The sequence below is a fragment of the Natrix helvetica genome, assembly GCF_964273705.1.
Source record: "Natrix helvetica genome assembly, chromosome: 4".
Taxonomy (NCBI): Eukaryota; Metazoa; Chordata; class Lepidosauria; order Squamata; family Natricidae; genus Natrix; species Natrix helvetica.
Genome location: NC_138550.1, coordinates 51,519,046 through 51,803,943, shown reverse-complemented (window position 1 = coordinate 51,803,943; position 284,898 = coordinate 51,519,046). Strand labels below are relative to the sequence as shown.

General features: G+C 36.8%; 7 protein-coding genes and 1 long non-coding RNA gene across 19 annotated transcripts; 4 read left to right on the top strand and 4 right to left on the bottom strand.

Annotated features, from left to right (window-relative positions):
• Window positions 1–478: 478 nt before the first annotated feature.
• On the bottom strand, window positions 479–25,969 carry BACH1 (BTB domain and CNC homolog 1). Of its 2 annotated transcripts, none has more exons than XM_081950036.1 (5): window positions 25,753–25,969; window positions 12,499–12,796; window positions 6,823–8,193; window positions 5,700–5,906; window positions 479–3,252 (listed from the first exon to the last, which is right to left on the bottom strand). In XM_081950036.1, exons 2-5 carry the CDS (start codon window positions 12,736–12,738, stop codon window positions 2,791–2,793), a joined length of 2,280 nt encoding a protein of 759 aa, XP_081806162.1. In that variant the 5' UTR covers window positions 12,739–12,796; window positions 25,753–25,969; the 3' UTR covers window positions 479–2,790. The 2 variants fall into 2 exon arrangements, with proteins under 2 accessions (XP_081806162.1, XP_081806163.1); XM_081950037.1 differs by lacking the exon at window positions 25,753–25,969 and adding an exon at window positions 24,417–24,479.
• A 15,418-nt stretch (window positions 25,970–41,387) lies between these two features.
• Window positions 41,388–94,117, bottom strand: MAP3K7CL (MAP3K7 C-terminal like). Of its 4 annotated transcripts, none has more exons than XM_081951497.1 (5): window positions 94,097–94,117; window positions 74,427–74,535; window positions 62,178–62,239; window positions 45,869–45,984; window positions 41,388–43,998 (listed from the first exon to the last, which is right to left on the bottom strand). In XM_081951497.1, the coding sequence occupies exons 2-5, from the start codon at window positions 74,494–74,496 to the stop codon at window positions 43,818–43,820; spliced, it is 429 nt and encodes a 142-aa protein (XP_081807623.1). In that variant the 5' UTR covers window positions 74,497–74,535; window positions 94,097–94,117; the 3' UTR covers window positions 41,388–43,817. The 4 variants fall into 4 exon arrangements, with proteins under 4 accessions (XP_081807623.1, XP_081807624.1, XP_081807622.1 ...); XM_081951498.1 differs by lacking the exon at window positions 94,097–94,117 and adding an exon at window positions 91,822–91,913; XM_081951496.1 differs by lacking the exon at window positions 94,097–94,117 and adding an exon at window positions 79,728–79,964.
• On the top strand, window positions 94,097–111,239 carry CCT8 (chaperonin containing TCP1 subunit 8). Of its 2 annotated transcripts, XM_081951487.1 has the most exons (16): window positions 94,097–94,271; window positions 95,818–95,908; window positions 96,192–96,271; window positions 96,658–96,807; window positions 97,142–97,322; window positions 97,728–97,789; window positions 98,410–98,547; window positions 99,662–99,840; window positions 100,652–100,718; window positions 100,798–100,885; window positions 101,863–101,978; window positions 102,491–102,562; window positions 102,642–102,806; window positions 103,319–103,438; window positions 109,135–109,233; window positions 109,940–111,239. In XM_081951487.1, the coding sequence occupies exons 1-15, from the start codon at window positions 94,212–94,214 to the stop codon at window positions 109,225–109,227; spliced, it is 1,662 nt and encodes a 553-aa protein (XP_081807613.1). In that variant the 5' UTR covers window positions 94,097–94,211; the 3' UTR covers window positions 109,228–109,233; window positions 109,940–111,239. The 2 variants fall into 2 exon arrangements, with proteins under 2 accessions (XP_081807613.1, XP_081807614.1); XM_081951488.1 differs by lacking the exon at window positions 109,135–109,233 and having other exon boundaries at window positions 94,098–94,271.
• An 18-nt stretch (window positions 111,240–111,257) lies between these two features.
• USP16 (ubiquitin specific peptidase 16) lies at window positions 111,258–135,236 on the bottom strand. The gene is made up of 18 exons (XM_081951486.1): window positions 135,096–135,236; window positions 133,638–133,730; window positions 132,907–133,088; window positions 131,375–131,478; window positions 130,829–130,932; window positions 127,747–127,931; window positions 126,719–126,814; window positions 122,870–123,000; window positions 121,891–121,978; window positions 121,145–121,220; window positions 117,186–117,277; window positions 116,603–116,659; window positions 115,672–115,833; window positions 114,642–115,314; window positions 113,631–113,725; window positions 113,173–113,259; window positions 111,630–111,780; window positions 111,258–111,522 (listed from the first exon to the last, which is right to left on the bottom strand). Exons 2-18 carry the CDS (start codon window positions 133,696–133,698, stop codon window positions 111,398–111,400), a joined length of 2,469 nt encoding a protein of 822 aa, XP_081807612.1. The 5' UTR covers window positions 133,699–133,730; window positions 135,096–135,236; the 3' UTR covers window positions 111,258–111,397.
• Window positions 135,213–140,255, top strand: RWDD2B (RWD domain containing 2B). Of its 6 annotated transcripts, none has more exons than XM_081951493.1 (5): window positions 135,213–135,336; window positions 137,750–137,978; window positions 138,073–138,140; window positions 139,001–139,363; window positions 139,897–140,255. In XM_081951493.1, exons 2-5 carry the CDS (start codon window positions 137,772–137,774, stop codon window positions 140,129–140,131), a joined length of 873 nt encoding a protein of 290 aa, XP_081807619.1. In that variant the 5' UTR covers window positions 135,213–135,336; window positions 137,750–137,771; the 3' UTR covers window positions 140,132–140,255. The 6 variants fall into 6 exon arrangements, with proteins under 6 accessions (XP_081807619.1, XP_081807617.1, XP_081807616.1 ...); XM_081951491.1 differs by having other exon boundaries at window positions 135,217–135,352; XM_081951490.1 differs by lacking the exon at window positions 135,213–135,336 and adding an exon at window positions 135,360–135,512.
• Window positions 140,256–142,136: 1,881 nt separating this feature from the next.
• Window positions 142,137–176,075, top strand: LTN1 (listerin E3 ubiquitin protein ligase 1). Its single transcript, XM_081950765.1, has 30 exons — window positions 142,137–142,293; window positions 144,382–144,585; window positions 145,834–145,932; window positions 146,236–146,466; window positions 147,321–147,373; window positions 148,021–148,201; window positions 150,517–150,690; window positions 152,020–152,210; window positions 152,641–152,788; window positions 153,513–154,271; window positions 155,363–155,404; window positions 156,710–156,902; window positions 157,137–157,376; window positions 158,120–158,273; window positions 159,150–159,300; window positions 159,744–159,945; window positions 161,441–161,600; window positions 161,787–161,891; window positions 162,435–162,577; window positions 162,807–162,942; window positions 163,745–163,886; window positions 164,003–164,216; window positions 164,640–164,877; window positions 167,988–168,062; window positions 169,901–170,087; window positions 170,810–170,981; window positions 171,928–172,148; window positions 174,051–174,245; window positions 175,273–175,440; window positions 175,901–176,075. The coding sequence occupies exons 1-30, from the start codon at window positions 142,252–142,254 to the stop codon at window positions 175,961–175,963; spliced, it is 5,283 nt and encodes a 1,760-aa protein (XP_081806891.1). The 5' UTR covers window positions 142,137–142,251; the 3' UTR covers window positions 175,964–176,075.
• An 808-nt stretch (window positions 176,076–176,883) lies between these two features.
• On the bottom strand, window positions 176,884–182,371 carry HEMK2 (HemK methyltransferase 2, ETF1 glutamine and histone H4 lysine). 2 transcript variants are annotated; one of them, XM_081950767.1, is made up of 6 exons: window positions 182,001–182,371; window positions 180,472–180,558; window positions 179,634–179,724; window positions 178,319–178,402; window positions 177,770–177,806; window positions 176,884–177,203 (listed from the first exon to the last, which is right to left on the bottom strand). In XM_081950767.1, exons 1-6 carry the CDS (start codon window positions 182,129–182,131, stop codon window positions 177,097–177,099), a joined length of 537 nt encoding a protein of 178 aa, XP_081806893.1. In that variant the 5' UTR covers window positions 182,132–182,371; the 3' UTR covers window positions 176,884–177,096. The 2 variants fall into 2 exon arrangements, with proteins under 2 accessions (XP_081806893.1, XP_081806892.1); XM_081950766.1 differs by having other exon boundaries at window positions 177,665–177,806; window positions 182,001–182,312.
• A 57,899-nt stretch (window positions 182,372–240,270) lies between these two features.
• LOC309391851 lies at window positions 240,271–245,661 on the top strand. Its single transcript, XR_014175345.1, has 3 exons — window positions 240,271–240,350; window positions 243,009–243,193; window positions 245,350–245,661. It is a non-coding gene; the product is annotated as an uncharacterized lncRNA (long non-coding RNA).
• Window positions 245,662–284,898: the final 39,237 nt, after the last annotated feature.

The following is a 284,898-nucleotide window of genomic DNA, read 5'->3' as shown; positions in this document are numbered from 1 at the left end:
ATTTCCAAATAAGAGATTGACCAAGTGAAATTACAATTGCTTCTAGCCACTTGTTCAGCGAACACAATTCCACATTGCATGAACAAAATAAATAATGATTTTTCATTTCTTCTCCAGATATTTCCAATTGTTAAATAAGTCAGACTCAAAATTGAGGCTTGTAATAAATCAACATGAAACAGTTCTTTTATATCTCACATTGCTCTTAAATATGGAATAAGCAATTCATGAAGATCTCAAGTTGAGATGATTTAAAGAACAGTTGTCTCATTAAAAGTATGTCCCAAACTCTTATAACCCCCAAAGAGAACAGTGGAGGAAATGTATGAAATAAGCATGCTTAGATTTGTGTGTGCACCTACCTATTTATATGTGTTGTATAGTTAAATATTTAACTTCAAAGCAACCTTTAAAATACCAAAATAGCACAATAATAGACACATTTATTTTTAAAAATGATAACTGCAAAATATAAAAGTAACCTTTTAAAGAGTTTTATTCAAAGTCAATATTTGTTTCTTTAATATATTATATAAATGTATAAATAATGTCATTTCCAGAGTTCTGCTTTAATAGTATGAATCAGTTGGTATGCATCAATTTTACAATGCCAAATTTTTACAAAAATGAAGATATCAGAAAGGATAGTTTTATTGCATTAAAAACACTGGACTATGAAAAGTTTTTTTAAAAATCAACTGGAATTAAGGGTTGTTTTTATACAATCTTTATGTTTTTATGGTTAGAATTTCTAACATTCTGCCCAAAATATTTAAAACTATTTTAACATGCCTTGATGCAAACATTGTTCAAAGTCAGAACTGAATTTTCAAATTTTACCTGAGTTTCTTATACTGTATATTGTAACTGATGTATTTCAAGTTGATGATTCAGTTTTACAATGTATGCATGCAAAGTAAAAACTTTACACAATCTCCTAGAGATAACTATTTAGGTGTTAAGCTACCTCAGATTGTCCCACCCCAAAATTAGTAGAAATTAGACTTTGACAATTCCTATAAAAAAGGAGAATTAAACCTGGGAGTCCAATTCACAAGCACTGAGGTTTTTAATCAAGATGCAATAAAGGTTCTTTTCATTGCTTTCCTAGTCAGTGATCCATTCTTTCATTTACCTTATCAATACATTTTTGAGGGACAGAAGTCCCAACCACCAGACTGTATGAATTCAGTCACAAAATTAGCCAACCCAGTTATATAAACATATAATTTAGAATTTACAGCAAATACTTCTTTCGAAACAACTATCTCAATTGTTTCAAAATAGGCTTGTTACTTCTCCAGAAGAGTTTTTTATATTGTATACCCAACAGATTTGGCACTGTTAACTGATTTGTCAAAAAAAAAAAAAAAAGAATGAGGTGGACCTAAAGAATCAAAACGTGATTCTCAGAAAAGAAACACATCTTCAAGAGCAAAAGTTTCATTAAATGCACACAACACCTATAATGCCACCTAAAGGCTTTTAAGGACTCATTCCCTATATGATCAAAAGAGAAATGAATACATGCAAAAGAATTCATGCATATTTAGAGGAAAACTTCCACAATGAAGTTAAAAGTTTGTAAGCGTTGTAATTCTTAATGCTAGTTTGTGACAAGTATTTGTGAACATCACTGCAGCTTTGAATGATCTTGAAATCACTCTATGAGGTAGTGTAGTTTTCTGTAATACATGCTGGTTGTTAGTAGCACTGTTTGGATGGTGTATTTGGCCAAATATTTACTATGTAGATTGACACTATATATTAGAAATACAAACTTACTTTTCTAGAGGCTAAATTGGTTGCTAAACTTAACCAATATCTGAGCATACCAGAGAAAATTGCAGGGTTCTCAAATAGTAAATATTCTAGGCAAAAAGTTGTCACAGAAAGATGATTGAGTTCCAAACACAGTTACAAAAACTTATATGTTCTGAGGTAGGAAACAAAGAATTCCATTGGCTTTTAAATTTTGTAAACCAGAAAAAGTATTTGAGGTTTGGTAGATAAAGCTTCTATTATTAAGAGCACTATACTATTACAGAATTTATACAGACTTTCTGTAATTAATACAATGCAGTACTGGCTACAGTAAAATGTTCTAATTGCTTATTTTAGTAGTTAAAATTATTGAAGCTTTAAAGTGGCTTATTTTTATAACTGAAGTGTAAGCTACTGAATTTGAACAGCTACATTTAGCTTTACCCATAAAAGTAATTTATTTAAAAGAGGATTTTCCCAAAACATGCCCAACTTGGTCCCATAATTAATAATAAAAGTTAAAATCCTTCCAGAGTATGTGATCATTTCATTTATCCTTATGAAAACCACATCAAACTTTAAGTAGGAAGCACAAATTAACATAGTCTATTATAAATATTTTTATCTAGAGATCATGGAAGGACAGCAAGCTGTCAAGATTAAGTACATCTCTAGCACAGTGACCTAATATTCTCAAAAGATTTAGATTCTTGAATTGCTTTGTTTTATTATCGAATTCTTAACACACATTAGATTGGAATTATCACTAAATGTGTAGTAGTGGATGAAACAAATGTTACTGCCTTCCATGGCACTGGATATCTGGAATAATAAAACTATGTAGATTTCTTTCTTTTACACTAAGTATATTGCATAATTTTTACATGTCATTAGAGAAAAGCCCATAATTACATTTAGGTTTGATTGAGGGTGATGATATGAAATGCAAAGTTAATGCAGCTGCAGTTCTACCTTCTTACATGACGACTCAGGCCTCAATCATGCTAGGCTGAATTTTAAAAAGGATTATTCATCTGTAGTGCATTTATCAGTCATTTGTTGACAAAAATCTGTGATACCACTTCCACTCTGTACACACTGTTCCAAGCACAGTGTTTTCTCTGATATCCTTACAGGAACTGGACATAATTCTTGTGCTTGATCGTATCCTGCATCATAGCCTCCTTTCATATGTTGATAGCTAGAATGTTGATCATTAGATGATATAACAGAAAGACCAGCAGATAATTCAACACACAATGGTACTGTAGATGAGATATCAGAAGGTGCTGCTTGTTCCCTCTCGGGTACCAAAAATGAAAGTGGACATTCAGAGGCAGAGTATTTTGCAAGAATCTGGATTTGCTCATGACTCAGCGCTGCTTCCTTGAATACTTGCTGGCAAAGTCCTGTTAGATTCTGTTTTGTCTCAGCCAGCGTGGACAAAATGTGATCTTTTTCCTTCAGTAAGTTCTCTTTTTCATTTTGCTGCAAGAAAACAGAGAAGTTCTGAGTTTGGTACTGAAATATTGGGTTTCCACTAAGGCAGAATTATATTTTAGTTTGTTTTGGATTTGAAAACAGTGATAATAAAGATTGCTTGGAGTAAAGGTAGTCCTCGACTTATGACAATTGAGCAAAAAAAATTATGTTGTTAAGTGAGACATTTCTCTAGTGAATTTTGCCTCATTTTATGACCTTTCCTGCCATTGCTGTTAAGCGAATCACTGCAATTGATAAGTTGGTAACATGGTTGTTAAGTGAATCTGATTTTGATAAGCATTTATTTTGCTTGTCAAAGAGTTGCAAAAGGTGATCTCATGACCTTCGGGAACAGTAACAGTCATAAGTATGAACTAGTTGTTGAGCATCTGAATTTTGATCACATGATCATGAGGATGGCTGCAAAGGTTGTAAGTATGAACAAGACACTTTTTTCAGTGCCGTTGTAACTTTGAAGAGTCACTAAATGCACTTGTAAATCAAGGACCTTGTTCATACCAATTCCTTTTCAACATAGTATTAATCTCACTTAACTGTAAAATAGGAATATATAGTATTAACACAACTAAACCATTAAAAAGGGAGTAAATATTGGACAGTACAAACCATACAGTTCATTGGTCGTCAACATTTGGTGACAAGTAAAATAATAATTGTTGAACAATCTTTCTCATTTTCTTCAAAATGAAAGGCAAGCTAGAGCTTAATAATATTACAGGTTTAAATTTACTATTGAAAAAAGCAAATCCTCCAAACGAGAGAAGGGCTCAAAATTTAGAATACTCTTTCCCATGATATCACTGCATTACTACCACGTCTCTTGCAGACCTTGAATAATGAAATCAGGAAGATTTTTTTTAAAAAAAGAGTTCAATGAGGTTATATATCCCTAAATTAGGCATCCAAATTTAGACATCTAAATAATTTTAAAGCAGTAATATTCAGTCCTTAGTACTTAAACAATATTGAGCATTGTTATCTATAAAAATGTATAACACCCGAGATAGTTGCTGCCAGTCATGTCAGTAGTATTGGACTACATGGATCCAGGGTTATATGAAAATTTCTGAAGCAGTTCTAGAAATATGCTTAGCAACCAATCTAATAAAAACGTATTCATATATTCTGATAGAAATATGATCACTAAAAAGCTACTTACTGAAGTTTTTATATTGAAATACTTTGTCAATAAACCAATGTCATAATATGGAGCAAAGGCATTGTTTCTTGTTTATGTAATATTTAGCATATTATTTTAAAATGTGATGAAGCTTTTGATTAGCAACAAAAGCACATGAAATGTTAACAATTGCTTCCTTTTTTGAACAGTCAATATTTTAACTTTGATATGGGGATAATTTTAACTCCTATAATATAATGTAGCAAGTATCATCAGCACCTCTTTATTTAAAGGTGTCACTTTGCTGTCAGCCCCATGGAATCCGTTCCATAAGTGAATATAAAAGTTAAAAGGTAAAGGCAAACGTTCCCCTCGCACATATGTGCTAGTCGTTCCCGACTCTAGGGAGCAGTGCTCATCTCTGTTTTAAAGCCAAAGAGCCAGAGCTGTTTGAGGACGTCTCTGTCGTCATGTGGCCAGCATTACTAAATGCTGAAGGTGCACGGAATACTGTTACCTTCCCACCAAAGGTGGTCCCTATTTTTCTATTTGCATTTTTACATGCTTTTGAACTGCTAGGTTGGCAGAAGCAGGAACAAGTAACGGGAGCTCTCTCCATTATGCGACGCTAGGGATTCAAACTGCCAACCTCTCTGATCGACAAGCTCAGCATCTTAGCCACTGAGCCACCGTGTCCCTATATAACATATAAAAGTTATGTAGGCCAAATTCTGTTTTCCCAGAAAATCTTGCAATTTCTTCAAAAATATTAGTAAAAGACAAAAAATAAACATAAAATTATACATATTATCTAGAGAAACTGCTCTCTCAGAGCAATTGTTTTTTTTAGATTTTTGTCAATAAATGAATTATAAGTCAAGAAACCTTTTGAAAAGTCTTGTGCAAATGAAAATAATAAAACAGCAAATTAAATAGGTGCAGATACACTCAGCTAGTGCCAAGTAAGCAAAATATATTCAATATTTTCCTATAGCTTGAGATAGGGGAAGGAGAGGGGAAGGAAGAATCAAAACGTTTATTTACCATAATTAAAGATAACCACATATATAGTCAATATTACACAGAATCAAGGATTTATTCAAATTTTTAAATGTATTTATTTATTCATTTTATTTTGGCACCTACTAATTCCAGGCCCACTATGGATGGTTCACAACATAAAAAAACAATACAAATACAGTGAATAGAAATGCAAGGGAAACAAACAAATTGGCAAATTCAGAGAACTATGTCAGAACATACATCACATATAACAAACATATCTTCATTGAACAAAACTATCCATACATACCAATTTTTCTATTTCTGTTTCAAGGTTTTGTATACAGTCTAGCTTTCGTTTACGACAACGCTGTGCTGCAATTCTATTTTTACTTCGTCTTCTAATATCATGGATACAATCTAGCTCTTCTGGAGTCAATTTGTGCATTTTCAGAAATGACTGGAAGTCATTTCTAGAGAGTGAAATTATCTTCTGTTGATTAAATGGCAACTTTACCTGGAAGATATAGATATTTGATTAACGCTTCACAACTTAGTAGCATTCAAGTCTGAAACTCTGAACCCATATTCTTTTGAAATGAGACTCAGTGTGCATCTTTCAAAACATTTTTCCAAAGTCATGTCACTAACATTCCGTAACACAATAATAGTTTTTTCTTTTAAAAAAACCCAATTCTGTTACACGTAATTAACCCACTAGTATTTTAAATATTTGATTTGTGAAAATCCATTTCCCTGCCACAGATAAATAATTAAGTCGTGCTTATTAGCATGATCACATTGAATTGCTGCCTGACCTTGGAAGCCAAAACTGGAAAGAAATAATGTCGTTGCTGGTGAAAAAATGTGCCTGCCTCTATTTATATATTTATAAAGTCTGTGTGTAAAATCCTTAGACCCCAGTCACCACAAATATAAGACCAGTTGCTCAATTTATAATTATAAATACAAGATATACAAATGAGGAAGGCAGACTGTATTCATATTCTTAAAAGAATGATTCAGTGAAGAACATAAAATCGAAAAATCATGCAAGGGTAATATGAAAACTGAATATGTAGCTATGTAGAAAGATTCTAGTAAGACAACCAATGCATATTTTAATATTAAAACTGACAAATATGTACATCAATATAATGTACAAGAATTCTCAGCAAAAATATTGAAAAACAGAAAATTTATTCCTTTGGATAGTTTGAGTCATAGCAATGTTGCCCCCTGCAAAACCAGTGGTGGAAAACCCAGTCTAAAAAAGAATGGATTTTTAAAAAAAATATCTGATTTCTTTTTTCATGGTGTTTTTTTTCAATTTCCACTGTGTTGGTTACCATAATGTCAGGGATATCTTCTTTTCAGTTTCAATACATGTCAATAGCACATTTTTAACAAAGAAAAAGTAAGTGCAGTCTCACCTCACATTCCTGTTCTCTTGCAGAAAAGGATTCACTGTCACCCTCTGTATCCGTTTCAGAATCCTCTTCCAAATTTATCACACATGAATAAGGACATTGCTCAGGTTGTTGTTCTGGAATACAGTCTCCACTATTAACTTCAGTGGTGCCTTCAGTACTGAGATTACTGATGAAGGGACAAGTGACAGAGCTCAATGTTGTAAAAGTTCTTGGAGGGCCATTCTCTGGACTGTCAGTGATTCTGATTCCTAACCAAGGACATTCAGTTTTCTTTTCTGAACAGCTTTGTTCTGAAAATTCTTTTGGCAATGCAGGAGACAAACTTTGATATGCTGCATCTGTGTTGTAAACATCGCTCCAAAATCCTTTTGCTAACTGTTCTGCTATCTCTCTCTCCACGCTGCTTCGATGGCTAGGTGATGTACTGATCACATTTCCCTGCTCGTACAAATTAGATTTTGGAGTTGGGTCCTCAGCAGTGTTTTCACTTATGGGTTTGCAATTTTCGGCTCCCACAGCAATGGCATTTTTTTCAACTACTGTATTGCTCTGCACACCATTTAAAGTTAAATTGCAGTATTGATCATATGCATTTAAGAAAGAAGCAGAATAAAGTCCATGAGTAGCCACAGAAGAATTATGGTGGACAAAGTGAGAATCTGTCTTTTCTGATAAACATTCAGCACTTTTAACTGGAGGAGCCATTTCATTCGTGAAGTCTCCATTTCCATTTTCTTCCATTGCTACCTGAGTATCTTCACATTTTGCATCTGAATGCACAACTGTACATTCAATGTTTTTTTGTATAGCACCAATAATATTTGATTCAGCCTGATGAATAGTAGTACCAGATGTTACCTGAATTTCATTAATACCAGGACTGGCTTCTACAAGAGGGATTTTATCAGTCTCCAAAGCTTTTTTAAATTTCCTGTATTTGGGACAGAGGGATTCTACATTAAAAAACTGATCCTTTTCTGATACAGGGTCATGGATTTGATTAGAACTGTCTTGCAGTAGGGACACTGCTGAATTTTGCTCCGCACTGCATGCCTTCAGTGGAGAATTTTTAGCACATTCATTTTGCATGATTTCATCCTCATCAATTTCTAAATCTCTAGCATCGACACTTTCCATTTTACTGCACTGTTTCTGACAACTTGGTTTACAACATTTTGATTTTGGGTATTCCTGCTGTCCTGATTTATGATCCAGAAACTTGAATTTAAGGAACTGAAAACAAGATTCTTCGATGTCATGTATTCCCAAGAACTCAGCACATTTGCAAACTTCAGCCACATTGTCCTTATCTAAAATAAGTTTGGAAGTATAAGCGAATTGCAGTAAAGGTTCAAATCCTTTCAGTGTAACCTGTTCAGTTGAAGAAAAGACATGCATATTTATTATGAAAATGATAAAAGATTATGTATAAGAATATGTGTACATATAAAAAGATGGAACAAATATAATACAATACAATACAATAATTAACTTGTCCAGAAATAAGGATAGGTTTGGTCTTTCTTGGCCTGTTTTGTATAAGCTTAAGTATAGCTAAAAATCCTCTTTCATATTGCAGAACTGACCTATGCTTATTTCTGGCCAATATTAGTATGTAGAGATCCAAGAAAGTAATCAGAGATGAAAGCTTACAAAAAAATTAATGATACATTTTTATAGATTATTCCAATTAGAGATTCTTCTACTCCAGTGATGGCGAACCTATGGCACGCGTGCCACAAGTGGCAAGCGGAGCCATTTGTCAGGGCACGCGAGGCGCTGCCCTATCAGCTGGCCAGCACGCATGCGCGCGCTGGCCAGCTGAGTTCACCTTTTTAAAAGCTATTTTTCACCTTCCCCAGGCTCCAGAGGCTTTATAGGAGCCTGGGGAGAGCGAAAAGAACCTCTCCCACCCCTCCGGAGGCTTCAGGGACCATCCGGAGGCTTCCCTGAAGCCTTCAGAGCGCTTAAAACCACCCTCCGAGCAACCCGGAAGTCCGGTTTGCTCGGAGGGTGGTTTTAAGCATTCTGAAGGCTTCAGGGAAGCCTACGGACGGTCCCTGAAGCCTCCGGAGGGCCTCCGGGGGGCGGGGGAGGCTCTTTTAGCCCTCCCCAGGCTCCTATAAAGCCTCTGGAGCCTGGGGAGGGCAAAAAAAGCATGTAAAAATGGGAGGGTCGCGCGTTGTGCGCGCATGCACACTGGGGGGGGTCACGCGTTGCATTATGGGTGTGGCACGCCCGCACACGACCCCCCTGCGCTCCCCCCACTTGTGGCATGCGAGCCAAAAAAGGTTCGCCATCGCTGTTCTACTCTGATCTGGAAAATGAGTATGTTAAAAACACTGTATGATTCCATAGCTTAAAAAATGGTTATAATATAACGTATAAATAATAGGAAAATAGGTCAATGAGTAGACTATAATTTACACTGAATTATAATTTAAAAGAAAACTTTTATAAAATGAAGCAATAATTCCTGAGAAACTATCAAAAATATGCAAAGTTATTTCAAATGTTTGTTACATAGTTTAATTGTAAACAATGTACTTGTAATCATCTTTGGTGGACTTGTGACAAAGCAAAAAACATTCTGGACAGATTTATACTTTAATTCAGAAACATGTATAAAATTGAAACCAGAAGTGTTTCTTTTAGGTTGAAAAAAAGTAGAACTGTTACTTTTGTTATTATACATGTTGAGTGCAGCGAGAATTGTATATATGCAATTTTCATCATGGAAGAATGGATGGAAAAACTGATAAGAGTGGCAGAGATGGGAAAATTGTGTTAATTAAAGAAAAGAATGTATCTAGTTTTGTTTCTACTTGGAAACCACTTCTGGACTTTATGTTGGAAACAGAAAAAAAGGAAACTTTGATTTTGGGTTTTGATGATTAGTTTGTTGTTATAGAAATGGCTGGCATTTACAATATATGTGTGTGTGTGTGTTGTATTTGCGCTGATAAATAAATAAAGGGAGACTAGTATAGATCTATTTCAAGCTATTTAGCTCTCATCAGATAGCCATACCCTTACTGGGATTAGAATGAGAGCTAAATAGCTTGAAATAGATCTATACTAGTCTCCCTTTATTTATTTATCAGCGCAAATACAACACAAACATAGCAAAGGCAACATTAAAAATAAAAATATGGTTTTCTGCCTGGATGGTCTTCTGTAATGAGCCGAAGGACAGAAAGGGGGAGTAGTGAGCTCCCTCCCATATTTGGGCATATCAGGGGTTGTAACACAAATACATATACATATACATATACATGTACAAGATTGTAACTGTACTTTGTATTTTACTGCATTGAAAAAAATTGGAAGGTGCTGCTTTTTTTCCTACCTTGCACCTCCTTCTCCTTTCATTTTCCTTCCCTTATTATCTTTGTTTCTATGTATATGTTATATAATAAACTCATATATATAACAAGATACTTCTACTAAAAAAAATCATTGCACTTGTTTCAAGGCTCTTTAGAATAGTTTGCCAAAAAAAATATTCAAACGTCTTTCTAAAGCCAATGTAGAATAAACTTTCAAATGATATTTCAAGTTTGTTTCCTTACTAGGTTCCTCCACAACATATGGAGGAGAGCTGAGAAACCTTTTTTTTGGAAAAGATTCTATAAATACAAAACACAAATTAACAAATTCAAATAGATAAATTGCACTATCGAAACCCAAAATAAACCTGTGAATGGAGCCTATGTATTTTGATTATATATGAATTCCAAAATACCAGTCATGGAAATGCAAAACAAGATTAAAACGGAAACTTTGAGCTAAAACTTTTTAATAAAGGTAGTCCTCCATTTATGAACATAATTGGAATCAGAACTTCTGTTACTAAGCAAGACTGTTGTTAAGTGAGTCACACCTGATTTTATTATCTCTTTTGCCACACTTGTTAAGCAAATCACCATTGTTAAGCCGGTCTGGCTTCCCTCAATACAATACAATAGCAGAGCTGGAAGGAACCTTGGACGTCTTTTAGTCCAACCCCCTGCCTAGGCAGGAAACCCTATACCGTTTCAGACAGATGGCTATCCAACATCTTCTTAAAGACTTCCAGTGTTGGGGCATTCACAACGTCTGGAGGCAAGCTGTTCCACTGATTAATTGTTCTAACTGTCAGGAAGTTTCTCCTCAGTTCTAAGTTGCTTCTCTCCTTGATTAGTTTCCACCCATTGCTTCTTGTTCTACCCTCATATGCCTTGGAAAATAGTTTGACTCCCTCTTCTTTGTGGCGACCCCTGAGGTACCCTCATTGAATTTGCTTGTCAGAAGCCAGCTGGGAAGGTTGCAAAAGCAATCATATAACCCTAGGACACGGCAACTGTTGTGAATACATGCTGGTTGCCAAGTGCCTAAATTTTGATCATATGACTGCAACAGTTGTAAGTGCAAAGACCAATTGAAAGTCATTTTTTCAGTGTAGTTGTGACTTTGAACGGTCACTAAATGAACGGTTCAGGGCTACATGTAGTCTAAAAAGCCTGACCTAACTATCATGTTTATGTACTGAGGAAAACTCCATACAAAATATTTATTCAAAATTAGGATTTGCTATTTAATCCAGTCCATTAAAATCTACTAAGAGCTGTCACGGAGTCTACACAACTACACATTAAAACAACTTTTTCTTTCCTAAAAGAAATTATAAGTCAAACAGAAATACTCAAACATTAACACCAATAGTCCACATCCATTTTCTTATTAAGGAAAAAAAAGTCATTCCAAATATTTGACTGAGGGGGGAAAAAGTAGTTTAATCATTAGTTTTCTAAACATTGAAAACCCGTAAAAGCCTTATGTGACTAAAAATAGCAGCTCATATGGCACAGAATTATGGCACAGAATTATGAGTATATTTCAGAAGACAAATAGATTTATACATGGCACTCCAAAGTTTTCCCACAAGAACAACCTATGAGATTGGTTGGGCTAAGAATGTAAGTTTTCATAATTGAAAGTAAACCTGTTGCCCCAATCCTTTAAGTAAAAAATGCTGGTACATAAACAGCTATAGTATATAGGGCCGTGATGACAAAACTATGGCACGCGTGCCAGAGGTGGCATGCAGTCCCCTCTCTGTGGGCATGCGCACCGTCATCAGCTGCTCTTCTGGGTTCCAGCGCATGCATGGGCGTGGCCAGAATCCAGAAGACAGCAGCTGGCCGGTGCACATGCACGCAAAAGAACCCGGAAGAGCAGCTGGCCGCTGCACGCTTGCACCCCGGCCAGCTGCTCTCTTCCGGGTTCCAACTTTATACTGAAATGGTTGGTTTGTTGAGAGAGTAGGTATGTGGGGTATGTATTTACATTTTATGAATAATAATACCATCTGCAATATTAATTCTTTTCCTTAATAATTCTTTTCCATAATAATTCTTTTCCTTAATTCTTTTCCTTAATTCTTTTCCTTAATTCTTTTCCTTAATTCTTTTCCTTAATTCTTTTCCTTAATTCTTTTCCTTAATTCTGTGTTGGATGGGAAACATTATCTAGCTTCAAAGGAACATTTATCACGGTTTTGTTAGAAATAGTATTTGCCTATGCAGTTTAGCCACAATTTGTGGACTTTAAGTTACTAATGATATGCATATTATTCTGAGTAACTTTGAATGTAGTACAAAGTAAGATTGTATAAGTACAAGCAAATGTACTTACCTCTTCAGGTAAAATTATTACAAGATCTGATTCTAACTGACCCACAATTCTTGAACGAAAATAGACACTGCAGGCTGCAAGCATTGAACGATGGGCTCGAAATCTCTGGTCTTCTACTAAGATAGTAACATCACAAAAAAGATCTTGCTTTCTCTGTTCATTAAGACTAAGGAGAACATTGGTACTGTGTACTGAAGATTCATACGCAAAAACAACACTGTTCCTTTCACTTAAAGGCATTCTGTACAACAAACGTTGATTAAGATCTCAGAGGAAAACATGCTTCGTCTCTTCACATCTGAAATAAATAAAATTTACAAATGTTAAATATATTTAAGCCAACAAAGTGTGTTGGTGAAGGCCACTTCACAAAAGTTTAATATCACCCAAGTCAAAGCATACCATTTCTATTTTGAGCACATAGTCTGGAGAAACCTCTCATTATTATTACCACTATTGGAGAAAATATTTTTTCTTTCCTTAGATTGAAGGAATTTGCTAATGTTAACATTTTTAATTTGGAACAGTTTTAATCTCGCTGCCTGTTTGTATTTAATCAGATTGTGTCATTTTATTTATTTTAGTGCACTTTTTATTATTCTGTTCCAATGTTTTATATTTAATTATGTGGTGTGCTTTCCTCATAACGTTAACCTATTGGTTTTTTAAAAAAATAAAATCGATGTCATAACTGTATGTCACTGTGTTCTATTTTTAAATCCATCTGAACACAGGCTTGTTTTTTAAAACATCTCCAAAGTCTGATCAATTTTCATAAGCCTTTGTTTGCACCCTATTTGTTTTTGAACTACCTTATCTAATACTATCAGCTGTTCCTGTTTTCACCCTCTGCACTAAGTTAGTTGTGTAGCAATAAAAGGTAACATGTGCTTGTATTTATTGTCATACTACAGATTACACTCACTTTGATACAAACAGATGCAGTACTTTATACACAATTCTGAAGTGGTAACTAGAATTAGCAGAACGGAGTAATATTGGGTGAGAATACACTGAGAAGTGAAACAGTCTTTCATATTTAGTTCTACTTCAATACAATTTTACATGAGCAGAATTTTCTAGCCAAAATCGCTAAGGCTATGTGGGAAATGATAATCCTGCGCAGTGTAGATGCATCGTTATGGATAGAATTGATAGAAACAGGCAGGTCAATTGTCATTGTAACAATTTATAAGACAGAACCTCATTTGTACAATGTAACTTAAATGAAACAACAGTAAGCCACTTTAATGCATTTTCTTCCATCTATTCATCATGAACAGATATTGCCAGACAGAATTGCAGAACCTAATCAGGAATTGTACCACTTGACGGAACTCTCTAAACCTAAATGAAGATCAGTGAGACACAAATCTATCAATAAGCTATCTAAATGCCAGATACGGGAAGAGCATTTTTGCTCTATTTTCTACTGAAGATATATAAAAGTCATACCCACTCATTTTCTTTCCTGTTCTTTCAAACATAGTTATGGAATAACACTAGTGTTTTTCCCATCAAGAAAAAATTGCACTTGCCTTTTCATCACATGAATTATAAAGACATATTTCAATTTATAGGCAAGTTGAACCACTTTTCCCTTCTGCATCATCCTAGATAAATAAATATTGCTGATACAGAACAAATTGTGCAAGTAGAACTACAATGCAATGTTACAAACTGGTTTGTCAAGGGAAAAAAGTAGGGGAGCAGAATGACCTCTCTTAAATAAATGGACAAATAAGCTCAAAAAGAAAAATTTATTCTCTTGCTCTTGACTATTATACTGTATGACTATTTGCAAATACTTTATACTGAAATGGTTGATAAATTTGGCATGTGGGCTATCCATTTGCTTCTTGCTGATGCTGACTTTAGGGATGCATTTAAAAATCTGAAAATACAATTTGTGATAGTTTAGCTGGGCCCAGGACTTATGGAAACGATACTGGTCAGTACATGTTGGTGAGCTCTGGTACCCAATGGGAGCAGGTTGCATGCTGTTTCACTATCCATACTATCTATTCATTGATTCCTTTTCCCAGCCAGCATAGCAATTCCTTTACAAATATCAAAAGAAATCCTATATACCATAGAAACGGAAAGAAAAATCATTTGGGAGATGAAAGTCATCTGAACACAGGCTTGGTTTTTAAACAACTAAACAAAGAGAATATAATATAGTGTAAACCACTGTCTCATTCAGTGATAAAAACTATACCGTATTTTTTGGACTATAAGATGCATTCCTCCCCCTAAAAAGGGGGTGAAAATGTCTGTGCGTTTTATAGAGCAAATGTTTTTTTTTTATAAAAAAGTTTTATTGGTTTTTTCAAATATTTTGGGGAAAAGGATACATAAATGTGGAGAAAAATTTTGACAGCTACATCATACGGAAGCTGGTACTTCCCCGGAGTCTTACATCTCTCTCTTATTTTATATATATCAAAATATCATTATTACATACATATTAGCAGATTAACTTCAAATTCTTTGACATCTTCAACCATACTTTATATTACTTCTAACCATTTCATTATATTAACAATTGTGATGTGTTTTTAAATCATTTATAGAGCAAACGCTGTCGAAGCCCCGCCCACACACCATCCCCCACCCTTCAGCCTCTGTCTTCCAGCAATTTGCCTCCTTGCAGCAAACAGAAAACAGCCTGGTCAGCTTCAGCACAGCCTGATTTAGCACAAGCACCTGGTTGGATCGGCCTCCCAGAATACTGATGATCAGCTGTTCCAGGCTGCAGGGATCGCCACTGCCCATTGCCCCCATCTATCATTGCCTCCGTGCACCCCAATTTTGGCCTCCGCGTATCCTGTTTTTAGCATTTCCAAGTGGTGGGGATTACCGCTGCCGCCTATCACTGCTGCCATTTGCCAGAATGAAAACAAGATGCGTGGAGGCCCAAAAATGGGGCACGCGGAAGTGGCGATGGGCGGTGGTGATCTTGCAGCCTGGAGCAGCTGATCGACAGTATTCTGGGAGGCCGATCCAGCCACCAATCAGCTGCTCATGCTAAATCAGGCTGTGCTGAAGCTGACCAGGCTGTTTTGCAAATATTTTTTTGTGTTTTCCACCGCAGAAGCTAGGTGCATCTTATAGTCCGAAAAATACAGTAAATAAATTAATTGAACTAGGTTCCATGTCTGAGACTATAGTTCTCTATTCTATCATTGTTGCCTAGGATTTATGTGACTGAGTGTGTTTTTCTTGTTAACTGACCTTTCACCAATTTTTCTGGAATATTACTAGCTGGTATCAGTAGTATGGATTTATAATCATAACACTAAGATTAAAAACAAATTAGATTGGAATTTCACTGCCCAGAATCTCTAAAGTGTTTCAAGGTTTCTTCTGATAAAACAGAACAAATTCAATGTTTTTAATTTTGTTCTATCGCAATGCAGCCACAACTTGGAGCACTGCAACTTTCATGCTTATCTTCACATGGACCTTTCATTCCTCCATGACATTGCCACCATTATTAAAGGTAACTGTGATGCAAAATCTAGAATCTGCCCCACATCCTGCTTTAAACTGAATATTCAGTCTCTTAGATGCGAAAGAGAAACAATATTGAATGCTTTGCTAAACCACATATTCTCAAGTGATTTGATGTTTTCTGTATTTTTATACTGCTTCTACTAAGTTACAGAAAATAAAAACTGGAAGAGAAGGCTAAGAAGAATCTAGAAAAATATGAGATCTTGCAGTTATCATTACTGAGATAAAGAAAAATTCCAAACACAAGATAAATTTTGGATGACCCCTGACAAAAGAAGGATGAGAGTTGTGAAACTACTTGACCTATTGGCTTTTGATAACCATGGCCGGTGCAATGAGTGGCAGGGCCTGCCAGGTGGGCAAGACCCTCACGAACCTTGCCGCTGCTGGTAACGGCATGGCCCTGCCTGGAGGGAACCACCCTGGGAATGTTTCTTTCTTCACATGCTTTTGGTAAATGTGCCCGGCCCAACGTCTTTCTAGCAATTGAAAATTGTTTCTCACATGGACAATTATATGTTGCATGTTCTAGAGTCGGCAAACCAGACAATCTCTATATCTGCACAGACAACGGAACAACAAAAAATATTGTATACCCACAAGCATTGTGAAATTAAACATATTAGAAACTTGCGCTTTCTCTTTTCTTTCTTTTCCATTTAACCAGACTGGGCCACAGCAACGCGTGGCCGGGTACAGCTAGTATTACATAAGACTGCTGCGTGAATTCATCCATCACCATGGGGTAAGATATCGATACACTTGTTGATAACCAATTATATGACAAATTATGCAATTCTGTGAATGTCTTGCCACAGTGATTGGAGCTGTGAGGGTATGGATGGAGAACAAGACTTTAGCTGAACCCCATAAAACTGAATGGCTTTGGGTTTTGCAGCCTGATAGTTCTAGGATTGTGTCATCTATAGTGTTGGATGGAGTTGCACTGCCCAGACATATCCAATGCACAATCTGGGGCTTCTGGAGGATAACTCACAACTCGCTCAAACAGCAGGTCGTACTTATGGTTAGAAGAGCCTTTTACAGCTTCCTTTGTGTGCCACTTGCACCCATTCCTAATTTGAGATGCTCTATTCACAATTGCTTTTTTCATAATCATCTCCAGATAGGACTATTGTAATGAACATGGGTCTGTCCTTTAGGAGTAACTGGAAACTTCAACAAGTGCAGAATGTTGGCTGCAGGACAGTTATGTGTACCTCCAAAACAGCACATGCCATATCTCTGGTGTGTAGGATGCACTGGCTCCCAGTTTGCTTCTGGTTCCTGTTCAAAGTGCTGGTTTTAATCTTCAAAGCCCTTCATGGGCATGGGACCAGGTTATCTGAGGAACTGCCTTTCCTCAATTATAGTTGCTCATCCCATTAGATCTGATAGAGAGGGCATGCTGTAGATTGCATTGGCTAGGGACTTACACTTGGTGGGCTCTAGGAGGCAGGTCTGGCATGGCTAATGGAACATTCTCTCCCAAAGTGAGGCTAATCCCATCCCTGTTAATGTTCTGGAATTCCCTCAAGACCTGAATAGATCATCAGAAGCTCCCATGGGATAAGTAACATAAAGATGATTCCATCACTGAAGTTAATATTTACTCCCTTCTTTGCTCTTAGTTTTTTAATATCTTGATTGTTTTTATATTTTTAATAATGACTGCTTTATATTTATTGTTTTACTTCATTGTTGTATGCTGCCCACTGGCCAGAGTCACTTCTTTGGATGGTGGCCGGCCATATAAATTTTATAGTATGATATATTATTATATTATTATTTGATTGTAAGTATTGTACATTTTGACTACCTCTGGAAAGCTTAAATATTAGCTTTCTTTTTTGAACAAGCATGTTGCATTGCAAGATTATGCATCTATTCACCATGAATCATTCAGTTCAGAAGAAAATCTCAATCAGATATTCTGCCAAGATTACACAATTATCAGCAGTTTCACCCTTTTTTTCTGTAGAGCAGTTCTCTTTTGTTTATGTTTTACAAAGCTTAGCACATTCTTTTGTAAACTATTCTGTTTTTTTAAAAAAAACTATTCAAGTTATATTGAGAAATACATAGGTTTCTATAAATATTTCACAATGTTTTTTAACTTTCACGAAAAGTAGGATTTAACACTTCAGTAAGCCTAATTGCAAAAGCTTGATATCCAGATCACACCAGAACTGCAATTGATCTTCTTTTCACCTTTTACACTTCTGTTTGTCCAAAAGTCGATGGATGTTAACTGTTGATGAATTTTTAGTACTGCTGCCCATGGGGGAAAAAGTTCTCTCATTGCCAAACTGTGTAAAACCCAAGAAACTATTGGTCATAAAATCTTACTTAACAGTAGCAAAATTAGTACAAAAAAGTACTTATTTCAGCAGCTTTTTAAAGTCTAAGATAAAAATATTTTCTTTGTGATACAATTGATGTTCACAGAGAGACATAGCACATTAATTTCATAATGAGAAAAAAATGCTCATTTTATAAATTCAGATAAACAACAAGCATTAGCCTTAAATGACTGTTGAATATCTAACCCCACCTCCAACCATCTTCCCTTTTATGGACAAATAGATATGTTCCAGTTGAGTGCTAGCAGTAGTTAAGAGTTGCTGATTCATTATGTTATGCTGACACGGCATGAAACAGCATTTTACTAAAAAGAAAAACAGACTTGGCTACTGTACCACCTTAAAGTTTAAATGCAGTCAGCCAATATGACAAATAATTTGAAATTAAAAAAATATTTTGCTTATTCTCCTTATACATAAAATGTCATAAACATATTTTTAATAAATTCCTTCTGTTACTGGAAGACAGTCACTGCATGACTGCAATCTACATTGCAAAATCTAGAATATACTAATGGGTTTAAAATATCTGATTTCTCATTAGACATCACTATCTACATTTCAGATGTGTTCAATTCAAGGGAAAAATTGTGTGATAGAGTAAGTAAAAGTGTCCAACTAATGCATGGGAAATCACATTCAGCTATAAGGGTCATTAAATTTTTCAACCTAACCTACTTTGTGGATTTACTGTGAATATAAATTAATAGGTAGAAAATTAAAAAAATGTATGTTTCCCTTAAAAGGAAGATGGGATATCACAATTAAGTAGGGAAAAAGCACAGATTAAAATGGCAAAACTGTTATGTTTCTGAAATATAAAAAGAGACAAAATACAATTTGTTCTTAACTCCCAAATATATATATATATATATAATAACAATTATTTAAGTGACTGGAGGTCAGACTGACATGAAAACCTAGCTTTCAACTTTCATGTAAAACTCAGTGAATAACACTGGGCTAGTTACTTAACCTCATCTATTACATTGAACTGTTGTAATACAAGTATATAAATGTGGTGGTCTATTTATTTTTTATTTATTTATTATTCGTATTTATAGACCGCCCCTTCTCCCCTATACCACTTTAAGGTCTTTTTAATAAAAGATATATGTGCAATCATAAAAATATCTACAAATTATCTCAAAATATATTAATATTTCCATGTATTGGAAACATGCAGAATACTAGAAACTTCATCAGGAAAGAAAAGAGTACATATAAACCCCTATTCCAGAACACAACACAGAAATTACCATAATATAGGAGAAAAATAAGGTTGCCTTTCCTCATTTCCTGCTAAACAGTTAATATGAAATATGGATACATTGAGCATAGAATTTAAAGAATTGTAAGCACTGAAGGCCTGAACATAAGTTCTATGCCTAAAATCATTACATAGGAAGACATCATCTCATAAACGGGTAGGGGTTGTATTTTTTTGCCGGTCTCAAAAAAAACAGCCTTGTATTTAGAATTGTAGTTGTAAATGTAGAAAAGAAAAAGGAATATCTATAGGAAATGAGAACAATATATAAAATGAAGACAAGGTAATCAGAAACTTTAACAATTGATTACATAGGCTAAAGTACAAAATAAAGCTGATGCTGGTAACAAATGCCCAAAGCAATGAAAGTCTTTATTGGATATGTCAAAAGACAAAGAAAGACAAAGAGGTTGTAAGGTCTATTATGAATAGAAAGGGGTATATAACAAGTAAAAGCAAAAAGGCAGAATGTCTTAACTCCCTACTTCACATTTGTCTTCTCTCAAAAAAGAAATTAAGATCTACCTGGCTGTTACTAGGCCGCTGATGGGAAGAGAGAATAGTAGCTTAGGACAGAAAAAAGCATTTAATTTAAACAAATTCAGTTATCCTAAAAGAGAAGACGAACAAGCAGAGTTGTTCGAAGAATAAATGCAATTTCTGGGAATGCCTACAAAATGGGTAAGATCCCATAATATAGTACAGAAGAATAAGCATTGTCCCAACAGGAATTAGAACTGGGGAAATTACAAATTTAACAATTTACCATCAATGGTGGGCAAGGTCCTCAAGATTATTAAACAATATATGTAAATGTTTGGATAAGGATGCATTAATTAATAAGCAACATAGATTTGGTGCTCACATATCAAACTAATCCTATCTTATGAAGTTACGAGCTTCATTAAGTCGTGGACTTCCAAAGTATTGCATGTTGACCTCAGCAAAGTGCCCCCATTAATAAAATAGTAAACATAAGCTACATGATTATGTGGAATCGTATTTGAAGGGGTATTAAATGATACAAAACTAGGAACAGTAGCTAACATTTTAAAATATTTTAAAAATATCTAGATGGGCTTGAATAGTGGGCTAAAATAGTGAAATTTAATAGAAATAAAAGTAACATTTTGGATCTATAGAAAGAAAGAAAAAATGTCAGGAACAAGTGTAAAAGGAGAAAAATCTAACTTGGCAGTCATATTTATGAACAGGATGTGGATAAGTTGAGTATGAACCTACTGTGCGATGCAGATGCTAAAAAGAAAAACAATATTTAAGGATTCATTAACTAAAACAAAAGAGATCATAGGAATTAATTGCCCTATTTCAGTCGTCTTCTGAGAACAAAAGTTTACTCTAAACAAATTAGAGTAATTTCATAGCTACCAAAATAGTGGAAACTAAAAGCAACCTATGAAGAACTATCAAAGGAGGTGTTTAGCCTACAGAAGGAATTACTGAGAGAGCCATAGAAGTAGGCGTCATATATCTAGAAAGCTGTGACGCTAGATCTGATACATATTAGCAAATCTGATCGAACAATGTTGGACTAGATGTCCTCTGAAGTACATTCTAATCTATACTTTTGATTCTACATTCTGCATAAGGATAATCCAGATGGTTAAAATAATATGAAATTCATTAGGAAGTAAGCAACATCAGTTATTAAATGGGTCATTTATTTTTGTATTAAGTAATGATATTTAGTAAAAATACCATTCTTACAAATCTTAACTGTCAAACAGTTCCAGAACTTGTAAAGATTAATTGCTACACTTATCTTTAATCTCATAATTTGTAATTGTTTTGCTTTTAAAGAGATAATTAATGTAGCTTTTCTTAACTGATTTTATCGTAAATACTTTATAGCTTGAATTATTAGTAATCACAAATAGGGCATACTTTGAAAATGAATTGCTTCAGACCTTGTGCAAACACAGCACATCCCTGCTATTCATTAACACAACTCAACATTTTTCAGATGTTCACATAAACCTGAAAAAATGTGTAGCTGCTTTAAAGAGTTGACTCATTAAATTAAGTACAACCCTTAAAGCATCTAAAACGTTTCAAAAACTAGTAAATAATCCTAAAAAGTGTCCAGGAAGTACCCTGTTTACTTTATGCAAAATTTAAGTACGTGGTCAAAATATCTATTCAAAACATATTCAGTTCTAATCACAGCTTTAAAAAGAAATTGCAATCTACTATCAAACATATTTATGTGCACCTTTATAATTTCACCTACAATTCTGTAGGTATGAAATCCTACAGAAATATAGAAATACAGTTTGTCATATTAGATCTTAGTAAAAAATAAATAAATTCTGTGGTTCCAAAATGCACAGGTTCAAACTGAATCCTGAAGTACAGTACATTCACTAGAACTTGATTCTTTTGCAGGAATATAATAACCTCATTCAGTCCAAATTGAAAATCTATTCCACAATGTTGACCAAATCCCCCTTTCTTATCATGATTAGGTTTCAGTTTATATTTTTCCACACAATCCCCCACCATTAATTCTGATTAATTGCAACAAGTGATTTGTATTTAATGACAGAATTGGAAGCTAATAGAAAATAAATATAGGGACAGATAATATTGGACCATTAAATTCCAAGTAACTACTTCCATTTATTCATGCACACATTGAATCTTATGCATAAAATGTGGAATCAATTGAAACACAATTTTGCACTGAAACGGATTCTTCGGAATCAGCTTTGAAATTAATCTTCTAATAAGGCTGGTTCCCTGTACATTAGTGTCATAAATTTTCTCTCAACCAGGCAGTTTAGAATAATAAACTAATAAATAATTAGTTTATTGTCCAGAAGGGTTTTGAGATATCTAGTAGAGTCAATAGGATTAAATTCTGTCTGTCAGATTTCAACATAAACTTAGACCTTACCGTATAATATCTGCATATGTTATATGCAGCATATTTTCTCAAATATATAAACTGGAAACTGGATATAATATGAGGGCAAGGAACGGGGTCAGGAGTTTTAAAAAATCAAACTTTTTACTACCTCTTTTTTGAAGCAGAAAGGAATTGTTGCAATGAGGAACTCACCACTATCCCTATTTATTCAGCCAGTCCACCCACTGACTTTTAAAACTAAAGGAGAGCAATGGTCAAATACACATATCATTTTTCTCCAAGAACCTTAAGGGCATATTCCTGTGTAAGCAGTAAAATATCAGCTGGACAAGACAAGCCTAAAATCACATCCTTTTTGTTAATCGGTTGAGGTATTCCCTATAGCAGTGGTGGTTAACCTTTTCGGCACCGAGTGCTGAAACTGGAGTGCGCATGCTGGAGCGCTGGAACCCGAAAGAGAGCAGCTGGCTGGCACACATGTGTGCAACAGAACCCAGAAGGTCAGCTGGCAACAGCGCGCATGCCCACAAAGGGCTCTGGGTGCCACCTCTGGCACGCATGCCATAGGTTCGCCATCACGGCCCTATAGCATGGATACAAATTATTTAATCACAAAGTGGTGTGAAATTTGATAATTATAATGGTTTGAATTTTCTTCTTCTGAGATAAAATATAATAGGATGTTAACTTTTGAAAACGCTCCAAATGACTATTCTATTAGAATGGAAAACATCAATGCCAAAAAATGATTGTAGAAAAACCCTATTTTTTTATTTAGTTCACTGTCTTAAAACTATCTTAATTGGTCCTCTTGTTGTAGTTTTGCAAATCTTAGTAAATTCAAAATGATAAAATAATAAAAGAGTACAAAAAAATTCCTACATATACAGTTTATTTCTATGCAGACAATGAAGAAAATAAAACACTATGTGTACTTATGATTTGTATTTTGTGCTTTCATGACTGGACTTGGGCTAGGCCTAGGCTGCCATTGTTTTATTCCATTGCATTTTTGTTTGGTTTTAATGCTACATGCATCATCCAAATGTGCAATTATGAGATATGCAATATAAGTTGATAGAATAATAAATAGAAGAGACTGACAAATGTTATGAAGTCCATAAAATGCTGGGCAATTCACAAAAGAATTGCTATTTTTTATGTTGAATTACTCAAAACACATTCTTTGCTTTCAAATTCTGCTGTCCAGTTTGGGATGAGAGACGGTTTAATAATAAGGCAGGTAGTATATCAACAGAATGTCTCCAGCACTCACCTTCAGATACACTCATTAAAAATTGGAATATTGGGCACCTGACTAGAATGGAATTATAATATATCTAGAGTAGTCCCACTGTGCAATACACAGCAAATAAATTTAATAAACAAACATTTTGCTGGGCAGATCTTTGTTTGTTATGTACAATCACTTGTTAGAAATTATTGGCCCTCCAATATCATCCATTCAAATACAAGCCAAGATGACATGCTAATCCAAGATGAAATCTTGAATCATCTCTCTTTTCACATTTATCAACAGTCAGTACCAATTCAAGAAAACTCTTGCTGTCTTAGGATTCTTTTGTAAACAACAAAGTATTCCTTACATATTGCCTATCTAAGCAAGATTGTATTTATATTTATTATTTCAGTAATAATAAAAGATAGGGGACATTCAAAATATGGTTTGTCAGAATTAAATGCTTTTTTGAAACTGCTAAATGTGATATGGAAAAGTGAAGAAATGCAAGGAAGTGGTTCCTACATTTGTTTATCTTCACAAATTTTCCATGAATCTGCTATTTTTTTTTTACAAAACATACTGAAGCTTTGTGACTCAGTGATCATATAAATTAATCTCTGAGCCCCCACTTACTTATAAATCAATTGAACATATCTCCATATCATATAGCATCAGATTATTTTAAACAATCACATTATCGCTCCTGACGGGTTTTTATCTGGGATATTTTAATTGCATCCAATTTACTTAGGGGTTTTTAAACATTGTGTTTTTACTTGTTTTTATCTACCAATTCACCTCCTCCTAGTATATGTTTTGTATATGTCTCGGTATATGTTTTTGGTATATGTATGTTTGTCTGTATATTTATTTCCTATGTTTTGTTGTACGCCGCCCCGAGTCCTTCGGGAGAGGGTGCGGCTAAGAAATAAATATTTATTATTATTATTATTATTATTATTATTATTATTATTATTATTATTATTATTATTATTATTATTATTTTCTCCCACTACGTATACGTTTTGCTGTTTTCTTCAAAATTGAATTAAATTGGCACCCAGGTTCTTGAATTAGTTATTGCTATATACCAATTTCTCAGAAAAATCTCCAAGCTCCAATCCCATTGCAGAGTGCTCATTTAGTATGACGGTATTTCATTTCGTTTCTTTTCAAACTTTTAAGAAAACGGCAAATTGCTCCCTCTTTGTGTAAAAAATAAAAATTTCTTCTCACGACCAATACGCTCACTTGGCAGCAGCCTAATTCTTCTGTCGGAACTGAAACTTAACGTGTTTAGGATCATGCCCATCAAAGCTGATTTGATCGTATTCGTCCCCAAGCTAGTTGAAATGGGTTGAATGAAACTTGTTCAGACAGCGATTTGCACTAATCCTGTTTATAAGGTGGCGGGTTTACTACTTCTTTTCCAGGCTGTACACAACACAGTAGCCGCATCCGCTTCGTTTACAGTCGAAAGGGCTCCCTAGGAATTCCTCCCGCAGTTGTGTTAAGGGGACTCAAAACGGCCCTATCCCATAGATATGACCCTCCGCAGTATCGAAGTTCTTTTACGCGCGGTAACTCAATCCTGGCATTTAAAAATATATATATTAACGCGCTGTTCTACAGTTCACTGGTGTCGTTGCTCCCAGCAGACATCCGAAAGACCACAAGCGCACAAAACCTCGGACGCCGCCATCCCATCTGCTGAAAGCCGCCTTTCCCCGCCGCATCTCCCCATTCTTCAGCGGGCCGCAGCGGGGTCGACCTTTCCCAGCCAATCGAGAAGGGAGGGGGGGAGGCAGAGGGGCAGGCAGTGTAATGATCCGATAGCATGCACGCCTGCGCTCTCCTCCCCTTCTCTTCCGTCCCTCGGCCATCCAGGGAGCCTCTTCTGCCCGCGCGCCAAAACCCCACGTCCCCTACTCCGGCCCAGCCCGAGTTCTCCAAAGCGAATGTTTCCTACCTTAAAACACTCCTCCTCGGACAGCTCCGCCGTGCCTTCGTTCGAGGCTCTCGGTCAACCGACTACAGTCAGGTGACAACATCACAGCCTCCTCCACCCTCTCGGAGCCGATTGGACGCCGATTCCAGCTGACATCACTATTCTCAATCCCCCCCCCCCTTTTCCTTTCTTTCCTTCCTTCCTTCCTTCCCTTCCTTTCCCTGGCGTTAAACTTCCCCGCATGCGCGCATGTGCCTGTTTTTGCTTTCCGCCTCCCCCCCCCCACTTCGTTGGCCTTCTGGGCGTGGTTGAGACCTCGGCTTTTTTTCTGAATGGGCGGGGTTACTCGGCCAGTTCTGCGTAAACGCGTCGGTTGGGGTTGTTGAGTTGTTTGATTGCCTTTCCCCTCTGCGGAAAATACAGAACTCCTGGTTACTGTCAGTCAATGCAGGGGAATCAAAGAAAATTGCTTTCTTCTGGGTAAACATATTCCGAAGCTATGGCAGCAGTATATTTTTTCCCAGGTTTTGTGCTCTGCGCTGATGTGATTTTCAATATTTCAAGTATGGCCAAAGGGCATTACAATTGTATTTTAGCTTGACTTTCCAACATTGCAGAGTAGTGGAGGCTTGTTCAGATTTCAGGAACTTGAAGACGATCTATATGATGGCAGCAGATCAAGAGGGAGGTTGGTTCCTGTAGGTCCGGATCCAATAAGCTGGTTTGCAATGGAACGACAGAGCAATATTAATATTGTAAACAATGTAATATTGTAAACAAGATCTGTCTGAGTATATTTGTGTTAAACTGGGGTTCTACTTTGCAAAACATGAGTAACTATTGAAAAATTATACCACTCTTCCCCTGATCACCTTTCACAGAAGCTTTAAATATAATTCCAGTTTTCATAGTTATCAAAATTCTATAAAGAAAAATGTGAATACAAATGACGAACAGAATGAATGCAGTAATATTTATTGTTTTGTAGCAGCAGTAAGCTACAAAACCATTAACAAACAGTAAGTTGATGATGAACAGCCAGTATAATATGTGCAGGATAAATTTTATAGCCCTAGAAAACTATGTCATGACTAATGTAAGTCTCCATGGATCACAGTAGCTCTACTACTGTATAACCATGCTTAAACCTAATTCTAACTTGAGTGTGTGACTGTGATCCAAGCATAATAAAAGTTTCAACTTGTTGAGGTTTCTGCAAGCTAACAAAAAGGCATTATTTGTTGTATTAGAATGCCAATAAAGAGTTTATTGCCAACTACCTTATCAGGAAAACAGCAATAAAAGTAAGACAGTTGACAAAAAGAGGGAAAGGATATCTAAATCTAAAAAGAGAACAAAACTATTGACAAGCTAATTTTCATTCAGTTATTAACCATATAGGAACATTTTTGTTGGTGAACATCATTAAAAAGCCATTATCATTTATAGTTTTATTCTAGTATTAAAAAATACTTTAATTGATCATCATCAACTTGTCCCCTGAGAGAAATAATACTATCTTCCACGTCTTCTACCAGGAAATAACCAATGCATGATTCAATTAGGTCAAAATATCGCCAACTTCAATAGCTTTATGTAGTTAGAGCTATTACAAAATTGAACAATTTCTAAAAAGTTTTAAAAATGCATCTTATTTCAACAGGGTAGGGCAGTGATGGCGAACCTATGGCACCCCATTTGTCAGGGCACGCGAGGCGCTGCCCTGTCAGCTGGTCAGCGCGCATGCGCATGCTGGCCAGCTGAATTCACCCTTTTTAAAAGCCATTTTTCGCCCTCCCCAGACTCCACAGGTTTTATAGGAGCCAGGGGAGGGTGAAAAGAGCCCCCCCCCCACCCTGAGGTCCTCCGGAGGCTTCATGAGCTTCCGTGAAGCCTCTGGAGCGCAAAAAAACGGCCCTACGGGCAAAATGGAAATTCGGGAACAGACTTCCGGTTTGCTCGGAGGGTCATTTTGAGCGCTCCGAAGGTGTCAGGGAAGCCTCCTGACGGTCCCTGAAGCCTCCAGAGGGCGTCCAGGAGGCAGGGGAGGCTGTTATCGCCCTCCCCAGGCTCCTATAAAGCCTCTGGAGCCTGGGGAGGGCGAAAAAAGCATGTAAAAATGGGGGGAGCACCTGTAGTCCGCACATGCACACTGGGGGGGTCGCACATTGCATTATGGGTGCGGCACGTCTGCACATGACCCCCCTGCGCTCTCCCCACTTATGACACGCGAGCCAAAAAAGGTTTGCCATCGCTGGGGTAGGGTGTAGAGTTTTGCAGACAAAAGCAGATTGCTTACTAGGGCATCTTGATATTTAGGTGATATGGTTGTATGGTATAGATGGAGCCCATCATAGACAATATAGTAGAATTAATAACACTTGTTTTCAATTAGCAATAGCACTTAGACTGATATACCTCTTCACAGTGTTTTACAGCCCTTTCTAAGTGGTTTACAGAGTCAGCAGATTGCTCCTAACAATCTGGCTCTTCATTTTACTGGCCTTGGAAGGATGGAAAGCTGAATCAAATTTGAGCCTGGTGAGATTCAAACTGCCAAATTGCAGTCAGCTGGCAGTCAGCAGAAGTAGCATGCATTACTGCATTCTAACCACTCTGCCACCCCAGCTCTTTAACACATGAATTAAAGATTAAAAATAGAAGTTGGGGCAAATAAAGTAAAACAAGGATCTGAGATTTCCATTATAGAAAGAAATAATCTATAAATTTTGGCTAACCTAAGAAAATAATTACTCAATCCATTCTGAAAGATCTACAAACAAACAAAATATTTTCCTATGAAAAGGCAAAGACCTTTCAGAGGAAAGGTAAAGTATTATAATTATTGACCACCTTATAGTGATTTTTTAACTAAAAAGAACCAGGGGACATCGGTAACTGAAATATTTTGAGAATGATACTTCTTTATTCAGAGTTGGTGTACAAAAGCAATATTATCTCTAACTGAGCTGTGACATTCTCAATAAATCAGAATAGAGACAAAAATGACACTCTCACTTGCATTCTGACAACTGAAGCAATATTTGAGGGGTCCTTGGTGATCGCTGAGCTTGCTTATTTTCTTGCAGATGTTTCAGTGCCAAATTAGGTAACATCATCAGTGTTAGCAAGGAGCGCAGTTTGCTGTCAGTGTATATTCTGGTGGCTTGCCTGGCATGTTGGTTGGGATGGTCTTAGAGATTCTTTGCCTGGGGTCTTTCCTGTTGGTTTCTTTGGCAGTTTCTTGATTGACAACCCCAGGAAAAAACACCAGTCATCCACAGCATACAATGTAAGGACTGCAACAACCACAAGAAACTATGTAGGACAAACAGGCAGAAGACTGGCGGAACACATCCACGAAGACCAACTAATAGTCAGAAGACATGATGAGAATTCTTTAATTTCACAACATATAGACAGATTTAATCATAGTTTCGAAGACCAACTAATAGTCAGAAGACATGTTGAGAATTCTTTAACTTCACAACGTATAGACAGATTTAACCATAGTTTCAATTGGGAGAATGTGAACATCCTCCACCCGTGATGGCGAACCTATGGCACACGTGCCAGAGATGGCACACAGAGCACTCCAGGAATAAGAGGAAAGGTTACGTAAAGACATGCGCAGCAAATTGCCATGATCTCAGTAGCTGGTTACCTTGTAACCTATGAGCTCACCTGGCAGAGACAGGCCATACCAGGGAGTTAGGTGAGATTCTACTCTGGCTGGGATGGACTTAGATATTGACAAGGAAAATGTACCAATAAGATGCTGTTGCTACCCCTGCTTTTGCTTTGCTTGTTAAAACTCTATAAAAGCCAAATAAACTCTGTGTAAGGCAGACAGACATTTTGGACACAACCTGCTGTGATGGATTTCTGAGACCTACAGCACACTCTGTGGGCAGACGTGCCGTCGCCAGTTGCTCTTCTGGTTTAATAAACAGGCTGTTTTTCAGGCTGTTTTCAGGGAAGCAAATGGCCCCCAAAACAGCTTGAAAATGGCATGATAATGGCCCGAAAAACAGCCTGAAAACGGCCCAAGAAATGGCCTGAAAACAGCCAAAAATGGCCAAAAACAGGCATGCATGCAACGGCCAGCAGGTCTTCAGGTTTTTGACACTCCAGTGCATGCACATGCATGTACGCATGCTCCGGTTTGGGCACTTGGTGCCATCACTGTCCTAGACCAAACCAAAAACAAAAATGCCAGGGAATTTCTAGAAGCCTGGCACTCTGACAAATCAGCCACCAATGGACACATAAACATTAACAACATGTATAAACTCTGCAAAAGAGACTATCACCCAGGCCAGAAAGGAAGAAAAAGTCCCAAGCATCTTTCCTGTATACACATACATACGTACAGTATATATATGCATTTGTGTTATTTATTTATCAGTACAAATACAACACACACACACACACACATATATACATATACACATACATACATACATACATACATACATACACACACACACACACACACACACACACACACATACGCATCCTACATTAGAGACAAAGAACAAAACTGGAAAACAGAATTTGTAACCTGTTGTTAACTCAGATACCACCTAGGAAAAAAGTGTGTTATAGAGGTGGGGACAAGAAAAGCCAACAGCAGCAGAAACAAATGAAAGCATTGCTGTTAAGAAAGCACTGATTATAGACAGAGCATGTGGAAAGAGATTATATAAAAATATGTGACTGCAGAAAAGTAAATACAGAACTGGGAAAAAATGAAACAGGAGGAAGAAAGGCTTCTAATTTTGGCTACAGAAAATGTCCAGACACAACAGTAGAAAATTCAACGGTAAAATAATTAATACAAGTTTTAGTTGAAGCAGTGGAAGAAAAAATGTGGGATATTGTAAAAAAGGTAGATTATTAGTCATACAAAGTAGAATAGCCAGCCATAGTTGTTGAGAGTATGGAGATGACCACACAATAACAGATTATACATTTTAAACAGAAGGATTTTTTCTTGGGTATTTTTAAAGAATTGCTTACAGTTCCAAAAGAACTCATTTCTCAAAAGGATGTTGAGAAATCACTTGAAGTAAAAACAGAAGGAAAAGATGAAGTTGCTACTAAGTTAAGAAAGAAGGAAGATAAAGATGATGTAGAGACAGACATATTAAGTAAAAACCTTACGTTAAGGAAATAAAATTATGGTTGAAGAAGAAAGGTGTGAAAAACTGACTCAGGATATGCTAAGAATTGGCAAAAGCAATATGGACAGGCTATTAAAGAAGTTCAACTTTATCTTGCTTAGGCAAGATTAAATTACTGAGTCACAAAACTGAGAACTACATCCAAGTTGTTAGTCTGTACTTTGGATTTCATGGTACAAAGCTATGCAGTGGGCAGATACGTATACCTGTCAGAAGGGTTTGGAACATGTAAAACTATAGCATTCCCACATCTCTTGTCAAATTGGAAGAAAGAGGAATCTAGAGAAAGAAGAAGCTCAGAAATGTAAACCAGAACAGGATGTCAGTGGTGGGAAATAAGATTGCTGAAAAATGTAAGATTTTTAAAAAACAGAAGTGGATATATAGGAAAATGTCTTGATAAATTATTTGCATATAACATTACAGTATTCTCATTACATTCTGGAAGGATAGACGTGTTATATTTGGGGTGGAGAGGGATGTAGAAGAGAATACATGATGAAAGGATATTTTGCTATAAATAAATGAACAGTTAACTAATGACCCAACAGGAACCTTAAGCTAGGCTTAGAGAAGATAAACAGAGGGAGGAGTTAGGGCAGAGCACAAAGTTTGAAAGAAAAAGAAGTACTTGCATTTCCAAAACAACAATTAGTAGCCTTTACAACAAGGCAAACTTTAATTCTGTAATTAAGCACAGTCTTTCTCTTTAAAGTGAAACAATGTATTCTATTCAACACCATCAATTCATTCACATTTATTATTAAATAAAGTTTTTAGTTGATACACTTTTGGAAAACAGAATACAATTTCATATTTTCACACCCATGTTTCACATCTTTTCCATGGAAAAGAAAATAATGTTCTAGAAAAAAAGATGTGACCACTTCAATATAGGATCAAATTTCAGTATATGAAATATAGCTGTATCAGATTTTTGATAAGGGGGAAGAGATTATAATACTTCTGATCAAATCTTTGTTTTGATACATGCACATACTGCTCATTTTTCCAAACAGCAAGTTGTATTAGTCTAGGAATTTCTGATTTTAAGTACTTCAAAATAAATTTGCTGGAATTAAAAATGTAATAGGTAAGATTTTATTTGTCACCGTATGGTAAACAACTCCTCCCTATCTAATGAAATACATTTTTCCTACTCTATTGAATTGCTACTGTATAGACAAAAAAAATCCCATCTTTCACTGCATTTGGTTTATATATCACAAGCCTTTGCCAAAATTGTATGTTCTCTACCCACATAATACAAAACAAAATAAATGCAATACAGACATTGAGACTTCTTCCCAATTCATACTCTGAAAATTTTGTAGTGGACGACAGATGGAAAACAACTGCAGATGATCCAATTTAGGTTATATACTACTCATTTAATTGTATTGTAAGTTAAATTAATTTGTTAAAATTAATACTTTTAATATGCATCTTGGAGCTGAACTTTTGTTTAATTAAATGAAATCATCAAGATTCTAGCATTTGGAATAATTGTTGGCATTGAATCTACTGTACATGGTAACACAAAGATTTATTGGTGTCTGTCATCTCAAAATATATCAGAAATAGATTTGACATGCCAGATGATTGTCCAGTAAACCAACATTCTTTCATTTGTCCATGACCAAATGTTCCAAGAATGCCACAGTGCAAACAAAAACTTTTTAATTCAATTGTTAACAAAGATGGTTGTCTAATTGGTAAAATGTTGGCCCAGGTTCATTCACTTCAATTTATTCACTCATGAATTTCACTACTGACAGTTTCACTCCTTTTGCCCCATATCCTCAAAATGATTATTGTGAGGATGAAAGGAAATGCTTTTTGTTATAGGTGCCAAGCCATGATGTACTTTATAGATGAACAATACCAGCTGAAGCTCAATCAACCCAAGCCCTGCACCGAGTTAAGCTATCCTTAGCAGTGCAGATATTAAAGTAGTGTTCTTACCTTTGTCCTGACAAGATTTTAATATAATCGGATGCATTTCATCCAAACATTCTGGCTCAAGATAATCCACTCACTATTGAGGACATGGCTTCATAGTGGAGCCTCCTTGTGGAAAGCAAATAGCTGAGATGCATAAAGAGGGATTAACCCAGTATCTGTTGAACACTTCAGACTAAGTACAGAACTATTTTACTTTCCTATCCTTGAGCTGTTCTTCCAAAGCTATTCTGCTTTCAACAGTAAGGCTTTCTGATTCTTTCAAATCATATCTGCCAGATCTCTAAAATGATTCTTGGTTTATAGACCTGGATCATCTGGGAAGCAAATGACCAACAGAAGTAATAGGGGAAGTTGTTTAGACTGCTTTTGAACATAGGTGTTCTGCTTTTCTGGAATAGCAATAAACTAGTATCGGAAAGCAGCCCAACTGTTAATGGAATGCTTTGAATAGCAAAAGCATTTAGAGTTGTATATCACTTCACAATGCTTTACAGCCCTCCCTAAGCAGTTTACAGAGTCATCATATTGTCCCCAACAATCTGGGTTCTCAATCTGAATGCTCTTATAAAAGAAACCTGCACAAAACCAGAGTGAATTCTGACAATTTCTAAACCTCCCAACCTGGCCCTCAGTCCAAACTCACCCCCCCCCTCCATCTTCACCCCAAATTCAGGGATGGAGGATAGGTGATGGGTGGATGTTAGGGAGGAGAGGAAAGGAGTGAAACAAAATTGAGGAATCCATTTACTCTTGCTGTGGTTGATTTATGAAGTGTTATGAGTAATAAGATATTAGTGGCATTATTCATGACAAGAAACCCTAAATATCCACTTATAGACCACTTTGTGTCACATATTAAAAAAAAAAGATAAGGTCTTTCTCATATACAAATTGTGCTAGCTTGGACTATTCATCTTGTTTTGTGCTTTGTGGGGTTTTTAAGCAGCAAGAAATAGCAGAACAAATGTATAGCATGTTTCACAAACATTGTTTACATTTAGAGAATATACATAGAATATGGTATACTTTAACCAGATATGAGAGGAATAAAAAAAAATACAATTTCCCTTTCATTTTAAAAACAATAGTAAACTGCCAGTGGAGGGAGCTCCAATGCCACTGCGCCATATATATAATCTGTCCTGCATCATTAGATGTGATACTGAAGTGATAATCCTAAAATTAATGTAACCTTAATGGAAAGGCAAAGGGAAGAATATAAACAAATGGAAGTCAGTTATTATTAATGCTGAAAATCCCAAGATTTATCATATAGATTTTGCCTAGAGATGCAGAAAAATTAGCATATTTTAAGAAATAAATGAAAATTCGGAAAAAAGGTTTGTGATTTCTGACAAGCCTAACTGGTAGTAATTAAGAGCATTTATACTGGATTTTCCTGAGCATTATAACACTTGGACAACAGGATGATGATCTGGTCAGCAAAAGAAGCAGAGACAGAACCTATTTATTTTTCTTTATGAAATGATTAATACTGATTTTTGATGTGTCTATAATTTTTTTCATGCTTTATAAAGAATAAAAATGCTAAGTTTTGCTGAAGAAATGCTATGCACTAGATTGTAGTTTATTTCTGAAATTGCAGATAATTGTGCTTATTCTACCTGACTGAAATCACAATTAGCACCTTACACTTTACACAATTATAGTAGCCTTGAATCTGCAAAAACCAAAAAGAATTGTTTCTGCTGTTTTCTGTTTCTTTGGAGTTAATACACCATACCCAGTTTGGAACTGCTGCACTTAGCTTAGTCATGGCTTATATTAAATAACATGAATGGACAGGTGGGAAAAAAACAAGGGAGTATAGAAAACATAATTGAATTATAAACAGATAGAAGAAACAATGAGAATTGTGATTGATAAATATCTGGTTAGAAAAAGGATATGTGGTTTTAAATATAGTTTTTAGTCTAAGTATAAATCTATTTCATATTAACATGTAGAAAAGAAATAAAAAGGATGATTAATTTTCTCTTTATAGTGAAAAACTACATAAGCCATTTATACAATGGTAATGAGAGGTTCTGAATATGGAGCAATCCATTATTCAGATCAGATAGTTCATCAGATAGTACTCCAACCCACAATCAATTCTTAGCAGATAGTCAGTTGACAGAAAACATTTACACAGGATTATGTTAACAATAACTTTCCTGGGCAACTTTTAAAATGCATTGAAATAAAATAAATAACTTGTCAAATAAGTTGTCAATCATTTGTCTCCACATATCAGAAAATAAAAAATTATTAAAATTTAGTCCTTTTAAAAGTGACATTACCATTTGAATCTGTGAAAGAATTGTGATATAAAATCTATCCGATCTGTCAGGAACTCTACTACGTAAGAACTGTATAAAGCAATACATTTTGTCATATAATGGACATTGTAGCAGCAGATGAGAGATAGATTCAACTGCTTCTGAATGTCAGAATCAAAACCTTTCAGCAAAAGGAATATATCAGCATCTTCCCTCCAGTAAAGCTGAAGCACTGAATTGAGCTATGGTGAAACTTTTTATCAAGATTTTATATCAAATTTTGATAACAAAATATCAAGATTTTTAGCCAGGATGAATTTTATTTAGATTTTCTTTTTGAAAACAAAAAGGGAAAGGTTTTAGCATTCTCTATAAATCAATATTATTTATTATATTCTGATTTCTTTAGTCTGGAAACATTCAGAGATGTAAGACGAATGTAAACATATCACTATTAATTGGTATCTCAAATTCTTGAGTGATGGTATCCAGGAGAAACTGGGCTATGATGTCCTCAGAAAAGGGCGTCCATTTAAGCCAATAAATGGTCTTGGTTGTTTAGGTTCTACTTCAATAAATTTTGTCTCCAAACATTGAGAACATAACAAGGAATTGTTATACCGTTATATTTGCCATTATACGCACACATGCTTGGGCATAAACATAAAAATATAAAAAAAAATAGCAGGACTAATTTCCTGGTAACATTCTGGAAATGTCTGTGTAAAACTTTTTAACAATACAGCGTTGTTTTTCTGGGCTGCTCCTACAGTTTTAGTGTTTAATATATAACTACTATAGCATTCTTTAGTGAATTCCCATCTGAGTATTAACCAGGCCCGTCTCTGCTTAGTTTCTAAGCCCAGAGCGTAAGTCAGTTACTGCTACTTGTGGAGACAACTTCATAAACAAATAAAATAATTTATTACTTGCTTCCTTGCTCACAGAACAACCTTAATGATGTTCTGGGAAACTGAACAATTAAAATGCACTGATTTAAAAATGAGGATAAATTGTTTTGATATCTGCCAGTTTCAGTGACGTGCGGTGAGGTTTATGGCTGGTGAGGCTGGTGATGTCATCAGAAAGGCGGGGAATTCTTAACAAGGCGCCGGCCACGACTCAGTTTCCAGGGTCCTTTCGCGACCGAGCTGGCAGGGAAACGGTAGCTGACGGTCCGAAAAGTCTGTCACACTTTCTGCTTTCGCGAGCAACTTCCCATAAACCTGCCATTGCTCAGTGCGAGGAAGGGAGCCGCTCGTGCATGCGCATTCGCCCTGGAACATGAGCTCCGGCGTCAGAACTCGACAGAAGGTGGGGAATGGAACCATGTGTGCAGGAGGGAGGCTGAGGCTAGAGGAGCCTCCTGCACCTCTCTCTGTCCTGCACACGTGGTCCCATTCCCCGCCTTCCTGAGTCAACATGAAGGGGACCGCGGCTCACACAGTCCCATTCCCCGAGGCTCCTCAGCGCCTTTTCCATTTTTTTTCATGATGAGAGCAGTGAGGCTCTGCCTCCCCTGACCGCACGTCCCTGGCTTTCTTCCTTAGATCACAATGAAAGATAATTGGATAGTCAGGGTTTAAGCTGTTTAGTGCTTTAAAGTTTAATACCATCATCATCTTAAATTGTGTGGTAAATATATTACTGTATCAAGGTAGATGTTTCAGTATAAACATTATACCGCTCAGGCATGATTTAGCAGTTATCAGTTGTATCCGGATTAGGCTAATATTTATGATTTTTAAAACTCTGGTCCTTATTGTAAATAATAGGGTGAAAATATTTTAATCTCTGATAATTCTATGAAATAGATGCTAATTTAATTATCTTATTGCATCAGAACAATTAGCTATAGATTTTTAGCGATATTATAATGGCACATTATTTTTTTTAAATGGTTTAGAAGTGACTACACCTTATAGTTGTTTCTATACTGATCTTACTATTTATTGAATTGCTTTACCAGAAATACTTCATTGACAATAATTCCACAAAAGTAGGACTAACAAAAATTGACCCTTTAAAGTTATTTTTGAATGAGCAAAGCAGTGGTGGGTTCCTACCTGTTCGGACCGGTTTGGCTGAACCGGTAATGGTTTGGCGGCCTGGGTCGCTGGAATCGGCAGTGACCCAGGCCAGCCACACCTCTGAACCAGTTCCCCAGTCGACACCGTTGATGATGCCATCTTGATTTTTACTTCTGCACATGTGCAGAACAATTTTAATAGTACTGTGTATGCATGCACAGCATGCATCAAGCTCGCACGCATGAAGTGCGCACAAGAGCGAACCGACAGTAGTGCCTGCCGGAACCCACCCCTAAAGTACTATAAGAGTAAACTTAGAAACTATTTTGTGTCCTCAAATAAGAATTGTTTTTAATGCTTTCATTTCAGTGACAGATACATTATCCTTTTTCATTTTTTGATTTTTTTTTAATAAAGTGTTATTTACTGTATAAGAAATAGTTTTCTTATAAAGAGTGGCAGCCTTATTTTGTTCTTATTCAATGCTTTCTAGATTCTTTAACTTTAGTTTGAAAGTAAATAATGGCAACCCTTAAAATAGGAAAGTGAATAAATAGATCAGCTCCAAGGTTCAAACTGAAATAGTTATTTTTGTTTGTTCAGCTGCATATATCATGGCAGGTCTGAGCTCATTGCATATTTGGTATATTTATAAGCCACTCCATTTAAAACTTCTTATCTTTCATAACTATGCATTATTTAGTAGTGGTGATCTTTAACAATTGAGAGTGCCTAATTTTTATCACTGTCAGAATGGTACAAAGGAAATTTCTGTAATTATTCTGATAGGAAAAGCACTTCAAAGGAAGACTTCACAGCCATTATGATTTCACTGGTTTCACTGTAACTATCTCTAAACTATTTCACAGATGTGGGACTCTTGATAAATCTAGCCCATGTGAATACTACAAATTATTCCTTCCTTCCTTCTTCCCTCCTCCCTCCCTTCCTCCCTTGACAAGAACTGTAGTTCTTGCTTTCATTTTCAAAGATCTAGGTCATTTTGGTTTCATGTAGATGTCAAAAAGGAGTGGAGAGAGCGCCATGAGGCAGGCCACAAGATAGCGGCCAAGGCCTGGACCTGCCCCTATAGACACTGATTCGCACAGGGCTTGGAGTGAGGAGGTGAACCAGCACAAAATTGTGCCATCAGTCCCAGCCCCCCCCCAATAACTGACCCAAAAGTATACCATGATCGATGGTATCAAAAGTCGCTGAGAGAGTGAGGGTGATTGCACCACCCCATCCCGCTCTTGCGAAAGATCATCAACAAATGTGACTGATGCAATTTCCATTTTGTCACGACCTGAATCCTGACTGAAAGGGTCCAGATAATTTGTTTCATCTAGGACCTTCTAAAGCTGCCAGGCCACCACCTTTCCCAAAAAGGAGAGGTTGGAAACTGCACAAAAGTTTAATTTGCACTTAGCATGTGTGAAACTATTCATAAACAATGGTTTGTGATTATGGTTATATGAGATAACACAGTTTTCATTTGTTCATGACCAATGATTAAAGAAGCTGTGGCCTACTGCAATCCTCTATTGGCAGATATTCAGTTTATTTAGTTTATTTTTTTTTATTTGGGATATTTATGTAGCCACCCAACTCAAATAATACTTTAAGTGTCCTTTGAAATGATTGTTGTTGGAGAATAACAGCTCTCATACTAAGAACCAATAAATTAATTATTTTCCACCATGGTACCATTTTTAAAGATCAGAGTTATGTCTATTCTAGATGTGTGGATGATTGGCTATCGCAAGATTTTCAGCACTGGAAATTGAAGAGCAAGGAGGGCTGCGAAATGCTGGAATGAAAGTTTTAAACGTTTTAATTCCTTTTTGTCTTTTGCATACTATCTTATTATTAAGTAGGCTCCCCCAAACTATTAAGGCAATTTAGACATCTAAATTGGGGCTTGGTAGAAAAAAGAGGATGAAATAGTACTTCTCATGAATTTTATAACTTCCTTTACATTCCTATAAAGACTGATTGACTTTGGCTTGAGGTTCCTTCAGAATCACTACAAGACCACTTATTCCTAGTAAAATTAAAGTATCTGATACATTATTATTCATTATATTTATTATCAATAATACTCATTTTCAGAGTATTAGTAGTAGTAGTATTATCAGAAAGTAAGGGAAACATCCAACCCTGGCAGTTTTTTAAAAGCTTGGCTCAGCATATTATTATCTCATGTTTGTGTGAGATAAGTTTCAATGTTTGTTTTTAATGTTACTATATGGATAATACTGGAATTTAAATACAATTCTGATCCATGTAGCCATGAAAATTTTATAATATAGAATAATTCAATTTAAATTACATTTTAAGTAAAATGTATATTTCACCTTGTTATCGCTTTGAATCAATCAGTTTTAAGGAATCTCTTAAATTTTTTGCAGTTTTTTTTTAAATGACATTTTCATGTGAATCCAACATGGCAGTATTCTTGGTGGTTTACTTACATTGAGTAAACTGATTTGGTTTATTTTGGCCCAGTGTTTCTGAATTTCCACAATGATACTATATTCATGTATACTGGATGCATAAGAGAATGTTCAGTAAGGCTTGGTTACAATCACTTGGCTTTTGAGACATAACTCAGAAGATGGAACATTAATCCATATGATTTGGTCTTATTCTACTATTGTTGCATTTTACACTTACATAAACAAAATGGTTAACATGATTCTGGATCAAATATCATGTTAAAGATGAATATGTTCGCTATAGTATTTGAACTCTATTGAGATACCAAGAATTATGCATTCTGGGGACAAAGGACTGACAAACAATTATTATACAGTGGTAAAAAAAGGCTATAAACATCTCTGTTAAGCAATTAATTGCTTATATATGTAGTTTATCAACATTAAGATTATTTAGATTGCATTGGTTCTTTAATACTATGTACTGTATGCATCAGTGCTTTTATTTTGTTATTACGGTATTAATATAGTCAAATAAAAACTAAAAGATTAATATAGACTGGCATCAAATCATTTGAAACAATAGAGCTTAGTACAGCTTAATCTGATTTATTTTTTAAAAAAACCACTTCGTATTGCAATACATTAAGCCAACTAATATGAATTTAAATGCTGGCTTAATCAATAAAATATGTCAATTTTTATCAATTTTATTTAATATTTATTACAATTGTATAAGCAAACTATGAGGTTCAATTGGTTCTAGTAGCATCCACAAGGCTAACTAACTTGATTGCAACAATATTAGAAATACACTTCATCTGATGGCTATTTGGGCCCAACTTTGGTAAGATTTATAAATCTTTATGAATACGCATTATATGTCTATCTAGAATCCGCTAGGCAGAGTAATGAAATTCAGAAATAAGTTTTTAAAATTGTTTTTAATGAAAAAAATACTGTGCGAATAGAACGGCAATATAACAAAGACATTTTAGCTGATTCAAGGAAAACAAGTTTGTGGAGAAAAAGAAGGAAATGAAATATTTAAAATATTTATCTAAGATCAGCCATTTCTTCTAGAAAGTTCACCAAAATATGGATGTAAGACTAAACCATTTTTTCATCACAAACCTAAACAAATTACCAAAAAGCAAATCCCAACCTGAATTTGCTTTCAAGTCATGTGTGTAGGGTTGAAATTCCAATGGACAATCATATAATACAATTATTCACTTCATATCTCTGTGTTACTTTTCTGTTGTTGTTTTTTACAAATAATTTCTAGATTCTTGATCCTAGCCTCATGTGTTTAGAAGTAAGGCTAATTTAATAGTACTGAATTTATTTTAAAAATGTGTATTCAGCAGTGACGTGCGGTGAGGTTTATGGCTGGTGAGGCACTGACACAGTGGTGGGTTTCAAATTTTTTTAGACTTCTGGACTTCAACTCCCAGAATTCCACAGCCAGGCATGCTCAGTTCCATTTTAAAGCGACAGCATTTGTTTTTCTCCTTTGCAAAAGAAGATTCCTTCTTTCTTTTTTTTCTTCTCCCTTCCCTTCCTTCCTCCTTCTCCTTCCCTCCAACCTCTCTCAAACACACACACACACACACACACACACAGACATAGTAGTTGGATTGGACTATAACTCCTACCCCCTTCCCCCTCACTCACTGTCTCTCAAACAAACACACACACAAACACACACACACACACAAAGTTGGATTGGAGGGAAGAACACCAGCGAGGAGACCACAGGAGGAGGCAGGAAGCCAGTCAAAGAGCCATACTGGAGCACACACACTTTCCCCCAGCCCCGGAAGGATCCAGCCCAGCTTCACTGATTATAGGTTTGAAAAGGCAACATGGCTCTGCCTGCAATCAAACTACACCCCAGGGAGAGCACAAGCGAGCCAGAGTCCTTCCCTCCAGCCTTTGCCCAAAGCCCGCACCAGGAGGATAAAGTTTGAATTCTTCCCCCTCCCTCCGACCCACACGTACCTTTTCCAGCTGTTTCAGAGAGGATTTCAACTCTGCTCTTGCCTCGGGTCCTCGGAAGAAGCCCCGCACAAACGAGCACCCTCTACTATGAGGCAGGAGAACTGCGTGCCTCACCTACGTCAGGAATTTTTAGGCTTTTAACCCTTGCTTAACTCTGCTCGAGTGAAAATAAAACGCCTAAAGTCAGACTAGATGAGGCATGCAGTTCTCCTGCCTCATAGTCAAGGGCGCTTTTTGAGAGGATTTTTTAAACAGTTAAGCAGAGTCATCCACGGTGAGGCAGCAACTAGCTCAGCGTGACCTCAGTTCTCGCCTTTTTCCTTTTACATTTTTTTTTCTTTTCATGATGACAGTGGTGCAGCTGTGCCTCCCCTGCCTCCCCTGACTGCATGTCATTGGTATTCAGAATCATATACATTTCTATACAAATTCTGATTAGGACTAAATCCTCAGCCTATAATTCTGGAAAGATATGATGATGGCATAGTGTTTCTGTACCTGACATACACATATGTATCATATTACATTTCTGCAGTTTCTGAAGCCTCAGAACAATAGATTTTATAAAGTAAAACACAAACTTTCTTAAGTTTGTTATTTTACAGCAACATAAGTTTTAACATCACCATGAACAAAACTGGCAAAAATATTTTCTTCAGTGGTATTTTTTGCCTATTCCAATTACGATTGTAGTGCTACTTTGTGTAAACCACATTGATAATTCAGTTTATAACAAAATGAGAAAGAAAACAGTTCATAGACTGTGGTGACATACCATACTTGTCATTGGTGAAATAGAGTCCTGGCAATTTGGCTGGCAGGGAAAGGCAAGGGAGAATTTTGAAAATTCTTCCTTTAAGTAGCTAATCTTTAGCCCTATTTGACTGTATGGGGAAGAAATATGGAGCAAAACTACTGATAAAAATTTGCTTTTACGAATCTTATTAATTTACTTGCATAAAAATGTATAATAATTCTTTTTATTATACTGTTGAAATAATTGTGTGCTTTTCCTGGTCTGAAAAATAGTTTCAGAGCACAAGTTGGATGAATGATCCCTATTCCTTCCAGCATTATAATTCTGATTACTTTGTGGTATTGAATATACTTTTACAAAAAAAGAGAAATGGAAACAAATTGATCCAATACGGTTTGAACATGCACTTTTTTGGAAACAGGCTGATTCTCACAACACATTGAGCACTGCTTTTAATTAGGATGTGATCGCAAGCACATGTTGTTTCAAATGTATAGTGACTTTTGTATGTAGCACGAGTGTTAATAGAGATGACTTATTGTATAAAATCACAACTAAAAGAATTCTTATACACAGAAAGGGTAACAATTTCAATTTCTTGCTAAAAATGTAGTTAATTTTGTTACATTTTGAATTTGATGTCTAATATTAAATCCTCAAACCTTCACTTGGGAATAATGCCTAACTAAATTTCAAACTAAAAATGCCATTAAAATCAACAGGATTTACTTTTAAGAAGCTTAATACTGTTGTACAATGTAGACCTTTCCCCTTATTGTTTAACAATGTACATATTGTACATATTGCCTTGTCAATTTATACTGAAATTCTAAATTGAAATATTATTAAATATCTTGGCGGTTACTACCAAATAATTTGTTTATAAATTTTGTTAGCTGTAGCTTGACAACGAAAGTGATTTAGGTACTATGCTACTAACTTTTAAATATTATTCCATATTTGACTACTCTTTTACCTCTCTTGCTAGGTTTTTCTCCCAGTTTTCAAAATTTGAATTTAGAAGACAGCATTGCTACAGCCTGTCCTATTTTAACATTCTTCCTGCCATACATCTTAGTGTAATGCACCCTCCAACAGAGATGAGTCATACCAGTTTCTAATGCACTTAAACCTTCTTAAAACTGAAAGAAATATCTTTAGAACTGAAACCTGATCCATTTGCATATATAATAGGGACTGATAAGCCTCTAACTATGCTACTAGAAATAAAATATCCAATATCCATATTTAGCTAGTGGCTGGAAAGCATTACATTAAATATAGATGCCTGTATAGTCTGCAAGTTTAAGTGTTCCAACTCTTTAGAAGGAATCTTTGAGACAGAGAAAGAAAGAAAAATCCATTTACCCAGCAGACTCAAGATTTGCATTTTTTTTAAATTGGCCCAGATATGTTGATTCAGGTTATGATGATCCCTGTCTCTTTTGATACTGTATTCTAAGCTTCTCCAGCTGTTCGACACATTGTGTCTGGGTCAACTCCAGTGTCCGGTTCTCTTCTGTCAGATCTGCGTACTCCTTGGTTAATTGTGCAGCATCCCTGTTCTCTTTTTCTGCTTCATCTAGCCTAGTGATCAACTCTTTTCTGAAAAGGAAAACAAAAAATAAGTGATTTCTATTTTTCAAGATTATATTAAAGGTGAACACAGATATCTTGGCTTGGATCCATGAATAAAAGAAGAAAAAGGAGAATTGCTTTCTGAAAATATCAGTTAGGGAAAATGTAGGAATTTCCCCCCCCCCGGGAAAACTCAAGTTGGTGTGTTCAATATAGCAATCAACATGCTCATCATGGTAACAAATCCATTGTGTATAATTTCACTAACAGCTGTAGGTAAATCTGAATTAAAAGGAAAAAATAGCTGTCTTGTAATGTACGTATGTATGTATGTATTTTTGTTTCCAGTGCCAACCATGAAAAAGAGAGGCAGAAGGGAAGCACTGAAGCCAGGCAATTTTGTACTGTTTCTCCCTTGCTTGCACACTTGTTCCTTGACACAGGAAAACACTAAGTGCTATGACTTCTTTTTTGTGCTGTCCTGCAAATGGGTTCACCTGTTCCGTATGCTTGCATGTATGTATGTGAATAATTGGAAGATGCTCTGTGTATTTGTATTTGTGGTACTGTACTTGAGAAAGGAGGGAAGGAAGCATGCTGAACTACCTCCCAGGAGCATCTGACTAGGATTGTCTGTTCAATGGGGCCTTCACTGCACAAGAACGCTTATTCCTACTGGTTAGAGAACAAGTTAGAAAGATAGAAAAACAAATTCACTGCTAAAAGGAGATTTCTAGTCATCTGAAGATCGTGGTGGCTCAGTGGCTAAGACGCTGAGCTTGCCGATCAGAAAGGTCGGCAGTTAGGTCGTTGGAATCCCTAGGCTGTGTAACAGAGTGAGCTTCTGTTACTTGTCCCAGCTTCTGCCAACCTAGCAGTTCGAAAGCACATAAAAATGCAAGTAGAAAAATAGGGACCACCTTGGTGGGAAGGTAACAGCGTTCCATGTGCCTTTAGTGTTTAGTTATGCTGGCCACATGACCAGAGAGAATGTCTTTGGACAGCACTGGCTCTTCAGTTTTGAAACGGAGATGAGCACCACTCCCTAGAGTGGGAAACGACTAGCACATATGTGTGAGGGGAACTTTTATCTTTACCTTTAGTCATCTGAACCTAAAACTATTTTTCAAGTCAACCTGTGTAAACTACCTCCAGAGTACTACTGGTTCCATCCAACAACCATGATGACTCCTTCTAATACTAGTAGGTTAAGTACACTTTACCACATATGTCTTACTGTTTTCAAATTTACTGCACTGTGAATCAGTTCTTATAGCACACAAATTCATATCTGGTTATCAAAAAGAAACACATCTTCATTAAGACTTTATTCGTGATATCTCCTCTCCCATGGGTGGAAATTGGAAGATTACTACATTGAACATATTTTATTTTAAATGGTTTCTTCTATATCTTTATAATTGAAAACCCTCCAAAAGTCCTACATGTCATAGCATCAGGTTGAAGAAAGCTGGTTTGTCTATTAATTAATTAAAACCATGAAAACTTGCTTATTTGCAAAAGCTAATCCAAGTTATTGGATGTAACATTTCAATTTATTGTTAATGTTTTGAATGCCAACATTTCTCCAGGTTTCTAAAGCACTTTCAAAACTATTGCACTGTAAGTAAAATCAGATTAGGTGTTATCTTGGCAGAGAAACATGAAACATTGGGAAAGTACATATCTTATGTTTATTGTTTGTTTGTTTGTTTAATTTCTACAGCCAGCAATCTCAACAAATGACGCTTGCTACTTTCAATGCAAGTCACATGTTCCACCTATTTACAGAGATAAATGCACTGAATTTTTATTTCACCTTAGTTAAATCACTAAATCAGTTTATGACTCTGTGACAAACTGAGTATTTGTGAGATGTGGGTGAAAACAAACTTACTTTCTTTCTTCAAGCAGTGCAATTTCTTTTTTGACTTCATAGTATTCTTCTGCTATTTGGCAATGCTGTTTGAACACCTGCATAGATTCCTTTGAGTCATGGCAGGGAGGCAGGGGCTTTATGAAGAAAGAAAGAAAAAGGTATTTAAATTTAAATATAATTTAAGTGGAGATGCCATTTGAACATAAAGAGGAGATGCTTTATTTGATATTGCTCTTGTGAAAAGGTTTACATTTCCCCTTCTCCCTGGGAAAAAAGATATATGACCTGGTTTTTTTTTTATTTAAGGAAAAAGTATTTAACCTTCATTCAGAATAGCATGTTGTGCCTCATTTAACAAATATGAAATAAGAAGCAATACAATAACTAAAACAGAAAAAAGAGAAAAACTGAATAAAATAATGCACTACTAAAATCACACTTGACACTATTGCATAGAATTTTGATTTCAAAAGTAGTATTTAATAATTTAGTATATCGAGTTAAGTGAAGAATTGTGAGTAAAAGTTTACCATGTGGTTTTTTAATAAAAAAATATGTACTTAATTTAAAAAGTGGGCACTTTTTTCACTGCATGTTGTTATTTAGAAGTGGCCATATTAAGCATATAGATACCAAATATTATCTGGTAACATCCCATTTTTTATTTTATTTATTTTTCACATTTTGAACTGCCCATCTGCCTCAAAGAGTGAGGAAAAATCCATAATTTCTGTTTGCCCTATTGCCAGTATGGGCCTCTCGTTGCTTCTGGAGGGCAGGAATAGATGGCATCCATCCAGAGTCATTGAGATTCAGATGGCAACAAGTTTAATACATCATAATAAATTATAGTTTGTTGCATAGTCAGCCAGATGTTTTGGCTGAATTTGGCATTTTTATCCACCTATCAAGTTTTTCCCAAGGCCCTGACCCTGGGATATACAGAAGGCAATTGATGGTGTTAAAGAAGATTTTGTCCATCCTGATGGTGTTCAAGTAGTCCTCCAGATGTTTGGGGATTGCATCAAAGGTGCCTATTACTTTTCATACTACCTTTGCTTTCTTTTGCCACAGTTTAACTACTTCTATTTGCAGGTCTTTAAATTTCCTCCAGTCTTTGTCTTCTATTCTGCTATTTCAGATACTACTACTGTATGCCCACTATCCAAACTTTTTTGTCTTTCTTATTGACAATTGTTAAGTCTAGGACTTATGTGGCAGGTACTTGTCCATTTGAATTTTAAAGTCCCAGAACAATTTAGCTTCTTCATGATATTCCAATGCACCATTGCCGCTATTTTATCATGCCGTTATTTGTAATCAGTAAAATCTTTTTGCAAGAGCTAACTTTGTGAACTCTTGTTTCTTCAGCTTCTTTGTAGAAGCAGCAATTGCTGTCTTCTCAATTCTGGTTTTGTATGCCTTTGTTCTTAAGTCTTGGTCTTGTGCCGTCAGAATTAGTTCCTCTGTCTCTTTCTTCAATTTGTGGCAATGTAGTTACAGGCAGTCTTCAATTAACAACCATTTGTGTAGTGACTGTTTGGAGTTAACGACACTGAAAAAATGACCTATTGTTTTTCACACTTGTGACCATTGTAGGTTCCCATGCTCATGTGATCAAAATTTGGATACTTGGCAACTGGCATGTATTTATGACAGTTGCAGTGTCCCAATGTCATGCAATCACCGTCTGCAACCTTCTGGCAAGCAAAGTCAACGGGGAAGCCAAATTCACGTAACAACATGTATTACCAATTAACAACTGCAGTAATTCACTTAACAACTGTGGTAAGAACAGTTATAAAATGAGACAAAACTCACTTAACACTGGTCTTGCTTAGCAACAGAAATGTTGGGGTCAATTGTGGTCATAAGTAGCTGTCGGATGGTCCAACAAGGTTAATAAAACAAAATAACAATGAGAGGACTGTATTAGACTCAAGCAAGAGAATGCAGGAAGAGGCAGTGAGGTATTCCTCTGTACAAAGATGAAAAGTACAGAAAGAGGGAGCAGCATCTCAAAGGATAAAGGAGGCAGTATTTGACCAAGGCACCAAGATTAAGGCCTTGAGGCATAGATGGAATTGCTACTACAAACAACTGTCAGATGAAAGCAACCTGAGCCCAGGGCAGAATTGAAACCTAAGGGAAAAAAATCTCATACAAGACTCTATTCTAGATCTCACAAAGGTAAAAGGAGGGAGTGCATTAAGATATGCATTAAGTGCATTAAATGCATTCTGAAAAAGCTTGATGAACAATTCCAAGCACATTCAGACTTGCAAGATTCTGAATGACTTGAGGTATAATAAATTGATTGGATGAGGGGTATCTAATCTAATATCTAATACAAAGCAATATTGTTGCATACCGCAGCAATTTAATATTTTTGGTAAGCACCTATTTTACCACTTTAATAAGTCATTGGCCATCTTCTACATTCTAAAGTATGATACCATAATGCCTACTATCTTTCAATATTTTATCATCCCATTTCTTTTTTGTTGCCTTTTGTCATGAAAAAGCTCAAGCCAATATAAAAATTATTTCTGCCTCTTATTTTGTCCACAAAATAGTCCTATAAGACTGTTGGCATTAAGATACATGATTGGCTCCAAATTACCCAGAAAACTCTTTTTGAGTGGGAGCTTGAGATTGCATTCTGAATCCAACTCTTGTCCCTATGCTACACAACTCTGAGTGCTCAGTCTGTCTTCAAACAGAACTTCTAGTCTTGTGCTAATTTAAATTACATTTAATCAATAATAAATAAATATCAGCTAGAGGCACATAGTGTAATTATTGCTACTAAAAGTGAACCTTTAATCTTCTGAACATGTCAGACAGAAATGCTATACATCTTGCTAGAGTGTCAGGAAGGCAGCAGCTCTTCTCATCACAAATGTGTCCTGTGCATATCAACAGTGTCTTGGAAGGGTTCATTGATTTAGATGAATAACATATTTTACATTCCAATAACAGAATATTTGGGGATGTGATAGAATGATAACATTCATTGCAGTATCTTGAAGCCATCTTTCTGAGGATCCGTTGTAGGATTATTATTATTATTATTATTATTATTATTATTATTAATAATAATAATAATAATAATAATAATAATAATAATAATAATAATAATAATAATAAAAACAATGCCGTAAGTTTTTAAATCTTTTGTACAAACAATACCTAAATGCAGACAATTGCTGACTATTGTGGGTTTTTCTGTTATGTAGTCATACTGTAGATAAAGGTATTTGGAAGATATTCACAGTGCTGAAATAAATTCTAGTTTTCATACCTACTGGATAGGATCCACAATAATATTCTGTTGGAAGAGGGCAGTTTTAGTATGAAGTTCCATAGTAAGCATTAAAATTCATGCTACACAATCACAAGTGTGCACAATCCAAGAGTGTTTCATCTTTACTGAAGAACCTTAATGTAATGTAATTGGTGTGGTATGGAAGATGCTGTTAACATAAGAATGCATTGTCTAATTTTTCTTCTGTTATCTCTTCTGTGTCTTGTTTTGTGATAGGCTTAAATCATGACCTGGGGCAAAAGAAGGTCACCATCATGGGGCCTGAGATAAAGCTAAGCTACTTGGCAAAAAAGTGCTCTACGTTTTATAAAGCAAAATCAATTATATGATTTCTAATTTATAAAATACATTATATGATTTAAGATATTATGATGAGACTGCTTTCCTCCATAGTGTCTTGCTGGTATTTGCAGATATCCAAATAGTTCTTCCTAATTCTGAAGGCTATTCTTTGCTGCTAGGGAGTTATGAATAGATGATAGTTTAGATTCTCATTTTAGATTCTCATGGTGGTTATGGGAGAAAGGAGAAATGCAGATACGCAGTTGTCTAAAAGGAAGAAGTTTTAAAACGCAGAGAATGAGACATTAAGATTAAAAAAGAACATTCTGGGGAAAAAAGCAGGAGCTTTTTTATGGGCATGATTGTAGGCAGCTAAGGGCTTAATAGTGGTTAAAACTGACTTGGTTCTGATGGATGTGGAATATTATATTTTAATCTAAGAAAAAATATCTAGTGATCCTAAAGTAGATGGATCATGTTTTTTGTACTGCTGAAGGCTTGTCTGTTCTTGAGTGGAGTAATGTTCATGAAATATTTGAGGGGGAGACCCAGAGGAAGATTCATGAAGAAAAGTACCATGGGACCTAACATGCCAATTCAGACAGTAAGCCTGTTATGGATGTGCCACAAGACAGACCAAAGAAAGATCAAAGATTTATTTATAGGAGAGTCATCACTAGATCAGGTCAGATGCTGAGAGACAAATGAAAGTTTGCCTATTAGTTCTATAAGTTCTTTTTTAAATCTAGATATGAATAGTTTTACAATTTAATACCACAAAAGAGTATCAGGCAGGAGAGGGATTTGCTTGCAAAAGAATGCAAAACAGTCAAGTCAGAAAAGTGAAATGATTTGACTGTTCTAATTGAAGTGTAGAACAGCCTGTGCTGTTCTAATTGAAGTGTAGCTGAACTTGCTTCTTGAGGTCTTTTCTGTGAATAAAAAAGGGGGAAACTGTTCTGGGAACCTGAAGTTTTTAATCAGAAGCCTCAAAGATTTGTATACAGCCATAGCAGGCATCATTTCATAAATTCATTCAGATAATATATTTTTGTTTCATTTGGCTGACCATCTATACTTTGACTCAAATTGATGGATGGGTTATTTTTACCTATAACTATGTATGTAAAACACTTTTCTATGTTGTTTAAATTAACTTCTTGCCATACTACGTTTTGAGTCAAGAGTAAGGACTTGCTTAATTTCATCTATGGTCCTGTTAATCAGCACCAGCATTCCTCTGTTATAAGAAAGAAACTATTTCTATCTCCGCAGCCTTGTTTTAGATCCCTCTATTTGTGGAGGAAAATGCTTAGAGTCCCTATGTGGGGAGTGGCACGGAATATTTATACTCAGATTGACCCTTTTGAAATGGTGCAATATTATTCTCTAACCTTTAGCATGTCATTTTAGTAAGTTTCAATAAAAGAACAGCTAACAATTTTGACTAATAATTGGCCTCTAACAACAAACACAGATGGCATCTGATGTCTGCTTATAATTCCCTTTGATCCAAGTTCAGTCTTTGAATTTAAACATTGTTATTGTTTCCATAATATTTATCAGAATATGAAAGTATCTTAGCAAAGTCTCTGCTTTTTACAATAACTCTAGGGAGGAGATAAATGTTCTTCTAATCATTTAATGGGTTTAATGGTTTATATGAAATGTCTCCCTGCTAAGTTTTGCCTGGGAAATTGTACTGAGACTGCTTTGCCTTGGTGAATGATGTCCTATAATTTAAAATTATCAGATCGTAAGAGTAGGATCCTGCTACTGTCAGTACTTCTCAGTAACTTCAAGTAGCATCAAACATGGTATCCTTTTTTTGGCTGTTCTAGATGCTTTGGTGTTGGAGACACTATTTTGCGGTAGAATTGGATGTTCCTGTTGGCACTTGCATAGACTAGTGAATGAACTATGGTGGCAAAGAGTTTTATTTTAGCTTCTATACTGTTTAGCCTTGGTTCCAGTTGCCCAGTGGGCATGATTTAAAGGGGTGGAATCGACTTTTTAAGAAAAATATTGTTATCTGTCAGCTAAATTTGATGGCAGGATAAATTAATAAATGGCATAAGGCTCAATAATCTTTGTGACTGACTTTCACACTGTGAATCTTCCTGGTTAGTTTACATCAGCAGGAAAGACTTTTTGAAGATGGCCCCACTTCCAATTCGGGTACACAGGAAATAATTTTTCTTCAGGAATGAAATGAATACTTCCTAAAGAGATACATGTGTGAAAAGCACTGCTTCTGTAAAGTGTTAATAATTATATTTTCATGTTTTACTTTAATTTTGCATTTGGCATCAATTTCATTGTAATATTTTATAGTTTGCATTTTTTGATTTTTGTAACCACTTTAAATAAATAGAATTTCCCCCCAAAATCAGCACTGTTTCTTCAGTCTACAGATTTTGCAACCCCAGAAAATGGAAAGAAATAATTGCTCTTCTTCCTATTTTTATTTTTTTACAACACATTCTATTTAGTGATTTTGATCTAACTATCCTGAAGTATTTTTTCATCACTGTTGATGTAAGTTTGGGTTACTTTGGTTGACCCATCACAAGACCCTCACCTGATGTCATCCATACCTGACCTAACCCATCACAAGACTCATCCTCCACCTGACATGACACTCCCATTCAGGGGTGGGTTGCTCCCGGTGTGCACCGGTACACCAGAAGGGGTTCGTCAAATTTACCGTACCTTTTAGAACCTGTTCGTCTGGTGGGACAATACTGGAACGCTCCTTCCTGCCTGCCCCCCCTCTCACTCCCCCCGCCTGTCCAGTTGCCGCTTGTTTGTTTGCCCCGCCTGTTCCGTCGCTGCTTGCTCGCTGCCCCCGCCTGTCCACACCAAGCTTGCCCTGCCCGCCGCTCACTGATTGGCTGGCTCAGCAATTGTCCCGCCTCTAAGAGCCCTATTTAAACCATGGCACGGATGGCCCACTTACCTTTTTTCCTGTTTGGCTTTCGTGTCGTCGCTCGCTAGCTGATTGATCCTTGCTTGTCTTCTCTGCTGCTACTGCTGCCTCCCTCAGGTAAGTAAGCTGCAACTAAGCGCGGGGTAGGAGGGGTTGGCGGCAAGCCAGCTGCAGCGGCCTGCCGTGGCCCTGCACTATAAGCGAGTCCAGTGATCTTTTGCGGCCTTGCAAGGATCCCGAGCTTGCTTATAACGCAGGGCCGCATGGCTTCCAGTAAGCAGCAAGTGAGTATTTGAAGCCTTCTTGATTTTAATTGTCAATTTATTCATTCCTGCACATTCTAATATTTATTCATTTAATATCTTTTTTTCCACTGTTATGCAAACACAATTCTAGCAGCTGTTAACATGTGTAAAATTAAATATGTATTGTATTCCCTTTGAAATACCCAACAAAATATTACTGGTTTTAAATCCATATCTTGCTTTACCATTGCTTCTAATCATGACACCACTAACTCTTGAATAGCTACTTTGTCTGTCCTAAGTACTGAACCTAATTCATATATTCCTGTTTTTTGAACTGAGGAATAAATTTCAGAAAAAGAAATCTGTATTGCTCTGTAAAGCTACCTATGGCATTCATTCTCGATCTAACTTCTTAGATGAAAAACTATATCTTTCCTGTTTTGGGGGGGACATCTTTCCTGAAAAGATTGTACATTGTGGGGTGAAAACAGAGGTCTCTTCTGTTACCTTATTGTAGTCCTCAGCTTACAACCATAATCGAGTCAAATATTGTTTTATTTCTTTTGCATTTAGTATTATTTAACAGGATGAAGAGGCAACAGAGTATGATCGCTAGGACAGTCATCTTTCCTATGTAAGTAGCTGTTTTATTGCTTTGTGTGCTGGTTTCATCCTTAATGTGGTAGTGCATGCAATTAATGTCTTCCTTTCTGTGTCTCTTTGTGCAGGCCATTCATTGGAGCAAGGTGGTCAGTCGGTGATGTTGAAGACACACAAAAGGACAGTCATCTTCCTTTTCTATTATTTTGTGGGCTTGTTTCATGCTAATGTAGTGCATGGAATTGAAGAGTTCATTTGTGTGTCTCTTCTTTGTGCAGGCCATTCATAGGAGCAAGGTGGTCAGTGATATTGAAGACTGGCAAGGACAGTCATCTTCCTTCTGTAAGCAGCTCTTTTATTGTTTTGTGTGCTGGTTTCATCCTAATATAGTGCATGCAAATTGAAGAGTTTATTTCTTCTTTGTGCAGGCTATTCACTGGAACAAGTGTGGTCAGTGATGTAGAAGATCGGCAAGGCAGTCATCTTCCCTCTGTAAGTAGCAGTTTTATTGTTTTGTGCACTTGTTTCATCCTAATGAAGTGCATGCAAATTGAAGAGTTCCTTTCTGTGTCTCTTCTTTGTGCAGGCCATTCACTGGAGCAAGTGTGGCTAGTGATGTAGAAGACCGGCAAGGACAGTCATCGTACTTCTGTAAGCAGCTCTTTTATTGTTTTGTGTACTTATTTTAATCTTATTTAAGTAGTAAGTGCACAAAATATTTTCCTTTTTTATATCTTCTTTTTGTAGATCATTCATTGGGGCAAAGAATTCAGTGACATTGTCTTGGCCACTCCCACCTGGTCACATGACTGCCAAGCCACTCCCTCCCAGTCACATGGCTGGCAAGCCACTCCCACCTGGTCACATGGCTGGCAAGCCACTCCCACAAAACAGGCCACACCTAAAGAAGAGGTTCTACAAATTTTTGAAATCCATTACTGCTCCCATTACAAGACTTACTGATTACATTAAGCCTTTATAAGCAGAAAAACACCAACACTGGCATTCTTTAAATTCCACTGAAGATGTTACCTAGCCTGGTAAAAAATGTTTGGAACCTCCAGCCTCACTTTGTTTGCATAGAGTGAATGAAAGATGATAAAATTACAAAACTGTATGAAAGAGTAGGGATCAAGAAAGTTATGATAGACTGACAGTATCTTTAAAAAGAGAAACACACAGGCACACACATACAGCAGTGTGTAGCAGTATGGTGGATGGATTTGATAGAAAAAAGGATGATTTGCATGCATAGAAAGATAGGAATATGGTATCATTTTCCGAGTCTTCACGCCGCCTGGTTTTGGCTCAGGATCCAAGACAGCACCCCTGAGTTTGGGGGAGCTGGCTGAGGTTTTAAAAGAGATTTGGGTTAATGTCAGGGTTCCAAGTAACACCCCCAACGAAAGAAGACTGCGAGACTTGAGTTTCCTCAAAGTTCCATCATATTGGCACATCTGGGGAAACCCAAATCTGAAAGCTTCCAGCTACCCAATTAAAAGTTCAAGTCCCTGCCCAGCATCCACATGTCCATCACAGGGGTCCACTCAGATCCCATCCCAATTGGAGATGCCTCCCAGTCATTCCACTGCATGTGCAGGGTAAGATGTCCTTGACTCTCTGTTATTTAGACTATATATCTCCCATACATCATATAATCCCCCCTTCCATTTCCCCACAGACTAAATGTGGCAGGCCTGAAGGCCGAAAGCAAAAAATAGCTTTCAGGCCTGAGATATGGTATACGATGTTAGTAAAATTACATTTTGTTAGACATAAAAAATTAACTTTATAAGCCATTTGTAGGGCACAGATGTCTATTGAAACAAAGTTGATCAAATTTGAATTTACACAAGGTACATTCATTTCTGTTAAATGTATGAACATTGTTCATCGTCCTTTGAAAATAATGGGCTTTGTTCATTACTTGGGAGGGGAAGTGTGAAATCAAATTCAGAATACTGAATTTGCATCTTACCAAATTGGTCATGGTACAGGAAATCAAGGTTCTACTTTTCTTTTCTTCATATCATTCCTTTCATTTATTTTGCTTATTTTCTTACTCTTCTTCCCTACTTTGCATAACACTGCTTACCATGAAAAGATGTGGAAAATAAGTTATCACCAAGACGATATTCATAGTATATTTGAGTGAGGATTAATATGACAAAATATAAAACAAAAGTGTTCAGTTCTCAGAATTGCAAGTTGAAGCAAAGCAACATCTATGGTATCAACTGCAATAATCTTAAAAATATTAAGACATGTAAATCTGACTTTTGGAAGCTGATCCTCCAAATAGTTTTTAGTTATTTACAAACAAATTAGAGTCTAGTATTCCAAAACAAATGATCAATTTTCATTTCAAAATATTTAAATTGTACATTAATTATAAATCCTATAAATTAATATTCTATTTTAAAATTTGAACTTTTTTCACTCATGCTCATTTTTTGGCTCAAAATATAATTCTTGTAAGTCTCAACTGCTTAAGACATGAAATCAAGCCAATATTTCTATATGTGCATGGTATTATGTCCACTATTAACATCCATTCACATCTATAATATCTATATTGGGAAACAGTGTTCCAGAAAAGACCGTCAAAATGGAGTTTGAAAGCCAGTAATTTGGATTATTCTACTGCTGCAATCCAAGAAATAGAAAATGAAACTAACAGAAAAATTCAGAGGATTTTTTGTAAAATGTAGGATTATCTGGATGAATTTTATAAATAGTGAATTCATTACTGAGAGTTGGTTACTATGGTCCTTAAGAAGATTTAATTATTCTGAGAAAAATCTCTCTGGATGCAAAGGATTATAATAGATGTCCATGGGTAAATGCCATCTTTTGGAGATGATGATTGCAAACATAGCTGTAACCTAACTATAGAAATTCTGTTAACATATTGCTTGTCTAAAGATCAGTCTCAAAGCTTTTAAAATTAGTATTATTTAGGGAAAGAATTGGCTTGGATTATCCCAAGGACTATTCTAAATATCTATTGGGTAAGGTCACTTGGATCTGCTCAGAGATAGATTTTGGCTGGGCAGCCTAGAGAATGAAGCTGCTGGGTGAGATCATCTATCAGCAGGGGGGAGGGGGGAGATATCACAAGCATGCTGTTAATACCCAGGTGTACATCTCTGTACTGGATTGTACAAATGATTCAGTAAAAGTGATTACCAGTGCTAGAAGTGATGAGGGCATAGATAGATAGGAATGAACATTTCAACCCAAGCAGAACCGACTGTTTCCAGGTTTCAGAGTGCCATGTTCTGGAGCTGTTTTATCAATAACTCCCAATAGAGTAGCATTCCCCAGAGTTGTTGCACAATCTGGGAGTCCTCATGGATTTTCAAGTCCTGCCCGAGGAGCAGGTGATGTAATTGTTAGGAGGGTCTTTTGCAAATCCATCTTGTGTGACAGTTGTGCCCAGTGGTGGGATTCAAATAACTTAACAACCAGTTCTCTGCCCTAATGATCAGCTGGGTAAGCATGGCTGGTTGGACGTGACGCGGGACTCATGTGGTGTTAAGACAGGACTTTCCTGAGACCCTCCCTCACTCTCATTATGTACGTTATCCTCCAGTTAAAAATGCTAGCATCCCCGATTCCACTTATTCCTCCCCACCCTATTTCCTATGGATTACTTACTTTTTGAAGATCTCCGGAAGTCCAGAAGACGCTGACCCAATGGCAAAGAAGACAAGGTATTTTATTCAGATGATAGCAAAGCTGTAGGAACGTGAAATCTAAGGAAAACATTTTCCCCAGCTTCTGAGTAAAAGGCTTTCACTTGGAGCCATGTGGCCAGCAGGCCTCCTGCTTCAGGACAGATTCAGGGATTGAGATAGCAACAGCAGACAATCAACAAGGAGCTTGATTCCTTTGTCTTGGGCTGAACTGCAAGGCCCTTGTTGATTGGCTGACATGCTCCAATCCCTGAAGCTACTCATTCAAAGTGGGCCCAAACTAAGCCTGCAGGCTCTTATGGCAGAGAAGCTGGTCTTTTATTCAGACGGGGAAAGCTGTTTTCCTTACATCTCACCTTCTTACAGTCTTTTATTCACCTTCTTCTCAATAAAAGACTTTGGCTTCTCTGCCACGTGGGTCAGCCTCTTCGGCAGCTCTTCGAAAAATAAGTACATTAAGCCATGGGGAATGGGGGTGGGGATGAATAAGTGGATTCGGCCCATGGAGTCTCCATTTGGCCTGTAACAGGCCGGAGCAGGCTTCCGGAGGCCTGAGGGTTGGATTGGGCCTACGAAGGCTCCATTTCAGCCAGCAATAGCCCGCAGAGTAGTGCAGGAGCTATCCAGGCTAAAAACAGTTGCTCCCGTGGCACGAAACAGTTCTAGCAAGCTCAGACGGCCAGGAGGCAAGATGAGCCTCCCGATAAGAAGAGCCTAGGAGGGAGATGCAAGGCTTCAGCTGGTTCAACAAACTAAGCAAACAGTTAACAACCAGTTCTAGTAAACTGGTGCAAACCAGCTGAATCCCACCACTGGTTGTGCCCATTCCTGTATTCGGAGGCTTCGCTCAGGGTCACTCATACAGTATTTTACTTCCCATTTAGATTACTGTAATGGTCTCTACATGGGTCTGCCTTTGGAAAGCCTTTGGAAACGTCAACTGATTAAGAATGTGGGGGCTTTAAGGATGGGTCATTAGCACAGCTCAATATATATGAATTTTGGGCTATGATTTATTTGTAAGTTCCCCCAGCTTTTGTATTTGTTATATTTGTTTTTAATTATACATTTTGTATACTTTTACATTGGTTTTGTATTGTTAGCCATCCAGAGTTATTTGCTTAAGTAACTTGAAAAGGGAGATAGAGAAATTGACACTTTGATTCACACACACACACACACACACACACACACACAGACACACATTTTGCTTTTGATAGTCTTGTTTGGACACAATTATGGAACATTCACTCATGTCAGCCAATTTTTAGAAAGTAACATTGGATTTCTACTTTAGGATGCCTGAAGGCACTATTTTTTTATGCTTCATATTTATATGGAGCTACTAGCTTCATAGAAGGTTTAGGCTAAAATATTACCAGAGCTTAATGATATGCAGTTAAAGAATATACATTAAGAGAACTTGTGCATAATCAGCAATGAGTGCAGCTATGAACTATGTGCTGAAGATCAATCCTGGCTCTTTATTTCTTTTTCTTTCTTCTTTTTAAAAAGCACTACAGATGAGGGATTCTCAAACCCTGAATAGGGATAGCTTGGCTGATTCATGGTGATCACCTAACTGCTTTAATGCAGTCCATGTGATGTCACCCTTGAGATTGCTCCAGAAGCTACAGCTAGTTCCTTACATGTACTTAAATATCTTCACTGGCTGCTAATTTACTACTGAACCAGACTCGAATGAATGGCAATTTAGATACATCAGCCACCAAGATACCTACAATTTCTGGAGGGATGCATGCTTTTAATACTATAGATTACTGATTGCCAATTGTCTAAAACATAGGAATAGGCCATATCTGTGATGGTTCTGTTCAATGAAAAACAATAAAGGCTGTGAGGGAGACACTAGCCAATTCAAGTAGACTAACGCTACTGATTACTGCCATATTGTCAAGTCCATGATTGGACCAGTTGTAATACACAATTGTGGAGTTGGAGTCAATATTTTGTGGAATAGATCTGGATACTTGAAAAAGTATCTTGAAAAAGTGAAGTAATTGAAAAAGAGCACAAGATGATACCAGCAAGCACTCCCAGCAACAATGCATAATAATAGAGAAATGATGACTTCCTGAAGAATCAGAAGCAAATAGGCCCGATTCCCAATGTTCAGGGATAACTGCTTCATATAGTATTTCATTAATTTGATTAATTTTCAGTTCAAATGATCTTTTCCCCAGTGTTTATACTAAATGCATACTTCTGATTTGAACACTATGTTCAGCTTGTCTTACATGTTTAGGCTTTAATGAATGTTTCTATTGTTATCCACCCTGTAAATCCTGTTTCCAAAACTAGAAAACTTTTTTATTCCTGACTTAAGCAGCTCTTATCTTTTCCCTCCTTTCTATAAAGAGAAAGGCAGCCCATCTGTCTAACAAATCTGTCATTTCCCTCTTTCCATGCTTCTCATTCCCGTAATGTCATTTTTAGTCAACCAGTTGTATGGATTCAGTTTTTAGAATTTTAATAGCTCAAGTTGTCTCCACCAATGTTACATCTCATATCTTTAGAGTTATCCATTTGGTATAGTTTGCCCTCTCTTATGGTCAGATCTATAATTGAGTTAGAAGATGTATACTCTTGGATCAGATTCCCATCTGTGACAAAACCATCTAAAAAAAAACCCCAAGAGTATATATAGAAGTAATTCCTAAAATGTTAAACAAAAATTACTCCTAAGCATATAACTTTTTAGCTTTATCCTTCTAATTTAATTGGTTTTTCATATGAATACATACTGCTCTATTTCCAGAATAACAGGTATCAGATGATTCTGAAGTTAACCTGGTGTAAACTAGTGAATAATTCAGTGGCCTTTGTCAAAATTGGAATATAGTTACCTCAGCAGCACCTTTGTCCCTACTTATTCTTTTTCTTCATTGCAAAACTGTCACATAGCAAAACATGAAAAAATTATACAAGAATGTGATCTTGCTTATCGCTGAATTAACAGCAAAATAATTATATTCTAGTTCTTTGGCGGAACTGTCTTCAGTGTGAGACAAAACAAATGCCACACATGAAGTAGGCCAAGAAATTTTTAATATTTAGTAAGAAATCTGTTTCTAGAGGTTTATACCACATTTGACCATATACGAAATAGACAGTTAAAGTGCAGGTGAGGGGGGGGAGACATGTAGAGTAATTTAGAACATCCTTTTATTCTAATCCAAAATAAGCACATTAGGGAACACCGAATTGTGTAATGAGTTTGAAATAGTAGTCCTTACATAAACTATACATCAGATTGGTTTGTATATATAATGTTTCTGCATATTATGCACACCTAAAGAAGGCCAGATAAAGTACTGTAGTCATCGGAACAGCCTTCTTCAAATAATGCTGGTTGGGATTAAGAGTTGAAATCCATTGCATTTGGAGGATAGCAGTTTAAGAATGTAAAAACAGTTACAATCAAAATAGATAACTAAGAGGAGAAGAACAAAAGAATGATTATCTTATTAATTATGCTACCTATTTAGCACCTGAAGAAAAGCAATACTAAACAAAGTGTAATAAGAACAAGCATTAAGAAGGAAAAAAACCCCAAATGAATGCAAAACTAGACCAGAAAGGAGGTGATACTAGTGTATTTAAAGACACAGTTGTTGGGAAAATGGGAAAATTGATCAGAGAATTAAACAAAACTCATACCGATATTAATGAAAACCATATGATAAATGCTTCTTAAAGGCCGTTTAATCCATGCCAAAAGACAGAACAAGCAAAGATTGTTAGAACAGTTTAGAAGCAATCTCATATATTCTTAATTATTATTCTTCCAAATTATTGTGAATGAAGGGCACTGACATGATTATTTTGTAAATATTTACAGAACTTTACATCAAACCCTCCTTTTGCCTTTTCTCTCTTGATGCTTCTCCTTATATGAATGAGAAGAAATGTCTAAATCAGTTTTGACGTCATGATTATCAAAACAACTATTTTTGTTTTGGTTTTAGGTTAATTCTAGCAGTCTTTATTTAACTTTGGCTTGGCAAAATAGACGTATTTAGCCATTGTGACATATAAAATGGGATAAAATTCCAAATGTGGAATTGTAGCATTTGAGTATATGTCAGTTCATCTATACCAGCAGTCCCCAACCTTTGCGGCTTGGCAGCCCGGCTCAGGTGGGATGGGGAACTGGGCTGCATGAATGGAGGGCCGGTGCACAAATGAATGCACACAGCTCATCTTGTGTGAGTAGGCATGCATGCTGCTCTCGCGTCCCAGTTGCGAATAGGCCCTGGCCCAGTAGTGGGCCACAGCCCAGATGATAGGGATCCCTGATCTGCACTAAACAAAGTTCCTGGTCCTTTTGGAGCTTATAAAATGTATTAATGTGTCAAATCTCAAACTAAAATGTAAACGTGATAATGATTGCTTAGAGTACAAACCCTTTTGCCACAAATTATGTTTATATTGATGGTCAGAATGTGTTGAACATTTTGAATTGTAACTGCAGTTAAAAACCTGTTTCTTTACTGTTCATTTTTTCAAAATCTTTGTCTTTCTTTTTCTCACCTGCCAACACCCAAATGACATGCACAACCCAAATTGACCTCTTTTTTTAATCTCTCAATGATGTCACATAATTCTCTAATGGTGCTACACAACTGGAGCTAAGAGATTCTAATATCCCTTCCTATATGTCCCCCCCCCCTTTCTTGTTGGACTAAATTGTGTATTGCCATTTTTTTCTCTTTTTAACCCTGTGACACCAGAAGCTTTTAGAATTTATTTATTTATTTATCTCTGGAAGAACTCATAACTGTTCTAAGTAAAGTTCCTTTATCCTTTGCCCTAGAGCAGGGGTATCAAACTCGCAACCTGTGGGCCAGGCGCATCATGTGCTGGCCATGCCCACCACTGTTTTAGCAAAGGAGAAAAAGTTGTGATATGTCATGTGACGACAATGTGACACCACAAGTTTGACACCCCTGCAGTAGAAGAATTCAAGGTATTGCCTCTTAAATTATCTTCCTTATATTTTACCTATTATAAATCCTATTATCTTTCAGAACAATTATATAGACATTCTCCATAATGACTATTCTGTACCAAACACTATCTGAGAATGTCTTGATATATTAATTGCATGTACATATGGATTCCCATTAACAATAGTATATTATTGAGAATTTTCAAAAATATGTTCCATATTATAGTTTTGAATATTAAAAACAAAACAAAACAAAACAAACAGAGGCACCTGAAGCTGCTGTTCTAGATCTGGAAAAGCCAAAGGAAAGGCGTTCTCTGTGGGTGAATCATCTGAAATAAAAACAGAAAGATTATGAACTCGTCTTATAAAGATTAGAGTTTGCTTATCTTTGTATCCTTATCTCTACAGAAATAACATTTTGATTGACATTTTATCACATTTTACAGACTGTCTCCATATCTATACAAAATATATGTATTTTTTAAAATAAAGATATGTACATGTGTCTATCCAATATAATTGATCACTGAAAGTAGGATTTTTTTTACAGCCAGTTATATCCTGAATCTTATATTGGATTCCTCCGTGACATGTGTTGGAAGAATGGTTAGGTACTTCTCCCTTCTCTCTTGTAATGGATATTGCTTATTAATCAAGCTTTCTGTTCCAATTACACAATTGCCAAGCCACTAAAGATGGGGAGAAGAGTGACATGGATCAAGCTCCCCTGTAATGTTAGACCTTAGTGGAAAGAGGTTGCCTTTACTGCTTCTTTGTAACAATCATTCCATATTTGAGGATTCACCAAGTCTGTCTCCAGTCACAGGAAACCATTTTTGTAACCCCCTTGATGCTAATGTATTTTACAATACAACTCTTAACATTTCTTTACTCCACAAATGCTAAACACTATAAACTATAATGCCAAGCATTGCTGCCAGATGATCAGAAGCCAAGGAGCAGTCTGTAATCCTAAGTATGGTTGGAGATGGAAGCAATGATCAGAGACCAAGAAGTATCAGTAACACAAGATTAAAGACTTGGAAAATAGGGAGTGGACGAAGGAACAGAGATATAGTACTTCTGCAATGACCTTAGGTCAGCATTAGTACATAACTAACAAAACTCTTAAAGAGTAATGTAGCCATAGCCATTCTGAATAGTCTTGAGGTTTAACTTGTTTACATTTTTTGTCTCAAGCAACTGGTGATGGTGCTGTTAGCTGGTTCTAGCTGAAACTTGATTGACTCACCCTCTGCTTTGATGTTCATGTGTTCTAAATAACCCACAATTGTGTTCACAACATGCAAAACTGAATGCAAATAATTATTTGTAAACAAATATTAGCCTGTTGGATAAAACAGAAAATTCTATTTATATATTTTGTAAAGTATGTCTTAAGAGAGAATAGCAAGAGAAGCAGCAGCCATGTAAAAAAAAAAACAACCACTGGGACATGATATCTGACTAAGGTGATAACTTCTTGGTCCCAGACTCTGACCATAAAGGAGTTCCTAAAAACATTAAGGTCTTTGCTTGCCATGTATTAATTTATCTTACATTTCTGTCTTACATTTATTCTGTATTACATATATTGTCTTATATTGCTGTAGATGGGCTTCTTTTCCCTGGATAAAACATATTCTTTGATTATTATTTTTTACAAATCCACTATGCATTATTAATATACATTATATAATATTAGTAATTTTATTTAAATTATTCTACAAAAACCACTGAAGCTGGAAGCTTTTGTAATTATTATGAAACTAAATATTATTTCTTCTTGAATCTTAATGGCACCATATAGTTTTCTGGATTTTCAGTTTGCCAATGTATGACTTGTTGAAATATGGCTGCTTACATAAACTGAAAGAGAGGCCTCATATACACAGATGTCACACTAGGCCCTACTGTTATTTCTTCAGTTTCATTCCAATATGCTGTATGAAGTTAGACATTGTTCAGCTTTAATTCACTGCTGTAACTTTCCCATTAATATATGTTTTCCTGGTGTTGGGACTGCCTTTGCTCACATTGCAGATAAAGTTGTTTTTCCTGTAAAGGAAGAAACTATAAAGATTCATTAAGTGAGGAATGGTGACCTCATATTTGCTTCATTATTTACATTTATTATAAAAAGATGAAGAGCTAAAAATACATATGTGCCCACTTCATACTAAGATATGCAGCAGATGTATTTTCTACTCTGGGATTATGTCGCAATACAAAAAAGCCTTGTCTGAAGGGTCCTAAGAGCTCCAGGAGGACCATGAAAGACTATTGGGATGTCAAGAATGAGCAGCTGGACAATAGTAACATCCTCTTTTTCTTCTGGAATGAGAATGGAATGAGCAGATCTCTGGCAAATTGCCATATGGCAGGCAGCCCAAAACAGTCTGGGTAAGGGGAAAACATTGATGGATTCAATGATGAGCATTATGCTTACTCTTCCAGTGATTAGTTTGATGTATACTTCAGTGACATGTTTTTTGCATGTTATATGGAATTGTATCTAATCAAATCAGTTCTGAAAAACCTTGCCAGGAAAACTGCAGGAACTTGCTTTGGCAGTCTCCAAGAATCAGATATGATTGAAGAGGGAAAAAATGTGGAATTGTATCTAATCTTTGGCTAACAAAAACGAGGTATTTTGTTCATCATTCCTTTGGCTTACTAAATTATTTTTATAAATAACAATGATTAGAAAATTCCTCATATATAAGGCAAAAAATATTTTTTTTCTTAATGCCAGTGGCTTTCTGAACAGAGGTAGAAGCTATTCGTTTGTTTGCTCAAAGGAAATATTGGTGAGTTGAATGTAGTTTATTCCAAATACGTGGATAGGACAGTAGTTTGAAAAAATAGCATTTACTTGATTAACTACATCACTGACAGTGGCGCAGTGGTTAGAATGCAGTACTACAGGCTACTTCTGCTGATCACCAGCTGCCATCAGGTTGGCAGATCAAATCTCACCAGCCTCAAGGTTGACTCAGCCTTCCATCCTTCCGAGGTCAATAAAATGAGGACCCAGATTGTTGGGGGCAATATGCTGATTCTGTAAACCGCTTAGAGAGGGCTGTAAAGCACTCTAAAGTGGTATATAAGTGATATTACTATTGCTATTGACAAAATGTAATAGCAGAGATTTTGACATAAAAATAAGGCTGCCCAATCTCCGTATTTATTCTCTATGTATGCGCATCATTTTATTATTTATTTTATTTATTTATTTATTTATTTATTTATTTATTTATTATTTATTTATTTATTTATTTATTTATTTATTTATTTATTTATTTATTTATTTATTTATTTATTTATTTATTTATTTATTTATTTATACTTTAAGAATGCTCAACCCTAACTAAAAAATGAGGAGTGAGTGAGTAGGATGAGTGGGGGGGGGGGAGTGGGATCTGTTATTAATCTATCAACCAGTCAGAGCCAGGTTTTTAAGCTCTTATGGAAGTTCGGGAGGGTTGGAGCTGACCTCACTCTGGGAGGGTTGGCTCCAACTTTCCTGATCTTCTGCAAGAGCTTAAAGAGTTTAAAGACCTGGCAAGATGTTCCAAAGTGTAGGAGCGACAGCAGAGAAGGCTGTTCTGCTGGACTCTGCAAGCTGAATACCCTGGCCAATGGGACCCGTAGTATGCCGTCTCTGCTGGACTGATGGGACATTCCAGTCCAGGTGGGATGAGATGGTTATCTCCATCAAGTCTTTTTGGATAGAAAAATAGATAGATAGATAGACACACAGACAGACAGATGACATATATTAATTCACGACTGCACAATATAGCTCAAAACTGCTGTTTCTCAGGAAGATTCCCATCACATTTATTTTTTTCTTATTTAATTATAGATATAGGTGGTGGTTCTGATTTTCAAAAAGATTAAACTCCCTAACTGACATGGACTGACTTAAATTGCCTTCTATGACTGCTGTTAGAAAACCAATTTCCATTTGGCACCCATATGTTTTGTCTACATCTTTATTTTAGGTTTTCGTGATTATTACACATGTGGCTCTTGCATAATAATACCTCAGGAAGTGTTTTAATGAACAAAAACATGTCATACTAATGCAGCGTAGTGAACTATCTTATGGATCCACATCAGAAATAATCATTCATCTCAAAATTTGAGAATTCATCTCAAAAACAGCAACTTTGTCAAGCGCCCGGGAAATCAGGAGATTCAGACAGTTCATATGAATATACAAATGTATTGCAAGCTTAAGTTCTCTAAAAGAATCTGACCATTAAGGGAAATGCAGGAAAGATAAGAGAGGCATTCAAGGTGGGTTGGACTTAGATCTCTTGTGGGAGTGAAGGGATTCGTGACTCATGATACATTTGAACCCCTTCCTTGGGCTCAGTCTGGTCATCTCCTACAAGCTTCTGCCAAAAAGTAAAGGTGCTTCAAACTTTGTTCAGGTTTCTGCTAATATTGAGAATAGTATATGTTTCAGTATGTAAGAATTTATGCCAAATTGTATTAGTTATGCACCTCTGAAACAACAATTTGTCTATAAAATTAACTAACCATCTGGATGAGGAAATGATAATGATATTATTATTGTTAATAAAGATATTTATTGGATTCATAGATAACAACAACAATAATAGCAATATTTTGCTCCGATTGGGACTTGCAGAGTTAGGAGATATGGGTAATATTTAGATTTCAAGAGTCATATTGTCTGAAGGTTGGTTTGCACACATTCCTATATACACATTTCTTTGTCCCATTATCTGGAAAACAGAAAGGGGAAGACACCCTTTCCCATGTCCATCTATACTTGCAACTAAATAGCAGGCTGCTGTGGTGTATTTCCATAACAGAAGACCATATAAGCAGTGCTTTCCTCACATTTTTTCCCCTTAGGATAAATATTTTTCACTCGATCATCTGTTTTTCAGGATAGAAGCATTTGTAGCAACAGCTGGACATGTACAAAAAGGGCATCAGGAGTGGGCTGTAAGGGAGAGACCACAAAAGCTATACATGATCCAGGAATATTTTCCCACTGCTTATGAATTAACATCATGTTTGCTTTGGTCTGCAAAGATATTACTCATATGGAAACTGTGCCTTACAGCTAAGTGTACAGAAGTTGTCTGATTAATCTTAGCAGCAAGTTAAAGTCTGAAGACAGTATGCTTTGACCAAAAATAGATCTTCAGAACAAACGTGTATTTCCTAATAATAGTATGGAAAAATCCAGCCAGAAGTCTTAAGCATCCTAAGCAAATAGTGCCTACCACAAAACAAAAATGATGAATATAATGGTATTTAAATCTGTGCAACTTTTGATATGAAATAATGTAATGAATTATTATGACTAACATCATAGCAAAATTTACAATTATACAATCCAAATCATGAATGGATATAAAAATAAATGATTTATGGATGCAGTCTTACACTACCAAGAATTTATGATTTCTAGAAATGCAAAATTGAGCAACTATAAAAAAACATTTTCTTTCCTGAACTGAATTTTTGAATTTAAAAAAGTTTGGAGTAGTCAAGATTACTTTGTTAAATGTGTGATCACATTTTTTTAGTGCTCACATAAATTATTGGGTTTAGAATTCTGTCATTTTAACTTTTAATAGATAACAGATTAACAGTTGGAAGGGACCTTGTTGGTCATCTAGTCAAACCCCCCCCCCCCCCGCCTGAGCATTTGTGACAGACGGCAGTCTAAGTCTCTTCTTGAAAGCGTCCAGTGATGAAGCTCCCACAACTTCTGAAGGCAAGCTGTTCCATTCGTTGATTGCTCTCACTGTCAGAAAATGTCTCCTTATTTCCCGGTTGAATCTTCTTGCAGTTTCCATCCATTATTCCCTGTCTGGCCTTCAGGTGATTTGGAAAATAGGTTGAACCCCTCCTCTCTGTGCAGCCCCTCAAATATTGGAAAACTGCTATGATGTCTCCACTGGTCCTTCTCTTCTGCACTCTTTCTAAAGTCTCAACATCTTTTTTATAATGTGACCAAAACTGAATGCAGTTCTAGGTGTGGTCTTACTAAGGCTTTATAGAGTGGTATTAATACCTCATTTGATCTTGATTGTATCTCTCTGTTAATGCAGTTTAGGATTGCATTGGCTTTTTTGCCTGCCACCACACACTATTGCAGTGTTTCCCAACCTTGGCAACTTGAAGATGTCTGGACTTCAACTCCCAGAATTCCCCAGCCAGCATTCGCTGGCTGGGGAATTCTGGGAGTTGAAGTCCAGACATCTTCAAGTTGCCAAGGTTGGGAAACACTGCACTATTGGCTCATATTTAATTGGTTTTCCAAGATCCCTCTCACAGTTACTGCTATTAAGCCTGGTTTCACCCAGCCTATATAGGTACTTTTGGTTTTTCTTGCCTAAGCATAAGACTTTACTTTTTTCTATATTGAATTTCATTCTGTTAGATAGGACCCAGTGTTGAAGTCTGTCAAGATCCATATGGATCTTGAGCCTATTATCTATGATGTTAGCTATTCCTGCCATCTTAGTATCATCTGCAAATTTGGTAAGTTCCCTTTCTATTCCATCTACGTTTTTTATGAAGATATTGAAGAATACTGGACCAAAGAACAAATACTGGAACTTTGTGGCACCTTATTGCTTACTTCCCTCCAAGTAGATGTAGTACCATTAAGGACTACTCATTGAGTACGGTTTGTCAGCCAGTTACAAATCCATCTCATGGTGATGCTACCTATCACACTTTTTTCTAGCTTACTAAGAAGTAGGTTGTGGTCTACTTCCTTGAATGCCTTGCTGAAGTGTATTATGTCCAAATTATTTCGCTGGTCTAGGCTAGTCGCTGTGTTGAAGAATGAAATAAGATTGGTTTGGCATTATCTCTTTTTAACAAACCCGTGCTGACTTCTAATAAGTTACTTTCATAATTAGTTATTTTCATAAAACTCTACTTGATAAGTATTAGGTTTTTGTAGAAAGTAAAGCATATATGGAATCCTCAAGTCTATATAATGTAGAATAAATGAAATAACTGAAAAAAATTTGGATTATTTTAGCACATTCCTATTTTGTTAAGCTAGGGACACTTCTGGATGTTTGGACTAAACACTCTCTGTTGATTTTGGGTATAGGTGTAGTCCTTGATATATGACAGCAATAGGGACTGGGATTTCTGTCATTAAATTATGTGGTCAAAAAAGCACAATGTCACATGACCATGCAGCTTAGTGGTAGAAATTTTGGCACTTCTGGCTGAATGAATCACTGTTGAATATTAAGGAAGTATGTGACATGGTCACCATTTGTGACCTCCTGCCTGCTTGCCCATTGACTAAAATATAGAAACAACTAAACAGCACAAAAATAATATATGAAACACTTTCTGCATTTTAACTAATGGTTCTCCCTTTTTTTTGCAGTTCCAATACGTTAATTCTAGTTAAATGAAAATAATAGTTTTAATGCCATTGTCTAAGGTATAGCTCAAGGACAAAAAGCTTCAGGTTCAAATTCCCCATTCCTCTCACTTGCTGATTTTATGTTAGTTAAGAAAATTTGGATTTGGATTTATTAGATTTAAATAGAGCTGTGTATTATATTTCAAGAAGGGCAGAATATAAATCAAACACATAAATGAATATACAATAGGAATAGCACTTAGACTTTGGGTCCTCATTTTACCCACCTCAGAAGGATGGAAGGCTGAGTCAACCTTGAGCCTGGAGAGATTTGAACTGTCAAATTGCAGGCAGCTGGCAGTCAGCAGAAGTAGCCTGCAGTACTGCACTCTAACCATTGCGCTACTGCGGCGCAATGGTTATATGTATACATGTTATATGGTTACATGTATAATATCAAACATTTAAATATAATGTTAGACCACAATGGTGAATGAAGACAAAAGTTTACTTTTTTCCTCTCTGTTATAATCTTATGAAAATCAAATACACTGATTCCTATCAGCCACAGATGAAAAATTGTGGCTAATAAAGCAGATGTAAAACATTTGCACTTAAATGATGGTAGTTGAGGAAACACTCAATTTTATTTTCCGTGTCCCTGTAGCAACTACTGAAAAACAGCCACAACAAAAATGGCTTATGCAAAATTAATGTTATATCTGTCTGTATCTCAACAAAAGTATTCAAAAATGTTTAGGCTTAACAATTAACTTTCATACTTGAATGCACATATTTTGCTTTACATGCCAGTGGCCTCCTACAATTTCTTTTTCAAAAGAAAGACTATTGTTCTAAAAGAAGAAAGATGAATCATAGAAAAGCCAAAAGGAATTAAGAAGCATGACTCAATCTCCTTAATGGGACAGCTGCTGTAATAATATTTGACTGGTAATTGTCAAATGCTTCAACAAAGACACAGGATCAAAACTACATAGGACTAAAGGTTGTTTTGGCAATATGAGGAACATGCCACAAGATGTGCTACTCAGAAAAAGTTCTGTAATTTATATCTTTTATAAATGCAAAGGCCTTCCATTCAAACTCAAACCAGTTCTCCATCCTATCAGTTTATCCTTCTTTACCCATTTCATACAAACATTTGTGTAGCAACCCTTTCTTTTAAACAGATATATACTGCTTACTTGTAAACTTCATAAACAGATACCTCAATAGTACGAAAAACAATTTTATTGTACTGATGGTATATTGGATGTGCAGTCAGGGGAGGCAGGGGAGGCAGAGCCTCACCGCTCTCATCATGAAAAGAAAAAAAATGTAAAAGGGAAAAGGCGAGTGCTGAGGTGAGGCTTAAAAAAGCCTCTAAAAAAGGGAGGACTGTCACAACTTTGATCTTTGCAAGCGTGCAAGCAAAACACTCCAGGATCACGATGGCGGGGACAGCAACTCCTTCCGCTGCGCTGTGGAGAAGAGCCACGCTGTGCAGGAGGCTCCTGAGCGTTAGCCTCAGATCAGCGCGAGCCGCACTCCCCTTCATATTGACTCAGGAAGGAGGGGAATGGGACCACATGTGCAGGAGACTCCTCAGCGCTAGCCTCAGATCAGCGCGAGCCGCAGTCCCATTCCCCTCCTTCCTGAGCCAACATGAAGAGGACCGCGGCTCGTGCTGATCTGAGGCTAGCGCTCAGGAGCCTCCTGCACACGCGATCCCATTCCCCTCCTTCCTAAGCCAACATGAAGGGGACCGCGGCTCGCGCTGATCTGAGGCTAGCGCTGAGGAGCCTCCTGCACACACGGTCCCATTCCCCTCCTTCCTGAGCCAACATGAAGGGGACCGCGGCTCGCGCTGATCTGAGGCTAACGCTGAGGAGCCTCCTGCACAGCGTGGCTCTTCTCCGCAGCGCAGCGGAAGGAGTTGCTGTCCCCGCCACCGTGATCCTGGGGTATTCTGCTTGTACACTTGCAAAGATCAAAGTTGTCACAGTCCTCGCTTCATGATGATCATTTGATGACGTCAGTGCCTCACCAGCCATAAACCTCACCGCACGTCACTGTTGTATATTATCGTATATTTCTTATAATGGGCCTTATTTTGCTACTTTCAAAAGCTATAAGTCCAATTAGCTGTTTTTTTAAAAAAAGGTTTGCTGTTTAGTTTTTCCAACCTAAGTATTATAGAATTAATTACTAATGTGGAAAACTGACACCTAGGAAAGTGCATTATGACACCCAGATATAATGCTTACTTCACCTCACATGCTAAGCTAGGGATTTTCAAACAGTGGACCACAAATCCCTACAAAATCATAATTTGAGAAGGTTGTTGGGTTTTGGGCAAATTGCACATGTGAGCAGAGCCTCTGCTTAAATGTATCCCTGCTTTACCTACACAAGTTGATAGCCAGATTACCCAAGGAAAGCCTACAGCAAGTAATGACAATTTTGATTTCACTTGCACAAGGGAAATAATGAGCAAAGCCAGGAGTATAGTTGGGCAAGCCTCTAATTTTATATCTGCAACCTAGAGGTGGGTTCCTAACAGTTCGGACCGGTTCGGCCGAGTAGGTAGTAATTCGGCTGGCCACGCCCCTGAACCGGTTCTATTGCAATGCCATGGGCACTGCCATCTTGTTTTTTGCTTCTGCATATGCGCAGAAGCCATTTTTTTACTACTGTGCATGCACACCTAGCGTGCATCAAGTGCGCACGTGCGCAAAGCGTGTCCCTGAGCAAACCAGCAGTAACAGAAGCCAGAACCCACCCCTGCTGCAACCTAACTTGTACTTGTAAAGCTGGATGGCTATTTCATCCGTTCTCAGTTTTCTAGACAATCCTAAAACTGGCTTGTTAAAACAAAAGAAACAGTAATATTTGGAATAAGTACTGACATAGCTTCTGTTTTATGTTTGAGTATGGCTTGCTTATACAAAGTTTGATTTCTGTCCCAAATTTGACCTTGATGTCCCTACATTGACTTACGACTATCCATTCAAAGTTACAGTGGGGCTGAAAAAAGTGACTTATGATAGTTCTTTTACTTACAATCATCACAGAGATCTCATGGTCATATGACCAAAATCTGAGTGCTTGGCAATTGGCATGCATTTATTATGACAGCTGCAACCTTCCCAGCTGCCTTCCAGTGACCAAAGTCAATGGGAAAAACCAGTTTCACTTAATGACAGCAACAAAAAAGGTAGTAAAATTAAGCATGACTCATTTAATGACCTTATCATTTAGTGATGGAAATTCCCGTCCCAATTGTGATTGTAAATTGAGGACAATCTATATGGCATTTGAATTTGTTTCAGCACAGGTGATGGTCACCCTAGATCAAGAAGCATGAAAAACAAGCTTCTTGGCCCAGAAGCATCCTCCCCAGTATCTTCCTGCATCTGTCAGCAACTGCTGCCTAATATAGCTTTTTTTTTCTATTGGGGAGCTTATCAACTGATTGATAAGAGCAGGAATATGATAAATCCATACATATTTGCATGAATATATAGACACTTTTATGTATGAGACATATAAGAAAAATAAGTTATCCTTGCTGAATGACGAATGAATATTTGAAGTCCTATTCAAAAGATAAAGGTTTCCCCTGTCCAGTCTAGAATCTAGAGGATGGTGGAATCTAGAGGATGGTGCTTATCTCCATTTCTTAGCTGAGGGAGCCAGTGTTCTCCAAAGACATTTCCATGATCATGTGGCCAGCATGATTATATGCCAAGCTTCATGGAATGCTGTTACCTTCTTGCCAAAGTGATATCTATTTATCTACTTGCATTTGCATACTATCAAACTGCTACATGGGAAAGAGATGGGGCAAGAAATGGGAACCCACCCAGAGGTGGGCTTCACATAATTTAACAATCAGTTTGCTCACAATTGAAAATGTGAGCACAAGCACGAGCGCTTGCTTCGCTCGCTCACAGACCTTGAGCACATGTGTGCTGTGTCAAAAACACGGTGATTGTATAGGACAGGATAGCTTCGCTGGGGTGCGTGCCTTGTAGTGATGTTTTAATAACTGTCTTTCTTAAAATGATAAATATATATAATATTCAGTTAGAAAGGAACCTCAGTTCAACAAGTTCAAACAGATATTACCCCTGTGGAATTTAATCATGGTGCCAACTGAATCCAAGGGCAATGAAAATAGATGAATGGGTTAGTTAATTCCATGGCACAAGTTGCTCTTTTAGTCAGAAAGGAAGTCCAACATGTGACTACCTTTCTATAACAGGAAAATTTCGCAGTGCCATGTTTCTACTTCATGGAATGGTTGAAGATAGGAAAGCTGATGGCAGAAAACAATACTAAATTTACTGCCGACCATTTACATTAATATTGCAATCTTAAACTCTTACTAGAGAGTCAAATCTTACCAACTATTATGAGCACCTGGACTGCCTAAACTAAATGACCAGGGGGCAACATAGAGTTAAGAGTTCTGTGGCTATTTTTTTACAGCCCCATAGGGGTAGTTCAAATAGTAGCAGTTCAAGTCAGGTACTCCTAGCTTACTTCTAAACATACATAAGATTCTGAATGGTTTGCTTTTTTATTTATAACTTTTTCCTAAAATACTTTTTACAGGCTTTTTCTTTAGTACAGTTCACATGGTTTACTTATACTTAACTGTCTTTTTAAAATCATATCTGGTCATATTAAATGCCCAGAAAGGTGTTGCCTGAAAGTTGGATTTAGGCTACTTGGAAATTCTATTTTCAAACATGGGACTCTCTAGATGGTTCTGGGCCTGGGGTATTTATCAGCTTGGCCTTCCTTACAGGATTGTGTAATCAAAGTTGCACAAAAGGCAGATATTGGACCTTCCAATAGATGGATTTTTGAAATTGGATGAAAATGATATATTTTAAGTACTGAGATTGATCCCATCTTTTAAAAAATAGTGCTTAAAAGTATACATTTAAACATTTCAGAAAATTTAGAGTTGAATATAATGTTTTAAATAATATTACAGGAAACATCTTAAATATAATTTCAGCCACCTAAGAAAAATCAAATACTCTTTGAAAATAAAGACAATATAATTGGAAGAAAAAAAAGGCAAGCAAAAGAATACTTTTGTAGATTATTACCTGGTGAATCATTTAGACTGAAGGCAATTCGTATCCGTTTATCAGCAGGTACCCTTGCTGTGGTGATCATGTGGGCACTAGAACCTATGTGTCTAGTTGTATGTTTCACCTAGAGAAAAAAATAGCAAATTTTTGTAGGTCATGCAAATTCATTGATGGTGCATATTAGATATGTTCCTATAACGTTTTAAATTATGTTCAACTAGAGATTTTTATCCAGATTTTTCAACAACTTCTGATGCTCTCTCAGCATATGATTTCCCTTTCCCTTAATGAAATTATGGGCCCACAATACCTTGTATATTCAAATGCAAAATAGAAAGTTTAAAATGCAGAAAAGGTTTACTTTGATAAGAGAGTCTATTTAAATATTTGACACTCTACAGAAATGCAGAGCAAATTGTAGAATTGTGCTGTGTGTGATAATCATGAGCAAATTTGATTGACTTATACAAGTCAGTCCCTTCCTCAATGACCTCTGGCATTATTTTTTTTTTTACAAAATTAAAGGCAGATGGATCAGACTTTTTTCTAGATTAGCTCATCATTAGACAGAATAAAGCAGTTGTCTCCAGCAACTGTTAATTAGACTGCTGTATCAAGTGACAGCAGCAGATATAATTCTAATGCTAGCGTTTGAATTAAATGGAAATGCTGATCTCATCAAATTCTGTGTATTATGCTTTTTAAATTTTGGGTCTTCTATTGATGAATATGTATTTACTTAAAAAAAAGACTATCTGTATGAATCATTGTGCTGATGCAGTTGACTTGTTTTAATTTTTAACCCTACTATGGAAGCAAGGATTAAAACAAACCACTATAATTTAGTTTAGCACAAAGTGTAATCTGAGTCAATGAATGCAACCTAGCAGCTGTTAAACTGACTTTCATCATAGAATGTGGTAGAATCAAGGGCAGAATGGAGATGGGCAACGTGGATGGTTTTGATGTAGCTTTTTCTTACCTTATGTCTTTTGAGGGAGTGACTTTCTTTTTCTTAATACATTTCTGTAGTTTGCATAATGTTCCCAAAAGGGAATAGTATTATGGGCATGCATGTAAATAGATGCAACTATAATAGATAAACAGGCTAACAGATTGCACGAGAACAACTAACTTATATTAGTTCTGAATGATAGGAGCTTGCTAAACAAAATGCTTATGACATTTCAAACTTACTATATACTATGCAGACAGCTAGCATAGCTTTTCTGGAACACCATTCCAAAAATTAGGTTACTAGGTTAGGCTGATCTGTGGATAAGCTGTGATCAGAGCCTTTAATTCCTATCTAAATTATGCACTTTCATTGAGGTTCATCATAGTTACTTTAATACAAGATGTAGGAAACCACAGAATCACTCTCATGAAGTTAACTATAGCTCACAAAAACACATCCTTTTAAATACAAATTAATCTTTAAAAAAGCTACCAAATCCTTCTGATTTAAGGTTACCATATATGCTAACACCACTTTTTATACATTGTCAGTAGGGTTAATTATAGTTCATATCATATGCCAACAGTGACTTATAGTAAAAAAATAACTCGTCCTCCTAACTCCTAACTAGAGCCACACTTTTTATTTTAACTGCTGCTGGACAGAGTCATGACATTTTAGGGAAGCTTATAGATAGTCCTCAGCTTATGATTGTTTAACAATGGTTCAGTGTTACAATGGCCTTGAAAGAAAGGATTTACCATCTGTATTTTCATTTATGACTGTCACACCATCCCATGTTCATGAGATTACAGCTGCAGCACTTGGCAACTAACTTGCATTGCATTTATTGCAAGTTGCAGCAGCCTGTGCTCATGTGATCACAATATGAAGTTTTTTTGCTGATTTCCAGCAAAAAAAAAAAAAAAAAAGCCCATTGGAGAATTGTGTAATGACCATGTGATTTGTTTAATGATCTTTGTAAAGAATTGTCATAAAATTGGATCAGATTTACAACCAGAACAAGTTACAATGGAAATTCTGGTGGGAGAGAGAGAGAACATACCTGGTAAATGACTTTTTGACTGGCATCACAAGAAACTGACTATCTGAAAATAGCCTAAAGCCTTTCCTGTACAGGTACATTCAACTGATACTCATTCCTGGCTACAGTGTCACAAAATGAATGATAAATCATATGTTGATCATTACAGATAACCATAGTTCTTGATAGTTCTAAAAAAAAAAAGTCCAGTCTAAGTATCTCCTTGTTCTCCCTCCACAGGCATGTCCTTCAAATGGATGGGGCAGATGCCCAAATATTCCTTTTCCACAATCTGTTTTCCCGAACTGTTTTTAAAAGAAAGTTATTTAACTTGGTCACAGTTGATGAAGAGAAAGTCTATATAGCAAACTTTGTCTGCCCTCTCTCGATTTAACAGATTGTCTGCTGCAAAGCACAAAACAAAATACAACTGGACACAATGGAGGTAGGAAAATACAACTATATCATTTACCCATTCATCCTATTGTAATTTTATTTTGAAAGTGGTAATCATCTTGTAAAATGAAGGCAGTACACTCTTCCAGTTTTAATTCCTAAATAAAATTCAGTCCAGTCAGACAGATGGATATCGCAGAATGAATTTATATTGCAGCCTTTAAACCTTATCTGATGCTTTGAAATGCAGTCTGGTCTCTAACATCTACTTATTTATTTTACAAAACTATATTTTGCAGTGCTTCCAAAGTAAGCCTAAAGAAAGACTGATCTTGTAATGATTGTCTCCAAACCTTAGAGCCTTCTGAAGCAGCACCTTTGTCTGAAGACCATAGCTCCCAGTCCACCATTATGGAGGCAGACTCCCAGCTGTTTAAGGATTTATACAAAGCACACTGAATTTGATCTGGAAATCAGTTGGGAGTCAATGCAGCTTAGGCAGAGTAGATAAAATATGCTCTCACCAAGACGTACCTGAGAAGAGTCTTGCTGCTGCATTTTGAATCTGCTGTAATTTCCCAATCTCTTTTAAGACATCCCCATGGGGCACTTTGCTATAATTGTAATGGCAAATGACTAGAGCAAATATCACAGTTGCCAGATCAGGGAGCTCCAGGAACACTCCAACCACATAAGACAAGAGGCACTTCCAAAGTGGTGAGGTTTCCTGGATCTAAAAAGAATGGGGTTGAAAAATTACACTTTGACCTTGATGTCAAGATGTACTGTTTTCCAGGAAAGGAGAAGGACATGGAAAAGACCAGATCTTTAAGTAAACCCCGAAATATTTCTTGGGGGGGTGGGGGTGGAGACTTTTTGAGATACAATTTAAAATTGCAACAACTTAATCTTAGTTTAAATTTGTCATGGAAACTGTGTCATACAGACAATTGGTACTGCAATAATTGTGTATAAAATAAATCTTAGATACATTACCCTATATATTGCTCTTATCGCTGAATATCAAGTATGCTTTTATAGCCATAAGTGTGCAGGTTTTTTTCTTCTTCTGGAAAATATATGCTAACTAGGCGAGTGCAATTTCACTGTCAGAATATAATTGTGTGTAGCTTTCTCTATTGTTTCGATATAATAAGTCTAAAAAAAATCTCAATAGCCAAAAATGATAGTGCATAATTAGAGTTTTCTGTATTCCTTTTCAGTTCAGATAAAATAGCTATTGTTATAGTAACAGATAACTCTTCATAGAGCAGGATTCTATCCTTCCGAGGTCAGTAAAATGAGGACCCACATTATTGGGGGCAATACAATATGTTAACTTTCTAAACTGCTTAAAGAGGGCTATAAAGCACTGTGAAGTGGTATATAAGTCTAAGTACTATAGCTATACAGGTAAAAATATAAAACAGAATTGCAACTGGTTTATTGGTAAGATATAAACTGAATAAAAATTGAGCCTGACATCTTTTAACTTGTTGACCAATGTATATCTAATTTCCAATTTACCTTGTATGTGATTAGGAAATAATAATAACAACAACAACAACAACTGTATATTTAACCCAAGAATCTTTGTCATTCCTTTCAGGATAATATACTAATGTAATTAATACTTTTGACATTTTTAACTATATTAATCATCTCATAATTTATTATATCCATAGTATAACAGACTACATATTATTGTATTGCCTCAAGCTAAACTATTTTGTGCCTAACAAATAACAAGTGGTAAAATGCTTTTAAAATAGCTTGCTGATGTCCCTTTCTTTTTCAAAATACTGATAAGGCTACTATACTTAAGTTGCAAAAATTCAGGCTGATACTAGATGGAAAGAAACAGTTAGTGTTCTACATCTCTTAGTGCTACTGGTTGGTTTCTGAACTTTTGCTGCCCATGTATGTTAGGTACTGGAATTACCTAAAATCAGACAAAGATGCTAATAAAACAGTATTAGACCCTGTTGATTCTGAAAACAGTTTGACAAAATGTTCTATTTTGCTAGCCTTGCAAATAAAATAAAATTCAAATAAATATGTGAATTATGTCATACTTTAGAAAAAACTATATATAAACAAAATTTGGATTAACAGTCTTTATGTGAAATACAGTACTAGACTTCAAACTGTAAGAAGGAAATCTCATATATAATGTTTAGATTAGAAAAGTAAATTCATGTTTTGCTGTTCTATTCAGTGAAAACAAAGTCAAGTTTGTTATGATTTCATATCCCAGATTGAAGCTTCAGAGATGCTACAAATGCAGTCTCTAATTTATTCCATTACTTCTGTGGCTTACCAAAAAGTAAAAAAAAGCATGAAAGTACTACATATTAAAACACATGAACTCTATCTTTAATTACATTATTTCTTAGAAAAGATTGTGCTATTAAATATTTTTAAAAATACAAAGATTTTAGTTAGAAACTTGAAATAAATTGTACATTTTTTCTTTTAATAAAGCCATAAAAGTATTGACAAACATCCATTTTTAAGCTTTCCCGAGAAATCTGTACAGTACAGATTTATTTTTCTCATGTATGTATGTATGTATGCATGTATAATACATATATCCAAGAGGTTTTCCTTTTAGAAAAATAAAGCAAAAGAAAACTGTAGAAAGAACAGAGTGAAGATATAGTGTGCATGTATCATCTAAAATGAGGAACTAAATAAAACTGCTTCAAGCAGACACCTTGATCTTTGCTTTTGTGTAAGACAGAAAGCTTTGATTGTAGTATTCTATGTCTGAAACAGTTATCTAGGAAATGGCTCTTTAGTTTGCTTATCTGTGAGTCTGCATGCACTTTGCTTATATCTAAAAAACTTCAGCTCCCGAACCCAAGTGTGGTTACAACTCAATCAGTTAGTCCGGTTTTCACACCTGTTGCCTTACCTCACTTAGTGGTGTCTGCACTTGTATAAATCCAGGGCCAGCCTCTGCCTTGACTTGTTGTTGCCTTTATGGAGTAAAGATTCAGGAAAAGAAAAGGCTGCACCTGCTACATAGCAGTGAACTGACAAGGTCTGAGAAGTTGAAACAGCTGTCAGGACAACATGCTGCTACCTGCACTTCCCATAGGCTTTTTACGCCCTCAGGACCACCCTTTTCTGTTTTCCGTCTCAATTCCACCGTCCCTTCCCTTCCCTGCAATGAAAGATTACAGCATTGTCATGCTTCCTCAGCACCCTCCCCCCCTTTCAGGAACCATATTAAAGTAGCCAATTGTCTGGAGGCCAAGATGTTTAATTCATTAGTCCTGCCAAACCTAAAATACAAACCGACTTGCTTCATAGGACTGGAATGTTTTCAGCATGACCCAATCAGTGTCTGTGTCTATTCCAGCAAACTGGAAAAGATAGCCTGACTCCAGTCAGCAAAAATGTTTGCTGCTCCTATCAGCTTGGGGTGAGGTTGCCAATTTGAACAAGCGGCAAGCAAGCTCACAGTTGGCTTGACTCTAGCTGCTGCTAGAGTCAAGCCAAGCAACTGGACTAGCAGTTTTCTTGCCAACTCTTGGAGGTGTCTGTACTGTCCAGCAAATTAGAAAGTAGACTTTGAAGCACTAAAGAAGACAATAAGTGGGTATTAAAGATTTTATTGTGTTAAGCATATTCACTATGGTAGGGCAACCAAACTATATTTACAGAGAGAAGAGAATTAGAGTGTTCTATTTATCTCTACTGTTGTCTATTGGTTGCCAGGAGTTTTGCAGTCCAATTATAGTAGCCCCCATTCACAGATGTTTTGGAATAGCATAATCTAACGTAAGCTTGGTTTTGAAGGGAAATTATATACTGTATTTCCCTAAAATATACTGCTTGTAGTTAATTGTTTTGCTTATGAATGTTAGAACTATTGAAAATGCAGCCAAATGATTTGGAGTTAGAAGATAGATAGATAGGTAGGTAGGTAGGTAGGTAGGTAGGTAGGTAGGTAGGTAGTCCTACAAAACATGTTGGAAAAAAGATGGTATACATATTTCAAAACCAGTATTCAAATTTGAATAGTGAAAGTCCCATGTTCTTGATACATTCTGAAACATTCAGGACGATGTCTATTATTAAGTGCTTCTTTTAATAATTTCACTTTAATTTTGCTATCTAATGGTTTTGTGTTTTAGCCCACATTTTCTTTCCTTACAGTTCTAACACTAATTCTATAGTTCTTGACCTGAATTGATTTATAAGTATTATAACAAAAAATTTAGTTGCTAGAATCTGGGAGACGAAAAAGTCAGCTAGATGACCTTGGGCCAGTCACTTTCTGTTATCCCGAGGAAGGAAGCAATGGGGAGCAACTTGCCAAGAAAACTGTGGAGACTTCTTTAGGCAGGCCCTGAGAATTGTATATGATTGAAAAGAAGAAAAAATGTGTGTGTGTGTGCATGTGTGTATTAAAAAACTACTGTTGTAGCTTATAGTACTGATCTGAATTTTCTTTTCATTCATCTCAGAAACATCTCTGACATCAGTTTCTCTAAGAAGATGCTAAACTGGAAATAAACTGACATGTATGATTCTTATACACTAATGGAAGGTTGCTTTGAAGAAAGTGAAATTAGCTTACTTGGATTTTAAAATAAGACTAATATAACACACACTTTTTGGTTTGGGTATAATAGAGTTTTCAGGAAATTATTAATAACAAATAGTTGCAATTGTTCTGTTAATGGGAGGCCAATCAAAATTTGGAATGTTAATGTATGACTTGTTCTATTATTATTACTTTTGGGATGGAAATCTACATTACAGAATTAGTCGCTGTCTGTGTTGTTTGTCAACATTTGTATTAGTATTTTTTCTTCAACAAAAGAGTAAAAAAGGCTTTTGAATAATTTGAGCAATTGTGAATGTTCTAACAATAGAATATTTTAAGGTCTTTTTTAAAGGTTATTTTAAAAAACTAATTGAATAAAATAAATGTAATTACACGAGAATGTCTTCTGCTATGGGAAAGATAGAAAAGTTGCAAATTCCTAGTTTTTCCCCTTTAGGCATAAGGATGGGAATGTTGTATTTCTTTCTGAAGCACTGTAGTCATTCAATATTTGGTATCCAAGCAAAATTATTTCAACCGTGGATCGGATTATGAAACTTATCTCTTTAATATACAACATATCATGTTTTAGTCATCACACATTCCAATGTTATCATTCCCTGAATTAGAAACATTACAACTTATTTACACACTAGAGTTAGAACAAGCTTGTAACTTTATTCATTTATTTACTTAGCCTGAAAAATTTAGTACCTGGAATATATATAAAAAAAGTAGTATTTTCTATATAAGAAACACCTGCTTTCCTTTGATTTAATTGCCCTGCTTTTACCTCTTTAGTATTGACAGCATTTTGATAAAACAGATGATTTCGTTGACACTAAAACGTTTGTTGTGTTAGCCTATAAAATGAGTTTTAAAAATAATACATGGAAGCTTGTATTTACAACAAATTGCTATTTTCCACATTTGTTAAATACTAACTGCCATCAGCTTTGCTTAGCATGTAGATGATCAGGATTATAGTTCTACATATCTTGAAGAAACATAAAATTGGGAAAAACTGCTCTACAGAGTATCTCTGTGAGAAATATACATTTTCAGTGAAACTGAAAAGCTCTGTTTACTGAAAATAGATTGTTACAAAGAATAGCATTTTGAGTAAGGGGTGGAGAAGGAAATCATGCATAGTTGTTCTATAATACAGGAAAAGAAATGAGGAATTTCAGCTAAAAAAATCAAGGTCAGTTAAATATCCGTTTAAGAAAATTCTAATAGACGAAAGTGGACTTTGATGAAGGTGTTTAAACAGAGGCTGAATAGCCATCTGTCAGGGAGCTGTCCTACTGGATTCATACCCCAGAGCAATGAGGTTTTTTAATTTGTTACCAATTTATGTAGCCCTCTATTTTACAATCACAACTCTGGGAAGTGAACACAAGCTTAAACATGAGCAATACCACAGAATAAATGATTAACAATAACACAATAATAGCACAATGGCTACTGAGCTAAATGCTGTTGTTTAGATTAAAACCGTATGTGATTTGCGTCTCATGGCAAGTATATGAATGCAGAGAAATGGAAATTTATTATAATCCAAAAATATGGATTTTTCCAATTTGAACTCATTATTTGTGAATCTGAAATCAATAGGGAATTTTAACATAGCAGAAATTTAGTGCCACATTTTGGTACCTGTCATGAATAAGAGGCTATCCCTCAAAATAGTTTGAAGGACACTGCCTGAGAATGTTACATTATGTTTACATTGCTGGAAAGTCAGCAGGCTCTCCTATCATTTGACACTTTTCTGTACATATTTGCTATCACCTGTAACCGTTTCTTTAACACTACCAGATAAATAAGACACCAGAGAGAATCCTACATAATCATTCCGCTTTCCAATACTGCCACCAAGAGAACATAATATGTTTTTGATATAAAAAGATAACAGAAAGCTGATCATTTTTTTGCAAGAAAGCTAAATAACTTTGCAGGTACAGTGAGTTATCCTGACCATCCCTCTTTCAGCTTGCACCCACAAATCTCCCAATCTCTTGGAACAAGAAGGAAAGAAGAGAGAATAGATAAGAAAAAAAACCCCTATTTTGTCAATATTGCCTAGCTGACAATCACAGTTGGATAAAGACATTCGCTAAACAGCAAGCATATATGAAAATGTTACATAGAGAATAGGAGCTGCTGATCAAAACTCCTCTTTTTAGTGCTCGCTTTTTTCAATCCTCTGTCTGTTCCCAAGTATGCTTTCCTGTTCTGTAATTCTCACTTCTATATATATTGAGAGATGTTCAGAGCAAACAGTGTGAATTGGAATTGGAATCACAATGCAAGCTCTGTCTCTTATATACAATGGGTTGCATTTGTCCCCTGAAGATGTCCTATTTACTATTTACATATCATGATATTGCCTTCACCTGAGGCCAGCCAATTGTGGAGGCACTTAGAAATAAGTCCTGCCTTATAAAATATGTATAACAGCTCACTGCACACTACAATGTACTTGAGATTGAACTTTTTCAGATGCTTGTTATTTGTAATGAAAACACTATTATAATGCTAAATAATTCAAAGAAATACACAGAAATGCTCCAAAGGATACTCCACACAGACTTTCAAAGGCTGTTAAATTGTAATTTTATGACGTTAAAATGCTGCATTATTAGCAACATATACTCAGTTCCCAACTTTTAAAACATGTTTTCTTGTTCAGCATAATATTTCACTTGTTCTAGTACTTCTTATTATGCATTATAACAGCTGAATCATTCACCTTCCTTTCATGACAGATGACTAGTATTATAGTCTCTGAATGTGGTTTATGATCTGCTAGCAACATGTTTATCCTCAGAGACAAGTATTAAAAAATATATAGTCCACACACATACAGTACTATATTTTATCCTGAGTGTAGGGCTATCCCGTATCCCAAAAAATAATGTAAATGATTGGCATACACAATGGGCTTCTTTGATCTGTCTTGTAGTGTCAGTAGCAAGAAGCTATTGTGCTCTGCAGTTTTATCAGCCAAGAAAAATGATGGGTAAATGTTTTCTAGTACAGTATATCACAGAAGTGAGTACACCCTCACATTTTGTAAATATTTAAGTATATCGTTTCATGTGACAACACTGAAGAAATGACATTTGGCTACAATGTAAAGTAGTGAGTATACAGCTTGTATAACAGTGTAAATGTGCTGTCCCCTCAAAATAATGCAAAACACAGCCATTAATGTCTAAACTGCTGGCAACAAAATGTGAGGGGGTGTACTCTCTTCTGTGATGTAACTGCTTACATTTGATGGGAAGGCAGGCAAAACTAGGGAATTTACCAATTTTTAATTTGTCCAACATTAGAATGACAGAACCAGCATAAGGCACAGAATGAGGGCAGCACAATTTATGCTAGCATATATTTCTACTAACATACAGATAGGATAAGCACTTGTTAATACATCTCTGAGGAAACCCCGATTGGCTAATTCAGTCGGGGGGTGGGTGGGAGGGGCGGAATCGTGCATTTCCTAGTTTCAAATTATGATAGATAACAAATAGCTGAAAAATCATGCCACATATAAATATGTTAACATTTTCTTCATCAGACCATAGTTGTATTTTTAGGGCATAGGGTCTGTGTTTCAAGGAAATATAATTTATGCACTGTCATAATTTCATTGTATTTTTTAGCCGATTGTTTCTGTCCGGAACACAAAGATTTCAAGTTCCTTTTACAGAGAAATTCACAAACATTACTGTCATATGAATATTTATTATCTTTTAAACGAGATATGATCTCTCATCACTAGCAAAAAGTAAATGGTAATATTGTAATATTTAGATGTGTACATTATATTATTATTCATTGTCAGTATTTTTTTATATGTAGCTATTATTCCATACATTTCCAACATTAAAACCTGTAGTTAGTTCTAATTCTACCAGGGTGGGTTCTGGCAGTCACTAATTCTGGTTCGCTCATGACTGCGCACACATTTGATGCACGCTGCGCATGCATGCACAGTGCAATAAAAAATGTTCTGTGCATGCCCAGAAGCAAAAACAAGTTGTTGGTGCCTATGGTGCTGCCCGGAGAATCAGTTCAGGGCGTGGCAAGCCTGGGTCGCTGCTAGTTCCAGCAACCCAAGCCGCCAAACCACTACCGGTTCAGCTGAACCGGTCCGAACTGGTAGGAACCCACCACTGAATTCTACCATGGTTTTACTGCTGCTTTCTTCAGCAGTCTGCTTTCATCTAGGTCATATTTTTGTTCATGTAATTCCCCAAAGTGTAATCACAACAAGGATTTGCAGCACACTTTTTAAATCATAATTATATATTATTTTTAAAAAGAATGTCTTGTGACAAATTACAGCTGCATAGAATGGCATGAATTGTAATGCTAATCATGTATTTGGAAATATTTTTACTCTATCACAATTTCAAACACAGCATAACTTTCAATGTGCTTTTGGTAAATTAGTACTGTTACTAAACTGAAACTGGTCTAAATGCCATTTTATATTTTATATCTCCTGTTGTGTTTTTGTTTTTAAGTTATAAATAATTTTAAACATTCCTTCTTTGCCAAAATTGTGTAAATTTTATTAGAATGTTAATGAATAATTCTGGAATTGTCAAAACGTGGGCAGATAAATTAGGATTTTCATCTAGTAATAGGTTTTGGCTGATAAAAAAAGAGAACTATCGCCAACAATACATTCAGATGGTCCTCTATCAAGGCCAACCATCCTGTACAATATAAATTATATAGCTAAATAAAGATAAAGGCCAGCTCAAAGTCATGACCAGACACTGATTCCGAAATAAGTATTCAAGGCACATACCAAGTTTGTGGGAACACATGCTTTTCAGTTATTTTAGTCAGATATTGTTAGGAAGATATTTTAAGAATAAACTTTAATATTCAAACAAGATTTTGGAAACTCAACTCTAGCACATTTTTTTAACTTGCCTTAATTAATAGGATGACTTCTTTGTGCAACCCATAAAATTGGGTGATTCAAAAATGATTTGATATATTTATTTAAAATATTTGCTTCATTATTTACTTTAGTGGAGCTGCAAAATACTTCTTAAATTGTTGCTGAAATTTGGAAATTTTATCTCCCTGAATATTTTATCAGTTATTAGAATGGGCGTTGGTTCCTACCTGATACGCTCCTTCTCAGGGCGGTGGAGACATCATCCAGGCATGGTATGACTCCGTCAGGATCCAATAGGACTGGGTTTACAAGTATTAAAGACACACCCACCAGGCTACTCCCCAGAAATAGATGAAGGAGTGACTTGTAGACCGTTGTGTAAGCAATCTGAAACAATATATATAATATCTCTCCCCAAGGAACATGGTAGAAAGGAAAGGTACACATTAGGAAGGAAAGGTAGTAAGCCCCAGGAATAGGTTGGGGCTGAATGATGTCTCCACCGCCCTGAGAAGGGGCATATGAGGTAGGAACCAATGCTCATTCTCCAGTAGGTGGAGACATCATCCAGGCATGGGACATACCAAAGCCCAATAGTCCCTTCGGGAGGGAAATAAATAGAGACTTAAGTGGCCACCACTCGCTGCAGCACGCATCGGCCAAAAGAAGCATCAGCTGAGGCATATCTATCCAGCTTGTAGTGATGGATGAATGGAGTAATTGAGGTCCATGTAGCCGCTTGGCAAATGTCCTCCAGCAGAGCTTGAGTCGACCAGGCCGCAGATGTGGCCGCGCTGCATGTGGAGTGCGCCGTGATATGCGGCGGAACAGTTAGTCTTGTCTAGTGGATAAGGCTGCCAACTCTGAGATACGTTTGGCTGAGGTAATGGCTACAAGAAAAACCACCTTTAAGGTTAAGACATGCAAGGACACAGAGTGCAAAGGTTCAAATGGAGACCCAGTCAAGGATTCCGGGACTTTGGAAACATCCCAGGTAGGAAATCTGTGAATTGTCGGTGGCTTGATATTTGTGGCCCCTCTCAAGAAACGCTGGATCAGAGGTTCATGAGAGAGAGACTGAGCCGCAGTCAGTGAGAGGACTGAAGACAGGGCTGCGACCTGGTGATGAAGAGTGTTCAGGGAAAGGCCCAGGTCAAGCCCCCGTTGAAGAAATTGGAGAATTTGGGGAACAGACGCCTCGAGGGGAACAACGCCTTGAGATTGGCACCAGAGAGAGAATTGAGTCCAAGTGGCGTCATAAATGCAGTTAGTGGAAGGGCGCCTGGAAGCTTGAATTGTTCTGATGACTTCCGCTGAGAGGTTAGCGGTCCTTAGAGCTTCCCGCTCAACCTCCAAGCGGTGAGGCGCAGCCACGGAAGATCTGGATGTTGGCACGCCCTTTGCAGGAATAGTGATGGGAATTGGGGCAGTTGCCACTGAGAGATTCATGAGGTCGGCATATCAGGGCCTGCGGGGTCACCGAGGAGCGATCAAGATTAGTTCTGCCCTTTCCACCAGCATCTTTCGGATCACTCTCTGGATGAGAGGGGTAGGCGGAAAAGCTACAGAAGGCCCGAAGGCCAGTCCGTCCTCAAAGCATCCAACCCTTCTGCCCCCGGAGACGCCAAGCGGGTGAAGTACCTTGGTAACTGAGTGTTGTCCTGGGAGTCAAAGAGGTCAAGGACCTGACCACCAGCTGCTGGAATATGCGGCGATGTAGGCTCCACTCTGCTGGATCTACGTGCATGCGACTGAGTTCGTCTGCCTGTGTATTGTGGATCCCCGATATGTGTTCAGACTGGAGTGACAACAGATGGGCTTCCGCCCAAGATATTAGTTGGAAAGACAGAGTCATCAGACGCCGGGATTTTGTCCCCCCCTGCCGGTTTATATGTGCTTTGGTGATGGTATTGTCCGTAAGGACGAGCACGTGCGCATTGGCCATGAGAGATTTGAACCGGAGCAGGGCAAGAAACACAGCTTTCAGCTCCAACCAGTTGATACTGTTCCTCTGGTTGGAGCGTGACCAAAGCCCTTGGGACAGGATGTGAGCCCCCCAACCTTGCAGACTCGTGTCTGTCGTTAGCGTGATGTATGGGGGTTCATGAAATAGAGAGCCCAGTGTCACTGCAGGGGAGAGCCACCAGCATAGAGATCGCCTTACCTCCAAGGTGAGGATAATTCTGTGAGAAGAGCAACTGCAGTTTGCCTTTTGGTACAGGAGTAGAAGCCATTGTAGTTGGCGACTGTGGAATCTGGCCCACAGCACGATGTGGAATGCGGAAACCATCTTGCCCAGGAGTTGAGATAGTTGAATGAGCGGAACCGTCTGCTGGTCGCGGATGGATGAGACCAAGTCGCGAATGCTCACCTGTCTCTCTGGGGATAAAAATACCTGTTCCAGAGAAGTGTCTATTACCCGAGATGTGTGAGACGGGTCGTGGGCTGCAGATGACTCTTCTTCAAGTTGTCCAGGAAACCGTGGTCTGCTAGGGTCTGGAGGTTGAGATGGATGTCCCGGGGGGGAAATAAACTCATAACGAAAATTTACAAATATTTATTAGAAGTAACATTGGAAGAAAAAGTTAAAGGTTGCATGATAGCGTGAGCCAAAAACTTTGGTTACAACATAGATCTAGTGGATTGGGAAAGAATTTGGAACAGAAATTATAAACTAACACAATCAGCAGCACTTAAAGAAAATATGTACAAAATGTTTTATCATTGGGAACACCAGCAAGATTGGCTAAAATGTACCTAAACATGAAGCTGACCTGCTGGAAGTGTAAAAAAGTACAAGGGACTTTTTATCACATATGGTGGACCTGCCCGGAAACACAAAAATATTGGACAAAAATCTGGAAATGGGTGCAAGAAATTGCAGGAGAACAGATAAAATACAAACCCGAAATCTTTCTGCTGAGAATAATCAAAGGGAAATATACAAAGAAAATTAAATACATATTAACACATCTGCTAACTATAGCTAGAATAGCATTTGTCCAATGCTGGAAACAAAATAATGCCCCCTCGGACGAATTAATGATAAACAAAACTTTGGATTGTGCAGAGATGGATAAATTAACACTGAAATTAAAAGATAAAGAAGAGTCGGAATATTATGAAATTTGGAACAATTGGTACAAATGGCTGCAAAACAAGAAAATTAATTAAGCCGAAAAACAATATATATAAATATATATAGAACTGTGTATAAAGGTGTGTAAATATAGAAGCGAAATGTTATATATATGTACAGATATGATGGTATAACAATGTTGATATAATGACTGTAGTGTGTTGTAGAAAGGAAAAAATAAAAAAAAATCTGCTAAAAAAATAAAATAAAATAATGCATTGGGCTGAAAGCTTTCTCCAATCAACATTATTGACATCAAAAGCATATTTTATAATTTTACCTGTTTTAAAAATATGATGCCATATGGGTAGATAATTACAATCAACATAAATATATTGCCAGTATACTTCTAAATTCAAAAAGGTTTATAATCAGATTGACTGTAATTTTAAGAAACATTCTTTTGCATTATATGTTGTATGGTTGCAATGGTAAACATTACAAAAATTAGATTAATCTATAAAATATTGACATGATAAAATAGATTAATTGAAATAATTTTCACACTTTAGTCCTCTTGAATCAGTGGAACAACTTTCCTCTAGAAGTTATGAATGCTCCAAGACTGGAAATTTTAAAGAAGAGATTGGATAACCATTTGTCTGAAATGGTATAGGGTAGTGATGGTGAACCTTTAAAACACTTGAGTGCCCAAAGTGCGCGCGTGCGCATGCCCAAACTGAAAGGTGTGCAAACACGAACATGCATGTGATGACATGCGCTGACATGCGTGCATGTGCAGCAGAGACCCGAAGACCAGCTGGCCGGCAGGAGGCGGGGCATCCCAACACTGGCAGTGTGGCAAGAGGTAAGATCTTTTTCTATTGTGAGCTTCTGTTTCGTCATTTTCAGGGAAACAGAAGCTCACGAAAGAAACACCACAGAGATCTGACCTGGGGCAACGGCACGCATGCCAGCAGAGGGGACTCTATGTGCCATAGGTTCGCCATCACGAATTTAGGGTTTCCTGCCTGAGTAGGGTTTTTTGTTATTCTGCTATTCCATTACATGTTCTTTATCATCCCCCAATGGTATCTGTGGCCTCCTTCCATTTTCCTAACGATAAAAGCAATATTGTTCCATTAACCTCATACCTTTGGAGCCTGTGTATGATAACGTTACACATAAAAAGAGGGTGAGGCTTCAAAAAAAATTTGTACGAAAATGCACACATGGTTAGAAAAAATGTTAAAGCAACACATAGATTATAAACTACAAATATTTAGGCATAGTGCCAGAAAAGTATGAGAAAGGAAATATATACTTAATATTGCATGTTTTAACAACAGCAAGAATTGTATTTGCACAGCACTGGAAAAATGAAGAACTACCTACAGAAGAGAATATAATTAAAAAAAATACTAGATTGTGCAGAAATGAAAATTTGGAATATTTTTAACAGGGAATTTGTTTTATCAATGGCTTGATAATAGAGGTAAAGATTAGAAATGGATAAATATTATGTGTAAGCAAATTGACTAAGGCAAAACTTTTCTCAAAACACTTGTGCCAGTAAAAGAAAAATGTATGAACAAGCTAAAAAAAAGGGTGAGGCTTGGCTTGTGATGCTTTTGTCATTCTAATCTCCTTTCTCCTACCCCTGGTGTCATCATAACATGGATAATTGATGAGAAAGTTGTTCAGCTGTTGTAGAAAGGATTTTAATTATCAAATAATTTTAATTCAAAAAATAGATTTATTCCTAGTGCCTCTGACACACACACACCTTTGATCATTAACATGAACCACAAATCAAACTAGAACACCTCTGTTGCAGAGTAAACTACTACTTCTTCTGACAATGATCAGCGTAAACTAATTACCTGCACAAATAATAGCAGACAGAGAAAATTCTTTCACAATACAGTTTCCCTGGGTACACAGGTAGCATTGAAGCCAATATATATCGGTAGGCTTACATCAAAGGGAAGAGATAGGCATACTCAGCAAAGTAAAATGAAAACATTTCCACCAGAGTTGCATATCCACCAAATTAAACATTAGAGGGAATATTCGTACATGCACCAACGAACCACAAAAAAACGACCCCCTCCTATATATATTTCCAGTCTGTACCCAATCTTGTAACTACTTTTGAGCGCTATCTTTTGCGTTCTTGAAATAAACCTTTTCCTCTTCAAGCAAAATGTCTGATTTATTCTTGTGCAACCCCAGCTTGGATTGGGACCTCAAATGCTTCTAATACTGCTTTAGTTTCATAATCTTGTTTCTTGTACACAGAAATCTGCATATTATCATCCTTCACATTACTTACCTCCTATCTAATGTAATTGTAATGTTACTAATGGCAAATAGATATAATAAAAAAATAGACTATAAACTAGGAAGTAGTATTAATCTCTGTATAGTCATGATTTATCTACCTGCAAATGTATGGGAATAGAAGACCTATTAAAATAGGGCTACTGTACTTTGGCTGCCAGAATCCAAACTGTGAGTAGATAGCTGCAACTCCTAATCCAATTAGCCTTCAGTATTTAGTAGCCCAGATAAGGTAGCCCTGTTAATAAGAATAATAAGAATTATCTTTCTGCAGAAATTTCTCAACACATTCCTGTTTTTTAAAAGGCTGGATATTTTCTAGTCTCATGTTTTAGACTGCTTAGCCAACAAAAAACTAGCTTTCCAAAGAAACTGAATCTGACAAATCTTAATTATGAGGTACCTAGCTTTTGTGAAGATGAAAATCAGCTACTTCATTCTACATGAAACTTGGGGAAGCTACCGCCCAAAATATTGCTGAACTATAATTTCCAGAGATGTTGAGACCAGAGAGAGTGTAAAATTCTCCACCCCTATCCTATTCTTTAACATGAACAGGGGAGTAACTGTGGAAAATAAGTGTTGAAATTTTAACTTCGTGAATCATGTTTCAGTGTATTTATTTGTGGAAAAATAACAATGTAACATACATAGTGAGGAGATGCAGAAATAGAAGATTACTTAAATGAACAATTTTGGAGGCAATGCAAAATGTATTTCCTGATGTGGGAGTTTATTACATTGCAGAATTAATTGCTTTATCTTTATAAGATAGCTGGAAGCCTGTCATGGGAAATGTAAAGTAACTCCAACCATTACAGGTAGTCCTTGACGTACGAATACAATTGAGTCTAGAATTTATGTTGCTAAATGAAAAATGTGTTAAGTGAGTTTTGCCCCATTTTACGATTTTTCTTGCCACATTTGTTAAGTGAATCACTGCAGTTGTTAAATTAATAACACGGTTAAGTGAATCTGGCTTCCCCACTGATTTTGCTGTCAGAAAGTCACAAAAGATGATCACATGATCCCAGGACACTGCAGCCTTCATAAATATGAAGAGTTGTCAAGCATCTGAATGTAAATCACATGACAATGGGAATGCTGCAACGGTTATAAGTATGAAAAATGGTCATAAGTCACTTTTTTAGTGTTGTAACTTCTTTATAAATCAAGGATTACCTGTATGCTCTTTAAAGCATAAAGGGGAATAGGTCTTACTACAGGTAGTTATCAACTTACATTCAATAACCGTTCCAAAATTCAATGGCACTAAAAAAAGGGACTTACATTTTTCACAAGCAGAATTCCCATGGTCACATGATCAATATTTGGATGCTTGGCAATTGGTTCATATTTAGGATGGTTGCAGTGTTGTGGTCATGTGAGCACCCTTGCTTCCGAGAAGCAAAGTCAATGGGGAAACCAGAGTCACTTAAAACTGTGTTACTCATTTAACATCTGCAATGATTCCAGTGGTGGGTTCCGGATCTCGTTGCAACGGGTACAGTTGCAAAGAGGCCCGGTGTCCTCCACATGAACGTGCACGGTGCTCACATGCGTTGTACCTTCCAGCGACGCCTCCGCAAGCCTCCGTGATGCTCCAGCTCCTCGGTGGAGCGTCGCACAGGCGCTGTATGTGCCATGCACATGCTTGGAAGTGCCGAAGGCTTTGAAGGACAGGTAAGGAGCTTAGGCAGGCGGGTGGGCCCTCTGGAGCACCGTACCAGAATGGTACCCGGTGCTCTGGGCAGGCTCCAGTACGCCCATACCAGGGCGCACCGCCTGCAACCCACCACTGAATTATTCACTTAACAACTGTGGCAAGAAAAATCGTAAAATGGGGCAAAAGTCACTTAACAATTTTTTCATTTAGCAATATCAATTCTGGATTCAATTGTGATCGTAAGCTGAGGACTACCTGTATTTCTATAGCTTTTACTTCTATAGGCTGGAATTTTAAAGGACAGAAAAGTATGTAAGGGGAAAAAAGCTACTCAATTTCCTCACTAATATGTGGCTATTCCTATCTCTTCATTATAAAGAAAAACATTGCTTATATCTTTTGAAAACTGTGCTTGGTATAATTATAATTGTATAAACATAGAATTAAACAATGCAATATAGCTCTGAACTTGATATCGAAACTACTACAGTAATTCAAATAATACGATAATTAAATGATGGAGAAGTGTAACGAGAGGACGAGGCCAGCGCGTTGAGGTCTCAGTACTCTTTTAGCGCCGCTTCCCGCCCGCCAGCGGAACGGCAGTTCATCCAAGTGTGGCGAGAAAAAGACCGTTGATTTGTCATCCCACATGTCATCCCTCCGCACCCCTCCCTTCTTTTTGTGTCAGCCATTTTGGCTTGCCGCACCTCCTTCCTCTGCGCTTGCGTGTAAAGACACGACCGAGCGTGGGCGAGTTGCGCGCGTCTCCTCAGCCATAGGATCCACAGGCGTGCTGTCCCTGCTCGTGGTCTGATCGGGAAGATGGCGTTGCACGTTCCGAAGGCCCCTGGCTTTGCCCAGATGCTGAAGGAAGGAGCGAAGGTGAGCGGAGATACTCGCGGGGAAAGGCAGGAGGGCGGCGCTGGAAAAGAAGGAAGATTCCAGAAGAGAAATGGCAATCTGCGTTCTAGGGCACCGGCTCCACGCGCCGATCAAAGAGGCGGAGCTATTGGGCCTCCTCGCCGTTACTATGTCTCGCGCTGGGGGCTGCGAGCGAGCGAGCGCCGTGGTCGAGGAATTAATATGGAGCTCACTCCCGCTCGGGGGATTGTTCTCGACTCCGTTCTCAGCTCCGAAACTACCACAGCAACGCCCAAGGCGGCCTTTCTCGGCATGCCGGGAATTGTGGAGTTGAGTTGCAGCGCTTGCTGACAGTAGCAGGTCGGGAGAAATCTGAAGGAGGCCATGCGACCTCTGCTAGTCTTTCTAGCTGTTTCCACCCACCCGGACGTTTATAGTTGCTTGATTGTGTTTGTTTCAACCTTGGAGCAAATGTTTTTTATTAAGAGTTAAGGAATTGCGGTGAAAATTGCAGGACGGTTGTAACTTCGAGTGGTCACTAAATGAATGAGGACCGCATGCATTGGAAACTAATTGTATAATACAACAATATCTCCCATGTTTCTTAGACTCTTGTTTAGAACTCAAATGATTGGAAAAGAGCCAGTCTGCTATTTGTTGGATGAATAAGACAAGCTCTCTGAGAAACAGTTGGTAATCGTCACACAGCTTTTTTCTGCTTTTGTAAATTTAGCTGGAAACTGTGTAATGGAGACATTATAGTTTTAATATTTACAACAGTATTGAAAATTATGCAAAGGGAGTTTGGGATTTCTGTTCATTGGCAGAATAACTCTTGAAAAAGAGACAACATGGTTATATATAATATCATGGGGGAAAGTAGCACAAAAAAAATAAGAGTTTCGAAATGTGACAATCAGCTGAGAATTAGGAAAGAAATGTCTATTAAACATCTCTCCAGATGTATGGCAGTTAAATTATCTCAGTCTTGCAACACCAAGTCCCTTTTGTCTGGTCACATTACCTGCTTGCAGCCCATACACTGTTGTTTACCAGAGTATACAGAGATGCACGTGCACAAATCTTCACAAAGGCAAAACAAGGGAAGAACAAAAATATGCAGTATGATATGTTTTGAAATAATAGAAAATAGTAGAAGTGATACCTGCCACATCTAATGTGAATATGCACCCAAAAGTAATACCTAAATAGACTTTCATGAGCACAATGATACATTTTCATTAGGCATTCTTCCAGAGACATGTTATTTCATTGAACAGAATAACATATAGAAGCCTACCATGGTTTCTGCTGAAAAATGGAGCTGCAAGAATATCATAAATCATGGTTTCTCTATTATTGTTTTAAGGTATTTCCCCCTTAGTCTTCTTTTTAAAAAAAATCCTGACAATATTTAGTCATTTTTGTCTTAAGATAGAATCAGAAGTGGTAGAATAATGGAAAATGAGGAGAAACTAAGGCACAAATATATAATTTTAAGAGTTTGTATAAGTATTATATTTCATGTAATCATATCTTAATTCTGATTTAAATTCTGTATGTCTAGCATTATTCTGGATTGGAAGAAGCTGTGTTTCGAAACATTCAAGCATGTAAAGAACTTGCTCAGACAACACGCACAGCCTATGGCCCAAATGGTAAGATGTTGATTTTTTTTAAAAAAGTATGTTTAATTTTCTATTTACCTAAATAGTTCCATTAGTAGTATTAAAAATTAACTGGGAATCTGCAAAGTTTAAAATTGTTTGCTTATTTCTCAACTGCTTATTATGAATAATAATCAACACATTCAGTGTATTGGACAGCTCACATAAAAATCCAAAACATCTATAAATTAACATGTTTATTTTGTTAATTACTTTATTCATTTATTATCAAATTGTCCTTAAGTACTATTTTATATGTTTTTGCTTGTTTTAGGGATGAACAAAATGGTTATTAATCATTTGGAAAAGCTTTTTGTTACTAATGATGCTGCTACCATTTTAAGAGAATTGGAGGTAACTTGTTATTGATACTCAAATTAGCATTTATGATTACATTTTAATACATTTAATTGTACATTATTTCTTCATGAATTCATTTGCTCTAATGCAGGCTTTTGGGGGGGAGAGGTATATTTTTCTGTGAGAGATTCTGAAGTAATTAACACTAGAGAATTTGCTGGTAGTCTGAGAGTCTGAAATTACTCTTAATGAAGATTTGAAGTAATTAAATAATACTACAGATATATACCGGTGGCCTGCAAATAGCATTTTTGTCCCATAAAAGATTCAAGAATAGTAACTGATATCTTGAATATGTATTATTAAATATATTTCTGATTGGTTTTAATTGAATTTTAATATGTGTTCAATTGTTTCTTCTAATATAAAATACTCAATAGGTTCAGCATCCTGCAGCAAAAATGATTGTCATGGCTTCTCATATGCAAGAACAAGAAGTTGGTGATGGGACAAATTTTGTTCTTGTTTTTGCTGGTGCTCTTCTTGAACATGCTGAAGAACTTCTAAGAATGGGACTTTCTGTTTCAGAGGTATTTTGTTAGATAGAATTACATTTCTTAGTTACAATTGCATTTCCAAAAATATTCCATTTCTAGATCATGTATCTAACTGTTACAGTTTATTACATATGAAATTTATTAAGTGTATTGGGGCTAATTTCCAAATAAACAGGGATATGATTATAGCTTGTCTTATTTTCAAGTAATTAATTTAAAAATGTATTTGAAAATAATACCTTCTAATGCTGCCCCATACAAAATAGAGTACCACATACATTTGTAATGTATGTGGTGCTCTGACAGACCACAAGCTTTTATGAATATTTGTGTTACAGTATAGGCATCTGCCTATATTTAATTGCAGGTGATTGAAGGCTATGAAAAAGCTTGCAGGAAAGCATTGGAAATTCTGCCTGATCTTGTGTGCTGCTCTGCAAAAAATCTTCGGGATGTTGGAGAAGTGGCATCCTTGTTACAAACTTCAATAATGAGTAAACAGTGTGGTAGTGAAAGCTTTCTAACACAGCTTATTGCTCAAGCATGTGGTAAGTAATTTTAGTAGTGGGCTACTTAATATAGATAGATAGATAGATGATAGATAGATAGATAGATAGATAGATAGATGATAGATAGATAGATAGATAGATGATAGATAGATAGATGATAGATAGATGATAGATCGATAGAGATAGAGATATATAGTTATTCATTTTATATTCACATTACTGGTATGGATCAATTTTTTTTACCATAACCAATGGAAAATCATTTCCAATCTTGTCTTAATTCTAAGAATTCCGGTTTTTGAATGTTTGGTTTTCAGATAAGACATCTACCTCTGAATCAATTTCCAGACATTTATTACAGATTGCCATATAATTTAAGATAGAAAAATAGGGATCTGAAAGCTAATAAACTTTTCTAAACTTATGTTTTTAATTCTTTCACAGTATCCATTTGTTCTGAATCGGGTCACTTCAATGTTGATAACATCAGAGTGTGCAAAATCTTAGTAAGTTGTGATATTTCTTGTTGGTAATACATAATACAAATGATCCAAACTTTTTTGGGAACCTTAGTGTCTAAGTAATCACTTCACAGTCCTCGTAGGCTAAAAGAAATAATAGCTGTTTATTAAATAGGACCAAATTTTAAATATCCTATATCACCTTTGTGAATTTAATATAAAATCTGAAGTGCACAGTAGGAGAACTGTGGGGAGCTAAATGTATTGTTTCCAGCTTCTGTCAAGTTGCAGGAATAATTTGAGGAGTTTTTTTTAAAAAAAACTCATCCAGTGTTGTTTTATTTATAAATTGTGATATTATTAAAGTTGATGTCATACATTGGATAGGGTTAGGGTTAGGGTTATCAAATTGGTATCAAATTTTTGAAGCAGTGACAAATTGTATGTTGAATGAATGATACATACATGACAGAAGAAGACAGTTCTAAATCAGCAAACAGTCTATATTTTGTATGGTTAAATGAGCCTAATTTGAAAAAAGGAACACATGAAATGGTCCTGTTTAAATATTTATTTCTAAATAAATATACTTATTTATTCAAAATGTTAGCATTAAAGCATTGTTTTAATTATTTAATTGATGTGATTGTTATTTGTGTTTTCAGGGTTCTGGTATTAATGCATCCACTGTATTGCAAGGCATGGTATTTAAAAAAGAAACTGAGGGTGATGTTACTTCTGTTAAAGATGCTAAAATAGCTGTCTACTCTTGTCCTTTTGATGGAATGATAACAGAAACTAAGGTATGTTATGATTAACTTTGGGTAGTAATTTTTGAGCTTAACAAGAAAAGCTTCTGTAATAGTTTACAATTAGTAACAGACACCATTTCTGGATCTCAAGTTTACTAAAAGGACAAAATAGAAAAGAGAAAAGCAAGAAAATTCAAGTAATAATTTAAATTCTGAGGTATATATAATAACCAATTAACATAAACAGCATTGTTTTGTTATGTGCTCCTATAGTGCCAGAAGTAATTGACATTTGATTATTACCAACTGAAGTAGAAACATTTCCATAGACTAAAGAGTTAAAAGCAACGTACAGATAGTGCTTGCTAGGAAGTGCCAAAAACCATCATGATGGGGTTGAAAAACAAATGTTAAGACAAATGCCCATATTTATGATTCACGGTGTGACCAGGCAATTTGACTATTTTATATTATTCTCTCATTTTCTGTGTACCTTTTCTCTTATAAAATGTTAGGTTCACCACTAACCAACCAAAAATGGGCCATTCTTAATTTAAGTAACAAAATAAATCATGCTAACAATCTAGGAAAGAATCACTGATCTGTATCCTTGTGCCTATTATTTAATTACTTTGATAAATTCTAAGTTATTTTAGCAAGAGAATGGATTAAGGATTATTGCATGTTATTACAGGCTGCTATTCATCAAGTATTTCTGGAATATTTTTTTCCTAGTTCTTTTTTGCAATCACTAAAACATTGAAAGGTAGTCCTTGATTTATGGCCACAACTGGGACCAGAATTTGTCATAGCTTGGTACAATTGTAAATTTTATTAGCATTTTTATGGCTTTCATTAAATAGATTTCACAGTTCTTAAGTGAATCTGGCTTCCCCAGCTGATGTTGCTTGTTGGAAACTGTCTGGAAAGTTGCAAATTGTAATCATGTGCTGTGAGCAGTTGCTTCCAAGAGCCCAAATTGCAATCCTGCCTTTGTGTCATGGGGATAGTGCAAGGGCCATATCTTTGAAGAAAGGTCATAAATCACCTTTTCTGAGGGTGAATTCTATCCGAGAACAAGAAATAATCGTTGATTATTTTTGGTAAGGCAAACATTCAGAATGCTATTTTTATGGATGCTAGGGAAAATGCTTTATTCTTGCAGGGCACAGTACTGATAAAAAATGCTGAAGAGCTGATGAATTTCAGCAAAGGAGAAGAGAACTTAATGGAGCTACAGGTCAAAGCTATTGCTGAGGCTGGTGCAAATGTGGTAATTTCAGGTGGAAAAGTGGCAGACATGGCCCTACATTATGCAAACAAATACAACCTTATGTTAATCAGGTAAGATTTACTAAAATGAAAAATCTAAATTTTTCATTTAGTTAAAAGAGCACACTTAAAAAAAATCTCATTGCCTTGTGATTTCAAGATGCAATAGAGATATGCTTAATTTCAAAAGCTAAGCTTTAATTTTTAAAATCATTTTATTACATTTTTGTCTTTTAAATTCGGTTTGGGTTTTTTTTGGATATGGATTAAAAAAAATTTTTTTTTAACTTTTGGGATGTGTGTTTTTTAATGTTGTACGCCGCCCTGAGTCCTTTTGGAGAAGGGCGGCATATAAATCCAAATAAAACACACAAAAAACAAACAAAATAGCATAAATTAATGCGAAATCAAAATAGAGGGTCATGACTTGGAAGACTCATGCTTTCTTCTGTACCACCTTATTTTCCTCCTTAAAATGGTCTTTCCTTTGGAACTAAAGCTTTGGAAGTAAAGTTTGATGTCCATTTTCAATTAACTTGATATAAGGTTTCTTAAATAATTGAAATACAATTATAAACAAATACACACACCCTTGCAAAATGAACAGTTATGAGATACTTATTTGGTGGTTAGCTTTCTTACTCTGAGTCATGTACATTTAGAAAATGTAATTAATGTTACATAATACAAATAGTTTGGAAAAAGTATTTCTGTATATCATGAGAATACAGTTTGAACATAGGAAGATGACATGATGAGCATGATAGAAATCTGTTTACTATCCATAAAATGAACATAAATATTCCTGAAAAGTTTTATTTTGTAATAAGAATTTTTAAATTATAAAATATTTTCTTTCTTGAAATATTCATATATTTTAAAGGCTGAATTCAAAATGGGACCTCAGGAGATTATGTAAAACAGTTGGTGCTACAGCTCTGCCCAGACTGGTATGTATTTAGCACTAACGTCTATTTCTATTGTTATAATAATTCTCGATATAACCATCTTTTTTCTTTACTCTCACAGATTCCACCTAATTTAGAAGAAATGGGCCACTGCAATAGTGTGTATTTATCAGAAATTGGGGAGACACAAGTTGTCGTGTTTAAACATGGTATTTTTATATTTTTAGTGTACCATTTTTTTTTGTCCTTAGAATTACGGGTAGTCCTTATGACCATAATTAAGGCTATAATTTACATTACTAAGCAAGGTAATTGTTAAATGAGTTGGGCTTGATTTTATGATCTTTTTTGCTACCGTTTTTAAGCAAATCATTGCAGTTACTAAGTAAATATGGCTTTTCCCATTGACTGCTTCTCAGAAGGTAGCTGGGAAGGTCACAAATAGCAACCACATTGGGATGCTGTAACCATTGCAAATACATGACTGTTGCAGAGTATCTGAATCTTGATCAAATTACCGTTGGGATACTACATCAGTCATGTGAGGACCTAACATATTTTTTGGAGTATAAGATGCACCAAGGTTTTGAAGAGGCAAATTTAAAAAAACAAGTTTTTGCACTCTGCAAACCTCCCCAAAACAGCCAATTTTTCGCGAAAATGGGCCCTTTTTTTTTAAAAGGGCATGAACAGCTCTTAGGCTTTTAGAGTGCTCCTGGGAGGGGTGGGGGGCAAAAATGAGCAAAAATTGGCCCATTTTTTCACAAAAAGGGGCCTATTTTTTCTCAAAAAAGGGCATGGATAGCCTTTAGGAAGCTTATAGAGATCTCGGGGCTGTGTGTGTGTGTGTGGCAAAATTAAGCAAAAAATGGCCAGTTTTTCGCTCAATTCTGCCCTCCCCAGCCCCTCAGGAGCTCTTTGAAAGCCGCCTACAAGCACGGCCATTTTGGTAAAGGGGGGGAGGTTTCGGGAGGCAAAAAAATGCAGTATTCGATGTATAAGACGCACCCAGATTTTCAGCCTCTTGAGGGAAAAAAGGTGCGTCTTATACTCTGAAAAATACGGTAGTCTTCGGTCACTATTTTCAGTGCTTTTGTAGCTGGTCGCTAAATGAATGCTTGTAATATAAGGACTACCTGTAATATTTACATTTGTAAAATGTTTCTTGAATCTTTTTTTTCCACAGAAAAGGAAGATGGAGCTATTTCAACAATAGTAATTCGTGGTTCCACAGACAACCTAATGGATGATGTAGAAAGAGCAATTGATGATGGTGTAAACACTTTCAAAGTACTCACTCGGGTGAGTAAAGCCTTGGGGATCTATAATTTGGAGTTATTATATAATGTGCATTTACAGAATTAATATTTTTGCTATGTTGTATATAATTGGTTGACTCACTCAAAAAATCAGTCATGTTGGGAGTGATCAGAAGAAGGAGAAAGGGTTGTCCTAGTACCACTGGCTAGACACTTATAAAGGATGACACAGGGATGACCACAGTGGATCTGAAGGAAGAGGTGCAAGATAGGGGGGCATGGGGAGTGCTAATCCAGAGTGTCCGAGAGTAGGACACAACTGAATGGTTGATGACAAGGATATAATTCTATATTGATTGGCATATTATGATTGGCATTCACAAAAATGCTTATCTAATTTGCATCAACTTTATATACTGGTCTATTAAAATAATGCATTCATTGTATTTTTAAAATGTCTTTAGAAATGCGTACTTTTTTGAAGTTTTCATGATTCATGTTTTTTACTTGGCATTTCATACCAAGTATTTTACACTTCATATTACTTTTTTGTAGGATAAGCGCCTTGTCCCAGGGGGTGGTGCAACTGAGATTGAATTGGCAAAACAGATAACGTCATATGGAGAGGTATGCTACAAACATATTTTTCAGTCAGATTTCTTTTGTAATTCAATACAACTTAACATAAACTCCCCCCTCTGTTCAGACTTGCCCAGGTCTTGATCAGTATGCAATCAAGAAATTTGCTGAGGCATTTGAAGCTATTCCCCGAGCTCTGGCAGAAAATTCTGGTATTAAAGCAAATGAGCTTATTTCAAAGCTATATGCAGTACATCAAGAAGGCAATAAAAATGTTGGATTTGATATTGAGGTAAGACTAGCTACAAATTCACTATAATGTAGAAAATCTTGAATTGATTTCAATATTTTTCTAAAGTATTAAAAGTGTCATTAACATTCACAATAAGTTTAATGGGCTATAGCATTTTTCATGGGTGATTATGTATATGGAATGGGAGCATTAGGTAATATACATGTTGAATGAACAAAAATAAAGTGATAATATCTAATAAATTATTAATATTTTATAACTGAAACAAGAGAGGCAATGACTGTATCACCCAAGTTATTTTTCTTGGCATTAGTAATAATACATCCTAGCAATTTTGACGCACCCCATCTAGATCAGAGGCAGACTATGTATGTTTCTACGATCATGCTATAATGCCATTGTTTAACACAGAAATACAGTTAAGCATACAAATCTATAGTGCTAGTTCACCATTTGGGTGACACAGTAGATTTAGGGCCTGTAAATTAAAATGGGAGAAATAATAGTTTGTAATCAGAAAAAAGACAATCATTCTAACTTAATTTTAACAGGCTGAAGCTGCAGCTGTGAAAGATATGTTGGAAGCAGGGGTATTAGATACACATCTTGGAAAATACTGGGGTATCAAGTTGGCTACAAATGCTGCGGTAACAATATTGAGAGTTGATCAGGTGAGTAGGTATTATAGTGTTTTCAGTTTTGAACAAAATTGGAATACTATTCCAAAAGTCAATTTAACATTAGATAAATTTTTAAAAATGTATTTATATTTGGAGTCATGCTTTTATAGTCTGCATTTGTCTGTTTGGACTGTAGGTATTGACTTATACAAATAAAATAATCAAATTTTCCTGTGCGCTGCTTGGAGAAGCATGGGTTAACTTTGTCCATTAGCCTAGAGAGTGAGTTATGAAATTGTTGACCACGCCTCTTCTGACCGGAAGGGTTCAGTTTTTTAACTCAGTCCAGCCTGAAGAGACGTATAAATTTTTCTCTAGGACACTAGTCAAATTAACTTGTATTTTATGTAAGTAATATTTCTTGTAGCGTTTAGTTTTTTTCTAGGTATCTACAGAGTGTGAAGGGCAGGCGGCTCCGTTCTGATGCACTGCCTTGCCAAGCTGTTTTTAGCGCAATGTGGGTGCTACTCACCGTTAAATCAGCCGGTTCTAATAGCAATTGATTTCCTCGCCTACCGATCGCTGCAGCTGAGAGCTGGTTCGCCACTCTCGTGTCGGCTACCCCGGGCCGCGTCTGCCGCCGGGCTTGCCTTTGGCCACGATCGCCTTATTAGTCAGCCACAATCTGCTCTAATTAGCGATTGGTGTCCTGCAGCAAGCGCTACCATTACCACCGCAACCGCTGCTGCCGCAGAGGGAGACAGTTTCAGAGCGGCCATTTTCTCGTCGAAACTTAAAACGTGGCCATTTTGGGACAAGTTTGAATTGCGCACCATTGAGAGCCAGCCGAGAGGCGGCTGGATTATGTGCGCCAAGTCAGTGTGACGCAAAATCTCCCGAGGGTGGACCTAACCGTCTCAACGCTGGCCACCATTGCGCACGAGGATTCGTCCGGTACAGTAAAGCAGCGTGTGATCTTACTTGGTGCATTCTATTGCGAACTTGAGAGCCGATAGAACGATTCTTCGCTTCTCACCTTGGCTGCTTTATTCTGAATGAGCTCCCTGACAATAATAATGGCAGATCGCTTGGCGACTGGGAACAATTCTGGGGCAGAAACCTCCCCCTCATTACCATCTAATCTGTCCAGAGCCAGCGATAGGGCTGGGAGGATTGTCACCAGGACCTCCTGCAGGACCAGGTCAGGAGCCCCATCCGCGGCAGCTAATAGGGCCGTGGGGCGCAAACATAAAAACAAGGGAGCTAGGCCTCCAGCCACCTCCACTTCCAAAAGTCCCCACCAAATTTCTCCATCTGCATCACCACCCAGGCTGGCAGAAATACAGGGTTGGTCCCCTGATATTCCCTTGCCACAAGGCCTCTCTGAGGGAGATTTAGGATTGGGATCCCACTCCTTATCTGATGCCTCAGATATCTTAGAGGGTCAGACGCCCGCGCCTAGATTCACGGAGCCAACTGCCACCTTTACTCCCACTGCAGCAGGGTTGAGGCCTGAGGAGACTTCCACCCTCAGTATTCCCCTGGAGCTCAGGGATATGATTTCTCTGGCCATAACTCGGGGGGTAGATGCTGAACTCCAGCGAAGGGGACAAGGCCCAAACACTCGGCCTTGCCCAGGGAACCCTCCACTTCCCATGAGGATCCTCCTTCCCCACTTCCCTCAATCCAAAGCTAGGGTTCTATCCTCGGTGAGGAGGGGGAACTGAGATGATGACGGCCTAGCGCTGGACAGGCCCTCTTTTTCTGGGTTGTTTCGTTCTACATTGTTTAAATCATTGTTACATAAGGCCAAGACCACCGTCAACCTGGGTGGCTCCACCACACAGGCCAGTGCAGCAGTGGGGCTGGACTCCACGCACCAGTTCTTCTCTGAACAGGTTCAGGAGCAGGATGTTATTCCCTTTCCCAAACTATTTTTAGATATAGTGCAGAGACAGTGGACGCAGCCCACTGCAATTCCACCACCTAGCAATGGCGATAGGAAGTTGTATGGTTCGACCTCAGAGGTTGATGGGATTCTTCAGTTTTCCACTATAGATCCTCCTATTGCTGCCTTGGCCTCCCCAGCCCTGTAGCCATCCGAATTGTCAGAGGGTCTCAAAGGTGAGGACCGCAAAGCCGAATTGATGATACATAAGACACACCAGGTGGCCACCTGGGTGTTACGATCCGCAGCTGCGGCCTCATATTTCAACCGGACATCCCTGGTTAAACAACTTCAAGCCAGGGTTGCCCCAGAGGATATGCGGCTGCACCAGGATATTAACAAACTGGTCACAGCACTAGAATATTCCTCGGACGCTACCCTCAACGTGACTAAGTTCGCGTCTTGAGCTATAGCGTCCAATGTCACCTCCCGCTATCTCCTATGGCTCCGCCATTGGCAGGCGGATATAAAATCCAAATGGCGCTTAGCTTCGACACCTTTCAAAGGGGGCGTCTTGTTTGGGACCGCCCTGGATCCCATCTTAATAGAAACAAGAGATAAGCACAAGGTACTTCCATCTACCAACAGCCGTTCAGATAGGAGACACCAGCCTTATTTCAGGAGGCAGCCCTTTCGGGCCACGGATTCTGGGTTCACAAGCGGCACCTTATGTTCCCCAGTATAACAGACCATACAGACAGGAGCAGGACCGTGCTCAGGACCGGTCAGGGGCCCGGGACAGAAATAGACAGCAGAATCAACAGCAGGCGTAGACCCGGCAGCATTTCGTGGCACCAGCAACCGGTCTTTTCGCTGGTATAGGTGATTCCAAAAGGGATGGACCTATTGGCGGGCGACTGGCAGCATTTGCAAGCCAATGGGCAGAAACCACCTCGGATGCTTGGGTGGTTCAAACTGTGAGGCTAGGCTTCACTCTGGAGTTTCTCTCCATTCCCCCGAGATGTTTCATCAAGTGCCCCGTCCCCAGGTGTCAGGTGAAACAGGGTCTCATGAATCAGGAGATCCCACACCTGTTATCCATCGACGTCATAGAACCAGTACCCCAGGGACAGGAAAGGCTAGGATTCTACTCAATCTTGTTCCTCGTTCCCAAGTCCTCGGGAAAATGGAGAGCCAATCTAGATTTAGAGTGACTGAAACTTTACATCAAATACCAAAGATTCAAGATGCAGTCCCTGAAGAGCACACTGACCTGCATCAGACAAGGCAACCTAATGACTTCAATTGATATAAAAAAGTCTATCTACATGTGCCCATACACGCGACACACAGGAAATTCCTGAGGTTCCACTTTGCGGGCTACCATTTTCAGTACAAGGCCCTGCCTCTCATCGGCCCCGCGAACCTTTACCAAACTGTTGGCAGCGATAGCTGCATACTTCCGCTCACTCCTAGTCAGAGTAAATTGTTATCTCGACGACATCTTGATTTTTTCATCATCGCACTCCCAGGCAGTTCGAGACCTTCAAATGACTATCGATACTCTGCAGCGCCAAGGGTTTGTACTGAATCCTCTGAAAAGCCACCTTCAGCCAACTACGAGACTATTACATCTCGGGAGTTTGATAGATTCCGTCACATGTGAGGTGGCATTATCTCCGGAACGATGCAGTAGCATCCTGTCGCTGGTGAGTCACATTTGAAGTCAAAGGTTAATACCGCTAGCGGTGCTTTCCCAGCTTCTGGGAAAGATGATTTCATGTATAGACATTGTTCCTTGGTCGCGCTTCCATGCTCGCTCTCTCCAGTGGTTCCTTCTCACACCAGCCACTCTCAGATCAAGGTGCAAATATCACCCAGAGTGTCCACTTCGCTACACTGGTGGAAGGCTTCCAAACTGAGCTGGGGGTCTCTATTCAAGGAACCGGACCAGGTTGTGGTGACAACCGATGTGAGCTTGTACGGATGGGGAGCGCACTCACTTGACCAAGTAGCCCAGGGGCGTTGGACTGCGCAAGAGCTCAGGAACAGCATCAACTGGCTGGACCTGTGTGCCACCCGCTTGGCGCTTCTCCACTTTCGTGCTGGTCCTGACTGACAATGTAGCCTCCATGTCAACCGCCAGGGAGGCACGCGATCCAAGTCACTGATGATGGAAGCGGAGAGGCTTTACTGTTGGGCAGAGAGATATCTCCTATCAATCCGGGCGGAGCATATCTTGGGGACCGCAAACGTCCAAGCGGACTTTCTAAGCTGGAAGACGGTGGATCAGATGGAGTGGTGATTATCCCCGTCCCTGTTCCAGGAGCTATTCTGCAGATTTGGGCACCCAGTAGTGGACCTATTCGCACAGCTCCACAACACCCACCTCCCACAATTTTTTGCAAGATTCCAGGCACTGAGAGTGGCGGGCATCGATGCACTGCACAGCCCGTGGCCCCTGGGCCTCCTTTGCGCATTCCCACCTCTTCCAGTAATCCCACACGCCATTCGGAAGATACTGGCGGAACAGGCGTAAGTCCTACTAGTCGCCCCAATGTGGCCACGGCGTCCCTGGTACGCCGTCCATCTCTCACTCTTGGAGAATATTGAATGATTGGATATCCCTCTCCCAGGGGGCACTATATCATCCAAGCCCTCAAGACTTGCAGTTAGCCATGTGGCACTTGAGAGGGATATCTTAATCAAGCAAAAGTTTTCTGCCAAAGTCATAAAAACAATCCAGGCAGCTCGGCGTCCATCCATAACACGGATTTACGAGGCCACCTGGAGAGCCTTCTGCAGGTGGGCCCACAGAGCCAACATTGACCCCCTCTCAGCCTCTTTGCCGCAAGTACTCGAGTTTTTACAAACGGGTATGGATAGAGGGCTTACCCCCCAATACTCTACATCACCAGGTTGCTGCGCTTTCTACGGTCATCGGTGGACATGGACGTTCCTTGGCCCACCATTCACAGGTACGGTCATTTCTCAAAGGGGCTACAAACCTCAAACCCCCAGTCATCCATCGTTATCCCACGTGGGATCTGGCAGTGGTTTTACAGGCTCTTATCGCGGAGCCCTTTGAACCCCTCCACTCAGTTAGCCTCAGATTGTTGACCTTTAAAACTGTTTTCCTTGTAGCCATTACTTCAGCTTGGAGGGTGTCGGAACTGGCAGCTCTGTCAGTCCACGAGGAACTCTGTATATTTCATCCAAACAGGGTGGTCTTTTGCTTGGACCCAACATTCTTCCCCAAGGTCAACTCGTAGTTTCACCGGGCGCAGGAGATCATTCTCCTGAACTTCTGTCTGCGGCCTTCGCACCCGAGGGAGACAGTGGCACTGTCTTGACGTTCGCAGGGCACTTCGCTTCATTCAGAAGGTCGGAAGCCTTATTCATTTCTTTTCAACCATCAACCATGGGACAGAAAGTGTCTTCCAACACCATTGAACGTTGGCTGAAAGTGTGCATTGCCCTTGCTTACGAGACCCAGTCTAGGCCTGTGCCCAGGCGCATCACTCCTCATTCCACCAGGAGCGCAGCCACCTTGAGCAGCCTGGGCCACTCAAGCTTCGATTGAGGAGATTTGCAGGGCGGTGACTTGGTCATCGCCGTTGCCCTTTGTCAGACATTATAAATTAGATGTGTTTGCCTTCGCAGAGGCCTCATTTGGGCGGCGGGTCCTTCAGAGGGTTCTAATGGCATCTCAGACCCCTGACCAGCCTGGCTCCCGCCCTTGAACTCTACTGCTTTGGCATGTCCCATGCTTGGGTTCTCCAAGCAGTGCACAGGTTCATAAGTATGACTTTTCAAATGAAACATGTCAAAATGTGTATGTGATATAAAATTTCTATAGATTATTGTGGCCAAAGCAGCAGGTGGTCCGAAAGCCCCTAAAACATCAGAGCACTGGGACAAGGATGATTGGAAAGATGCCCCAGAGCAATAGTGTACAGTAAGATACAGCCTCGTGTGTAATGTTGACAAGAATGGAAATTGCATGAATGCTTTTACACTCTGCCTGAAATGGATGTTTTCTCCCACACTCACATATGCCTAGGGCACAGCACTAATAATCTGCTTGAAATATTAAAATAAAGCATTTTACATTAAAACCCTATTTTAACAATATTGAATTGATAGCACTAAAAGCATATGACTTGATTGCCAAAAATGTCCAAAGGATGAGCATTCACTTTGTGAAAGAAGTTTTTAGCGATGGCTTGGTAGACTGACTGGCAATATTAATATACCCGTCTACTTAAATATGCCCAAGAGTACCCTTGCTATTTAAATCTGTAAATACAGCTGTTATTATTGAAACTATTTTAATTTCCTGTTCTGTATGGATATAATTGTTCTGTATCACAAACACCATTGCATTTTTAAAAAGCCTTGGTTGGGATCATCAGGTTTTAGACACAATTGGCCACGAAGAACTAGCTTTCACCTTACTATTACTTTCCTGAAACCTGAGAAAATTGAATAACCCTTAACTCTGCTCCAAAGACACTAGTATGCACCCAAAACAAAATACTTCATTTTTGTGTTTTCAAAATGCATTGTCAGTCTATCATGGCATTAAAAAATGGTAATTAAAGTATTAATAGACCTGCATATCTTTGTATTGATAATTTGAAATATCTTAATTTCTTTTGCAGATTATCATGGCCAAACCATCTGGTGGCCCTAAACCACCATCAGGGAAAAAGGATTTGGATGATGACCAAAGTGACTGAAATAGTTAACCACTCATAGACATTGTTGTGTATCTTGCCAAATGTGTTCAAATTACCTTTAAATTATGAAACTAATCAGTAATAGAAGTTACCTTGAAGGATTTCAATAAAAACATTTCAGTAAACTGTCTTTTTGTCTGATTTAGAAGACATGGTTATTTAAAAGGTTTCCAGGTGTATCTTGTGTAGGACTTTATTTAGTATTGCTATTACCGTAAATAGTCCTACACAAGGTACTTGATACTTATTTCAGTACTGTACAGTCAGACCATTGAAGAATATAATAGAACTGTTCAAAGTGTTCAAAATAGATGTTTTTCAGTGCATAGGACCATAATGAGGAATCTGTTTTTCACCTGTAAAAGCGGATGAATCTTTTGCAAGAAATATGTACATGTGATCCAGGTATAACTTAAACAAGTATACAAAGCTGTAAAAAATGTAGCTGTCTAAGCAATTTGAAAATAAGTCCTTCGTATATATTTGTAGTCAAGGTGGTATTTTTACTATTTTGCATAGCTCTAATACTTAATCTTTTATTAAATACAAAATAATTCATGAACCTTTTGTTATGCACGAGACTTAGAAATGGCTGATTACATTATGTATTACATAAAATCAGGAAGTAGATTTAAACTGCATTTTTAATTTAAAAAATCATGGCAACTGCAATATGAAGAAATGATTCCCATTATATTACAAGAAGCATGTGTGCTACATTTATATATGAGAACATTTGTTTATTTTCTCATTATTTATCAAATTTACAAACAGTCCATTTCCCTCACAGAGGCACTCTTGGTGGTATACAAATAAAATGTTAAACAACCGAGTATAAAAATTAATAGAGGCAAAATAGTAAAATTCAACATGAAAAGCTAATCAAAAGGTGGGGGGAGGACCTTCAGGGCACTAACCAGCCACAGCTACTGCTCTGTCAGGGCCAAGGAAGATGGCAGAGCCAGGTCTTTATAGACATTTTTGAAAGGCTGGGAGATGGGGGCCCTCTGCCTCGGGAAAGTTGCAAAAGACAAGGGGTAAACTGTGTTTAGCTTTTCAAATAGGGTAGTCAAATATAATTTGATACCCCTGAATTGTGTTCTGCAAGGGCACTTCACCTATTATAACTTGTGAAAAAAAATTGATAGTAAACTTTCAAATTATTTGTTAGCTCAATTTTTCTCACAGTAATAATGATAGACCTCTGTGTTACTGCATTTTTTAGGATTTTTTTTAAAAAAAATTAATGATGTGAGTTTATGGAACAAAAAACATGCCCTCTATCATACAAATTCAGGTTATGTTTAAATTCAGATTTAAGTAAAATAAACAACATGATAAACGTTTGGTGAAGCTTTCCTACGTTGGTACTTTTCCAGTTTACAATATTCTTTCATAGAAGAGAAGATATGCTTGTGACTTCAAGACCTTGGATGGGGATACTGCTTGCACATGAGTGTCACTAATATGAAACCATTCTCTTCTGGGTGACTCCGATTCTGAAGCTGATTTTTTTTTTTAAAAAAAGAGGAAATTTTTCTTATTAGTTTTCAACTGGCTCATAGGAATTTAATTTCAAAATATTTTTTCAGGGTAAATTCTTTCTACTTACTTTGTTGAATTTTGTCATTGACAAGATCAGAAAGTTGGCTGGTGGTACTTGTCTTCACATAAGCAGTATAATGACCAGATCTCATAGTCCCACTATGTTCCACAATACCATATAATGAGTACAACACTTCTGAAGTCCCCTCTCTTACGTTCTGTAAAAGGAACATCAAGAGTATTGAAGTAGCCTTGTTGCTTGCCAGCAAAAAATAAAAAGTTGTACTTTAGTTTGCCCGAAGGTGCTTTTTCAAGAGTCAACTGGACTTATTATTTTTTTCTTTGAAGAAGTCCAGTTGCCACTTTAAAAAGCACCTTTGGACAACTATGACCTGGATGACTGAAAATCTCCATAGACATTTGTACTTTAGTTTCTTTAAAAGTTGTATATTTTAGTAAAAAACAAAAGCAAGCTTAGTATTGCTGAGTGCAAAAGAATATTAAGCATATTCATTTTGAGATCCGTAAGTAAAAACAATTATGGCTAGGTAAGATACAAAGGTGAACTTAAAAGGAAGTAAGTGTGATCCCGAACAGGAGACTGCAAGATCTAATCCCATTTAAAGCATAAAAGCTGGCTGGGTGACTGAGCTAGTTACTCAGCCCAACCCACCTCTGAGTTGTTTTGGGGAAAGTAGGAAGGAATGCCACCTTGAGTTCTTTATAAAAAAAAAAAAGATGGTAAATATCAATGTTTTTCATTGTTTTTGTTTAAGATCAAATACTTTCTTTGACTTTTCCTTCCTCTGTTCAGGTAATCTTATACAATACATATTTTGCTGTATTCCTTATCTATTAACATTCTGTTCTACCTCTTCACTAGAACTTTGTTTCAAATCTGGTGTTACCACTGAGATTTCTCAAATTTAGGTATCATCTCACTGTTGAGTCGTTTTATCAAAATCTGAAGATTAGTATGATTTCTAGTCTATTGCCTTATTTGTTGAAATTATTTGTATACTGCTTTTATTATTTTTACAAATACCTCAAGGTGATGAACATATCTAACATACCTTCCTTCTTTCATTTTGCCCATAATAACCCTGAGAGATGGGTTGTGCACAAAGTCACTCAGCTAAGGTGGCTGCTGCTTTCTAGCCTACTACCTTAACTATTACACCAAACTGGCTGTAACTGAAGTCAGAATCACATACAATTAGGCAAATGGCCTGTCAAAATTGTCAAGATTGTTAACATTTTTAGAAATAAAAGCAAAGAAGTTTGTTAATCTGACACCACATTTTTTACTAGTTCCGGAAGTCAGCCTAAAGTTACAATTCCATGTAAGGATCGGGGACTTTTGGTCAAATCAGTTTGCATACAACTATACACCTCTGAGGAATCGGAACATCTTGAACTTTAAAGAAAACCTCTGCCCGCCTTCCACCTTTCTGACATATAGTCAAGGGAACATTGTGTATCAGTCTCCTAATCAAATGCTAAACAGTACTTATCCCACTCAGCTGCTTTGTTACCTGCTGTGAACTGTAACATGTAATATAGCTGTCAAATTAATAATGGAAATAACATAAGAGTACTTTATTATTTACCTTGCACTTAGTTGAGCAGAAAGGAGCCAAATCCATAACTTCAGGGAACGATATGTGCTTGTTTACCTTTTGGAGATTATATCCAGCCTTGAAAAGAACCAGAAAATGCAAAGTAAAACCAAAGCTCAACAATAAGCTTATACAGTCCAGAAGGTAACACCCAGTTTTTCCGGCCTGTATTGATAATGTCAAGGCTCTGGAATTTGTAATCCCAAGCACCTGGAAATCATTCAACTGCCTACCCAACATAAAACTACAGAAATAAATACCCTAGAAAATTAGGAAAAGAGCCCACCCTATTCTTAAAGGCAAAAGGTCTAGTAATAAATTTAAGTTATTTTAAGGTTCAAATGTCACACGGCAATAAACAAGAATGTCCAATATATTGATGCTTCTCTTAATCACTTCCTACAAGCGGCATTAAACTAAGATAATTGAATTTAAGTCATTAATTATACCTGTTGAAATCTTTTTAAATGGAGGGTTAAAATTGGAGGAGCGAGAGAAATAAGCATTTGTTTTTTGGCATTAGTGTATACATATTTCTTGGCATCTGGGGAAAAAAGGAAAAACAAATGACTTAATAAAAATTCAGTAATATTACCTCTTATGCAATTGTTTAGGTTTACTATGTATATGAGATCTCATAATTTTGAATGTCCAGCATTGTACACCTGAACATTCAGCCTCAATTATTTCTATGAGAATGAAAAAGCAAATGCTCATGTTTTATAAAATCCAGAAAAAATTTACCAAGACTGAATCATTTGCTAAGTTTCTGTCATTTTCTTTGACATTTATGGTAATTTAGGATTTTGCTAATAATTTCAAAATAGGTTCAAAATAGTATGTAAATATTTTCATAGCTTACAATAAATAAAGATATATTATCAGGCACAGATCGGAAAGCAGAAAGCCATCTTTGATTTCTTCAATTATTGCTTTTCTCAAATTTAAATATATCGCTCAGAGAAATTTGCTTAGGTTCTAGGTTTTGTTTGCTTCATTATTATACAGATACAGGGCATACAAAATTCAAAAATATTATGCACCTATTATTCAGAATGTTATTTTTTATCTGAAAAACTTGGCAAAAACAAAAATATATCCTCATAGCAATTCTACCTGTGCTGCTGGGAGTCCACTTATTCCAACTAAAGAATGAAACATATTGTCATAAACATTTAAACAATGAATTCCACTCAGTCTTGCCGTACAGTCCCTCAGGGTTTTCAAAGTTATACTCAAGTCATATTCACTTCAAACCAGCAATGTTTTTCTTTAGGGATACTTATGACAATGAGACAGTAACATTTTATCCCTTTATAAAATGGTCATACATATAACACTTCTTATCCAGTTCCATTAAAACAAGAAATTGGTCTTATGCAATGTCTTGATAAGAAAAATGAATTTAGTATTGAATTTTGAATAATTCAATAAATTGATTAAAAACAATTTTAACATACTTATTTTATTAGTCTTGATTCCACAAAGTTGATTCCGAGTGCACACTTCGCAAAGCAATTTGTTGTTTTCACAAAGTTTCTCAATATGAGTAAACTGATTCAAGCAATGAATAATTGAATTTTCTTCTATGTTTACAGTACCCCTGTCTGCAAGAGTACAAAACGCTGTTTCTGGATCTTCATTTACTACTTCATATGTTTGTGTTTCAAAACCATAAAATTCATGCAAACTATCTGTATCATCACTCGGCTCTTCCTCCTCCAGGAATAACTTGCTGAAGTCACTGATAATATCGTCATCTTCTTCATCCTTATCTTCCTTAAGATGCAAATCATTATTGACACACTCGGTAGCGGGAACAAACTCTTTTATAGAAACATCCAAATTGACTTCATTATTTGCCTCTTGATCACAACTCTCTGCATTTTCAACATGTTTTTCTGTGATCTGTACTTGAACTGTACTTTCTGGCTCATCTACACATTTTTTATCCACACAATGCTCTTCACATGTGTTTAATGACACTTCCTCTTCTGGTTTCAGACACCTTATGTCAGAGTTACTTTCTATTGTTTGTTTATTACAATCATGATTAGCTTCAGTTTTTTCAGTGACATCACTATCTGTTAGATGAATAACTTTCTCCTGAAATTTCTGCTGATGACGTTGGTTCTGCCAAATAAAATACATTAAAAATCATTTCAAAAGAATACTTAACCATAATGTATCCTGAAGATATATAAGCACTATTATTGTCTTTAAAATTGGAATAAATTGAACTAATGTATGAATTAGAAACAGAATTAACGTGAGTTACAAGCAATATGATTGCATCAAATGGACTTCATATTTCTCAGCAAAGCTATAAAACATTGTATATAGATAACATTCAAATATGAATTTGTCATTCCTTTAGTGAATATCCAAATTAGAACATAGCTGAGGAAAATGCTAAGCAACATTTCAACTCCATTTATAAACCATCTTTAAGGCGTGGTTTTATACTTTCCTATCCTTATGATTACTAACCTTTGCTTGTTTTCTGGCCATTTTCTTTGTCTTTTTCTGTAGATGCTTACTTGTAACAGGAATCTCATCTCTTTTTTTCACGTAACATTCATTTTCCATGTTTTCTTCACAACTGTCAATTTCTTTTTGTTGTGATTTTTTCACATTATTTTTCTTGCCATTCTTAAAAAAAGATAATTATAGATAGGTTAGAGCAGGGGTGTCCAAACTTGGCAACTTTAAGACTTGTGGACTTCAACTCCCAGAATTCCCCAGCCAGCTCTGCTGGCTGGGGAATTCTGGGAGTTGAAGTCCACAAGTCTTAAAGTTGCCAAGTTTGGACACCCCTGGGTTAGAGGGTACAAAGCCAATTCTACCATATATTTTAATATAGAGTTCTGACTGTTATTAAAAGGAATACAGAAAAAAATAGCCAATATTCTTTTGATTATTGCTCAGTGTGGCTTGTTTTTTTTTAATCCATCAAAATCTACACACAAAAGACATGCCTACTTTTTTTTTACCAGTTTTACAAATACTTTTCATCCATTAATGAAAATAAGCATTGAATATCAAAATTTGGACATTTCTTACATCCGTTACTGTAGCAGGAGAAGAGAGAAAACAACAGAAAACAACTTCTGAAGTTTGAAGATTCTCAAATTACTTAAGGCACAAAACTTTTTCTTTAATGGAAAGAAAAAGTCAGCAGCTACTTTTTAAGAACTTCAGAATATTCTTCAAACCAATGAAATCTTAAAATATTTGTTGCCATATGTTTTTCTCAAGTTCATTTATAATATGTTGGGTACTCAAAGAACAGACAAAAGTACTCTTTCAATACTGCACTTGACTATTTGACATGCAGAAAACTGGTCATTTCCTCATGCTTTCAGTATCTTGGTAACAAACTCTGAATTTTATCATCTAAAGGTAAACTTTTTTTACTTACCTGATCATTTAAGACAGGGAGTGACAAATCAAGAAATGGTTCGTGTACCAAAGAAACCTAAAACGAACATTTACAAAAAGAAAAAAAAGTCTGTTTTCAGAGACTAGAATATATATATAACAGGGTACATAAAAACATAATTTTACTTTACATATACTTTAATAATTTGAAAATATGCATTTACACTCTTTTTAAAGAGACTACTACATTTGTATGTTTTATTTATTGTGCTCCTGTTAGTCATGGGACAGTCCTACATAGCAACTACTATAGCTTCTGAGCTTTTTAAAATTATGCCTGGGCAGAACTTTGACACTGATATATTTATGATTTGCATTATTTGTGTTGAATAAGCCATGATTGCTTAGATTCACGCAAACATCGTTTAGTCTTTATTAACACAATCACACCAAGTCACTTTATAGTGTAGCACAATGTTGCACCCTGTCAGAAGAAGATAATTTGAGAAGATCCCTGGTAGTGACATTAGCTAGTATTACTGCCCCCCCAAATTTATATACACATAAATGCATGCATGCATGCATACATACATATATATAAATATATATATAAAATCACTTACTGTTTGACACTCTTCACACATGATTGTACTTGTTAATTCGCCACCAAAAATGCGGTCCACAAAACTATGCATTAGCTTTTTCTTTTCATATTCTAAAATAAAAGACAAGATACCAACAATATACATTTTAATCTTCATTTAACCAATGATTACACTGCTATACTGGTAGAAAAAAATGTATATTTCAGTATAGATGTGTATCTATACAGAAAAGTGAATGTAAGAATTTTATATTTGAAAAAAATATAGTAAATAGCCTCTAATAAAATGTTGTTCTTAATTTGTGCCCTAAAATGTATTGGTTTACAGTATCTTTGCCATATTGCCAAGTCATAAAAGTATATAGTCCAACATATCTGTAGGATGCCCCTATATTCCTGTTTTTCCAGTGTCCAGAGATACTTCAGAGAGCCCAACGATTTGGTTGTATCCAAACATTTTTTTTCAAAAGCAGTAGCTGCTTTTGAAAATCTTTTCAATGTTTTATGCAATATTAAGACTGTTGCTTAAGAAAAACAACAAAACCTAGAATTAGTGTGAGGAAATCTAGAGATCTGAGTATCTTAAAATAATCAAATACAGCTAGTGCTCATTTACCAATTGCCTCATTCAATGACTTTCTCAAGTTACTACAGTGTTGTCCCTATCATGTGATCACCATTACAGTCAGTACTCATTGCCTGTTGTTTTTCTTGCCTTCCCACTTGAAGAACAGAGAGGCTACAATGGAGAATACACCTAGCTGGCTCATGACTGCCAATGCTAGTGCACTGCTTTTGATGTATGTCCCGCATTTTCTATGCCTGTGTCCTCTCTCATAATCCCTTCCACACTGGAAGGGCAAGGGAAGTGATTAGGAAGCCAACAAAAGCTGAAAGTGTGAAACTGATTAGTCTTGTCAATTTTAGTTTCAAAATCCCTGGGGTGAACATTCCAAAAGGCAGTGGAGTGTGAAAAGGAAAGCATAGTTATAATCAGAGATTTCCCACTTAGTGACCACTTTGCTTAGTAACAGATTTGCCAGTGCCAACTGTGGGGCTAAAAGTCTACTTGTATACATATATACAAGCTTCAGTTTCCATTTAATCAAATGAAACAAACAAAAAATAAACATAACAACAATTGACAAACTTCATATTGTAGATTAATTAACTTTGCAACTTTGTCTTTCTTGCAGACATTAAGTTCAAGGGAAGAATTCAAAATTTACAAGTATACCAACACATAACATAAATGCTAAAATCAAATCAGATAATCTATCTGTTGTGGCCCAGCAGGATCCGGTTGAGCTGCTGATGGACTCGGATAGCGAGGAACCATATGAGTCTGTCCTGGACGATGTGGAGGACCCTGTGCAGGGTTCATACTCAGAGCCAGGACCAGAGAGGCTGGTTGGCCACCAGGAGGCGTCTGAGGCATGGGGCAGTGGGGAGGATCAAAGGCAGTTTGTCCCTGATGCTAGATTGAGAAGGGCTGAGAAACGGAAGCAGCAACTCCGTATGCAGACTCACAGAAGATGATTAAGCACAGGTGGTTGTGGATTGGCCCCTCCCAAGAGAGATTATAGGTGAGGCATTGGGAGGGGACATTTGCAGGAAACAACCGTTCGAATTAGTAGTTACGAAAATCTATCTGTGTATTCTAGCCATGTCTGTTCGTTTGGACTATCTATGTTGCTTCATTTGAATTATCTGGGTTGCTGCAGAGTTAATCTATTGAATGTGAGTTGTCTGGGCCCTCAGCCAAATGATTCGTTATCTCAGTAATTAAATAGTGGCAAACAGCCAAGCCTGTGTTCTGGTTTATTCACAGGCGTGGAGGGGAGCCAGAACAGACAGGTGTATATGGAAGCTGAACGTAACAAAGTATTGCTGGGAGAGAAGTTTAACCCTAAATTATGCTAGCTGAATATTATCTAATAGAACTCTTTACATCATTACTCGGTTGCCATCGAGGATTTGGACAGGTTGCGTGGACGTCTGCGACCCACCACATGTTTATTGGACCCGTGTCCCTCCTGGCTTGTACTGGCATCCTGGGAGGTTACGCGCGACTGGCTCCTGGGCCTGGTGAACGCCTCGTTGGGTGAGGGGTCCCTACCGGCCGCCTTGAAAGAGGCGGTGGTGAGGCCCCTGCTCAAGAAGCCTTCCCTGGACCCAACGGACCTAGTCAATTATCGTCCAGTCTCCAACCTTCCTTTTTTAGTGAAGGTTGTCGAGAGTGTGGTGGTACAGCAGTTCCCTCGTCACCTGGAGGAAAATGATTATCTAGACCCGCGCCAGTCCGGCTTCCGACCCGGGCACAGCACGGAGACGGCCTTGGTCGCATTGGTTGATGATCTCTGGAGGGCCAGAGATAGGGGTTGTTCCTCTATCCTGGTCCTATTAGATCTCTCGGCGGCGTTCGATACCATCGACCATGGTATCCTGTTGCACCGGCTAGAGGGGCTGGGAGTCAGGGGCACCGTTTTACGGTGGTTTGGCTCCTACCTCTCTGATCGGACGCAACGTGTGTTGGCAGGGGAGCAGAGTTCGACCCGGAGGCCACTCACATGTGGAGTGCCACAGGGATCGGTGCTCTCGCCTCTCCTGTTCAACACATATATGAAACCGCTGGGCGAGATCATCCGTGGTTTTGGGGTGGGATATCATCTGTATGCTGATGATACTCAGCTATACATTTCCACCCCGAACCACCCCAATGAGGCCGTCGAAATGATGTCCCGGTGTCTGGAGGCCGTACGGGTCTGGATGGATGGCAACCGACTAAAACTCAACCCTTCCAAGACGGAGTGGCTGTGGCTTCCGGCCTCCCGGTTCAACGAGGTGCTTCCATCTCTGGCCATTGGGGGCGTCCAACTAGCCCCCATGGAACAGGTGCGCAATTTGGGCGTCCTCCTAGATGCCCGGCTGTCCATGGATGACCATGTAACAGCCGTGGCAAGGGGGGCGTTCCATCAGGTCCGCCTGATGCGCCAATTGCGCCCCTTATTGGACCGGGATGCCCTACGCACAGTCACCCATGCGCTAGTGACGTCTCGCCTGGATTACTGCAATGCTCTCTACATGGGGCTTCCCTTGAGATACACTCGGAGACTACAGTTGGTCCAGAATGCGGCCGCGCGGGTGATTATGGGGAGGACTAGATACTCCCCTGTAACACCTCTCCTGCGCGAGCTGCACTGGCTTCCTGTGGTCTACCGAGTGCGTTTCAAGGTTTTGATTATGATCTTTAAAGCGCTTCATGGCACAGGGCCTAGTTACATGCAGGATCGCATCCTGCCCCACACATCCCTACGACCAATTCGCTCACACAGAGAGGGACTTCTCCGGGTGCCGTCCGCCAAACAGTGCCGGGGGACGACACCCAGGAGCAGAGCCTTCTCTGTGATGGGCCCAGCCCTGTGGAATGACCTCCCCCGTGACATCAGGATTACTTCTGATCTCCGCTCCTTCCGTGTACAGCTGAAGACCCACCTCTTTCAATTATCTGGCCTGGCTCAATCGTAATTTCTCTTATTCCTCCTAACTGTTTTTTAAATGTCTTTTAAACGTTAAATTTTTAATTGCATATTGGGTTCTTACAATTGGGGTATTTTAATGTTGATTTTTAACTGTCTATATGATGTAATTTGTTACCTCCTCCGTGTCCGTGTATGTGTATGTGTGTTTTGTATGTATGTCTATGTGCTTTTTATACATCCTCTATGTTTTATATGCTCCATTGTACGCCGCCCCGAGTCCTACTTGGAAAGGGAGCGGCTAATAAATTCAAACTTATTATTATTATTATTATTATTATTATTATTATTATTATTATTATTATTATTATACTATTATTTAAATGAATATCAGTTTTTAAAATAACTCTCATTCAAGGAAAGACAAGTTCATTTCATCCACAAAAGTGAAAGATTCCACTTAAAATATGCAAATGGTGATAAGATAGGACTGACTTACCTTTAACCTCTTTTTTCAACTCTTCATTTTCTTTGTCAGAATTATTCAGTGCCTTAAAAATTGCAGCACTCGTTCTCTAGAAATAAATATAATGAAGTATTTTTAGTGAAACAATTGTATTTGCTGAAGAGAAATACTATTCATAGATAAGTTTATTATTCAATAGAAAATAGTAGCTTTAGCATTAGTGCGCATCTGCAAAATAAATATACAAAAATGATATTCTACATTTTCTACTCAGTACTTGTAACAAGTTTGAAGGTTCTCCAATTCTCTGAGGAAGATTTAAAGGAGCTGGATGGGGAATGAAAATGAGATAGCCTGAATAAAGTCATCAAAATATTTTCTCATATTTTTGTACAAACCAGATTTGGGAGGATTAAATAACTTTCTTATCGGCCAATGGCTTATTGTAGTCCTTCTTGGGAATGATTAAGAGAATGTTCCATTATATTTAAAGTATTGCTTATATTGTACATAAAAGTTCAATAAGCATTCTTCTTAATTAGAATGACAAAAATTGTGCATGTTTAGCCAACATGAATCACAGATCCATTAAATATGTACAAAATTGAAGCCTAGCTCATATCCATTTTTTAAAGACTTCAATTACTTAATATATAGATTTTGTCAGCTGATTTTCAGAAATAATTGACAGTTTCATTCTCATTAATCTTTTTTGTATATAAAGAAGAATGTGTCTTTCAGGATAAAATTACAATAATGATTCATCATGAAATATTTACTTGGATTTCTTCAGTTCTCATCCCATCCAATAGATATCTAAGCAACTCTTGGCTGTCCTGCTGCTGATATCCTTTGAATCGTGTTGCTCTATTGTAAAATATGCACAGATTAAGGAAAGTGCAATGCTGTCTATTACAAAAAGCAAAAAATGGTACAGAAAAATCGTACATTAACTTAATATTTCCAAACAATGGAGGGCAGGGTTGTAAATCAGGTGTTATAAGAACAAATACTGTTGAAATTATGAAACAGATTATTTCATTATACTATTCCTGATATAATCTGAGTGTCAGAAAAATATTGCTTAAAAAGAGAATCACAATATAATTTTATGCATATCTTTCTAAAATGCTGCATTGATTCCTTATTAAATGCATACAATACAAAAACCTTAATATATTTATAAGTAAATTGTCATCTTGAAATTGTCTGAAAAAGGTGTGTGGTGTGTGTATGTATGTATGTATGTATGTATGATAACTTCACTTCAATATTTAGCTGATCGGTTAAAGTTATAACATTTAAATAAATTAGCATATTAAAAAACAATATAATACTATTATGACTAAGACATTGAGTGTAAACTATAATACATTCTACATACAGATATCTCTCTTAAATGGACATGCTCGCTTAGTATGTAATACTTTCCCAAAATTTAAGCTCCCAGTCCATTCTTATAATTGGATAAAAAGCTGATGTTGAATTAGATTCAAATATTGGTTTAAGCCAATTGTAAATAAAACAAAATAAATAAAATGATTTGCTAACTCTTTTGATCTGATCCAAATCTTTCTCTCTCGTTTGGATCTGCTCTAATAAATGATAAATATATAGATAAATGTATAAATATATAGATAATAAAAATGTAAATACTAGTTTTGTATTCTGATCAGTTTAAAATTAAATAGATATAAAATTACACAAAATATATCTGCTGAAACAGTACTTTTACAATTTTATAAATAAAACACTCACTTTTTACAAATCTGAGAGAAAAGTTCTCTGGGGGTCACAGATCCTTTTTTTGTCTCTTGCATTTCTGCCAGAAACTGGCACATTGCTAGTGTTAGAGGTCTTGGAGGATCAAGCATTACTACCAAAGGTTCCTAAAGGCAAAATAAAGAGACTATTATAAATATTTTATGCATTCATTTATGCTGCTTTTGTTTGGGGTTTATGTATTTATATTTAGGATTTGGTGTCATCCATATGCTGATGATACCTAGTTATATATTCTGACCTTGGTCTAGCTAACTAAGGCTATCAAGTTTGTCTGTGTGGATTTGGACAGGGAATCAATGTCTCCAACTGAGTCCTAACAAGACTGGGTCGGTCTGGGAATTTGGGCCACTCAGATCCGGGAATATTCCACCTTTGATGTTGGATGGGGTAGCACTTCCGTCGTCTTCTTTTAAAAAAAAAAAACATTTTTATTTGTTTTTGAACAAGGACAAACATAAAAAAAAAACCATCTTCCATTACAAATTGTAGAAAGTGTGTCAGTTGGTTACAGTATTTCCATGCATCTCTTCCATAGTCACCACCTGCTTTTCATATCAAATCACATATTTTAAATCCACCTATATTCATGTATATCACAATTATTATATCTCAACCTTAATTTAACTATAATTGTTTTTACGTCCTTTTATATATAATATTCAAAATCTAGAATAGGATTATATGATAACATTCCATTAAATCATCCTAAGGTCATCCAATCACAATACACCTTTATAACATATTCTAGATAAACCTTTTAAACCTCCTCTCATAATCTCCATGTGTTGTTTATATAACATTTCATATTATCAAACTAATATATCTATATATATTGTTATCATTATTAATCATTATTTAACTATGGCTATTGTCGCTTCATTTTATACATACTACTAGTAAACTAAATTTAGCTTAATTTTTATTATACATTTTCATTGCATCAACCTGTATCCCTCCAGCAATAGTACGGTCTTATATCTCTTGCCATTTGTAGCATTAATGTTCTAGTTACTTTCTTAGTAAATCTTGTATAAACCTCCCTTGGCAACATTCTGTTCCTTTCGTATCTCACAAAAGCTTGAAACCCAACACCTGCTCTTTCCATCAGCTTATCTTTGGTTATCGCTAGTGCTTCTATCAAGATTTCTCTCGTTATCTCCGTCAATTTTTCTCTCTTTTCTTCTTCTGGGCTTTGAAGTCTGGGGTAGAGTTCCAATCCATCCATCTCCCCTTTCCATATTCCGCTCTTGCCATTACCAACCACGCTCACTTTGTTGTCAGTATCCACAGTTTTCTTATCTCTTTGCTCATTTTTTTTGTTCCATCTTTTGAACTCTGTCCTCCACTTTCTTCATTTGGTAAACATCCTCAGTTTCTCCATCAGATTTTTCTGTTTTGTATTCCATATTCTCCAATCTTTTTTCATTTCTCTCTGTCACAACTAATAGATTTTGAATTTCAAACATAATCATTTGCAATGTTACAGTTTCTTTTTCCTGCTGAGCCATTCTTTCAATTTTGCAGACACTGCCACTATAGGGTTCAAGGCTATTTTAATAAACTTCAAACAGGTTCATTTATTATCTTTCAAGTCAAAATGTTGTCTTCCCTCCAATAGAACTTCCAAAAAGCACCTGTATAAACAACTTGTGCTCTACTATCACTCAGTAAACAAACTGAAAGAACCTTGAATCTCAAGTGATCAAAGAAAAAGAAGAAAAAACAATATATCCAATATATCCAACCTCCAGCCTCTAAGTGGCAGTGTAACTGCTTTTCCTCCTGTTGTTACAACCCTCTTTATAATCCTTCTTATTTTCTTCTTCATATTCCAAGGTTAAGAAAGAAAAAAAACACCCTTAAATGGAGATCAAAACCAATCAAATCAATCAAATCAAGCATTATAAAAAAGGAGAATTTTAATCCATAGGTGTAAGCAAAAGTGAAAAAGAAGACAAAAGAATTAATCCATTCACTTTAAAAAATAGGGAGCCTTTGCAAAAGTTCCATCCGTGAAAAAAAAATTAGAAACATGATAACACACTAAGTTTAATGTAGATTAATTTCGCTGTTTATAGTCTTCTGTCTTCAATTTTAATTTAACTTAATTCTTTTGGGGGTAGTCTCTTTTTCTAATAATAAAATTTCCTCACCAATTCGACACACTTTCTCTTTCCGCTTTCTTCCCATTGCGGAGCTGTCCCAACTTCAGCAGCTTCATTAGCTGTGTTTCTGTAGCTGGACAAAAAGGCTATTCCTGGATCTTTCAGGGACTTTGCGGTATCCCTGAGATCAGCAGGGGGTGCCCTTCTCAATCACCGTCTCTACGGGGCGGTTTAGGTCTGAATGGACCGTCCAGTGGCAGAAATTCAACTGCGATCTCGGAGCACCAAGATCGCAAGTCGTGCCGTTGCGACATCAGCTCTCTTCTCCCAGCACTTCCGTCTTTAAAGTTGGTATGCAATCTGGGTTTTTTTCCCTGGATTTGCAAAGCAGGTGGCAACTGTAGGCAGGAAGGATAGATGACTGCACAACATTAGGTATACCAGTTGCACCATTTTCATATGCATATGGTATATTCCATACTTCAATATGCTCAACATGGGATTGCCCTTGACCACCACCCACAAACTTCAACTAGTCTAGAATTCAGTAGTGTGAACAGTGATGGACGCGCTTTGGTATGCCCATGTAACATCTCTGCTTTGTGAGCTATAGAACTTGTCAGTTTGCTTCTGGGTGCAATTCAAAATGCTAGATGTTATCTATAAACACTGTATATGGTATAGGGCCTGATTATTTGAGAGATTCCTATCTCCCATAGAGTCTACTTGGCCTTTTCAATTTTGCAGTGTTGACGTACTTGATTAAACAATGTCATCTATTGTTCTTCTGGAAATGCACCTTCTCCGTAGCAGTTTCTGCCCTTTGGAATGAGGTTCTCTGAGAACTAGATGCCCCCCCCCCCAGCTACAATTCAGAACAGTGAAGACTTGGCTTTTAATCTAGGAGGGTTAGGGAGAGTGAGAACGCTTACTTCATTCCATCTGACGTGTCCACCTACCATCTTTTACTAATTTTGTTGTAATTCCTTTGATTGTTGTGAGCCTCCCAAAGTTATTGGGAATTATGTGAGTATTAGTTTGATAAATTATTGTTTCTTCTGATGTGAGCTGAAAAAGCCAATCTGACTCTCCGAAGAAAAGGCATACATTTTTGTAGGAATAATGGGCTGAACACCAAAAAGGATTAAGAAAAACTCCAAGCTCTCTCCTCATTTACACTGGATTCTCTTTATGATTATCAGGTATTTTAAGGTTTAAGTTAACTAAGTTTAATGTTACTTTCTGGTACAATTTAAAGTACTGTACTGGCTTGACATTACAACTTCGCGTCAGAGAAAATAAAGCATATGCAGCTACATGTGTTACAGCCCTGTACCATTTCTCTTCCCACCACTAAGAACTTAATGCTTTTGATAGGCAAAGAGATAAATTATAGTTAACTTTGCCTAAAAAGGAAAAGCCAGCTTCAAAAAGGCAACTTCAGGGCCCTTTCTCTGGACTTAGGTATAATAAAAAGATCCTGTTATTCAACATTTTCAGTCTCTCCTCACCCATTTTAAAGAATGAGTGAGAGACATAAGTCTTTGTGCACATAAACAATGCAATTCAGTATGGTGCTTGAGTAAGATCAAAGAATCAACACCCTGATTGTTTTCTGTCTTTAAAAACTATCTATGAAATAATAGCAACATTTGCTTAGTGAATTTAAATGTATCCATAATTAGTTTTAATACATTTCAAACACCAACTTACATACCATTATTGAGAATTCTGGTGGTTTAAGTGTAATTGTTGAATCAGGCATTTTTACTTCTTTCAGCAACTCTCTCAGAACTGATGTTTGTGATAGATTCTATGAGAAAAAAAATGAATTGTTTGCAAATTTAAAAACTCAAAAGATATATATCTTTTATTTATATTCAAAAGACTATGACACTATAATTTATTATGTAAATGTAATAGAATTGGCTGTAAAAATGTCTTGCTCGTCATGTTTCCACATTGCTTTTACAAATGATTCTACCGATAGTCTTTGACTTATGACTTTCAAAGGTTGCTTTATGACTATTGAAAATTACAGCAGCCATAGAATAGGTGCTTTATGGTAAATATCATAAATATCCTAAGCATGATTGCATGTTAATTGGATCAGCTTTATGGTCAATCGCAGTGTTCTGTGGACACATGACTGCAATTTTCCATTTTTAGCTGGCTTCTGGCAAAAAAACCTTACCCATTGAATGGGGTGGTTTAATGTCCATGGTATTCACTTAATGACCCCAGCAAAAAAAAAAGCTGGAAAATTAATTCTGGACATAAGAATGCCTTAAATAACATAACAACTTATGACCAGGTTTTAATGTAATTTAATTTAATGTACCTGCAATTGCATTTAAATAAAGATTGGAATAAAATTTTGTGACAAGACTTAATGAGATATACAAATTATCAGGTTTTATATATAAAATGGGATAGACATTTAAAATAGAATTAAATGAAAGATGATCCAGTAAACATTACATGTTTTTTCTCAAACCTCTATAAATTTATGAACACCCACCACTCTTAACACATACAAATTAAGTTCTCCTAAATGCTGATATTAAAAGGGCTCCCAAAATTAAAATGGAAAAGAATCTGAAATGCAATTTTAAGGATTTCCACATCAAAATTAGTAAAAAACAACACTAGTAAGTAGCAATATCTTACGATTATATTTTTTCCAGTACAATCGTAAGGTATGACACAATAAAGTTCTGAGAAATTGATTAATTTATATCACACCTGCAAAACCGCATTAAAAAAACATGTATTTCCTAGGTTGCTAAGACCTTTCACCGTCATTTCTGAATTGCCATTTAATTGATTTTTATTGTCTTTGAACAAGATTTCTTTCTTCTCCTTTTCTTCCTCATTTTTGTGGTCTTTAAGTTTTTTGTTTTCCAAAGGTTTTTCTTCATTTTTAGAAGCTAAAAAATATTTTTTTAAAAATACAATAAATAAAAAGCAATAAAAAATGTTCAGCATCTCAAGGATAAAGTAAAGCAATTGCAAATGTTATTTAAAGCAAAAACAAGTACTGTAAAACATATACTTTCACCAAGTTAGCCCTCAAACAATTGATTTATTCGTAAAATAGGCTAAGTTGTTGGATTCATAGATAGCTAATCAAAGCCGATACATTTAACTTTCAGCCATATAGCTAACACAGAAAAAACAGGCTCTTTAAATAAGTCCATCAAGTTTCAATTAGCAGTACCAGCCTAAGACATTTAAATTATTTAAAAATCTTTAGTATATTACTCTAATACTGTATACATTTATATTACAGATTTTGCCCTATAACATTATGAATAAGTGATAGTAACGACGGACATTTCTTGAATTCTAGTAAAAACAATCTGACATCCCAACGATGCTATTTAAAAAGAAAGTATGTCAAACACTTATAGCCTGTCCCATTGTTTTAAGAATCTGAGTCAGAGAATGAAATGTGAAAAAAGAGAATTGTAGTATTTACAGTAATTATTTGTCAAATTTATATGACTGCATATCTCAAAGTGACTATGGATGATGGTGTAGAATAAAACCAGCAATTGAAAAATTCTACAAAACATAAACATAGATTAAAACAAGACCACAAGAGTGAAAATACACATAAGCCAATATTACAAGAGAAACAATTTGGCGTAGTGATATAAACACAAGGCTAGAAACTGGAAAACTATGAGTTCTAATTATGCCTTTGGCAAGAAGCTATTTGGGTGACCTGAAGCTAGTCACTCCTGCTCAGCCACAAGAAAGGAAGCAATGCCACTTCCAAAGTCTTGCCAAGAAAACTGCACAGACTAGTCTGGGCAATTGTTTGGAGTCAACAGAATTTCAAAGGCACAAAAAACCCCAAATTTGTTTTGAGTTAATAAATATAATTTATGAATGTATGGGACTTTCAAATATAGAATATATAAAATAAGGGATATTAGTACTTACAGGTGAACCTCAAAAAATCAGAATATCGTGCAAAAGTTCATTTATTTCAGTAATGCAACTTAAAAGGTGAAACTAATATATGAGATAGACTCACATGCAAAGCAAGATAGTTCAAGCTGTGATTTGTCATAATTGTGATTATTATGGTGTACAGCTCATGAAAACCCCAAATCCACAATCTCAGAAAATTAGAATATTACATGCAATCAATAAAACAAGGATTGTACATAGAACAATATCGGACATCTGAAAAGTATAAGCATGCATATGTACTTAGTACTTGGTTTGGGCCCCTTTTGCAGCAATTACTGCCTCAAGGCATGGAAGCTATCAGCCTGTGCACTGCTAAGTTGTTATGGAAGACCAGGATGTTTCAATAGCGGCCTTCAGCTTTTCTGCATTGTTCGGTCTCATGTCTCTCATCTTTCTCTTGGCAATGCCCCATAGATTCTCTATGGGGTTCAGGTTAGGCGAGTTTGCTGGCCAATCAAGCACAGTAATCCCATGGTCATTGAACCAGGTTTGTTGCTTTTGGCAGTGTGGGCAGGTGCCAAGTCCTGCTGGAAAATGAAGTCAGCATCCCCATAAAGCTCGTCTGTGGAAGCAAGCATGAAGTGCTCCAAAATCTCCTGGTAGATGGCTGCGTTGACCCTGGACTTAATGAAGCACAGTGGACCAACACCAGCAGATGACATGGCTCCCCAAATCAACACGGGCTGTGGAAACTTCACACTGGACTTCAAGCATCTTGCAGTGTGTGCCTCTCCATTCTTCCTCTATACTCTGGTCCTTGGTTTCCAAATTAGATGCAAAAGTTGCTCTCATCAGAAAAGAGGACTTTGGACCACTAAGCAACAGGCCAGGTCTGTTTTTCTTTAGCCCAGGTAAGACGCTTCTGACATTGTTTGTTGTTCAGGAGCGGCTTGACAAGACCAATACGACATTTGAAGGTGATGTCCAGATCTGTCTGTGTGTGGTGGTTCTTGATGCATTGACTCCAGCCTCAGTCCACTCCTTGTGAAAGTCCCCAACACTTTTGAATGGCCTTTTCTTGACAATCCTCTCCAGGCTGCGGTCATCCCTGCTGCTTGTGTACCTTTTTCTTCCACACATTTCCCTTCCACATAACTCTCTATTAATGTGCTTTGATACAGCACTTTGGGAGCATCCAACTTCTTTTGCAATTACCTTTTGAAGCTTTTCCTCCTTATGGAGGGTGTCAAAGATGGTTTTCTGCACAACTATCAGGTCAGCAGTCTTTCCCATGATTGTGATTCCTACTGAACCAGACTGAGACCATTTAAAGGTTCAGAAACCTTTGCAGGTGTTATGGTTTAATTAGCTGATTAGAGTGGGACACTTTGAGCCTAGAATATTGCACCTTTTCACAATATTCTAATTTTCTGAGATTGTGGATTTGGGGTCTTCATGAGCTGTAAGTCATAATCATCACAATTATGACTAATCACAGCTTGAACTACATTGCTTTGCATGTAATGAGTCTATCTCATATATTAGTTTTACTTTTTAAGTTGCGTTATTGAAATAAATGAACTTTTCCACGATATTCTGATTTTTCGAGTTTTACCTGTACAATTCAATTTCAACCTAAGAATAGTTGCTACAAATTTAAATGCAAGTATTAGTTCAAATTTTCACTAATTCCTTTCCCTTCAGTCATGAAGACTACAGTATTCCTGATTTGCTGTAACATGTTAATATACATTTTTAAATGTACATTTTTAAAATCAGTTTAGTACTCCCAATATCACTTAGGGTAAGTGAATGATTATATCTTCTCAAGTTTGTGTTGACTCTTGATGATGACAGTTTCCCTTGAGAATAATGCAACTAGTACACCTTAAAAGGAGCTGACCTGTATTTGCAATGTTCACACAAGTTTGTTTTCTAATAAAATCCACAAGCTGGCCCAGTTGAGTAGATGAACTATATTGTACTTCATCATCACATAAGTAGCACCTAGTTTGATTAAAGAGTCCAGAAATGCACAATTAATAAATTGGTTTACATCAAACTAAAACAATATGTAGTAGAACATAATTTATACATTTTTGAAATGCAAATATATTACTTTAACAGTCCTTAGAAAAATACCTCATTCCATTTTGTGCTAAACATTTATCATTAGTCTAGTGGTTAAGGCATCAGGCTAAAAAGCAAGAAACTGCGAGTTCAAGTCCTGCCTTAACCATGAAAGCCAGCTGGGTGATTTTGGGCCAGTTACTCTCTCTCAGCCTAAGCCATCTCACAGGGTTATTGTTGTGAAAACAGGAGTTGAAAACAGGAATAGGAAGGTATAGTGGGCATGTTTGTTGCCATGAGTTATTTGCAAAAATAGCAAAGGTGGGATACAATTAAATAATAAAAATAAATTGTTATTTTTTATATTGATAAAACTTACCAGACACACCAGTTTTCCACATTAAGAACCAAACAGTGAGGTTCTGATCTTGGCGTTTCATAGTGTTTTAAGGCATGTTGCTCTTGACAGTTTCTGCCACAACCCTGTAATGTAACATCACAAACATGGAATTTTAACATTCATATACAATGTAAGGAATTTTGTTAAGGTGAAAGAAAAATTGTTTTAGTTTACAGTTTAAATGACTTCTGCAATTTAAGTACATAGTTATTATTTACATGAAGTCCTTGATAGATTCAAAATTAATTAAATAAAAGCCTGTATGACAAGTTTGGGCACCATGCCAATTTGTTCAGTGTTCTGTTGTTAATATGTCCCTAAAACAGATTGATTTGTTAGACATGCTCCTAGCTGAATGAGGACAATTCCACAATAACAACTTGTGATTGCGATTCTATTTACATTTTCCAAGCAGTTGCTTGAGTATTTGAAAATGCCTCTGGAACATCTTGGTCCCTGGTGTGAGGTTGGCCCCAACCCTCCTGACTTTCTATAAAAACCTAAAGACCTGGGTCTGCCAGCTTAGCTTGTAGCTCCAATGGGGGAATATCACAGTGGAGGTGGTTGATTAACAGACTAACAACAATTCCCACCTTCCCCATATCTTGCCTCCTCCCCATCTTTAATTAGATTGTAATGTTTGCCTTGTTTATGTTGTTTGTTTGTGTGTGTGTGTGTGTGTGTGTGTGTGTGTGTGAGATTGTAAGTCGCCCAGAGTTATCCTATGGTAAGATGACGCACCAGTAAATTTCATTAATAAATGACAATTCATTCTTGCAAATTATAGAAAGGCTGCATACTTAACAACAAGATTTTCAAGCTAGCAATTTCAACAGTGAAAAATGGAAGTTACATGGAATTACTGAATTTGAAACAAAAAGATCTGGAAGGCCATGAACAATCTCTGTTAGAATTTCTCAAAATGTAAGTCTTGCAAACAGAAGCTAAGATTATTGCTTAGATCAGTACAAGTTAGATACTTTAGTAAGATGGTAATCTTATTGAATAATTCCAAATCAACCATGAAGTATTTACAAGAAATATATTTTAAAAAGGAGAAGGGGGTTCTAGAATGGCCATCACAGTCCTCAGATTTTAAAATGATTAGCCATTTGGAGGGATACTCATATATGCAGTTTCAAAAGAAAGCCTAATAATATTTCTGAGCTAGAAGCAAAAGATTTGGACAGCTATTGGAAACATTCAGAAATAATTGTATCTGCCCTAAGAGGTGTCATAAAATACTGGCTGAATGACAGTACAAAATTATCTGTTTGTTCATTTACTGTTTTCTTGTTTTGGATCTGGAAATAATTGTGCATTCCAATTTACAGAAAGAAGCTATGCTTAAATTTTCTCTCATGTAGAGGATGTGCTGTGATGCTCGGATGTGATTGTGTGACACAAAATTTTTTGGTTCTATTATTTTCCTCAGCAGGAGTAAAATGAAATCCTAATTTAAAACATCTGCAATATATTTTCCATTATTAGTAATAGTAACTGGGACATACCCTATGGCCACATTTTAAACATAACCATATTGATGGCTTGTCTTCTGCACTCCTATCAGATTTTTCATCTGTCTTATTGTCATCTATCTTGCAATCCTGGCAGAAATTCAAGTCCACAGTCTGCAACACTTTTTTCAGAAGACCTTGTTCCAATCCTTTGCGAAGGTGCTTGCATGTTGGCCCTGTGAGAAATTTTACTCAGAATAAGAATCAACATTAAAGGGCCTTTAAATATATATTATTTAAAGTCCATAAGATATGGCCAAAGATCAGTTGTCTGTCAGTACCAAACTTCTGAGAAATGGACTACCGTATACATATACACATATACATACAGACATATACATACAGAGAAGAAAAAGTAAATCCCCTTCAGAAATCTGATCCATTCATTTTGTGATATGGTTTGTCAATGGCTCTTAGCTACAGTACTTATCTGAAAAGTAGTTCCCGGATTTTAATTTGATGAAAACTAGATTACCTAAACATATGGACTTATGCCTTAAATATGGACTAAGATAAACATGTTTACCCATAAATATGGGCTTGTGCCTTATATATGGACTAAGATAAACATGCTTACTCATAAATACTGTTTCACTTTATAGAAGTTGAACCTTAATTGGATAAACATATTCAAGGCCACATTAAGCATTTTGCTAAGGAGTAAAATCTTACTGTTCTCCATAGCAGTGCAACTTAAACAATTTATCTGTATATGTTATGCATACCCAGTACATCTGGTGAGACATCTGCAGGAATATTTTTTCCTTTTGTTCGCTTCTTTCCCATTATAGCAATATAGGCTTTAATTTCACATCAAACTATAAAAGAAAACAGATTATTTTCCAATAAAATTTTAAAACCTGTAAATAGCAACTAATTTATTATATTATATACAAGAAAGGATGAAATTTACGTTTCTGCTTCCTTTCTATTGTGGTTATCAATGGAACTAAATATTATATATATATCTGTTCAAAGCAAATTGTGACAAACTGTTTTAGAAAATATTCCATTATTTTAATACAGATTCATGGATGTCTCCATAGTAGCTTTTAAATATTAATCTTTCTGATTAAGCAAAGGGAATTTTAAATTCAACAAGAGTTTAAAGAAAATATAATTTTGTATATATTGAATGGGATCAAGCTACAATCTCAACATATTTAATTCAGATTGTTTAACACTGGGAAAATTAATAAACCTTATCAATGTAACTATGAAGAGATACACAAATTTGCAAATGTAATTGTACTTCCATAGAGATCATTCAAGGACAATAACTCCACCCTATCCTACTTTAGGGAATTGTTTTATGAATTTATTTTTTTTCCAGGCAAGTTCTTTAATTCAATCTGGTTTTTATTCATTTTTTTTCATAATAACAAACATGTGTAACTGCTTAGAAAATAAAATAGCTGCTTCTTTTACTAGTGAATTTTAGGTTTCTCATACTTGACTCATATGAAGATACAAGTCAAAAGCATTTGACTTAAAACACTTTAAAGTGAAAACGTAACATTAAACACGTATCTCTGCGTATCTCTGTACATACTTCATTTTTCTTATGCTTGCAAAATGGAAAGATAAAAAAACAAAACGAAACCCCAAACCCATTATTCTTAAATAGGGGCAATAGTTCTTTAAATGGGCTAATTTTCTGCGCTTTCAAGAGCAACATGGAACATTCAATTAATTGCTGCATGCCAGGAAAAAGCTAGCATTTGCCTGTTGAGCAATAATTAAAAAGAGCTAAAAATCAGTTGATAATACTTTAAAGGGCACGTTCAACCAAGCTCTCAGCTCTTGGATTGGCAAGCAAAATTACTGAACTGCTGCACTTTCAAATATAATGTCCAGCCTTTTGCATAGCAAAAAGGCCGTCCAATTTCCTGGCGGACGTGGGAGTTGGTTGGCAACTTTTCTTTCTCTCAGCCTACACCTGCCTCAGTCAAAGGAGGAGACAGAGAAACAGCTGGAAATGCCAAATGCCAGCACAAATTCTGGCAGGAAAACAAATATGGCACCAGAAACGCTGCGGGCGACCGGCTTCAGCCATTTCTGCCCGAGCGAGCCGCAAGTGAAGCAATCCAGCCGGCCTTTGATTGGCCACTTCAAGTTTTTCTCAGCCCGCCTATTCGCCCTTTACTGACAACAGCAGAAACCAATAGTGAAGCATTTCTTACCTTCTGCGAGTTAGAGAGAGAAGTTCAAGGGGCCGCTGAGGGAAAAAAAAAAGTTCCACGCAGCGAGCTGAAAAAGATCTGCTGTCACTGCGCCTCGAGAAGAAATCTCCCGAATTTAAATATTTTACGACACATCCCTGCGACGCCAGTGGAGATTTACGACTCTCGGGCAATCCTGTCCAATATTAGTGGCATAGAGCGCTGGCTCCGGAGAGGCTCCTTTATTCGGCAGAAACTTCCGGTCCGTTGGCTGTTGGGTAAGAAGTCTCGACGAGAATGTAAGGCAAGGCGGGGGTGGCGGAAGTGTGTAGTCAGCGGGGACTCGTCGCTCTCCAGCTGATGACGCGGCGTAGCAAAAATGGGAACAACGCGACAACAAGCAGGGTTTTAAGCGCGGGGGCTTGCGATCGAGCGGTGGTGTGTGGCGTTTTTCGTTTCCCAGTGGAAACAAACTAGGCTCCCCCATCTCAGTCTTTAATATATAAAAAAAGAACATCTAAAATCAGAATAGTGACATTTCATTAAAACTGGTATTTCTGTGTTTTTAGAAAAGCCGTGTGTTCCCATGTAATGTAGCAGACACTGGTTTGCAAGCAGTTTCGTGTTTACATTTGGGCTATGAAGGTAGAAGTTGATGGTTTTTCCTATGTAGGAATTTGGCTTGCAATCTCATTCCAGCTTTCGATATTAACAATTACTATATTGCAGAGCTTCATCGTCAGGCTTATTGAATTTAGGAAATAAGCTCTGTATCGACTTCTTCATCGTTTAATGTGTTTTATATTTGTTAATATATAAAATAATTGTAAAAAAGACTTAAAGGTTAACTTGTAAAAATATCTTCGTTAGAGTTTATAGTGATCAGAAAAAGAAAAGTTAAGAATATCTTGGTTTTTCTACTCCTGCTGAGTGCTGCTGTATTGGCATAGGAAGGGAAAATATATTTTGACCAAGTTGTTTGCATTGTGATTTCACATTTTATCTGATCAGTTCTAAATTCCAACCTTCGGGAGAACATGTGCTCATATTTGGTCATATTTGTATCAAGAATTCACTTTTTTTCTGCCTCTACTGTAAGATGTAGAGGTCAACTTTCAAAGCATATTTAAACGTGTTCATGAATTAATGTATTCTAAGTAGTAAGTGAAGCCCCGAATGAGATTGTACATCCTGATCTGGAACTTAATAATGCTAAAAACAAATGAGTTTCTACATCTGCACATAACAATAGTTCTATTTCCTTTTGGGGAAAGCAATTTAATTTTATTAAACATTATAACTTTAAGTTGTTAAAACAGTAAGCTAAAGAAATTAAGAAAAAAGATAAAAAATAGCAATAAACTAACAGTTCAGTAGTTCAACACTATTCACTGTATGTCTCTCTACCTTTGTAGTAGAATGCTACATAATTTCCCCCCAAAGTCATTATATTATCACCATTCCCTAGATTGAATGTGCAATTACTTGTTTGGTCTAGTAGCTAAGGCACTGGCAAGAAACTATGGCACTAGTGAGTTCTAGTCCCACTTTAGGAATGAAAACCAGTTGGGTGACTTTTGGCCAGTCACACAATCTCAGTGCACGCTACCACCCAGAATTATTGTTAGAAAAATAGGAAGGAGAGTTAGTTATATTCTCTGCCTTGAATTATTTCTAAAAATAATAAAGGTGGGATAAAAATAAACATGAAGAAATTATAATTTGTAAACTATTTACAACATTCTCTACAACAATATCAGGACTTACGTAATGTTCTTGTCTAATGTTTTCACAAATGTATAGCATATCCATTTTTTTTATTTATTGATTCATATTCTTGACTTTACTTTTCCTCAGTCTCAATTTTAAATATGCCAGATTTTCAGCAGATGACCTGATAGATATTAACTTCTATTACCCATCATGGCATTGGTCAATCAGGGCTTCAGCATAATGTCTTTCAATAAGATAATGAAAATACAGATTTGGTTGCATCTGTGCTACACAGCATTCCCTGCTACCCTGTTCCCCTGAAAATAAGTCCTCCCCAGATAATAAGCCCAATCGGGCTTTTGAGTGCATGCGCTAAAATAAGCCCTCCCCTGAAAATAAGCCCTCCCTGAAAATATTGCAACACAGCAAAAGCCATGAAGTGACCACGCTCGCTGCCTCCTGCACCTCAAAAATAACAAGACCTCCCTGAAAATAAGGCCAAGTGCTTATTTCAGGGGTCAAAAGAAAATAAGACCCTATCTTATTTTCAGGGAAACACGATAATGTTACACATAATGCTAGTTAGTTTAATACACTTTGGGCAGAATGCCCCAAATGTAGGAAAAGGCCAAACAAGCAGGGTCACTATTCTTTGCAAGATGGGAACTTTAGAGACTATCTTGAAAGCCAACATACTGTTGCTCTCCACCAGTTACAAGGTATACACATTCAGAACTTGTTTTATATAATGAACTACATTCTGACATTGCAGCAATAGGAAAGCAATAGGAAATTTGTTCATTATTAAGAATACTGTAAATATTTTTTCCTAATAGATTGTGTCATCATCTTGAAGCTATATAATTATAGTATACCATTTAGGAACTGAAAATGTTTGACTCCATAGTTGTTTTTAAGAATTTAAAAGTGTACTCAATAACATTTTCTCCATATCTTTATAGGAATTACATTAATACACCAAAAATGAGCAATTTGGAAGAAGCTGAACTGCAACTTTCTGAATTAGATTTACTTTCTAGTATGTTTCCTAATGAAGATGACTTTAAGGTGACAGATCAGTTGGCTTTAGCAGAACTGAAAGAGTATGTTGGAAAATGTACTTTAGATGTACCATCTTCAAAAATACAATTCATCTTATATTTAGATGTAGAAACTCCTGATGAAAATAAGGTAATGTATTCATAAATAAAAGAAAAGTTCACAAATTGATTGCTAGTAGAATTTAAAGAATTTATTTTTTAACTTTTAAAAAACTTCTTTCCAGATACCACTTACTTTGTGCTGTGCTTTCCCATTAAAATATCCAACTATTCTTCCAGAAATCACTATAAGGTACATTTTGATACATACAGGATAAGTAGGCTGAAATATGAAATGCAGTATAATTTTAATAGGATACTATAATTCTCATATTGGTAAATAGAGTGACCTAAGTTACATAATAAAATCTCAAGAAATATATGTTGTTAAGTTCATATGATCTGAAAAGTACGATATAAATCTAATAGATTTTCTGGAACTGTAATTTATACTAAAATATAACATATGAAATGCATATATTTCATTAATTTGATTTTATTAATAAATATATATGACTTCAACCCTTGCAATCTTCAGGACCATTTTCTTCAGCTCACATTACATGATCTATTCAGGAAAGGTTGCATTGGAATACATGCATACATACATATATGCATACAGTATATATGTGTGTGTGTGTATGTGTGTGTGTATATATATATTATACCTGAGTTACCTTATCAGTGACAGGCGGAGCATATAAGTTAACAAACAAGCAAATGTTATGAGATATGCCCCAGTTGATCTTGATTGACCTATTTTGGACCTTTCTGAATTGAGCTACATTTTCACCATGCTTTTTGATTAGGCATTTAATATATTTCTTCCTGTTGTCTGAGATACTGTGAAATATAGTTAAATAAGTTTTTGCATGCATTTAACTTCAGTTGGCAAACTGACTTTTAATTTGGGCACCTGTGGGCAATTAGATCATTCTTTACTCTTTGGCTACACATCTCTTGCTGCATTTGTTATGATTAAATGAACACTTTTAATCTACATCCAACATAAAACAGTTAAGTATAATTGAGAACAAGTCTTGCTTTATATGAAAACAGATTTTTAATTTTTTTTACTTTAACTGTATTCGAAATGATGCACTCTTTTTTTAGATCTCCATTGTTAAGCCGATCACAACAGGTTCAGATGAATGCAGAACTCATTACTTACTTGAAGAAACATTGTGCTGGTGATGTTTGCATATTAAATGCAAGAGAATGGGTTAAAGACCATGCTGCCACGTATATCAACAAAGGACCCTTACTGTCTACTGTTGAGAAATCAGATTTTCAGAAATCAGAATGTATTCTCACTAGACTCTGGATTTACAGTCATCATATTTATAACAAACAGAAAAGAAAAAATATAATTGATTGGTCTAAGGAACTCTCTCTTTCTGGATTCAGCATGCCTGGGAAACCAGGCATCATTTGTGTGGAAGGACCACAAAAGATGTGTGAAGAATTTTGGGCAAGGTAACATTATTTCTCTTAAGAAACAAAGGTTTCTGACTCGGGGAAAAAAATATCGTATATTTATTTGCATTGGAGAGAAGATTCTGGTTTAGCAGGGTGGAATATTTCCTTACCAAGATAAGAAATTGGATTGGAAATATATTTTTTTCTCTTTAAATTAGTGGACATATTTTCTTTTTTATTCATTCATTCATTCAATTTGTAAGTTGCCTAACTCAAGGCAGTTATAATAATACAGAATACAAAAGTAACAGTAAACATGAAATTAATTTTAAAATTCTTGGATCCTTTTCCGAAAGCAGAGATATTGGGGGTTTAAAAGCAGTTATTAAGGAGAGCAGTTTTCAGTGTAGGAGTGGAATAGAAGACATATTTCCTTGTGTACATAAAGCTTATGATAGTGGGAATAATATTTTCTATGAACTGTTATCCCAGTGATCATCATCTTGATTTCAATGGGAAATCATTACTACGGTAACTGTAACCTATACTTCCTGTGCTTTGAGAATTTATAATATTCTCATTGTGTTTAGAATAAGAAGATTAACATGGCACAGAATTTTAATCCGTCACAGAGAAGACATTTCCATAGAAGGAACTGAAGCTGAAATGGAGAAAGAAAAGAAGTTTTTGATTTTTGAAGAAAAAATATTCGATGCACATGGTGCTAGGGGGAATCACATGGATTTGGGACAACTGTATCATTTTTTAATTGACAAAAGTTGTGGTGAAATATTCCAACTCTATTTTGGAGTTGAAGGACAATAAGGTGGGAAAAGCATTAAGGATATAAACTAAGGATGTAGGGTTTTTTTCTTTTTATTTTATTGAAAGAGAATTCTAAAAGTTGTATTTTATACTTGAAAAATAAATCAATGGAATTGAAACTGGATGCTAGAAAATGTTATTTGCTTTGGTAATTTAAGTAAAGTTTCTGGATATATTACCAATACCTCATTGCTGTTTCTACTTCAGAAATAGCAAAGTTCTGTGCTTATATTACTCAGGGATAGATACAATGGCTATGTACTGTATCTGACCTTGGCTAAAATTAAGCCTTTTGCCAGCTTTACATTAAAAATACTTTAGTACTTTTATAGTATTATGTGGATAAATAGTTCAGTTTGCTATGAAATTTTTTTGTATAGCAAGTTGCTTGAACATGATGTTCTCTGGAACACGGGCCAGATGTTTTAGGGCTTAATTCTGTCTTGAACCAAGAGGTGGAACTCAATTATCTTGCAATTGGTCAAGATTCTACTGAACAGCAGGTAATACATTTGCAAAGAACTCCATAGTTCACAAGTGTATCCATGAATCTAAACTTAAAAATTACTTCCAAATCTACACTATGCAAATTGGGAAAATGATATGGAAAAATAGGATGGCAGTGGGGATACTGAATTTTGATTGATTGAAGATGGATTTCTAACATATTATGGGCTTTCCTGCATCAGGAGTCCCTGTGCTCAATCTTTCAAACCCCTGATCATGTCATACGTGACTACTGCAAGGTGCTCTACATGGGGCTACCCCTGAAGAGCAGTTAAAAACTGCAACTGATGCAGAGTGGGGCAGCACGGGTAGCTTCTGGGGGCCCTAGAATTGCCCATGCAGTTCGTGAGCTGCACTGGCTGATAGTTTGCTTTTGGATGCAATTTAAGGTGCCAATATATTACCTATAAAGTTCTGCATGACATGGGTCCAGGTTACCTGAAGAATCATCTCATCCCAATGAGAAAGGCCCATTCCATCTGTGCCAGCAATGCTGTGGATTCTATCATTCAAGGAATTTCAGCTGGCAGTGTCCAGAAGAGCTTCCTCTGTCATGGCTCCTGCTCTTTAGAATAACTTGCCCACCTGGGGGGAGACCTCTCTCATGCTCCTGACCTGGGCCTGAAAACCTGGTTCTGCCAGTTGGGTTGGGGGCTGTTATGCTGGAGGTGCTCCATGGACTAATAACAGATCTCATTTCACCCCTTCCACTTTGTTCCCTCCCTCTCTTTCCATCTTTGTCAGTCTTGTCTATCCATCCATCCACTCACCCTACCTAATTGCAACTATTTACAATTAAAATACTTTTTTCGTTTGTGTAATTTTTCACTTAAAAAAAACTTTGCTCAATGTATTTTTATCCCTGCATTGGGTTTTGGGGGGGGGCGGGGGGGAGCTTTGTGTGTTTCTGCCATGTTAAAATATTAAATGAATACAAAGGTATCCTAAATAAACCTTGGCATATACCAATAAATGTTTTGCTTGCATGTTTTTTTTTAAATCTATAGACAATCATGATTTTTCCACTTGAAGAACGCCTTTCGAGTTTTGTCATAAAAAAAGAGCATAAATTCTGTTGTTACCACAACATACTGCAAACGCAGTGAACAACCATCTTCAGCAGCGTAAAACGTAATTGGTACCGATTGGTGTACAAGCGTAATCACTCAGAAATGGGGGTGGTGGTGGAAGGATAAGTAGTTACCAAAACCAAGAGCTGACATAAAACCATCATGTTAAAAGTGGCAATTTAGAATAGTTAAGAAAGCATCCACCAAGTATAAAAGCAACAAAAATATTTCCGTCGGACTTCTTTCAGCAAGCTCAGTAACCTGCTCATCAACCACCATTCCCTCGCGCGCGTTCTTATCCCCGCCCCCACCCTCCGGCATGAACCACGTGCAATACTTTTTGTATCCTTCCCTGAGATGAAGGCGGAGCACTAAAGGGGAGGAGCCTCCGGACTTTGGCGTCCCTTCCGCCATTACCTTTACTTCCTTTTAACCCGGAAACAGCCTTTCCACCCTTCCTGTCCGTGGGACCACCTATAACCCCTGCCCTCTGTTTTCCCTTCCCTTTTTTTTTAAGTTTCTGACGGCGTTGCAGGCGCTATCATGGGAGGCAAGAACAAGCAGCGAACTAAGGGCAACGTAAGGGTAAGTGAGTTGATGCCGCCGGGAGGGGATTTGGTATTTCTCGAGAGGGGCCAGGTAGGGTTGCTTTTCTAGGGCTTTCGAACACGGAGGGCAGCGCCTTTGCCTAACTTTTGGCTAAATAAAAGATCAGCTTATTCCGCACCAAAAGGGACGCTGTATCTAGACCCTAGTTTCAAAGGTGTTGCTTTAATTGTCGCTGGCCAGAGGGAAGCATTGGTTAGTGACTTCTCTAACAAGACTTAGCGGGACCCGCCTTGCAATCTTATTTCCCTGTATGGCGAATCTCTCCTTTTAAGAAATACGAATTGCTAAGTGTGCCTGAACTTCCAAGAGGGGAAAAGAACCAGTAATATTTCGGCTTCTAAAAAGTACATGGCTCGGAACCGTTTGAACTGTCAAAAAAAATGAATTCAGATAACAAATTATTCCCATATGCCATGGCATATGGGGTTGGCTTTCTTGGTTGTGGTCAGTATCATATGCACATTTTAAATTCTTGGTTGTGGTCAGTGTCATATCCACATTTTTAATTCTTGGTTGTGGGTGTCATATGCACATTTTTACTTCTTGGTTGTGGATGGTGTCATATGCACATTTTTAATGCTGTAATCATTTATACCCCTTTCTGTTTTAAATAGGGTTACATCCTTGAAGTTAGTGAATCTTGCTGTGTCTGGAGTGCCTTGTGTGAAAATAGTTAAAACATTTAGTAGCTACTGTATCTTCTCAAAACTTGATGCACTCTTTCTGCTTTCATGTTTTCAATGGCAGATACTGTGAATACGTGGGGCCGTTGCTTGTTTGTTTTCTGTTAAATCACATCCTAAATATTTAAGAATGAACGCTTTGTAGCATTCTGAAAGCCCTGAGAGATTTAAATTGTGATAGGAATCTTAACTTTGCTCTACAGTAACATTTGTTCAGATATGTTTTTGGGAATTCATTCTAAAGACAGAACTCAGGTTAAAAGTGATGAAATAGGGGGAAAGTGATGGATGAAAATAGGAAGAAGAAATGATGTTAGGAATTAGAATATCAATTTATAGTGTAGTTAACCAATGAGAAGTTCATTCAGAAAACCATCCAATTCTGATACCTAGTTAACTTTTTAAATATAGCACTTTCTTTGGGAATCAGTTCCACTCATCTATATTTGTAATTGCCTTCAGAAATAGAGGTGTTGACAGTATGGGAAAATTTGGTGACAACATATTAGTAATAGTTCAACTGTGAAATTGTCACTAGATGTTATTACCTTATATTTTGTCAATGAATAATGAGCTTTCTTAAAAATTAATCTGCTGTAACTTAATTTACAAATTGTCCAATTACTAAAGATGATTAGGGGACTGGAGACTAAAACATATGAAGAACGGTTTCAGGAACTGGGTATGTTTAGCTTAAGAGAAAGAAGGACTAGGCATGATAGCAGTGTTCCAATATCTCAGGGGTTGCCACAAAGAAGAGGCAGTCAAACTATTCTCCAAGGCACCTGAGGGTAGAACAAGAAGCAATGGGTGGAAACTAATCAAGGAGAGAAGCAACTTAGAACTGAGGAGAAATTTCCTGACAGTTAGAACAATGAATCGGTGGAACAGCTTGCCTCCAGAAGTTGTGAATGCCCCAACACTGGAAGTCTTTAAGAAGATGTTGGATAGCTATTTGTTTGAAATGGTATAGGGTTTCCTGCCTAGGCAGGGGGTTGGACTAGAAGACCTCCAAGGTCCCTTCCAACTCTACTATTGTATTGTATTATTGTATTACTATTACTATTTTACTTTATTATAACTTTATTGTAAATTAATAATTTTAAAATGTTTTATAAACTTTAGCTTGTTTTTTGGGGGGGAAGGGGGGGAGATAAAACAGTATTATTTGCTTTAACAATGTAAGGAATCAAGAAGCAAACCATAAAGTTAACAATTTGATATGTATGCCATCTTGAGTTTATTTATATCCCATCTTTATTATTTTTATAATTAAAATACAAATTACAGTTTCGGATATAACAATGATTTCCAAGGAAGTTTGTTTAGGATTTTACAATTCTCAAACAGCAGTTTTTATTTTTCTCTCTTTCAAATATAGCCTTCTAGCAGTGGAAGAACAGCTGAACTTCTAGCTAAAGAACAAGGAACTGTTCCTGGATTTGTTGGCTTTGGTACCTCTTCAAGTGACCTGGGATATGTTCCTGCAATTCAGGGAGCTGAAGAAATAGATAGCCTTATTGATGCTGATTTTCGTATGGTGCTAAGAAAACTTTCCAAAAGAGATGTCACAACCAAGTTAAAAGTATGCTGCTGCTATTATAGTTAGAGGATCATTATATATTTATGAGGATTAGTAATTGCTGTAACATTTTTGATATTTTGTTTGTTTCTTCCTAACATTTTCCTGCAAGTGCATGGATCTCTCTTTTCATATCAGTTGAGTGTTGATCCATTGGTTGCATCATGAATTGACCGACTGGCTTGTCACCCGAGTCTGATATGGACTGAGAGAGAGTGACTGGCCCAAAATCACCCAGCCAACTTTTAAGGCTAAGACAGGACTAGAATTCACAGTCTCCTGGTTTTTAGACTGGTGCTTATTCACTAGATCAAACTGGCTCTCAGCTATAATATTTTTGATCTTATAATTTATTTGTAATTTTTATTTTTTTTAAAAAATAATTTTATAATATGTAAAAATAAAATATCAAAAAATAAAAGCAGAAAAATAACACAAGCATACACTGCATATAAAAGTCATTCAGCCAAGTAACACACTCGCACGGAGTATCATTGTTCTGCTCTTTTATTATATCAATAGAAAGCAGTTGAAAAACAAAGTGAATATTTAGCAATATTTCAAGGTTTAAGTAATCCTTTTTGTTCTTTCCCATGTTAATCTATAATTACTCATTTATCACTTACAGTCCCAGATTCTAGAAATAAAATTCAGTATTGCAATATATTTTTACACCATCAATTTTTGTCATACCATTTTAATAAACGTATGGATATTATATCATGACAATGGGGCAAGGAACTTCCTGTTAGAATTTAACTAACTTAAAAAGTTATAAAATTATTGTATAAATTCAGTAAATGTTGATATAGAAAATGCAGTGTGTGTGTTATATGTATTAAATCAACATAATTGACATATATCAATATATAGCACAATTATAATATTTATATAGCTGCACATTTCACAGTAGTAACTGAACAAGGTTCACATTAGTAATCTTGTGCAGAATAAGAAATTGTGCTTGGGAACGGTGAGTTGGAGCCTGAAGATTATTGTATTATATGAAAGTGGCTGAGATGCCAGGTTTTTCTTTCTTTAATTTTAAAACTGCAAAGAGATGTGCTTCTTAAAATTGGTGGCCATAGAAGTGTAGTGAACTGATAGATTAAAAAAATCAATACTGTATACTTGTATACACAGTATCAATTGGTAAACAGGATTTTTTTTTAATAATCACCATAACAGAAAGCATATAATAGTGGTTAATCATCAGCTGTAAAAAAAAACCTTAATTATTTTCTATTTTAGGCTATGCAAGAATTTGGGGTAATGTGCAAAGAAAGAGAGACGGAGATTGTTAAAGGAGTTCTACCTTACTGGCCTAGAATTTATTGTAAAATTTCTCTTGTAAGTACTGAAATTTATATTTATATGGAAGCACTTGAACCAAGCCTGTTTTTAATCAGCTGCCATAGTGGTCAGAGATGAATGCAGAGTTCTGTTGTACCTCTTGGAAGGTTGATTTTTTCTGCAGATAAAGCAGTGATAGTGTGATAGCCATACAGAAAACTGGGCATTAATGTTATGCATATTTTTAGCTGTAAGATATGACTCAGTAAAATTTGCTTTAGAGAAATAGGTAATCTAAAATTGTTCATGTGTATAGTGAAATTATATAATTATTTTTGTACTTGCCAATGTTTATGGTAGGATCATGATCGCCGAGTCCGGGAAGCAACACAGCAAGCTTTTGAACAGCTTATTCTGAAAGTCAGAAAACATTTAGCTCCCCATTTAAAAAACATTATGGGATATTGGCTTATAGCTCAGTGTGATGTTTACTCTCCAGCAGCATCAGCAGCAAAAGAGGCATTTGAAAAGGCCTTTCCACCAAGCAAACAATCTGAAGCCTTAATGTTTTGTAAAGATGAAATTTTAAATGTAAGTTTTCAAGTTTGTATGTTTTTAAATTTTTGTTAAATATATAATTAAACATCAACAGAAAAGGATACACTGTGACTACCTAAGGGAGTCCAGCAAAACATTTTTTTGCTTTTATACTTGCTAGATGTTTTCGTAGTTATCAATTGTCCAGTCATTGCCATTTTTTAAATTGATGATGCTTTGTTGAGTTTGAGTTGGCCTTATGACCTGGGACTCCCAGGATGAGTCCACACAGTTTTCCTGTCAATAATTTTGCCATTACCTTCTTCCTACTGCTGAGATTGGCTTAAAGGCTATCCAGGTGGTTTCATGCCTGAGGCAAGACTACCACTCACGGTCTCCCAGTTTGTTGCATGATGCTGTAGACTACTACTTTAAATATTATTTAAATCATAATAAATACATAATGATAAATGTATCTCCTTAATTAACTTTTTCTGAGACCACAATAATGTCACTTAAGACATATTACAATTCACATATACAGTTAAAACAATTCTTTCTGAAATTATTTTAAATGTATTATATGATGTGAAACTGAAATTTAGAAATATTTTATCTTCTTTATGTATGTTCCATATATGTGTGTGTATGTTACATATTTCCCAACCTGTTCATTTATTTGGCTTCTTTGTCTGGGTGGAGTGCGTTAGACATTAGATAATATTTATAAGCAGAATAAATATGCAAAGTTCCACTTATTTGGATTCATACCACAATAAATTTAAATGAAAGAAATGTACATTTGGCATTGTAATACTGCATTATTGTACTTTTTATTTTATTTTTTTACTTTTTATCTATAAATTGAGTATTTTTCCATTTAAGGATATCTGACTATTTTTATCCAGGTACTACAAGATAATCTTTTGAAAGAAACTCCTGATACACTAAGTGATCCACAGTATGTACAGTATATTTTTATTTCTTTGGAAAAATAAATTTCGTTTAAGTACTTAAAAAATATTCTTGAAATAAAGGAAATGAAAGATGTTCAAGGTCTATCATGTCAGGTGACATAAAATATTCTCCCAGTTAAGTTTTCTTTTTGGAGACATTATCCAGTAGTTTTAATAGATGGAAGAGGTTTCTATGCAGAGAAATGTCTTCTGGCCATTGGTACTGCTGGTCAGAGCTTAAGTCCCTCTTCAAAATGAAGGTTGTTGCCTTTACACATTAAGGAGAACTGTGTTCTTTCTGCACAGCAAAAAAACCTTGTTAACAAGAAGGTTGACTCACCCATATTTTGATTTCTTGGAACGTGCAGATTTTCTAAATGTGTTAATAAGAAATGATTTGTATTAGGGTGGTATGGAACGCCAATCGCCACTGACGTGCACTCAATTCTGTGACTTTCAAGGGGAATTTAAACCTGACAAAATGGAGATTTTGGAAGTTTCCTATTATTTGCAGTAATCATAAAGCTGTGTAGTTGATGCATACAATTAAGACTCTGGTTCTCAAGATGTATTTAAAGGAATTTAAAATAAAATATGAAAAAATATAGTGAAAATTGAATTTGTAAACCATGTTCTTGTGTTTTTTATTCAGAGCAGTTCCAGAAGAAGAAAGAGAAACCAAGTTTCATCGAATTATAACCTCTTCTTTATTATCTTTAAAGAAATTGCTTTGTATGATTCCTGATAATGAGATTAAATCATTGGAAGAGAGACTTAAGACACTTCTCTCTCAAAACAAATTTTGGAAATATGGGAAACATAACATAGCACAGGTATCTTTACCTTTTTGCTTTCCGCAAAAAAATATTCTGAAATATAACAAAGATAAAATTAAGAATGTTTATTGTAGGCATGAAGACTCTTTTTTGTTTTAAACACAAACATATGTTTCATATTTATTGGATTTAGCTGAAAAAAGTTCAAAAAACTCATTAAAATAACATCTAGCATTATTACGATTTTTGAACTGGCAATATTGTTTAAAATCCTTTAACAATGGTGAAAAAGATTGAATTCCAATTTCCTAATGACTTAAGTAGTATCTTATATCCCAACATCTCAAATATTAGTCCTGGATAAGAATTATGTGAAGAAGGTTTGAAGTATTAGTTCAAATGAAAGTGCAACTATTACAATTATTAACATAGTTTCTTATTTTTCTACTGTATGTTATTTTGTATTTTAAAATGCAACCTTTATTTTAAATAAATCATGAAAATTGAGGGAGGCAGTCCTTCTGCAGTAAGACTGCAGATTTGGTTCTTAAGGTAGTTGCTAAGTTAGAATTTATTTTATTATTTATTTATTTATTTTATTAATCATTTTTATATGCCGCACCCTCTCCACCAAGGGAATTACTTAATTACAAGTGCTCTTATGACTTTACTTCAGCTTTCCTTTGGTTTACAATGTCACAAGATATAATGGTATGTAGGAATGACCTTGGGAAGCAGGGCAAAGGGAACAATCAGATAAAAGGCAATTTAGCCAGCAGCAGGAATATAGGCAGGGTAAGCAGCTCATAAGAAACTCTTCCTAGTTTCTTTGGCTATAAAGGATGTGGGAGAGGTGTCAACTTGTCAGACTTGCAAGATTTTGTTAATGTAACTTCAGAGTAAAGTAGAATTAGTTCATCTAGCTATATCTCCTGTCTGGGCTACTTTGCAGACTGATGAAAAGATCCCAAACAATTGGGTAAGCCCAAACAATAAGTTTCTGGAACTCAAAAATAAGGAAGAAACTGAGCAAAAGGGCAGATTGTATAGCTCCACCACCACAACCACCCCACTCCTTGGAATGTTCACTTGGTGCTGCAATAATTAAGAGCCCTCTCTGTGGGCACGTGCACCATTGCCAGCTGCTCTTCTGGTTTCCGGAGTGCACATGCACGCTGGCCAGCTCGTCTTTGTGGGTGCCAGAAAGCTGGAAAACTGCCTGAAAATTGCTCAAAAAACGCCCCAAGAACAGTCCATTTTCTGGGCTGTTTTGTGGGCCATTTTTGGCCCAAAATGGCCTAACAACAGCCTGAAAATGGCCCAAAAAACAGTCTGAAAACAGCCCGAAAAATGCCTCAAAAATAGGCATGCGTGCACCGGCCAACTGGTCTTTGGATTTCTGGCGCTCTGGCGCACGCATGAATGTGCGTTCCAGTTTGGGCACTCGATGCCAAAAAGGTTCGCTATCACTGAATTAGGGTCTTATGGCTTTTAGAAAATTGGTCATAGAATCAGGATTGGTAGTTGGTTTTCCATAATAATTTTAAGTGATTGTATGGTATAGAGATAATGGGGACACGGTAGCTCAGTGGCTAAGATGCTGAGCTTGTTGATCAGAAAGTCAGCAGTTCGGTGGTTCGAATCCCTAGCACCGTGTAACAGAGTGAGCTCCCACTACTTATCCCAACTTCTGCCAACCCAGCAGTTTGAAAGCACATAAAAAATGCAAATAGAAAAATAGGGACCATTTTGGTGGGAAAGTAACAGCGCTCCATATGCCTTCAGCATTGAGTTATGCCAGCCACATGACCATGGAGATGTCTTTGGACAGAGCTGGCTCTTCAGCTAAGAAACGGAGATGAAAACCGTCCCTAGAGCCGGAAACAACTAGCACGCATGTGCGGGGGAACCTTTACCTTTATGGTATAGATATAGTACAGGTAGTCTTCTCTTAACAATCACGATTGGGGACTAGCAACTCTGTCACTAAGCAAGCAATTGCTAAGTGAAACGTGACCACAATGGACGTATGACATTACTTCCCATTCAGTCATTATGCAAGTCACTGTGGGTTATTAATGAGACAGCACGTGACTGCGAATTGTGATTGTATTGCTGCCTTCTCAATTGACTTCGTTGGAAGTTGGTTGTGAAGCACACAAAAGGATGCTGCAACAGACATAAAAGCCCCACTGGTTGTGAACTACCGGAATGTCAGTTATGTGGTCATGAGGATAATGCAAGGACTGATCATAAAGTTTTTCAGCATTGCCATAACCTTGAATGGTTGCTTAACAGGACAGTCATTAAGTCAGGTCTACTTGTATTGTAATTATATCAAAAATATTCAGGTTTCCTTGTTTCTATTTTAGGTTCGTTCGGCTTTCTTTGAGGTAATTACTACTTTTTGTCAGCGTATTCCTGAGTCCATGAATGAAGAAGCACCAAAACTTTGTCCGGCTGTTCTTCTTAGCATTGATGATAGTGATGCTATTGTATGCCTTGCTCTTTGGGAAGCTGTACTTCATGTCCTTACTACTATTGAGGTAATCTGGAAGCCATTATGTCCTTAAGTCATTATACATTGAAACCATTACTTAATTCATAGGCACCTTTCAGATTATATACCTTTTTAAAATCATTTTTAAAAAAAATCCAAACTATTAAAATACCAACTTCAAAAAAAAGAACAAAACAAAATTTGACAAAACTACACAAAATAGTACATAAAAAGAAAAAAAAGCCACATACACATAAATTGTCCCCCCCGAATTGAATACTGATAAATATACTTCAAAGATAATAACTCTTCCCCCCTTGAGAAGCAGGCACCCCACAATTTATAAATTTCTACCACACGGTTTATCCAACCCAATTAGTTTGGAGTCTATCGGCTATCTAGATTCATAGTTGACAGGTAAAACCAATAGCTAAATTAAACTTCAAAACCCTCTGTTAACAGTCTATTTATTGTATTTCACTTGCAGAAAGTCCACAATAGCTTCTGGTCTACCATGAGTCATCACAATCATTGCTTCTGATCTGTTCAGGATCAAATATCCTCGATTGGTTATTAATAATAAGGCTTATCCTTAAGATAACAGTTGGATTTTATTCCCTAAAGTCATAAAGTCTCTTGTATATATTTCTATAGCATTTGTGGTACATCACCAGTCATTTCTATCAACTTTGAATCTTTAAAATCCATATCTTTCTTGGGAGTTCTCTAACCAACTTCTAAGTCAACCTCATCTTTCAGGTCTGCCAGTAGCAAATTACATTTCAATACGTCTAGTTGTAAACCTTTTAGTACTGTTACTTGCATGTGGTTATCATCTTCGAGTTGATTTAAAATTGTTACTTTATCAAACTTTTTATCCAAATTTTCAAGTTGAACTTCTAAGTTAGAAAGTATTCACTGAGAATTGCTACCTTCAAGGTCCTCTTTTCAGGTAGGTTCACAGTTGACCAAGGGTCATCTCGAGTCATTCTTAGTAGCTCTCGTTCAATTCTGGGAAAGAGTCATCTGAAAAAAAAATATTGAGACTGCTGAATGAATAACCATACCTCAATTTGATTATGTTTTTATCTAATACAGCCAACATACATTGACTTTTCACTGATCATTTAGCAGATTTAAATGGGTAGACATAATCTTTTCAGATCAACATTTTACAATTTTTCCCTTATGAATCAGTATAAATGTTTTATTTTTATTTAGTTTATTTTATTATAAAAATTAGTTATGGATACCTTAATGTCTCTGTCTTCAGATACTTTATTTAATATGAAGACAAGGAAGCAGGACACTTAATTTTCAGTGTCAAGAAACTATGTATTCTTTAATTTATTGCTTCACATTTATTATTCTGCAGGATTGTTGGAGCCATGTGAATGGAAAAAAAGGAGTTCTACCAAAATTATGGACAGTACTTCGAGAAGGAGGAAGAGGACTTGCTACTGTTATATATCCCAATATCTTGCCATTTATTAGCAAGGTGCCTCATAACGTTGCAGATCCAAAGTTGAATTATTCAACAACATTCTTCACTTCTATAATTAAAGGGTATGATAATTAGCTCATGCTTTTTAAATCAAATAATGGTTATGTGTTTAAAGTTTTTTTTAAAGTTTAAGTGTGTATGTGTAGGTAGTATTTGTGTTTTATTTGAAGATGAAGAAAATTTGAAAACTTCAAATACTAGGTCTTCTGAGAACTGTAATGAAACCGTTGAAATAATATTTCGATGTTGAAGTTTGTAAACTTTCCTCCATGTAGCATTTTGTGGTTGTTATGTTTTTAAGTTAAGTTTCTGATGCTAATTTATCAGTAGCTGTCACTAAAACACCATATAAATCTAATTATTGATTATAGCATTTAATCCAATGTGAATATGGAAATTAACTTTAATTCATTAGTTAATTCCTGCCTTTACTATATTTACAAATAACTCAAGGAGGAGTTCATTCTGATCCTTGATCTTCTGTTTCCTTAGGCTATTCACCGAAAGAGCGATGGTTTGTCGTTCAGAATCTTCAGCAATCATATCAACTTTTATGGAGTGTTTACAATTTACAGTCCTACAGAATATTGGTGAAGAAGAAGAAGAAGTTAAAATACAAGAAATGCTTATAAATATCCAGGTACGTTAGCATGGCAAAAATAAAATGTTGGATTATCTTTGAAGGTTTTAATCGATTAATACTAGATTGGTGAGTTTACTTTGCACCAAATATTAATGTTTTGAACAGTTTCAGTTGAAATATGCTCTTATGAAAAAGCAAAAATGTTATCTGTTTTTCATAAAATTTGCTTCTGTTTGCTCCTCCTATTAAACTTTTCCCCTTTACACAGCAATGAGGCTTCTATTTCTCTTATTATATTATTGTTGGATAGTTCACAACATCGACCTGGATACAGGTAGTCCTTGACTTAGAACCATTTGTTTAGTGATCGTTTGAAGTTACAATGGCACTGAAAAAAGTGACTTATGACTGTTTTTCCCATGGTCACATGCTTATGACCTTCTGACAAGCAAAGTTGGTGGGAAGCTAGATTCACTTAATAATGTTACTTTCTTAACAAATATAGCAATTCACTTTGGCAAGAAAGGTCATAAAATGAAGCACTTAACAACTTTCTTGCTTAGCAACAGAAATTTGTGGCTCAGATTTAGTCATAAGTCAAGGACTACCTTCACATACCAATTTCCTCTGTCCCACTTCTGCTCATGAGATGAACTTTTTCCATATGGGCTTGTAAAAATAACTAAAAATAAAAGGAATATGCTGCATAGGTTGAAAGAGTTTTCAGAAAAGGTATTAATTCATGTTGAGATTAAAATGCATTTGTTTCTTTTCTTTACAGTTAATTCCTCTCATTGATACAGTAATTAAAGAGCCCAAGTTACAAAATGGATCTTTGTTTTATGAGATAGCAGACATGCTGAATGTTTGGAAAACAAAAGCAGAAATAACTAATGATGATAGAACATCCCTCACTTTTCAGAGAATGTTATCTAACTTTTGGGATGGCCTTTCAAATATATGTGTGGGACATGTTGCTGTAATGGATGCAGATGAGAAATCATTGGCTGCTGTGTCTTCTTTGTTGCAAATTCTTCAGAACCCAGAAAACAAGATGAAAACAAGTAGAAAAAAAGCTGTAAATGTAAGATTTGCAGAAGACAGAAAAGTTGAAATTAACGGCGAACATGAGAATTTTGTTGACATAAGAACTAGCAATGAATCCAGTAATGTTATTCATGAAATTCATGGGAAACATACTTTTCCTCTACAGAACGAATCTTTAGAAGGTTTAGTTTGTAAACTTGCAGAACTAAGTATAGGGTACACCAGCCAACAGACATCTGACCAACACTTAAAGTTCCTCTCTGCTCTACTCAGCACCTTTGCTTCTCATAAAGTTTTCCAGGTGCTTATAGAAGAAAGTGATGATGTTCAGTATGAAAATCCATCTATTCAGTTTCTGCACGAAAAGTTAATTGTTTGGCTGAAAGAAGATTGGAGAAAAGAGACAGACTTCCTGGTTGATATTTTATATAGCATTCTCCATTGCTGCAGCAGTCCCGTAGAGAGGGAAAATATTCTCAATGATTTAACAAAGGTACAGTTTTCTTATTCATTAAATTGATTTCATTCAATTTGTTTTAATGCATTCTGTTAGACTAATTAGTGTTTGGAATAGTAATATTTGTACTTGCACCCTGGTTGCTACGGCCTATCGAGTAACATGCATACATTTCTTAATATTGGGAAGTAGAATTGCATTAGGACAGTTATAAAATACTTTTAATTATCCTTTAAAAGTATCTGTTACTAAATTTGCTTATTTATTCATTTCCTGGTATGTTTATAATCAGTTATAAACTGATTTTAAACAATATTTTAAACATATTATAAAGAGCAATAAACATATCATAAACAATATTTGAAACAATATTATAAAGAGCAACACAAACACAACTGCTGCTTCATACCATCTTGCTAATTAGGGAAGTTGCAAATCAATTAGTATTGAAGTCCTGCTGAAATCAGTTTTATATATCAAACTAAATGCATTTCCTAGGTTTTGGAAGGTCAATTAAGAGAGCCAACATCTGTCTTCTGAGACATACTATTGTGAACATTCAGGTTTTTGTCTATATTTTCACTAGCCATACTTTCTGATGATCAGACAAATAAAGTACTATGCTTAAGGGGAAAGATTAAGTTTTCTTCAAGTACACCCTTTTCTGACTAAAGAGTCCCTAGTGAGGCATACCCAATGAAATCAGATCTCATGCAAATCTAGTCTAGTTTTCATGTTAAAAGAAAACAGATGCTATGCGTGGGCCATATGTATATACATGGTTCTTCAGAAAAGAAGTACTACACAAGACTGTGTTTACAATATTAAGTAGAGCTATGCAGCTGTCTTAATTTGTACAGCAAAGGTGATTGAGAGTGTATGTAGATGAAGGCGTTGCACATGTTAGCACCTCCTTAGATCAAATAATTATTTTTCCGTGATTGTGCGGCTAATTTCAAAGCCAGAAAAAGCAGAGGTTTTTAAAGGAGTGGCTAATAGGTATAACATCCATGGCCATTCATTCCCAGATTTCCTTTGAATCCATATCCCATTCTAATATTACATGATTCTGAGAAATTGTCCAGTTTTATTGTCATGTTTTGATGCTATTTCTTTTTCTTTTCAAGATGGATCTAAAATGGAGTATTCTTCTTCAAATAATCCAAAAGGTACATTCAAACTCCTCTCCCCCAGTTTTCATTTGTGTTAGTCTGGACTCCAGAGATGCACTAAGTTGCTTTGGTATACATGGGCATTTTAGTTGTTCCTTCTAGTTACGGCTCGCTGGGTTCTGTTGGAATGTTCTGTTGGAATGAGTGAGCTCATGTTGCTTGGGAGCAAAACCAGCTGTTTCCCCTCTTTGGCCTGTTTGTGGGTAATTTTTCATTGCATAAATCTTTCTGACTACAAAATATATCTGTCTTATTATATGTTTTGGTTACATATTATATAGGTAGATGATTTGGAAATAAACATCTAAGAAAAATTAGATGAGAACAACCAAGAGTACATTGCTTGATATTTTTTTTCCTGTGGAGCCTGTGAGAATAGTGAAATGCTTTGGAAAGGGAGCAGATTGGTTAAAAAGAAGAAAGTGCAAAGTATTCCCATTTCCCATTAACCTTCAAGACAGACTGAGAGAAGATAGCTGACAGTGACATTGGTTCAATCACTTGCCCTGACCCACCTCATAGGGCTGCTTCTGTGGGGAAAATAGGCTGGAAGGAATATATATCTGTAAACTGCCTTGCTTTACATATAAAGGCAGGGGAAAAATTAATAAGTGAAACAGATACAGCATGACTTTTAGCTGAACAAAAGACATACTTTCTGTGCCAGAGTCTTTCAAATGAATATGGCTCTGCAGAATGTTTGAAGGAGCAATGTGCTGACGTAAGCAAAGACGCTTTTACAGCAGCTTTTTACTGAGTCCTCTGGAAAATCTATGGCAGTTTGCTTTAAAGTGAAACAGTGGTTTGAACAAACATAAGAGGGGAAATTGCCCTTTTAAGAAATTGATTAATTGCCTGTTTTTCAAGATTTCTTTCAAGATGGAATATTTTAAGTATCTTTGATTTAACCAAGTCTTTAAACTGAATATCTAGTATTTTTGATTAGAAATATTTCTCTGCAGGGTGGGGGTGGGGGTGGCAGGCATGTGCACACATGCTATCATCTATCTATCTATCTATCTATCTATCTATCTATCTATCTATCTATCTATCTATCTATCATCTATCTATCATCTATCTATCTATCTATCTATCTATCTATCTATCTATCTATCTATCTATCTATCTATCTATCTATCTCTTACCTTTCATATATAATGCTTTCATGATCTTACTGATCTGATACTTTGAAGAGTACATGTTTTTTGATGTGGATTTTTATAACAAACCAAGAGATTTATTTTGAGATTAAAAGAGTAAACAACTACTTTGAAAAATATTTGTGTACTTTCTAAATCTTAGGCCTGTTCAAGCTCTGAGAAACATTCCTTAAGTTCTGCATGGCTAAAAGGAGATGTATTAGGTGAGAAGCTTGTGACTCTGGCCCATGATCTGTGTAACATCAGCTTGAAGATGACAGTAACTTCAGCCGAATCATTTCATTCAGAACAATGGACTCTCCTAAGCTTGGTGTTATCTCAATTAATTAAAAATGGTAAGTGGTGCAGACTTTTCTAATGAGTAATAGACTTCTAGGAGAATTAGAAGGCTAGCTTGCCATGGCTAGAAACGTTGAGGCAGTGGTGTAGGTGAGTTAAACAGTACAGTATTTATCATGTGTGGTAATAAAAAGCCAGAGTTTGTTCAGGAGACTAAAAATGAGGACTCAGATAGTAGTAGAGCTGGTAGTTTTATGATTATGTAATAAAATGTCACTTTTAATCCACAGAGTCCTTAATTGGTGAAGTTTATGTTAAAAGAATAATTGACAAACTTCAAGCCGCTCTGTCAAAAGCTAAGGATCTTTCAGAAGCTGGAAATACAGAACTATCAGTGTCTTTCATCTGTGACATAGCCTCCAGTTTTTTCACTTCGGTTAAAGGATGTTTATTGATGCCATCCTCTGAAGATTTATTATTCACTATTTTCCAGTTATGTGCACAGACCCAGGATATAACACGTTTATCAGGTACAGTTGCCTAGTATGTATGACCAATTCCATATCGATTTTTTGGGCATATTTCTTACCACCTATTTGTAACTAAAAATTGCAAGTTATTTGATTCCTTATATACATATACATATCTACATTTACATACATACATACATACATACATACATACATACATACATACATTTACTTACATACACATAATATACATTTATATATACACACGTTATATATGTAAGTATACATAAACACATACACATACAGAATCAAATATTACACAAAAGTGATCATGTTTTCAGGTAGAAATATTGAGAAAACAGAATTTTTGCATTTAAGTTTATGTTTGAATGTACATAACAAATTGTTTAAACAGGAACTAGAATTACACCTTTTTCAATTGAGAAATATGCAGTTTCTTAAAAAATACAATCTTGGCAGAAAAATAAACAATTTAATTCTATAAAACAGAATAAGGATGAATCAGGCATGGTACTATTCAGCAAACAGACATAGCAATGTGTTTTTTCATGGTTATGACATCTAATCTGTAATTGAATGCATATTAACTTTTACAAAGTATAAGTTGATAAACCTTTTTATCGTTTATCCATAAAATAGTTTCATTGGAAAATAAGGACATAGCTTTCTTACTTAAGTGATAAAAACATCATTCTGCTCATAAGCTTTCGGTTTTACAGCATGATTAATGTGTATCATTCTGTTTAATAGTTAAAATTTGGATCCATTTTTTCTTCATGTAGATTTCCTTGTAAATAAATTGAAGCATACTTGGAAGTGCGGCATCACTTCACTTGTGCGTCAGCGTAGCATTCTGCATAAGGAGAGCAGCTTTCTACAGAAATCTGCATTCTGGATCAAGAACCAGCTTCAAACATCAGTATTGGACATTAAAAGGTAGCTTTAGAATGCCTTGCATAATTTATTTGCTCAAAGCTAGCCATCACTCAGACTACTAGTGATTTTAAAATATCCTGTAAGTAGGATTTCATATTTCATTCTGAGATCAATATTTATTTTGTTTGAAAGCATGACCACAAAGGGAATTGGACTTCCATCACTAAATGATGCAGTCATTTAACGAATTATCATTTGACCATTCATAGCATGATGGGGTTTCTTTTTGCTATGGTTGTTATACAAATCATTCAGTCGCTAAATGAATCATTGATTTTGCTTGTTGGAAGATGGCTGGGAAGGTTGCAAATGGAGATCTCATGACCCCAGGATGCTGCAATCCTTGTAAACATATATTGGTTGTCAAGTGCCAGAATTATGATCATGTGATTGGGGATGCTGCATTGGTCATAAGTGCAAGGACCGGTCATATGTCAGATTTTTCAGCAGCTTCATAACTTCAGACAAAATGAATGATAGTAAATTGTGAACTTCCTGAACTTCATTTTCCCCATCCCATTTGGTTCTTGTTCCTTTCCCTATAAAGTAAGTTTTATTGAGATTAACAAACTTTACCATTGCAGCTTTTGGTTACTACACTGCCTTGTCTTCCATGGATATTCTGTATGTTCTGTTGTGTGGTTAAAATGTGTAGGCTGCCAAATCATCCAGATTTACCTTCCAAATCATTACAGAAATAATTTTATAATAATTTATTGTATAAGCCTGAGGTTTGTTGAGGCTCCTTATACTAAATGATGGTTTCATGGTTAATCTTAGTCAGATTGCGTCTATATACAGTATGTGTTTTTCGTATGAACACTATTTTGCTATTATCTGAATTCTGTGACAAGCAAAAAGTTGGTTTATTTTCAGTTTGCAGGTTTCGATCTCTGTGGTCAGTGATTTGTTGACTACATTGCTAGAAGCTGAAGATGTTTCTGCTTGTGTTCTGAATGATTATGTTGAATGGCTTACTCCAACTCAGACTGAATGGGAAAAGATGCGGGAGTCTCTGTCCAATGAGGTATGTAAACTAAAGCAAAATTGATGCATGGCAGAGTAATCTTCAGTGTTTGCATATTTTACTTGCTTAGATTTTTTTTAATTTAGGGGCCTGCATTAATTATTCTAAGCTTAAATGGAAGGTGTAAGAAATATATTATTATAAAATATACATTATAATAATTGCTTTCAACATACTCATTTGAAATATATTTTAAGTATAGCAATATTTCAGATATGAAATATACATTACATATATAATTATACATTATATTTATAATGTATATTTTATTTATGTGTATTGTAAATATATCCTTTGACAATTAATGCCATATCTAGTTTTAATTATTATTAATTAAATGTTAAATCTTCATAAAATTTTATATCAATATGGAATGAAATATTTGAAATTTTGCTTTTCTCAAAGGAAGATATACTTTACATGTTTTTTATATGTCATTACAGTGGTTGAGGAAGCCACTTCTGGAAGGAAGACTAAGTATTAATTGTGAATTACCTGGAATAGATCATAAATTTTCTATCCCAGCTAAACTTCCAAGTCATCTTTGTACTACAGCTCTGCTTAGTAGAATGGCATTATTGATACTGGAAAAGGAGTCTGCGTTTGAAAACCCTGAAGTAGAAAGAAGAAAAATTGATAATATCAGTAAGTGATAGCAAAATTAATAATAATTAAAACTGTGTGTGACAATCTATTATATTTTTTCTGTTATTGCCATTTTGCCAAATAGAAATGTGGCATATGTTACATTAAATATATAATAAAATTATATTTAAACTTCAGAGGTTAATAATGACATATTGGGATAAACAATTGAACGTCACAACCATATCTTATGATGGGACAGCACTGTTTTGTATAATTAATAGGTGCCATCCACAATGATATTTCTAGGTTCTAGGCCAGCATTCCTCAACTAGAGTTTTGTGAAACCCAAGGGTTCTGCTACATGTCACTATGGGTTCACCAACAGAATACATTTTTAATGTATTATTATACCTACGCATCTTTATTTAGTGAATTAATAAAGCAAAATCATAATATATATACACTAAATACAGTGTATTGTTATTTAATAAAACCAATAAGAGTTACCATATTTTTAGGAGTATAAGATGCACCGGAGTATAAGACGTACCAAGGTTTTGAAGAGGCAAATTTTTAAAAAGGTAGGTAGGTAGATAGAGGGATAGAGAGGGAGAGAAAGAGAGAGAAATACAATAGGTAGGGACGGAGAGAGAGTGAGTGAGTAAGGTAGGTAGGTAGGTAGGTAGATAAAGGGATAGAGAAAGAGAGAGAGAGAAATAGAGAGAGAAATACAGTAGGTAGGGAGAGGAGAGAGAGTGTGTGTAGGTAGGTAGGTTGTGGGATAGAGAGAAATAGAAAGAGAGAAATACAGTAGATAGGTAGGGAGAGAGAGACGGTAAGTAAGTAGAAGGAGAGAGAGAGAGAGAGAGAGAGAGAGAGAGAGAGAGAGAAATACAGTAGGTAGGAAGGGTGAGAGAGAGAGTAGGTAGGTAGGTAGATGTTTCCAGATGTATTTATCCATGTGCTGGAGAAGGAAATCGCTGACAATCTGCAGCACCTAAGTCTTTGTTTCTGCTGGCACAGCACTTGATCAACGTAATTCTCATCAATCAGTTAAAGAGCTTTCCAAAAGGAAAAAAGAGGTGTTTTTGCACTCTGCAAACCTCCCAAAAACGGCCCATTTTTTGCAAAAACGGGCCCATTTTTTTTAAAAAAGGCATGAATAGCCTTGGGGGGGGGAGCTTGCAGCGTGCTGCTGGGGTGGGGTGGGGACAAAAACAAGCAAAAAACGGGCCCGTTTTTGTGAGAAAAATTGCATGCATACCCTTATGGAGGCTTATAGAGTGCTGCTGGGGGGGCGGCAAAAAACGGCCTATTTTTTCCTCATTTCTGCCTCCCCAGCCCCCAGGAGCTCTCTGAAAGCCTCCATAAGGGTAGGCAAGGCCATTTTGGTGAAGGGGGCGGGGCTTCAGGAGGCAAAAATTGCTGTATTCAGTGTATAAGACGCACCCAGATTTTCAGCCTTATTTGAGGAAATACGGTAAATAAATGTATATATCTAACTAGTAACTGTTAAATTATAGAAATAAAATATATTTTTGTGTTTTTCTAGTTGTAGAACAGCTGTATGCCTTACAGTGGATTGAAGAATTAGCAAACCCATCTGGTCTGCTACTTGAATTTCTTCATAATACTGAAGTAATGAAAATTTCACATGAAAATTTCTATCTACTCAATAATATTTCTCATCTTTTACAAATATTGTTCAATAGGTAAATATTGAAAGAAAATATGCATTTCTCATAAGGATTTTATTAGAGATTATCTTGATTTTTTTATTATAAATGTATATAGTGCCTTTATATAAACAATTCTCACCTAAAATAAATACAAATGATTTTGTTGTATTAATATATATATAAGCCATGTTAATCTTAGAAATTTTGTATTCTTTGTAGATCAAAAGAGAGCGGACGACTTTGGGCTTTAACCATGGCTAAATTGATAAATGCACAAAACTTTGCACCCTGTGAGATTAAAGCACTTTTTGATTCATCTGAGAGGTATGATAGTAAACTGGGAATGCATGGAAACTATAATTTTTTGTCCTACTATTACGGTGATTAAATCAAGACAGGAAAAAGAGGCAGTACAAAATGTCTTCCATTGCAAATAGAAATTATGTTGCCATCATCATTATTGGTCTCAGTCAGAAGAAACTTTACCCCTTTCTGTAGGGCAGTACATGTGTGTATATATGTGTGTGTTTTTATATGTGTGTATGTGTACACACACCACACAGACATACATGATAGTAATAGTTGTCTATTGAATCTGAATCTTATATTAACTAATAGGTAACACGCACACACTTTCAATTCTCTAATGGCCTTTTATCCTATATTACTTAAAATTTCTAACCCTAGATCCATCACTATTTCAAATAAATGGTGCAGCTATACAAAATGTCTTACTTTTTCGAAGTTAAATATGTTTTGTTAATCATAGAGTTCTGTATATAACAATCTGTCGTCCTGATTTTTGTAATTTATCAATACAAAAACAATTTTATATTGATTCCCTGATTTTCTTTTTCCTATGAACAGCTTTTTCCCATTAACTGAAGGAAATCTGCATACACTTCAGAGTCTGTCTCCAGTTTTACCTGACGAAGATAAGGAAGAACTTGTCATTAGGTTCACAGCTAAACTAATGACATGTAATGGAACTGATCTCTTCAGTACTGAGGGTCAGTGTCTTAAATAATTTCTACAATGCTACATTGAGTTGGAAGAGGTAGGACGTTTAGTGCACATAACAACATTTATTTGCAATTGATAATTGCAAAACTATTTTAATGGACCTTGTTACTTTACTAGAATTGTCAGTATTCAGTTTTGATCACTAAACATGTTTTTTCTTATTATGCTCAAAGACATTTAATAACTTTTATTAAACTGATATTTCACACTATTCAGGAGCATTTGGATATCTTGCCATTTTAAATTCCTGCTTGAATACTCAAGATACTGATTACGGAGAACTAATGGCTGGAATATTGAAGGTCATCGTATCTTGGCGCAGTGATTATGAAGATAGTTTTCTTTTCAGCTGGTGAATTATTTATCTTATTTTTCAAAGATAATTCATAGAATAACTGAAATGGGTTTGCTCGCACTTGAATTTTATTTATTTCAGTCTATGATTTTAGTCCAATAATTGCAAGCTTGTCTTTTGTATCAGCTTTGGCAAACTGGTCCTCTATAGATGTTCTAGCATTTGAATGCATTTTTGTTTTAGAAAAGACATCGTGTGTAACAGGAATAAGAGTGCATCTTAATATACTCTTATTGTTCACAATTATAATGAGTGTTAACACTTTTTAAAAAACTTCTAGAATCCATTATTTTATTACATGTATTCCATTTTTCTTATTGAAAGCTGCCATTGCGATATAAAAGAACTTAATTTCAGTATGTACTTTTGTGCTTTGAGAATGTTGGTTTTCACCAAAGACAAATAGCTTAATATACCTCATAAGACAAGCTGAGCTGTCCATAAATCAGGTATTGTTTGTGGAGGTCTTGATGCTCTCTAAGCTTGATTGTTTGCTTGTAGATGTTTCATTACCCAACATCATGTTTTCCTTGGTTGGGTATTGAAACATCTGCAAGCAAACAATTAAGCTCAGAGAGCACCAAGAATTCCACAGTGCAGTGTTGAGCTGCTGATACTTTGGAAATACGTTTTTGTTGTTTGCATTTTTGTTTGTTTTCAACTTTCTCACCTGAATGTTTTCTTTAGTAAATGAAATCTTAACAGAAAAAAATTGAAAGTGTTGCTTTTATTGTAATACAAGCATTTGCCCTTTCATTTTAGTTTAGATTCTGAACCTTTTCTTAATTTTTTGCCCCAGCAATCTACAAGAAACAAATCCACAGCTGCTTGGTTTAAATATAGAAATGATCCGTTTCATTTCTCTGTTGCTGAAGAAGCCTGTCTCCTTATTGGAGAGTGAATGGGATTTTGTCATGTGCTCCATGCTAGCATGGTTAGAAGTAAGTAACAAACATAAAAAAGAAGGATATAGTTTCTGCATTTAAAGAATTTCCCATTCCTTGTAGGAACATTTTAAAATTTGCTATGAAAAATAATTTAATTTAATTGTTTACAGACAACCTGTGAAAACCCAGAGGTCTTTCCTGCTGCCCAGGTACAAGTCTTTGCTTCTGTTAGCTGTGACCTGAGTGCCTCTCTAAGTGCATACTTCCAGGCAACAACTCCTGAAATTGTTGAAAAATTTCCAGAAAATCTCATGTCTGAATGGCGGGAGTTCTTTTCGGAAGGCATTCATAGCTTGCTTCTGCCTCTGTTGGCAAAAATCACCCGTAAGTCTTTGACGGAGGGTAAATATACAGACAGGCAATGTAGAGCCATAACATAAAAATACTTTTGACAGGCTATTTAACACTCCAGGATTTTGTTAGTAAATATTTGATTGTAAGATTTGCAGTATAGATTTATATAGGTATATTTTGTGGTTTCCAGGATGATATAAATAAAAAATCTGCACATAATTTCAAGATATTACTTTTCCTTCATAGTTTCCATTCTACCATGTTGTTTCAGAATTCTTTGAATGCATTTCAGTTTTACTATTTCACTGGTGGCATCATGTAAAGCTATTATTTTGAAAGTACGACTGAATATTATTAATGGCACTTTAGATGAAAATCATTCTTTTATAATTTCTACTTGAATATTTGTTATAATAATTTCAGGCTGTGAATTATCTTGTACCTTCTATACAGGAAAAGAACAAGATGTAATGGAAACATCATTTCAGAACTCCATATTGAGATCTTTGGGTAAAGCTTTAACATATATATCAAAGGATCAGTTACTGAACCACAGGCTTCCTGCCAAATTTGTTGCTGGTCAGAAAACAAATCTCCCTGACAATCTACAGACTTTGTTAAATACTTTTTCTCCGTTATTACTCTTCAGAGCTAGACCTGTTCAAATTGCAGTGTGCCACATGCTAAACAAGTAAGTTATTTCCAATTTCCTTAGAGCATGTTGTGATCTAGTTCTTTTTAATTTTATCAGTATAAGAGATACTTTAAAGCTAGGGAATGTCACGATGTTAAAAGGTTTGCTAGGCCTGAACTGCCTAAACTGACACTCAAGAGTTAAACTAAGAAAGCTTTATTGCGCAGGTCATAAAACAAAATGTTATCTGAAAGTGATTTATTGCGCACGCGTTACACATTCCAAATTTTCTTCTTCTTTGTTCGGCTGCCAGCTTGGCAGACGTAGCTTTCATTATCAAAATGTAACCAATTAGTTATTTCTGTTTCATTTACTTTTATTATTTTATTATTAAAGTTTGTTTATTAATTAGAATACTTTTAAAGACTTTTATTTTTCTCAATATCTCAAAAGATATGCGGAAGGGAATCAGCCACGGTCCATTGATCTCAGATATCAGGCGTTTTTTCCCCTGACAGGGAATATAGAAGTACTATTCTTTATCACACTAAAATAGTATATATTTTCTATATACTATTAATTTCTTAATCAACCTAGGTTTTGTTTTCAGTGGAAGATAACAGAACTAGTGGTTATAACCTCAAGCCCATATAGTTCAGATTTTATATGAGCTGGATAGGGTAGTACACTATAGATATATTTATTACTGTAACCTTTTGAGCTTCCTTTAATAACTTCTTCATAGATATGGTATGTATAAGAATATGCTGAAGGAAGGAGCAAAATTAAAATATACTTCTAGTTCATTGTACTCCGAAAGTACTCTGATTGTATTCTAGATATGTACAATACGAATCTTACAGGCACCAGTGTGACTCAGTTAATCATCTTGGCCATTGGGTTCCTTGACCTGCCTCATTTATTTTTCATTCAATAAGAATCTGACATTCTTCAAAGCCAAACATAAGCATCTAATCCAGTGGTTCCCAAAGTGGGCGGTACCGCCCCCAAGGGGGCGGTGAGATGGCTTAGGGGGGCGGTAAGAGGCAAGGGAGGCGGGCGAGCGAGAGAGCTGCCTGATCCTCCATCGCTCGCCCGCTCGCCCGCCCGGGCTGCTCTGGCTATCTCCGTCCATCTGCATCCGGAAGCTGCAGCAACCTCATCAAGACAAAGTGGGAGGCGAAGGGGCCTCGGTGCCCTGCCTGATCCTCCTTCGCTCGCACGCTATTTTGCCTGCATGGGGTGCCTCGGCGGAAGCCCTTTGCTGGCGGCCAGACCTCCCCTCCCCGGGGTGACGGCCCATCCATGCTCACCATCCCAGTAGCGCTGCGGCTGCCCGGCCTGTGAAGAAAGGGAGGGAGTAAGAGTGAAGGGTGGGGAAGAGCAGCAGAAGGGTGGGGGCTCCGCATTCCACCCCACCGGAGCCTTCCCAGAGGAGGTGGGGCTGGGGAATGTGGGGCGGGGGGGCACTGTCTGGGGTTGGACTAGATGACCTCTGGGGGTCCCAACCGGCCCTTCTGACTCTGGAGACCAGAAGCAAGCAAACACACACAAACATCAAAAGTGCCTGGTTTTGAATATAATCCTCCCTAGTGCTTGGGGAAAAAATAAGAGGAACATTTGGATATACATTTTGAATTAACTTGGGAAGAAAATTGCTAAAATCACTTTTAGCTGTATTCTGCATTAAGGATTCATTCAGTAGCATTTCTTGTTGAATTAGCAGAGTAATATTTACAATAGCCAGCAAAGAAAATTTTATCTGTCTTATAATGTGCGTGGGTAGAGGACTTAGGCATAAGTGCAATGTTTGCCTGTGATTATATAATAAATTCACAGCTTATACATTTGAATTAGATGTTTTTCAATTCATGTTTAACCTATACTTGATGTATTTAATACATAAGGTGTTAATTATGTCAATGGAAGAGATAGGAAACTGCATTAGTGATATATATGTCAATGCTTTGATTTATACTAAAAATGTTTAGTTTAAAGAAGTTATAAGGAATCACAAATATGAGTGTGTAAAATGTAATGTAGTTGTGGATGACCCTTTGCATGAGTTGTATTGGGAAAAATAAAAAAAATCATCATCATCATAATAAAAAAAAAATGATTCCCCAAAGAGGTAAAAGGCTACATTTTGCTAGAGTTATTCTTTGCTTCCAAACTGTTGAGGAAGGGGATGCTGTTCAAGTTCAAGAAATCGTACCAAGAGTTTTGGTTACAGAAAGAAATTTCTGATCACTATCCTGCACTATGGACAGTGGTTAAGAAGCTCCTTGTTGCATTTCCAACATCATATTTGGTGGAACGTGGCTTCAGTGTGGTCATCCAACTTCTCTCCAAGCAAAGAAAATGACTCCAGATTACTGAATGTGGTGATTTAAGACTCCTGCTAAGTGACTTAAAACCAGACATTGGGAAACTGGTATCACTTCATCAAGCCCATCCATCACATTAAGAATTTACTGAACAGTGAAGTAGTTACTAAATTTTACTAAGTTTACTAAGTTACTAGTTACTAAGGTTCTTGATAAATGACTATCAGACTTTGAAAACCTGGTATCACTGGATCATGTTCAACAATTTTGTTGAATTAGCTAACTACAAAGGTTTTTAAATTGGATTTTGAATAAATGTGCAATTAATTGTTACCGTTTTGAATTTTACTGTTACTATCTTTATTCCTTCATGCAAACTGCCCAGTCACATGACTCCCCCAGCCACGCCCATCAAGCCACGCCCACAGAACCGGTCATAAAAAAATTTGAATTCCACCACTGGGTGGGGGGAACTGAGGATCAGTTCGTAGCACCAAGGGGGCGGTGGACTGAAAAGGTTTGGGAACCACTGATCTAATCTAATATGTATCAGCAGATATATCTTTCTGCCGGATAGAAATCCCCCACCTTCTGGAATGTAAATAGTCTAAAATGACTGGTGAATTGGTAGTTTGAGACTGGCCCTGCTCACCAAGGCAACTATTTAATAAATAACCAAGTTTGTCAGTGTAGTCTTTTAATGACTGGGTCTATCATATACCAAAAATTAATGTTTTTAATATGAAATCATTTTATTATGATTACTTCTCAAAGTCAGATAAATATTTATGCTATAAAAATATAAATAGGTTCTTCTCATTTCTTTATTTCATATTCTAGGTTAATGTCTGATTTACCTAAATTTGACAACGTGGATCTCAGATCTTATGGTGACGAAGAAGAGGAATTATTATTGTATGTTTCATTTTATATTTATGATGATTTATAGAGCTCCTTGTCTGGATGACTTTGGGCCAGTCACTCTCGCTCAGCCCAACCCACTCATAGGGTTGTTGTTGTGGGGAAAATCGGAGAAGGGAGGTGTGTTGGATATGTTCACCACCTTGAGTTATTTGTAAGAATGATAAAGATGAGATACAAATAAATACATAAATAGTTTCAACTATTTGTCTTGAGGTATTCGTAAAACTAATAAAAGTAAGATACAAATAAATAAATACCATGTTTCCCCCAGAATAAGACTGAGTCTTATTTTCTTTTAGGCCCCAAAATAAGCACTAGGGCTTATTTTTGTGGATGTGTTATTTTTTTCCCCATGTACAGGAGGCCACTTCTTCTGCTTGCTCATGGGGGAACAGGAGGCCATGTGGTGCACTAGTGCCATCACCACAAGGCCGGGCAATGGAACTGTCTCATGCATCCTACACAAGCTTACCTCAGGGCCCCTGCACGTCACCCATGCACCTTTGCTTTGCAAAGGCGGCTCCAGCAGCTCCATCCAGCAAGGTCCAGCAGGCCCACTTCTTTTGCTTGCTCGCAGCCACAACAGAGCAGGAGGCTGAAGATCACACCAGTGCCATGACCATGAGGCGATGTGGGGGGTGGAGCTGCTCCATACGCCATGCACTGGCTTACTTCAGAACCCCTGCAGCCAGGCCATCCCCTTGTGGCCACGGCACCAACACCAACACACTACTCTGCCTCCTGCTCTGTGGCGGCTGCAAACAAGTAGAATAAGTGGGCCTGCGGCCACGCAGCCTCCTGCTGCACATGGCTATTGGTGCTGCCACCATGAGGCAGGTGTTGGAGCATGGATGGCCTGGCTGCAGAGGCCCTGAGGTAATCTGGTGCAAGATGGCTCCCCTGCCTCGTGACCACTGCACTGCAAGCAGCCAGATGGAAAGGGCAGCCGGGCGTCTGTTTATTTTGGGGGTAGGGCTTATGCACATGTAAAAAGCATGCTAAGGCTTATTTTCGAGCTAGGTCTTATTTTCGGGGAAACAGGGTAGTTTCAACCACTTGCCATGTTTTTGCCACACTGCTTTTTTTTTTGAAGAAACAAAAGTAGAATTTTTTAATATCAGAAGTTAGAAACCAGCGTAGTCAGGTAAAACAAATAATATTTTAGCAATGATGAGTTTTATATGTAGGAAAAATCATAACATTAAACATTTTGTAAATGAAGAGGTTTATGTAAATATGTTAATTCCTGTTACCAAATTCCAGAATGGGCCATGAAGTCATGTTTCTGAACATGAATTTAAATCAGATTGAGATTTTTGAAGACTAATTATATTTAGTTTATGTATTAAAATGGTATGCAATCATCAGTTTGATCACTTATCTTCTAAAGTCCTAGCTCTCTCTCTTTAGGCTGGAGGAAATTATGGCCATTAGTCACGGTCACTAGAGACAAATAGAGGAAAAAATATTTTATTTGGAAAGAAATATGAGATAAAATAAACCTTCCTTACACTAATGCATTTTGGAACTTCTTGTTGGATGTCTGCACACTAAGAAAAGAATGTGCTGTAGAGGAAGAGATGAGCTTTTAAACTCATAAATGAAAAGCTATATGTGTAAGAGTTATATTAGTCTGTGTATGGATGTCATGGATGTCCAAGGATTGAAAAGAATACAATGAAATACTATGTCATGAAAGTTACTCCTACTATTACTGAATCTATTTTAAACAATAAGGTTCTCAATGTATATGTATGTGTATTTATGTATATAGAAAATAGATCATTGTTGTTTCTACATACAATATTTCCTCCCTTCATTTTATTTAGGTCCCCACCTGCAGCACTTATGACTGTTCTTACCACTCAGGAAGATTTACTAGAAAACATCCTAGAATGCATTCCAGTAGGAGAATTTGCAGAAATTCAGCCGATGAGTGATGAGTTTTGCCTTATTTTAGGATATCTTCTTACCTGGAAATTAATTCTTTCTTTCTTCAAAGGAGCTTCTTCCCAGGTAAAATTATTTATTTTCCACCCACCATCCTATGAACCCTTCAGATAGGAAATCAGTTCCATTAGAGTGCTGACCTGTGTACATAAACATTTTACTATTAGCAATAAAAATAAATTCATTGCAGGTTGTTTGGTGAGGAATTAGGAACTGGGAACTTAAAATCAAAAATATTCTCATGTCTAGACATAAGAGCACGGAAGAAAATTATTTCACACCTAGCAATAGAAAAGCAATATTGAGCTCCCGGAGCTATTTTTATTATTGCCTTGTTGTTAATAGTGAAATGTAAAACTGTTTGATAGACAAATAAAATGAGATTTTAAAATAAGATTTGATAGTCTTTGTCTGTAAACACGACACATAATCTCAGGTTGCTTAGAAGATATAAAGATATGTTGATATAATATTATATATGGATGTACAGTTTGTCCATCATCTGTACTCATGATAGTACCTGACAATTTTACCTGTTGTTATCAGGAATAAAATGCTACCAATCTTCTCTAGTATGATGTAGTACTTTTTGCATGGGTCTTACTTCAGGGGCCACAAGGGCTCACTAGATTCTGAGAGTAGAAATCAAATAAAATGAAAACATACTTTTAAATGAACCTTTCTCTATTCCATGAGGGGCTTTAGAGGCATTTTTCAGTAAGAATTCTTATCTTATTGAAATGTTTCATAATTCATGGGAATTATTTTACGTGTTATTTTTCCTCCAGCTTCGAGCTCTTTTTTCACAGTACCTTAGAAGAACTAAGAGTTTGAATAAACTATTAAATCACTTGTTCAGGCTTATGCCAGAAAACCCAACTTTTCCTGGATCACCATCAGAACTTTCAAATAAAGATGTAAAAACATATTTTACTGAAGAGCTTGATTTAGACATCAAAGGCAAGTCTAAATATTCTTAATTTTTCTGTATTTCAATATATAAGATTTTTTTTTTGTTAGGACTCCTGTAGGGTAGTCATTGTCCTCTAAAATGTTGCCCTATTTTCGGGTGGTTCAATGGCAGAACAAATACCTCCTAAAATATCCTTATTTTATATTGCAGTAATACATGAACAATCAGCACAAAATGGCTGACACTCTATGCTGAATAGGTCCCAGTTAAAACGGTTTGATTTGCCAATCCCTGCAGTGTTTTCATAGTGTTAAGTTGGCAAGAACACAGGCAGAGACCGTGAGGCAATTCAACAAGGTTTATTCACAAAGCTAACAGCTGTCAAAATACAGGAGAGAATCAGCGGCTGAGGCTGCCTGACAGCTATTTATATGAAAGCTGTCAGGCAACACAGCCAGTCAAAGAAGGGAGAATTACCCGCGTTTTAGCCAGGCCGCGTCTTAGCCAATCAGACGCGACCTGGCTGTTGCTACCGCTGTAACTGTTGCTGGCTGACTAGGGGAAGCTTCCCTGACGTCATTTGCCAGGACACTACACATAGAATTTTTTTCCCTTTGAAATTCCAAACTGAAAGAATCTCTGCATGCTTCTATATGGTCACCAACCCATGTTCAAAGCAAAATCTGGGATGATTGCCAAAACTGTCCGTGAATGATTGTGAGGCATATCACTGCCTCTAAATGTGTTGGAATTCCTAGGCCGTGGGGATGTGGATACCATTTTGAGATATAGGCAGCTTGGAATTAAAATAATGTTGAAAGCAATTCTCTAACCTTAGCTTAGAATAAGCCCTAGTGAATTTAGTAATTCAAGTAAGAATGTATACTATTTTACTCACGTTACTAAGAAATGGCAATACTGTCACCGAAAGCATGAAACTCCAGCACATTTTAAACTGGCTTTATTTCTATATTTTTTCCATTTGTCCTATAGACACACTAGCAATGTCCTCACACATTCCACATTTGGCTTGCACTGTCTATTGTATGACCTTAAAAGATTTGCCAGCTATGGTTCGTCTTTGGTGGAACAGCTGTGAGAAGCGTGTCTTCAACATTGTAGATAAATTTACAAGCAAATACGTTAGTGGTATACTGTCTTCCCAAGAAATATCTTCTGTACAGACCAGTACCCAGTTGTTTAATGGCATGACGGTTTGTATCATCTTTTTATTATCTCACTGTCTGTATGTATTTGTGTGCATTTCATTGTGTGGGTGCTTGATTAAATACAGCAATACAACTGTTTTCTGAGAGTTGATTGGAAGCACTGAGGTGATCTTAGGGTTGCTCTCAAAAATGCAGTGAAATCTGCAACCTAAGCATTCTTTTCTGTTCTAAGAAGTACCTAAATTGATTAAATTACTAGATTAAAAACAATGCCTTAGAACAGCAGTCTCCAACCTTGTTGGCAACAGGGACCAGTTTTGTGGAAGGCAGTTTTTCTCTTCCGCGGGAGGGGAGGGGGCGCGATCTGGATCCTGTGTATGCAGTTTCACTCGCCTGCCACTCACCTTCAGCTGTGCAGCCCAGTTCTTAACAGGTCATGGACCAGTACTGGTCTGCAGCCTGGAGACTGGGGAACCCTGCCTTAGAATATATGCAGAAACCTAGGTATTATTGGGTAGCGCCTCTCCTTCAAATGGCTTATCTTGTAGAAATAAATTCCAGATAACAATACAATTCCACACGTACCTACAGTATTTGGAATTATTTGATACATGCTCTATTAAATATCTAGATGCAATGAAAATAAAGCAAAAAAAGTTTATTAGTTAGAGCCCACATTTACTTATAAGAAATAAGTTATGATTACCAAGCATATGAATTGTGCTGTGATTTTTCTTCATAGAAAAATTAAGCCCATTCATAACAATACAGAATCCATTCTGCTTTTAAAAACTCTTCAATATAGTATTTACATAAGTATCTAAGTATCTTCTATCTTATAAATGTAAGAATATAAATACGTTAAGACATTTTTTATCATTTGTATAGATTTGTGTTCTAAACAATCTTAATGTTAGACTCAGATTATTAATTAAAATATTGAATAGTGAATACAGGTAGTCCTCGGATTATCCCATTTTTTTGTCGCTAAGTGAAACATTTGTTAAGTGAGATTTGCCCCATTTTACAACTTCATGCCTCAGTTGTTAAGTAAATCACTGCAGTTGTTAAGTTAGTAACACCATTGTTAAATGAATCTGGCTTTGCTTGTCAGGTCACAAAAGGGGATTGCCAAGCGGCTGAATTTTGATCACATGACTATGGGGAGGGTGCAATGGTTGTGTGAAAAACTATGATGAGTCACTTTTTTCTGTGCCATTGTAACTTTGGTCACTAAAGGAAATGTAAGTTGAAGACTACCTGTATTATGGAATAGAAAGTATAACTGACTATTAATACTAATTCAGCCTTATTTAACCCAGTTTGAACATCTTTAAGTGGAAAGTGCCCTTGTGATTATGTGATTAATATTCAATGACTTGGCAGTACACCTTATGACCGCAGTGTACATTTCAACTGTTCTTTCCTATCTCTTCCATCTCTGCCCTTTTAGTTGTGCTGTACTCCCACCTGTTCCTACCAACCTTTGCCATTTTCTTCTTCCTCCTGCTGCTGCCAAGGCATGCTCAGTCAAGGAAGGTGTTGGGTGTTGCATGGCCTCCATGAAGCCTTGTAAAGCTTTAGGAAGGCAACACAAGGATTAACCACTGCCTCAGCTGGGTAGAAGGAAAATAGCAAAAGTCAGTGGCGGGGGTAAAGGGGTAGATCGCAGGGCAACCAGGAGAGAGATGGGGCAGGAAATAGACGAATGGAGTTGAAGTTCAGGTCAGACAAGGTAGCAAAAATGAAAGGAGACCCTTGTCGAACTACTTCAACTGGAACTGCCATCACTAAAAGGTAGGGTCATGTGATGGTTCACCCAGTGACTATTTCGCTTAGTGATGGAAATGTCGGTCCCAATTAGGGTCATTAAGCTAGATCTTGAAAGTAAACAGTAGGATCAAAACATTGTTGCTAAAATAAATGGTAACATTTTTGTTTTTACAGGTAAAAGCTCGATCTGCCACTCGAGAAGTCATTGCTACTTATTCAGTTGATGATATATTCATTGAACTGATTATACAGCTTCCCCCAAATTATCCTTTGGGCTCCATAGCTGTAGAGAGTGGGAAAAGGGTTGGTGTAGCAGTTCAGCAATGGCGCAATTGGATGCTGCAGCTTAGCACTTACCTCACTCATCAGGTACTTTTTCATATACAGTCTTGATTCTGGTCATATGAATTAGATCTGCTCTAAATTATTGTATTGTACTGCTCTAAATTATTGTATTGTATTGTATTGTATTGTATTGTATAAATAAAGTACCTGAACTACTTGAAAGGTTAAAAAATTGTCTGTGACTCAGAGCAGTACTTGTTGGAGAGTTTATAAAGCAGTTGCATTCTTCCCAGATCACATACTATATTTTTGGACTATAAGGCGCTCTGGACTATAAGACACACCTAGCCTTTGGGGAGGAAAACAAAAAAATCTGCCTCCCAGCAGAAAACAGCAAACAGCCTGGTCAGCTTCAACATAGCCTGATTTAGCACAAGCAGCTAATTGGCAGTTGGATCGGCCTCCCTGAATACGGACAATCAGCTGTTCCAGGCTGCGGGGATCACCGCCTTCGCGAACCCCATTTTCACCCTCCATGCATCCTGTTTGGCGGCAACGATCCCCGCTGCCTGGAACAGGCCAAAAATGGGACGTGCAGAGGCCAAAAATGGGGCGCGTGGAGGAGACAGCGATCCCTGCAGCCTGGAACAGCTGATTGTCAGTATTCTGGGAGGCCAATCCAACCGCCAATCAGCTGCCCGTGCTAAATCAGGCTATGCTGAAGTTGACAAGGCTGTTTGCTGCAAGGAGGCAAATTGCTGAGAGAAGAGGCCGGTGGTGGACGGGGCTTCGGCAATATTTGCTCTAAAAGCCACACAGACATTTCCACTTTTTTTTGGGGGGGGGGGGGTGCATCTTATAGTCCGAAAAATATGATAACCTATCTTCAGTGCTGCAACAATATCCCAACAAAGTATATAGTAGGTCAAATTGATTATTCAACACATCAACACTACATAAAAACCTTACTATATATATATAAATATTATATACTCTATTATGAATTATATTACGTGCATTTACAGGAAATTGTAAAAGATGGAAAACGGGGATAAAAATTTCACTGAATTGTGATATTGCACAAAGCTGAAATGCATTATTTTCCCAACAGAATGGAAGCATTATGGAAGGGCTAGCATTGTGGAAAAACAATGTGGATAAACGATTTGAGGGCGTTGAAGACTGCATGATCTGTTTCTCAGTTATACATGGCTCCAACTACTCCCTTCCCAAAAAAGCTTGCAGAACATGCAAGAAAAAGTTCCATTCAGCCTGCCTGGTAAGTATCTTGACTAGTTATTATTTCTGAAGGAAAACAAGTCTGAAATGTATATGGCTTTAAGGCTACTAGTATTCATATGAACATTTAATAAATAGCTTAATAAAATAGTTTGTTAATTTTGTCTAGAGAGTTTTTAAGCAAATTCTAGGAGCCTTTAAATTGAAATAATTTGCTGTTTTCAGAGTGGCAATAGAAGTTTTTATTTTTCAGGGTTTTTTAATACCTTTGATGTAGATCAGAGCTTAAAGGAAACTGGTTTGTGAAAAAGAGTTACTATTTCATGGAGTGGCCTAGTATTATTGTAATGAAAATACTTCGTTATAAACAGGCACATAATATTTATCTTTAGAGATAGATTTAAAGATGCCATAAAGTATTCAATCTTGACTGGCTAGTGTTTAATTGTAAATAGTAAATGCTAGGCTATTCTTAATGTTTGCTTTCTAAATTTCTCTAGTACAAATGGTTTACATCTAGCAACAAATCCACTTGCCCTCTTTGCCGAGAGACTTTCTTCTGATATACATCATTTTTCTGCTTCAGTGAGCCTAAAGAAGCAATTGAAAACCATCATACTTGGACTGAGCAGTAAAATCTTAAGTTTTTCCCTTACAATAAAAAGTTCAAACAGACTGATCATTTATTAATATTACTTATTATCTTTGCATTAAAATATTCAGATGTGAAATGATGAAATGGGTGACATGTAAGTTTTTGACCTCTAGCTGTTTCGTAGTATATTCTGTTTTACATAAGCCCTGTTAAGGTCGAAAGATGTTTAGCAGCATGAAGAGCACTTTAATCGTTTGTTCAATTAGAGAACATGATTAGAATTGGTATTAAAGGTTCAAAATGAGAGGGATATACACACACTAGGGATACCCACATATGCATCTGTGGTACTGATTCTTAAACTGTATGTTGAATTTGAGGTAGCAGCAAACAATATTATGAACCAGCTAGCGCAACTTACAGCAGTTGCTAGTACTGTAGTAGGGAACAGTGATGTGCAAAAGATTTTGAATTTAAACAAGTTTGAAACAGTTCCAATCGTATTTTAAGTATTCTTATCTATTGATATTCTAAACCTGAAACACTTTGTGTGAAATTGAAATAGCTATTTCAGAGTTGAAACAGCTATTTTTTACTTAAAACTTTCACATGCTTGTTCTTATTTTTACCAAGCCAACATGGAATACCAATAAGTATTCTAAACTTGAAACATTTATCGTAACTTTGAAAAAGCGATTTCAAACTTGAAACAGCTATTTTAACCTAAGCTTTGCAAGCCACAGAATATGCAACAAAAAACAAGAGAATTAACTCCATGCTAAGTTCATCATTCAGAATCTCAGATGATAAAAAGAAGCAACTTAGGACAACAGCCACAATTTCTCTCCTAGATATCTATATGATAGGAACGTAACAGTTTATGCAGTATTTTATTGCAGTATTCCAAGTAAAATCTTTATTGTCAAAATTTTGATTTTACACATATGGAAATAATATGCATATTTTTAATTAAGATAATGTGCTAATGTGTGCTGGTTGACAACATCTAGGATCTAATCTTAATTAAATGTAACTCATTAATCCAAGATAGCATTTTAAAGCAAAGAGTCTACTATATGAAGATTCCTCTAGAAGCCAGCTTCAGGATTTGTAGAATTTCAGAACGGAGAGATATTCCCTCCCTGCTTGTCTGGAAATTACTTTACTGCCATTTAAACCACATTCCTGTAATATTTTAATAATTTCATCTGCAATTTAAAACAAGAGATTATCATTTAGTTTAGAACCATCAACTAACTTTACTGTTAACCTAACTGAATCTTTGGGATGGGTGGGAAGAGATGACAGTGCACTGGAGCCATTTCCATGTATTTTACCTCTATATAATAAAAAGAAATTTAGCCTATTTCTTTAGATCTTAATAGCCTGTGCTGACTACAACCTTGTGAATTCAGTGCAGGATAAATAAGTTAATCAACCCAATGTATGAATGTCAGAAAACTAGTCCCTGTGCTTTATTTCATTTTATAATTTATCTCTACATTTAAAAGGGAATCTATAGTAATATAGATAACAAAGCTCCTGCATCTACTACAATCAAATTTGAAATAGAATTTTTACCCAGGACTCAAAGATTTTACATAATTATTAAAAAGTATTTTGCACGACAACCATCCCAATATTTTAGAAGAAACAGAGATATGGCTACCTGGATTATTTTCTTTAATTGTAACTAAATAAAACAATCCTCTTGCCGATAGTAAGTCTGACACAAGTGGAAAGAGTCTATCCATAACCTCTCTGCCATTTTTACCTCCAGCCCAGGCTGCCTCTAGTCCATGAGTTTGTATCTAGAACAAATAAAATATGGAAAATTGAGCTGAAAGGTCATACAGAAGACAGGGTAGACTTGTTCAAAGTTATTTCAAAAGACAGGGCAAGGAAGAATAATAATGCATATTTCTATTGGACATTACACATGTTTAAGAATTGTTCCCCAGTTCTTGTTCTGTGTTTCTTGTGAAGATTCTTCTTCAGCTGTTAGATGCTGCAATAGTGGATTTTTTCAATGGACAGGGAGTTAGATCTCCAAGATATAGTCAATGATTATATTCTATGCTTCTATGGAATTGGGATTAAACCACAAATATCAAAAGAAAATGTAGAAACAAGCAAAAGCATCGGTGAAGGATGATAATGTTCTATATGTAAGTAATTGTTTAAAAATGCAAAAGCTGGAGTGTGAAATAATCAATTTCCAACTAATTGATCTTTTTTTAATACTAATGATACTTTGCACAAGCTGTAAATTATTGGTAATTAGTAAATTGTTAATTAGTATTCTTAAATCTCATGATCATACCTCAGCAGAAGGGGTTACCACATAAGGTGGGTTAAATAACAGCAAATCAACTTTTCCATGTAATCGTGGCGACAATCCTGTTACCTGAACATAAATAAAAACATTAGCATTTATGTAATGCATACCATTATGTAGGTTTACTACAAAAGATATTGAAAGATAGAGATTCCTTCTTACAGATTCATAATCTAATTCAAAGAAGAAACAAGGAAGAAAGTGAAAAGCAGGTATTGGGAGAGATTTTACCAAGCATATAAATTTTGCCAAGCATCTTATTCCCTAATTACTTGTCTACCAGTGCTTATTACAGGAAAACTACAATGTTTAAAATATATCTATTCAATACCAGCTTTCTGGTCTTTTAAGTTTAATAAAATTAAAATTTATCATGTAGCCTAAAAATTGGTTTATTATACATTATATAATGGATAAAGGACCCTGCATATAATAACTTTATATCATTCACATGGTTTAGATAGCTCTACTGCTAAGAAGTTTCACTCATTCTACACCCAAGCTAGAATACAGAGGTACCAAGCAACGCTAACATTATTCAAGCTAACATACAGTGAGTCACTTGAAAACAATATCAGAGCAGCACAGAGCACAACTTGTATTATGAAATCAGCCGTGTTGTGGCCTGCCGCTGGCCCCTCCAGCAGCCAAATCAGAGGAGGAGGAGGCATGGGAGTCGGGGTCCGCATAAAGGCAACCTGAGAGCTCCAGGGGGGAAGAGGGAATGGAGCTGGCAGAGAGAGAGACAGAAGCAGAGCCTGGGCCGTCCGTCAGCCCTCAAATGAAGAGTCAACAGCCCCAAGGTCTGGAGGTGGCTGATGAAGTGGAGGAACAGCTGGGTCCAGTGCCTGACACACAGTTGCGCAAAAGGCAGAGGAGAGGAGAGCAGTGGAAATCTGTGGGCTGATCCTTGGGAAGGAAGAGCCACCAATACTAGCAAAGCCCCACTCTAGCTCTGGGGATAAATGTAGGGGGAGGAAATGAATAGATGTGGCAGGCAACTATTCATCTCCCTACTTGACGGACTTGTTAGCCTGCAGTGAGAGAGAAACTTTTTGCCAGGGCTGCTGGCGCTCCTAATAAAGTAATATTTGAGTTAACTTCAGAGGGTTTGTCGTGTTTGGGGAGCTGAGTCAGAACACGCTGACTAGTACACAGGCAAGAGGAAGAGTTTCATTACTTCTAGACATTCATGTTATAAATAGCCATTCTTACCCTAACATTTAACATAAACAATGTTTGAATATTGATAATGTTTTAAAATTTGCTGACCAAAACAATTAACTATAATTTATCTTACCAGGTCAGTAATTACTGGCTGAATGTGAACACTATTTTCTCTAGCTGTCTCTACTGTGCATAGACCAGCCACAGGGTTGATATCAGTACACCTGTATGCACAAAATTATATTTTGGTAAACAGAAGCTATCTTTGGTTACCTTAGAAAATAATTGGTCAAATATAATTTCGATCAGATATTTGATTGCACTGCCATCTTGAGTTTTCTGATGCCTTCCACAGATACCCCCAGTTTCTTGAAATACACAAGTCCTTGGTTAACAACCACTTGCTCAGTGATCAAGAGGCGTTTCGTGTGCTGCCTGCATCTCACAGATGACGCTTTTCTTGTTTGCAGTCTGTTTTCTGGCATGCTGCAGACCAATACAGTCTACACACCGGAGGTTGGGGACCCCTGATTTACAATAGCACTAAACAAATGGAAATTATGACTGATTTTCAAAATTCCAGCCATCTGATTCAGTGTAGTGCCTTTTATGTGCTATACCTTAAATGTACATGACTGCATGTCAGAAAGTGCTACTGTATACATATGGAGGACACATTAAAGTAGATAAATATTGGTTTCTAAAACAACAGTGAAACACAAGCAACAGTTCTGAACTGAGCCATTATCTTGTAGAACTGTCAGATATACTATTTAACACCAAATTGTATTTCTTTTATCTAATTTTTTTTCTGAGCGAATAATTACATTGACATAATCCAAATTTACATCTAATAATAGTTCATATTCACATTCCAAAGATTATGCTGCATTATTTAAATAACAGTATGCATCAGAAGCACCTTATTTGTTGCTTACCTTATATAACTCAACTGGCATATAAATACTTACATGTAAAATGCTTTGGATCCAACAATTGAAGCTAAAAAAGTTGAAACTACTCCAGATCCAGATCCTACTTCAAGGCATATATCAATGCTAAATGAATAATAGTTCAGAGATTAAAATGAGAATTACAATGTAACATACAAAATATACGTGGTTTAATGTATACATTTTTGAACTATCAGTTTTCAAATTAAAAATTAGATCCAGCAGACAATGAATAATGTCATTTGTAAGTTTAATAAATGTAATCTGAAACTATAAAATAATTACAAGATCCAATCTGGGTCAGTCAATCTCTGGTTCCAGTGACTGACTCAGATTGGATTTTGCAACGTTATCCTGAGACAAGTATATTTGCCTTCATTTGTAAAAAAATCATTACCATAATTGTGATTTAAATTAAATAACTATATTTGTATGCTTCCCAGAGCTGTTCAGTGTTGGGTGGCATCCAACCTTTAATACATTATTGTATTATTACTATTATTCAACTTTGCTGATTTCTCAGACTGATTAAAAATTCTACCTGCAATGCTATTTTACACATCAATAAGGAAACATGTTATATTTACGGGTAACCTATATCTAGAGGCTTTATAGATTTTATTCTATTTATGCCTGGATTTTACTTGTACATTAATATTTTAGAGATGTTTATTTGCTTTATTCTTAGTCCCTGCAGCTAGGTGCAATTCTAGCAGAATCAAGCAGCTGCGTACGCCCCCCCCCCCACCTTTCTTTATAAAGTTCATCTGAACTCTTCTCAGCAAAAAATATTTTCTGTCACTTGATGCAAAAATGGCCAAACAATTGTTCTGCAACGGAACAGAATGCAGCATGTACAGTAGATGGTATATGCAGCATACTACTTTGGAAAAGATACAGATAACAGGCCACAAGTTAAGCAGAAAGTTTATACATTATGGTGAGTTCTATGTTATTTCATAGATTACAAAAATCTCCTTTTAAGTCAGGGGTGTCCAAACTTGGGAACTTTAAGACTTGTGGACTTCAACTCCCAGAATTCCCCAGCCAACCATGCTGGCTGGGGAATTCTGGGAGTTGAAGTCCACAAGTCTTAAAGTTCCCAAGTTTGGACACCCCTGTTTTAAGTGAATTGGATTCCATGTAGCTTCTTGTCCAGTCTTTCCCCATCCCCACTTTTCTGTCAAGCCCTGCCTTTTCCTGATGGTTTCCCTGTCAAATGTTCGTCCCTGACGAACCTTATTTAAGCTTTCCAAGACCAATGATAACTGGGTGGTCTATTTACTCTTTTAATCGTCTCATATATGATGAGTACCAGTTTAATTCTCCGGGACGTTCATTTCTAGCTGTATTTTTTTAAAAAAGCGGTTTATTCAATGTGCACCGTGGATCTTATGCACACCTCAAGCCAAGTGTACACATTTCGTTAAACTCGACTATGCAAATTGCGATGCGCAGCAATGTTTCCTATTGCTTGCCAAGCCCGCCCGCGCGCAGTTCCCCGAACTCTTCTCTCGCTTGCGCAACGCCGCCGATCGCCGCCTCACCCGGCGCTTCTCAGAGCTTCGGCATCCCGCTCGAGGGCGTCGAGCAGCAAGTAAGTGTCTTCAGCGGGCTCGTAAACCGCGCTGAAGGGACCCTCTGGACCCACATGCTGGTGCCGAGGGGTTGGGATCATCGCCGCCGCGGGTTTTCTCTCGGGCCCGAAGGTGAGCCTGAAGCAGCCATAGACCGGCAAAAGAAAAAAAAATACAATTTCTCGTTATTCCCGACTTAGCGAATTGCACACCTCGGCCAAGAGAAAGAAGGAAAGCCGCCCCCCTCGCTCCTTTCACGCCTGCGCTTGGTCAGAAATGCCCAATGATCGAGGCAGAGACGCTTAAAGCCCGCCCCTTCCAAGGAACAGTAGCCACCGATTCGTCGGTCTTAGAGATGGAAAGGTCGCGTGCAGTTAATAGCTGCTGTTCAAGCTCACCCTTCGAGAGAAGTTCCCTTATCTGTTGTGTAGCAGTTTTATTTTATTTTTTATGTACTTATATGCCATTTTTAAATTATTTTTATAAATGACCACTTCATGATTTCTTGATGGAAACTTAATATATACTATTTATGAGTAGTTTAAAACTGGTTCGGGATGCTGTTAACACTTTAGAAAAGCTGGAAACCAATGACACAATATGGGAAGGATGTGTTCTTTCTTTATTTTATACTGAAGAGATGCCAGAGAATGTGTATATGAGCAGATGATCTAATATTAATTGCTCTCCTAGCCACAACTGTTGCCTGTTCTTCAAGCAAGACTTGTGAGTCTAGGAGGACCCTCAAATTGTGCACGAGGTCTGTCTGGGGCACTGCTATTCCATCCACAACTAAAGATGTTAAACTCCTGGATTCAAAAGCTGCACAAAACCAGAGCCACTCAGGATAGTAGTGAATTTCTTGGAAAAATTATTCAGATGCCATGATGTATCTATATTTACAAAGATCAAAATCCTGTAGGCCACAGTGCATGGAAGTAAAAGTTGAATTTGAAAAAGCAAAGTAGAGGGAATATTGACACTTTTGGAACTTTGTTGTGGGAGAAGACTCCTGAGAATATAAAATTATTTTATTTTATTTTGTACACATTTATCAAAATGCATCTGCCTTATGAAATCTATAATGCTGGAGAAGAGAAATGGATGATCAGCAGCAAGATGGATGGACCAATTACATTTTTGATGGGTGCACCTTTGGGACATCTGAAGTAACGGTTGGGAACAGATCATCCTGGAGAAAGTCTACTGTGTAGGTCCTAACAGTCAACACTGTCAATGCAGGCCATCTATATTTTGTATGTCTATAGATAAAATGAAGCTGCATAGATAGTTCTTGACTTATGACCACAATTGAGCCCAAAATTCCTGTTGTTAAATGAGACATTTGTTAAGTGAGTTTTGCCCCATTTTATGATCTTTCTTGCCTCTGTTATAAAAGTGAATCACTGCAGTTGATAAGTTAGTAATCCGGTTGTTAAGTGAATCTGGTTTCCCGCATTGACTTTGCTTGACAAAAGGTCGCAAAAGGTGATCACATGACCCCGGGACACTGCCACCGTCATAAATATGAGCCAGTTGCCAAGTATCTGAATTTTGATCACATGACCATAAGGATGCTGCAAAGGTTGTAACTGAAAAATGGTCATAAGCCACTTTTTTCAGTGCTGTTGTAACTTTGAATGGTCACTAAATGAACTGTTGTAAATTGAGCACAATCTGCATTTGCTTATAAATAATGCGCATTCATCACCCTAGAATTCTACACTAGAATAATGTCCTTAATATGTTTAAGTGTTCTTAGTGATTTTAGCTGAGATGAATAATAAATAACATTCTGTTCTTTCTTCTAAGTCTGTCTTGTAAATTATTTTGAATTTATTTGGGATATTATAGCTGGAGAAAGGACTAATCTTATTATGTGGTGTCTGACGTTCCTCTTAGATAAATATCTAACTAAATTTCATTGCCTATTCATCAAGAAGCTATGTACTGTGTATATCACTAAAAATGTCCAAATATTTATTTTCCCTAAATGTCCCCAAGAATGGAACTGAGTAACATTAAAACATATTGTGCAATTATTGTATGACATTCTTTGTTACCAAGAAAAACTGTTTTGCTTCTGATGTAAGGAATGTTAAAGTAGTTGTTAGATACTTGCTCTAACTTCATTGGTTTCCTGCAAGGTCCTCTGTTCTGGCGGGAATAGAGGTTTAATCCTATTGGTCGAAGGGTCTGACAGCTCCCTATAAAAGGGCTGCTGTCAGACTCAACCTTCGCTGGATTGTTCTCACTTGTTGCACTTAATAAAGAGCTGTTGTTACCATTAGCCTGTGTGTGTCTATCCATTACCCAATCTAACACTGGTGACGAGGATGGGATTGTAAGGCAACTAGGCAAACTGAAAGAGCGTAGCAATCCAGCAAGTACATCCAGCCGGGAGCTCAGCGTGGCTTCGAGCAGCCATTTTTGAGCAGCAACTCAAAATGCCCTCTGAACACAAAATGGCCATGCACGCTCCATCGAGTCCGTATGACCCAATCACCGAGCACTAGGAATCGTACATGCTACGGTTTGACTGCTTCCTCGAGGCAAAAGAACTCATGGGCCTTTCTGAAGGCCACAAGAAGAACATGTTCCTCAGATACTGTGGCCGGAAAGTGTTTGAGACGGCGAAAGACCTCTCTGAGCTGACACTGCTACAATCAGTCGCCTGGTCCGTGCTTCAGCAGACGCTGAGAACCCACTATGTGCCCAAGTCGTCCAAGCAAGTTCGCTGGCATGAATTTAAGAGAAACCAGAAGGAGGGCGAGTCAATTAATGAATGCATTGCAGCGCTCCGCAAGGCCGCAGTGTACTGCTAATTCCGAGACTTGGATGAGCTGATTCTGGACCACATAATTTGCAGTATATGGGACATTAACCTACAGAGGAGGTTACTCGCTAAATCTAACCTCACTCTTCAGATCGCCTTGGACGAAGCCAAACCGCCAACAGAGGCCCAGCCAAGGGGCCTGGCAGAAGCCGCCACGGTACTCAGAGGGCAACAATAGAGTCACCTATCATACGTCAATCAACCAAGTCTGCACCAGGCGGCCAAAAAAGCTGAAGGTCATCAAGGACTCTCCATATGAGAAGGAGATCGACACCGGGTCATCACTGACCATCATACCATGGTCTACCGTAAAGCAGGCTATCCCTAGCCTAAAGAAACAGCATCTTCACACCCCTGACATTTGTCTACACAATTACCAGGGAAACTAGGTCCCCATCGTGGGCCAAGACACCTTCCAGGTGAAGTTCAAGCAGTTCAGTGGGAAAGTCCCAGTGACAGTGGTCAGCGGCAACCTGCAGAGCCTCCTAGGGCTAGATTGGTTCCAAGCCCTGGGCCTAGAGGTGACCAGTATCAACGCTTTGAAAGACAACGGCGCTAAAGCCATCTTTAAGGAGTTTGAGGACGTCTTCGGCATCGGTCTGGGTAAGTATGTGGGGACACCAATTTCCTTTAGTTTGGACCCCAACATAGCCCCAATAAGGCTAAAGCCCAGGAGGGTACCTTTTGGTCTCCACCCAAAATTGACAGGGAAATTGACAAGCTTGTAGGCCAGGGAATCCTAGAGCCAGTCGATCACACGCTGGGAGACCCCTATAGTGACACCTGTCAAATCTAACGGGTCTGTCCACATCTGGCGGACTACAACTGCACAATAAATAAAGTGCTACAACAAAGCGCCTACCCTGTACCTATTGTACAGCACCTCCTTCATTCATTAGACCCCGGAAAAATTTTCGGAAAATTGGACATGGCTCAGGCATACCAACAATTGCCTGTAGATGGCGCTATGGCGGAGTCCCAAACTATTGTGACGCACAGGGGGGCATTCAAATGTCACCCCCTGCAATTCGGCATTAGTATCGCCCCTGGACTGTTCCAAAGCATCATGGAACGGCTTTTGCAGGGGATTCCAGGAGTCATCCCCTATTTTGACGACATCTTAGTATCGGCTGCAAACGAGGCGCAACTTTTAAAACGTGTACGAACAGTTTTGACTCGAATTAGAGACAAAGGCCTTCGTGTCAAAACAGAGAAATGCCAAATTAACGTGCCAAGAGTTGAATTCTTAGGGTACCTAATCGACGGCTCTGGGATTCACCCGACCACACAAAAAATCAAAGCAATTCCAGACGCCCCCACACCTCGCAATCAAACCGAGCTGCAGGAGTTCCTCGGGTTCCTTAATTTCTACAGCGTCTTTCTTAAACAGAAAGCCACTGTTGCTGAACCCTTACACTGTCTCCTGGCTAAGACTGTGAATTGGTCCTGAGGCAAAGCCGAGGCTGCCGCATTTGCCATGGTAAAACAACTGCTGTCGGCGGATTCCTTCATGGTACAGTACAGCCAGACCCTGCCATTGGTGCTGACCTGCGACGCTTCCCCGTTCGGTGTTGGCTTTGTCCTCAGCCATCGCATGCCCAATGGAACCGAAGCCCCTATTGCATTTTACTCCAGGACCTTGTCCACCGCAGAGCGGAACTACAGCCAGCTGGACCGTGAGGCTTTGGCTGCAGTGGCCAGAGTAAAGAGGTTCCATGAGTATCTATATGGCTGGGACTTCAAACTGGTTATGGACCACAAGCTTTTGTTGGGCTTACTGGCTGGGGACCGACCTACCCCAGTGTCATTATCACCCTGCATGACCAGATGGACCATCTGCTTAGCTGCCTACGCCTACCGTCTCATCCACTGACCAGGCTCCACTTTGGGGCATGTTGATACTCTCAGCCGCTCCCTGCTGCCTGAACTTCTCACTGACCCTACCCCCGAGATGCCAGTCCTCCTCATTGACTGCCTTAAGACTGGGCCTGTCTCGTCCAGTGACGTTGTCCGTCACTCTGCAAAGGAATCCACCATCATGCAAATTATGAACTGGCTGTGGAGGGGGTGGCCCAAGGGACTCAAACGTGATGAGTTATTGGTTGTTAATGATTGTTTACTGTGGGGGGACCGGGTTGTTGTTCCACCCAAACTGCGCATTGCAGTATTAGAGGCTTTATATGTAGGGCATCCTGGAATTGTCAGGATGAAGTTTTTAGCTAGGAGTTACGTATGGTGGCCTAACATTGACAGGGAGTTCGAAGGATGGGTGGTTACCTGCACACCGTGCCAGGAGTCCAGACCAGCTCCCCTAGAGGTGCCCGCTAAGGGGTGGGAGCGACCTCAAGCACCATGGTCTAGGGTGCACATTGACTTTGCTGGCCCAGTTCATGGCCAGACATTTCTCGTAGTTGTGGACTCCTATTCGAAATGGTTAGAGGTAGTCCTGATGACCTCCACTACGGCAGAAGTGGTCATCAAGATGCTACGGAGACTTTTCTCCACGCACGGCCTGCCCGACATCTTAGTCTCTGATAATGGGCACCAATTCACGGCCATGCAATTTGAGACCTTCCTAGCAGCTCAGGGAATCAGGCATGCTCTGGTCACACCATTCCATCCAGCCTCCAATGGTCAGACAGAGAGAATGGTGAGACCTGCAAAAGAGGCCCTCTCTAGGATGGGCTCGGGAGATTGGCAAACACGGGTTGACCACTATTTGCTAATTCAGCACATCACACCCAGTGCCACTACAGGGAGAAGCCCCTCCGAGCTTCTCATGGGTTGCCGGCTAAGGTCCCACTTAGACCGGCTACACCCCAATTATTCTGCCTCATTGCCCACAGACTCCACAAGCAAGATTCTGACATTTAGCATAGGGGATTCAGTATACGCCCACAACTACGCCGGGGGAACTCTGTGGATTCCTGCCACAGTGATAGGCATCACCGGCCCTCGCTCTTACCTTCTAGAGCTCGAGGATAGTAGGAATTGGAGAAGGCATATTGACAAACTCCGTGGCCGCCTCTCCAACTCCACTCTTAGACAACCAGAGGTAACTCCTGCACAAGTTAGCCAAAGCCCTACCCAAACGATGCAAACACCCACTCCTTCCACGGCCAGCTCAAGCCCGAGGGTACCAGGAAACTTATCTGGTTTTGTTGCAGGCCCGCAGCGAGCTCTGGGCAAACCGGCTCTAGAAGATCCAGCGGCGGCCTGTGAAAGGTTCCAGGAGCTTCCACCAAGCGGAGCTGCAGAACAAACAGGTATGTTCGACCTGTCCAAGGAAACCCCTCCTACTGAACTGTGCAGGTCAGGCAGAGCTACCCAAAAGCCCCCCTACCTGGATAACTATGTAACAAGTAGGATTGCTCCATCCAAGAGGGGAGGGGTGTTAGATACTTGCTCTAACTTCAGTGGTTTCCACCAAGGTCCTCTGTACCGGCGGGAACAGAGGTTTAATCCTATTGGTCAAAAGGTCTGACAGCTCCCTGTAAAAGGGCTGCTGTCAGACTCAACCTTCGCTGGATTGTTCTCACTTGTTGTACTTAATAAAGAGCTGTTGTTACTGTTAGCCTGTGTGTGCCTATCCATTACCCAATCTAACAGTAGTGCTCATAAAACTCAATATGAAAATGATTTAGGGAAGTACATTTTCTCAGGAATACCTAATAGTTAATTGGATCTTAGGTAAAAGTAAAAAATGTTTTTGTTAAATGCAGAGTCAAGTGGTTTTAGATTTCACTTAAGTCTGCATTTGCAGAAATAACTCTATTATGGTTTTTGCCCTTCAGCAAATTATTGTAGTTAGTTTGCATATTTAAAGAGTCCAACAATTTCATTTTGTTCAGTAAAATATTCCAGTTGGCGAACATTAGAAGTTTTAGAGCTTTTTGGTCAGAGAAACTCAGTCAGGAAAGCCACAAGAATGTAGTGTATCCCTAGAATGTATATTTATTAATCATAATTGGTTTGATGAAGTGGCTTGTTTTGGGTAATATATATTCAATTGTTCTGTCTTTTAAAAAATCTGCAAATGCTTTTAAAATTATATCCAGAGTTCCTACATACTTTTGGTTAAAATATGAAGTTAAATATAAACTACTGTATATGTTATGTGAAGTCACCATAACATTGTACTTTAAAGGATACAGCCAAAAATATCAGTATATATATTAGTTTACTTTAGTGCATTTTTAATAAACTTGCTTAAATTCCTTTAATAGAGATACAGTTCACCTTTGGTAATATACTTAATAAATTTTCATCTGTCCCCAATGACTAAATACATAAAATGGATTCCAAACTAGATTAAAATCACAGCTAAATTAATTAACTCATGAGTTAAATTTTTTTATGTGATCCTGGTCCACTTGTAGGAAAAATATTTTTAAATGTATAAATCTTTAATACAAGCAAAGAAAAAAAATATTCACCAGCAAAACAGGTTACTTACTTTTTTTTGTTAGAATATTAACTGTGAATTGGAAGAGGAGATTATTTTATAGTGATTGTGGACTAAATGGTAAACAATACTGTTGGAGGTGTGCCTACTGTATGTGCAAAAGCAGAAAATAATGAAGTGATTGAATGTGATTATGGAAAATGATATAATTATCAAACCTTGCATCTTGCTCATTTTCATCTCCATTTATAGAAACTGCACTTCTGCGGAAGCTTTCCAAGTGAGTGAGGATTGTGCAACATGATCTTCATTTACTAGAGAATCCCTCTGAATAGAGCTGTTATTTTTGCAAACAATCATCCTTTATATGTAAAGAAAAATGAGCTAGTAAACTATACAGTACAATACCAGAATTTCTGAAAATAAAAGATACTAAACTCATTTGAATTTACTAGAGAATAAAAATTGTTTGACTAGTGATTGCACCATTAAACAAAAGGACCTACAGACCTATTTCAGCTTTGCAAAGAGAAATGAAAAAAAAAACACCTTTAATATTTCAAAAATACTTTCTTCCCCAGTTTGTACTCCAATTTACATGACATAAACTGAACTGACGCAAATACAGTACAATAGCAGTGTATGTATAATTACCTGGGAGTAAGGGGCATTAAATTCTTTTTTTATTCCCTGCTTATATATTGTTTTATGTGTGAAAGAAATAAGTAATATGGGAATTATGTTATAGGAAGTAACTTTAAATCATCAATTGAATTAACATTAACTTAATTTTATTCTGACCTTGTACTGTTGTCTTTTTTGGAAAGAAACATCTGGCAACTGTGCATGTACACATTGATCTGTGAACCATCACCCCCCCCACACATAAATGTTTCATACAGACATATTTATGGGGGGGGGACCCACAGGGTTTATGTCAGTATGATTCATTGATTGATTATCTCTGCAACCTTTATTTTTGGATGGAACAATTTAAATTCAAGGCAGTTTTGCTATTTGGACACTGTATTTAGAGTAAATAAGACAGGAAAGAAATAATTAATATACTGTAGAGCAGGGGTGTCCAAACTTGGGAACTTTAAGACTTGTGGACTTCAACTCCCAGAATTCTGGGAGTTGAAGTCCACAAGTCTTAAAGTTCCCAAGTTTGGACACCCCTGCTGTAGAGCTATTAATTTAACAGGTGAGAAAAGTATATATGGAATCCAAGAATTGAATATGGCTCCCTAACATGCTTTCAACATGCTTTCATGACCATATTGACAACACTTTTGATGTGATAGCCTTCACATTAACAATTATTCAAAGGAGAAGCAAATGTTGCTTATTAAATATAGGGGCCATATTTCACTTTTGACATTAGCAACTGCTTTTTATTGCAGCTTTATCAGCAATTCTCTGCAACAGATATATGATCTTAAGTCTACTTTTTAAAAATCACTGAATATTTACCTATTAAGTAAGCACATTCCATTGCTTGTGGAATGCTACAAAACTTTGTGTACCCTTTATTCTCCTGCTTTATTTCTTTTTCACTTCCAAATAAACAACATTCCTGGCATGGAAGTCAGACACTATTAAGTGAGCTTCTAATATGTTTCATATATGCTTAGATAATTTTCCATTGTTGTAAATAACTTTCAGTTGCTAGGAAAATATATGATCTCCTTTCTAAAGGGAGACATTGGATGTTATATATTCAGAACATAATAAACATTTTCATAAAATAAAAATTCATGATTAATTCAAGTCCCTATTTCCCCATTCCAAAATTTTATATAAATGCTTAAGAGGGTAGAGCAACTATTAAAACCCTCGGGTAAACTTATTTGTTTTCCAATTTGACTCTAATATATCCTCAAAGACTTTTTGTGGTCAAGATCCTCCCCAAAAAGACCTATGCAAAAAACAAGATCTGTGCAAAAATTAAGACCCAGCATGGTTTTTATGTATAAGCCCTACTCCCAAAATAAGCCCTAATTAAGAGCCTGTGCAGCCGGTCATTCCATCTGGCTGCTTGCAGTGGTGTGGCCATGAAGAGAGGCAGGGTGTTGGTGGAGCTGCCCCACACCTCCGCACCAGTTTACCTCCACACTGGCTTACCTCAGGCACCCCACAACCAGGCCATCTGTGCCCTGACACCTGCCTCACGATTGCAGTACCAGCAGCCAAGTCCAGCAGGAACCCATGTGGCCACCAGCCCACCTCTGCTTGAGGCCACAACAGAGCAGGAGGCTGAGTGGTGTGCCATGGCTCTGAGGCAAAGCAGGTCCCCTGCTCTGAGCAAACAAAAGAAGAGGGCTTGTGGCCATGTGGAGTCCTGCTAGATGGGGATGCTGGAGCCAGCACTGCGAGGTGAGGCAGGTGTCAAGGTGTGGGTGGCCTGGCTGTGGGGACTATGAATGTGTATGAGCAGCTCCACCCCCCCCCTTGTAGTGGTGGCACTGGTGCACCACATGGTCTCTTGCCCTGCTGCAAGCAAGCAGAAGTGGGACCTGCCATCCATGGAAAAAAATTAAGACACTCCCCTGAAAATAAGGTATAGTGCTTATTTTGGGGCCCAAAAGAAAATAAGACCCAGTCTTATTTTTTCGGAAACATGGGTATTTGGGGCTTGGGACCCATTTTAAGTACTTAAGCAAGAAAATTATGATTAGCATATGATATGATCAGGATTAGTAAAAAACAGATTCAGATCCCACATATAATGAAGGCCTCTGAGCATATGATATGATCAGGATTAGTAAAAAACAGATTCAGATCCCACATATAATGAAGGCCTCTGAGCAATCACTAATTCCTACCCGAAACCTAGATAACAAAGTTGTTATGAGGAAAAAATGTGAAAGCTAGGGAAAAAATCATGTATTTCTTAAACTCTTGAAGTAAAGAAGGGATTTAAAAAATGAGTAAAATATAGTTATGTAAGGTGTTTAAATGTGAACTTTGTAAAAATCAATCAGTATAATCTTTGTATATAAATTATGTCTTAGCAGAATAATTTGTTTTAGTCATTATATTTTCTTATTACAGGAATGAAAGAACAGTCACAACTTCTAATTTAATTGATATTATTAGCAAAATAGTTTAACTGTTTCTTAAACAGGTCCCATAATCTGATAATTCTAGTTCCTTCAGGCTAATTCACTGCTCACTCAGGACTTTGATTCTGATCATCTCAAGGTTGACTCAGACTCCCATCCTTCCAAGGTCGGTAAAATGAGAACCCAGATTGTTGGGGCAATATGCTGACTCTGTAAACTCTTTAGAGAGAGTTGTAAAGCACAGTGAAGTGGTATGTACCGTGTTTCCCTGAAAAAAAGACATGCCCTGCTAATAAGCCCAATCAGGCTTTTCAGAGCATGCACCCTAATAAGCCCTCCTCCAAAAATAAGCCCGCCCCAACTATTTAAGCGCATGCGCAACTGGTCCCCGCCATTACCACTGTATCACCTACTGGTACAGCTTGTGGGGCAAAAAGAGGGCTCACTGAAAAAACGAAGCAAAGTGCTTCCACCTCCCGCCCTTCCTTCCCACGCAAAAACAGCCCACCTCAAAAACAGCAGCAGGCAAAGCAAAGTGCTTCCACCCCTCTGCCCTTCCCTCCCACGCAAAAAGAACCCACCGCAAAAACAGCGGCAGGCCAGCAATGCGATCACCCCTCCCGCCTGTTCCTTCTTGCGCAAAAAAACACAGCCCACCCCAATGGTAAAGGCAGCCTGGCTGGTTTCCTCCCCGCCGTCTCTTTAGCGAGGGGTGGCAGGTGGGGGGGGGAGAAGCAAGGCACGCCTCTTACCTTTCCAGGTCTGTTGCGTTCCTCGCCCTTTTGCCCATTGAATCCCCTTGTAAAAAAATCTCATGAGTTCAACTCGCGAGGTTTTTTTTACAAGGGACTACAATGGGCGAAAGGGCGAAGAATGCAACGGACCTGGAAAGGTAAGAGGTGCGCCCACCTCGCTCCAATGGTAAAGGCATTGGTTCCCTTCCCCACTGTCTCTTTAGCTAGTGGTGGCAGGTGGGGGGGAGAGAAGCGAGACGCGCGTCCTAGCACTACCAGAGACTGACAGCTCCGCTGCGTTGAACTCATGAGGTTTTTTTAACAAATAAATCCCCTACCGACATCTTTGATCTTACTTTAATTTTGTTATATCTGTGTATATATGGGAGCAAATAATGGAGAACTTCAAGTAGTAAAGCTTCTTTAGTAATAAATAGAACAGCCAGAAATCGGATATTCCCAAGTTGTAGTATGCTGATGTAATTGGAACATAAACTTGCCATTACATTGCGGTTTTACAAAACAAGTTCTTAAATTCTGAAGTGCCTTGTAAACACAAAAGTATTTTCCAACATAGTTGAAAGAATATCAGTTTTGCCTTTGGCTTTTCTAATTTTTTAGATGATAAATTTTCATATTTTCGGTGTTAAATAGGGTTATATGTTACTTTTATGGAAAATATAACTGCCTGGTTTCAGAGATCTGAATAATGTCTCTCTGGAAGTATTAATATATCAAACCCTAAGCTAGTATTTTGCAAGCATTAAATGAAAGATCCAAGATGAGTGGGATATTTAAAACATCTAAATTACTGAGGGCATTCCACTGATAACAATGAAAATATTATGGAAAGCTGTTCCAGCCATCTCCACCTCAGTAAGTATGCACACAGCCATTTTGCTGGAAAAATAATTGAAAATTGCTGTGCATGCATATCTACACAGATAAGGCCAAGAACAATCTATGAGGCCTAGAAAACAGATGCTTTAACAATTCAAGAAGAGGTGCTTCATATGTCCCTTGCGTGTTCCAAAGCCCCTCTTTCAAACGATTTTTACAACCTGATTTCCTAGTTACCTGCATATAATGTAGTGGTATTCAGATTCAACTTACTTGGATTCCTGTGAGACTAAAACAAAGCAAATACTAAATGAACCTTTGACTGTAAGGATTGTCTTCTTTATGAAATGAAGCTATGTGTATCCTTGTTTATTTTATGACAAATTACATGCTTGAGATGCTAATATGTGATCAAGGAAATTATTGCTCATTTGGAATTTCTTAGCACGTACAAGGTGAGAGTATCCATAATTAAATATATTTTCATTACAACCAAGTATCAGTAATGAAATTATGCAGCATAGATGTAGTATGCATCAGCATCTCGGGAGCAGAGTATTCTGATGCAATTTTCCCCACAGCTAAGCTTATTTGTAATAATCATATTTTTATCTGTGAAATGTTAGCAAGACAGCACTATAAAATAACTTAGAAAGAGCAACCACTGATGAACTGGAAAAAGAAATTCATTTGTGCATCTGTAGAATTTACTCTCTATGGACCTGAGATTGTAGGCTGAGGGGAAACTGGACCATGGAAGCCAGAATTATAGGAACAACACTATGTTTTTAAAATCATATACATCTTATCATATACTCATTATTCAAACGTGAATAAAACAAAGTAAGATGTATGAGTATGAAAGGAAATATGCTGAACTGGATTTCTTCTCAAATGGAATACAGGAGAAATTGGCAGATAGATAGATGGGGCCCTATTAAATACAGCAGTGATATCAGGTTGTTCCAATAGTCAGTATATATAGTATATATCTCACTTTGTGTAAACTATAACTGTAAATGTGTAACTGAAACCCAGCCCTTTTTGTTTGTGGCTCAGTTGCCCATGGCTTAATGTATGGTTTTAATTCCCAGATAGAGATTTTATTATGGCTGGGAAATAAAAGTACTTAGAGCCGGATTGCTGAATTTTCTGTGGTTTCAAAAGGAAACGGAGATAAATTCATACAAAAATGAAACATTAGAACATTACACTGTTTTGGTGAGACAGAGCATGCTCCTCCCTACTGAACCTGATTTCTACTTGAAAACTGCTCTTACAAAATGCTCCAGAAAAAATCAGCAATATGTTCTGTGGCACATTAAATAAAAACAGAATTATTCTTTCAACTTATGCTGTATTTTAAAATCCTTTTCTAGACAAATTGATGTATTGTTAAGCTTATGTCACAATAATTGGAAAGATTGAGGATAAACAAACAACAAACAAACAAACAAAACAGTGCATTCTATTGAAACTTGAAATTCAATTCAAGTTGAATTTTATAAATTATAGCAGAAGTTCCAAATCCAGATCCAAAGTCATAGATCCAGCCATTTCAGTGCTAACCAAAGGTGCTATTTTGTTATAGGCATGGGAAAAATAGTTATACAAATTTCTCTTTCTTTGCAATATAGTGTTTCCTCTAAGAAAGCCTCTTATTTCCTGAACAAGCCACTTGATGGCAGTCTCACTACATAGATGTAGAATATGATATTAAAAGTTTGATTCAAAGCAAGTTTGATTTTAAATGTTGGGATATGACTGAACAGCGTGCTACCCAACCATATATCACATGTCCAGTAACACCTGAAGTTGTTAAAAGGGATATTATCAAGCACTGGTAGTCAGAATTATTGTCTAGTAGTGTGTACAGAGTTTAATCAGTCACAGGTTTTGAAAGTGCCGCAATATCTACGTTTTCTGTTGGCTGTTCTGATTTAGTTTTCTGTAACTTATTGTTCTCCAATTGTAAGACTACCTATTCCAAGAGCATTTGCAACATGGATATTAAGGACTATCCCATTTTTCCTGCAGACTGTTTAAGAGGTGAATCAAATGTTTGTATTGTGTCTCTGGATTCTGATTGGTACATGAATCTGGACCGATCACTTCATCTCTGGCTTATAGTTAAGAGTCAATCAATATGCTGAATTATATCAGTGAAGTATCTCTTGGATTTAGTTCAGTAACTAGTCCCTGAGAAATATTGCCTCTGTTATTGTGTTTAAATGGTTTAAGATTACAGGCTAATTTATTTATTCATAGGCTAAAGTTAGCTGCAGCCTACAATAGCACACATTACGCATTGACTATGCTGGTATTTAACATGCCTCAGGCTGGTAGTTCAGTAACTCTTTACAGACTTATAAGGTAGTAAGTTCCACTGAAATTCTAAGGCTCTCACTGAACTATGTGACAATAAATGTGTGTTAAGACTAGACATTACGGAATTCATACTGACTTATTTTATTGCTGAAGACAACCAAGTATGGGAACTTGCTTCAAAATTTGGCATCCGTGAAATGCTGCAGAGGCAACAAGACCAAATTTACACGTACAGATGCTGTGGTAGATAAGCCTTCAGTTCTTTAACATCCTGGGCCATTTATGATGTTTAAACATGCTTATGTTTATGATGTTCAAACATACTTATGACTTATATATAATCACAAATTTTTAGGGACTTATAGAGTTATTTTATATGTTAATGCAGATGCTGTATATATTTTGTATAATTCTATTAAGGTTTAATAATATAACTTCTTAAAAAAGTAAATATGTCACATTTTTATTTTAGAAAAGTGTTCTTTTTCTCTCTAATTTATTCTATATCTTAGAAATGTAAATTTTCCGTGAGCTTTTCCATTAAAATAAATGATTTCATAAATGGAAATGCATATAGAAAAATTACAGAGTGAATCTTGAGTTCACATTACGGCTGATCACAGTTAATAAACAAACATTTATCTGCAATTAATCAATAGTTTTATATATTTTTCAATTTTTTTATAGTGTGCAAGTTCCACCTTTGCTCAGTTTGATATCACTGTATAAAGTAGGGAAGGATGCTATGTTTCCATATACTTTGATAGTTCAAAATAGTCAAACTATATCAGTGGTGGGTTCCAAAATTTTTTAGAACCTCTTCTGTAGGTGTGGCCTGCTTTGTGGGAGTGGCTTGCTGGACCATGTGACCTGGCAGGAGTGGCTTGCTGGCCATGTGCCCGGGTGGGACTGGCTTGCTGGCCATGTGACTGGGTAGGCGTGGCCAACTTGTAAAATGTGATGAAACTCACTTAACAATGCTCTTGCTTAGCAACCAAAATGTTGGCTCAGAAACTCTGGCATTTGAAGCACGCAAGTCTCAAAGCTGTCAAGTTACAAGACCCTTGCACCCCTAACCCTTTAGAAAAAAAAACCCCAAGGGTGTTCAAACTTGACAGCTTTAAGACTTGTGGACTTCAACTCCCAGAATTCCTCCTCTCGCTCTTCGTTTTGATGCTGTGTGGATGGGCGGGGGGAGGGAGCTGGAACCGGTTCTAAATGGCACTGTAGATTTGTGGAACCTCTTCTATAGAAGAGGTTAGAACTGGCAGGAACCCTTCCCTGAACTATATGGAAATCTAGCATCTTTCACTGCTTTAAATAGTAAGATTGAACTGAACAAGTGTAGAACTTGCACACTAAAAATTAGTCGAAAATAGTCAAAATGAAAATATCCTGTGAGTGAAGAAGGTGAAATTCAGTAAATTGTGCTTAAAATATCCTAAATGGCTGGTTAAGTTACTAAAATTAAGGCACTGGTTGTCACTAAAATATAGTTTATAGCAGTTATATTTCAGCACATATGTGTAAAATTCTATAAAACATTTTACATGAAAACTGTAAAGGTAATATATTGAGACAAAGAGGCAGAGATAGAAAACACCGCTATTTATAGTGACACTCTGCTCTTTACTGCATGTGATCAATATGTAGCCAAGGGCTTTAGGAAAACTATACTGTGTTCTCCTTCTTAATAAAAATTTCCAATTCCTGTTAGCAACCAGAAATATATTCATCATCTACATATTAAACCTTTTTATGGAATGTCACTGACTTAGTAATAAGGCATTTCTCTAGGGAATAATATTCTAGATTTACAATTCATCAAGTTCTTTCAATGTTGTGTTTTCTAGCCTTTCTCTTTTCTAGCCTTGACTTTTATTTCAGCACTTTTATTTTTTTTTTCTAGTTGTGAAAGGGATGGCTGAGACATTTTATAGACTGGCCCACACATACCTCATCTGGCAGTGACATTGCCTATGGAGACCTCACAGTATGTTGATTCAAGTCCACTGCCACTCTTCCATGACAGGAGACAGGATCTTTTACAGTACACTTGAGTATCAAAATACCAGTTACCCATCAGCACCACATCTGGACAATTTCTGTTGACTTAAAAAAAACTCTTTAAATACTTAACACTCCAGTTGTAAACAAGCTTGCTTGAAATTACGTTTATCTTTCTAGTAGAATTTACTTTAAAGTAAACATATCCTTAGGATTCTAGCCATGCGTAAGACTGATGGATATTTGTTTAAAAGAAGCAATGTATTTTTTACGCATTGGGATATATAGCTGTTTCAATGGTTGGCTGACCTAACCAAACATTATGCAATTCTTGTATAATCTCTTATTCAGAGTTCTGATTTAGGAGCAAAATAATGAAACATTTGGATCAGGAAGGAATTCTTCATTTATTCTCCAGTTCCTACCTCTGTCCTCCTATATGTGGTAATCATGGATATCAGTTAGTCAGCTTGAACTCATGCAGGCTAGTCAAAAAAGTTAAATTTAATGGAGCTGTCAGGTATATTTGTGGCTGGGCTAAATGTTTCCATGTCTGATATCAGCAGTATGAAGTACATACCATTTTTAAAAATACAAATATGTGAACTGGCAAGCAATGGTACCTCTCTGAGGGAGAAGGGTGGTTCAAAAATATGAAATATAAACAAACAAATAAATACATTTATAAATGGCTAATGCCTCAAAGCATTTGACTACTGGTTAACCAGTATTGACTTTTTCTTTCCACGGTTGTGCTAAGAAATACAACAGAGGCCAAAGGGCTATAACAGGAGAGATAACTGTCTCAAAGTTTTCTGGTCTTATCCCACCCACTATCACCAATGGGCTCAAAAAAGGGGATTGAGTAAGGTAAATGGTGCTTAAAACAAAATCTTACTGTATATGTAGAATACCCACTATCCATTTTTATGCAAAACATTTTTTAAACTATGTTTACATAATACGTCCATCTGGTGTTTAACTGAAGATGGCAGTAGAAGACTGAAAGACAGGGCATTTCTATAAGAGAGATATTCTATCTCAGTCTTTTGTTTCACCATTTTATTCATTTTTCCTTGGCATTGTTAAATTTCCTGGAACCTTATTTTTATTATTATTTTCATCACCGTCATCACTTATGAGAAACATTACTGTATTATCAAGCTTTTGTTTGTGTAGTTTCTGATCTTTGCTTGCAGCAATAAAAATATTGTTTGTTTGTTTGTTTATTTATTTATTTGTTTATTTATTTATTTATTTATTTATTTATTTATTTATTTATTTATTTATTTATTGTGACCTCATTTGGGTTCCTGGAAGTTTATCTGTCATCTACTTTTGATTTGTACTTCCATTAGCCTTTTTGTGATAATGCCTATCTTAAATTGTGAGTATTTAAATCAGCTATTCCAAATCCTAGATCTGTGAGGGGGGTCAAGATAATGCTAAAGACAGGGAAAGGGCGGAAAACACCTGGCAGACTGACCTGGGACAATGGCATATTTAATCCATGACCAGGAAGCACAGTATTTTTAATCTATGGTTTGGACACATCCTATATTCTAGAAATAATTTTGAAATGGCTCCAAACTGCAAGCATGTTAGATGCTTACTTTGCATTCTCATGGGCTGGCAGAGTAACTGCTCATTTAAATTTTTAGTCCAGATTATCTTTTCCAGTTTTAAGAATCTACGCACAGCAGTTCTAAAACTTAAATTTGACATGTACTGTATTGCAACTGATGTGACAAGGGAAGGGTAAGGATTACTTCACTGTTGAAAAATAGGTGTTTTTTTAAAAAAAACATTTTGATGCTTTGATATGCTGGATTTGACTTATAGGAATTAGTTCATGGACCCAATTTGGGATAGGGTATTTTACCAATATTATCTAATTTATACCATAGCTTATACCTTATATCATAGCATATGCGTTAGAATCTTTTTAAAGGAAAAAGATCACTTTTTGCAGAAGCAAGGAGAAGGACATAGGACCCAGGATTTCCAAAAATCTTCTTACTAACAATTCCACTAGAAGGCTGATCTCTTTTAAAAGTGAACAATCAACACAATAACAGTAATGCTTGTATTGTCCATTCCTGAACTCTACAATTAGTAATGGATAAGCATTATTCCTTGAACTTCCTTTCACTAAAAATAATAGGCTGCTTTCACTGATTCAGATGGTCAATTCAGAGTCCTAGGAAACTGCTTGTTGTGTCTCCTAAATGTTTTGCAGTGGTAGCAGTGTCATTTGTAGGAGAAGGGCAGGTAAAAAAAAGGCAGGATGGTGATTTATTATTTATTTATTTATTTATTTATTTATTTATGTATGTATGTATGTATGTATGTATGTATGTATGTATGTATGTATGTATTTATTTATTTATTTATTTATGTATTTAAACATTGTTGCTATTTAATTGCAACTGAGTCAACTGCTTGCTCCCTTCCCCGTAGTCCTGCCATGCTTCCCTGCCTTCCACGCAGCCTTCTGCTTGCCTGCCTTTGCAAGCTGGCCATGGGGACACTGGGAAGGCCACATGGAAGGCAGGGAAGCATGGCAGGGCTGCAGGGAAGGGGGCAGGGGACAGCTAGCTAAGCTGCAACTCACAGGCTTACCTGGCAGATAGATCAGAGGCGCAGCGCTTCAGGCAGGCAAGGTGCAGAGCAGAGACTGTGTGGGCGGGGTGAGCGAGTGATGACTGCAGAACCGGTTCAGGGGCGTGGCCAGGCTGCCATTACTACTGGTTTGAAAAGGTACGCCAGTTTTTCACTACATATTCAGGCGAACCAGACCGAACCAGTAGGAACCCACCTCTGAATTAGATTTACAGTCATAAGTTACTATAGTCAAAGGTTGAGGAACCCGCATGACTAGACTTGTATTTATGACATTTTTGCTGTGGTTGTTAAGCAGAACCCACAATCTTAAGTGTAAAGCCATTCTTCTGAAACCAGCAAAAAAAACCACCAGAAATTGGGAAAAAACTTGGCAAATCACAGTCATGTCACCAGGAGATGCTGCAACTGGTCATAAAGACAAGCTTATTGTCAAATGCCCAGAATGGGGTCACCTGACCACAAGGGTGTGTGCATGTGTGTGGTATGACATTTTACAATGGCCAAAAGTGCTTGACAAGCTAAAAAGCACTTGTTCTGGACCTATTGAAATTTCAAACAATTGTTAAACAGCCAGTCATAAGCCAAGGGCTACCTGTACAAAATAAACACAGTTTGGCAACTGAAGAACAAAGCAAACAAATATATCATAGCCAACATGGTTGTGACTTTGTGATTGATGATTTTTTTCTACATGCATCAACACTCACATATATAAAAAATAGGAGCTTCAGTTATGCATTCATGACTGCCACACTATCTTTTAAACATCCTTTCTCCCTAAAGATGTTAAGAGATAGTAGAATCTCTAAATGCTCTGATACTCTGTTCATTTCTTTCATATTCCTGTCACTTGGAATGTTGTTCTGATTTTAATTTCCTTTATTTGTTAAATTTATTTGCTACCTATCTTACTGTGGGGCTTGGAACAATAAAAACAGAGAAATGAAAGGAAGTGTAAACACAATATTAGCAGGATAATGGAACGACAGATAAAATAATGAAAAAGAAAACAACGAGAATACAGTGAGATGAGAATAAAGGATGGGTGGGTGGGGAAGGAGAGAGAAAAGGTGAGAAGGGAGTTGCTATCAACCTTTCAGCCACCTCCATTGTAGTACACCCCTGTTGGATCCCCTTTATCAAGGTCTTTCAATAATAATAATAATAATAATAATAATAATAATAATAATAATAATAATAATAATAATAATAATAATAACAACAACAACAACAACAACAACAACAACAACAATAACATTCTGATTCTACAAAAAACCACCCTACTTGGAACAGCTTATATCCTCCGACGTTAGCTTAACAGTTCCTAGATCGTTGGTTAGGACTCGAGCTATTGAGCTACCAACCAGCCCCAAAGGCTGTGAATCTCACCAAAAATTAACCACACAACAACAACAACAATAATAATAACAATAATAATAATTTGAGACCTAGGATGCTGGCAGCAACCTGTATCAACCTTCAGTGCCAGTCAATGATATTTGTGACACATTTTTAAATGTTCAGTTGACTGAGTTTCATGTTTAATGAATAAAAGAGATAACAACAACAACAGCAACAACCAGGAGATGCCAGAGTCAAAGAAAAGAATTGGAAAAAATTACGAAGTATTGCGACCTGGCCATTGAAAATACACAGCTATGGATGAAACATGTAACAGTGATACCCATTGTCATCGGGGCACTTGGCACCATGTCCATGTTCTTCCAGCATTGGCCGCTCTAGGAGTGCTCTCTATGGTGGGCCGGCTGCTGGAAGACTCTGTCCGGAAAACTCTCTGTCCGGCAGCCGGCCCACCATAGAGAGCACTCCTAGAGCGGCCGAAGCTGGAAGACTCGGCCCCGAGTTTTGGAGTTTGAAAGTTATGCTCAGAGCGGGGCGGCGGCGGTCAGCGGCGGTCAGCAACCGCCAGAGCTCGGCGGCCGGCGGCGGTGGCCTGGGAGAGCTGCGCAAGGGCTTGGTGAAGCTGCGGGCAAAACAGGCGCTCACGCAACCCCCTTCTCCAGCCGGGCAGAGCTCCATGCACTGACCTAGGGGGTATCCCGGATGTGCCAAGCCGCAGGAGTTGGGGGGGCAGGCAGAGCACCACATGGCTTGGCACCTTAGGGATACCCCCTAGGTCAGTGAATGGCGCTTTTCCCAGCTGGAGAGGGGATTTGCCGGGCGGCTGCTTGTGAGCATGGTTACCTCATGGCTGCTTCGCCCCTGAGGCTGTGCCCGGCTCTTCGGGAGCCAGTTCACAAGAGAGCAGCCGCCCGGCAACTCTCCCCTCTGGCCAGACAGAACGCCACTCCCCAACCTAGTGGTATACCGAAGGCGGCAAGCAACATGAGCGCTCCCCCCCCGGCTCCTGTAACTTGGCCTGGGATCCTTGCAAGGGGAATGGGACCACGTGTGCAGGCGGCTCCTCAGCGCACAGCCTCAGATTAGCAGAGCCGCGATCCCCTTCCCCTGCACACGTGGTCCCATTCCCCTCCTTCCTGAGCCAACATGAAGGGGACCGCGGCTGCGCTGATTGAGGCTGGAGCTGAGGAGCCTCCTGCACACGTCCCATTCCCCTTGCAAGGATCCTGGGCTCGGCCGATGTAAAAAATGGTGAGATCGGCACACTTGGGGCTGCTGCTGAGATGTCTAGCACTAGTCAATGGTATTTGTGGCACGTTTTTAAATGTTCAGTTGACTGAGTTTTATGTTTAATGAACAAAAGGATAATAATAATAATTTTAGTAAATATTATTATTTCTCAAAATTATTTGCACGCAGACAACACACTGTTTATTTAGAAATGGAATTTTGTATATTTAATAAACTTTTTAAAACATGAAAAAAAAAGGTCTTTCAGTTTTACTTGCCTGCATTGCTCTGTTAATTATATTTCCACACAGTGGCAGTGATGCTCTTAACAGGGAAGGATAGTGGCCTTTGCTCTGAAAAAGTGGAAGTGTATCTAATTTAAGTTCTGTGAGGAAAATCAGGCAAGGTGTAAGTTGAACTCTCTAGCCCTGACTGCTATTGCACTTCTCCTGAATTTGCTTTTCCCTGCTACTCCACCTCTACACATTGTGGTACCGTTGGCAAATACTTGGGTTTCTCTCTGGAGCTCCACTGTCCATGCAGAAAACTGGCTTGTTGTTTAAAAAAGATTGCAGGCTTGACGATCACTCCCTGCAGGCCCAAAACATCCACCAGCTCTGATTTGTGCTTGAGCCTCATGTCTTACCAGAGGGATGCTGTGGTTTTAACTGCTACTTTTTCTTCTTCTCCTTCAAGGTCTCAACTGGATAGCATTCCTGTCAGCCCTTCAAAGTAGCTCAGACCAGGAAACCAAAACAAGAGTACTAATATTACCTTTATTATAAGGTTACATTAGTAGAATCCAGTGACGTGCAGTCAGGTGAGGCAAGTGAGGCACAGCCTCACCACTCTCATCATGAAAAAAAAAGTAAAAGGAAAAAGCTGAGCTAGTTGCTGCCTCACCGTGGATGACTCTGCTTAACCTCACTGGTGCTCTCCCTCCCCAAGTGTAGTGACTTCCTCCCCAGGCCCCCATTCATTTCTCTCTCACACACACACCGCTGGATAAAACTATATAAAAATCTAGCCCAGCTTCACTGATTACAAGTTTGAAAAGGCAACGTGGCTCCACCTGCAATCAAACTACACTTGGGGAGGGAGAGCACAAGTGAGCACTGAGGAGGCAGGAAGCCAGGCAAAGAGCCATGCTGTAGTACACACACTTTCCCCCAGCCTCTTTCTTTTGGAAGGCTCGGCTTGGCTCCCCTCTGGCTTCTCTGCCTCTTCTCTCACCCCAGCCTGTTCCAGGCATTTCCCACCCAGACAGCAGGCTGCATTTGCAATGGTGGAGGTGTTTGGGAAAGGCAGCAGGGGAATGGGGGGGGGGGGGAGGATGGCAGAGGAGCTGCTTTCAAGCCACTGGAAAAGATATCCAGTCCAACTTTTGTGTGTGTGGGGGTTTGTTTGAGAGTGAGTGAGAGAGGGAAGGGGTAGGAGAGATAGTCCAATCCAACTTGTGTGTGTGTGTGTGTGTGTGTTTGAGAGAGGGGGAGGAAGGGAGAGAGGGAGGAAGGAGGGGAAGGAGAAGAAAAAGAAAGAAGGAGCAAAGGAGAAAAACAAATGCTGTCGCTTTAAATTGGAATTGAGCATGCCTGGCTGTGGAATTCTGGGAGTTGAAGTCCACAAGTCTAAAAATATTTGAAACCCAGCACTGTGTCAGTGCCTCACCAGTCATAAACCTCACCGCACGTCACTGGTAGAATCTTGTAAGTCTGGAAGCTCTTCCCCAGTGAATTAAAAAGGGTACATTCTGAGACATTTTCTCCATCCTACTCATTCTAGCTTTGGATTCAGATTTCCAAATCCAAAGATATATGTCATTCTCTAGGTTGTGGCTCTTCCTGATACCTCTCAGTTATTCTTACAGCCATTAAAATTCCATCCTGAGAAGAGACGTATAATAGTATTCAAGATACTCACTTGAAATTAACAATGACATTATTGGCTCAAAGACTGCTTGTCACTCATTTAGATAGAGACTCCATATTAAAAAGCAAGAGAGGCTGCAGATCACAAGGGGCTGTAGGGAAGCAAGAAGGGGTTATTATGAGGGTCTCTTGAGAATTACTTTATATCTTTCTGGACACTAATAAGACTGAATCTTTGCTTAATTGTTTTTATTTTGTTGTTGCTTTTAAAGTGATATATAGACAGACCTCTTAATAATTTTACCTAGTACAAAATAAACAAATGTGCAATTTTTATCCTGACTGATGAATATAATTTGCAGCATTGAATGCATGACTGAATATATAGAGAAATAGTTTTCCAACTTCTTATGGAAAGGAAACTGGCAGGAGGACTATAGGATCATGCCCTGCAGAAACTGTGTAAGCCAAACTCTGCATATGTCTTTTCTGCCTGCTAAAGCAGATGTTACCCAGATTAGTATTGCAGATAAATTTTCTGGAGGCCTCCCATGAATATGTGGGCTAGAAGTAGGGGAATTTTTTGATGTGCTGATATTGCTGGGCAATTGCTATTTTGTCAATATTTGATATCTCCAGTATCATATACCTCGATTTCACTCTTTCTCTCTCACACAAATGCTGCTTCTACTCAACTGTTGCAGCATATTCTATTATCTGTTTTCTCTTTTTTCTTAGTAGCATACTGAGAAACAAACTTAGTGCTGCTTAGGGGCAAATGTTTAAAAGTGGAAGAAACTACATCCTAACCAAACAGAGCAGTTGCTATAGAACCGTGATGGCAAACCTATGTCATGCATGCCAGAAGTGGCACACACAGCCATCTCTCTGGGCACATGAGCTGTTGCCGTTGCTCTTCTGGGTTCCAGTGGACCGGCCAGCTGATCTTCACATGTGCAGGAGCACTAGAAATTGAAAGAGCAGCCACCCGGTGCGCATTTGCACGCCGGAAAGATGATCTTCCGGTTTCTGGCACACGCATGCGCACCAGCCAGCTGATCTTTGTATGCATATGCATGCCAGAAACTGGAAGACCAGGTAGCTGGTGTGCATGGGTGTGCTGGAAACTGGAAGATTATCCTCCTGGTGCATGCATGTGCACTGGGCAGCTGCTCTTCTGGTTTCTGGCACACACACACATACATGCACCCCCATTTCAGCACTTGGTGCCAAAAAGGTTCACCAACACTGCTATAGAGTTATTTGGGGAATTCCTGGAGTTGAAATCCACACATCTAAAAGTTGCCAAATTTGAGAAATACTAATCTAGAGGTTTTAATGACTATATATATTATATTATAGTTTGATTTTTGTTTTCTTGTGTTCTTTTCCTTTTTTCCTTTTCATGTTCCCTAAGTTTGTTCTTTTTTTTTGTAACTGTTTCCCCTTTCTATATATATTAAGCTAATTTAAAAAAAGTAAGAATTTTAAGCTTTGCATATGGGCAATCAATTCTGTTGACTCACCAATAGTATCAGTCCTGGTAATAAAACTCCTGCTAATTCAATCTACAATAGGTCTCCAAACTAAGAAGAATCAAACTAAAGACAGTCATCCCCCTCCCTGCATTTTGTACTCCAACATCATCATCCTAGAATTCATCTTTCTTCTGGTCAGCTAAAGCTAATGGAAAGATATACTGATGCTAGTTTCATTCCTTACTAATTCGATAACTGCCCTTCCCCAAATCAGCAATGGAGTATTTATCTATCTAATCTGTTTGGCCAATCTCAAACTTCTTAGCTGCAGAGAAATGAATGTCCCAAAGCCCCCAAATTTCTGACTCTATTTTTGGAAGGGCAAGGAGTCCTAGCTTCTAGTTTTGTGTACATCTTAGGGCACAAAATATTTGTACATCTACATTTCATATGTACCCAGTGTGTAGTCCCAGTGTGTGGATAACTATGATGTCTGGAAGACATGAAAGTTTGTTTATTGTTAACCTAAATCCATCCCTAGATTGCTGGGAAGGTAATCTCCACTTGAATGTTCTTGCTCCATATCAAAAATAGTATTTTGCCCCTTTGCTAATATAGGATAGCAGTCTGGTTCTCCTGATACACTTCATTCCTTGCTCCAGCAATGTCTCCATTTTAACTGGCTGGTATGGAGGGTACCATAGAAGGTATGATTCCTCTAGGTGGTGAAGCTATGACATAGCTAACACCTGACAGCAACTGTTCGTGAAAACACACTCCATTCATTCATGATCTCATGTAGCCTCCAGACCTCTTGAAAATTGTGCAAGGTGGTACTCTGCAGTGGTTTTCAGAGGCTGCAGAGGCCAAGAAGAGCATTTTCTGAAACCACTTCAAGAACAATCTTGTATGACCTGGTACAGCCTCAAATAGACCGTAGAGCCTGTCAGCGGAAAGACAACACTGCCTGAAAGTAAGCAGTGCACACAAGATCCTGGAGATCACGCATATTATTGGACTGTGCTTTTTAAAATAAACCAATATGTAAAGAATGTTTTATCTTTTGTTCAGAAGAATGTGTCACACCAGAAGAGTTAAACATTTTCTATACTTTTGACACATTAAACCCAAAGATTTACCATCACCATCATTAGATGCTGTGGAAAATATGGTTCCCCAGTCACTACTATTTGCCTTTGATTGGGGCATTTTGTACTGGGTGCTATGCTCCCTAATATGAAAATCAAACTCTTTCAGGGGAGAAAGGAGGAAGTTATTCAATAGTGGAAGAGTGAAAAGCTGGTTGTTTCTTTGCATGTGCTTTTTTTTTAAATGTTCAGATAAGGAATGATAAAATGTTGTTTTTCTTCTTTTTTTACATAACTAAAAGAGGAATTCTGCCAAATTACCCTTTCTAGACCAAATGAGTGGAAAAACTATAAAAAAATGTGATTGTTTTCCTCCAGTAATCTTTAAAAAACATGCCCACAAAGGGAAAACCAATTGATAATTGTTTTCCTGGAATGCAAAGAAGAGAAAAGAACAGGGCCATGTTAACTGTGGTCTGGGCCAACTGTAGCCAAAGTGGATTAAGAAATTACAATGTGAAAAAAAGAGTTTATTAAGCCAACTTCATTTTCCCATTTTAAGCACAGGAAATAAGAAGCTGAAGGCTGCAGTGTGGAAAAGTAGTTAGTGAAACCCAGATCCTTATTATTAATGCTCCCAAGAAAGTTACAGTAACAAAAATCTGAAACCAAACATCGATTAAAATGTTTTAATGCAAATTTCATCTTAATTGAAAGCATTCTCATTTGCTTACGTCCTGCCCAGCTAACACTTGTTTTATATTTCATTTAATTTGCATTTTACTCTTTAATATTTGAATTGGATTACTAAAGTCCTCTATTAAAATGATAATAATTTGTTGTATTATTGCCATTCCCCAAAGAAAATACCTGAAGTCTGATTCTGTAAGATTTGAGACTGTCAATAATATTCAGTTAACTGAAAAAAGTTGTAGTAGCTTTGGTGATGCTTAAGTCAACAAGATACACTTTTTCATTGTTTAAAGCTGTATAGTAAACATAGGATCTTTCAGAAGGTGTTCTCAGGTATGAACCAGTGGTGGATTTCAAATTTTTTTGCTACTGGTACGGTGGGCGTAGCTAGGGGGAGGGTCATGTGACTGAGTGGGCATGGCCAACTTGATATCACTCATGACATCACGCCCACAGAAAAAGGTAGATTTATTTTTCAATTTCTACCTATCTATCTGCATATCACCCCCTCCCTTTGCCAGTTGCATGCGTCACAGCATTTCCCCTCCTTTAGTAGCCCCAGCCCTAGTCCTGCTTCCTCCCCTACCACTGCCTCTTTGTTCAGGCTGCTTACCTTCCTCCATGGTGGCTGGTTCGGACTCCAGAAGGCAAGCTAACCTCTGGTAGTTTTCAGCAGCCCCCAGCCAGTGATGGCTGCTGGGAAGCGGCTGGCAAAGCAGTTCTCAATGAGGTTATTGCATTCTTCGACAAAGTGACATAATTAGTGGACCAGAGGAATGCCGTCGATATAATTTACTTGGACTTCAGCAAGGCATTTGATAAAGTAGACCACAACCTACTACTAGACAAAGTAGAAAAATGTGGGTTAGACAGCATCACCACCAGATGGATTCGTAACTGGCTGATCAGCCGCATTCAATGTGTAGTCCTCAATGGAACTGCATCTACATGGAGGGAGGTATGCAGTGGAGTACCCCAAGGCTCTGTTTTAGGCCCAGTACTCTTCAACATCTTCAACATCTTTATCAATGATCTGGATGAGAGGATAAATGGGGAACTTATCAAATTTGCAGATGATACCAAGATGGCAGAAATAGCCAACACTCCAGAAGATAGGTTTAAGATACAGAAGGATCTTGACAAATTTGAATATTGGGCACTATCTAACAAAATGAAATTCAATGGTGAAAAAGTAAGGTTCTACATTTAGGCAAGAAAAACAAAATGCACAGGTACAGTATAGGTGGCACCTTGCTCAATAGTAGTAACTGTGAGAGATCTTGGAATCCTAGTGGACAACAATTTAAATATGAGCCAGCAGTGTGCAGCAGCTGCCAAAAAGCCAACACAGTTCTAGGCTACATAAACAGAGGAATAGAATCAAGATCACGTGAAGTGTTAGTACCACTTTATAATGCCTTGGTAAGGCCACACCTGGAATACTGCATTCAGTTTTGGTCGCCACAATGTAAAAAAGATGTGGAGACTCTAGAAAGAGTGCAGAGAAGAGCAACAAAGATGATTAAGGGACTGGAGGCTAAAACATATGAAGAACGGTTGTAGGAACTGGGTATGCCTAGTTTAATGAAAAGAAGGACTAGGGGAGACACGATAGCAGTGTTCCAATATCTCAGGGGTTGCACAAAGAAGAGGGAATCAAACTATTCTCCAAAGCACCTGAGGGCAGAACAAGAAGCAATGAGTGGAAACTAATCAAGGAGAGAAGCAACTTAGAACTGAGGAGAAATTTCCTGACAGTTGGAACAATTAATCAGTGGAACAACTTGCCTCCAGAAGTTGTGAATGCCCCAACACTGGAAGTCTTTAAGAAGATGTTGGATAGCCATTTGTCTGGAACGGTATAGGGTTTCCTGCCTAGGCAGGGGGTTGGACTAGAAGACGGCCAAGGTCCCTTCCTACTCTGCTATTGTATTGTATTGTATTGTATTGTATTGTATTGTATTGTATTGTAGGTGGCGGCTGGCTGCAGGCTGCTGAAAAGTGCCGGAGATCACAGAAAAAGCCGCTGCCGTCGCCGTCCTGTTCTTTGCACGCACACATCCCATTGCCTTTCAAGTCCAGCTCATTCTTTGCTTGCCCCTTCTTCTTGTTCCACTAACCTAGCATTCCTAGCATCATTGACTTCTCCAATGACTTTATACACATGACATTGCCAAACTAAATCAGACATACTGTTGTTGTGATTTTGACTTCTAGTGATATATCTGGTTTTATATGATTCAGTATTTCTCTGTTGTTTGCTCTGGTCATCCATGGTATGCGCAATAATTTACGCTAGCACCACAGTTCAAAGACTTCAATTTTTTCTTGATTGTCCATTTTCAGTGTCCAACTCTCACACCCATAGATCATTATAGAGAAAACTATTGCTCTAACTAGCCTGCTTTTTATATTTATATCAATACCTCTGCTTTTCCAGATCTTATTAACATTAACCATTGCAGTGGAACCTAAGGTTATCCTATGTTTGATTTCAGAAGTAGAATTGGCATCATGAATAATTTTTGATCCAAGGAAGATAAATCCATGAGTTACATCAATTTCCTCCTTGATAATTTTAAACATTTCATGTCCATCTGCAGCTGTTGTCAATATTTTTGTTTTCCTGATGTTAAAAGTCATTTTTTGCACTTTTGTTCTTTGATTTTCCTTATTTTCAGACAATACTATTGTATCATCTGCGAACCTCAAATTATTTATTGTTCTTCCCCCAATCTTCACTCCAAAATCAGGCAGTTCCAGATCTAATTTCTGCATGATCACTTCAGCATACAGATTGAACAAAAATGGTGATAAAATGCATCCCAGTCTAACTTCTTTATTGATCTTGAACTATGAACTGTATTGCAATGGAGTATTTTCACTGTTGCCTCTTTATCAGTGTCCAATGTCTGATAAGTCTGATCAGGTGGGTTGGGGCACCAAAATCATAAAAACCCTTCCATACTGTAGCTTATTGTGTTCTAATTACAACTTCAAAAGTGGTGATCAAGAATTTGGGACCTATTTTCTAACACAACTAGAAAGAATAAGGTGGTGAAAGACTGAATTATGATTAGTAATGAGTAATGAATGATGCATCTCTGCATAGATGAAAAACTTCATCCTGTATCTTAGAAGTGGAATAGTAGAATAAAACAGAATCCCTATGTGCTAATTTTTCAGACATTTTTTCCCCATGGGAAATTGTGGTTCCCAATAAGAAAGGAATATGCAAATTTATCTCCACTGAAAATATTAAGCTCATTATTGGCTTGAACAGGCTACATTCTAGATCAGTGTTTCTCAAACTTGGCAACTTTAAGTCCTGTGGACTTCAACTCCCAGAATCCCCCAGCCAGCATAGCTGGCTGGGGAATTCTGGGAGTTGAAGTCCACAGGACTTAAAGTCACCAAGTTTGAGAAACACTGTTCTAGATAATGACAGCAATATGGGTACTACCCACTGTAGGCTGTTCTCTAATTGGTACAGTTCTGAAAAATGGAATATTGAAGAAGAAACAATGGCTTGCAAAAAAGGATCCTTATAAGTACAACATGTTTTTTTTAATAACAACAGTATTTGTCCCAATAAGGTGTTTTGGATGCAGACTGAATACTGCATCTGGATTCTAGACATTTGTTCTTCCCATGTGAGAACTTATTGTTGATAGAACTCAGTGAACTTAATATCTAGGTCTTTATTAATAGATTACCTCAATTCATTATTTTTCACACAAATCCAAATAACCAATAACATGCCTTTAAAGAGTACTCAGTATGTGTCAAAAATGAGGTGGAAGAAGTACTTTAATCCTCACTTGAGTGTATGTAATACACAATATGTCTCTGCTTTTTATTAAAGCAACATGTCTTTTTTTCAATTTCCCATACTTTAGGGATTGCACTCAGTACAGCTGATGCAACTCTTAACATTTGTGCAGTGGAAATATTTGCATAAAGGTAATTTATTCTCCCCATTGCATAATTATGATGTTTGAAATTTAGTCTTCCAAAAATTTTGGAGGTAATGATCTCCAAAGCTGACTATGAAAGGTAATAATACCACTCCTGGATTTGTATCATCTCAGATAAGCGTGTCATTATTCTGTTTCATTTCCAACTCAGTGTGTGAGATTCTCTCTCCCTTTTATACAGGGAGAAAATAGTGAACATTTCTTTAAAAATACTTTTAGAAAATCTGGGTGGCAAGTTTAAGGTGGTCTTTATATAAATGAGTCTTGACATTGAAAATGTATGTCTGGATCTCAAAAACGAAGATATAAAAATGAAAAACCTAACAGAAGTATAACAGGGATGACTGGGGCCAGGAAAGAGCAAAAAAAGTAAATTGTCAATATGTTAAAAAATATAGCACAGACACTTTAATGTAGTGGTAGGTGACACCAGCAGTCATAATATGTAATGACATGGAATTGGGAAAATATAGATTCCATTTATTTGTTAATATTTTTTAAAACAAATAAATGGAATCTATATTTTATTTTTTTCCTATTTCCTTGAGTCCTGGCCAAGTGAATAATTTTCCACCTGGAATGTTTGGACATTGCAGAGGGAATTTGTTAATCATCTAAGAAAAATTGCAAGAAAAGGTCAACATTGGTGTACAAGCCCTCTTTAAAAATTTAGGGAGTGCTCTGGGATATTGTTTGGCTTGTTGAAATGGGAAGGATATTCTTGAGCACAAAATTATGCATTCTAAAATGGGAAAGGAACGACTGAACTTATATCATTGAAGGCATAAAATCTCGCACAAGTTGCTATCAAGTAGGAAAATCATTAGTAGGACAGTGAAAATATGTAACTAGGAAATCCATGTTTCAATTTTTAATCAAAATTATGTTTAGTTTAACTCCTATTAAATATACATACATATACTTACATATATATACTTACCTATATATACATATATATCGGTTTTCTGCCTGGATGGTCTCCTGGAGTGAGCCGATAGACAGAAAAGGGAAGCAGTTTGCTCCCTCCCATGTTTGGACATACCAGGGGTTGTGACACAATGCATACCTATTTCCCTGGCTTAGCTGATAAAGGAGGAGAGCCTGTGGCTTAGTGGCTAACACATTTGCCTAATATGTAATACAGCCCAGGTTCAAATCCCAGTAAGGGTATGGCTAACTGATGAGAGCTAAATAGCTTGAAATAGATTTATACTAGTTTCCCTTTATTTATTTATCAGCATAAATACAACACACACACACACACCCATATATGCATGCATGTGTGTGTGCATGTCTATGTGTGTGTATGTATGTATGTATGTGTGTGTGTGTGTGTGTGTGTGTGTGTGTTACAACCCCTGGTATGCCCAAATATGGGAGAGCTCACTACTCCCCCTTTCTGTCCTTCGGCTCATTACAGAAGACCATCCAGGCAGAAAACCATATTTTTATTTTTAATGTTGCCTTTGCTATGTTTGTGTTGTATTTGTGCTGATAAATAATAAAGGGAGACTAGTAAAGATCTATTTCAAGCTATTTAGCTCTCACCAGCTAGCCATACCCTTACTGGGATTTGAACCTGGGCTGTATTACATATTAGGCAGATGTGTTAGCCACTAAGCCACAGGCTCTCCTCCTTATCAGCTGAGCCAGGGAAGTAGGTATGTATTTGTGTTACAACCCCTGGTATGCCCAAATATGGGAGGGAGCTCACTACTCCCCCTTTCTGTCCTTCGGCTCATTAGAGAAGACCATCCAGGCAGAAAACCATATTTTTATTTTTAATGTTGCCTTTGCTATGTTTGTGTTGTATTTGTGCTGATAAATAATAAAGGGAGACTAGTAAAGATCTATTTCAAGCTATTTAGCTCTCACCAGCTAGCCATACCCTTACTGGATTTGAACCTGGGCTGTATTACATATTAGGCAGATGTGTTAGCCACTAAGCCACAGGCTCTCCTCCTTATCAGCTGAGCCAGGGAAATAGGTATGTATTTGTATTACAACCCCTGGTATGCCCAAATGGGGAGCTTGTAGGGGGAGAAGGGGGAGTAGTGAAAGGGGGAGTAGTGAGCTCCCTCCCATATTATCAGCACAAATACAACACATACATACATACCTATATACCTATATATGCTGGTCATTGTATTCGGGTCTTTTCCCGTGTAAGATTACAATCTTACATGGGAAAAGACCTGAATACAACAAGACCAGCATACCTACACCTGTGAAAATCTACGAAAACAAATACCTATACATACATACATACATACATACATACATACATACATACATACATACTCATATATATATACAATCATGTATATTTCAACATGGTTAATACTGATACAGGATATTCTTTAATTTCTTGGCCCTAGGAATCCCCTCTGATTCCTATTTTTATCATGCCAGGGCTTTGATTTGTTTTTTCTGCTACTCCATTATCTTAATATTTTAAAGATATTAATGGTATGTTATTTTTAAAATATTAAGTATTAATTGTCTCCACAGTACACATTCTTGGCTTTGCTTTAGTTTTATAGGAAAATCTTCCCATCAGTAGGTAAACCCTTTTACTATGAAATTCAGTAGACTAAAATAGCAATCGATGAATGAGTCTTAAAAGTTTCACAAGCCCCTTCTTTGTAGCCCCCTTTTTTGTCCTTATTGCAGCACAATTGCCTTCATTATATATTGGGAAAGAAATGGGTAAGCTCTAAATGGGCACCAGGGCACAATAAGCTCTCCCCATAATTAAGGGAAAAGGGAAATCCCTTTCCTACCTAACTTTTATTATGAAGTCCCACTTTGTATCCCAGTAAATTCAGCCCAGTTTTCTTTCTCAAAAAAATTAAGTGCATACTTTGTTTACTGTATGGTATCTAAAACGCCGAATAGATATTTCTATCTTCTAATATAATTCTTGCATTGAAAAGATACACATCCTACCTATTCTTCGAGATATCGCTAGGAAGATGGTTGGTAGCTGAGCTTTCACCTTCCTCTGTTGTCTCTCTTATTTTGGAAGTGGAGGGCAAGAACTATTTTCCTCAGAAAGTATACTATTGAAATTTAATAAAATAGAAATTATTAATCTGTGTGCACCAGTGTTATGCTAGACATTTAGATAGGGTGAATGGGTGAGGCAGACTCAGGCTTCAGCAACAAACAGCTCTTTGTTAAGTGACAACTATGTACAATCCAGCAAAGACTCTGTCTGGCAGCAGCCCTTTTACAGGGAGCTGTCAGACTCTTTGGTACCAATCAGATTTGAATAATGTTCTCTCTGGAACAGAGGACCTTGGTAGAAACTATCATACTGATTGTCAGTATGTAACACATTTATTATAACTTACATCAGGGGTGTCCAAACTTGGGAACTTTAAGACTTGTGGACTTCAACTCCCAGAATTCCCCAGCCAGCTGGCTGGGGAATTCTGGGAGTTGAAGTCCACAAGTCTTAAAGTTCCCAAGTTTGGACACCCCTGACTTACATCAAAATCAGAGGGAATGTAGAAAATAATACGTAGTTTCAGTAATATACATTATTTCATTTTATAATATACATTAAAGCTAATGCCAGTTTGTTTCGGAACCATGAGTTAATAAACAAGGTAGATACCAGTTTTTCCCCAAATTAAACAATGATTTCAATGAGTAGCTGTTTCTTTTAAAACTAGCCAAAACTATTAAAATATTAATGATTAAAAGAACTGAAGGAAATCTTATTATAATTACTCTTAACACCACAAGCGAAACAGACCACCGGCTGAGAGTATCAAGAAAGATTAGGTGCCTCTGATTAGTCATTGTTACTCTTCCACTGAAAGTGCATCTTAGAGAAAGCAGAGAAAAAGCAGAGAAAAAGCTTATAATCTGAATAAAGATTCTCCAGAGCAAAAATATATATATAAAATGAATGAAGATTCTCTGCCATTTTCTAACACGTTTGTTTTCATTAATAAAATACATTTTAAGCTGTTCCAACAATTGTTTTTTATTTCCTTATATTTCCCAATCACCCAGAGGAAGTAAACATGGCATAGCATGCAGTAAATTTGTTACATGTCTGCTTTTGGCCATTTATTCTGTAGACATACAGAATAAATATGGTAAGAGAGAAAAACGTGTATTAAAATAATGGTTATCAGACTGGTACCAACGCTAGTATTATTTGGGGACTTTTTGTGCCTTATTTGGATATTATGTATCAAAATAAAGTTCAGTATTTTGATTTTTATCTAGAATATTTTATTTTTTTATGGTTTGAGGACATATTGCATTCTGCTCCCATAACTATTGCTACAGGAAGTATTCTTGAACTAGAAGAACTACCAGATATGGACTTCAAAAAATCCCTTAAAAGAGTTTTATATTTCCTGCCCTCTAGAATCATAGAATAACAGAGTTGGAAGGGACCTTGGAGGTCTTCTAGTTCAATCCCCTGCTCAGGCAGGAAACCCTACACCACCTCAGACAAATGGTTATCCAACATCTTCTTAAAAACTTCCAGTATTGGTGCATTCACAATTTCTGGAGGCAAGTTGTTCCATTGATTAATTGTTCTAACTGTCAGGAAATTTCTCCTTATTTCTAAGTTGCTTCTCTCTTTGATTAGTTTCCACCAGGAGTGGGTTCCGGCTGGCACTACTGCCGGTTTGCTTATGTGCGTACTTCACGTACATGCACATCCACAGTACAATTAAAATTGTTCTGTACATGCACAGAACTGAAAAATAAGATGGTGGCGCCAACAGTGCCAACCAGGGAACCGGTTCAGGGGCATAGCAGGCCTGGGTCACTGCCGGTTCCAGCTCCCCATGCCGCCAAATCACTTCTGGTTCAGCTGAACCGGTCCGAACCGGTAGGAACTCACCACTGGTTTCCACCCATTGCTTCTTGTCCTGCCCTCAGGTGCTTTGGAGAATAGCTTGACTCCCTCTTCTTTGTGGCAACCCCTGAGATATTGGAACACTGCTATCATGTCAGTCCTAGTCCTTCTTTTCATTGAACTAGACATACCCAGTTCCTGCTATCGTTCTTCATATGCTTTAGCCTCCAGTCCCCTAATCATCTTTGTTGCTCTTCTCTGCACTTTTGTAGAATCTCAATATCTTTTTTTGCATTGTGGTGACAAAAACTGGATACAGTATTCCAATTCTGGACTTATCAATGCATTATAAAGTGGTATTAACACTTCACGTGATCTTGATTCTATCCCTCTGTTTATGCAGCCTAGAACTGCATTGGGTTTTTTGCGCACTGCTGGCTCATATTTAAGTCTGGTAGTTTTTTATTTGAAATGCGATAGCCTCGTTCTTGTAATCAGCAGTCTATCAAAAGCACAGGGCTTTCAAATATATGAGTAACTCTTTTCCATCAGATACATATGACAATGGATGTTACTTAAAACACAAGTAATTGCAGGGAATGAAACAAAGCATACCAAGAATATTGAAATCCATAACTCCAATTGCAAACTTAAATCTTCTTTCTCCTGGAATTCCAATAATCCAAGAAGTTCAGTTACTTTCCTTGGTTGAAAAATCTAGATCATACTGATAACAATGATACGTAGCATGCATCAAGAATGAGTGACAGATCTTTAAATCCTTACATGTATTCTAGGTAAAGTAGTACTCAAAGTCAAATCAGGTTTTCTTTTAGTCACTGATTCTATGTAAAGGACAAAGGTAAATATATGCAACAAACAAACTTCAGGAATAATAAATCATATCACTAAGTTTCCAATAATTTGTTAATGAGTTATTATGGACCATTGCTTCATTCATCCCTGAATACAGTAACTTCGTATAACTGCCTTGGGAAACTGCCAAAAATAACACATTAAAACAACCTGATGATGTCATTCTGTGATATTTAAACACTGGAATTGATTTCAATACCTAGCTGGTCTATTCCTGTAAATCCCTGCACCTAAATAGATTAGTCCTGTTATTACGTTCTATTCAGTTTAATTACCTATGTTTGTTACATAGTGACAGCCAAGAGTGCTTTTTGATGAACCAGGATTTTCTCCATGCAAGCATTGATGCTCAGGTCATAAACATCTTTTACATGTGATGCATATTGCTAAGCTTCTTTGAATAACTATATTACCTGAAAATATCGGTGGACAAAATCAAATCCTGTTTAATTCAATATTCTTCCAGAGGTTATGTTCACAGAATTTTCCACATGTATATTTTAGCGAGTAAACTAATCCATAGATTTAGTATATCTGTTCTTACATAAATAGCAGCTAGAGCTTGGAAATGAAGACTGCGAGTTGAATATGACTGAAAAAATGTAAGTTTGGCATGTCTTCACTAAATCATCCATCTAGTACTTTTATTCTACTTTAATATTTTTTTAAAAATAATGCATGTATAATTGTGCCCTTCCTTTATGATCCAAACTTAAAAGACTGTACTGATGCCCTAGGTAACATGAGACCTTGCACTCAAAGCTGCAATAAGGTGACATTTGATCTTTAAATACATTGAAGCAACAGTTCTTATTGAAAGCAGCTCTTGGGGGAAAGCACAGTGGAATGAAAAACATGGCAAACTGCATATGGTTTAAATATTGTGGAATAACATACCAATAGGGCTGGATTAATAAGAGAAGGGAAGGAGCTCATTTTCCTTGACAGATGATAAAATAAGTTGTATAAGGCCATAAATCTTAAAGCTGTAAGTATGGAATGCCATTAAATAGAATGCTGAAAATACCATTTAATCCACACATAAATAGCAATTTAGTATGTAAACATGTCTTCCTCAACACTCATTTCTTTTAAAAAAAATAACAATAGGTAGACAAATAAAACAATTTCTTGCAGGCAGATCTTCACTGAAAATCAGTTTTGGAGCATGAATATAACTTCTGCTTTGAACTTGTGCAGCAATGTATCTCTGTGAACATTTAGTTATGAGTCAGACATATGCAAAACTCATACTCAGCACCTCTAGAATGGCTATAATTTAGTGTTAAAGTTTTTTTCATTTTTGCAGCATATTTCCTTTTTTCACAGAGATGACTGACACCTTCAACCATTGTGGAGGTTGCAATGCACGCATCTGGGATGAGGGCCACTTCTTCTTTTCTCCTTGTGATGACACCATAAGATCAAGCTAATGTCTGAAAATGACTGCATTGTTCCTTAGAGTGAAATTAACATACGTCAAAACAGATCCAGTTTCAAGTTTTTATTTATTTATTATTTTTTCAGGATTGAGCTTGATTTAATATATTTATTAATTTTTCACCTCTGGCAATTTGGAAAAAATCAGAACTCATTTAGGTTCTAATGTAGAAGCAGCTAATCTGTCACTATCTTTCCTGGAAGTCTCTAAAGAGAATAATAGGAAATTATGAAATGATGTAAATGTAACAGAGTGATATTGTTATAATTTAAGAATGTAAAGTTTTGTCATGATCCTAATATAATAATGCCCTATGGCAAAAATGTCCAAACTAATGTAGCAAATTTTCTTTTATTAACCTAAAATTTCCTGAAACATCTCATCCAAATTACAAATTACATATAGGAATACTCCTATATTACAAATTACATAAAAGGAACTCTTCTGCAAGATGGCTGTTGAATGGTAAGAATTTTTCCTTTTCCTGCCAATCATCTGCAGATTTTGCAGCTGAAGTTTGTCTTCTGACAGTGCTTCTCCTTGGATTTGAATAGGAGCACTTAGGAATGATCCAAAATGGCTTTAGACCCATCTGGGAAGGGCAGTCTTGAAGATTACAGTCCTTGTGGGAGCAGTTGGAAAGTCATTGGGTAAATCCATTTCCTTTTCAGTAGTTCATTTTCTATGCATGCTTGGCTTTCAATTGTCACTTTTGAATTTATTGTTTTATTTTGATTTTTGTCTTTAAAAGATGACCAGCTGGCTGAAAGCTGGTTTATTCTAACCACCTGCTGAACTTTATCTGTTTTTTTTTCCTTTTCCTTTGATTTATGTTGTTGTCTTGGATAACCTTTGCTTTTCCATATGGAAACACAGCGTGTTTTGAATGGTGAAGTGCTTTTATTCAATTTACATCAACATTGGCCTTTCAATCCAGGGTTTTTGCGTTTTGTTAATTTGTAAAATATTATTTTTTGTAAAATTTGTAAATTTTTTGTTAATTTGTAAAATATTATTTTTTCATTATTTTTCTTTTAACTTTGGATCAAAAAATATCCAGACAATATCTTCCCTGTCCCTTTAATTTATTTCTTCACTCTGCTTCAATGTTCTTTGTTCTCTGGCTAACTGACACAGCGTAACAATGTATCAAATTACAGATAAGCAGGGCTGGCTGAAAAGACCATCCGCTAATATTCAACCTTTGGTTGAATTTTTTTGTTAAAGTTTGAAAATATTCAGATGCATATAGATTTAAATTATTCAGATTCACAAGAGGAATATGATTTGGGAGCAGTTAATCTGTCACAAAGAAATTCTAAGTATAGACTTAGAGTTAACTGAGTTGATTGCATATACCTCTTTGAAGTTCAAACCTGCAGTCTTTTACAGCAGCCGAAATTATATTGTGTGAAGAAATGACAAATTGGCTATCCCTAGGAGGATCAAAGAAGATGGGGAAATGGATTTATCACACTTAATTAGGAAACAATTTTATTTGGACTTGGGAAGATAGACCGATTTTGGAGATTGAATTGATTATATTTAATCAGACAACAATTGAGAAGAGATGGAATTTTTAAAAAAAACCCAAACATGGATATTTGTTCCAGGATGAATTACTGTTAACTTTTGTGATGATTTGTGATGATAAGATGCTATGGAAATTTTTCTATGACTTGATTATAGTAACAGTATAATAATTTATTAACAGAGGGTCTTGAAACTTTAACATTGTCTTTTTAATCATTATTTTCTTCCTGTTAACTGTTTAGTCATGAATATAGTATATAGATGACATGCTAGTAAATTGCAAATAGAGTAAGTAGTTTAAAAATCTTTTGGGATTATTTCACAAGGGGTGGAAAATTAATATTGTAGTAATGTATCAGTCAGTATTCAATTGGAGGAAAATATATGTGTTAGGGTTTTTTTTTCTTAATGCATTTTTTGCTATGTGTTTTGGTTTTTTGAAATCCTTTGGAATTTTGTATTTTAACTTTGTTTGAATAAAATAAAAATTTGACAAAAAAAAGATTACAACATATAGTTTCTCATGATCTAGTATGCATGGCTGGTAGAACATTTTGCTCAAAGGAGGAAAGTCCTGCTACTTTCAAAATTTCATTTTAAAGAAGAGAAATAGGAAGATTACTACCTCCTGAACATTGTATTTAGCCTTTTGAATAATATGCCACAGAATACATTTCCCAAAGTAGAAGGTGCAGGACAAAACTTAATTGGATATCATTTAATTAAATTAAATTTAAAATATTATAGTTAAAGCTTAAAACTTACTATATATTTAATATATTTTTCCTTCTGCCACATGAAAAAGGCAAGGTAATGGTAACTTGGTAGACATACTTTTTACATAATCCTGTCTTAAAGAATTAAAGTTATCTTGGACCCACCTTAGTGCTAAAAGTGGGGCCATTTTCATTATACTAGACAATACGTTAGCTATGGCCTTTCTGGATTGCCTATACTTGTAACACTTTGGATTAGTACAATGCACACTATATGATATCACTTTTGAAAATGTGTTTGACAAAAATATCATTAAGAGAAGTATATGAAAACTCAGCTAACTTTCTACCTGCTATCCTGGCTCAAGTTGTTACCAGCCTTCAATCAACAAAAGGCCTTCTTTTATCCAAAGATAGGACCAACATCTAATCAAGGATCCTCCAAGAAGTAAAAAGGATGGAGATAATTTAGTCTTTTCCCCTTCACTGTAGCATTTCTTCTACCTATGTTCTAGTATCAGAAGTGGTACGAATCACTGTGCAGTGATATTTACTTTCTATCTTCTGCTTACAGAAGCAGAACTCAATTCAGAGCATGTTCCTCTCATTTCAAATAAACTCCAAATCTCAGTCAGCAAATCCCTATTACAAAGTACATTCTGTTTCAAGAATGTGAAAAAGCTTTAAAAAAACGAAGAGCAAAGAATAGATTACTACATGAGTATCTATATAAACTGAATTAGCTGCACTTTAGTAGGAAAAAGAAAAATGGATAATTGAAGATTATAGATACCATCCATTTGATTATTTATATCATGGGTAGTATCCACTAAGACCATTACAGCTATCAAATTCAAGAGTCCATGGAATTTACAAATCTTGAGAGTAGTTCATGGAAAATTATATATGGTTTAACTAATATATGCCAAACAATTATGATTTGTGGTCTGGCATTATTTATGAAAAGCTATGGTTGGTGAAAACATATTGATTTTGATCAATAAATATGTGGCTATGGTATTTTTAGAGCTAAAAATAATTAAAACCAGCATTTCAATATGCTACTGAATACATGTAATTAATGGAGCTTAATGATATAACTGAAATTTAACCATGTTGGACTATTCGCATTGGCTGGGAATTATTTCCATCTGCAAGAATTAGTGCCTCTAGGTTATAGGAACTGCCAACCATAATTACTAAGATATATCTGCATTCAGTTTACCCATACGCTGCATTGAATTGTGGCCAAAAATACAAGACTCTAAAATTGACTAAAATAAAAAAGGGAGATAAAACATCATTAATTATAGTCTTAAGGCCTATTTTCTTTTAGTATTTAGTTATTTTCTCAATATGTACAGTATATTAATTGCTGTAAAAAGTGCTGGTGATCATTGAAATGTTTTTGTGAATCCTACTTCATACAATCGTAGAAACATGAATAAATTGGTCCTTTATACAAATTGTACTAAAATTGTCATTGAAAAGGAGCTTTTTTATGTGATAGATAAGCTTGATTTATGGCAGAATCTACACTTTTTAAAAATCCTCAACATAAAATTGTTTGGAATTGTGTGACACTATCTGTTGCTGAGGCAAATACTCAAATTATGCTTCATTATTTTTCTTGAACACTTTTAAAACTATCATACTTGTCCACAGTAACAAATACATTCTATATTGGAAAATTTCTATTTGTCTTTTTAAAAGATTATGATCATGTTTAGGATTGTAAGAATAGGCCTACTGCTTAGTTTGTCTGTCAGATATTAATGTTGGTTGCATCTTACTAGTTCCCAACATTTTCTATACCCCGCACCCCTAGAATGCTTCTGATATATTCTCACATCCTTACAAAAGTAAATAATTATATGCATATACACTATACTTTTTAAACATCTAACCAAGTTTTCGCACCCTCTGGAATATTGTCTTGCACCCCTAGGGGTTGTAAGTAGCCCAGGTTGGGAACTCCTGCATTATAGTATAGGAAACAAAGTCAAGAATTCAAGGCTCTGAGAGTTCATATTATACTTAAAGAAAGAACCAGCACTAATCTTAAAGAAAAGTTCTGGTTTAAAAGAAAATTGAAAGTTTCACAAATATTTTACTATTATTTCATTGACTATGTATTTTCAGAGAAAAGAAATAACAAGAATTACAGGGGAAAGAAGAAATTAGGCTTTTAAAATTATTCCTTTTCTGTACATATAAGTAAACTTTACATAATATGCAGTATACAGATTGAAAAAAACAAGTAAAAAAGGAGAAAGCATATGCTGGGAAAATGCAGTACATTATTTGTGAAATGTGCAGTAAATGTTTCTTATTGCCTGTCTGTCTCTTTTAAAAGCTGTATTTACAAAGGCCAGGAATGCAAAATTTATTTTCAGTCTATGAATGATGTGTCAGTAATGTTTCTTTTAAGACAGTTTTATTTTAAGTACATAAAATATAGGAGAAACAGGTAATTATAAATTATAATCATGTTCTATAAGGGAGACTAATAATATGTCTAAAGAAAAAAGGTCATTTCTGTTCTGCTCCAACTCTAAAACTGTCCTTTGGTGAAAGTGGAGGAGTATGGATGTTAGGAAAATATATCTCATTAAGTCTTTCCATCAGTTTAGACAAACTTATTTTATTGCAAACATTTCTACTCATGTCTTCAAGCCACCATGTAAAAATGCATCAGATAAAGGAATGATATTCACTGGTACTGCCTTTCATAGCTTGTGGTCAAAACATCACATTATGCTGTGTTTACCAGTGATGGCTCTAAGGTTTTTTCCATGACCTTTTTTTCCTGGACTAGATCTATTTTTCAGTTCTATTTTCTTAGCCAGGAATTGTAACCATGCTGTTGATCCAGTCTGAGAAATGCATTTCAGATTCTGACAAAGCAGCTTGCCTTTTCAAGCGCTGTTCGGCTGGCTTGCAGTTACTTGTGCACAGATGGAGAAAATATTACCTTGTAAGATTTTGCAAAATCAAATTCAGCCCTTCATGCAGCATCTACTTTAAAAAAAGGCTTGGAATTGATTTTTACACCCATTCATTAAAAAAAAAAAAGTTTGAGAAACCTTCTAAACGATTCTGTATGAATTCACAATTTCCATTCTGTCATGGAGCTGATAAGTTGCTCCTCATTTCTTTTTCTTCTCTTCAAACAGAACTTTTCTGTAAAACTAGGAAAAGCAGAAATTGAAGTTTTAAATCAATAGTTTAAAAGCCACTGTAGTGGCAGAAATAACAGTGGTAGAAGTCCCATGTGACCCATTTTCCTCATCCTACAAATGATGTGTGTTTATGTGTGTGTATAATATTAAATATTTTAATATTTTAATATAGTATTAAATAATTGAATATGGTATTATTGATTTTATAAATAATATTAAATATACTATATTTAATATAGTAGCCCACCCTACAGCATCAATTTTTCTGATTATACTTACATTATGTTCTTGCAGAGTTGCAGAGTAGAGCTTAAGTACTGTGCTGTGTTAAATGTTATTTTCAGATTATGGCCACACGTAAGGTACTGTAAGTTGTTTTGATATGGGGATCCCAATGGGTCATTCATTTAGTATATAGACCACGGTACCTGTCTATCACCTGTCTATCATAAGGGCAACAATCAAATAGGGTGTGAGCCAGGTCTTCCACATCTGCCACTCCGCAAATGCAGAGGTGTCCATTGTAGGGTACAGAATGGAAGCTTCCATATCTGACCATTGTGTCAAGCTGTTCGAATCTCACTTGCATAAATATCTCCCTATGGTGTTTTGGCAGTTGTAACTTTAAATAGCTGTCTATTTGAAAAGTATGTTTGTATTTGCTCAACCATTTCAAGTTATCCACCTTACTAAGGATAGCTATATCATTTTGTGCTTCTGTATCCTTAATTCCTTATATTCTTGCATTAGACAAACAGGCAATCAAAAGTAGATAGAAAGCATTCTCGGAATAAAATGTATAACATTAACATTTAGCAAATTGGATCTAGTCCTATGTTAACAGCATTGATGACAATCACAGTCACTTCAGAGCAGTGACGTGCGGTGAGGTTTATGACTGGTGAGGCACTGACACAGTGCTGAGTTTCAAATATTTTTAGACTTGTGGACTTCAGCTCCCAGAATTCCACAGCCAGGCATGCTCAGTTCCAATTTAAAGCGTCAGCATTTGTTTTTCTCCTTTGCTCCTTCTTTCTTTTTCTTTTTCTTCTCCTTCCCCTCCTTCCTCCCTCTCTCCCTTCCTCCCCCTCTCTCAAACACACACACACACACACACACACACACACACACACACACAGAAGTTGGATTGGACTATCTCTCCTACCCCTTCCCTCTCTCACTCACTCTCAAACAACCCCCCCCCCCACACAAAAGTTGGATTGGATATCTTTTCCAGTGGCTTGAAAGCAGCTCCTCTGCCATCCCCCCCATTCCCCTGCTGCCTTTCCCAAACACCTCCACCATTGCAAATGCAGCCTGCTGTCTGGGTGGGAAATGCCTGGAACACAATAAAGCCCACCCACCACCTCCTGCTGGCAGGCTGGGGTGAGAGGAGAGGCAGAGAAGCCGGAGGGGAGCCGATCTGAGCCTTCCAAAAGAAAGAGGCTGGGGGAAAGTGTGTGTACTACAGTATGGCTCTTTGCCTGGCTTCCTGCCTCCTCCTGTGGTCTCCTCAGTGCTCGCTTGTGCTCTCCCTCCCCAAGTGTAGTTTGATTGCAGGCGGAGCCACGTTGCCTTTTCAAACTTGTAATCAGTGAAGCTGGGCTAGATTTTTATATAGTTTTATCCAGCTGTGTGTGTGTGTGAGAGAGAAATGAATGGGGGCCTGGGGAGGAAGTCACTACACTTGGGGAGGGAGAGCACCAGTGAGGAAAACACAGGAGGAGGCAGGAAACCAGGCAAAGAGCCATGCTGTAGCACACACACTGGCCCCACAACGTGGCTCTGCCTGCAATCAAACTACTCTTGGGGAGGGAGAGCACAAGCGAGCCAGGGTCCTTCCCTCTAGCCTTTGCCCAAAGCCCTGCACAGCACCAGGAGGATGAAGTTTGAATTCCTCCCCCTGCCTCCAACCCACACGTACCTTTTCCAGCTTTTTTTAACAGTTAAGCAGAGTCATCCACGATGAGGCAGTAACTAGCTCAGCTTTTTCCTTTTACTTTTTTTTCATGATGAGAGTGGTGAGGTTGTGCCTCACTTGCCTCACCTGACTGCACGTCACTGCTTCAGAGTAACCCTTTGTTCTAATGCCAACAGGAAATCATGTTGCCCTAAATTTTGTGCCCTGCTGTTCATTAAATATTAGATTCCAAACAGTCTAATTAGTCATTGGTCACAAGCACGATTATGCATAAAGAGAGGTATGTGATAGCCGATGTCCTCTAAATGTGCCTTCTATAATAATTCATGCTGTCTGAGAATTTTGGGACTTGAATCCAATTCCTCTTGAAAACTTCAAACTGATTGATTTTTTGTAATTTACAGGTCTCATCCATAACAGTTAGGACAGATGGTTTTAATTAGGAGATACCAGCTTTCTCAACAGTTGTAATAGATAAATCTGGATTATTTAGAAAAGTGGTGGAGTTCTTTAAAATCTATTTGTTGGATGTTTTTCTTACTTAGAAAATAATCTGAAGCATTGGAAAAAGCCTATGTTCTGCCAGTAAATATGTATTGTAAGTAGCAGAGATAAAAGGGGAAAAAATGAAATTTGGAGTTTTATTTGTCATAGGACTACAGTGACCAAATTAAATGTTCCACTTAAATCATGGGGAGTTATAAGATTTTGTTCAGTTATAAGTAATTTAATCCTCAGTTATAGCTGTTTTGTGCCATGTATTTCAAGATCACTAAATTGGAGTAAACCATTCATTTTTAATAAGAGAAATAGCTAATTAGCAAAATTGAGTTTTATTCTTATAATATTCAGTGTAATTGTTGTCTAAAATATTAAAATAGTAGTTTCCCTAACAGGGTTCACGCTGATACGAATTTAGTGCTTGCCATCATTGTGAAGTGATATTATTATGAGTTTTAAAGATATGCCTGCTTGTAGACAAAGGATAATTTCTATTTAAAAGAGAAATTTTGCCCAATCCAGATTGGACATTGAAAAGCACCACCAACGAGACGACTTCCGGCAGCCGAAAGCGACGGATGCGTGCGTCCGTTTCTTGCTGTCTCGGTGGGCTCCCCTGAATCCTAGGGGGAGCACAGAGTGCCTTGGAGGGGCGCCCTGCCGAGGGGTGGCTTGCTGGGACCTCCTGGAACGGCGGCGGCCGCGGGTGGGTCTCCAGCTTTGCCCCAGGAACCAGGAAGCGTAGGGGGTGCGTGGAATGCCACCACGCGCTTCGCCGAACGCAGCCTGGAAGAAAATGACATTTGAAAGGTACAGCTGAAGCGCGGAGAGGTGAGAGGTCTCCCCAGGTCTTTTACTGTTTTTACTCTATTGATTGATCTGCAGTTTTTTTTCTTGGGACTTTGTTTCAACCTTTGGAGGAGTTAAGATTGGAGGGGGGAATTTCCACCCCCCTTGGAAAAGCGTCACTTGGAAAATCTCTCCCTTTTATGGGAGAGAGAGAAAGTTTAAAATTACTTTCACTTCCCTTAAATAATGGGAATTTTTCTTTTCTTTTCTGACTAGAACTGTGAGAGAAAGGATGGCTGAACTGATTCTTCTCTAAACTATGTATGGGAATTTTGATCTTGTTGTTTCCTGACCACCTGTACTGGCTGAGCCAAAATGGCCAACTTCCTCTTAGTTCTTTGTGTTTGTGAATGAGACTCCTCCCTTGAAAAACTTTGTGGCTTTGAACTAACTTCCAGCCCAGAGACCTCCAGGAGCCTCTTCAAATATGTTTTCCCCTGGATTTGAAATATCTTGACCCACCTATCTGCTTTAGTTTTGTATCAGAGGATTTATTCTCTTTTGGATTTGTTTGCCTGGTTATCGCTACCGAAAAGCACCACCAACCTAGAGAATTCTATTCTAAGCTGCATACATACAAACAAACATAAGTGTGTATCTATTTTTCTTTAATGCATGATTTTTACCATTTACTCCTCTTACTTTGAAATATCAGTGTAACTCACTGATCTATTCTGCCTATTGTAACATTACTACAATTTATTAGTAAGAATAGAGAATAGAGACGATATAGAGAAATGGTTAATCTTAGGCACCTTTATGTCTCATGCAGCTTCACATGTAATTATAAGGCCAGAACTTACCAGTTGGGGCACAATTTGGATGGCATGCGACAAGTGCAACTATAGAACATGTATACTTTAAAATAGAACTTGAAAGTGATAAAAACATAAATCTTGAAATATTAACATTACAGTCCATGTAAATACGTGGTGTTGACATATGAATGCTACAGACAGTTAAGATTAAAGAAATTCTTCTGAAGAATCAAAGGTGAGACAAGTTGTTCTCAGATTGCCGGTATGCATGTCTGCTATACGAACTGCAAAGCCAGGTTTGCATCAAAGGGAAGAATCTGCCAGTATTACTCTTTAAATTACACATCTCCTTTCAACTTCAGTGGCTTTTTTTTTTTAAAGGTGCTTATAGATGGTCTGTTAAAAACACCATAATAGGCCAATGAAGTGTTTTGATGAAATACATTCCCAACTAGCTTCAATGAATCAAATGACCTTAATGTGTAAACGTGTATGCATGCCACTATCAGAGATTTAAAGATGCTGAAAGACAGATGGAAAAAGAACAAACTTTCTTGAATCATATAGTGTCTCATTAAGAAAATGTTCAAATATTGGGAACTGTTCAATAATTTAACTATGAAGTCCATAATACAACTTGCTTCAAGTCAACTATTGTGGAGTGATACAACGGTATAGACCTGCGATGGCTAAACTTTTTGTCATCGTGTGCCAAAAGCGTGCCCACACCCATAATGCAATGCACGTATGACATCCCCCCCACATGCTCCACCCCCCTGTGCATGCACATACAACTCCCCCATGCTCCCATGTGCATGCACATGCGACCCCCCATGCCCTGTTTTGGGCCTAGTAGGCCTCCCCGCAGCACACACCCCACAGCCCAGTTTTGGTCCCAGGAGGCCTGGGACCAAAAATAGGCTGTGGGGTGTGTGCTGCACCCCCTCATGCTCCCCTTGCCCCATGCACATGTACCTGCAAACCCCCTTCCCCCGCACAAGCACACACAAACCCCTTCCCTTGTACTAGCTCCCACGCACGTATACACATCTCCTGCATGCACCCTGCACATGTATGGCAGAGACCCAGAGACCCTGGCGGAAGGCACATGTGCATGCATGGTGGAGCTGAGCTGGAGTAATGGCTCATGTGCCCGCAGAGAGGGCTCTGCCAAAGGTTTGCCATCATGGGTATAGATGCTTGTACAACATCATTAACAAGGATTATTTTCTCTGCATTCTTCTAATGTGATTATCTTTATAAGAGAATTAGGCAGTTGATAAAGGAGAAAGTTATCAACAGATATTAATCCTGATAACTGTATGCTACCTTTCTTCCCATTCTGATGTATGAATTATTTCTTTGCAACTATTTCAGAGGATAATCTCAATGCATTCTGGGGACTGACATTTGGATATTATTATCACAATCGCTTGCTTTTTAATTTCCCATAGGTACTTATCTTTTGGTAAATATTAGAAACAAGCTAGAATTCAGCAGAACTCCTTTTATCAAAAGATGCTGCATTTATGGTCAAATCAGAATTTCCTATGATCCATACTTTCCCCCCAATTATTTTTAGATATATTTAACTATCATCCATCAAGATGGGCATAGCATCTATTAAGCGTATTAACAATTAGCTTCAAGAGAATGTATTACAAGAATGAACGTTTCACAGTCTTCACTTAAATGTCCCAAAGGTGCTTTTTCAAGTGGCAACTGGGCTTTCTTTGTTTTTCCTTAAGATGTTTCACTTCTCATCCAACTGAAGAAGCTTCTTGGATGAGAAGTGAATATCTTCAAGGAAAAAGCACCATTAGGACAACTATGACCTGGATGACTGAGAATCTCCATAGACATCTTCACTTAAATAAAATTCTGCATTTGAGGGAAATGTCTTCAAAATGATGCACCTCCATTTGAGGAAACAATCAAAATTAAGATTTATTTTGGGTTTTTATGTCACACAACATTAATCTAACCAGCATTGTTCCTCTCTAGCAAAACTCACAGATGTTTAAAGTAAAGAAACAAATTATTCTGAGTATTATGGTACATACTTTCATGGGAAGCCATTAAAATGTCCTCAGGCAAAATATACCAACAAATGCCTTGAAAAGTTTTTCAAAAATAGCAGACTATGAGAGGTACCAGCACTTGTTACTGTTCAGTAGTTTAGCCAGTAGACTAAACAATCATGACAAAATAGTAATGCATGGCTTCAACTGGAACTGTAAATTAATAAGTGAATTTGTGAGACCAGAGACTGCCCTGTCCTTTGTCAAATAGCACCTTGTGACAATATAAATATTCTTTAAAGGTATTATAAAGGCACTCCTCTTCTTTGCTATTATTTTATAGCTATAAGTATTGTAAGCATAGAAACTTGAAGGTAAAAGTTTTGGTGAGGTTTTTTTGTGTGTGCAAATTATCTATTTGAGTAATAGGCATGGGATATGAATTTTTTTCCCTATTGAGATGCATGCATTTTGCTTCTTCACAGCTTTGTAGAGGACAATCTAAATGCTTATATGAATAATGTATTTGTTATTGCCAGCATTAGTCTGTGTCATATATGAGGACTTTTGACGTCAAGCATCGGTAGGACGTCAGCAATAATTTATGAAGTTCATTTATGAAGATCTTTTTTAAATGGGTTGGAAGAAAGACTAATGGCACGAAAGGGAAAAGTTACAAATATTTTTTTATATGCCAGCATTTGTAGAAGTGTTTCCTATGTATTGAGAAGAACTCGCGGACCTTTCCCACTGCTAAAAGCTTGAAGGAGAAAATTACAATGAATTATGTTTTAATTACATTTAATTTTACACAGTGGAAAATTAATAAATTTGTTCATTTATATTTTCTGGAAAAACTATGGAAGGTAGAGCCAACTTGTTAGGGAAATCACAAACAACCAGGAAACAAATAAATGCAGAAACTGCACACTGTAAAACTATTGAAATTTACTTAGAAATGAGAAAAACAGATCATATTCACTAGGATTCTATGAATTGGAATCCCACATACATTGAGGGAACCAGGTTTTGTATCATAAAGTTTTTGTATTACAGATTTAACTATTTATAAACCCATTCAGAGTTCATTGATTAAAGGTTTTACAATTTATGAAAATATATTCCCCTATTTGGTAGTTACTAACCATGAAACAAAAGCAAGGTTAAGAAGAAGGTAGTTGGATGAAACATGGCTTAGTCTTACAACTGCTACCAGTGGCCAATCATGCAATTGCAAGAAGGGTTTGAAAATGGCAGTGAGCATGGTATAGAAGTATTCTAAAAAATGTTTTGCACAGTTTGGTCTAAGTAATGAGAAAAACAGATCATATTCACTAGGATTCTATGAATTGGAATCCCACATACATTGAGGGAACCAGGTTTTGTATCACAAAGTTTTTGTATTACAGATTTAACTATTTATAAACCCATTCAGAGTTCATTGATTAAAGGTTTTACAATTTATGAAAATATATTCCCCCATTTGGTAGTTACTAACCATGAAACGAAAGCAAGGTTAAGAAGAAGGTAGTTGGATGAAACATGGCTTAGTCTTACAACTGCTACCAGTGGCCAATCATATGCAATTGCAAGAAGGGTTTGAAAATGGCAATGAGGATGGTATAGAAGTATTCTAAAAAAACGTTTTGCACAGTTTGGTCTTTCAAAATGTGCATTGCTTTCTCATAAAGTATATTTCCTAAGTTTAAGCTACAGAGCTCAGAAGACTGGCATTTTAAAGTCAAGCAAAATAAGGTTATTTTGGTCTTAGACATAGATATAGACATACATTCCCTCAGAATTGGTACTATAACAATAAAGGAGAATCCAAAAAACAACTCCTGAATATCTGATGAGTTTGCTGTTCTCAGGTTTTACATTTCATTCTATGAAAAGCCTATGAAAAGAAATCTCTGTAAAAATAAATCTCTACTCTGATAAGTCCTTTAGCACCTTGATACGGTGCCAAAGGAAGAAAAAAGCCTCATTTAGTCCACAAAGGGATTTAGGAGATTATTTTTTCACATAACAGAAGGCTCTATTGTTTCAGGAATATAAGTTATCCTAACTGTACCTCAAAACAAATGAAATATTTTATGATGTGTATTAGTGGTTTCACTAACCACTGTGTGCCTCTTCAGGAAGTGAAACATCACAATGCAAGTATGAAAAGAATTAAAAAACAGGATCTCAAATAACATGCATGTTAATGTTAAGTAATGTATTATTATTATTCTAAATATGCCATTTCTCAGATGTACTGGCATACTTTAACATAGCCCTCTATAATTAATTAATTAAAACAATATTGCCAAAAATAGACAAGAATGGGATCTCCAGATACTGTGAACAAAAGGAGGATGAAGGAGATATCATTAAATAATGTTTAGAATTCCTTCTCATTGATGATACTGGTTGGGGAAGAGGGGGATACCCTGAAACTACAAATACTTGACTAATATTCAGTTGTAGTTCCTGAAGCAGACCATTTTGCTATCTAACATAAACTTTCATAGAACAATTTTCTTCAACATAGGCTTAGTCATAATAACAAATAAAACCTTTTTTTAAAACAATGACTATTTACTTTTTCCTAAAGTTAATATTATTTCTCCATTAATTTGATCTCAGATCACCAATCTGTTGGAAAAAGTTGTATCTAAATTTATGTTGATAAGCTTATGAAAGTTTATCCTATTAACAGAGATGTATATGTTGGTTGAAAAAAGACATTTTTTATTTAGTGGAAAATCTTTATACTAATAGTATCTTATGATTTATGATCTATGACTTATCACTTTGTTGTTTGTATGTACATTGATAGCTTATGCACCAGAGGCAAATTCCTTGGGTGTCCAGTCACATTGGGCCAATAAATAATTTTATTCTATTCAATTTTATTCTATTCTGTTCTGTTGTTCTGTTTTATTCTGTTCTACTTTTATTCTACTTTTACTCTACTCTATTTATAATTACATGCATACAGATCTCACCATCTCATAAAAGAGCTGCTTCAGCAGCAGATATTGGGGCAGGTTTCTATAACAAACCTTAGCTATTTCCTTCTTTTAGGAAACAGAGCTATGATCCAGGCAGATTGGATTATACTCCATAAAGTAGTGTTGGATGAAATGTCCATCTGGGTTCAGTTCCAAGTGGGGAAAAAGATACTGGAAACATGGAGAAACTGCTTGGAAAGGTAGTTTAATGGTGGACAGGACCACTTGGTTTGAGGCAGTGGTGGGATTCAATTTTTTTTACTACCGGTTCTGTGGGCGTGGCTTTGTGGGTGTGGCAGCGGAAGGATACTGCAAAATCCCCATTCCTTCCCCACTCTCAAAATTTCTGCTACCGGTTCTCCAGAACCTGTCAGAACTGGCCGAATACCACCTCTGGTTTGAGGTCCTGGGCAAAAAGAGCACCTGGATGAAAGAGGGGGATAGATGTATACCCTCTCTTGGGCCCTACCTTAGAGCATCCTGTTCCTGTGTAAGAAATATATTCTGATTGGTTGTCAGACTTTCATGGGGTCATGAATCTTGCTGGGTGATGATGTAATGAAGGGGCTTTGGGCAATTCCTATTGTGACTTAATGGCTTTGTCCTTGCTTGTATCTTGAGTGGGGGCTAATCCTATCACCCTGGAGAGGAAGGTCTTTTGTGTAGATAAGCTGGTCCAGTCCTTTGTATTGTTAGGTAACCATAATATATGCTGGGGGCAGGGAGCTGGGGCTGAGTGTCTGTCTTAAGATTTCTATTTCTCTTTTAGGGGAAATATTCTATTCTGCCTTTTAAATATTTCCTAGAATATTCCATTTTCATAGGAGATGGGTGGGTATTCTAACTTTCTACAGTAGCTATTATTGTGAAGTGGATAATGTTATTCTATCACTAGAATTGACTACAGGAATGTGACCCAGCCATGATGCAGAGACTCTTCTTGTGACACAGAGACCTAAATAGCTGCCTCTCTGATCTCTCTCCTTTTTCCAAAGTATTTGCAATATTTGGTGAGTAGCTTTTATTGTTCTGTTTTTACTTTACTAATTGTTTTTGTCATCACTGAAAAGAAATGTTAATTGCCTTATAAAGTGAAGGCCAGAAAATGATGGGGACAACCTTCCCAGCCCTTGTTCCATAGAAGAGTTAGTCTTGAAGGTAAAAGATCTAGTTGAAATAATGCTTCTAGAATACCTGGTACTCAGACTTTGCCTAAGTTATAATTCAGTCTGAGGTGAAAGTTATTTTCGGAATAAATTTGTTCCTCGAGTGAAGAATAATGTTATCCTTATAGAGACTATATATGGCAAATTATTTTCTGAGATGACTAATTAAAAGTTTATAATATTCAGTGGCATATTGGATTAAATATTACAATGATTGCAATGAGAAGACATGAAATCTATACGGGTTCAATTTAGCAAGTTCCAATAGCTATTGGAGAATATTAAAACTGTGTTGCAGTGCAGCTAGGTTTATAATTATTCATTGCCCACAAGCAACTGTTATCTAATGGGTCACAATCCCAATTTATTAAAGTGCTGCTTAAGTTCTTTTGGAAAATCCACTCAAATATGTTTTGTTAATTTGTAATGATAAATCCGTGCTGTGAAATTTAGACTGCAATTAAGGATCAATCCAGCTATAGCAGTAGTCTGCAATCCAATCACCTTTTAGAGACTTTTCTACTTCTTTTTTGGGAAAAGTTTAATGCATGAGAACATGTGCACACATATACATTCACAAACTGGTGAGCAGTTTCATTGAGAAATTTATAGTAGTGTGGTTGAAAGGAACTTTGGGGTTGCCGAAAAGTGAGATTTGGGGCTGCAGGCAGCCACAGGACAGCAATGGTTCCATCTCTACACTCAATTTCAGTGCTGAAGGTGTGTTTCTAATCTTTCAGGAATACTTGGGAAGAGCTAGCTATTGTGAATCCTAATTTCACAGGTCTTAGAAAATATCTCATGTGAGGTGTTGGGTCAAGAGTGCAATGCCATTGGCAGTTTAAGGAAAAAACTGGGAGAGGGGCTGCCTCTTTTTCTGCATTGCATATTATTTTCCAATCCTAGGGGAATTTTCTCAATTTAGAAATAGCAGCGGTATGATTTGGGTTTTGTTAGGTTCCCCAAATCTATGTTGCCAGTTTTTCCTTCAGATTTATACATGTGTGAATACCATATGCCAACATGTCTGCCAATATTAAATCAGTCTAATATGTGAGAAAAGAAGCCATGAAACAAAGCTAAATTTAGCCACATACCTACCCATTGTCAGAAAGCTAATGTGGAAAGGAGTCACTTTTAAAAACTGAAGTCATTATAGAATATTTCTCATAATACATACCATAAGTTACACCATGTGGAAAGTGTTTTCTTTCCATTTCTCTCACATATTTAATGGCAACATTTATGACAAATAGTTGAATACTCAACTGCTCTGTGGCATATACTATATATGCTTTTTATTATCACCAACTTCTCTCCCTTTCTCTGTCTAAAATCTTAGGTTACCATGGTTTCTTCAGGAAATTTTCAGTACACCATATCATATTTCCTGGTTGAATTCTAGATTGTCTGGTTTTTAAGATAGGTTGTTGTTTGCCACTGCCTGAAGTAACATGAAGAGCTACAAATAAACAACACTATTACACTAAGATGACAATCTCCCTTCTTCTAACAATAACCATATTGTAAGAGGAGAAAATTAACAACATGTAGATAGGGACAGAGTACAGAAAGTTTATCAAGAGACATGATTTCATAAGGGCATACAACTTTTTTTTCCACATGGTGAGTTATTTGTAATCACCCTTTGGAAGAATTTAGCTCTTGAAACAGAGAAATGATAGATACTTTTTGAAAGGGATGCAATAAACATGCTATTACAAATCAGACATCCACCTTTTCATTTTGCTTTCATCTCTCTTGAAAATGTAAAAGCTTCTCTGAAGATCTTGTTAATATTATCAATGCTCCATTGGGAAAGATTTCACATCTGCTTGCTTACAGTCTATGACTTCAGCATATCTTGAAGAGAGATTTTATAAGAGATGTTCAATATTATCTCTATCCCTGTGGTGCCAATCTTATGAATGATATAATTAATGACATCCTCCACTGCTCCATTTACAATGAAATCAGGAGCAAATTGCAGATATGTTTCAAACTTTTAGTCAGGTTGCTTATTTTGTTATGTCATCATTTAAACTCAGAAATAAATTATTAAATTCATAATAGCATCAGTGGCCTTGTTTTGTGTTCTTTGTAATCTAGCACTCTTTTTATAATTCTACTTTATTGTGATTTTCTTTTATTGCATTTTATGCTATGGGTATGTACATCAAAAACTTATTTACTTCTGACAATATGTGTCTCACAAAACATGTGCCTCACAGAATCAAAATTTGAAAATTGTATTAAATTAAGATTTAATTTCCCAGGGCTTCTTCAGACCTGTTAGTTTGGAAAGATGTACATAGACCGGAACAAGATCCCAAGGGCAATTTTGGATGGAAATCCATTTGTTCCCCCCAAAACTGTATTTAATACCAAAACTTGATTTAGTGTCAATCAGAGATCTAATCCCAGTGATGAGATTCAGCCAGTTCTCACACTTTGGGAGAACCGGTTGTTAACTTTCTGAAGTTTGGTGAACTGGTTGTTGGAATAAATCATTAGGGCAGAGTACCAGTTGTTAAATTATTTGAATCCCACCACTGTCTAATCCCATAGGTATCCAATAATTAATTAGTCTGTGACTCTACTGTTGTAATGAGTCACAGAGATGTCCTTGGAGAAGCTGCAGAAACTTGTAAAATCAAAAGCATGATTTCAGCTTGGGAAACACAGAAAGCCTTAAAAAAGAAGCTCAGACTAGCACTTCTATCAAATAAGAAGATAAATTTATAGTACTTAAATAAGAAATTTAGGTGCCTGCCTTCAAATAAAAATGTCTCTTCAGAGGAACTACTGTATACAGAATAGTACACACAGATTTATTTTATTTTGGCAAAAGCCACCTGTTTGATCATACCCCTTAACTCCGTTTTACACTATGTCATATCTACTCATTTGTCTGTTCTATTGATTTTTTTTAAAAAAAAAAACGTTCCTTCTATCTCCAATTTGATTTTACTCTATAACTGAAGGATATAAGATGCAATAGTCATCCTATTGCATCCTCCTAAAAATGGGATTCATTTTTAAAAAGGATAGTATACTACTAGACTGCCCTTCTGCCAGCTGGTCTACTTATAATTATGTGGTGAGTTTTTTTTTTCCTTTGTGGAATTTATAAGCCAATTTCTCACTACAAAGGCTTACAGGCACATTTCCCCTATTAAAGGTATTTTGGGAAGAAAAGGAAGTAATTATTACCACCCATGAACAAGAAATGGAGAAAAAGAACAAGATAGACCACAATAATAGATCCTCATTGAATCGGGAAGTGAATAAAGCAGAAAAGTCCTTTGCCTCAGGGCAGTGAGTTAACAGGCTGATATCTGGATGTGTAGGTGGGCATGGTTTACTGATAGGCTGCATTTGGTTCATATGAGAAAATAAACTTTGTTCTCTATGGAAGAATTCTCTACTGCACTGTAGAGAGAAGAGACACAACAGGATTTGTTTTATTTGACTGTGAAATTCAGGGATGTAGAAAGAAGAATACTTGTATTGAACAATATCTCTTTACAATCTTTAAGTGGAAGAAGAAAAACCCTGAATGTTCCCAGGAGGAAGGCTGTTTGTTTGTTTGATTGTTTTGACTTTTAGAGAGGTAACCTATTCTTATTTGTGAAGACAACCAAATTAAAAGAGAGTTAGGAAACAATGTTTACTTTCTAAAAAAAAAAAAGGAGGAGAATTTTAGCAAAGGAAGGTTTTTTGAAATTTTATCTTCATGCTGAAATACATACAAGACAGAGAGAAAACAGAGATAAAGATTAAATGTACATAACAGAAACTAGTAACCAGGAACATACAAAGAGACAGCAAAGGCAATTCCCAGCAAAAAGTAGTAGCAGGTTTCTTGGCTCAAAACTAGTTCTTAGGCCGGTATTTTGTTCTTGTGGAAAACTATGGCCTACCATCATTACCACCAGCTTTTCAGTATGTCTTAATACTGCCACTGTTTGACTCTAGCAGCACTGTGAAAGAAATAAAATTGTTAAAAGTAAATAAGTTTTTATAAATGGCTTGACATGTGATCTAAAATATCAACATTTATTTCTTCATAGTAATATCACAGCAGTTTGCCATATTTACTTCAGTGATACTTATATCAAGCTAAGAAAGCTCAAACCTGGACAGAGTCTCAGTGGAGGCTACCAGGTAATCCCTGGGTTATTGACTGGACTGAGATATTGAAAAATATCCAGGCAGAAGGCAATGGCAGACCACTTGCACCCTGTTGGCAGTTAAATGACATGGATGTGTCCAGGTGGTCTTCAGCTGAGATCAATTCAAGAAAGATTTTATGTACTCATTGTAATAGGTTCTTAGCTGTCTAGACCCTGTATCCTTTAATGCAGACCTAGATTAGGCAAAGTCCTGTCTTTAAACTTTCTGTGGTTTTGGGTCTTCTTCCCTACCAATTAAAGATGAGTACAGAATCAGCAGACTGATCTTTCTGCCAGCCATCCACTTTACTAATCACAGGGGAAACTCTCTGTACACATTCTAAGAGACTGAAAGTGTGCCATCACATATCCCAAAAGGCAGGATTACTAGATATAACAGGCAAAGGAGGACAATTGACATTGAAAAGGAGGACAAATGGATGGAAAGGGAACACACATTAAGTGTTGAACTTTCTCCATAGCAAAAGTTACAGTGGAATAACTCCCCCCTCAGTACTGAGTTCTACTTGTGCATGAAGTTATCTTTTCCAGCATCAGAAAGACTGTTTTTTATGTCAAGGATGTGCTAAAATAGGAAGCAAAAGCCTTCAATATGTAACTGATTAAAGTCTTGTCAATTTCAGGCAGCAAGGCAAGCCTACTGCAGGATACTGATAAGCTAATTAAAGTCACAGAACTGAATTTGGTAATTTATTGGCATTTATTAGGGAAGCACTGCATAGTGGAAAAAAACTGCTCAGGAAGGCATATTCAAAAAGCCAGACAACATTTGATTTTAAAGTGATACCTGCCAGGTAAGTCTCTTAATGCATAAAGGAGAACATGAGGTAACCCTACTCAAAGAGAAGCTAATGCTTTGGGTAGGGTTAGGTCATACAGGTATGTAAAGTTTACCCATCATTGGGAGGCCTCATATTTTCCATGAGCTTTAAGTTATCCATGGTAATTCCTCAGGCACATATATTTCTGCTTCCCAAAAGCAATGAGAAATTGAATGTGCTTGGTATGTAGCAGATTTTCTTGTGCAGTCTAAAGTTAAATAATGTACTCTTACTGTGATTTTCCTGCTTCAGAATCCTAGAAAAGGCATGCTAAGAAAGTACTGTAAATGTTCCCCAAGGGGGAACATGTCTATATATAGAAGTCAATGAAAAATATTATCCTAGCGTCATTTCTATCTCTCATGTTTTCCATGTATGGGAATTATTTTTGTGAGAAACACACTCTTTGATTACAGTTGTAAATAACATCACAGGAGAATTTTTAAAACCACATTATGAATTATTTGTTGACATAGATTTGTGTAGAGTTTCTGAAGAATTATCTCAAATTTTAATGACAAATCAAATAAATCTGCAGTACAGAGTTTAAGCTCTGTACATTTATATTTTGTCGGTTTTAAGATTTGAGTTCTTTGGGTGTATTTAGAAGAGACAATATAAACAAAAAAATTCTCGGTGTATCCCAGAAATAAATCCCTTTAAATCAGCAAAGCTTTATCTCAGTTAAGTGGTTTTATGATTATATGACATTTCATAACTGGGTTTTTTTATACAGTCTAGTAGTTTCTGGTTTGGCTAGGAGTAAATTAAAATTGTAATTGTTCCAAACTACTGTATTTTCTCTCTTGAAATAATCATAATGATTTCACAATTAAGATTATATGAGAAGTACTACATGAATGAATAGTGCCAGGTATCTACATTTTTGTGTTGATGAGGGGCATGATTTTAAGAAACATCATAAATTATTATGATGTTTATAGTACTATACTATGGTATAGTATAGCTTTGATGCAGTGTCTGATGTAGTATATTGGCTCTGAAAATACAGCTGCTTAAATGGTAACAAAATGTAAGTATGGTATTACAGTAAGTGATAACTCATTTTGGCTGGGATTAAATTATGATAAAATTGTTAACAGAAAAATGAGAAACCCTCAGTCAACAGGACAACTAATGACACAAATAATTAAAAATGCATATTGCATAGAATGAGAAAAAGGAACATGAAAGAGGATGAAGAATGAGCTTTCAGGGGAAGACTCTGAATGAGGAATGACATTACAAGAAGAGGATAATCAGAGATGAAGAACTGAAGCAAGAAAGATGATTAAAAAGTAGGAAGAAGTTAGTTGAAAATAAAAAGCAGAAGGTCTGATTCAACTGTGTACCAGAGAAAATTAAGAAAAACCACAAAAGAACAGAATTACGTATAGTATGGGTAATTAGGACCAAAAAAGGGGAAGTAGAATGTACAATGTAGAGCAGGTATGTCAAGCTTTTGGCTTGCTTGGACTGGAGGAAAGGCTTGCTTGGACAGGTTTGTCTTGGACCACATGTAAAATACATAATATAGTTAATATACACAAAGATCAAACTTCCTTTATTTTGGGAAGGGTGTTGTGGGGCTGCTTTACTAGTCCAAGGCTAAATGTCACCCATGGGCCATAAATTGGACACATCTGATCTAGAGGACAGGAAGGAAGAGCTTCCCATTTGTGCTTACATTTACAGAAGACCTCTGCATAAGGTGAAGTGTTCATACCTACAAAGAATCAGTCTATTGGAGGGAGGGGGGGTGGTTCATCTGAGATAAGAAATGGTCACATAACAAGCCAGTCCAAATTTCCCTGTGCGTCACTTTTTCCTTTTTACTCCTCTCTCTGCATAATTGGACATTTTGTGTAAGGCTACTTCTGGTTGTTTTTTTAATTTATCAGAAGTTTTTTTTAAAAAACAACAACAATCAAGGACAATATGTGAGAGTGACAGAATAACAGAATCTGGCAACGTGGAGGAGAAAAGCAACTACAATTACAAACCCTGGGGAAAGCCTTTTTGGCACAAGAAGATTACTGCTGTGTAAACATAAATTTTATTTATACTTTGGCAGCAATAAGAAGAGACAGACCCAGACGACTACAAAAACAGACCTATTGAGCAATAACATACAATGACTTCAAACATTTTAGTTTTTTTAACTAGATCTCTCTATCAGGATATTCATGAATATTAAAAAACTAATTCTGCATATTAATCAGACAAAAAAAAATTCAGGCAGGAGCAATTTAAACAAATTTGAGGGCTTAGAAAAAGATGTAGAATTCTATGTACATTGTCCCTAGCATTGTTAAATAAAAATTGCTTCAAGATATCTTTATCAACATTACAGTCTTAAACTCAGCCCATGAATATATTGTATGGAGAAAAAAACTTCATTGTAATCTAATCCTTAGTATTATCCCACCATAATTAAACCCAGCTGATTAATTTGGGGAGGAGAAATTTAAGCACGTGTTCCTTCCTGTTGTTATAAATGGAACTTTAAAAAGCTTCATTTGAACAGGGTCATTGCTGAATAATCCCTCTTGTTTATGGGAAATGTGGATAAGTAATTTGAAGTACAGAGCCAACATTAATTTGTTTCACATATTATTTGCAATTTGACAGGAAAGAGGAGGAGGAAGTGAAGAGGAGGGAAGGAAAGAACAGCCTGCACCTTATCCCAAGATGCAATGAGGAGCCAAATGAAACTTGGGAGTTGTTCATCTAATTTTTAAAAACTACATTTTAAATTAGGCCCAGGCCTTTTAAATATTCCATATGTAGCGTGCCAGAGAGCTATCTGTTTCAGTGTAAGTTTCTAACTTTATATCAATTCATGAACATTTATTTATTTATGACATCTAGTCTGTTTCATTCCAACATTTCAAGGCACATTATTATATAAGTGAATTATTCAAGGAAAAATTGGATTAAATGAAATATGTAATAAAGCCTTGAGTTGTAGAAGTTAAGGAGATTCAGACCAGCAAGGGGGAACACAAATTCTGCCATGTAGAAGAATAAGAAACAAAGTCAGTCTGCTTACTCCCTCACCTTCCACATCTCTTCTTTGAAATATCCAATTTTCACACTATGAATATTTTAACTGATGAAATCAGTTAAAAGTATGGGAGTAAAAACACAAGTACTAGTCCAGTGGCAGCAAAATGTTCACTTCAGATGAAATTCTCTCGTCCATCTTTAAAAATGCTGCACTAGTTCAAATTCTGTATAATCTTCAGTAGAAAATATAGAAAACCATTCTGCTGATATATCTTCAAGTTTATCCAAGGGATGGATAACTAGTGGGGTTACGTAATGTAGAAGAAGCTGATGAACAGACATTTCCAGAGCATATTTCCTTGAAAAATTCTCATGATCTGTGCTTTTCCTCCCAATTTATTATTTTTTTCAGTGCAAAAACTGATCAAAAATACATAACCAAACAGAGGTAGAGGTAGTCCTCGACTTACAATCATTTGTTTAGTGATTGTTCAAAGTTACAAAGTCACTGAAAAAAGTAAGTTATGACCATTTCAAACACTTATGACCATTGGGGCATCTCCATGGTCACTGTCACTACGTTATTTTGTTTGTCTACTTGAGCCTCTATTATAAGTTATACTGTAGAGAAGTTTTTCTTATCAGCAATGATTTACTGCGCATGCTTAACATGTTTATAATACATCACACATTCCAGAGACTTCCTTCCTTTTGATCTTTGTTCGTCTTCAAGAAGGCGGACAACATTTGTTCTTGCCAAAATGTAACAATTAGATTTGTTTTATTTCTATTTTGTTATTTTTGTATTAAAACTTGTTTTTAATTAGAACATGTTCTCGGGTTTTATTTTATTTTTTTCGCTTCTTGAGGATATGCTGTTTGGAAAAGTCGTCGATTCCAGACCTCATTAGTTCAGGGTGAAATTTCCCCTGACAGTCACATGGTCGAAGTTCGAATGCTTGGCAACTTGTTCATAGTTATGATAGTTGCCATGTCCCAAGGTTATGCGTTCATCTTTTGCAACACTCTAACAAGCAAAGTCATTGGGAATGACAGATTCACTTAACAATCTTATTACTAAGTTAACTACAGTGATTCACTTAACAAATGTAGCAAGAAAGATTGTAAAATGGGGCAAAACTCACTTAACAATTGTTTCACTTAGCAACAGAAATTTTGGGCTTAATTGTGGCCATAAGTTGAGGACTACCTGTATCTTCAACTGCAGTGAAACATTCATTCTATTACATTAATTCCAGATACCTCTGATATATTATTACGAAATCATAGTTCATTACTAAGAGCCTGAAAATTTGCAATGCAAGTCTTATAATAATTTAAAATGGAAGAACAGCTTTCATAAGCCTAAATGTTGCCAAGCCATCCTTCTGTCCACAAAAATAACTTATTTAATATATTTTGATGACATGGCTTTTATCTAAAGAATAAACAAGTTTGGATTAGTCAATATTGATCCGAATTTTAGATTTTAAGGGTGAGAATATTTTCAAACAATCTATCTCTGATGCTACAGCCTAATTCGGTATAAATTAAGAGTTGTTTGTAGTTAAATCTAAAAGAGAACTAGAAATTGCTTTGCTGCAATCCAAAATGGGGGATTGCAACGTCAATTGGAAGCTAAACTTCTTAGTCTGTTAGACTTTTAATTATGTATTAAGACTGTGACAGTATCCAAATAAAGTTTTAGTGGATCCAAAAAGAAAGAATACTTTTTAAAAAAATTCAACAGAAAAATAGATAGTGTAGCCTATAACTAAGACTATGAAATTATCCAAAGGGACATCGTACCAAACCTAGGATAGTCTATGATTCTAAATCACAATAGACAAACAGCTGTTAATATCTCCCAGACTGAAAGTCACTAACACTTCTGTATTGGTGCCATTGACTGAAGAAATTTCTTACATAACCTATATTCTTGTCTGATACTTGAAATATACAGAGGAATTGTGAAACAATTTCCAAAATGATGTCTGCATCTCATCATTCATGCTATGAATACAAAGGAAAATCCATGACAAGAAAGGACACTGGGCTGTGATCCAAATCATGGTAAAAACATATTCATGACAAATCTAGATTCATCAGAAACCTCAATATCAGCCTGTTCCTTTCCTACTTTAAGCTATTTTTATGTATTGCATAATTGGCCAAGGAATTTTTTCCTGCTTCAGCTAAATGGCTTGCCATAAATTGGATACTAGAATTTTTGCCATTTATCAAAAACATTTGAGCCTGATTATGAAATTATTGCATAGCCTTAAATAACAACAATTATTTTTGCTGCATGTCTGAGATTTTTCATAAATACTTTCATACTCAAAAAACATCTACTATTACCCTCTATTGATCTCATTCACAACAGTCAAAGCTGCAAAATGATTTATGTGAATCCAATCAATCGTGGTATCTTACATTGTGTAAGCAATCATAAAATCAAATATTGTTCCAACTATCCCAATATTATTGACTATAAATGAAAATGTATTAAAATAATAATAGGAGGCTTTTTGTTATTTAAATATAACAAATGTATCTCCTGTCTTATGTCAATGGAAATTGGTAAGGTGATTGTCTAGATTGCTCATGTCATAATAACTTTGAATGAGTGTATTGAGTTACGTATTTAAAGTAGTTTAAAAAACTCTTAATTCATGTGGAATACACTCTATTGTCAATATTTTAAGTCAAACCTCTTGGAGATCTTTATCTGATGGACTTCCTAATTTGTATACTGTTAGTAACTTTAAAGCTATAAATTGCTGAGAGAAGAGAAATATTGTATGAGTTGCTAACTAGAAGGGGCAGAACAAAAGCTAGAAGAACATATTTTTGGGGAAACTCAAAATAGAATCTATATGAATCTAATTTTTTAAAAATAAGTATATATTATTTCTTGTGTTCTTATGTTCAAATGTTGCTAGTGTTCACTAAAAGTACTATATTATAGATTGAGATGGGAAGGCATATTATGTGCCTATTTGCTTATGACCTGTCCAATCTAATCTATAAAGCTGTTGGCAATACCCAGTTAGTGAGAATTTTCACTGAAAGTTTATGAAGAAATTGGAAAAAACCCACAAAATTCTGTTGGCTTATTGTCTGTTTTTCCTAACACAAATACACTGATTTGACATAAGAAATTGTTGCAATTCCTGTTGTTAGCTGCCAGGTTTGTCGTTGCAAAACATTGGAAAAGTAAAAAAAAAAAGGTTCTCATTGGATCATGATACTGTGAGTGTGGAAAATTAGTGTGACTGAAAAGCTAACAATAATAAAGAATAGAAATATCTTACTCTAAGTTTACAAATGTGCCATAAAATACAGATTATATTAATGCTTTCTTTTTCTTTCAAATAAAACAGCTTTATCAATGTTTGTATGTATACAGTGTATATATGCATATAAAGATTTTACTGGTTTCTTTTTACCATTGATTTACTTTCATTTATAATTCTTTTTTTAAAAAAATCTTGTTTTAGATTAGATTTTAAAGATAAGGAAGTTATACATTTTAATTATGATTGTATACAGTTTTGTTATACAACATTTTATATTACTTAAAACACACTAGGTGGCATCATCTATTTATGGTTTTAGGCTAGAATTGTTTCAAACCTATCTAAAGATATTAATGACCTCTCCTATACAATACAGATGATCGTCCTATCAAGGAGATGTTTGGTTCAAGTGTCTAAATTCAAGAAACTTTATTCCAAAATATTTTGTTTGGGATGAATTGCTATGTATAAATATATAGCGATTGTCCTTGAAGAGCATTCAGAAGCTGCAGCTGGTGCAAAATGAGGTAGCATGGGCTGTTCCATATTTCCTCAATCACACCTCTGTTCCCAAAGTGGCACTGGTTGCCAATACGTTTCCGGATGCAGTTTCAAGGTGTTGCCTATGACCTATAAAACATTATGTTATAGGACTGGGTTATTTGAAAAACTGCCTCTCACCAGTTGTATGTTCCCCTCCAGCAGGAGAGACATGTTATGGATCTTATATATGGGTTCATCTGGGGGAGACTCAGGAAGAGACCCTTTTCTGCCATGGCACCCATCCTGTAGAACAGCATTTGCCTGGAACTTTGATTGGCCCTGACCTTCTCTTTAAGAAGGCCATGAATGCTTTTGTTGCTATATCTGGAGGTCTGGCAATAGTGGAGAGCTCTTACAACAGGGGTGTCCAAACTTTTTGCAAGGAGGGCCAGATTTGGTGAGGTGAAAATGTGTGGGGCCGATCATTCAGCCTGACATTCTTTGAACCCTTAACATTAAATGCGAATTAACTACCATATTTTTCAGAGTATAAGACGCACCAAGATTTTGAAGAGGCAAATTAAAAAAAAAGTTTTTGCACTCTCCCAAAAATGGCCCTTTTTTCACGAAAATGGGCCTTTTTTTTAAAAGGGCATGAATAGCCTTAAAAAGGCTTCTAGAGTGCTCCTGGGCGCTAGGGGGGGGGGCAAAGTTGAGCAAAAATGGCCCATTTTTTGCTCATTTATGCCCTCCACAGCCCCCAGGAGCACTCTGAAAACCTCCTAAAGGCTATGCGCAGCCATTTTGGTGAAGGGGGCAGTTTTGGGAGGCAAAAAATGCTGTATTCAGTGTATAAGATGCACCCAGATTTTTAGCCTCTTTTTTGAGGGGAAAAAGATGCATCTTTATACTTCGAAAAATATGGTATTTTATGAAAGACTAAACAAATAACTCCAGTGGGGAGAAGAGGCTGCGGGCCGCTTGAAATTTGAAAAGGGGCCACATTTGGCCCCCGGGCCGCACTTTGGACATGCCTGTCTTACAACATCTATGTTGAGTGCAATACAAAAGTGGATGTGGTTCTGGTATTTTATGTTTTTCTATACATTTTGTTGTACTTTTGTATGGATTTGTTCAATTTTCCCTGCTGTAGCCCTCCAGAGGCATTTAGGTGGGATGAGCATGTATACAAATTGAATACATGCATTAATAAAATATGTACTGAATGTATGGTTCCTCAATTAAATATACAGTGTACTAAGCCTAAATAAGCTTAAATATATTACTCATCCTTTGTGGGATTTTACCTCCCATAATTCAGCTATATGTCACTGACATTTGTAGATTGTGCAACAGGACATGGCCATTTAATATATACTCCTAGTTTACTGACTCCTGACTAGCTGTATAAAGTTACAAAATCTTAATAAATAGATGGAAGAAAAGACTTGTTCTAAACAGAGAGGACCAAGAGGTTCAAGACAAGTTTCTATTTAGTTACATATTCTTCTACTATGAGCGGAGCATAAATCATTACTACATATCCACAAAAATGCATAATGATTCAAGCTCAAATAGCCTCCAGCAAGCATTAAAAATGAAGAATTTGATACTGTTAGTTAATGAGAAACATTGATTTTTTGAAAGAAAAATGGCATTTTGATAAAACCCATTTCACAGCAGATATTTTGAGGAATTGCATAATTAGAAAAGATGATCTCTCCTGCTCCGTTTTTCAGTATCTGATTACAATTAGTCAGTGACGTGCAGTCAGGTGAGGCAAGTGAGGCACAGCCTCACCACTCTCATCATGAAAAAAAAAAGTAAAAGGAAAAAGCTGAGCTAGTTGCTGCCTCACCGTGGATGACTCTGCTTAACCTCACTGGTGCTCTCCCTCCCCAAGTGTAGTGACTTCCTCCCCAGGCCCCCATTCATTTCTCTCTCTCACACACACAGCTGGATAAAACTATATAAAAATCTAGCCCAGCTTCACTGATTACAAGTTTGAAAAGGCAACGTGGCTCCACCTGCAATCAAACTACACTTGGGGAGGGAGAGCACAAGCGAGCACTGAGGAGACCACAGGAGGAGGCAGGAAGCCAGGCAAAGAGCCATGCTGTAGTACACACACTTCCCCCAGCCTCTTTCTTTTGGAAGGCTCGGCTCGGCTCCCCTCCGGCTTCTCTGCCTCTCCTCTCACCCCAGCCTGCCAGCAGGAGGTGGTGGGTGGGCTTTATTGTGTTCCAGGCATTTCCCACCCAGACAGCAGGCTGCATTTGCAATGGTGGAGGTGTTTGGGAAAGGCAGCAGGGGAATGGGGGGGGGATGGCAGAGGAGCTGCTTTCAAGCCACTGGAAAAGATATCCAATCCAACTTTTGTGTGTGTGGGTGTTTGTTTGAGAGTGAGTGAGAGAGGGAAGGGGTAGGAGAGATAGTCCAATCCAACTTCTCTGTGTGTGTGTGTGTGTGTGTGTGTGTTTGAGAGAGGGGGAGGAAGGGAGAGAGGGAGGAAGGAGGGGAAGGAGAAGAAAAAGAAAAAGAAAGAAGGAGCAAAGGAGAAAAACAAATGCTGTCGCTTTAAATTGGAACTGAGCATGCCTGGCTGTGGAATTCTGGGAGTTGAAGTCCACAAGTCTAAAAATATTTGAAACTCAGCACTGTGTCAGTGCCTCACCAGTCATAAACCTCACCGCACGTCACTGCAATTAGTACTCTTCCTCCTTCTCCCCTTCACCTCCTTGAATCACAGTTAGCTTCACTTAAGCATCAAAGAAGCAAATGGCTTAGAACCAACAAAAATGAATTATGATTTCAGCATATGATAATGGATGCAGAGAAAATCAAACAAAAATTCATCTCCAACTTACTGTACAAATGGATTTTTATATTCTTTTATGTCCTTTGATACCTGCTCAACACCTACAATTTGTATAGGGGCAGAATGACTCGTTCTCCTTTCAGATATGGTAAATAAGTTATAAAAACAAGCCTCATGTAAATGTACAATAAATGCAATGCAATTCTCCTGCCACTGCAGCACTTTCTGTGTCCCTTCAATGTTTTCAGTGAAATTTCACTCTATCTCAGATTGAAAACAGCAAAACTAGCAGCAACATCACCTAGCATACATAAAAAGGAGATGAGTTCCTTGGATAATTTTTTTAAAAAGGAAAACTGAAATTCAGGCTGAAAGCAGCTCATTACTAATCTAGTCAAATGTGCTGTCCTAGAGTCAATAACTTATGGTCAGCATCTTTTTATAGATGCTAAATTTAGCAGTGACTAATCCAATATTACTTTTTAAAAATAGATTTTGAAACAAGAAAGTTAAATCTTTATTAAATGTTATTTCCTTCCTGACATGGTCTCCAGTGTTGGGATTAAAAAAGAAAGAAAAAAGAAGGAAAAGCTGGCTGTTGTCTTTTATGAAGGAAGCAAACATAAAATTAATGGATGCAAATCTTCTTTTATTATTACAATAATACAATACAATACAATAGTAGAGTTGGAAGGGACCTTGGAGGTCTTCTAGTCCAACCCCCTGCCTAGGCAGGAAACCCTATACCGTTTCAGACAAATGGCTATCCAACATCTTCTTAAAGACTTCCAGTGTTGGGGCATTCACAACTCCTGGAGGCAAGCTGTTCCACTGATTAATTGTTCTAACTGTCAGGAAATTTCTCCTCAGTTGCTTCTCTCCTTGATTAGTTTCCACCCATTGCTTCTTGTTCTACCCTCAAGTGCCTTGGAGAATAGTTTGACTCCCTCTTCTTTGTGGCAACCCCTGAGATATTGGAACACTGCTATCATGTCTCCCCTAGTCCTTCTTTCTCTTAAGCTGAACATACCCAGTTCCTGCGACTGTTCTTCATATGTCTACAGTCCCCTAATCATCTTTGTTGCTCTTCTCTGCACTCTTTCTAGAGTCTCCACATCTTTTTTACATCGTGGCGACCAGAACTGAATGCAGTATTCCAAGTGTGGCCTTACCAAGGCATTATAAAGTGGTATTAACACTTCACGTGATCTTGATTCTATCCCTCTGTTGATGCAGCCTAGGACTGTGTTGGCTACATCCCTTTCACAGTTACTACTATTCCAAGATCCCTTTCACAGTTACTACTACTGAGCAAGGTATCACCTATATTGTACCTGTGCATTCCATTTTTGTTGCCTAAATGTAGAACCTTACTCTTTTCACCATTGAATTTCATTTTATTAGATAGTGCCCAATGTTCAGGTTTGTCAAGATCCTTCTGTATCTTAAGCCTATATTCTGGAGTGTTGGCTATTCCTGCCAGCTTGGTGTCATCTGCTTTGTTTAATAAGAAATATATAGCCATTGCAATTTATTAAGGAGTTCTGGAATGGCAATATTACTAGAAAACAAATAGAAATACAAATTCTTGACTATCATTGTTGTTGTTTTTTCATCGACAGATTCCTCCATATTTGTTATCTATTCCTCATTTATTAATTTAGCATATTACATGTTTTTATTTGTTAGATCATTATCTCACTCATGGATCAGATTGATAAGTTTAACTTTTAAAAGTCAACCCAAAAAAAGAATAGTCAAGAATGTGAAATAAATAAAAGTCAAATTCTGAAAACCATCAAATTCAATATGTGATACAATGCTTTTAAGCAGGCGAAATTAAATGCTAAATAAGGTCCTGTTTTATCTGTTGTCATCTTGGATACACTTTCTGCAGTGAAAGATTATTTAGAAATAATACAATACAATACAATAGCAGAGTTGGAAGGGACCTTGGAGGTCTTCCAGTCTAAGCCCCTGCCTAGGCAGGAAACCCTAATTTTATGAATAGGTACATAATTTGCCTGCTACTGTTTTACTTGAAATAGTATTTAATTTAATTTTTTTTGAGGTTATTGTTTTCTCAAGCTATGCCACATAAATAACTAGCACATGAAGCAATGACATATACTTTAATCAGGATGTAGATAGTAGCTCTGAAAGAATAAATGTCTACAATGTGTGTGCGTGTGCGCACGCATGCACACTCACACTCACTCTACACACTAATTATTTAAATATGCTTTTTCAAACAAAGGCAAACTTATTTATTCTTCATTTTAACTGATCCTGTTTCTCAAGTGTGCATTTATAATTTGAAACAGGAGAATAAATTTTGGAAACTATCAGACAAATCACTTTGGATTTAAAAGGATTTCAATAATATAGTGAAAGCTGATGGTAATGGGAATCTCTGATAGAATAGTACATAGAATTTATTGGTAAATAAATATATGTGGTATATTATAAGGTTCTAACAGCTTCTTCATGATTTTATTACAAAAATCTTGTCATATGTTCTAAAAATGCTAACATGGAAACAGTCCAATATAAGAATGAACTAATTTGATTTTCTCTCTGTTTTAAAAATGGATAAAACCATGAATTTCCCTTTTTAAAACCAATTCCCAACTGCACTGTGACTATATTAGTAAAGTCATTAATTGCTATTCTGTGAGTTCTGCATAATAATAGACAATATGATTAAATGAATTGAGTACACACAAGATTAGATAGAATTTGTGAGTCACCCATACTAATTCCATATTCATACCACCCAACCCATACCAACAGGGCCGGATTTAGATGAAAAGAGGCCCTAGGCTATTCCACTTATGGGGCCCTTTCACCTCCCATTTTTAAGTTTGTAAATTACATGAGAGATAATAAAATACATCATTACTGTGATATATATCAATATATTAAATGAAACATGTTGTAATTGGTACTAACCTTTATAAAAATGTGGCACGGATAAATAAAAGGCCTCTCTTGATCTTGAGGCCCTAGGCTGAAGCCTAGTTAGCCTATAGGAAAATCTGGCCCTGCATACCAATGACCAAACGGATCATGAATGAATTCTCCCATCATGGGCCAATCCATGCATTTGTACCATAAGGGTGGTGTTTTGAATTTCACCACAAAAAAGTCACAGGTATTTAATCTGGTGTCAGGCAGCAGGGAAACTATTATCAGAGGATGACAGACATAATCAATTTTAAGAAGATGAAGCTGGCTTCAGAAATGGTTTCACTACTAAGCATATATTATTTGTATTTATTAGTTTGTCAAACATGTATAAGATAGGTATAAATATAAACATGGATATAAATGAAAGAAATGAATACAAATAAATGGGAACAGTAGGACAGGGATGTTAGGCAGGCTGGTGCGCTTATGCACGCCCCCTTTATGAACCTCTTAGGAATGGGGTAAGGTTCACGGTAGACAGTTTAAGGCTGAAGCTGTGAGGGTTAGATGATGTAACAACAGAGTCAGGTAGAGCATTCCAGGTGTTGACCACTCTGTTGCTGAAGTCATATTTTCTGCAATTGAGTTTGGAGTAGTTTGTATTGATTGTTTGCCTGTGTACTATTGAGGTTGAAGCTGAAGAAGTCATTGACGGGTAAGACATTGTAGCAGACAATTTTGTGTACTGTGCTTAGATCATACTGCAGATGGCGCAGTTCCAGATTGTCCAAGGACAAAATTTCAAGTCTGGTGGCATAGGAAATTCTATTGTGAGTAGAGGAGTGGAGTACTCTTCTTGTGAAGTATCTCTGGACCTATTCAATCATATTAATGTCTGATGTACAGTGTGGATTCCAGGCAAATGAGCTGTATTCGAGAATTGGTCTGGCAAAGTATGTATGCCCTAGTTAGCAATACAATGTTACTGGAGAAGAAGCTTCACAAAATTAGGTTAACAACTTTTAATGGCAATGCTGTTACAGTGGGCTTTGGGGCTTAGATTGTTTGAGATGAGTACTCCTAAATCCTTGACAGTGTGAGGGTTGTCTCGAGGTCGTTTCCATCCAACTTGTTCTTATTTTTTTTTGCCAATGTGTAGGACACAGCATTTATTACTTGAGATTTGGAGTTGCCAACTGCGCAACCATTCAGACACTTAATTTATATTATCGATAAATTATCCAAAGTGATATCAAGGGAAATAAAATTGTTCAGTGAATTTGCAAACAAATGCTGTTTTGATGGTGCCTATGAACGCAGTGAGGTTGACTTCTGAATTTCACAAACACTGGAGCATTACTAGATCTATTCCTGGCTCAAACGACAATCCTCCCTTTGGGAACTTTCCAAGATTATAACTTTCCAACCTCAGAAGAAGCTAGACATGAAAATCAAAACACACAGATACAGTGTCAGATTTGTCTCTCTATGGTTGAGGTACTGTCTCCAAACTTGTAAAGGATAAAAAAATCCCTATGTCCCAGAAACGTAGTCTTCCGGTTTTAAAGAAATAATCTTTCAAGTTATTTAATATTTTAGGATAGTTGCTGAAGTAGGGTGGGTGTGTTTTTTTCTTAGAAATTGTAGAGAAACTCCTAAAATTCATTTCTTTTAAAGGGTGCCTAAATTAAATGATGGTGGTAGTTTTCTAGTTATCAAAAATGTTTATACAGTGTTATGTGTGTGTGTTGTTCACATTGGGAATAAGTTGTGCTGTTTTGCAGACTTTTATTTTTATTTTAAAACATGGCTATGATTGTAAAAGTTGTTTTAAGGCATAGATTACACGCTTTAAGTTCATACGTTATCACTGGGCAAATTCTGCAGTTTTGTCATAAGACATCTGTCTCTTTTATAATAAACAGGATGTACGAAGTCTTACTAATAATCTGTGCATATCAATTTACATTCCATCAAAATTTGTCAGTCCAAACCCCAAGCAGATATTACATCATTCAATATACAGAAGAGAAAAACATTTTAACAAGTATTTAGTATACATTAATTATACATTTTTTCATTAGTTATACTTATTTGGCATTTATAATGAATTTCTGGAAGGATACATTTTAATCAGAGTAAAATGGCTTTAGTAATTTTATGGACACTACATTAAGATTTTTCTCAGCGTTTTTAATATTTAGTTTGCATTAAACTTTTGTTTAAAGAAAATGCTTTGTTTCTTTTTATAAAACTCTGTTTTTTCTTAATTGAAGTAAAATAAATAAAAGGAACTTAAAGGAACTTTTTCGGATCTCACTCTAATTATTTAAAGAATTTCTTCATCTCATTTATTGACCTCCTGTTGATATCTGTATTTTTCCTTTATTCATCTAAGTATACAACTTCCTATCTTGTTATGTGACTGTGTATTAAGAACTCTATATTATGAAACCAGAAGAAAGTTTCAGTAAACACATTCAGTACTGTGAAGTGTATGCCAAGTATCACCATGGCTACAGCAAAATACGGGGATACTTAAAGGGGGGAAAATCCAGATAAATATACCTGATACATGTGAGTTGTAATGTTAGCAGAAGTTGGTAGTTGGGTAGTGTTTCCAAGTTCACACATGTACCTGATTAAGTAATATAGGTAATGTGCTGTTTGTCCACCAAGTTGTCACACACTATAAATATAGCTTCATGAAGGAATTAACCAAGATATTCCTGGCATAATAGCTACATGTGCTTATCACCAAAGAACAAATACTTTACCAAAAGAAAAAGATATATAAAATGGTAAGTATTACTTGTACATATAATTACTTGTACTTTAAGGGCATTAAATAAACATACCTTTATTGGACAAGCTAGGTGACGTGGTGAGCTTAGTCTCATTGATGCTGTCTAATTTACATGAATACTTATCCCTAAAATGGACTTAGATTTGCTAGCTCTTCAAGCAGAGCACTGTCACCAGAAATATAGCCATTTTCTTTGGCAATGATTACCTGATGATTGCAAGTAGAAAGAAGAAAATTTAATTGCAAAATTTCAATGCAAAGACATGAACACTTATTCTGCCACCATACTTGGGGTTCTTGCAATGGTGGGGAACTTTTACAAGGCCTGTGTTGGACTTGGTGCAAGGATGGGATATTTGGGAAATAGAAAAGATTGTGTCACCAAGTAGCATAGAGAATAATAGTCTGAAACATAAGAGATACCCTTACATTTATTTGCTGCATGGTTAGCTTGGTTTTAAAGCAGCAGTGGGATTCACTTACCTTCCCTACCTGTTCGCAAAAGGAGCATGCTCACGCTCGCTTCACTCACACGTGCCACCTTCTGTACATGCATACCGCCTTCTACGCATATGGAGAAGGTCGCATATTACATCAGGATAGGTGGGCAGAGCCTCCCACAGCTGCCGATACCAATTTGCCCAAAACGGAGACAACTGGCTGAATACAACCTCTGTTTTAAAGTGCTTTTCTATGTTTTATGTTTGTATATTGGCTTTTGAGTTGTTTTAATTGCATTGTTTTTAACTATTGTGAGCTCTCAGATTCACTTAGTCATGATGGGTGGCCATACAAGTTGAGTCAATAATAATATAATGTTCTTTCCTACATACAGAAAGATTAATCTACAGTTGTTGGGGTAGTTTGTGAGTTTATTTTCCGATTGTCTTATTTTAGAATAGGAAGGATTCCATCTTAAACATTTCATTATGAATAGCATTTTTATTTCTTTGCACATTATTAAATTGTCAACACAGCAATTACTTTTCTTGTGAATAATTATTTTATTAATGTTTTATCTTTAGTTTTCATAAATCTTTTGTCAGAAAACAAGTTAAATGCAATAATAATATATAAATAGTATTGCAATGTACACCCACGAAGGAATTTATGTAGCTATGAGCTTATATACGAAAATAAGCATATCTGTCTTTAGGATTTGTTATGATAACACTCCAATGTAACCTCTCATTCCTTACATACCATTAAAACTGGTCTATTACTAAACCAAAAGACACTTGTTTAAAAGAAATGGCTATCAAGACCATTCCATTGCTTGGATGAGAAAGAGACAGAAGAATATTGATTTAATTATATAGAGGATTCACATACAGATAGCAATCACTAAAAAGATTTCATAATGTCCTCTATCCTAGTTACCTGAGGGACCGCATCTCACCTCATACATCCCTACGACCTATCCGCTCTCACAGGGAGGGACTCCTCCAGGTGCCATCTGCCAAGCAGTGCCAGCGGGTGGCGCCTAGGAGTAGAGCCTTCTCTGTGATGGGCCCAACCCTCTGGAATGACCTCCCTCCCGATATTAGAATTACCAATGACCTCCGCTCCTTCCGACAGAAGCTCAAGACTCACCTGTTCCGACTAGCTGGCTTAGCTGATTGACAGTTCCATCTTCCACCTCCTGGCAAACATTTTATTGGGGAATTTTTAAGGGAATTTTAATATTTGTATTTTAACTAAGAATTGTACAGTATATATTTTACCTCCTCCGTCTACGTCCACGTCTATGTCTATGTCTATGTCTATGTTCATGTCTATGTATTTGTATATGGTTTTAACATGACTGTACACCGCCCCGAGTCCTGCCTAGGAAAGGGTGTGGTCTAGAAATAAAAGTTATTATTATTATTATTATCATTAAAACTTATCAGAAATGTCTGTATTTTTATATGAGAATGTTTAATTTGTTCCAGTCTAGCCTACCAGGAACAGAGAATGTAAGCTACAATTCTATCAATGTTCTATAAATCACATGTTCATTTGCTCATATGAATTTAAAAGCTTCACTTTCAAATTAAAATGTTTGGGATTGGCCTTCAGCATTGTACAGTAAATGTATGAGGCTGCTGCAATTCCTCTTTACTTTTACAGCAAGGATCAGTCATGTTGATTCTTTGTTCTTAAGAGATGTTAGCCTGAGCAATGACCCCTCCCCTCCCCTCCCCTCCTTTCCTCTTCTCAACAGTATAATTCTAAGATGATGTTCTAAGAAGGGTTTATGGTTGAGCAGAATATGGCCATCTAAACAATATTGAATTATCATATTTCTTTTTCAGGACCACTGAGTAGTGTTGATTTCTATCTATCTATATCTGTCTGTCTGTCTATCCATATTCTATGGAGGCATAAAATCAGATTTATAAAGTCAGGGCAAAACAAGCATAGCAGCCTCAAATTTTGGTTTGCTTTCATATCTTTGTATAGACTAATATCACGACATTTTACCAATTTTAAAGAAATGCATGACCATTCCAAGTCATGTTTCTAAATCTTAAACTATTATTACCAATAATATCCCCCAAAATCTGATCCATCTAAGTTATGTAGCATAGCATGCAGGGACTTAGAAAGAATTAGCTATTAATCATATTTTTAGGGCTAGACTAGGTTTATAACCCAGCAGAACCATAATGTATAGGTCCACCAGGAGGCTGCATTATGATCCTAATGATTCAGGGGTTATTACATTTTTTGCTCAGGTTTGGTCCCCTAACTTTAATAGCAGCCTGGTGTGCAAATGTTAATAGATTAGGAATCCAAGATTGAATACTTCATCTGTTGTTTCTTGATACAAAGAACTGAAAGATCTATTTTAAGAAACAGATGTGGCCTTAATTCAAAAGCACAATTTAGATCTTTAGTAAGACCTGCATGTTCCTGTAGTTTTCTGGTAACTTATGAAGCAGAAAGATGGCATTAGAAAGTAACATGTGGAAGGAATGGTAAATCGAAGCAGAAGAGAGGTCTAATTCATTTATTGCAAGACCTCCCCGTTGCTTGCATCACTTATGACTATAATTTGTCCCTTCCTAGTTCATAGCCAAAAACTATGTCCCCCATTCTTATCTTAAGCCAAGAAAGAACTATTTAGATCAGTGTTTCTCAAACTTGGCGACTTTAAGTCCTGTGGATTTCAACTCCCAGAATTCCCCAGCCAGCTATGCTGGCTGGGGGATTCTGGGAGTTGAAGTCCACAGGACTTAAAGTCGCCAAGTTTGAGAAACACTGATTTAGACAGAAGTGAAGCACATTATTTTCACCCTATTTGGCAACCTTGTTCCTAAACCACATGTAATTAATAAGCTCAGATGGTGGTCATGAAGAAAGAAAAGCAGCAGCCCAGGCCAGGCAAGGTGCATTTATTTAGAAAGTGTAAGAGCCTGATGTAATCTATGGGAAATGTTCGCACTGAGCCAGGTCTTTAAATTGTGAGCCACATATGTTCCTCAGGGGGTGCTTGCTGTCTTGAAAAATGTACAGCCATTATAGATTAATAACACTGGCTGAGATCCTGGAAATATTCCAGAAATTATATAAATTATCAGACCTCCCTGCAATCTGGGAGAAACAGGAGACTCACTTCCTTCTTGAGGTTGGACTTGGGCCATTCCATGTGAACAACTCACTTCTCCCCAGCTGGGACAGTAGCTTAGCTCAGATTCCTGAAAAACAATTGCAGCATTCTGATTGCCAAGGAATTGGAAAGGTTCAGCACAGTCATTTCTTGTAAGAGCAGAAATAGTGTTGTATGATGACCTCAGAGCAGGGGTGGGTTTCAAATTTTTTTAGAACCTCTTCTGTGGGTGTGGCCTGCTTTGTGGGAGTGACTTGCCAGCCATGTGACCGGGTGGGAGTGTCTTGGCAGCCATGTGACTGGGTGGGTGTGGTCAACTTGTAAAATGTAAAACTCACTTAACAATGCTCTTGCTTAGCAACCAAAATGTTGGCTCAGAAACTGGCATTTGAAGCACACAAGTCTTAAAGCTGTCAAGTTACAAGACCCTTGCACCCCTAACCCTTTAGAAAAAAAAAACCCAGGGGTGTTCAAACTTGACAGCTTTAAGACTTGTGGACTTCAACTCCCAGAATTCCTCCTCCAGTCATGTTGGCTCAGGAACTCTGGCATTGAAGTGTGCAAGTGTTCAAGCTGTCAAGTTACAAGACCCTTGCACCCCTAACCTTTTAGGGAAAAAACCCCAGGGATGTTCAAACTTGACAGCTTTAAGACTTTAAGGTTTAGATAGGACTCTTAGAGGCGGGCGGGTTGATTGGTGAGCCAGCCAATCAGTGAGTGGCGGGCGGGGCAAGCGTGGTGCAGACGGGCAGGGGGAGGGAGCTGGAACCGGTTCTAAATGGCACAGTAGATTTGTGGAACTGGCAGGAACCCACCCCTGCCTCAGAGCTATAAAAGGCAGAAAGGGATATGTTACCAATAATAAAAACATTGTTTGTGTAGCTAAAAATCAAGCAAATAAATATTTCATTTAAACAAGTTTAGGATCAGGCTCCTTTGATGATGGACAATAGTTGTTGAAAAAGCCATCTTTCCATACCACCAAAAAAGAGAGCTAACATTGAAGATAGAGGGTAAAATTCCATACCATCCAGTCAGAACTGAAGAAGCTCCTTGGATGAGAAACAAAACATCTTCAAACATCTTCAATATATGCTTATATAGAGTAAAACATTTTTGGCCTTTCATTGCCGCATGCTATGTAAATATAAGGTTGGAGCCTGAACATTTGAGAATTATGAAGCAAGGAGGGGAAATTTTGAAAAATGGAAAAAGAAAACAAAACTCATTTTATTTTACTTTATGTAATGCAGAATAAGATTTTATCATTCAAATTGCAGTGCCCAGTTGGCTGACATTCTAAACAGACCCAATTTTCACATAGCCATTGATTCCAAGCATCTGATCAGTTCTTTGGACTGATTCCAGTTTATAGAAACAAGCAAAGCCACATTCCCTAAACCTTTAATCCTTTGCAAAAATAGGAATGTACTTTACATTCTAATTTTGACATTCTTTGCTAATGTAAAAAGCAAATAATGTTTCAACAGTGGATGCTTTCTGAACATATTTGTATCAGGACTGACTTGATTAGAAAGTAAAATATGTATGAGTTAAATTCTAGGATTATTTAATCTTTAAAATCACGTCATACAACCCATATATTTTGGTTGGCATTTTAACCTAAGTGGCCTCTAATGCTGTCACAACCCATTGTTAATGCACAATATAATACAGCATAATGATAAGGCATTAACTGAAAAGAAAGATTCCATGGAAGCTTGCTTTCTGCAGTATGATTTCACAATCATATTTGAGAGCAGGAATGAGAGATTATCACTATTCCTGATACAATAAGACCAAGCTTGTTTGTTTGTTTGTTCTAGTGATTAAGGCCCCAAGCTGGGTTACTTTGCCAGTCTCTCTCTCTCTCTCTCCCTCCTTCCCTCTCCCTCTCCCTCCCTCCCTCTTGGTAAATTCTTGTTGAAACCAATGAATCAACATTCAGTTGATCTGAAAAAAGCAGATCCTGCACTTGTGGGAAAAACTCCCTCTGTGAGAGTGAGGGGTGGTTCCAAAATATAGTAAAAACAAAATTAGCCCAATTGGCTCTTTTACCTTCTATATACTTGACAAAAAAAAAGAGATTAAAATGGCTTGTGCTGTCTCAAAAGATTTCCCTCCCCAAGTTTGGAAGATTCTAAGGCACCACAGTCACACTAATATGAAGAGGACATATTTAATTATCAATCAGTGCAAGGAGAACTCAAACATATTATTGTATGAAGAAACTGCCATCAAGGCACATCTTGGTGGAGTCCTTGGATGTATTCCAAAATATGAAGCATTGGGATGGGATTTTATACAAACTATAGGTAAGGTAAAGGGTCCCCTCACACATATGTGCTAGTCGTTCCTGACTCTAAGGGGCGGTGCTTATTTCCATTTCAAGGCTGAATAGCCAGCGATGACTGAATACGTCTCCGTGGTCATGTGGCCTGACTAAATGCCAAAGGCGCACAGAACACTGTTACCTTCCCCCAAAGGTGGTCCCTATTTTTCTACTTGCACTTTTTTTACATGCTTTTGAACTGCTATGTTGACAGACAGAAGCTGGGACAACTAATGGGATCTCACTCCGTTAAGTGGTGCTAGGGATTTGAACCACTGAACTGCTGACTTTTCTGATCGACAAGCTCAGCATCTTAGGCACTGAGCCACCGCATCCCTGTATATAAACTATACATGATCAAAAACTGTGATTCTATCTTTAAAAGTATTACAGTTCTAATGCATGCAGATTGTGCGAGATGAGTTATTCTTTATGGTGGAGGTGTAAATAGTTTGCTTTCAATTATCCTGAACCTAGGCCTTTGTCCTCCCAATAAGGATTTTAGGTTGATTTTTAGATGAAACTCTAACCCTAAATGACACATATACAATCATTATTCTATCGTATTACAACCACATAAAGAAACTACTAGTAAACTTGCTAATCCTAGAACTGGAAATCATTTTATGTGTATGTGTTGAAAAAAAATAAAATGCTTGTAGATTAGACCTAAAGCCTATTTCCTGCATATTAATAAAATATTATGAGAAGTTCACAAACAGAAAACTTAAACGCAGAACAAATTATCTTAAACGCAGATAATCAATTTGTCTCTGTGGTGGGCACAGCCATTGAAAATGTTCATCTCTATTGCTCCATTAGGTGAGAATTCCATAGAGTTTGGACATGAAGGCAGTTGACACTGTTTGATCTGGTTGGTTGGGCAGGATAAAGATGCCACTCAGATTAGCAGGTCTATAATATATAAATTTATTATCATTGGATTATATAATGGATAATTATACAGGTAGTCCTTGTTTAACAACCATTCATTTAGCAACTGTTTAAAGTTATGATGGTACTTAAAAAGTGATTTATGATTGTTGCAGCATCCCTGTGGTCATGTGATGTGGTTGGCAACCATTGTGCATTTACAACAGCTGCAGTGTCCAGTGATCAGTTGATCTCCATTTGTGACCATCCCACAAGCAAAGTAATTGGGGAAGCCAGCAGGAAGTCACAAGTTGCAGTCTTATAACGTTCTGCTTAAGACTGCAACAGCGACTGCCAGAACTGCCATTGCTAAGCGGTTGTGATGTTTTGCTTAATGACCACTTTGTTTAGCAACAGAGTTGTTGATCTCAATTAGAATTATTAAGTGAGGAATACTTGTATTTAACATGCAGGTCATTAAAACAGATCTTCAGATGAAAGTACTAATATGTAGCCCATAACCGTAGAAAATTAATATTATGGTATAATTATCTTGGAATAACGATTAAACTAAAAATAAAATTAAAAACTTGATAATAAAACTTTTCTCTATTTGGTGAGAAAAATTAAAAACCATATGAAAAAATATGCAAGTTCTTTTGTTTTGAATTAAAATTCATTCCATCATATCTTCACGTGACTGTCCATCAAGACTTCTGAACAACGGCAGCATTTGTAACATGACTTTTCCAAAGAGCCAAATATTTAGGTTCAGGACAAATTCTATGTATGGTCAACTCTACATACTGATTTTCTAATTCAAATGAGTTTGCTTTCATCAAAAAAATTAAAATAAATTGAGCATTTTTAAAATAGCCAATTCTTCTTATTTTCTAAATACAGATAGGATGTATTTTATAGTGCCTGCAAAGCATGTCATTAAACCACCTCCATATTTTTAAGAATTCAAACAGAAAGTTGGTAATATTTTTCTTGCAGGATAAAAAACTTTTTCCCCTTGAAGCTAAGCCTTTTAAATGAAGAAATTACACAAAGGGTATTATTTACATTATTTCCTTGGCAACTCCTGGTAACACAAAAAACAAACAAAACAAAAAAATCAGCACAGCAGAATTGATTTCAAGGAGCCAGCTCCCTAAAAAAAAAAAATCCTTCCTGACTAGAATTTCCATTCTGATATCCCAAGTTTCTAATGTATGTGAAAAGAAAGGCTTCCCAGGAAGGGACTGCTCCTCCCAATGTTCTGTCTGGTCGGCTTCCTAGCCATCTAGTGATAGTAACCTTGCCTTGATGCAAGCTGGGCTTTAATTGTTTGGGTACAATAATTAACTGGCTTACCTGTACAAGATGGTTGGATAAGGGTGATAATAATTGTGTTATTACAAGAGTCAGTCTGATAGGCAATTGGGTAATTTGAGCATCAGTCTCTGAGTTCAAACTTCCTCCTCCTTCTCTTGTCCCCTTCCCTTGGTGTTATATATAGGGGTGCTCATTCTTTTTATTACATTTTTTCCTTATATTTGAATTTTAATAAATATCCTTTAAAGTATTTCTTTTTTGTAACTCAATAGCATTTTCACTAATTGGCCTTTGCTTATTCCAGTATATAGAATCTTAGCATTCTGTTCACACTAGCATTTAGTCCACAGTATTTCTTTCATATCCTTTCAGTGAATTGACTGTGCCTTCTGTTTCTTTACATGACTGATTAAGTTGCCACTACATTCAATTGGCAATTCATATTTCTAATTAACTTATTATGTACAAATATGGTGGTAATGTTTCATTTGGCCACAATTGTTTTTCTTCCTTGAACCCTGATATTAACATTTCATCATTTCCTGCAAGAGCATTGAGTTGTTTATCTTTCTTATTCTAGAATAAACCAAATGACATTGTTCAAAGCTCAGTCATAGCTTTTTTTCAAACTTTAATAAAAATCACTAAATAAGAATAAGGATATTTGTTTAATTAATTTTCTTGTAATTGACTGAAACAGTATTTGACTGGGCCGTAAAATATTTACAAGAAAGAAATATATTGGTGAACACAATTTTCTAAAATAATAAGCTTGTTTTTTTATTGTTTGTTTGTTTGTTTGTTTGGATTTATATGCCACCGTTCTCCAAAAGGACTCAGGGCGGCGTACAACATTAAAAAACATACATCCCAAAAGTTAAAAAAAAATTAAATCCATATCCAAAAAAACAAACCGAATTTAAAAGACAATACATTTAAAATAAGTTAAAAATTAACAGGCCAGGCCGGCTTGCTGGAAAAGCCAACTTTTTAGGGCGCGTCAGAAGGACCGGAGGTCAGGGATTATGCAAAGCTCCGGGGGCAGCTCATTCCAGAGGGAAGGCGCTCCCACAGAGAAGGCTCTCCCCTGGGGGTCACCAGCCGACACTGTCTGGACGACGGCACCCTGAGGAGGCCAACTCTGTGGGATTGTACTGGACGGTGGGAGGCTACTGGTGGCAGTAGGTGGTCTCGCTAATAATAATAAAGTAGTATGCCATGAATTGAAAAGATAGACTTGATTTTTTCCCACTTATCTCAGCAGTCATTATTTAGCAAATATTTCAGGCAATATGGGGCTGAGAAACATAAATTTTCTTAATTGGAAACAAACATAAGTTTAATTACATGCCAAATCAAATCTTTCCAAAGCGTCATCTTGATTCCTACCTCATTCCTCCTTACTACTGCTCCTCTGTTCTTTCTCACTTGAACATTCCTTGACATCCTTGCACCTATAATACTACTGCTGTGTAAGGATGATGTCTGAGTCTGTTGTTGCTGCCCACAAGCTAGTAACAATTCAGTTGTAGAAGAAAAGCAAAGGGTTCTTCACATTGTTGTCTTTTTTCTAAAAAAAAATCAAGATAAACTAACAGAGCAAGCAGAATGGTAGCTATATTTATGAGAAAGAGGGCAAAGGGCAACAAAAATAACAATTGTAGTTGTCTTAAAAATAATCTGATTGCAGAATCTTTCTTCTATTTACCAACAACAAAAGTACCAATTATGTATGTCATAATTGCCATTCCTATCACTGTAGCCTATCAGAATGTGCTATGAAACAAAACAAGCCACCACCCAACCCCCAAGACAGATTGATGGACAGAATTGGTATTTAAGATGAATTTTCTAAATAAGACAAATGGCTCATCAGCTACTATATCCTGTCTCTGAAGTCATATCACTTCCAGACATCTTGAGAAAAAGAAGCAAAAAAGCTGTTGGCAAGCAATTATATAGAGCTGAAAATTAGTGCTTACTCTTTTGAGTTATAGATGTTTTTATGATGTTTTTATAACAGGCAAGGAATTTTGAGCAAGACTCTAAAGTATCTTTATTATACATTGTATATAGGTACATCAGAACCTGGAAACCAAGAGGGGTTCTCTGATTGAAATTTGTATGGAGTTCTGCTGTCTTGCTGTTAATTCAGAAAACAAGGACACAGTGTTTTGTTGTTTTAAAGCTTGTTTTTAAGCTTAAAAGGCATTAACACTTTGAACTGAATTATCACAATATTGGCAATACTTTTTCACAATGCACAGTAAATAGAAAATTCTATATTAATGGGACTAGCAGAGTACCAATCATAATGTTGACAATATCTTTTAATGTAAACTGGAAAGTTACATGGAACCTCAGTAAAAAAAGAATAGAAGTAGCAACTTCATGCTATTCTCAATCATACAACAAATGTTACACTAGTGGGACAGAATTAAGCTGGACTATACTTCATATTTATACTTCATAAATAGACTTCATATTTCAGTGCTGAACTTCTGTTGTCAGCAATCAGTTTTCACTGAGTTAAATGGTACTGACTTGACACAACAGCCTGTGTATTTTTCCTCTATGATCTTTATTCAAACCATATTCTGGTATATGATTATTCAAAGATAATATTTTTAATAGCCCGGATATGTTAGGTACCATCTGTCCCATTCATTTTCTACCCTTCCTATCTGGCAGCATTTTATAAAGGTTGTAGTTACCAAGAAGTAAGACAGGAATAAATAACTCCCTTCTTTTGGAATAATTGCTGCCTGCAGCAAGAATGGTTCTGATTCTCAGGGGCTTCCAGAATCAGTTTTTTTTAAAAAAAGGTTCTTGAATCATTTAGGGTTTCATTCTAACCAGCAATGACATATTCAATAAATTGTACCTTATTATGTTTAGTATTAATTTAAACTGAAACTTATTTGATTACTATATTATTTATATCAATCTTATTGCATGTTATGTGTAACGTTCTGTGAATTACCTATCATACTTTTAACAAACTTCTATAAACAAACAGTTAACAAGTAAAATGTTATTTCTAGTTTCCAATGAACAGGTGTTCACATGCTTATAATATTGAAAAAAATATGGATTGCAGTTGCTTTTAATATTAAACCCTTGAGTGCTAATATACTTGTTTATTCCCCAAGGCTTGTCGTTCCAAGTGAATATGCAGTCAGTTTTTCTGAATGCTGTAAACACTACCATGAATCATAAGCAGAATAAATTTATAGCAACATATGATGCAAATGATGATTCACATTGTAATTTGATGATTACTTTAAAAGCATCTTTTTTGAATGTTCAATGATCTGTTTCTCTGAGTCAATTGAACTAGCAAGCATTTTATAGAATGTACAGGATTAGGAATGATTTAGTTGGAGTTTTAGCATAACATTCAATAATAAAGAATTGGTAATAGGAATTTAGTGTTCTCCTATGGCTGCCAATAGTGAGATTTATTTGCCTTCTGCAAGTTGTCTCACATTGTCATCCAGCTCATCTTCAGGGTTTGCAATTGAAAATACTTTCTGCAACTTGAATTGCAATATTCCTGATTATCTAAAACTTTATTAAACTGTTGCAATGCTTAATTAATGATCAAACTAAAAACAGATGGTCTTTTAGGCTTTATGTATTTTATCCAGATGCTCTTTATTTAAATTTGTATAATTTAAGATTCTACTTCCTACCAGCCTGAAAGGGTTCTCCCTTTGTTCATTTTCTTTAAGTTGAGAACCTGATGTAAAGATAGCAATCAGAACAGACATACTTATGTTCATTACCATACCTGAATTTTTAACAGGGATCCTACAATCAGTCATCCAATAATTTCACATCAGTGACATGTATTCATAGGAAACAAAAACAGTGCTTTCTTAGAAAAAGTACCCATCTGCTGAGAAAAGCAGACATAAATAAGACGAAGGCAGGGGTTGTCAGGGAAATGTTGGAAATAAGTTTATTTGCACCAAGCAAAAGGATATTTTGCTATTGGTCATAGCTGTATCATAGCCATTTGTATTATCACTTACAATGTGGTTTGCAAGTATATACACCTGACACAAAAAGGTTGCCAAATCCAGCTTTAAAGAAGAATAAGCAATGATGATACTATTTATGTGCCATAAAGTTATTATAGATTTTCTCCACAATAGAAACAATGATCTGTTCCTAACCTGATCTTTTAGATCTTCCAACAATGCACTCACATCAATTTTAATTGAGTCCATCCATCTTGCTACTGGCTATCCTCTTCTTGTCTTCTTGTCTTTCCTTTTACCTTTCCCAGCACTGGAGCCTTCTAGCTCTCACAAATGCAGTGCTCAAATGATCATTCCTACTACAGACCACCTACTGCCACCGGTAGCCTCCCACCGTCCAGTACGATCTCACAGAGTTGGCCTCCTCAGGGTGCCGTCGGCCAGACAGTGTTGGCTAGCGACCCCCAGGAGGAGAGCCTTCTCTGTGGGAGTGCCTTCCCTCTGGAATGAGCTGCCCCTGGAGCTTCGCATAATCCCCGACCTCCGGTCCTTCCGGCGCGCCCTAAAAAGTTGGCTGAATAGAATAAATTAAATTATTAATTTTAAATTGTTAATTTTAATTTAATCCTAAATTTGATTTAAATTGTCAATTTAAGGTTATTGGATTACCTATTTAATCTTTTAAAACTTTTGTTATATGTGTTTTTATGTTGTACGCCACCCTGAGTCCTTTGGGAAACGGGCGGCATGTAAGTCCAATAAAACCAAACCAAACCAAACCAAACCAAACCTACAGTAGTCTTCAATTTATGATCACAATTGAGCCCAGATTATGTTGATTCGTTCATACTTTTTTTCAAACTGAAATAATGCAAAAAGTGATTTTAGATGGATTGTGCCCATTAGTTTCATGTTCCCCCCCTTTTTTCTAGATACTGTGTGAGATTTATTGCCTGTGTTTGAAAGTAATGTTTCAGCATCTAGAAAATGTTTTCTTGGTTAAATCCCAATTAATTTATTTCCTATAATTAGCTTGGACTATACTGAAAAAGAAAGTATAAATGGACAAAGCATTAATCTTCCTCAAGTTTTCTTTTATCTCCTTCACAAAATTGGTATAAATCTCTCTTTAAAGCTAGTGGGCAAGTCATAATATTAATTAAAAAATATTAAATTTAAAAAACATGATAATATTAAAATAGTAATCATTAACCCAGCCTTCTCCAGTCTGGTACCTTATGGAAATAATGTGATTGTGGAAAGACCCACCTAGTATGCCCCAAACTATGCTTATTTTCTTGCAATTTTTATGGCAATAGTGGAAATGGCAGCAGTGACAATAAAGTCCCAACTTCTATCTTATCCAATGGCTAGTTAGGGCATGCTGCAAAAATGTTGTGTATATGACACTGCCAGTAATTATTTTTTATAAAACCATTCCAGAAATCTGAATGGTAAAAATCCTGAGGCCATCTTCATCTAGCCTTCACATATTCTATTTGTAGAGAAGTCATTTTGGAGTCCTCCCAGATTCTGGAAGGCCAAATTTGTACTCCATTGTTCAATCTCATTGGGGAAAAACTCTTTTCAAAAGATTTGTAGGGTGTAAGGTTCAGGTATCATTGGTTTAACAAGGTCTAACACATAAAAAAATTACAACGGTGGGCAATCAAAAATGCAATAAAATGCATTGACATTTTATTAAGATCAGTTGGTCTTGGAGATTATTTATAGCCCCCTTGTTCTGTTGAGTTAAAAGACTGCTGGAGACAATGGAAATAGTTATTTCTTGAGTTTTAACAGCCAGAAAGGCAGCTTCTTGAGATAGATAGATAAATAAATAGATTGATAGATGATAGGTAGATGATAGGTAGATTATAGATAGATATAGATATAGATGATATAGATATTGATATATAGGTAAGTGTGCTTGTGTATAAATGCTGATTGATTCTTCTTATGAATCACATGGACCAGCTGTTTCCTTCCTACAAAAACTAATTTGTGGTTGAAATAAACAACACTCCAATGCACATGTTTTTAAGCTTGAATTTTTATTTCAGTTTTTGGAGCTTTATCCATGTAAATATGTGGGCAGCTTTTACTCAAGAATAATCCCCATAAATTACTTTATATCATACAAAAGTTTACTATGGTCATAGACCAGCATAAAAGGATTATGTAACATGAATGATTTGATGAGAACAATGAATTGCATGGAATGATTTATATATTAAATTAAAAAGTTTGCTCAAGGTCACTAATAGCTAAGTAAATAGTCAATACATCTCTGCTTACATGTGCATATTTGCATACATACATGTACCTACTGGTCCTGATTATTAGTTTGGAAAAAAATTAAATTCACACTTACATCATCAAGTCTTGCATAGATTTTATAAATTAAAAAAAAAACGGTAATGTTGTATGCCAATGAAAGTTTTGCACGTACTTTGCCTGCCTTTTTCCAAGAATATTGGCACTATGCAGTCATTTGCTTGCAAAGCACATTAAATCATATTCTGGGCAATTCAAAAAGGTTAGCTGAGGAAAAAGACAACTAATTTTGTATTGTATTTTAGGCAGCAGCCTACTGACAATTATATTGTGGAATTAAATACGTGCAATGATCCTTTCAAAAACTAGGAAACATTACACTATTTGGTCATCAATCAGAGATGTAATAGGATGCAGATAATTCAATCGGAGTAATTGTATTAGGCTTAATTTCTTTAATTGCTACTGTGATTTGAGAGATGAGAAGAGGGACAATGAGCTCTGGTGAGAGTCTTCCTCTCCCTTATTTTGTTTTCCATTCCAGATGGTCACTATAACAATTACAATTTATTAGTGATTACTATCTTAGTTTCTTTTAAAATCACCCCTTTCTACTCTTTTTCTCTTTTGTGTCATAACATTCAGATTATAAGCCTGTGGAATGAGATTCTCTTAGATGCCTTTATTTTTTTTGGGGGGGGGGTGCATCAAATTTGGACAGTTTTTGAGTTTAGATTACACTACAGATTGTTAATTGCACTTGATCAAATTTTGAATTAAAACCTGGTAACTTCAAAAAGAATAGATAGCAATGCTAAAGTATCAATCCTTCTAAATTAATGAATTAATCTAGAAGGATTCACACATTAACAAAATCTAGATTTTTTTTTATTTTTTTCCTAGAAATTTCACAAACTTATCTTGTTCACAACTTCACTTTTTAACCATAAGAAACAGCTTACCATATTTTTCCAGCCACAATTCTTTCTGAGAAATATGGTGAATCTTAAATAATGTTTTATCTAAGTTAGTTTTGATTCCTGTATGGGGGCATGCTTTAAAATATTTGGTAGAATATAAGAAGAATTGAGGCATGATACCTCAGTGATTAAGATTTTGAGCTTGGAAAGCTGGACAGGCTGAATTCAAGACCCTAGCACTGCATGATGGGGTGAGCTCCCATTACTTGCCTTAGCTCCTGACAATTTGGCAGTTTGAAGGTACACACCTTTTCAGCAGGACAGATTACTGCATTCCGTATTTTCATGCTGGCCAAATGATGATGGAAGCCTCTCTCAGACAAAATAGATTTCATTGGCTGAGAATTGGAGATGACCCTTGAGTCAGTCATGATAGGACAGGGGAAACCTTTAAATTTTTTAAGAATGGTGGATTGTGAACTTCAGTTATTGTTTTCCATTAATGCTTTCCAAATCTATAGTTCTTATTCTAAATCTTTCTTTTCCATTTCAGTATGAAATCACAAACTGACACTTCCTCCAATAAAGTATAAAGAGCTACTATATCTGCATATTTTATACAATCTTGTTTAAAATGTAAATACTTCATAGTTATTTGGCTATTTAGTTTAGTTTAGACCCGGCCACAGCACGGAGACGGCCTTGGTCGCGTTGGTGGATGATCTCTGGAGGGCAAAGGATAGGGGTTGCTCCTCTATCCTTGTCCTATTAGACCTCTCGGCGGCTTTCGATGCCATCGACCATGGTATCCTATTGCGCCGTCTGGAGGGTTTGGGGGTAGGAGGCACCGTGTTGCGGTGGTTCCGCTCCTACCTCTCTGGCCGGACGCAATGCGTGTTGGCAGGGGAGCAGAGGTCGACCCTGAGGCCCCTTACTTGTGGGGTCCCACAAGGGTCGGTCCTCTCGCCTCTCCTGTTCAACACATATATGAAGCCGCTGGGCGAGATCATCCGTGGTTTTGGGGTGGGATACCATCTGTACGCTGACGACACGCAGCTGTACATTTCCACCCCAAACCACCCCAACGAGGCCGTCGAAGTGATGTCCTTGTGTCTGGAAGCCGTGCGGGTCTGGATGGGGGACAACAGGCTCAAGCTCAACCCCTCCAAGACAGAGTGGCTGTGGCTCCCGGCTTCCCGGTTCAACCAGTACATCCCATCTCTGGCCATTGGGGATGAGCAATTAGCCCTGGTGGAATGGGCGCGCAATTTGGGCGTCCTCCTAGATGCCCGGCTGGCTATGGATGACCATGTGGCAGCCATGGCAAGGGGGGCGTTCCACCAGGTTCGCCTGGTGCGCCAATTGCGACCCCTTTTGGACCGGGATGCCCTACACACAGTCACTCACGCGCTGGTGACATCCCGCCTGGACTACTGCAATGCTCTCTACATGGAGCTCCCCTTGAGGTGCGCCCGGAGATTGCAGTTGGTCCAGAATGCAGCTGCGCGGGTAATTATGGGGAGAACGAGGTTCTCCCATGCAACACCTCTCCTGCGCGAGCTGCACTGGCTCCCTGTGGCCTACCGGGTGCGCTTCAAGGTGTTAGTCACCATCTTTAAAGCGCTCCATGGCACAGGGCCTAGTTACCTGCGGGATTGCGTCCTGCCCCATACATCCCTGCGACCTATTCGCTCGCACAGAGAGGGACTTCTCCGGGTGCCGTCCTCCAGAGAGTGTCAGAGGGCGGCGCCCAGGAGTAGGGCCTTCTCTGTGATGGGCCCTACCCTTTGGAATGACCTCCCCCCAGACATTAGGACTACAACTGACCTCCGCTCCTTCCGTATGAAACTTAAGACCCACCTGTTCTGACTAGCCGGCCTGGCTTAAATTTAGAGCTTTTCCACCTCTTGGGCATTTTTAATTGTTAATTTTAATTTTTAAATTTTAACTGTCATTGGGGTTTTAATTGTCTTAAAGTACTGTAATTTATTTATTTATTTTCCACCTCCTCCATATTATATTGTTGTGACTGTTGCTGTTGTACGTCGCCCCGAGTCCCTGGGGGGAGAGGGGGCGACTAAGAAGTCAAATTAAATAAATAAATAAATAAATAAATAAATAAATAGTTTAGTTTATTAAATTTATAAACCGCCCCCTCTCCCCGAAGGGACTCAGGGCGGTGTACAGACAATAAATATACAATAAAACAACAAAGCAAAACACCAAACCCAGACAAACCAACTTAAACACACAGTCCGTACAATAACCAAACTAACAATAGTTAAAATAGTTCCAATTAAAACCAATTAAAACCCCAAAATTTAAAAATTTAAAATGCCATCCAGGAGGGTCAGGATTAGATTATACTGTATTTCTGATTTACAATTACAATTGTGCCAGGCACAATTTATTTAGCAACAAATGAAAATAATAGCAAATTCCTCTTTTTATTAATCAGCTTGCATTTGAAATAAACATTTTTTTCTAGGGAGAAGCCACAAAAATCTTTAAAAAAATACATCTAAAACAAGGCACACCATAAAAGTCATAACTTTAAAGGCATTAAAGGACGTTTGGGTCTGCTTGGTGTGTCCTAGCTAGATTTCAAAGACAACCAACCTGAAATGCCAAGGTTTAAATTTCACATTATACATCTAAATTTAAATTGAACCTTTAGTTGAACTGATAATTTTTTAGAATAGCTTGATTCAATATAATAAATTCCAATATTGGACTCTAAACTGTATCATTATGTACATAGTTACATAACAAATTTGTCATACCATAGTGTATGAAATTATGGACAATTCAAAGTGCAGGAAGTAAATAATAAGACCATAAAGAGACTGGCTGGACAAGATTAACTGTCTATTTAGTTCAGCAGCTTGATTTCCATGGCTGTCAACTAGAAAATGAACAAATAGTTAAAGAGACAATAATGCACTCCTGTCTTATTTATGGCAGCTGATATTCAGTAGCATGTTGCCTTCCAAAACTAGGGTTCTGTTTAATTGCCATGATTAATAGCTATTATAATGTGTAGTGTTTGTTAATTTGTTTACAAATATTTCATCTATAATATTAAAGACCCTCATATCTTATGTTATAGATGACAGTAAGTTAATTATTGTATGTAAAGAAATACTGCATTTTACCTTGTCTGATCTCAGTTTCTGATACAATACGATATACTTTCTTCATACGAAACATCATTTTGTATATTTTTCTCTACAATGTATTTGCATTTATTAGTCTGTCACTGACAAACTTTCTCACCACCAAAAAATGCAATTTTTTAAAGTAAAATTCCCTGTCAATAATTAAACCCTTATTAAAACCTTATTTCAGAAATGTATGGTTTAGAGATGTCTGAAAAACCAGCAAAGAAGGCATGTTCTTTGCTTAGAAGTGATTGAGTCAACCACAAAGAAAATTTGATCCAAGTTGTCTTGTAACAAACCTACAAAAACTGCTTGCTGTACCTCAACAATCAGTGTAGACCACCTAGAAGGTTGTACATTGAATTAACTCTCAGAAACTCATTCTTATATATGGAAACTAGGTGACGCCCAATGTAAGCCTTTTTCATCACACTCTTTTGTATATTTTTATAGAAATATGTTAAAGCAATTTATTTAAATTTGTGGGTTAGAGCAGACTGACAGAAATCATGATTATGTGAAGTCCTATCAAACACATCTATATCTACTGTACACAGATCTATAGAAACCATGGACTAAAATTTTACCATCAGGATACTATGGATTTCTGAAATTATAACTGTAGGGCAAGTGAATTGTGAGTGATTGACAGGCTACTATCCCCTTTCACTTTGTTTTTAAAAATTAAACTGAATTTTCAAGTCTCTTTTCTATATGTGAAAAGAAAAATTTGGAAATAGTTTAGTTTGTAACAATGGTCCAACTTTCCATCACAACCTGGTTTAGAGATATTCATCTATAGCAGGGGTGTCAAACACATGTTGTCATGGCGTCATCGCATGATGTATTGGGACTTCCCCCCCTTCGCTAAACCAGGCATGGGCATGGCCAGGGCATGATGCATCTGGCCTACGGCCCAGGAGTTTGACAGCTCTGATCTATAGCACAGATTTAGAAGGAACACTCCTGCCACCTATTAGACCAATTCTCCTTTATGTCGTGCTGGAGAAATAAACAAAGTGTATGGTTTTCCCAATGCTCTGCAAATGCAAAATGTTCTGTAGGTTTAGTATGATTGGGAAGACAAGGACTGTGCATGCAAGAAACTGAAGGAAAGGCTTAGCAACCAGAGAGCCAATCCCTACTGTCCAGATTTCCTCAGTTGAAAATGTGTGCAATTAATTAGCAGTTGGCATTATGTGAAATGCATAAAGATTATGATAGAAATATATATATGATCTTCTCATCTTTCATTAGTCATAGTACTAGAAGGCAAGCTCAATATTTAAGTAGGTGGAACAGGAACCCGTTTGCCTTCCAGCTAAAACTTGAGTTGGGTTTGCAATATACCTATTGACCTTCTCTGCCCTGATGCATAATATTCAGCAATGTAATATTTTGTTTGGTGTGTCAGGCAGTGATTCCACCTCATCACTTCTTAAGCCATAGAGAAACAATTTAAAAGGAAGTGAGTGCAAACAAGAATGAATATATATTCATCTCAGCTTATGTTTAATAAGAGCTGTAATAAAGATTTGTCCTTCTGGAAAAGCTATTGTTGGTACATGTGCAGTAACCAGACCTTCAGAAATATTAGCAGCAACATGTTCCCCCCAGGATTTGATGCAGTGATGATAGTTTTCTGGCAAACAAAAGACCCCACAAGAAACTGGCTTGGCATAGCCTAACCTATCTTAAAACTGCTTTTTTATGTCTCATTAGAGCATATAATTACATGCTATTATCTAAATTCAAAATTTCAACTTATAAACCACATAAGCAGATTCTAAAGGATGAGAGTTTTACATATTTAATAATGCATTATTAATATATATAAATAAAACATACATTGCTATTAAAATTATATGCCAATATAATTATATTGAATACAAGTTTAGAATGGGATAAATGAAGTTATTCTTGTCTGGGGTAATAAGTCCTACCAAATTTAATGGGATTCTGATGAGAGTAGCTAGTATAGTGGGATGGAACAAGATGCTGAATTACAACTTCCATCTTGGTCTTAACTACTGAAAGACAGGCATGCTTCAGCTCCTATGGCAATTTGGAAAAATAATTTTTTTTCAGATCTACAGAAAGTTGCAGTGGATTCGGGTATTGGTTTTGATTTGAAGAACCAATGGCCATAGCTTGCACATCATCTGTGGCAGTCTGTCATAAAGGTACCTGGGAAAAAGGAAACTGATATCTGGCAGAAAAACAAAATAGAAAAGGGGAAATTGTAAAAAAAATATGTGGCTATAAAAATGAGTACAGGTGACAGAACAGTACAACTTATTTTCTCAAATGAAAATGGCAACAGGGCATTTGACTATGCTTCGTTTTAATGCAATGAGTTTTTAAACACATTTGAAGAGTAATGACTATGGTCACCTCATTATGTCTTGTCTTCATTTTCATTTACATTCTAACATGTAACATGAAATTATAGGTTGGAATTTATTGTTTCTTTATCTTACTTTGCCTCTAAGAAGATTGGAATAGCACAGAATTGTGGGAAGTTGGTTAGTATGTTTGAAAATAACTTTCTAGGGGGTCAAGGCAATTAGCTAAACTTTCTAGCTGACAGGTTTTGAGGCCAACTCTCCTTGATCTGCTCCAACATTTTGTATATATACTGTATTTTCTGTTTTCATAGAAAGTGATCATGTGCGCTAGATGGATTAACATAATCACAACAGACTGATTCATCACTTCATATTTTTCATAGGCTTTGATTATAGTCCCAGTAAGCTACATATGCATATAGCAGTTTTTAGATTGAGAAAGCTGATTAAAATAATGGATCTAAATATTAAAGAGGTGTGACAAAAAATTTCTTGTGAAATTCCGCAATATGGCAGTTATGGTATATTGTTTCACTGAGATTGAATTTCAAATTTCTACTTGACTATGGCTCTCAGTGGGTGATTGTAAGCCAGTCATTGTGTTGCAGACCAATATATCTCAAAAGATTGTCATTGTTGAAATAAAATAAGGGAGATCCCTATTTATCTCTATTTTTATCTCTCAAGACTTCATTAGGTATCTTAACATATTGTTTTGGACAGCAATAGGAAAATTGTATTTTTTAAAAAAAATCTTAGTTTTGTATTTTTCAATCCATTTCATTCAGTATTTTAATAAAAGGAAAAGAAGAAAAAGACCACACAGAGAAAAGTCTTAACAAGTTCTGAATTTGTTTGTTTAATTCTGTCAAAACAATGTCACCAAAAAATGATGAAAAAAAGTGATGCTGCCACTAATGCAACTTTTGAACAATCACTTAGATGTAATGAATAAATGATATTCTTCTTCAAACTAATGAAAATGATGCTTGTTTTACTAAATGTAAAAAACAGTCACTAAGAAAGGGCAAGCACGTTCATTTTTGCCTATCACTTATATTGTCTTTTGTTCTGTCCAAGGCAATGGAAGTATCAAAAGAGGTTCAGGACTCTGTTTATTTGTCAATCTTATCAGCAGAATAATTCTCCAAAAACTGTATATAGTAGGATAAAATTTGTGCAGCAGGAGAACCTAGCATAACAAAATTCAGTTTGACAATGTTTGAGCCACACCTGGGATGGGTGGGGGAGCGAAATCCAGAACAAACTTCCCTATATTGCAAGTTGATTCTTATTGCATCTGTGGAAGTAAACATAGTAGGATGTATATACGTATAATGTTTACACCTTCAGAGTTGATTTCTTGAAAACAATTTTACTGGCATTAAAAAAGCACATGAATCAAGTTCATTGGAGATGTACTTCTCATATGTCCTTGGTTTGCGACTCAAAGATATTGAGTGTGACTGTTTTGAAGGAAAGATCTGCAGTGATAGAGAAAAAAAATCAAAATTGAAGTTTTCCCATTACATCAGAAGAATCCAGTTACAAATAATGTGGCACATTTTTCCCAAATAAAGGAGCAACACTTTGGTTTAGATTCTATTCCATTCCATTCTAAGAAAGCAATGGGATGATATATTAATTGTAATTTTAAAATAATTTTTGTATTTTCAAACATATTTGTACATTGTGTCACTATTTTCTGACTATAACAAATTAAAAATCAAACTAAAAAAAACATATATGCACATTTAGCAGTATATCCCTTAATGTTACAGAACAGCTTTCAAGAAGATTTTAACTATCCCCTGAAAACAGCAGGGCAATTGAAATGTGGATTTAAAAAACCCTAATCTATACTTTTGGTCCAATGAATTAGTTTTCTAATTTTGATTAGTAAATAAGAAAAAAACTCTTTCTCCGAATTCAGTTTTCATTTCAGTAGTTAGCAACACATTGATGTCTTCATTGGTTACCAAAGGAATAATTTGTTCTAAGGATGCAGATATCTAAATAGTTAACATTAAATTGATAGCATATTAATTTTAGTACATTTGCCACCATGACAAGCACAGAGTTCATATTTGCTTCTAAGGAAATTGAAAAACTGGAACTGCATTTCTGCAGAACTAGTTTGTCAGTCTATATTTTTAATACTGATCCCAGATGTGTGTGTGTGTGTGTGTGTGTGTGTGTGTGTGTGTGTGTGTGTGTGTGTATGTATATATATATATATATATATATATATATATATATATATATATATATATATATATAAAAATTTTTGAGATTATCTCTGTTGGATATTTAGATACCTTGAAAAGAGAATATCAAATATAGTAATTATATTATATTATAAAAATAGATATAAAAATAGATTAGATGGATTAAAAATCCAAACACTTTTAAATGCCTAATGTAAACCAATTACTATCTACAGTTTATGAATGAAATGCAACCTAAGTTCAATACATCTGTTTTTTTCTCAATACAATTATGCAAAAGGTTGTTTTTTTATATATATTAAAAGCGGGATCAATGCTTCTGAATGTCATACATTTGTTTGCATTTGCTTTAAATGATCACTATCCTTAATCAGGACTAGAGAGGCCTGATATTGTGAACTAAGAATGGCGGTACAAAGCCCATTTTTATCCCGCTTTTATCTGATCTCAAAGTTCTCTTCAATCTCAAGAAATACTAGTCAATCTATCATCTAACAAATGCAAAATGGACCTCAGTAAATGAGAATCATCTTAAGACAGAAATGGATAGTCTATTGCAGTGGTAGTCAACCTGGGCCCTACTACCCACTAGTGGGCGTTCCAGCTTTCATGGTGGGCGGTAGGCCTTTTGTCCGATACTGAAGCACTTTCCTTTTTTAAAATTTAATTGACTTTTTTAAAAAAATTCATAGCATTATTTAAAAAGATTTTCATTAGGTTTTCATAAAATTCCCCGTGACAATTTAAATTTCTGAAAATATACTATTTGTATCGCCCGCGTATAAGTTTAGTTCACATTACGTAAGTGAAGCTAAATGGCGCTATAGTGTGACCTCAAATAAAAGAGCCTTGTCCCAGAATAGCTCGCGCATCTCCCCTACCACCACCCAGCTGTAACAGACAAGCAGAGCTGGTAGCTGGCATCCCCCCCCCCCCCAAATGCCAAAGTTACTTCCCTACTTTATAAATCATCATTACTGTGGAACCGGTGGGTGGTTAGAAAATTTTACTACTAACAGAGATACAAAAGTGGGTGGTAGGTATAAAAAGGTTGACTACCCCTGGTCTATTGGATTATCAAATCCAATGAGATGCCTTGGGTTCTACTTTTGAGATGTGAGACATCAAGTTGCAGAGTAATTGGTGCTTTGATCCATCTGTCTGGTATATTGTAATGTAGGTCAATCTTATCATGCATAAAGATAAAAAGAGTATGTGATTTTATATAATGTAATCCCAAGTTTATTACAATTTTCTTCAAAGTTCCATTTCTCTAAGAAGTAATTGGTATCTTAAGTGACAGACTTTTCTTGCTCTGAACAATGAGATGCTATCTGAATGAATATATTTGGTGGTATCTTCTGAGTGTTATACCAAGCATGTTACACCAATCTTCTGTCTAATTGTGCAGAATTGTTGGAAGTCCAATTCTGACAACTGCTGTACTTCTTGGTAACTCAGCTTTGCTTGAGCTCCCCACCTCCCACACTGTCACAGGTAAGAACTAGTTACCACATGTTCTCCAGCTATATCGTTATGGTATGGTGTAGTGCAGGCATGTCCAACCCGTAGCCCATTGCCCATATATGGCCCTGGATAGCTAGTAATGCGGCCCCACAAGATCATAACATATTATATTATTATGTGATTTTATATTATAAAACTGACATGGGGAGACCTGGCCCAAAGAATCACCAAACCAAGAGTTGGATATGACTGAAAGCTTATCATCATCATCATCATCATCATCATCATCATCATCATCACCACCACCATCATCACCATCATCATCACCACCTTATAAAACTGTATTATATGTTTTATATGCGCCCAAGACAATTCTTCACTCATTGAAGCCCAGTAATTGGATACCCATGGTGTAGTGGTTAAGGGGATCAGCTAAGACTCTGAAGACCCAGCTTGGAATTCATCTCAGTCACTGAAACTTACTGAGTGATTTTGAGCCCATCATTCACCTCATAGGCTTTTTATTATTGGGAAAATTGAAGGAGGATATCTATTCATACCATTGTACATATAAGAATTGTGAAAAGAAATATGAAATGTTGATATAAACTGTTGTTGGTTTCAAAATTATTTTGGCATGGATGTGAAACTTATGAAATTTTTTGAAGGACGGAAGACTAATTTTGCAACCCCACCTCACATATATGTGGCTGCTTAAAGCTATTTGGCACACTATAGAACACCTGGCTGCACAGATGCTTTGATTCTCCAACTGTCTGGCATGACCTATGTCAATCATATTACTTGGCAGATGGGAAAAGAGATGAGATGTTAAATGATAAAATCCAAACACAATTTAAGTTGTTATGGTTTCCTCTATACTGGCTTAAATCCTACAATAACTTAAGGAAATTCACATGGAAAGATAGGATCTAGAATCTTCCATCTCTAGACCTTGTATCTACCTGTTTTGGGAGTTCATGGGAAGAAAATGGAATAACGTAAAAAGAAGAGGTTGAAAAACGTTCCTGTAGTATATTTGGAACTAAAGTATGACTGACTATTTAAATGACAATGATTCTTTTTTCTCATTCTGAAATATGTTATTTCAACACCTCAAATACTAACATATTTGATTATTTTGGTAAATTGGTCTGGACTTATATTACTATTTCTTAATTTGTAACTATATTTATAAAAGACACATTCTATTTTTACTTATTTTATTTATTTGTAATCCACCTTTGTTATTTATACAAATAGCTCAAGGTGACGAACATATCCAACATACCTTCCTCTTTCTATTTTCTCTATAACAACCCTGTGAAGTGAGTTGGGCTGAGACAGAGTGAATGGCCCAAAGTCCAAGGTCACCCAGCTGGCTTTCATGGCTAAAGTGGGGCTGGAACTCATGGTCTACCACTTTCTAGCCTTGTGCATATACAAAACTACATATAATATTAGTTGTATAGAATGTGTGTCCAATGCCTATGAATGGTAATTCAATTTTAGTTAAGGAATTTCGGCTGGCATGATCCAGCAGACACCCAGCAGACACTAGACATCCAATAAGATGTCTAGAGCCCCCTTGTGACTAGATGGGCAGTTATTCAATAAATACCTTTAATTTAAAAGAAATGATCAGGACACTCTACGCTTTGCAAATGAATATAAGATTGCAATTTGTCAGGAAATAGGCATCATTACTTCTGAATAATGTAGGCTTATCTATGTGGGTAGGATACTTGACATAGACAATAAGTGAAAATGTGAAATGTGAGAAATTTGGCTAAATTATGTTATGTTGTGTTATTGCATAATTTTATTACTTCCTTATTATCTTTGTAGATTTCAGTTTAGATGTTGCACCAAACCTAGTAAGATTTATCTTCTTCACTTGACAGAACAACACAGATGTTTGCCTGTGCAATGTTACTTCATGAATGTTATCTATTTTGCCCTGACTCAGCAGAGGCTGTGTACAACCTACATTCACATATTGAATTCAGAATTTATTATTACACTTTTAGAAAACACCCGACAGCTTATAAGATGTTGAACCTACACTTATTGTTACCACAGTTGTTACTTATTGTTACTACAGAAATATTACTGGATGATTCTGTTCAAATTCTTTGAAATTAATTCTATTAGAGTTGAAGCTAAAGGTAAAATCTCTTATTGGGAATACAAAAAACATGTATAAAGGCAGCCATGTGAAACTGGATCACTGTGGATTTTAAAAGGATCCCCATATGCATCGTCCCTCTGTTTACGGGTTCATAAACGTTGTCAGGAAAGATGTCCCTGATAGCTTCTGCATACCTAATGTATGTTTAAGGACACCAGCAAAGTCAGGTCAAAAGTGCTTTTTTCACAAGGCAACTCGACTTTGTTTCTTCCTTGAAGATGTTTTGCTTCTTATCCAATAAGCCTCGTGGATGAGAAACAAAATGTTTTCAAGGAAAAAAAAACAAAGTCCAGTTGCCTTGTGAAAAAGCACTTTTGGGACAACTATGACCTGGATCACTGAGAATCTCTCCATAAACAAGGTCATCATTTAATAATCATCTACAGTAGATCTGCAGTTTCTTCACTGTGGGGATAATCAGCATTTTTTGTCCAAAATATCTGAAAGACCTATTGGGCTGTTTTCTCTTTCCAGCTAAGCTTCGTTTTTACTCCTCCTATTTAGCTGGTATGTGGTGAGAATGTTTAATGATCTGCTAAAAGAGAACCAATATAAGTTCTGCCAATAGATAGAGAGTAATCAATATTCACTCTAGGCTTAAAGTATCTTGTACTATATGCTGTCACTGAGAACATTGATTTAAGATAGAAATACTCACACAACAACAGAAGATTTTTTTCAAAAGAAGCCATTGGTGAAAGAAGTTTTGGTTTCTAAATAAGTAAACCAAAGAAGTAGAAAAATTGTGGCCTAGCTGATGAACTTCCAGTAGATTATGCTTTTATGAATGAGATTTCAGCTGTTAATTCACTATGCTTACACAACATTGACCTTTAGTTGCTTTTGATTGTAATTTCCCATGTTAATTTTGAACATGAACGTCACTTTCCGATATCCTAGTTTAGAACAAAGGCATTGGTGCTGCATGGCGTTTCCACCTCTTCCTACTTTTGTACCTAATTTTGACACCACCTTAATGAATCATCATTCAGTATATGCAAACTTATTTTATTAAAGGAAGCCTTAAACGCAGCATGGAAAAAGATTCCCTTTAGCACGTTCAGTTGTTTGCCAATATTAATATGCACACTAATACTGTATATAGGAGGGAAACCATGTTTATTACATAGATATTTCTAAAACATATTTGGAATATGCAGATTTTTTTTTTAAGAAAAGAAAGATTACTACTAGAGTCATTAAAATGCATAGGGGCTATTGATAAAAATGTTACTATGAAACATAAAATATTTTGTTCTCATCATGCTCTTTACAGTAAATTAGGATTGATGTATACTAGTGGCATAATAAAGTAGTTGTCTTACAATGTGTCACAGATGTAAATGAGGTGGAATATGGTTTGTTTTGAATATTACCATGAGGGTCATTTGTTTTAGTCCAGGAACTGTTCAAGCAGGGAATCCATCACCTACATAATCAAGAAACAAAAATCAGAATGTTCTTCCATTGGAATATCAATCATCAAGTCTTGTGGCTGAATTTTGACTTTTCTGCTTCATCTTTCCAAATTAAACTAAATAAGAGATAAAAAAAACAAGGCAACATATGAACACAAATGTGATATGTCTGAAACCCTGAATAACAACAAAATGAACAATTTAAAAAATAAATTATACTTTGGATTAGAACAGAAAAACATAACCTAGACATTTTTCCCTACCTTCCTCAGTTTACATTTCCTGTGAACAATCAAGTAATAACACATTCAGGAAAAGGAATAGTGGTTAATATATCAACTGTATTTTATCAAGAATAGTATATTTACTAGAAAAGCCATAACTTGAATCATTCAGAGATATTTCCTTACCTAACAAAAAACAAAATGACCATGGGTAGACATAGTCTATCCCTTTTGCAACATCTTCCTTAATGTACACTGAGGAGACACAAGCCCAGTCCTCCGTGAATTCTGTTGACTCTTATCTACCCACTATTCTTGTAGTGGGCCCGCATAGATTACACTTGTACTCATTTCAACAACTTTGGTTCCTGGTTTCTTGTGCTGCCCTGTCACCTTCTCGCCCTCCTCTTTCCTTCCTATCTTTCTTTCCTATCTTTCCTTCCTATTTTTCCTCCTTCCTCCTGCCACACTGGGTGTATATTTCCTGACAGTTTCCCATTGATTTAAAAATACTGGGCACTGTATGCATTGAGGAGGACGCATGGGACCCCAACCACATTTTCTCCAAATCTCATTCCCATGCGAGTTCTGAGTCCTGAATTTTGGATGCATTCTGTAAGTTAGCCCACTTGAGGTACATTGATTCAAAAATTGTTGCCCTATAATGTACTGTCTCACCCAATTGAAGATTACAAACAGTCAAATAGACACAAGAGTTCTAGTAAATAGATGTTGTCAGTTTAGATTCTTCAGAATATATAACTGAATTTGTTGGCATAGCTTTTTAAATAAAGAAATCACTTTGATAGAAAAATTGCTATAAGACACTCCTATCAAATACTGCACCTACCTA

Bases quoted from the DNA above. Each gene is read 5' to 3' on its own strand.
- LTN1 (XM_081950765.1), top strand. From the start codon at position 142,252: ATGGGAGGCAAGAACAAGCAGCGAACTAAGGGCAACGTAAGG. The intron at 159,946-161,440 runs GTAAGTGATAGC...GTGTTTTTCTAG, and splicing joins AAGAAAAATTGATAATATCA to TTGTAGAACAGCTGTATGCC. The intron at 172,149-174,050 runs GTTTGTATCATC...TTGTTTTTACAG, and splicing joins AGTTGTTTAATGGCATGACG to GTAAAAGCTCGATCTGCCAC.
- CCT8 (XM_081951487.1), top strand. From the start codon at position 94,212: ATGGCGTTGCACGTTCCGAAGGCCCCTGGCTTTGCCCAGATGCTGAAG. The intron at 101,979-102,490 runs GTGAGTAAAGCC...ACTTTTTTGTAG, and splicing joins CTTTCAAAGTACTCACTCGG to GATAAGCGCCTTGTCCCAGG. The intron at 102,563-102,641 runs GTATGCTACAAA...CCCTCTGTTCAG, and splicing joins AGATAACGTCATATGGAGAG to ACTTGCCCAGGTCTTGATCA.
- MAP3K7CL (XM_081951495.1), bottom strand. From the start codon at position 77,368: ATGCAGCAGCAAGACTCTTCTCAG. The intron at 74,536-77,344 runs GTACGTCTTGGT...TTTTTTCTCTAG, and splicing joins AGCAGCAAGACTCTTCTCAG to GTGAAACATACAACTAGACA. The intron at 62,240-74,426 runs GTAATAATCTAC...TTTTTATTTCAG, and splicing joins CAGTCTAAATGATTCACCAG to ATGATTCACCCACAGAGAAC.
- BACH1 (XM_081950036.1), bottom strand. From the start codon at position 12,738: ATGCCTTTAAGTGAAAGGAACAGTGTTGTTTTTGCGTATGAATCTTCA. The intron at 8,194-12,498 runs GTAAGTACATTT...TCAACTGAACAG, and splicing joins TAATAATTTTACCTGAAGAG to GTTACACTGAAAGGATTTGA. The intron at 5,907-6,822 runs GTGAGACTGCAC...TATATCTTCCAG, and splicing joins CAAGAGAACAGGAATGTGAG to GTAAAGTTGCCATTTAATCA.
- USP16 (XM_081951486.1), bottom strand. From the start codon at position 133,698: ATGGGAAAGAAGCGAACAAAAGGAAAAAATATTCCTGCAGATGTCTCA. The intron at 131,479-132,906 runs GTATGTCCCAGT...GTTACATTACAG, and splicing joins GTTTAAAATGTGGCCATAGG to GGTTGTGGCAGAAACTGTCA. The intron at 113,726-114,641 runs GTATGTTAAAAT...TTTTTTCCCCAG, and splicing joins AATCAAGACTAATAAAATAA to ATGCCAAGAAATATGTATAC.
- HEMK2 (XM_081950766.1), bottom strand. From the start codon at position 182,131: ATGATCCCAACCCCTCGGCACCAGCATGTGGGTCCAGAGGGTCCCTTC. The intron at 180,559-182,000 runs GTGAGGCGGCGA...TTATTCATTTAG, and splicing joins GAAGCTCTGAGAAGCGCCGG to CATTGATATATGCCTTGAAG. The intron at 177,807-178,318 runs GTATGATCATGA...TATTTGTTCTAG, and splicing joins TGGTAACCCCTTCTGCTGAG to ATACAAACTCATGGACTAGA.
- RWDD2B (XM_081951489.1), top strand. From the start codon at position 137,679: ATGTTTGACTCCATAGTTGTTTTTAAGAATTTAAAAGTGTACTCAATA. The intron at 137,979-138,072 runs GTAATGTATTCA...ACTTCTTTCCAG, and splicing joins AAACTCCTGATGAAAATAAG to ATACCACTTACTTTGTGCTG. The intron at 139,364-139,896 runs GTAACATTATTT...CATTGTGTTTAG, and splicing joins TGTGAAGAATTTTGGGCAAG to AATAAGAAGATTAACATGGC.